We start from the raw sequence: 225543 nt of genomic DNA, 5'->3' as shown, positions 1-225543 counted from the left end.
CTCATCTGACCAGTTATTTGAAGTTTTCCTTCTTGGCCACGCATCAGTAGTTCTCTTATAGACGATAAGAGAAAGCACATATATATCTGAAGTGTTGCATGATGGTGCCAAGATACACAGCTAAAGTGTTGAATAGTTGTTTGCGTCACCCCACAGTGAGTGAAATAACAAGTATGCAGGAAGAGCCAGAGATTGACTTGGATTGAAAAGTGGGGATTTGCTATGCTCTGAAGGTTTTATGGCATGGGTTTTCTAGGCTTCACAAACCACAGATCTTGGCCTCCTACGTCTGAACAATCCATTTGCCTCTGTCACTTCAGGCTTTTGCAACAGTATATCTGTTTAAAAAGTCAGACAGAGAAGGTTCTGTGTTGTAATCACAGTTTAATCACCAGACAAAATGCTGTCTAGCAGGGCAAATCCACCACTTTGGGACAGGATAGGATGACAGATGTTTGGGGGCTTGCAGTCCCTTTTGCATTGTCACACAGTCACACCCTTCCCCCACTTCTACCCTCTTTCTTTCCTCTGGTATATTCAATTATTTACTTGAATTAAAGTGGCAGATGTCTGCGTCATCAAGGCATTTATGTGACAGTCAAGGCTTCTAACTGTGCCTTGTGAAACAAAGGAAGGTGATACCTGGCGTAAAAGTGTGTCCTGTCTCCTGGTTACATGCAGATTTGCAGTTTGGTAGCATATCTCTGTTTAAGTAGTTTATATTCAGCATACTGTGTGTATATATATATATATATATATATATATATATATATATATATATATATATATATATATATATATATATATATATATATATATATAACAATTATTTATTTTCATCCAAGTAAATAATTGCTTAAGTGGCTTAACAATGAACAAAAAACATACCTCTGAAAACGACCACAAACAAGAACTACACTGAATCCAAAGAAAAAATTTGAAAGACTTTCAGAAAGCCTGTAAAACTACTGCTCAAGATCAGCTTAAAAGATTACAAGAAAGTCTGGCTGTTTGGAAGCAAAATATAAAGAGAGATGGGCCTCTCAAGACTTTTGCACAGTACTGTACAGTACAAACATTATACAATACAATATGATCTCTACAATAGTTACACAATGCTTACTCATTGACTCACAGATTAACTCCCAAAGGAAGACTAAACTACACTGAAATGCAGCTCTGGATGGGAAAGAAATGCTTTGTGAGCTGAAAGTCTCAAAGTCCTGTCAGAAGAAATGCCAACTTACAAGTCTATATTCTTGGATACCAAATCTCATTCCCATCACATTCACTGGTATGAGCACCAGCAGAGGAACTATATGCACAGGGGGTAAGAGGAGAGAGAGTGGGCCCAATGAGCATCCATCTAAAAATAACACCCTCATTGAACTCACACACTCAAGCCTCTCTTTAATTCTCACTTCCTCTATTAATACCAAAACCCTTTATCCCGAATCATCACAGTAACATCAGCATAGACAGAAAACCGGGCCAATTTCACTGTTCAATATTATCAGAAATTATCTGCAGCATGAAGTTGTAATTTCTAATCATCCTTTCCAAATATTATACTGTAGTATTACTACATTAGCCTAAACACCACAGTAAAATGCTGATAGCATATGAAAGTATTGGCATGCACACAAGCTTTAAACTTGCTGGATTTTATTTTGCCTTAAATTGATTGTTGAATTGCTTTATTATTTATTAATAGCCATTCTTAAAATAGTCACATGTCACACGAAAATAATTTTTTTTAGACAAAAAGAAAACTCCTTTTTTTCCCTGAAAGCTAGGCAGTTGAGTGCTTATTGAAGTCAGTGTGTGTAATGAGTTTCCCCTGTGAGGAACAAAAGTGCCTGTCTCCAGCCTCAGTTGTTGTGCTCCAGATATCAGCTGAGCTTGTGACAGCGAGGAAAATTGTTACTTTGCTGTGAAATCCACAAGGGAATTTAGTGAAGTAGGCACCTCTGTGTAAATCCAGTCACATGCTAAAGTTGCTGTAATGTATATCGGGCCATTACTTGTGCAACGTTTCGGGATTGACATCCTAAAAAAATTGCACAAGAATAAAATTACACTGATTAAAGTTAAAATAAAGACATAAAATCTTAACCGACATGAATAGTCTAGAAATCTGGCATATAAGACGTTTAAGAATCCATTAAAAAGCCTCAGTATAATGCTCCTTATAATTTAATTATAATAAATATTCAGATAATAATGAAAATTTCTGAATAAATAAACAGTATTTATCTACTTGTAATTAAATTTCACAGCCTATTATTGAAAAGTTGAACTCAGAGATTTCTTAGTGCGTTATGCTATGGAGATGCATTTGTCCACCAGAACAGATCGTTAAGACAGAACTGAAAGTGTTATAACAACATTCTGTCATCATCCAAGGAAAAGGCTGCTGATGAGGTTATGGTGTTATGTTACTGAGTTGTGAAATTATTGCACTGGGTTGAGGAATAATACAAACGTAGTCCATGTGATAGGCCTACCCCTCTGCTAGTGGAGGCCTCCCACTCATAAACTCTGCAGGGGGATTGCATACTCATAGAAACACGTTTCTAAGCCTCTTACACAACAACATGCACATACACACAAAACTTTCACTCACTAAGCCAACCACCCACATACACATATAAGCATGAAAACCCACTTTAACTGTTTATTGCATCAGTGCTCTTTCTCACATAGACCCCAGCTGATTCATGGAGAAATTAAAGCAAGAGGAGGGGAATGGGGGAATAATGGGGATGGGGCTGGGAGGGCTTTGAGAAGATGAATGGGTAGGGGGTGTCTGACAGCTGCTGTATACAGTTGTTATGGAAACCATTGTCTGAACTCATTAACTGGAAGGAAAATTTGGCATGAGTTAAAGGTTTTCTTTTTTTCTTTTATTATCTTAATAGTTGTCAGAATTATACTTAGTTTGATGCATTTTAGATTTGCAATATCTAAAACATAGCAGATGTGATTTCATCTAATGAAACCGCCCAGCTATAGGCTACTGCTTAGCTGCATATACACAATGTCCTGTTGGTGAAGGTAATATCAGTACTGCTTGATTAATACTGAAAGCTGAGATTTATGTCTGGAAATAGTTTATTTAAACGATATGTGGTGGGAAGCTACGACAGTATACACTATTTCATATGGTAATAGATCATGCTAAGCACTGTGCAAAAGTCTTGAGCCACCTCTCATTTCTTTACATTTTGCTTCCAAGAAGTGGTCTTGAGCAATAGTTCTCCAGGCTTTTTGAAGGAGTTTTTCTTTGGACATTGGTCACTTTTTCACTCGTTTTGACTGCAGTCTTTGTACCTGACCATTTTCAGAGGAATAGTTTTTGTTTGTTTCTTAAGCCAGTTAACGCTGACCTAATTATTCAGGTTCATTCAACCAGTTTTAATTTGTATTTTGAGGTACTTTTTTACTAGCAGGCTGTCACAAGACCATGTAATTTGGTCACAACTCTGTAGTTGAAACTACAAAAAAAAAAGCCAGATGATAGACATAAAATTGTGCTTTTTCAGTACTGAAGTGATTCCCAAAAAGCTATTATATGAAAGCGTGTGTAGTGTAATAAACCAGAGGAAGCAAGTGGAGCGCAAATAAGTTGCAGACCTAAAAATTAATTAAAAAATAAAATATTTAGAGCAAGTGAATGGTATCCGAAAGTCATGTCAGTAGACCTGATGCAAGACATGAGCGATGAATTTGTCCGCTGAAGCCTCATCTGAAATGGTATCAGTGGAAGGATGGCTGTCCAGAAGCAATTCTTAAGGAAGGGGAACCTACTAAACGCTATAAAAACTTTAAAGAACAGAAAAGCCCCAGAACCTGATGGTTTTTGTAGTGAATTTTATAAAGAATTTAGTGAGCTGTTAATAGACCCATTACTTAATATGTTTAATTAATTGTTCTTGCATAATAGATTACCTCAGACTCTAAGGGAAGCTAATATTTCTCTTATTTTGAAGAAGGGGAAGTGCGCAGAGTCTTGTTCCTCTTATAGACCGATAGCTCTTCTAAATGTGGACTGGAAGATACTTTCTAAAATATTAGCTACTCAACTCAAAATTCTCCTGCCTGTAATTATTAAAGAAGATCAAGCAGGCTTTATAAAAGGCTCTTGACTCTCAACCGGGGATGTTCGATATAGGTTTTAAGGAATGGAAGAACAAAGGAATTCACAGACTGAGGGACTTATTCTCCGACAATGTAGTTATGCCGTTTGACCAAATGCTTGAGAAATATTCTCTCCCCAAACATGACTTTTTCTGTTACTTACAGATAAGGCATTATATCTTGCATAGTACTAACTTTAGTGAGAGTCATGAAGTCTCTCCTGTTGAAAAACTATTATTTCTAACAGAAAAAGAGGTACCTGTGAAGATATTTTATAAGGCTTTATATTCTGTACCTTCAGTGATGTCACAGAGGCTTAAAGGCACATGGGAAAGGGAGTTAGGTATAGCAATTGATGATGAAGAGTGGAAAGATGTCTGGAGTTATGCCAAATCAATCTCAGTTTGTAATCTTACCAAAGCAATACAGTTAAAAATCATACACAGAATACATATATCTATATTTCGTAGACATCAGTATAATCCTACCCTTTCACCCATGTGCCTCAAATGCAAGACAGAAATTGGTACCCTAACTACCCACAGCTTCTGGTCATGTCCGAAATTGCAAGAATATTGGTCTAATGTGTTATCGGTTGTGAATTGGAGATGGACCCTCTGTCTCTCATACTGGGCCTCCCCAGCCGCGGTTAATATCCAAGAATAATAGGAGATTGTATTGTGTTCTCACCTGTGCGGCGAGGAAGAATATACTACTCCAATGGATTAATAAGAAAGCACCAACTATTAAAGGTTGGCAAAGAGTAGTGTTGGATCTAGAGCCATTGGAATGTCTTACATGTGTACTGCACTCAAAAACAGACCTGTTCTTTAAGGTGTGGGAACCATACTTGAATTATGTGGAACCTGACGTCTCTAATATTATGTTACAAGGATTCTCCTGAGTGTTCAAACTGCAACGTACTACTGGGACCACAGGTCATGTACTGTATTGTATTCTCTCTTTATTTATTTTTTTTAGATGGACCTGAGCTGGTGTTTTGTGCTTAGTTATCAGTCTGTTTGTTTGTTTGTTTTTGTTTTGTTTATTTGTTTTTTGTTTGTTTTTGTTTTTTATTTATTGTTGGTTCTGAATTTTACACTTTATTATGTTATGTAATTATGTACTATTTGTGAAAACAGAAAAACTAATAAAAACTTTTTTTTTTTAAAAAGGAAGGGGAACAGGGATAAAAGGCTAATGTATGGCAAATTACACAAGAAATGGACTAAAAACCAGTGTCAATCAGTCTTATCAAGTGACAAATCCAAATTTGACATGTTTGGTTCAAATCATTGTTAGTAAGGTGCAACCTTTCTATCTCATTGTGGTGGAATGAAAATATAAAGCAGAATGGAGACAGAAAAATCCTTAAGTTCAGCACTTTTGTAAATATACTTACTTTCCAACTCTGAGCTAAAGGCTGTTTTACAGATTAAGGTAATAAAAATAAACTTCACTTTCCAAATTGTCATTTGGTCCCTCAAAGCAATGAACCAGTACCGAACCACTTCATCAACTGTATTGAAAATAGGATCGTTCATTCAAAGCTTCGTTTCAGCGACATCTAGTGGTGAAATATCAGCGCATCGGTATCAGACAGCCATCACTAAATTTTGTTCCTCTGTTCCTCTTGCACAGGTTCCTGGATTTCCTCCCCTGGTGTGGTGAGCCTGAATTGAGCGTGAGAAAATTGTGCATGGTGGATGTTTGGATAATAATATGTAATTAAGCTGTGGAATTCAATGGGCACTAAGCTGGCAATACAGGGTGCAAAACAACCCACACCTTTACATCACCCCCACCAGCCTAGACTGCTGATACAAGTTAGGATGGATCCATACTTTTATGTTGTTCATGCCATATTCTGACCCTACAATCTGAATGCAGCAGAAATCAAGACTCATCATACAAGGCAACCTTTCTCTAGAATTCTGTTGACTAATTTTGGCGCCAGTGTGAATTGTAGCTTCAATTTCCTGCTTTTTAGCTGAAAGGAGTGGCATCCAGTATAGTCTACTGCTGCTGTAGCCCATCTGCGCCAAGGTTCAGTTCAAGTTTATTGTCATATTCAGAAAACATTGTAGCAACATTTACCTTTAATGAAATTCTTAGACTCGCGTTACCCAACTTTACATGAACATATAGAAAGTGTTAAAAATGTTAAGAAGAATTTAAAATTAAGGAATTTAAGGTTTGATCTGCTGGGTAAATGCGCTTCTGTATCTCATAAATTACTGTCAACAAGGCATTTTCACTCAAAGAAATGCAGCTCACAAAATATCTTTTCTTTTTAAGACCATTCTTTGGAAACCACATAGATGGTTGTGTGAGGAAAATCTCAGCAGATCAGCAAATATTAAATACTAATCTGTCTGGCCCCAGCAACCACACCACATTCAAGGTCATTTAAATCACATTTTTTTCCACATTATGATGCTCAATTTGACCTTTCCCATGTATACATGCCTATATGCATTGATTTGCTGCCATGTGATTGGTTGATTAGATAGTTGCATTAACAAGCAGTTGTACAGGTGTACCTAATGAAGATTCTGGTGAGTGCTGAATGAAAATATCTTTGTTAAAGACAAACTGCACCATGAAGGAGACAATTAAACCAAGTCAGCATTTGTACAGGCATTCAGTTTAGTTTAATCTGAAGAGAGTTCAAAGATAAGATATTAAAAAGAAAAAAGGAAGAAATTAAAAACAGAAGCAATGTTGACTTATAAAACGCCCAAGCAGAAAAGGCAGGAACATTCCCAAATGAGCAGTGTCCAAAATATCACAATATAATATGTACAACACAAAAAGAAGACAAATACATAGACAATTACTCTTAGCAAGGTGGAAAACAGTATTTACATAACAATAAATAACCAATAAATAAAATGACATTGAAACACATTAGCTGATAGATGAAATAAGCCAGGAGTTGTTCATATATATCAGGCTGATCATTTATGCTCCATATACTACAGACAGTGGTAATGCATACATAGTTCTAATAGATGCACACCAAGTCTTTTTATGTAGAAATCATAATCTTTTATCTTTTCTAATCCAAATCTTGTTTCTGATAAATTCACATTCAAGCCTGCTCCAGGCATGAATTCAATCTGAAAAGTTGACTGAATACGTAAAGGAGTTTTTCCTCAAAGAAAACAGCGCTGAAGGCAGGTTTAGTTAACGTGATGTTTTGTTTCTTTTAAAAAAGGTAGCAGCTGTAAGCTAGCTCTGAATTCTCTATAAGTACAAAAGGGAAGCCAGAATGCCACCATGTCGTCAGCACATTACATCTTCACCAGGGTCTAAGACGAACGACAACTTCTGAGAGGACAGAATATAAAAAGACAAGTAAACATCTGCAAAGACACAACGCAGCCAGCTTCGCTGACGGGGGTGGGGTGGTGGTGGGGGAACACTGAGATAGTCATCAGATTCATCATTTATCTGAATAACATTTATTACATTTCATCACATTACATACAGGTAAGGATATGCAAAATTGGTTATGGTTGTAAATAGAAATAATAATTTGTCACCCCCATGTGAGCTGAAGCTAATCTTTTCATCTTAAAAGCAGCAGTGGAACAGCATCATCCAACCAGGGTTGACAATTTATTTATTCCTATTTCTATGTACCCCTATGTATCTCTGCATATGGATTTCTTCTTCTCCTTTACATATATATATACATATATATATGTGTGTATATATATATATATATATATATATATATATATATATATACTTGTGCGTTAATGGATGACAGCTCAAAAGTGAGCATTTATATCCCATAAATAAATTAGTGTAAATAAGACAGTTTCATCTGCACAACTAAGTGGCTAACTGTAGGAGTGTCAGTTTGCAGCACACAGGTGCTGTAAACTCAAAGTCTCACCTGTGCAACGTCAACAACGTGTAAATAATATGAGGACAAAACTGACATGATAGTGTACGTTATCGTCAGCTTTGTATCTGTACAGGTAAGCAACAAAAAATAAGAATACACTCAAATATAAATAGACATTTCTGTTATCATGTGTATTCCTGTCTCAGTATCGCAGTTTCTAATTGCTTTTTACCAACTCAGATGCATTAAATGCAACTTTCTCACTTTTCAGGCTTTGATTTTAACTAGCTAAAAGTCACTCATGGAAGCAGGTCTACTCAGCGCCACAATAAAGAGAAGGAATACAAAGCTCTGTCTGACACCAGAAACTGTTGTATTTGGTGTTGTGATAATGGTCATCCGGTGTATGACCAGTGATCACCTTTTAGTAACAGAATGGTCCTCTCTTAACAAAAAATGCCTGCCTCGTATTTTATATACAACTCAGATCATGGCTTAAATAAACTCATCCCACCTGATCATCCACTTATCTAAATCTTCCTCAAAGTAAGTCTTTCATGTTTTAGCACGATCAGCCTAGAAACCAAGCAAGGCCCTACCTCACCTGAACCTCTTTGACTCAGCCTCCTTTAATCTCTTTTAGCTCGTCCTTTCCTCTTTCTCCTCCCAGAGTTCTCCTGGGGTTTCTCCTCTTTGCTCCCCATCAGCATTGCTCCGTTGGCAGCTTTGCTGAGGCCGTTGAGGGTGCCATTAGAAACAGCCTTGCCGGCTTTGGAGGAAGAGGACACGTCGCGACGTGCGGGTTGCTGGCGGCGGTAGGTTTGATAGTAGAAGTTGCCAAACAGGACGATGAAGGTGATGGCGTAGCAGATGAGGGAGTAGTGCATCCAGTGGGGGAAATCGCAGTTGACATAGAGAGACAAGGCCGTGTGACCGATGGTGACATGGAACTGAATCTGAGCCCCAAAGAGAGAATAAGAGTTATGCTTTTGCACCATATTGTGTTTTCACTGTTCTTTCATAGCAAGAAGAATGATTTTCAGTCAAATAATCCCTACAATCAATATATTTAACTTCAAAATCAGCCACCCTGGAAATCAACCTACCATCTGGATAATTGTCAGATACTTCTTCCACCACAGGTACTTTTGGATCTTAGGTCCACAGGAGGCAAGACCGTAATACAGGTACATCAGGACATGGATCATCGCATTCATATGTGCACCAAAGAATGCTGCAGTAGAAGAAACAATAAGTTTTTCATTTTGTTCTGCTGACTATAGTTTAAAAAAAATCTCAAACTGAGCTGCTTTGAACTCCTGCTGTCTGTATCCAATAAAAAGACAATAGTTGAGAGGGTGGGAGATACAAACAAGTGTAGATCCAGGGGCCCCATGAATCCAGATTAAACTATCCAAGCTACATATGACGATACTATGCTTGTGGGTTACAGTGAAATTTGTCATCTAGCTTCCTCATCAGCGTTCAGACTCAGTTTATGTCACGGTTCTGGGTCAGTTTCGAACCAGTATTTTGAGTTTTGATTGTTAGTTTATTTTTGAATGATTGTTGTGGTTTTTGGTGCTATGATGATGATTATTATTACAGTTCCATGTTTTGTGTGGGTTTAGTTCCATGTGTCATTTTCTGTCTGTCTCTCAGTGTCGAGTCTGCGTCTTTGTGTAGTGTTCTTGTTTCCTGTTTTATTGTGAAGGTCTGCGTCTCATGTGAGTGTGTGTGTGTTCAGTTTTACCTCTGTCTCGTCTTGTTGATTACTCCCAGCTGTGTTCCCCACCTGTGTGTAATCTCCCTGTGTTTCTCTGTGTGTATTTAAGTCGCGTCTTCTGTCATTGTAGTTGCTGGTCCGTCTGTGTATTCACCATGTTTCATCCATGTGTTCCCTGCTGTCTACCATCATCTGCCTCTGCTCGCCCTCCTTCATGTTCGTGTTCTGGTTTCTGCGCTGTAGTTCAGTTGTTTTTCAGTATAGTTTAGCTTGTCTTCGTTTGCCACTTTCCCTTTGCCGTTTATTCAATAAACCACCTTCACGACTGCCTGCGTTTGGACCCTCCTTCATTTCTTCCACACGGCCCTTCTCACTCGCTGTGACAGTTTACTCTCAGTCACAATCATCTACTTGCAAATATGCATACAGCTGCACCTGTGTTTACTAATTAGCAAGTGATAGCGTGTTATCATGCTAAATACATACTGTGAACATGATAAACATTGTACCCAATAGTAAACTTTAGCGATTAAGTGCTATTACTATCAACATGTTACCTTGTTGGCATTAGCACTTAGCTCAAAGTGCTCCTCTGCCTGTGGTATACCTTTACAGAGTTGCTAGCATGGCTGTTAATATGCAGATGCATATTATAAAAAAATAAGCTCAACAAAAAACAATAATGAATACATTTACCAGTAGTGAATAAAAGGTTTATAGACATGTAGCTCCACATGTTTGGTTTAGCTTCCTGAAGCATCCACCAATGGATTTGTGTCTCTTCCCAGCCCTCACCCAGTATAAACCACAAAACTACAGAGCCGGTGAAGGCTTTATCAACAGCAATGCTGATAAATTCAGCATATAGCTGATGTCTGCTGTGTTATGAGGTACTCACACTGTCCTCCTGCCACCCACTTGATGCCAATCCACCAGAGCGTGAACATGGAGCAATGATGGTAGACGTGCAGGAAGGTGACCTGGTTGAATTTTTTCCTCAGGATGAAAAACACAGTGTCCAGATACTCAATGCCCTTGGAGATGAAATACCACCACAGAGCTCCTGCCACCTGACTCCCACAGAAATAAAGAAGGAGAAGAAAAAGACTGTTAACATATGAACATATATGATCAAGAGCTACATGCGCGTGAACTCTGATTTTGGAAATCTTAACCTCGACCCGAGACGGACTCACTTGTGGTTTCTGTTTCAAACTACGTCATGGAGCAACAGGAAGGAAGGTGAAACTGAACACCATTCAACTTGTACTTGTACTTGTACTTTTTTCTGATAACAGGCCCATACTCTAAATGTATGGACGCCGCTCATGTTTCTAAAAGCTCTCTGAGTGACGTGTCCCTGGCAGGCTGACTGTAATTTTCTGAACCATGGGTACAGTGGAGAATTATTAACAGGTAGGGATCTGGTTCCAAGGAAACTAATTATTGTGGACACAAGAGTCTTAAGATAGTAAGTTACATAAACAGCTGAAGTCCCACTACTATATTCAGAGTTTATCTATGCAAGTGTGTGTGTGCACGCTCTGAACACTCACCCTGACTTCATTGGGATCATCTGAATAATCCACCGATTGACAAATGTAACTGTATCTGGCTGCTCGCGTTGCCATAAACAGCTGAAAAAACAAGAGTGTCCATTGAGTCACTGCTATCAAGCATACAGTGATAATGGCAGAGAAAAGAAGAGATGGAGTGCAGACAAGAGCATGAGTACACTGTAATTAGGTTAGTCTAGAGGACAGAGGACAAAACGGCTGCTGTAACGTGTCAACTCGGGAGCACAGTTAACGCTGGAATAAGAGGACATCAGATTTAATTCACTGACTGCAGTTATTGGACGCGTGCAAGTAAACATCAAAACAATGTGACAATCTACCTCTTTAAAGATGAAGAAGTTGAGGAAGACCATGCTGAAGTTGTAGACAATAAGGGTTTTGCGGAGCTGGAAGGGCTCTCTGTTCTTCATGTATTTGGGCGCAAGCCAGAGAAAGAGGAGGTAGGAGGTGCTGATGGCGAGCGTAGGTAGGGGGTTGTCCATCAGGGGCCATTTCTCCACACGCTTGTCTGACAGAAAGATGTTTTCATAGCGTTACATAAATATTCGTAATATTTGCATTGCACTGACGCAGCGTGGGTTCAGTTTATTTTAAGAGGAGTGCTCATGCTGAGTAGTAGTGCAGATAACAGATAATATCCTGCAGGTGGATGCCCAGTGATCAGCTTGATGGTGATACTTTGAGAGAGCATCCAAGTATATCCTGGGTTGATAAAGGGTACAGGGCCTGTTACTGGGTGTAGCAACATAAATACATACTGCGGTATATTGCAGTTCATATATAGCTACTATATGTCCTAAAGTATTGAGTCATTTGTTAACAAATTGCCATTGATACACTATTGTTATACTAACTCCCTCTATAATGACTCACAGCAGCAAGAACCCTGCAGAGTGATACATAATATCTAAGGCTGGACACACAGGCAAGTGAATGTGCATTTACTCACTGATAAATACAACTTCTCTGATCTTAAAATATCTCACACAGATCCTCTCAGGCATGCCGGATGTTTTGAAGATATTACCTGCAATAGTGAGGGTCCATTTGTAGAACTCTATGGTGTCGTTGATTAAATGTGTGACGATCTCCATGGCTGGGGTAGTTAACTTGAAATAAAACAGACAACCATTTAATAAACAGAGCTAAATTCACTGAGGTTGAGTGGTGTCATTATGTAGAAGAGCAATAACAGGGAAAAGACATCTTAATAATGGCAATAATTTTATTTTAACACCAATCCTCAGAAAAGCAATCAAATAAATAGATCAATAGGCCAACGGGAGGTCAGTTATATGATAGGAGTTTGGTGCTCCATGAGGCCTTGATAGTTGGGCAATAGGCTTCATTGCGCACAAAAGCTGGGAACACAGGCTGGTAGAGCGCATGTGTCAGCAGATTTTTGGTTTGAACACGACCAACAGCCAACCTGGTGACTCTTCTAACGAGAAGATGCCTTACATACTTTTACAATGAAATGCCTCATCTCCTGTAAAGAGAGCCAGGATGAATTACTCTGACTGTGGATTGCACATTCAGACGCAGGGTGTGATTTAACGCTACTAAAAAGGTGCACCACCCCCTACCTCCCCCTCCTCCCCTTTCTCTCTCCGGCCCGGAGCGGATCAAGCGATGCTGCAGCATCTGCCATATTCCTGCACGCGCTCTACACAAAAACCGATCAGAGAATAAGACAATAATTGCAATTTAAATGGAAATTAAGATTCGTATTTAATACGCATATCTCTAAAAGCTTTATTGCATGCGTTTTAAAAAGCCCACTCTGTGTCACGGGTTTGCTTTCTGCGGCATGCAATCCCGGCCTTCAACCACGGGCTGCACGAGCAGTCTTATTGTCAGCCTGATCTCTCAAAAACTCACAGCTGATTGTATCTATGCGCCATTAAAATAACGCTTTCCACAAAACACATGATCTCACACTCAACGTCTGCATGCATCGCACAGTAGGCCACAATAGCGACATTTGTCTCGCCTTCACCTCCGCGCGGATGAGGATGCTCGTTTCCTTACCGTGTCGGTGCTTTAACAGAAAATCCCTCTATTTTTACATTCAGTGCAAGGTCACGCGATGCGCGTTAATCCGACCTCCAATCTCCTGATAGACTTTTATGTGGCCTGATGAATTGTTTCGTTATTTGGTGTGAAACAGACGGGCCGCTGAATGAACGGCAATGGCACGAAATTCTCGTTAAGGGACCATACTAGCCTCCACTGCGCGTCTGCTTCTATGAATACCAACAACACGAGCGTAAATCCAAACAGTTATTATGTTGTACTTCCGGTTATATTTCAAAAATAATAAGATTTTGTTCCCAACTGATTGCCCCCCCCACCCCACCCCCAATGATCTTATATTATTATAATAATATTATATGATAATAATGATACTACTACTAATACTACTACTACTACTACTAATACCAATAATAATAATAATAATAATAATAATAATAATAATAATAATAATAGTTTCGTCTTGATGCATTCTCAATCATCCAGGTAAGTAAATCTCCAAAAGTTGATTCTGTTCATCTGGACGTAGCGTTCCCATGAAGTTCCCATTAAGATTAAGGAACTGACCCCCCAGCCCACTGTTCCTTCGGTGGGCTGGTTTCAGTCATTATGCAAGTGTACTGTTTATAAGATTGGGAAAACCTACAGTCAGCTGGGACTGAAGAAGTAACTTGGATGAGTGACGAAACGTTTCTCTTACTGAAAACGCTACGTCCAGATGAACAGAATCAACTTTTGGAGAATAATAATAATAATAATAATAATAATAATAATAATAATAATAATGATTATTATTATTATTATTATTATTATTGTATTGTATTGTATTGTATTGTATTGTATTGTTATTATTATTGTATTGTATTGTATTGTATTATTGTATTGTATTGTATTGTATTGTATTGTATTATGTATTGTATTGTATTATTATTATTATTATTATTATTATTATTATTATTATTATTATTATTATTACATTATTATTATTATTATTGAAAAACAACAAACCAAATCATATAGATAATAATAATAATAATAATAATAATAATAATAATAATAATAATAATAATAATAATAATAATAATATTGTTATTATTATTATTATTATTATTATTATCTATATGATTTGGTTTGTTGTTTTTCTCTTTTTCTTTTCTTTTTTTTTTCTCCTTTTTAATAGCACACTTTGGGCTTTTATTGGAAAGGACTTTCCCTTTATTTCCGGTTAGGTTTCCTTCGTGCAGCTTGACTCAACCCCGCTCCTTTGCTGCCACTTGTCGGTGGATGAGGGAAGGATGCTTTGCACATGCGCACAAATTGAGACGGATGCAGCAACAAGCGCTTCACCAGCTTTAGTCAAGTCAGCCGGACACAAGCAGAGTCAGACAGGAAGAGCGGTACCCTTCGCAGAAATCTCATTGGAATACACTCATTGAAAGTGTTGCATCATAGCGCATTAAAGAGTTGTATAAACGCCATTAATGATACAAATTAAGAGATATGATTGCAGTTTAGGGCGCTGTTCATTACGAGTACATTCATTCATATAGAAAAATTCTGACACTAATAAAAAGATTAATGCTAATTAACGTTTATGAACTCTATATCTCCATGAGATCGTCCACATACTCTAAGTGATGTCGGTAAAACCAGTGTCGTCGACTGATCAGGACACTCGAGCGAGGATTTTATTCTGAAATGTGCGACCTGACTCCTGTATCTCACTATGTGACTTGACGCTACTTGCCTCCGCAGTTGCACCGGCTTCTTTTGTGTCCTAGCGGGACGATTTACTTGAATTCATCCATTACCGGCCATCTGCCTGTCGTCGCCGTGACGCGGGGATCGCAGGGTGTTTTGCGCAGTCTTTACGCGAAGCTGATATGCGGAGAAAAGCTGGGATGTGTTCCCTGGACTCACTGCATTGATGTTCGTGAGCTTCTGTCTTTACAGGCCTCATTCTCCCATTACTGGAGCTAGTTCCTCATTATAATGGTGCGGTGAAAAGGGCGTTTTGTTCCACGATAAGGTCAACAGACTGGCATATAAAATGAAGATTTGGAGCACGGAGCATGTTTTCAGGTTGGTCAGCACACTGAGCCGGCATGTCCTTGTCTTTAACTGAATGTAACCCGGTGCTTTAAACGGTGAAGCTCATGGCTCCATATCTCCAGTCAGTCTGCTCTATGTTAAGTCATGATGGTAAGTCTTTATATGGGCTTGACACCAGGAGGCATGCCACTGATGATGTTTCAAGGATGATCACTAACCACACCTGTCCAAGCCAGAGTGTGTCTTTCAGAAACCAACAATGGAAGATTTTTGATGGCTGCTGTTGTAACCACATTTAAACATTATCTTGTACTGGTCTGTGTGCAGTTACCCTTGGGAGACGGTGATCAAGGCTGCTATGAGGAAGTACCCCAACCCCATGAACCCTAATGTGATCGGGGTGGACGTGTTGGACCGCAGTCTGGACACAGAGGGCCGGCTTCACAGCCACAGACTCCTCAGCACAGAGTGGGGCCTACCGGCTATCGTCAGAGCGGTCAGTCATCAGCAGATACAGACATATGAAATGGTTTTCAATGTCTTGCAGGGGTTCTGTTAAAGTGTTTCAAAGGAATGACAGCACAACAATTCATTCACCTGAAGTGACTACAAAAAGTAATTAGGCTGTTGCCAGTACAGGTTTGATTGCTGGTGTGATTTAGTGTGTCTGTGCTGTATATTTCTGTCTGTAGATACTGGGAACCAACCAGACACAGACCTATGTGAAGGAACATTCCATAGTTGATCCAGAGGAGAAAAAGATGGAGTTGTGCTCAACAAATGTAAGTTAATATGGAGGCCTGCAGCTTGATAAATGCTTTTAAACAAAGTGTGGCACAGACTTTGTCACCATCTACCCTTTTATTTTCCAGATCACTCTAACTAACCTCATATCTGTGGATGAGAGGCTTCTATACAGACCACACCCAGAAAATCCTGAGGTGTAAGTAGTCTAACTTTTATTTTATTTGCGTGTGTTTACCATCAGTCCATTTTTAAAGGGCTAAGAGATAGGAGCCAGAATCAATGTGACACTATTTTTTTTGCAGAAACAAGATGTTACGGTAATGTTTTTCTGTTTAATAATGTCTCTGCCATCGCCTGTGCTCTCTCTGCTCAGGACTGTCCTGACCCAGGAAGCCATCATTACAGTGAAGGGAGTCAGTCTGGGCAGCTACCTGGAAGCCATGATGGCCAGGAGTATGTCAGCTAACGCCAGGAAGGTAACACATAATATATTTGTCTTTTTATTTGTCTTTTGCACCCTGATTTGATGATGAATGCAGATTCAAATAATATAGTCTTTGCATGTCTTCTAAGTGGGCCTCTGCTTTCTCTGCTAGTTTCTTTACCACTCTGGCAGAAACACAGTCAGTGGTTTACAACCCCACCATGATGTTCACTGGCCAGTCTCTGGGCCTTGGTCTTGTTTTTAACCTTTCTTTCTTTCTCTCTGTGAATCTGTAGGGTTGGGATGCTATTGAGTGGATTATTCAGAACTCTGAAAGAGAAAATGTTCCTCTCTGTGACATTTACTAACGCTGGTAACTCTTCTTTTTGCCTTTCTTCGCAACTTTCTTCTTCATTCTTACCTCTGAAAATCCCCAAAGTTGTAAGTGCACAGAAGCCATAAAATTCTTAGAGGTTCTTTGTTTTAATTTACAGATGTTGAAGTGTACAGTGGCAACTATTTTCCCCGGCTACACCTCATAAACAACTGGCGATCCTCAGCATTTCCAGCATTTCTCTGGCCGGTGGTGGTCTGAGAGGGTTTTTTTTTTTTTTGGATTTCTGTCTGAAACAGCACTGGAAGAACAAACAAAAAGTAACATTTTTGCCAAAGCTGAATGAACTGTGGTAGGCATAACTCATTGCTCACTGACTACTCATTAACTCATTAGCTGTTTAAAGAAGTGTTAGCAAAACAGAGAGCTGCATCAGCTTCACTGAAGGACCACCTGAAAACACTGTTTGAAATATTATATTACAGATGACTTTCACGCCATGCCATATTATTTTTAAAACTCTAGGGAGGTGACGTGGTACAATGTTACTAATATGCAACCAACTTCATGATTTTATTTGAACTAATGTAGATTTTGTGTAGTGTCACACCACAGAGACTATAGTAGGAGTTTAAATTGGAAAGTTTTTATTGGTGCTTATTACTTGTTACAACGGGGCACAGACTGTAGATCATGTCCGCATGATAGTAGTAAAAAAAAACAGCAAGAATGTGGGAGTGGGAAGAAAAATGTTTAGATAGACAATATCAGTTCTTTGACTTACTATCACAAAAACAAGATGGGAATGTATCATTAACATCGCCTTCTTTCTGTACTCTCAAAGCATCAATACACCGGCTTCTTTTTGATGTAGCATGGGCAGCAGGTTTGCAAGCAGGTTACTGAGGAAGAGGAGGATCGTGCAGGTTATACAAACACACACAGGCTAAACCATTTATAATGGCCTTAAGATGATGCCTGTGTATTATTGCTTTGAGGGCAGTGCAATGCCTTTGCCAGTCACACCTGTCATGCTTCCACATGCTGAACTACTCCATAACCTGTATACCCTGAGGAGCAGGGCAGTACTGTATGTGCAATTCTGCATTGGGAGAAGCACAGCGTGCTAAATCAGCTTTCTGAGTAAAATTTAAAAAATTACATATTTGTATAAATATTATTTATTTAACAATGTGTGATAAAATGTAAATTATTTCATGTGTGTGTGTTCATTTCATGGGGGGGAAACGTTACTTTTTCTTTTTCTTTTTTTTTTATTTGTAACTTGAAACAGTTGTCTTTCTGCAATGATTAAAAAAGTGTTTGAAAAATTGCTGAAGTTATTTAGATTTTCACTTCAGAGCCGCAGTGTCATTTTATAGCATGAATCTCTCTATACAAGGCTGACACTGCCTGAATTATTTGGTTTGTGTCAGTAACATTCACGTTTGAAAAGAAGCATAAATCTGAGGCAAACCTCTCAGTAACTGTTGCACCATGACCACAGTGAACATACCAGAGTTTTTTAAACTGCAGTGTAGTTCATCATTTGTCCAATTGGGGGCACACAGATACCTATGGTGCGGACTCTGTTCACCTCCAGCAAGAAACCTAGAAAATGTTTAAAAATTGTCCTCATGTAAGCTCATTGTATATGCCGTTCAATAAATAAAGGAAACTCCTTTTTTTTTTAAATTAAGGGCGCACTTAATGATCACGGTATTACACAAAGTCAGTTAAACTTAAGGGATAACAGTCTATTGAGTTTTGTGAATTCATTATGCTTGCTTTGGTAAACATGAAAGTTACGAGGTTCACCGATTAGGGGAAAAATTACAAGACAACCCCCCTAAGAGGGAATGGTTTTACAGGTGGTGCCCACAAAACCATTGCTCTCTCCTTTTCCCTGCTGCCTGGTTTCTCTCTACCCTGCTTTTTGCTTGCATCCTTATCATTACTGGTAACATGAGACAGTACCTGTAGCCCATTCAGGCTGCACAGGTAGACCAGGTCCTCCAAAATGGCACATGAATGTATGCTGTTGCAGGAATGTTTACTGTCTCAAAAGTGTTGCAAAGATCCCACGAGAGGGGCCATTACACAGGAAGAGAGGGAGGTAACCCAGCAGCACCAGTATCTGCTCCTTTGTGCAAGAGAATGGGGTGCCAGTGTTGGGCCTGGCAATTCTGGTGTTACTAAGAGAATGCACACTAAGCTGCATGGTACTAGTCTGAGAACTCCAGTCCTACTAAATGATGTCAGGACATCATGCCAAGTCTGTTACTTCCCATTTTGGTCAGAAACATGCAGACAAGTAGCCAGCTAGAGGTCATTTTGTAGGACTCTAGCAGCACTCATGCATGCACAAAATAAGTCCTGCCTAGCTCTCCCCAGATCTTCACACACTGGAAACCGTTCTCAGACACACACTAAATTTTCTTGCAACAGCACACACACACACACACACACACACACACACAGTACCACCCTGGAGGAGCTAGACTACCTGTCTAACCTCCTGCTACCAGAAGTGATGAGGAAACTAGAAAGAATCTCCCTTATTTTGCAGTTGTTTCCACTCCAGAGCACTTGTCACTTTCATTTGCACCAAGGAAAGTGAACTGGTATACAATGGATTCTGCTTCCTAACTGGACAGATTGATTCCTTGAAGTTTAACTGTGTGTTATACCATGATGATCAAGTGCTGTATTCATCCCCCCCCCCATAGAAAGGTGTAGCGACTACTCAGAAATGACACCAGCTTTAAGGGCTTTTTTGCCCCCCTTTTATTAACTCAACAGAACATAAAGAGAATGCATTGCATAGCATGTACATCATTCTTCACTGTCTGATCAGTGAAGAGAGAAAAAAAAAAAAAAAAAAAAAAATAGTGAGTCTGGGTCAGACTGCACTTCTCCTTCAAACCCAAGTGCGCAAGCTGAGCCGCTTGCCAAAAATCTCATTAAGTAAACACAATCAGCTCGATGTCATGCGGGATATCTCAAACAGTTAACTTTGATGTGAGAGCCTCAGAGCTTAACCCTTCTGTAAATGAGACGCTTGATGTTTAAAATGATAATAAAAAATAAAAAAAATAACAGCATTAGGATCTGAAAGCATTGCAAACAAGGCACAAGCTGTACCTATACGGCTTCAAGTTTCATGAATAAAGGCACACACCACTGTTACACTGACTTTGATAACAATCTTTGGTAATACTGCACTCACGTGCTGCGGCTTTATCGCCTGCAACAGGAAAAAAAAAAAAAAATCAAATCCATATAAAAGTGAAAAAGAAATCAAAATAGAAAAGACTATGACAGTGAGTCAACGTGTCAAAGCAATCATCACCCAGTCTAAACGGTTATTTACAACTCGTGCTTACATTCATTTTCTCTTAGGTACCGCTGCAACCTAACATTTACTTTTCTTCATCCCAGTTCCAAAAATGAATATTAGTACAGACTCCATCTAAACACCAAGCACACTGCACCTCCCCATATGAGCAATAACAAATACAACTTTAAAGAAATCGCTCTTCTTCCTTTGAATAGAACAATTACTGAAACCACTGAAATACAAGAAAATAAAATAAAAAAAACAAAATCCAAAAAAAAAAAAAAAAAAGTGCTCAAATCTAAAGTTCAAAAGGTGCTTTTACTTTGCAAGTGTAATTTCAGAAAATATATTAAACTAAGATTGAACTCCAGCAGTTAAGTATTCCCTTTATTTCCTTCGCATGTAGCCCGATTTCCTCGACATCACTACTGCTCTTCGTCACGTCCACTAGCTTTCCACAGTTAACCCACTCTGATGGGTCCTCGGTGCTCGCTCAAAAGAAACCTGATTGCATAACTGTCCCGCTGCCTCAGCACTCTCCAGTCTCTTCTAAAATACATCCAAGAATCGTGATATTAAAGAAAACAATATGTACAGCAGTATGTACAGTCCAATCATCTGTGTGTGGGAGGGATCAGAATTTGAAAAGATTGATAAAGTCTTGAGGGGAGAGGGACATGGTGCAGCTTTCTGGGTTGTTGGCTGTGCAGGGGTGGTTTATATCCTGAAAGAAAAAAAGAAAAACAAACATTGCATGAATTTATAATGCCTTTTTCCCCTCTGCTTTAAAAACAAGAACATTTTAGTTTCACATCTACACTGATCAAGTGCAAATTGAAAGAGAATGAAGCATAGTACCTTCCAGAAAAGGATGTGGCAGTGTGTGCAGAAGTGCAGGGTGTCGCTGTATTGCTCTCTGTGAGGATAGCAGCGGCTCAGCTTGAAGTACATTTTTTTCCACTCCAGGTGACCTTTATCTGACACCATCAGCCGCTTCCGGATCTAAAATATAAGACAGACTTTTAAAAAAATGTTACTCAAAAAAAGAAAGAAAAAAATACTTCAGGCTTTTATTTTATTCATATACTACTAGTCACACTCAGAGTGAGATTTTAGAAACCTTAATAGATAGTTTTGTCATTGGGGGCAGGGGGCGTCTATCCTGTAAAGCTTCACTGTAACCCACTTTAGCCTATAGGTGAGAATCCCTCACTCACTTATCAAATGCATGCCTTTTGAGCATGGTGCTGGGTTACTGCCTCCCATTTTCCAGGCTAGCTTTATCACAGATGCCATAAAGGCCATCTGAAGATTCCACGTACGCAAGTGTTTGCATTCCCTTAAATTTCTACATGCCTGTCTGTCTGTGAAGTGGTACTGGCAGAGTTTCTTCCACAACAGCCGGTCCTCTGTGAGGGTCCCCAGCTCCGGACACACTTGGCCCAGGCTGACCAGGTCTCTGCCGTCAGAGAGACTGTGCATGATGTTCAGCTGCAGACTGGCAGGCAGGTCAGTCAGAGTCATGCCTGTATTTGTGGGCTAAAAAAAGAGATGAGAGAAAAGAAGAAAATCTATGATATAATAAAGATTTGCACTTCAGAGCCCCTCTGGAGTTCTGCATTGTAGGCAGATGCTTACCCTATTGATCTGGATGTTGTCCAGCTGTTGCTGCCACTGCAGGATGTTCTCCATTCGGTGTACCCAGATGTTGATGTTCCCCACCAGCACAGACTTGCCCATGTCCTGAACGAGCCCACACAGCGAGACATATAGGGTCTGCAGCAGCTCTTTGATGGGGCGGACATTCTGCTGGTCATCGAGGACTGTAGAGAGTTGGTCAACAGCCAAGATTAATGACCACAATGACACAATGAAGTTTCAAGCCAAGTAGACAGCGACTCCTCAAAAAAACAAGTTAAATAGGATTATTTAAAAAAAAAAAAAAAATCTCTATTAAACTAAATATTTCGGTGTGATGGAACGGCCCCGCAGAACTTCAAATATTTGGCAAAACAGTTTCATAACGCTACCTAAACAACCTGAATCTCTGTTTAGCAGAAGGAACATTTAGTTTACACTGTGACTTGCACTCGAGTCTGGTGACTGTCAGTGTTTTTCAGCGTGCCACTAAAGCACTGAACTCGATCCTCAGCCTTCTTCAGACATCACAAAGGTTCATTTCATCATATATTGAAAGCTTCAGCTTTGCTATACCCGCATTATTTCTGTTTACACTTTTGAGAAAGTAAGATGAGAAGAGTCCACTATGCTGTATACACGAGCTTAGCAAAGACTAAGTAGAGTGAGGGGCAAATATTTAAGAACAGCACAGGGAAACAAAACGACATGAAAAGAAAATCATCTGACACACAAAAAGACTGAAATGAAGAGGCAGGGCATCAGAGCTCACCTTTCTGTACTACTCTTTCCAGAATATTCATGTAGTTCTTCTGCGCCACTCCACTGAGTGAGGGGAGCTGGGACTTGGCAATAAGCTCCAGGAGCTGGAGGAATGGGGAGGTGGGGGGGAAAAAGAAACAACATAAATTTCATCCTGTCTGCAAGTGAGACGCTCCGTTCCACTGCCGTGTTTCTTAAAGATTGTTATGCTGCATTCTTACAAAGCACTTGGTTCTAACAATAATTGCTGCCTAGAACAACTTTGGAGACGTTCCATATGGTCATTTCTCTCAAGTGGAGCTGTGGACGTCTAACAGCATTCTAGGGCTTTTTTTTTTTTTTTTTTTTTTTAAGGGGAAGAAGCTACTCGGAAAGGTGTTGGATAAGAGCCCAGGCTGTCAACTAGGTCAGCCACCCCATGCCGGCACAAACAAGCTTTTAATCGTTTGAGTCCTGGTTTTCCTGTCATGTGAATTAGCCGAATCATTTGACAGAGTGTGCGTGACTATGTAAGCGCGCGTGTGTGTGTATGGATGTCTGTTGCCATTGGCTAGCGGACAAACAGCGGGTTCCAACAGGGTGGCATGTCTGGCATGCAGCAGATGCTGTGACATCATGGAGAAACTCTGGCTCATTTTGACCACGTCATGACCTTTGTTTGTATATCAGCGTACTGGTAAACTGCGGGGTACTTTCTGGGGTACTGGGATACTGAAAAATAAGAACCAGCCAACCAGACATCTTAATAATGCATCATTTTTAACCAAATGACCTTTTTTTGACCCTTTTCATCCTCACGCTCCCTGTCAGCTTTGCCATTTTTAAGCTTCTTCACTCCTTCCTCACTGTCTCCCCCCCCCCCTTCCCAGCTCCATTCCTAAAACCTAATCCCGTGCCCTTCTTCTTTTAGCAGCTCATTAAGTGCTCCTCTCTTTGTAGAGCAGCCGGGCAGAACAATGTGCGTTTCCGTATCTACTTTTAGCTCCTGCAGTTCACTAAACTGCGCTTTATACTTTGGCGTGCAGCTCACACTTTTTCCACAAACACACCGACAGAATTAGACACGCCGCATCCTTTTGTTATTATGTGCCATCTCTGCATTGATGCTCATTTTAAAGTTACACATGGCTCGTCCTTGAAATAACCTACGTTCACTGGCTGTGAGATGGAAAAAAAAAAAAAAAAAAAAAAAAAAAAGAACAAAGAAAAAAAAAACAAAAACAAATGGAGGACCACTTGCCTTGTCATGGAAGAATCTGATCTGTGTAACTGAGACAGAGTTAAATGAACCCGCAAATGCCATCAGACACAACCAGTGAAGAGCAGTGACCTAGGACACTGTGTCCAGACCAGGCGCTAGTGTTTCACAGCCATATTGTTCTTTGGGCTTACCACACTACACTGAACTCGTTAACTGGAACCTGAACTAAAAGGTCAATCCCAAACTCCAACAGAGATGTTAACAAATAGATTTACTGCAGATATTTGGCTAACTCCTAACACTTATCTGGACTACCAGATTATTTTGTATTCCGATAAGATTAGAGCCCAATCTCCATTTATGGGTTTGACACTGTATAAAATACGACCCCCTGAAACCTCACTGTTCTGCCAAGTCCTCCTGAAGAAGGCTACAACTCATTTAAATGCTTCCTTATATAAGAACAACACACAGATACTCAACATAGAGAGGGAAAAAGAAAGAGAAATGTGACACTGGACCACTGGATGAGTGAGGAGAACACATAAGGAGGGTGTTTAACCTGGCAGAGGCCAACGTATCTGTGTTTGCAGAGGGGTCTGAATCATCTGACTACCACCGGGTTTGGTTTCGTAAAGCAACTGTCAGGTGGTCGCACCTCACTGCACAGCTGTCACCCTCCTCGTGCAAACACACTCCCCCACCTTTGCCTCACATGTGAGCACATGTGGTAGAGCTGGTGTTCAGTTCAGTGAGGAAGAAGCTCCAAATTCGACTAGATGATGGCAAGCGAGCATCACTTTTTTGTTCGCCTTTGTCAGGAATACCCACCAAGCTGAATCTGTTTAAACTCCGTGCATGTGTGAATGACTTTCACTAAAGAGTTTCCCGTGCATGGCCTTCCAGGTTTTCTGTTCGTATCCCATAATGCTACTGACACTAATATCTCCCAATTGGTCATTTAAGCTCACTGCATGATCCATCTGTTCCTCGCTTAATCCTATGGGATACCAACATGCTTTGGCAATCATATTCCAAAACAAAAAGAGCCACACTGTGTCCCTACTTCAAACACACACTCCCTGGGTCCCTATCATCAGCACTGAGAGACTCTTGTCTGCAGAGCATTGATAAGAAGCTGGCAGAGGCCTACACACCCTCTTAACCTTAAGCCTTTCTGTGCCACTGACAAACAGATCTCCCATTAACAACCACGGAGAAAGACAAACAGAAAGAGACAGCACAAACTAAGAAGAAAGGAAAGAAACGAGAACTCACTCTGACAACGTAATTAAATCTCCTCGTGTCCTTGATGGCGCTGCAGAAATCTAAGCGGTTGAAGGCCTCTCCCAGTGTACAATATCCGTGGCGCTGGGAGAATTTAATTATCAGGGTATTAGATTGCAATCCTCAGCAGGAGTATAGAGTTTTCTCAGCATGTTTACATTAGCAATGACAATATGAAAAGTTGATGTGAAGCGGAATGAGTCGGTTTGTTACCTCCTTGGTGCTTCCTTTATGAACATAAATCCATTTTTCCCTGTGGAAATCTGTGAGAAAGCAAAGTGTTTACGTTAGTGGCCTGCCCTCATTAAGCGGCTTATAAGCACTGTGACAAATGTATTCAGCACAAATAAGTTTTCAGAGCTGCCTTTGGAAAGGGACTTTATGAAATGCAGGAAAATGACTAAACATCAGTGTCATTAGGAGGTGCTCCACCAATGCCTTCCCTTCCAGCTTTCTCCTGCTTGTATTACCTACTCACTTAAATTTGATGCATTGCTATGTGATATATGACTCCCACGCATTAAAACTAAATATTTTGCTTCCTTTTTTGTTTTTAATAAGGACTCACATGGGACTTTTGTGTTGTTGTTCATTAAGTCTTTTTTCCTCTTCTTGGCAGCCATGTCATAGCTGAAAGAAAGCAGCAGGTTCTCCTTGTTAAAACTCTCCTCCTCCTCGGCCTCTTTGCAGAAGCTGCAAAAACACAAGGACACATTTATTTATTTATTTATTTTGAACTGCAATCCACTTTAACCTTTTTCCTTCTACACAAAGAGCAACTCCAGCATCAAAACCAAAGAAAAAAGTGTAACTTGGGCCGTGTTGAAATGACTGTAGCTCATCTGGAAAGTTTACAGGTCTTTGTTAATCCACTCACTTGTTTAGGGAGGTTATTAATAGCTCGGTGATTAGCCTAGGAAAGTAACATAGCAACCAGAAACACACAAAGACACCGAGGTGAGTGAGAAGGAAACGACACCGAGGTGGAGGCCTAGAGTTGTTTTTTGTTTTGTTTTTGTGTGTGTCAGCCTGCTTCTGTTCATAATGCTGTTTGGACTTTTGAAGAAAGTCCCTCCTCCCTCCATCTCTCTCTAACCAAACAAAAGTGATGGCGCATTTCAATTTCCAAAGCTCCTCAGAGACAGCGCCATTTCTTAGCTCTCGGTTAATGACCAACCTCTGCACGGAGACATTGTTGTTTTTGTCGTCGGTTGTTGTCTTTTTCCATCCCTCTTCGGTTTTCACCCAGCTCTGACCCGGCGACCTCCAGTCCTGTCCGAGAAAAGGCATCCTCACTCGATGACGCTAACTTAAACAAAGTCAATAAATGTGTGAGAAATCTTTGGAAAGCCCTCTGATTTAGCTTATCATGTAACCACCCCCGCTTCTAAGTGTTTTGTTTTGCCCCCTGTGTTTCTAGCCTACTGTTGACATTGCGCAGCTCTTCTTTATATCCTCCAAGTGAGAACCCGGAAACACGCGAGCTCCGCCCACTTTGGAAACTTCCCTGCAACACGTGGCTTTGTTTATCAACTCCAGCGTTGCACAACCTCTCGGAGAAGCGAGCGGAGGAATCAACACTCCTCATGTCATGGAAAATAATGACAGGGGACACCAACAAATATTTTAACACATTGGAGGAATGTGTACAGACTATTATGTAACTTTGAGAAAGTCAATTTCAACTTCATTTTAAAGTAGCTGCGTGGACTTAGAGATGTTTTGTGTATCTTTGCAGTCGTTTGATTGACTTGTGTGTACTCTTTGTGCTAGATTCATTTTTTTCTTCTGTTTTTTTTTTTTACATTGAGACACTGCTACTTTCCTGGCTGTGGTCGGAGTTCAGGTACAAGGAATAATCATTGTTACACTCATAAATCTACTATCACCACTGCTGTTTTTGATGACTGGGTTAAATATAAAGAAAATAACACTTGGTAAACAGAAAAATGATATACCACACAAATTTGCATGCTCAAACGAGAGCTGGGTTAAATTCATACTGATTTGATCCCATCTTCCTTAATCACTATTCAATAGTTTACAAATCAAGCATAATTTCCAAATATGCTGTGTAAGCCATCCTGCAGCAAACCTCTGACTTTGAGGAAGGCACACTGAAAACCTGCCTGTTCAAACTATAACATTTTTTTTAATGCCTGATGGATTGATGTTGATAAAACACAGTTGTTGTTCAGGAAGCGGTCTGCTCAGCCTCATCAGCGCTTGCTTTATGACACTGTAAATCTATAAGGGGGGGAAATTACACTGCAATATCACAGCTAAGTGCCCTGATTCTCGGTCTCACTCTGTATTATAAATAGACTGATTTGTCCTCTAGATTCATCCAGGGTATTTGGCCACACTGTGGATTGTGAAGGAGTGTGTTTGTGTCTGTATGTGTGTGTGTAATTCAGGGGGCTTACCAGTGTGTTTCAGTTTTCCCAAAATGGCCCAGATTGATCCGTGAAGACAGGATGAGGGTATTTTGTTGACTTTGGCCCGCGTTACAGAAGATAGCGTTTACAGGTCACTGGGTCGGATCTTATTAGCTTCATTAAACATGTGACATGTTTACACATTAATCTGTGTCATTAAAAGTTTATGTCTGTGTGTTTACAGCTTTAATTACTTTTCTCATGCCAGCCTTGAGCTTTCAGTGCAATGACCAAGCGGTCACATTGAAAAAACAAAGATAAAAGCGATCGATGAAGAAGTGCCTTTAAGATCTTGCAACACACACCCTGTTCTGGTCAACCTGTCTTTTAGCTGCGGATATAAATGTCAACTTTCTAAAAATTGCTCCAACATAGCAAACACTTCTCAGTAAACTGCTGCAATGGCAGCTGTGCACGCATGTGTGTATCTCAATCCATGTGAGTGAGCGCTTACAATGCTGTTGTATATCACGACACGTTATATGATCAGGAAAAACATGTTATCACTGGCACATGGTTTCCCTCCAAGAAGCACTTGTGCTTTGACACATTAGGCCGTGCAGATGTGGCTCGTGTGGTTTTTGTGCTGCTGATGGTCACAAACTACCCCGCAGCGCTACAAATGTATTTCCGCTTCTTCTTCCTCTATTTATTTCTTTGCCTTTTTTTTACCGTGTAGAAAAAAAATCCACCTCAGACTGCGTATTACAACTTCGTGGCTCAAGCTTTTGAAACAGATGTTTGTGGCTTTAATCTAACATCTTGATATATGTAGAAGGCCTGCGAACACTCTCTGCTAGATACAATAGAGCCATACGGGGCATATAATCTCAGCAGCTGCAGAGCTGTTTGTGCAGAAGTAGTTCCCCATATGGGTGACCATAGAGAGTGTGTGAGAAGTGGAACTGAAAAACCTAAAATGTATTACTGTGTAAACTTAAGGGTAATGCAGTAATATGCTGTGAGTCCCTGAAGTCTGATTAAGTCTATTTGTAGACTAGGCTGAATGGCAGGCTGGAAAGTCCCAGCAAGTGCAGTCAGTTAGTGACTGACCAAGAAGGCAGCTATGACCTAAGATTCTAAAGAGTCTGGGTTTAGTTTACTCATGGAATGACCAATGATGTAGCCCTACAGAGCCAGCATGTGTGTATGTGATGCATAAATGTATATTTTTTAACTTTATACATTTTCTATATTTATATCTAGATAAATGTTTAAATATGCTGAAATATATCTTTCTCTGATATGTTTGTCAACTTAGAACCTTGGAAAGGTCGTCAGTGAATGATCTTTTCCACTCTCACCTCTGTCTGTTTTTGTTGTGATGTTGTGACCAGACACGGCAGCCGGTCAGCCCCACTTGAAACGCCAAACACCTTAATCACAAACACATACACACATATATATGCACACAGTTACACAAACACATACACCTGTTGCTGCTCCTCTTGGGTGGGTTTCATCACTCGGTCAGGTTCTCTGTTGTGAAACCCCCCGCTCATGAGTTTCTCTCGAGTCTTCGCTCACATCTGCCAGCTTGCACGGAAACCGGCCGGGCCACATGCCTCACGTGGTGTAACATTTGCCCTTCTTGTTTGTTGCTCAAAATAACATCAGATCATCTATAGTTTTTCCAGTCACCCATCCACACCACCTTGTCTCGGCCACTCCACCCACTGTCCCCTGGGCTCCGTTTGCTGGCAGCAAAACGACTGAAACATCTGACCCAGTGACTTATGGTTTCAAAAAAATGTCCCCTCTGGTCACATTGTGTTTACGCCATACGAAAGGCTGACATTACATTGCAGATGCCACTGATGAATAAAATGATGTAATCTCTTTAACTGCTGCTTAAACTTGCACTATAATCATTCTATATGAAGCTGTTTGTCCTGCATATCTTCAGATTTTTAGCATATATCTAATTTGTGAACCATAACAAATCAGTGAGTCAGATGGGATTCGTGGACTCAATTCCCACTGTCACAAGGCCAGCAATGATGTTCTCACTGGGTAAAAGTTCAGCATGTTCTTTATAAAAGGGTAACGTTTCGTGGTTGCATTCTGTATCTCCATGTGTGTGGAGAACAGGAACCTGTCTGGACATGTTGAGATCCAGTGTGAGAGGGTTCAAACAGACATACGATGAGACATACAGGGCACCGGCTCAGATTGTGATTCACTGTCAACAGACCAAGAACTGCTGAGTCGTACTGTGGGGATGAAGAAAGACCACATATAAAGACTGTGATTTTATTTTCAAGCTGTACAAAAACGGGCTAAAACCAATAAACAACAGTACAAAAACATTAAACCTGAACATTTAGAACAAATTATTTCAGCATTTGATGCAAAAGTATGCTCGGCACCCAAAGTCCCAAAACAGTGGACCTTCTGGTATGCTTTTATTTTGATTTCAGCACTGCATTAACAATCTCTTGCTCTTCATCACATGAATTTCACCACCGTTTTCATTAAACTGACAGAAATTGATCCAAGGCTTTGCTGCTCACATCAGCAGGCTCAAACCTACGAGCTGCACACACAGCTTTGAGTTGCACCAACCAGTACACAGCCCTCTTGATTTAAACATGACAGGTGAAATCTCTGGATTTAGAGCAGGCTGAAAATAGCACTCTCACCCATTGTGAAGCATGACAGGTTAAGAGCAGGCTATGCAACAAGAGTCGTCTTCTTTTATGCGAGTCAGAGTTAGGCGTTAAACAACAACACAGAAAAGTCGTGGAATAAATACTTGATAACATTTAAATACTTTAGTTTTAAATTGAAAACATTAAAAAATGAAAATGACATTTGTTCTATAAAATATTGAAGTCAAAACAAAACAAAACACTACTGCCTGCCTAATTTATGATTTCGACCATGTCTGTGAGACACATGTGAGAGTCACGGAGCCGTGATCGAACAGTTTGTAAGGTAGACTCCCTTTACTTGTCCATGTGTCTGTTTTCGGGTCGTAACACTCAACAGCGTCCGAGTCTTCAATAACGTCGTGGCCATTGATGTAACGTCCGCCTGTTACATACAGTTTGTTACTGAGAACGGTGGCTGAGTGGTGCATCCTCCTCTCCTTTAGGTTGGCACACTTGATGAATCGGTTGGCCTTGGTGTCGTATGTAATCATCCTCCTGGTGTATCCTGTGACAGAGAAGATATTATGATATATATATTCATATGCAGTAGTTTGGTATGTAGTGGTGATGAAATTGTAAAGTGATCCATCAAGAATTTTGCAAGAATCCCTTTGTTTTGTTGAAGAATACTGTAAAAATCCCATTTTCCTAATGGACCGTGTATGAAAGTTCATTCCAGGCCCCCGGTGAAATGACACAGTTATCATTATCACATGTGCTTGTTTATTCTATCTTTCTTAGCCCTTTTACCTCCAATGATGTAGATTTTCTCATCCATGACCACAGCAGGAGCAGAAACATTCTTCACTGTTCTGTTCTCCATCTTAGACCACATGTTCCTGGCGATGTGATACACCTACACAGGGGAGAGGAGAAATAAAAAGGGTGAATGAATAAATGTGAATGGATGAAACAAATGACTGCAAAGGTAACAGGTGTAGTAATACCTGTATCATTCTGACAGGGTTGTGCATGGCGTCCTCTCCTCCAAACATGTAGATCCTCTGGTTAGTAGCGGCCACCGCGGGGTGCAGTACAGCCTCAGGCATGGGTGCCATCGACTCCCACAGATTGAACATACTGTTGTACCTGATGAGAGCATTGAGAGATGTGTTTGCTCATGTGTGTCATTCTGTGTATGCAGAGTTTCTTGACTAAGGACGGACCATCTCACCTCTCCACGCTGCCTGTCAATCGCCTGTCAGGTCCAAGGCCGCCCAGGGCAAAGATGAAGTGGAGGTAGGAGACGCTCTGCTGGGCAAAACGTGGCTCTAACATAGGCTCTGCTGTCCGCCAGTGGTTGGTCTTAAGGGAAAGGGTGTAGACAGTTCTACTGACTTCGCTGTTCTTCGGATTTGTGGTCAGACCTCCGATGACATAGAGGATACTGTGTAGGGCAACGTAGGAGGCTTTGTAGAGACGAACAGGCAGCTTAGCAAGCCACTGCCACATCTGGCTCCTCTCATTGAACACTATGGCCTCCCTTGAGGTTTGCTCGTTATTCTTCCTCCCTCCTACCACCACCAACGTGTCATGATAGCTGTAGCGCCTTGGCGCAACCCAGGGATGTTTAAAGTCCGCTGCGATGTCTCCACTGCATTTTGTGCTAACAGAGAACATGAGGCGTCTAACAGATTCTATGAGTTCAGTGCACAGGGTGGAGGACTGGATCAGAGGATCACTGGCTATGAACTGGAAGAGGTAGGTGGGGTGGATATATCGAAGGCGAACCTTCTTGAAAAGGTCACTGATAGCACCTCGCCTGGACAAAGGATCGTGATGGATCCAAGCAACAAGTGTCTCAAAAACCTGCTCCTCCTCTGCACAAAGGGAATCATCCTCTAGGTATCCCATGAGCTCCGGCAAAGACAGCTCACACAGGTCCTCAGATATTGACACGTCGCAGAAGCTCTTCATGGCCATCTCTTTTGCTTTGTCTCTTAAACTTTTACAGCTCATGATATCAGAAAGTCGTATCATGCTCAAGCAGTTGTCTGGGCTAAGCTGCTCCTGCAGAAAACTCGAGCAGGCCTCAAAAAGGCGGCCATATTGCAACATGGATGCTGCCTGCATCAGAGGAAGCACGTCATCCATGCTGATGCTGATGAGTCCTGTGTAAACATAGTCGATAATGCTGCTCAGAATGGTGGACGTGATTCCCTTTAGGTCTATTTTGGTCTGCTGTCTCTCCACAAAGTTGTTGCAGAACATGGCTCTGAAGTAAGGGCTGCTGGACACCAGGACATTTCGGTGACAGGGGATCTCTGTATTATCTGAACACAGCAGCACATCAGTCAGGATGTTCTCCTGTCTCAGTCTGTTGAGCTGCAGGAGCAGGTTGGAGGACTGCTCTTTGTCTTTGAAATGGTAGACCTCACGTGCTGGTTGATCCATGCTGAGAAAAGAAATCAGGCTCAGATTATCACATGCAACTTGTTATTCAAGCCTATGAGCAATGTGATCACTTACTGTGCTCGCTGTGAAGTTATGTTTATTGGCTTAATGCTGTCAGAATACCAGCTTTTTATTGTGTAGTTCAGTTTACCATATTGGGATTCTATTTCTTAGCTGAGCTAAGTCCTTTCTGCTTTTTTCAGTGACTTGATGAACGAATATCCGAATGTATGAATCAATCAAGGAAACGATTTTCCTGCAAATACACGTGGTTAGCTTTTCCTAAAATTCTGCTCCAAATATCTAGTTTTAAAGTTTGCAACCCTTTCAACTCATAACAGAAACATAATCTTTGTTCAGGCAATAGTTGGACCATATTTAGCCTTTTTAACCACACACAGATACTCAATGAGGCCTACAGCATGGCTGTCTGATCGTTTTGGAAACTAAGTCGAAAAATCTGATGAAACACCCATGAAATTATTTTTCTTGGTGAGGTGTCATGGGACAGATGATGATTTTGTGTTTTGTGTTTATGTGTGGTAGTGTTTATGCTTATGAGCTTCAAACGTTTTTTTTTTTTAAGGTCTTTAAAGTCGGTGAATGTAGCTCCATCTTTCCAAGTTCATGCATTAGATATTAGTACAAATTGTGCAAACTAATGCACATGGTTAATACCAAATGTCACATACTGTCAAAACTAAGTATTAAATGCTGTACAGCTGTGGCTCAAGAGGTAGTGCAGGTCATATACTAATCTGAAGATTGGTGGTTCGATCACTGGCTGCTACAGTCTGAATGCCAAAATATCCTTGGGCAAAATACCCACTAACCCATAGCTGCTCGTGTGAATGTTAGATAGAAAGAACTTATGCATAGAAAATAGAGGGGAATAGGAGAAATGAGGCAAGTTGTATAAAGTGCTTTGAATGCTCAGAGTAGAAAAGCACTATATAAGAACCAGTCCATTTACCATTATAAATTAACATTTATTTCAGCATATGAAACAAGTATATTTCAGTATATGTAAGGTACTGTTAAGGTTAGACATCACACAGAGCAGATTCAGTCCTCCTTGCAGCCTTACATGAATACGGCTCTTACCTGTTGGGGTTCTTTCACGGTTTCTTGGGGGTCCCACTGTGTTCAAAGTAAATTCTCAGCATCAAATATGATGTCTGAACATTCCCCTTCCCTGTCTTCCTCTTTCTTCTAGCATTAAATCGATGTGACTGTACGCTCCCCTCTCTTTGTAGAGGTGTGTTGCGCACTGTTTGTTGTTATGGTCTCTTTCCACGAGGCCTGTGTGTACATTCCTCCCCTAAAAATAGAGCTTGTCTTTGGCAGCTCTACTGCTGCAGACACATGTGACATGCTAGGGAGCTGTCTCAGAGTCTGTCTGGATTTACCACCAAATCTGTATTGTTCCTTTATTTATTATTCTTTCTCTCTCCCTCTTCTTCTGATATTATCTTCATCCTCTGTTTATTAAACCCACATGAGACCTCTCTTTTCTTCTTTATAGCTCACATTCCTACTCACTCCATCAGCTCTATCTCTGTCTGGCACATGATTGCAGCAGTAAAAACGGCACTGATACTTGATAACACTCATTTTTGCTGGCTGCTCATTCTGCTGGCTGGCTCGTGGAACACATAGAGATATAAAAACAGGATTATGTTGCCGCAGAAGCGACATAAACAGAGCGATACGAGGAGGTTTCAGCAGGATTCCAGAAAAAAGAACATGGAAAACACTTTGGCCACAACATTACAAACAGTTCGCCACAAGTTCAGTGAAAATGTTTCCGATTTATGTAACCTCAGCCAGAGGCTTGGGTTTAATGGAAGAACATGAGCGGTGCTTTGTGTGTTGATCCTTTATGCATAAAGAAATATCCTAATTTAACTGTATATCAGCAACAGTTGTTTGCATTCCCTATCTTTGTGTGTTTTTAAGCTCATTTCCATCTCATTTTTATGCTCTCTGAAACAGATAGAGCCTATACAGCAGCTTTCATGGAATGCGTCATTCAAAGTGGCAACAGGATATTCATTAAAGCTGGAGAAGACTCAAAGCTTGCTGGGTCTTTCTTAAATATGGGCACTTACATTTTTTATTTTTATTTTTTTTAAATGAAAAGGCATTTTCAGTAATCGCAGTTACAAATGTGGCATGTTTTCTCGTGTTTGTGGGGTTTTGTACAGAGCTTGGCAAATTCAAGATCAATAGCTGCCTGGGTTGCCATGGCAGTGTAGATTGTAGGTTATTGTACAACAGCACCAGCAGTTCACATCATAGAGCACTTGCACTTACTGGCCATCTTATGTTGACATCTTGTCCTGTTGCTTGTGGGCAAATGCGAGCATATCACTGCTTGCACAGTTATAGCAACAATAACAACAACAAAATAAAGTGAAAATGAAGGCAGGCTGTAAACATCAAGAACTGAGGTCATAATAATAGTACTTCTTTGCATTTTAAGCAGACACAACTAAACAGCGCCATCTAGTGGCCGAGCGTTGGGTAAATACACAATTCATTATGAAAAAGAAAAACAATTTCCTTTCTAATTAACGCTTAAACCTTTGTTGTTTGTGCTTACGGTGTTCTCAGTGACAGTACACAACAAAGACATCATTTATTTTCCAATAAACTAAAGTGTTGGGGTTTTTTTGCCTGCTAATTGTATCATGAAACAAAATGTCAAAAAATTAATATCTGCCACTACGTGCTCCTGTCAAAGGCAAACGCTTAACTCGTTTACCCGGGAGACCGCAGTGTCATTTTATCACCCACACTCTCATATTCAGCGCCGCGATCGCATCTTTTAAAAGTTAAGCACATTGTCTTCTATCTCTGTTCCGTCACCTTGACAAAAAGGACTCATTAATGTCTGCCTGTAGGCAACAAGTTATATTTAAAGTTAAAGCTTCGGCGCACACTTTTCATAGCGCAGCGTTTTCATACAGCAGCTTAACTGTTGCCACCCACTGCCCCGTGCTGTGTCTTCATATCACCAAATGATTATCTTCTCATAAGCACACGCTCTAATAGAGCTTATACACCCAGGGGGATTTAGATCTCACCGATTACTCTCGTGTTTGTGTAGGTGTGAGAGTGTGTCAGACAGCTCTCCTTGGTCAAACAGAAGCGACATGTGCAGCTCTGTCCTTCACCTAATTTCGCTGTACTCTGCGACACTCAGTGCTGCAGGTAATAGTTTGTTTTCCACAAAGAAAGCCCCCCTACTTATTACATGTTTTCATTCTTAATCCACAAATATGAAAAGCTGAAATTCAGGTTCTGTGGGAGACACAAGGGCTAAAGAAAACAGACCAATGGCTATAAAGAAAAGGTAAAGGTGGGGAGGAGTGCTCATCCTTGTACAAACTCACGCAATGAGTTTGTGTTTGCTCATTTAATGCCCTTTTTATTAAATCAGAGTGAAAGTGAATAAGATCATTTGCATCAGTGCTATTTGCACTATTCTGCAGAACGGTACCAAAAAGACAACGCAGTACAGGACAAATCATATTATCTGAGATTACTGTGCTCGCAGCTAGTTTATCACGCACCACACAAAGCCAACTGTCTGCTCAGTTTGAATCAGTGTTCCTCAGTTGCACCCAGACCCCCAAAAAAACATTCTCTTGTTGTTTTGTAATGAATTTCAGACTTGGGCCCAAAGTAAACTGGATTGTCACTCTGTCATGTCTGTTTAGATATCTGGCCTTTGGCGCCGGAGCAGCGATTTTTGCGCTTGACTAAGCTCACTGAAATGTTCAGCCCAAAACGAGCTCTGCTTCCACAGCGCAGACAAAGATAGCTGGGTATACCTGTGATTTATGCCACTCATTATTTCGTGACATGATTCATGACTCACATTAAAAACGTGAATTATTAGAGCACCTTCTAAAGTTCTGTGGGGGAAAAAAAAAAAGTACTTGTCATATGAGGCGCAACATCTTTCAAGAACTTTATAATAACGCCAGGATTCACTCACCTGCTGATCACCTGGAACATGCTTTAACCTTGTGAGGTTTAAGCACCACTGCCACCCTCACCATGTGCTTTGGAGAATAAAATATGGACTGAGGACACTGGTAGAAACACTCAGAGAACAGTATTCAAAAGCCAAGAAATAGTAATTATTTAAAAAAATCTCAGATTCTCAGGGTTAGAGGAGTTATCGATAATGACTTCATGACTTACTGATGAGGGGAGAAATGACTCCGTGAGATTTACTGTGCAACAGGATGATGTGTTGATGTAGATGTGTGTGTTCAGTATGTAAATCCCTTTAACATTTTAAATGTAATCTAGTTTGGGAATGGTGGGCTGGGATGAAGGTTACTATGAATGCTATCAAACTGTTGGTGAGAAAATGTTGCTTTTCCAGCCTCAGACGTTCTTACAGTGGTAACATTTTTTCTCACTCGATTTAAGCATGAGTCCAAGTTAAAGGTTGAAAAATGTAGACGGGAGTATTATGAATATTACGGAGTGGAGACTACCTCCGTTATTCACATCACTTTACTATTGGACTGTTTTATTTTAAGCACACAGATGGTGCTCTCTCTATCGCTTTCTTCCTCTCTCCAATACCACGTTCAGACCAGCAGAGTATCCAGCAGGTGTCAGGCCAACGTTATGCAAATTTCAGAGTGGTTAGGGAGCTTTAAAGGCTACGCTCACAGTCAGTGTGTCAACAAAACAGACGCATAAACTGCTGAGATGAGAGATGAGAATTGGCTGGCGTGACAGAACATTTTCGACGAAAAGAAACCAAATAGAGGCGTGAGACTTGAACGCTTTGGGTTATCACGAAACGTTATTTTCTCAGCCGTACACACACGTTTATGGTGCAAACTTTAAAACACCCATTTAATCAGAGTGTGATAACCTTCGAATCAGTCTGCCGTGGAGCATTATTCCCAGGCGTAAAGAGATACATACCAAGCAACTCTGAGATCAGTAATCTGGGTTTTGATGGAGAGACGTCTACATGTAAATCAATGGCTCCAGGGGTGGAGAGGGAGGTGTGAGGAGTAGCCTACAGAGACAAAGAGGGAGGGGGAGAGGCTGTGAAAGTAAGTCTGTGTTTCAGTACCTACACACAGGCTCAAGCAGGGATGAGGTCTTAAAGGGCTTACAGTTAGCTGCTTAAAATTCTTCTGATGTATCCAACGAATGCAGGACATGTTATTTGGTAAAGGGGGAAAAAATGTGAAGGCGCAAGGGGCAAGCACTTAGTGTTTACTGGTTGTGCCCTCTGCTGTAGCTCTCCCAAGGTTCCTCTCTTGTTGGTATGGCGGTCATTCAGTCGCTGCCACTGTGCAGCAAGGCAAACACAGCCTCGTTTTTTTGTTGTCTGCTCTGATAGAGTCAGCTAACCTGTGTGGGTTGGGTGTGTGGACAACGCAGGGGTGTTGGTGGATTTGCGTGTGCCTTCATGTGTGCTATATGTTGCAGTATGTGTGGGAGAGAAGGGTGTGTGTGTGTGTGTGTGTTTGCATGCATGTGTGTGCGTGCGTGTGTGTGTGTGTGCAGCAGATATTGATATTCCAGCAGCAGCAGAAGCTGAAGCCCATGTCTTTAAAGTGTCAGCCCTCAGCAGCCAGCCAGGTATACCTAAGGTACAGAAAAGAGAGGGGGCGAGTGAGGAAAGGGAGCAACGAGAGAAAAGGGAGTGAGATAGAAATATATAAAGAAAGAGGGTCCATGAAAGACAGCAGAAATACAAAGGCAGGGGAGATGAAGAGAGACGGAGAGTAGAGAGTGACAGAGAGAGAGAGAGAGAAATACTGAAAGGGGAGGGAGGAAAGAACATTTTAGGTAGGTTTTCTGGAGGTGAAATTACTCAGATGTCTTTGAAGGCCTCACTGACTGTCTTCTCCCTCTGTATTCTGGGCGACACGTGGACAAACAGAGAAACAGATGGACACAGAGGGAGTGGTGGCTGCAGGGGCAGGCAGGGAAAATGTCAGGTTTCAAAAACAGAGCAAATGAGCGGTGTTGAGGAGCACCGAGGGTCACCGAATGCACGATAGCGCAAAGAAATAACTGCACAAAGGACACAATAAACCGTGGTCTACTTTCAAACAGAGCCTCTCCAATTAAATGCTGCAACAGTCCTACAGGGGTTTAACAGTGAGTCTGTTCTGATCTTATCACTCTTACTCTGTGGTATATTTAGTGTTCAGCGCTGCCAGGTGATTCCGACAGAAAGTAAACACATTATTCCAAGCCAGTTCTTTTATTCATACGTTATTCTGAGAGGTAAACAAAAAGAGGGAGAAAAAAAGAATAAATAGCACCCAGCCATGGCGAGGTGGAAGTAAGTTTCTGATGAAATGAAGATTCTCGTCTTTGTCTTGAGGATTAGTCTTTCTTTTTTTTTCTAAAGCTGATCTATTTGTCTAATCTTTATTCTCAGGAATGGTAAAATAACTAGCTCATTTACTACACTTGGTTGATGCTCTTTGGATCATTCTTATTATCTCTTTCATTACTGCAAGTTATCTGTCAAACACCACATAATTGGCATAGTTTCCTCTCATCACTCCTGACCACTCAGCAGATGGCTGTCCCTCCCTGAACCTTTTTCTGTCTGGTTCTTCCTGTTAAATGGGAGTTTTTTCTTCCCACTGTCACTACATGCTTGCTTAAAGTGATTCATTTGATTCTTGGGGTTTTTTGCTGTATTATTGTTGGATCTTTACTTTTAAATATAAAGCACATTGAGGTGACTGTTGTTGTGATTTGATTAATTTTTTTTTTCAAATTGAATTGAACTGGCATATTTACAAACTAGCTAGTAAAAAATAACTGAGCCCCTAATAATCGATTAATGACTTCTTGATTTCTTTCTCCAAATAAATGTCAGAACAGCTGTGAAACACAAAAAACAAAAAAGAATGAAAGAACAAAACAATAATTGACCACATCATGTCTTTACATGCCAATATTACGTTCACAGCTTGTTTTGCTGCCTCCTAGTGGGCAAAAATTTAAATAAAGCTGCTTTAACTCCGATTTCTGCGGTATTTTCACGTGCACAGAAAAAATCAGCTCCCTTGTGCTCTTTATTCTTTCACCTGTAAGCTTCTAAGAGCAACCACACAGTCTTATCTGCGGCTAGCCATGTAATTAAAAGATCAAGGGCCTTGCTCAAAGGGCTGTCGGTGGCAGTAATGAGCTGAGGCCATATTTAGATGTTAAGTTTACTTTTATTAACACCCATTAATTCAATTCAATTCAATTCAATTCAATTTTATTTATATAGCGCCAAATCACAACAAATGTCGCCTCAAGGCGCTTCATAGATACAACATTACTGCTGAGTAGTTTCTGATCTCGCTCTGTTTCTCATTATGGTCCATTTTCTCCTCTTCGCACCATCCATCATTTCCTTCAGGTTCTTCTCAGCTTCACTTGCCTTATTATCTTTGCACTCATGGCAAACCTCCCTTTTTGCTTCCTGGAAACCTGTTACACCTCTCCTCCCCTCCCTCATTCCTCTCACATTCACTCACTCACTCGCGCTTTCCTCCCCCTCATCGTCCTCCCTCGCATTTCTAAACATCATCCAAATTAATGGAATGTCCTTTTCATGTAATGCAGCTCGGGGATGATGACTGTTCTGACCTTGTCTAATGTTGGCAGTGTTTTGTCAAAGCGCACCCATTTGATGCCTGCGTATCGCTCCGCTTAAAAAGAACATCAGAAAGCTAATCTTCTAAACACAGAGTATCTGGACAGACCTTCCAGTGAAAGAACGAAGCACAGTGTGTCTCTTACTTAGACTTTACATCTACTCTGGATAAATCCATCTCTTTACTGGAATTGCTGCATATTGATAGAGCTACAGCAAAATCACTGAGATACAAACCTGACCCTGCGCTCTGGTTTGTTTAAGATTAGCCTCAGGAGGTGTCCTCAACTTTGTTTTACTGAGTGCAGTCCAGTGAACTGTGTCAGTAGACATACATTTGCAGTTTTTCTTTTATCTGCACTCTTGTCTCTTTCCTCCCGACCACCCCAAGTGTGTAACTGAGGCCTGAGACACTGGGCTTTTTGGAAAACCTACAATTTACTCGAGAATAACTAAAAGGTACGTAGGGCTGAGCTGAACAACACTGCGTTAACCTCGACTTTGACATGTCGTGGAGAAGAGGCCGCGTACAGAAAAAGAGAGAGCTTATATATCTCACATGTTTGCACTGCTGTTAAGTTCCCCTCGGCCACAAAATCACCATGCAAGATTTTTTTCTGGGCATTTCAAACTGAAGGAACATGAAATGTGTTTTTCATCATCAGAAGGTTTTTGGGGTTTAAATTTTTCATTTAATTATTTATCCAATGTCACAATTAGCTGGCAATTCTCATTCTTCTACTCAAATGACCTCCACAGTCACCAGATCTCAGTCTAACAGACTGTCTTTTGGATGTTGTGGAATGGGAGATTCGCATCATGGATGTGCAGCTGACAAATCTGCTGCAACTGTGTGACGCTATCATATCGATGTGGACCAAAACCTCTTAAGAATGTTTCCAGCATTTTACAGAATCTGCGCCTTGTAGAATTGAGGCAGTTCAGAAGCCAAAAGCGAGTACAACTAGTAAATGAAGTGGCCCCTGGAGTGGACATGTGGTACTTACACACAGCAAATGTATATGCTACAGTTTTTAAATAATACAAATAATTTGCTCGGTTTATAAAAAAGCAAAAGAAGAAAAGTTTGATAGAAAAATTACAAGTTGAAAAGAGGATCAAATATTTAAATCTTTGATAGTGGAAAGTTTTGGTGAGCTGCAGGCACACATATTTTTTAAAGGTGTAGTCATTAGTCATCCTGATTTGAGACGTAATTCTTTCTGGGTATTTCAAGTATAATAAAAAAATTTGATTTGAAAACCACGACCCTGTGCTGTGAAGATAAATTTTGACTTGTCTGGCTGCAAAGCTTTGAAGGCGCTGAAGGTGATTTATTGAAGACTGACATACTGAATGTGAAACGCATGTTACAAAAATCTGGGCACGGGTGAATTTAGCAGGGTCACTAAGGATCCAATTTTAACAAGCTTTCTAAGATTAATGGCAGATGAGATTTTTTTGTTGCGTGAAAGTGTCAATTTCTTTTCCTTCAGCTCACTAAGACTTACTGGATTAAAAAAACCCCGATAATAATAAGAAACCTTTAATAATGTAAATGTGTTCATGGATCAGAACAAACGCTTGCATACTCACTACCCAGAGAATGATGACATTCGTAAACCATGGAGCCTGTAATTAAAATGTAATTTTTGCAAATAATTATCTTTTGATGACACGAAAAAAGTCATTAAGTTTGCTGAAATCGTTTGGATTAAAACAATATTTCAACTGGGAGAATTAACTTTAGAGTTAATAATCCAAGCAAACCTTATAAAAAAAACACCCTGAAACACTAGAAAGTGAAATAAGGTCAAACTTATTGTGTGCAAGGTAGCTGAATGTAAGCAGAAGCGAGTATTTTAAATATTATGTTTAACAACATCTGGTTTGAAACGCTGCCTGATTGAACATTTCAATATTTTTTTAAGCTGATTTTTTTTTTAGGACTTTAGGGGGAAAACAGGTAACGAGCTGTGTCTGTAATTATTGTGAAGCTGTTGATCTTGATATTGGTTTCTTTAAAAATGGATGAAAACTTGTCTGTGTAAAACACTCGGGACACAGAACCCGAGGTAAGAGAGCACATCGATAATCATATGCTGGACTTGAGCCACTGCTATTTTTAAAAAATGAGTTGGCAAAACATCCACAGGGTTTCCTTTTTCTAACTATCTTGGTAAGAAGTAGCAGAAAGGTGGCCAAACCTGTGCAAAGTGTTGAGAAAGAGAAATAAAGATTTAGGTGAGGTTTTACAGATGCGCGTGAAACAAAATCTTGGAAAATACGTATACATACAAAGTATTCGCTCATCTATCCAAATCATCAACTTCAGGTGTTCCAATCACTTCACATGGCCACAAATGTATCAAATCAAGCACCCAGGCATGCAGACAGCTTCTACAAACATCAGTGAATTCTAGTGTGGTGCAATGACAGGATGCCACCTGTGCAAGTCCATTCGTGAAATTTCCTCACTAAGTATTCCACTTTGGATAACGAAGTGGAAGTGATTGGGAATGATAGCAACTTAGCCATGAAAGGTAAGTCATGTAAAATAACAGAGGTCAGCAATTTTCTTCAGAGTCAGTCACTACAGACCTCCAAACTTCATGTGGCCTTCAGATTAGCTCAAGAACAGTGTGTAGAAAGCTTCATAGAATGGCTTTCCATGGCTGAGCAGCTGCATCCAAGCCTTACATCACCAAGCACAGGGTAAAGTGCAGATGGAGTGGTGTAAAGCATCGCCACCACTGAACTCTAGCTTAGGGGAGATGTGTTATCTGGCACGACAAATCATGCTTCTCCATCTGGCAATCCGATGGACCAGTGTGAGTTTGGTGGTTGCCAGGAGAACAGTACGAGTCTGAATACATTGTGCCAAGTGGAAAGTTTGGTACGGGGGGATTATGGTATTGGGCTTTTTTCAGGATTTTGGGTTGGCCCTTTAGTTACACTGAAAGGAAGTCTTAATGCTTGAACATACCAAGTCATTTTGGAAAACAGCTAGGGGATGGCCCCTTCCTGCACACCTGCACAATGTGGGGTGCATAAAGACATGGATGAGAAAGTTTGGTGTGGAAGAACTTGACTGGCCTGCACAACCCAAGCGAACAACTTTGGGATGACTTAGAGCAGAGACTGTGAGCCAGGCCTTCTCATCCAAAATCAGTGTCTGACCTCACAAATGTGTTTCTGGAAGAATGGTCAAAAATTCCCATAAACACACTCCTAGATCTCGCGGAAACCCTGTAACAAGAATTTAAGCTTTTGTAGCTGCAAAGGGTGGGCAGACATCATATTAAACCCTATGGATTAGGAATGGGATGTCACTCAAGTTTATGTGCATGGAAAAGCAGATGAGACAATATTTTTTGGCAATGTAGTGCATAACAAACATATATGTATATGTATTTGGGGCTTTTTGCTTCACCTTCGAGTCTGGTCATTCAGAACAGATAAATATGTTTACTTCTAGTTGCGGACTAGCTAGAAAATAGTTGGTCCAGCTGTATCCAGATGGGTCACCAGAAGTGGATTTTTGCCTCAACTGAGATAGTAGGAACAATTTTCAATTATACAGTGCTGCTCAGCTATATGAGGTTCTCTGTTTTCTATGCTAAGTTATGTAAAATACACCTCAAATAGTGTGTTTTCATGGATACTGAAGCATAATGAGATAGATAGTGCTGGGAAGAAGATTTAATGCATTTTCTGGTACGCTAGGGTTCCCCAGGTGAGCATAACTGACCCAATCATGTTATCTTGAGATGTCATTTAGATAACAAAGATCATCAAAAAACAAAGCAGTAGTGGTCTAGTCAACATGTCCTTAGTTAAATATGAACACATGTTTGCATGGGGGCATTATTAAAAACAATCAGTCAATCAGATAGCAGCTCAAGCTGCCACTACACCGCTACCAGCCTTTAGCCATTTGTATGTCTGCAGAGCCCCTGATATTGAATGAGGACATGGCACAGTCACAGAAAATAGTTAGGCTTTAATATGCAGCAGCGGTAGAAACTTTTTACCCCCCGAAGGCATTAGATTTCAGTTAGCCACATCCTGTAGTTCAATAGTGTGGTCTAAATGGAAACAGAGATGAGAAGAGGCTTTTTATTTAATTCGAGAGAAAGTTTTGCAGGGTGAAGCCAGACCAGCACACTTTTACGGTCAAGGTTTATTTTAGCACTTCTTCTTTGCTCATACATCAACTTTCACTGAATCCCAAACAGGTTTATATTCACTTGGGTGGCCACGTCCTGGAATCCAGCCAAACTCCAAACTGTGATTTCATTTTGGTACACCTGCAGCCAAAAAGCAGCTAAGAAAAAATAAAACAGAACCTGGGTTGTGACCAGTTATCATTAAACTTTATCCAATTTTTGATTCAAGGACACAGGTCTGGCGTAGGCGAGTCTATTTTTCATAAAACTTTGTGAAAAAGAATCTTGATAGTAAAAATAGCCCAAACTATCACTATATCTATAAAAAGCTAAATTAATGGAACATGTTTTACATGCCGTGCAGTATAGATTAAACTGTAATGGACTTTTTGGAGTTTACTCCTTTATCTCACTATTGTGGTACCCCTGAAATTGGACCTTTTAGGTGTGTATGGTGACCTGACTGTCTGGGTGTTTGGCTTCTATCAGAGGCTCAAGGACAGTCTAGCTGCTCCCTGATAGTGCAGAGACACTGTGTATCCTCATCTGGAGCACTGACGTAAGGAAGGCAAAAATGAAACTCTATGTGAGATTAGAACTTCAGAATAGGATAAGCAGGCCTACTGCAACATGTGTTCACCCCAAAACACCTTAAGATTTTCTTTATCATATGATCAAATGTTTAGTAATTGATTTTTAAGACTGGATGAAGCAAAAATGACATCCCATTTCCATCTAATGCATGCAAACTGTCATCTTTATACACATTATGTTGTATGATAAACACAGTAATAGAGAATTCCAGCCAGTCCTTTTGAGAAAGCACTTGGAAAGAATAGGGATGAAAAAACATGCCCTTTATCAGAGAAAAACCTTCAGCAGGAGCAGCCTCAGCAAGGCCGGCCATCTGCCACAGCCAGTTGGAAAGAGAGAAAAGAGGAGAGGAAGGACTGGCATGGAGAGGAAACAGAGAACATACAGTTTAACATGAACTCTGAGACTGTTGATGGTGGAAGTATCCAGTGATCGGGAACATGCAGGTCATGAGCTAGAGGTACCTACAGAACAGTACAGGGAGAGACAACAATCATTACAAGAGGTCTCCCAGCACCCCAGTCATACAGCATCATAACTAAAGAATAGCGCAGGGTTCCCTGATGCAGACTGAAGTTTTATCCAAAAGATTGAAGACAGAGCTAAAACGCAGAATAGAGTGTCTGCCCCCTGAAACCAATCCTGGGAGCTGGTTTGACAGAAGAGTAAGAATCGTACTCTTAGAAACTCTCAGAGCTCTCAGAGTCTGCACTCTGAGAGAGCGGTGCTACTTTCAGATAATACAGTACTACAAAACACTTTTAGATCTTCTAGAGGTTGGTCGTTTTGTAAGTGAGGAGAAGGATTTAAAATTCAAAGCCAATGGAGGAAAGCTTCTATTACTGAACAAATAAATGAATTCGATCCAGCCAATAAAACTGTTTCCCAAGTCTAAAACAATCCTGCATCTGAAGCCCAAAATGGAAAAAAAAGAAACCGGAAGATCAAGACTGAAAACCACTGATCCAGACACTTACCGACTCTTGCCCTCAGAGTCTTCACTATCTCTCTTTTCTTTCTCACAACCTGTAATCCAGCGATCAGTTGTCCAGGCAACTGCACTGGCCACAGTCCCAGCACGTGCTCAGTGATGCCAGGTCAGGATGAAAGTACCTGGAGAGGGCAATGCAAATCCCCCTTTGCACCCTATTGAAGACTAGCATAGAAATCCCGGCAGTAAACCTGCCCCCGGGGTTGTTTTTTTTTTTCCCTCCGGAGTGGTGCAACGCCTGTGTGTGTTATTAGTACTCGCGTGTGAAAAATCTCAGTCTCACATAAATAAATGAAAGCAGTTCCAGATCTGCTAGTTCTTTAACAGAAAAACAGATTTTGGTAAAGTCGTTACAAGCTGAGTGCATGAATTATTTTTGTTCAAATATTTTTTTAAAGACATATATTATTGTTTTGTTTTTTTTTAATAGGCTGATGCAACCTAAATTCACAACCTTACAGGTCACACATTAGCTGTTTAGAAGGCAGACAAAGTGATCTAGGGATCAACATCTTAGCATGGAGGAAGATGTCACCATGTTGGAATGTGAAAAGTTGCGAGTGTGTACATGTGCACATCCAGTACTTTGCCCACGCTGTGACAGCACAATCATGTGCTGCTGGAATCAAAAATACTGCACATTGTCCTTTTCCTACATGGCATCAACAACGCTCATCTGGCTCCCTGTTGTTGAGGTATTAGCTCATAACCTTGTGCGCTAAAGCTTTCAAGCTCTTCCATAATCTCTCCTGCAAACTTTGCGTGAACTCCGGTGCACATGATACCTTTATTCAAGAGTCAATAGCAAGTGGAACAAAAGCACAAAGCAGATATTCTGAAGTGTTTTTGTGACAAAAACTAACAAATAGATGCTTGATATTCAGAAAGATTTCTTTGCCTGTATGATTTTTCTGCCAGAAAGCTATATTTCACATTAGCCAGCAATACTCTAGCCTCTCTGGGTGTGGATCTTGTTAAATGAAAGTATATGAATTTGGTAAATGAGGCAGTCACTTACACTAACACTCGTGAAGCCTGAGTATATCCAAGGCCACATCTCTGACGGTCCTGTAATCACAAGTGCAGACATAAAGAGGTATTGTAATGACACATGCCTGCCTCTTTTTAAATATAGGTCTGATTTGAAAGAAAATGACAGTGTAGTCAATTTGGTCACTTTGGCAATGGTGCCAGCCTTCTCCCGCTACAATAGAAAATGAAAGTGTTTGTTTCCTACTGGGTTTCCACTTTCCTGTGTCAATTTTTCTCCCCGTCATTTTCTCTCATCAAATCTCTGAGGCAGCCTCTCCTCATAGTCTGTGTCTGTTTCAAGCATCCGTTTGTCTGTCTGAATCCTCTCCGGCTGCGACCGTGAGGATGTCTGCTTTTTGGTTCTCAAACAAAAACAGATGCACGGTGCTTGGTAGAAATTATGAACACCGAGTATGTTCCATTTTTCACTCGTGGGTGGTTAGAGTACATTTCTCTCCCCAAAAAAAGGCAAAAAAAGGAAAGTGGCAGAAAAGGAAACAAAAAAGTCTGTCACACGTACAAGGACTGAATTATAGTCCTGCAGTTTAATATGAAGGGGAGGTATAATTTGTTGATTTGCTGTTCTGCGGAGCTGGGTTGGCAGATGAGCACCATTAAATGTTTTGTGCGTGGAAGAATTACAAGAAGAGAGAGTTAACATTTGGAGTTTTTAAATGGTTTGCCTGTACAACCCACAGAACACACACATTAAAGAAACCCTATAGGGCATCTTCTCTGTAGACGTGTAATTTAGTTTAACCATTCCAGGGTTGTAAATGCGCCTGATGTTACTTTGAAATGAACCTGATGAGTTCAGCTTCCATGGCGACTTCGGCCTCCTCAGCAGAATGGGAGCTGACACCTGTATCGGGGGTTCGCACTCTTTGCAAACTCGACTCACACAGATTTAATTTGTGTCACTCTGTGAATACTTTTTCTTCCGCGCTGTTCCATCACTGTGTAGCAGACCTTTAAATACTCGTCCTGACCTCGAATAGCCCGACAGCCCCCGAGATAATCCTCCAGCTTCACAGCGCAGAGAAGAAACAGTGCAGAAAAATCCGCTTGGAGAGAGTGACTGTTGGAAAATTCTCACTGACTTCTTAGTTCTTATTTATCTTCGTGACATTGGGTCCGGAGAAGGAGATGACAGGGAGGGAGAGCGGCGTGGTGCGTTGGCTCCGCGTGTTAAGGAGAGGCTGTGATCATCGCCGGCTGCAGAGAGGCAACAGTGACGGGAAGTGACGATGAGGCCCGAGACGAGAGCCGCGATGGTAATGCGTGTCACATCGATGAGGCCTCTCAAAGAGAAGTCAGGAATGAGATCAGCTACTTCCTACTTCCTGTCTCCTGGTGTCTTAGCTGGGGGCTCTGGGGGCAATTTTTCACTGCCATCATTTATTTGGTCTTCTTCTCCCTCTTTAGTCGTCTTTTCAGCCTCTCTAATCTGCCTGTCTTTCTGCTGGACTATTCTTTCCTCTGCCCCTCATTCGACAGTGGACACTATTCATCTCTCACTCCTGGCTATGTTTCCTTAGTTTCTTATTCTTTTCCAACTCTGTACAATTCACAGCTATGCTCCAACCTTTTTCTTGCTAAGGAAATGAAAGTACCTACCTACCCTATAAGACTCCTTTAAAACCTAGGGCTAGACTGAATAAGCAGAACACTGCTAAACCTACCAGAAAGGCTGGTCGTATTGGTTGTGTTAAAGAATAACTGTTGTATAACTTGTGAACAAAGCCTAGAGGCAAACTGACTACTTTTAACCATTTAAATAGCTTTACAAGCCAAACCAAACTTACCTGTTGACAGTTTTAATTATTCATAGACTGCTTTCTGTCATGGTCTGGATGTGCCTTTTCTCCAGTGTCCACCTCTGGGCAAAGCTGCCATTCTCTCACCAGGGCAGCTCACCTGGAAATTATCTGTGGCAATCAGCAGAGGGGTATTTATGACCAGCATCACCGTCCCTTCGCTGCTGGTCCGTCAACTCACCTATGTTGGTAACCTATGTTACTCACCTGTGAGTAACAGGCTCAAGAGTGAGCCTGTGAGTAACAGGCTCACTCTTGAGCCTGTTACTCACAGGCTCAAGAGTGAGCCTGTGAGTAACAGGCTCACTCTTTTTGCTCAAGATCAATGTCCTTATATTACTTACCTTGTTTTCTATATCTTCTAGCTCTGTTGACTCAACAGAGGCACACAGCACCACCACGCAACAGAACTCACCTTTTGGATACTGGTCACAAACAGATTCACGCTATGCTCCAGGAAGAAAACACCCACCACACTCACCTGCTTGCCCTCCTGACACTGCAACTTACCAGGACTCCTGATATTCAGGTCAGTGACCCAGATCCAGCATTAAATCTGTCTTTTAGGTCACTGACACAAGACAGACGCCAATTATCAGCTCCGGAGAAGAAGAAGACATTGCAAACGCTTCCTGGCCATCCAGTGTGTCAGTGGCTCAGTGTTGACTCTAATTTGGCTGCATTGGTGGAAAGTGGAAAAGTGGAAGAAATGGAAAGATGGATAATGGATAATGTGTACTCATTAATTGTAATTTCTCCATAGTTTTTCATGATTTTATATACATTTTTATTTAAAAAAGGGAGCAAATATTTTGAGTAAGCACTCATCTTGTACGTCCATCCCATATAAAAAAATAAAAAAATAAAAAAAGATGCAGATCCTTGGCAAATAATGGAGCAACGTCCTTGATTAGTTTTTTTAAAACCTCAGCTAAGAAAGTATACACAAAAGAAACTACATCCTACTTGTTACAGAAAAGTACACAAAGTACAACTACAGCTTGTGTCTGTTTTTGTAAGACTATACAAAATAAAAAATTATGTAAAATGCATTTTATTTGCATGGAATTTTTTTTTAGATTGTAGAGTTCCCATTTTCAGCATTGATTGCTTTGGGTTTTGTTTTGTTTTTCAAAAATCATAAACTTTGTATTCAGGAAGCAACAACATTTCAACATATTGCAATCGTGGTTCTCTCTATGCTCAGTAAAAGCTCTGAAGTCTACACCTGTGCTGGTGTTTTTGTGTCTACACTGTTTCGTGCCAGGCGGGTGGCAGCCTGGGTGGGCGACACCGAGCTGTCCAAAGTCTCTGTGCAGCCCACTGAGCTCCACTGAGCTGCAGAGGAGCTTATAATGAAAGAAAACAGCTCTAATCATTACACACACCCTCACCCTCCACCCTTCCCTTTCCTGTGTGCTTCTTCCCACCTCCTTCCTCTCATTAAAAAAAAAAGACAGCAACCCGGAATACTGATGCATTGTTAAGCGCTCTTAATTGAACTTCTTAGAATTTAGGCCACATTCAGAATTCCTCGGATTCTTAATGTGCCATCATTTAAATGCTTAGTCTGTGTTCTCTCAGCTGCTTAGTTCCAATTGCCCTCTGTGCTGTATTTATCTCAGCCACCTCCAGTGCACGTCCGTTCAGCTGTTTGGTGGAAGGGGAGGAAGGGCTCTGGCAGATTTGTAATGTACAGGCACGGAGGAAAGGACATTGACTCTTAATACAACAGAGGGAACAAAAGCCTGAGCTTGGAGCCAGCTGGGAGTTTCATCATCAGCCAGGGGAGAGAAAGAGAGAGCAAGAGAGGGGTGGGCAAAGTGGGAGAGCAAGAAAGAAACGGGGTAGTGGGAAAGAGCACAGGAGTGAGGGAAAAAAAGTTATTGGACTAGACGGGCCTGGGTGACATCAATAGCATCCCAAGCAGGGCCACAAATTAGCCGGGCAAGAAGCAGCGCAGCATGGGATCTGACAGCTGGGGCCCCGTGCGCAATGCCACCAGGGGATTAGCGGGGGCTTCGGGATCTGACACAGAGGGGATGAGCATCATGGGCAGAATAAAGAGCAACGTGGGGATTAGAGAGCTTCCAGACACTCCACCAACACTCATGAAGGGCTTAAAGGGCTATAGATATCATTAATGAATGGACAGTGAGAGAGACTAAGAGAAAGAAAGACAGAGGCGCTTGGGGGTGTTGTCTTTTTGATTTTATTCAGCCTCCACATTGCCGCTCAGATTTTTAATGATCAGACGTTCCACACGCTTGCATTAAAAGTCAATGAGAGGATGGCCGGAGAGGCCAAACTGCTCGTGTTCATCATTCAACCGAACACAGAGCGCACCAGTCAGAGATGGCCAGCCTCTGACAGGGTATTGTATGTTCAATTCATGCAAGCCTCTGATGTTAGGCCTGAATAATTCATCTGAAAATGCCAAACATAGATTTGAATATTTGCACGCCTCTGTGCGGACACGGTGGAAGAAAACGAGATCGTATTCATCATTGTGCGCATGTGGGTGAACTGTAGGTATCGAATTCTGCATTCAGGTGCTGGGTATGGGGTGATTTGAGGAGCCACGAAGCTGCATGTTGTTTTATAAAAAGGAAATCACTGAATCACTTTTCTCGTATAAACAGACCTTGCCTTCAGATAGGTACAGCTCCACGAGCGTGTCTGCACAACCGCTGCAGGGATTTGACACCCAGATAACCTTTGTACTAGCAGCTCACAACAACGCCGAACATGAGACAAACCCATTAAGCTAATATGATCTTGGAAAATGCCATGCAGAAGAGGAAAATTGCTAGAATATCAGCGCAATCTGTGAACTTAAAAATGTCCACGTGCTGGGCCTTTTCCATGATAATGACATTGCCTCTGAGGAAAAACAGGATATCTTGGACAGGAAGGCAGTGGGAGATAAGTCAGCCTGTTGTTTAGGAACATGGAGTTATCGTCCCCACCACCACCTCCTCCTCGGAGCTCCGTGTGCAGCACTAATGGAGTCTTTATCATGAAAGAGTTAACTACTTATCAGTGGGTCTCTACCAAGGATCAAGGCACAACTGGATTCGCTGAAGGGGCAGAATGCACTTTGATGAACTTCAGTCAGAGTTTAAAGAGAGCGCATTTTCATCCACAGAGTCCTAAATCTCTCTGTTAGGTTTACCTCCATTTGTGGACACAGGATAAGTGTCTTTGGAGAGAAAATGCAAGTCCATGTTGTAAATGTCTTTGCCTGCCTCAGTGTGTGTGTGTGTGTGTCAGTCTGAGGTCATCAATTTGTTCACATTTGAGGATGAAAAAGCAATAGCTTGTTTCCTTCCTGACAGCATCGATGACGCTTCAGCCAGCTCTGTATGCTCAGATGATTCACATTCGACTTGTTTTTGAAATAAATTCCTGCCTCCCACTGGGCTCAAACCGTAATCCGCTCTCGCCTGCCTGCCTGTGCGTGAGGCGACAAACCTCGTCCTTGTGTACAGCCTTCTACCATTGTCCTAAGAGATCCTCTGAGATCCAGGAAGGTTGTGTGGGTGTGCCCCCGCTTTGTCTTGGCTCTGAATGAACATACAGTGTATAATCAGTTGTAATATGCCCCTGGAACAGAGAACCTAACGCTCCGAGTGTGAAGTTGTATCAATTTACTGCACTTCTTGTACTCTGATTGATGCTACACATAAGAGCCTTGTTACAATTACTGTCCCTTTCCGCTGTTGTCGCCACCGAACTAGCGTTTGCAGTGACAGATGCGCAGGAGAAAAGGACCGAGGCACAACTTCATTTACAAGAAGAAACTCTCATAGGTGAAAACATTGCAACATAGCAATAAAATAAATTGTCGTGCAATCGCAATGATGGTAGCGTAGGTGATCTCTTTTTTTTAAAGTTTTGATTCGTAATAACAAGCTGTGGAAATTCGAATGCAGCTTAATTGCTTCTTTGTTGTTGACACAATTTGTTAAAACTGGAATCAGGAGTTTTGTTGACAATAAATCTCAAAGTCAGACCTTTAAAGGGAGGCATTAGCGTTGCTTCAGCGCAAACACTCAGGCTTGGGAAGGCAGTGGTGTAGTCATTACTGCCTCCCATTTTCACATTGAGATTTTAATCATCGGCTACAGTATTTCTGATTGATGTGTGTGTGTGTGTGTGTGTGTGTGTGTGTGTGTGTGTGTGTGTGTGTGTGTGTGTGTGTGTACACACACATATATCTGTTCACATGGGGGGTTGTAATACATCTTTGTAATTAGTATTATAATTATAAGGCAATAAAACTGCAGTACACATGGGAGGCCGATCCATCTCTGGGATACTGCAATTATCCTGCTAAGATGTGTTACTGTGACAAATTTACAAGAAGCAAAGTGCAGCTCTGCACTGATCCGGTTAAAACAACGCACAGAACACAGACTTAGTTCAGTTTTGTGCCAATAAATGTGTGTAGAATCTATAAATATATCAACAGAGGAGATCTGTGGATTTTATTTGCTCAGCAGACAGGGCAACAGCACAACACAACCCCCTCCAAAAGCATAAAATGATTTAGTTCCAGACCTGTTGCCTCTTGTGTTTCTTTTTTCAACAACTTATGTCTAGACTGCAGTCCCAAGCAGTGAAATACTGATGCACAAACAACTCATCTTTGAGTTCTCCCTCAATCTGGTCAATGCGGTGATATGAGAGGGCCGCTGAGTGCGTCTAAATTGGCTTTGCCTTCTATTAGCTCCAACAGCGCCTCGTTATCAGCAGCCAAGATCTAGCCTGCAGGGCCAGACCTCTGCTTCTCCGCCACCCACCAGCTCACTGCCACGCGCACACACACACGTGCAATGAATTCACAGGTATGCAGAAGCACACGCACGTAGGGATGCTCTCGCAGTCTTTCACACTCTGACACTAATACTTCCATTTCCATATCTTTGATTAAGCCAGCAGGATGTCCAGGTTGCCACTGAGCACATCTGCTTTCATAGTAGACACCCACAAAGGATGATGGGATGCTTATCAGCTGGAGAGAGAAGAGGAAATCGTAGCTCCCTCCATCGGTGGGCAGACACGGCGAGGTTTTGTCACGGCAACCTGAGAGTGGAAATGCAAATCAGGCTCTGTTGTGTAAATAGAAATGATTTAATTAGTTTAATATGGACGAGCGTCAACCCGGAGGGCGGGTTAAATATCAACAAGTTTATTAACTATTCACACACGCATGCACGGTGCATGTGCAGAAAGCAAAGGTTACGTTTGCTTAAATTACACACACACAGTAAATGTCGCTTGGCGTATAACCTTTTCTAACAATGTGCAGACCCTCTTCCCCTTCAGCATCTGCTGTCACAGCCTGAACGTCGCCATCATGCCTGCAAGTCATGCTGTCGTGGTCCTAAAGTTTTGTTGCTTTGGATTCTTTGTAAATGTATCTGAGTTTGGGTTTCTGTTGAGGTTTTATTGTTTTTCCAAATGTTTGAAGTTTTGATTTTTTTTGTCTTTTCTTTTTTTTGGATTTGGATTTTGGATTCATGCTTTGATTTCTTTGCTATTCTAATAGTGAGTCGAATTCTTTCTGATATTATCGAGTCTTTCATTTCTGTTTACTTGATTTTCCTAGTAAGAAGTTTCTGTTCTTTTTGCACTTCTGTCTCTCTGTCCGTGACTTCATTGTTATCTCAGCATGTTGAGTTCTAGTCTCTGATGAACATTCTAAAATAAACACGTTGGAATGAAGATTTTAAATAATATTAAGTTCATTTGGATTATAGGACACAAACTTAATGAACAAGTTTTGAGTCACAATGTTTTCTCACCCATTAAAGCAGGTACACACCATCATGTCTTTCTAAAATCCCCACTCTTCTTTACAATGCTGCTTCAGTTCACTGAGGTTTGCAGGGTTTGATTTATGCACAGCTCTCTTAAGGTCCCACCACAGCATTTCAATCAGGTTGAGGTCTTAACTTTGACTGGGCCATTGCAGCACCTTGAATACAGGAGTACACATAGATAATAAACTGGACTGGGGTAAAAACACCACTGCACTCTACAGGAAGGGCCAGAGTCGTCTCTATTTTCTGAGGCTGCTGAGGTCTTTAAACGTCTGTCGGACAATGCTCAGGATTTTCTATGAGTCTGTTGTGGCCAGTGCCACCCTCTGTGCTATTGCATGCTGGGGCAGCAGGTTGAGGATTGCAGATGCCAACAGATTCAATAAACTGATCCGCAAGGCCAGTAATGTTGTAGAGATGGAGCTGGACTCCCTTAAGGTGGTGTCGCAAAGGCGGATGTTGTCCAAGATTAGGAAAATGCTGGACAATACCACCCACCCACTCCATGATGTGCTGGCCAGTCACAGGAGCACGTTCAGTGAGCGACTGAGATTACCCAACTGCACCACGACACAGGAAATCATCCTTGCCTGTGGATATCTCCCATTAAAAATCCTCCATATAACGCACAGTACACACTGCAGTAGTTACACCCTTTTCCACATCCTCACCAGTAAAAATAACAAAGTTTCACAGTTTACAGTTTAGAGTAAAATGTCAATTATATCATTTTAATGTCTGTAATATTCTGGATATTTATAATGAAGCTATTTGCATAAATTAGAGCTATTTCTTATATTTTGTAACTTTGTAATATATTGTATTATTTAATTTAGTTCAGTCTGTTAGTGCTCTTATTGTCTTGGAGCAACTGTAACCAAATCATTTTCTTAGGGATTCATAAAGTATTCTCATTTTGAATCTTTTCTTTTTCTGTTGTAGATTTGCTGCTGTATAACCTAATGTAAGCCTCACATTTCACTCTCTAACATTTTTGTGTACAAAACAGTTTATGGTCGGCTCAGTGACCATCAGGTCTCCTGGCTGTAAAATCATCATCCCTAGTTTGTATGCAGTATTGAGGATATGCTGTGTCTGACTTTTGCCAAACATGGTGCTGTGCATTATGGTCAAGCATTTCCACTTTTGTCTTATCTGTTCAAAGGACTCTGTTCCAGAAGTCTCGTGGTTTGTTTAGATGCAACTTTGCAAACCTAAGCTGTGCTGCCATGTTGGATAGCCACAATTACTTCCCTAATATCATATGCTTCCTCCTTAACACACACGTGAATGCTCCTGATCAGCAAACTGCCAATCCTCTGCTTCTATAGAGGCGCTCACACTTGCTGAGGATCAACAAATGAAGTTAATTTGATTAGTACGACCTCTATTCTACTTACCCTCTTAATTCCTATATAAGCACTAAGGCTGTACTTAGCGTTTCACACATTGCTTCTGCATTTTGGCTTAGTTTTTCCCTAAATAAATAATAACACTGTTTAATATATCTTGTTTTGCAGTTCGTGTGAGGTTGTATTTAAATCATTTTAAGGCCTGGAAAAGACTGGACATTATTATGTCCTGACAAATAAAACCTCAGAACTGACAGCGGGTGTGTTTTCTTTTTACCATGACTGGAATTTCTAAGGATGAAAAATGAACACATAGGGAACAAACTAGCTTTGTCTCAAGGTGACTGAACACCTGCTTGCAGTATTTGTGCTGAGCTAATTCCCCGCTGGCTAAAACTTCATATTCAGCATAGATTGTCTTGTCATCAATGGTTTGCATTCAGCAGAAACTTCAGGAAGTCATTGCACCCAACCAAGAAATAGTCCTGCACATTACTCCCTGTAAAACCAGTAATTGTGATTTTTGCACTCCTGTATTTAGTTGTTATTTGTAGTAGTTAAACAAATGAAACGTAACATGTTAGTGAGCTTTAGTAACCATTGTAAGTGAATTTTATTAGTGTTGAAAAGAGCCATGCAGGCAGTTTCTCAATTACAGCTAATATAAACTAAACCAGGCTTCGGGTTTCCAATTCAATTCAAGGTATAGACAGAATATTTGGCAAGAAACTGAATAGGTATACGATCTCCTTAAATGTTAACTTTTTTCTCCAACCTGCAGCTGATAATGATTGTGACTCTATTCTGATTTTACCAATATTTGCTCTCCTGCTTCTTCTTTCTGAAACACCTCTAAAGTTGGCAATCTATAGAGCAGAATGAGGCACAGTTTGCACAAAAAATCAGATGTGGAGATGTGTGAGTGAGAGGCATAATTCAACTAAAACTATGCAAATATATATGCTAGCAGAAGATAAGTTAATAAGGACGATGCAGGCAAGAAAGGAGAATCAGGTCCCTTAAAATCACAGAACAGGAGAAACTCTGCTAAGTGTTTATTTGGTCCCCCACAAGCCTGCATTGTTCATTGATGAAAAAGAGACTCATGAGGGATTATGCCTCTTACTGCCAGGTGAAGAAACACCCCTCACAAAAAAGACGCTTTTCCAAAACGTGCAGCTCCTTTGTAAATATTTGAGGTTCATGTCTGAAGAGAAAAAATGAGCAGTATCTCAATTTATGTAACACCAAGATTTTTGAAAAATGACCTTTAACATCTGCTTATCCGCTCGGTATAAAGTCGGTGAACCTAAAGATGCAGGGTGGGAAATCTTGTGATGACTCAGAATAAGATGAATGTTGATAGCTATTGAATCAGCCTGCCATGAATAATTGAAGTGACAAACAGGCCAGAGCGCTTGAAGGCAACAACTCTCAGTCACATCTCAAGTTCAAGTATGAGAGTTTAATAACCAGCGAGATTTCTGTTCCTTTACTCTCAGGTCATAACTCGAGGCCTCTATCCCCGGCTTTTATTCATCCCCTCATCACCAACCACAGAATGAGGTCAGTTTTATTGAAGGTTTCCTCGAGCCCTTTCCTGTTGTCCGCCTCTGCTTATGTAAACCAGACAGCCCCAGCTGAGCGGACACGGCGCCTCGAACGAGAATAGGGTCTTGATTCCATTCTCGGGAGCTTCTCATCATCTCCTGCTGTCCAAGAATTTGTAATCTACCTCTAGTCAGATCAAATCAAAGACATTGTTGTGTCTCACAAAGATATCTTTACATGTGATTGCAAGTCTGACTTTGCTGCTCTTACTTGCTGATTTGTGTTGTTTCCATGTTATTTCCTGTGAATCACCATAACTTCTTGGAACTGATCAATTTATCTTTTTTTAGCACAGCAGTTCCCCAACTTTGGCTTTTACTGCTGGGGGGGAGGGGGGTACCTTCATATTCTGCTGCTCATCCCTACAAAACCATGTCTATCATGAGAAAGCGAAAGAAACCACAAAAGGAAGGAAGCAGGACGTCAGTTGCCAGATCGTCTGCGTCAACCTGCATTCAATTGTTCTGCAGTTGGAAAGAAGCAGTCAAAGCAAAAACACAGTAAAACTGGGCTACCAGATTGCTTCTTTGATTTTTATTTTTTTTTTAAAGAAAAAGAAAACACCATGGAAGTGGGAGGGAATGGCCATTGTGTGGCTGAAAAAACAATTCCCACATCGGGACGAGAAAGAATTACAGCGCAGCGCCAGTCTGAGCCCGACGGTAAACACGGCGCAGTCCATGTCAAACTGGTGGGTGTCCCATATGAATAATTAACCCAGCACAAGTGGGTAGTGCTAAGTCTAAGTAAATTTCATCGCAGGAAAGGGGGAAAACAAAGCTGCGTAAGTTGCAGCTCTGTGGATCGATGATTGGTAATGAATGCAGTGTAGTTAATTTTAGAGTTACAAGGGCTTTTGGAGTTTCATTATACTCTCTAATTCACATGGAAATGCCTCTCATAAACATGATTCAGGTGAGTGGGCAGAGAGAGTGGCCTGACAAACAAAACCCCACAGCACTCTGTTCCTGTCTATGGCAGATAGAGGATTTTACAGGCAAGGAAATACATTCGTACTCTTACAGTAAGCCGTTAAAATGGCTCTTGTGCTTGTCATTATTGAAATGAGATGCCCAGTATGGCACTGCTAATCAAAAACTGGAGTAATCTTAATAATCTGTTTCACTATCATATCTTAGAAGCACAGTCTTTACCCCAGAAGCCATTCTCAATCCCATTCTTTAATGGTTAAGAAGAATCCTAACTTCTGGCAAGCCTTTCCATGTAAGAGTCGCTGGCAATCTAATAAAACCCCCTAAGGTAAGATTCAAACTCTAAGTAGTTCAGAACATAACCTGAAATTGTCAAATGTCCTCAAAGAATCCATATTTACACTACACAGTGTTTGTCCCACATGGATAACAATCTTGCCGTTGCTCGAGGCCGCATCTAAAATACACTCTCACTTCCTGTAGGCTTGTCAGATATGATCTGATCTCCTCATAAGCACTCTCTTTTAAAGCTCAGACATATTTGCGTGTGGGAAGAAGTTTTTTTTTTTTAAGATAACAACATTTTGTAAACACAGGGTGGGTTTGATTGGAGCTCTGGCTTGTCCCCAGCTTCTGCAACCTTGCCAGGTTTGCCAGAAGGATGTGGGCTTTCCTCCAACCCTGCAAAGGAAACACGACGGACTCATCGGCCAAAATGCAACATGAATGAGTCAACGTGTCAAATCAAAAATCTTGCCCTGATTTTACAGATTTAAAAAAAAAAAAAAAAAAAAAAAAAAAAAAAAGATATTTATAAAACAAAGTGAAAGAAATCTTTGAAAGTGATCACACCTCGTCTAGTGTGGCTGCATATCACACTGATGGCTCTTTTCCAGAGTCTTTTGAATTTGATCAGTTTTCAGTTTTACTAGGACACTCGACTCAATTTGGTTCTCATTAAACTGAAGATGAGCTTAATTATAAGCACTGTGTGAACTTCTGGACCAGTAACACTACAAAAGGTGACTGTTTTGCTTGCATCATGCAGTCAGTTTGACATTATTTTGCATATTAGCAGCTGACAGTAAAGTAATGCGTGATGTAGCATTGCAGCGTATTAACCAAGACACTGAAGAAGACCAAGAGCTAGTAAAACTTTTCAGACATTTTCAAATCGATTGCATTTTGCAAGAAAACCCCACAAAGCAGCATCAAATTTGCACCAGCTGCAGAGTACACAACTCAACTCACAACTAGCTTTTTCTTAGCTGTGTAGTTTTCATTACATACACTACTTTAATAGCGCATGATACAGTTTACGTAGAGACCAGTAAATCAAACTGAACGTAATATATGAAGTACGTGTAATTCAATTTTAGCTTTGTCACATATGATGAAAAATGTGAGTTAATAATCCCAATTACACAACTCCACTGGCGGCTGCTTTAATACTGTGTGTGTTTGTAGGTGCTAAAAGAAAAAATATGACTGATTATCATAAATATGCACCACATAAACACACACGATTCGTATTTCATCACCGTGGCAGACCACAGAGAATTGAGGAAATGCTAATGTGTTCGGCAGCTTTCCCATTCAGTACGGGTGCTGATGATTATCCAGCTTTGAGTCCAGTGGGACCTTTACCTGCACGAAAATGACTACAGCAGTATCATCACGCAAATATCACCAGAGGAAAAAGTAACTCATCTACTGACTACCCGTGATCACTGGTTTCCTCTGAAGCACAGACAGGGGGGAGGGAAAAAACAAGATGTCTGGCATTTCAAACAACCTCACAGCCTGTTGTAATTTCCGTTGCAGCCTCTGTATGTGAACACACTGCAAAGTGTTTCAGTCATTGTTGTAATACTGTTTCCCAATAGAAATAAAACTGTACCCTTATTTAACTGCACCTTTACCCCAAGTTTAATAAAAGATGTAGCTCAAGGAGAGGGAAGGAGAGAAAAATATGGATGTGAAACATTTTTAGCCTTTGGGTAAATTTCAAGAAAAAAAAAAAAAAGTCTTATCTTCAGTAAGCAGAGGTGTAAACAAAGCAAAAATGTCCAGCGCAGTTGGAACTCATCTTGACACAGCCTAACAAAGCAGATGTTTAAGTAGTTTCAGGGAGCTGCTGCTCGAAGGAAAATATTTAGATCAAAACTGGCAGCTTTAACTGTGTGGGTAGTCTGCACTTTCCTGCACGCAACCACAAACCAAAAAGCAGCAGATGAACAGGTATGACTGTGGCTCTTCCAACTGCGACCTGGGATTGAATTTTTTGGGGTGTAGCTGCTCTCTGATTGCCAAACACAGTGCAAAAAACAAGGCCGGTGTTCAGGATGCAGGATATAGAGCGGCCTCTCTTGAGGCTGGTGGTTTGAAACTATCGATTAGCACTGTACCAACGCTCTCAGAAAACATTTAAAGGCCAACCATTTGCTAAAAAGAAAACCCTTTACTCTTCAAATATATATATTTATTTCCATAATCCTTCATACAAACATCTTTCTGCTTCAAAAAATAAACTGTTGTAACAGGTGAATTAATAAAAGTGCCCATAGCTGTCAACAGTGTCCACAAAGTAGTCCAAGAGAAGGTAAAGCTGTGCAATGATTGGATATAAAGCAACAGAAGGCAATCCACCAGCTTGAAACACCATAACGTTGAGTAACCGTCTCTCTCTTCCACTCTGTGGGTTGGTCTCCAACACCTGAGTTGTACAGGAGCAAGCAGCTTGAGCACTCTTGTCAGTCAGGACTAAAGGGACAGTTTTTTGCTCCTCTCTGCAAAGCATTGCTGGATTAGAAAAATAATTAAGGGCAGTTAAATTCTAACTTCATTCCCGACCGATTAGACTGCAGGTGAAGCTCCAATGCAAATTGTATCCGCCATAACAGGTTGCTTAACCTGGGGTAGAGACTGAAATCTCATTTTCTTATAAAAGGAGGGAGGGATATCTGCCACTGGGGTGTGTTCATTTTTATTTGTTTTCAATGCAAATTAAGGTATGGAAATGTCGCTTTAACCCCGCTGATCATTGTTAAAGCATTTTAGTTGGAAGTCACAAATTCCTTTGGGTGAAAAATATTTTCATGACGCACCATAAACTCCCTCTGAATATGCACATTTGTTGGCACAGTGGACACGTTTACGTGACCTCATGGGTTAAGCGCTTAAATGGAGCATGGAACATCACCGTGGAACCTCAAATCCTCTCCAGATGACCAGAGCATCCAGTGTCAGTTAACAAAATTCTCCTCCTTGAGTTCATGTGTTGTATTCAAATGGTTAGCCAGCTCTTGCATCACGGCACCTTTACCAATCTGATCGTTCCTCCTCTTTTCCATGATCACGTCTTCCAGGCTTTGAAATTCCAGGACGTGACTTTTCTTCTCAGAAAACAGCAGTTTTAACCTGTACGGCTGCTTCCCAATCCTGATCTCCCCTCCGATTTTAAATTCCCGTTTGCCAAAGCGACACCAGGCAGCAAAACACTCAGAATTTCTCCAGTACAGCTCCCTGTCTCTTGACCCAACGTGGTCCAGCGCGTTGCGCACAATCACCTCTGGCGGGAGCGCGCGGTACCTGTAGAGGCTGTTCACTATCCGGCCTTGTTTGCCCTGGCTCACATCGGTGAGAAAGTTGTTCTTGATTTCAGCCCGGTGCAAATGAACCACCTGAAAGTCCCCGACGTAAACAGCCCAGTGTGGATACTGTCCAGTGGCCACGAACTCCAGCAGGTCTCCCGGTCTGCACTTGTTCAGAAGACTTTCCGCGGAGTGAGTCGCGGCTCCGGTTTTTCTTTCGAAGACGCACTCTTCTCGATAATAGATCGCGCACTCCAGCTCGTCCCGGGGGTCAAAGGGCTTCTCTTCGTGGTTTACCTGGTGTTTGTCCGCTGGAAAGTGATCAAAATTGTCGTCCTGGTCGTCGTCGTCGTCGTTGGAAAAAATATAAGACACGCCAATCCGCGGTCCGTCGTCTTCCGGGTCGAACCCATTTGGGTCCGACGTTGGCACCTCCGCGTAATTTAGATGCGTTAGTTTCTCCACCTGATTCCCCATAAAGGTGAACGGTCAGTGGTAGCCGGTTTGAGCCTGACACAGAAACAGGATCCACCTGTTCTTGGCGTCCCCGGGAACTACACGTAAAAAACAAAGGTTGCAGGGACTAACTAAATCCAAAGCGGCGAAGAAGGGCACCAATAATCCATGTCCAGCAGATTTTCTCCAATTGAACACCAACTGCGTCGATCTATGTGGAAACACACAAGACGGATGTGTTTAAAAAGGGGTTGAATTTAGATATTAAAGGCATTTCTTCAAGTCAAACTGTGACGCTTAGTCCTAACAGGTGTGACTCACCTGTTGGCTCACAGTTTCCACGTAACAATCCCAACACAACTATTCTTATTGCTGCAGTTTTTACTTTTCCTGTCACCTCGGTGTTGTATCCTATCACCTACATTGCTCCTGTTGCGTCAGCCTGTCTCAGTTGTAGCTACTCTACACTTACTGATTTTCTTCTTTATTTTTGAATGTAAGCTCGCGGGGCAGCAGACACTCACCTGCAGGTCAGCTTCAGTCAGCAGCTGCTGTCTCACTCGCTCCTGTTGTCTCATCAGTAAAATAAGGAGTAGTTTAGAGTGCGCTGGCACCTGCTCTCCTTCCTGTATGGTAAGCTGTTGCGCTGTGCTTTGCTCTGCTGTATAGACTGAAGCATGAACCACTGTGGGCTGTTTCTTTTCTTTTTTTTCTTCTTCTTTGCAGCGAAACTCGCCCAGGATCCAGCGACTGCTGGGAGGTGTTGTCATTTAAAGCGACAGTACGCCTTTTATGCCTCATTGCGTGTTCAGTCTTCAGTCAAAATCAGAAGAACATTAGAAATGGAGACGTTAATATTTTAAACTGACGCCGGGATCCCAAAAGCTCTGAAATTTGATAAATGTCGATAATAAAGGCCATAACTATGTTCACAATATGAAAGACGAGAGGGGATTACGCAATAAGTCTTTAGTGTATGTCCACTAGCAGGTCCTTAAAATGGAATTATATATTATTATATTTGAGGGTAAGAAAAAGTTATGGCGCTAGATTTTTTGTAATGGAGTTTTAAATCACAACAAACAACAAAACAGGAAATAACACAAAAGTGTCATCAAAAATTCCCATTTAGTGGGAACTTCATGGGAACTGACAGTTTTTCATCCCTACAGACAACTTTGACTTGTTTAACTCAGACATGCTGCAAAATCAAGGTGACGCATTCATATTTTATTAACAGGTTTCTATTTAAATTCAGGTTGTGTCATTGTAGAAAAGCAAAAGCTAACATTATGCAGTCACATCCAAATGAATTTTATAGAATTGGATGGGGGGGGGGGGGGGTGTTGTGTGTTTACTCAGAGGACAAAAACAAAACACTGGACTTTGACATCTCACTTGCCAATCTTTTTTTGAGCTCAGCGAGGCTTGGATGTGGAAAAAGTGAAATGCACTTCATTGAGATCAAGTTTCCAAGTAACAGCACAGGAATCCTAATAAAGGAGCACCATTCAGGGAGGATTTACATAAACACGGGAGCCACACAATTGTTTAGGTTTTTCTTCTGCTCCCAGTAGTCTTCAGCAGCCTAATGCTGTACAGAAATTGTTTCACTTTAGAGAAGGTGGTGGGTGGGTCATGTGGGTAACCTTAGAGAATGTTGTTGTCTTGCCAAGCCTGTGTGTCAACAGAACCAGGCCACTCCTGGACTTGGCAAGGAAAACAAGAAACTTGTGTCAGAGGAGAATTTTAAAATGCGAGTCTCATTGGAGGTCCGTTGTTCTCTGGCCCGTCTTTCCAATCAGCTCAAGCGCTGCTCGGGCCAAGACTCGTGCGCCAAGAAGTGATAATATGTTCACTTCCTGCCAAAAGGTAAAAATCCTGCTTGGACAGGCCTTATATCCAGGCTTACAGTGTTTCAGCCATCCATTACACCTACTTCCTGGAGCTTTTTGAGGCCAGAGATGAATGTGAATTCCAGATCAAACAAGAACCAGAAATAAGAAAGCATCTGTGAGAAATTGTTCGTTTTTCTCAGCACTGTGTGTCCATACGGTTATTGTGATTCCCGAGGATATTTACGCTTCTACATCCTCACACAGGAAACGGCTCGATGGTTCTTTCCTGTGATGTGGTGAACGCTGAAGTGTGTTCATCTGTGCACTTTGCTCAAAGTAAGTGTTCTGTGTGTGTGTGTGTGTGTGTTTGGGGGGGGGGAGGGGGGGGATTACCAGTGACTTCGCGTGTTGTGTAGTAAACAAGATTAGATTTGCAGAATGGCAATTCAAAATGAAGTAGAGTGGAGAAATGAATGAGTCAACAATAGCCAGTCATTTAATGCCATTTAATAGCTTCACTGGTGAAATGATCTTAGTGCTGTTTGACACACTCACTGTAGAGAGAGGGCAATTACAGATATATATTTTTTTATTCCTGATGCAAGGCTATTAAAAGATTAGCTTCACCTAGTTTCATCTCAACGCAGCCTTTGTTTGTTTCTTCTTTTGAAACAAAGACCCTTCACAAGGAGCGAGAGCAGGCTTAATCACATAAGTGCATTCCCACAGATGTAAAAGAACTGTTTGTTTATGGCTCATTCACTGAGCCCATTTTTTGAAGGATTTTATTTTAAGTAAAAGATCATCCTTTCTTGGATCTACAGTTGCCATGTTGGCCAGTAACCCTAGATGTAGGTGAAGCTGAGAAATTAGGAGATTCTCAAAACCCTGAAGCACCTTTCTGCACTGACTTTAAGCAAACACTGCCCTCACGTGGTTCAGTAGATTTACTGCATCAGATAGACTCTTGAACTAGCCACCACAGACTGAAAATACTAAACATGTAATTATCTTACTATTTATTTACACTCCAGATGAAATACTATAACATGTCATCCAGATTCAACGGAGCAGCAAAAATTACAAGGTACAAATCTGAGTTTAAAAAGAATGTCATATATAAACATTCTAGATTCTCAGTGTACAAAATTGTTACAGGAAAATGTATTTCTTTAACTATTGATTATTTCCATAGAAATGTTCATTATTAAGTCCGTTTTTTCTGCCTCTTGTAGCTCTGGATCCTTCTCCTCAGCATCTGGTCAGGAATGAGGTCAGAATCTTTTACATCTGTATTTCCACAGCCCACCACGGGACAGCTACGGAGCAGAGACACACAGAGAACCTTAACTTGCTTCAGACATTTAAACACACACAAACAGTTGCAGAACAGCTCAAAAAAAGCTTTTTGTGCATCAGTTTCATATTAGCTTTGCCCCGTTCATCGCTGGGTAACTTAAGTTGTTACACATCTGCTTAAACTTGCTTTATTATTTCCTGTGCCAGTGCTCGCAGTTTGATTCTGATTGCCTATCAGCAGCCAGACTTCCATCTTTTGTGTTCTTATTATAATGTCTGCATTCTACACTGAGGAGTCCCCTGACGTTACACATGCTGTGATAAACTGGATGACTTGAACGGTGGGAACTTCGAGGCTGCTAAAGCATTGGGAAAGGGATGTGTGATGAAATGCCATTTACTGCAGGTACAACACCATTTCTTCATAAACCTAATCTCAACAAGGAAAACATACTGCTGCAGTAATTGAGTGCAGTGACCACAGTCAGGACCCAAGACAATAAGCAAGTTTATTTTTCAGCAACACTGCTGCTGGGATTTTATCAGTGTTCCTGCAGGATCAGCCACATTTAATTTGACTCCAACATCAAAGCAGCATAATAAAGGCAATGTAAATTAAGGCAGCCTGCTGGTCCCACACCAGCCTGCAGTGTTATTTACTGCTAGAAAACCTGACTCCACTTTCTAACGGTCCTCAGAGATGCAGTGTCTTACCGGCATTTCTTCTTCTGGCTGTCTCTTGTTTTGATCAGGTTTAGGATTGCTGCTTCATCATAGTGGTGGTTACACTTCTTGTTCTTTACCGGGTTCACCATTTCCACCTTGAACAGAGGCACAAAAGAATAAGTTTCAAGTTACCTGTGTTTTGTTGAAAAAGCAGTTTGAACAAGCAAGCAAGATCAGAATGATGCATTTTGCAGAAACATCATCTTACAGTCAAGATTTTGGTTTTGTTTTTTTTCTGCGTAGACACATTTTGGCACCCACCTAACATGTTTTAGCCTGAGCCAAATGAAAAACACCAATATTGTAATAATCTTGGGACTGATGTGAAATTCTGTCATAATTAGCCCCCAAATTTTTTGGATTGTGACCATGCAAACTCTAATGAGCTCAACCTTTAGTCCAAATTAATGTCTGTGCCTAAACTGAAGGAATACCCCGACACATAGATGGGCACAATGAAAACATAACACCTCTGAGGCAAAGACAGAGGCATGAAAACACACTGGATTAATCTACCTGTAATCTACAAATCTAATCAGTACCTGTGTGAGCGGGCAGGTAAAGTTGACTTGACTCTGTGTCACAGCGATGTCCTCATCGAGCTCCTCCATGCTCTCTGCTGACTCCTGGTTAGCTAAAAACAACCACAATGCACATGCGGTTTGCTTCCATTTGTCCACTCAGAGTAAAAATGATTCAACTTGATGGCCATACCACCATCCACCAACATTTACTGCACACACATGCACACACAAAACTTGATACACAACACTCCCAAACAAACATAAAACAAACTCATCTTTTTTTTTTTAGTCTGCGCATAAATTTCATATCTACAATTGTTGTCCTGGCACATCTACAACTACTGAAGAACTCAAAGGCTAACTTGAGCCCAAAGTATTAAAAACTGCTCTCTATATGTGGCCTTTGTAAACTCCTCCATAGGATTATGCTATTCAACATATTTATATTTCAGCCTTTAAGCAAGCAGAACTGAATCCTCAAATTGTTTCCCTTAACAGGAACATGAAGTAATACTAATTCAGTGAATACTAATGGGCTAAGCCCTCACAGAACACACTGCAACGATCACCTCGGCTCGCAAAGTTCATGCTTCAAAGTGGGTTATCACATTTGGCTCTTTTTTCAGACATTTTCATTTTAAGTCAGCTCGTGAAAATAACATACTTAGCATAATGTAGCCTATAATGTCTACAGAGACTCACAAAAGCATGGCACTATATGAGGCCGGCATAGCTGTAATTAGTAAGAGTTAAAAAGCAGAAAATAACAGCCACAGGGTGACAGCGAAACAATCATTCAACAGTAAACAAAGGAAGCTGCGTGTTTTAAAATAAAGCTAATTATCCTAAAAAAGAAAGGCACATCCCAAGATCTCTCTGCTCAGCAAGAAGTCCTCAGATAGCACTGCTATTATCAAAGTCCATTAGAAGTCCTGAATGCACTGCGGCGAGTCTAATTCAAGTAAATCTCCTCCTTCTCTCCACAGGCCTTACCTTGTTTGAAAGAGTTTTTGACACTTTCCTTGAAAGCCATTACTTTCTGGTGAGTGTGCAGGTCAGCGTCAGAGAGTTGGGCTATTCTCTCTGTGAACTGCTCCTTCACTTTGGCAGACAGGCTGAACATGGCCTCCGGCTGTTGCGTGGTTACCTACAATGATTGAAATGTGTTATATAATTTGCAATAATCTACATTTTGTATTTAATTCAGAAATGCTTCACAAATGCCTGAGGTTTGCGTCATCTTCTGAACATAGTGTTAAGAGTTTTCCACGTCATCGGCTACGTCACCATGGTGACGTATGCTACACTCTGCACAAGATTATGTTCAGCCATTCCTGACGATGTGATCTAACCTGCTGAGCTGTATGTTAGTAATGACAGAATCAGATGCAGCTGAATAATCTGCGTGTGTTGTGATCCCATGGGACACTTTCTGCTCTATTCCCCATTATCACTGAAAATATTCAAGTGCTGAAAAAATGTTGCTAAACTGACTTTTATGTTGACTTCATTATGAGTCATAATGTTTATAACTGTGTGACATTTAAGAGCTCTAATGTGCAGCTCTGACTTCACGCAGAAAAAGCAGCATTAACAATGCACTGATTATTTAAAGACAATAATATTTCAGCATTCCACTTCTTGCCTTATTACCCGCACAAGTGTTGCATTTTGCTGGGGGTTTTTTTTTTATTCTTGTTAGCATTTCAACATGTTCCTCTTGAGTCAACTAGGCATCACCTGATGGATCTACACTATGCAGCAGAACAGTCAAATGGTGCATCAAAACTTTCCCTACAATGAACAGGGTTTAAGCACACTGTTGTAATATCCATTATCTCAGTCACCTAATGCAAGGAAACCTTCAGGCTGCTCTCACCTCAGCTGTAACTTGTTGCACCACATCAACAAAGTAGTTAATCTCCCTGTCCAGCTTGGCACACTCCAGAATCATGGCCTCCATCTGTTTGATGCCCGGGTTCATCTCGTCATCTTTAACAAAAGTGCACACCAAAGAAGTAATCACTTAAGCAGTCACACCATAACACACACACACACACACACACAAACAACTATCAGATCTTTGGGAATCACCTTGTTTGTGCAAAAATCCTATGTAATGTCTGTCCAATTGTGTTATCTTTGGCATTCTTCATAGATTCAACTAAAAAAAAATTGTTACTAGCAGCCTGTCACAAAAACACAAAGTGCCTAATTATACAACTTAAAATCAGGTCTTTGCTAAGTTATTTAATATATGTCGACATGACACTGGGTTCCTTGAGGTAGGTGCCTTCTTTTTTTAATATTAAAGTGATTCATAGGCCAGTATTCAATGGCTTAGAAAAGAATGAAAAACATTCCTAAAAAATGGTCAATAAAAAAGCAGTCAATGTCCAAGGAAAATCCTTGCAACATTTTCAGAGAGCCCAAAGAACTGCTGCACAAGACTATTTTGAAAACATTATAGGAAAGTCTGGCTCCTTTTTAGCCAATTTATAAAGAAGTGATGGGTAGCTTTTGCATAGTACTGTAAATGTACGCTCCAAAATTAGTTATAAATCTTAAAAACAAATCTAAAGCACATAAAACATTAATTATAGACGTGAAAATATATCTGGTAAGCGAATAATTAATGTAGAGATTACAGATGGAGGTGGTGAGCAGTACGATGAGAAAACCTTTAATATTTACCCTGAGCTTCCGCCAGGTCCATAGCCACGTCTGTCACAATGTCCATACCTGTCCCGATATCAGCCTGACAGGATTTCAGACTCGACAGAGTTCCATGAACAGCGCTCAGAGACATTGTGAAAGCTACCTTTATTACTTTGGGACTACAAACCAGAGCTAAATTTAACGTGCTTTTAACGTTAACGTTAGCCTAGCTTGCTAACAGGTATCTAGTTCTGCCGGCAAAATGACCGACACCTACATGAACGTCAAGTACTGTTTCAAAAATGCTTTTAGTATAAAAATAACAAGTGAAACGTAAATAAACTATAGAAACTGTGGATGCTATACAAACGCACACAAATCACCCGCTAAAACGGAGCCACAACAGAAGCTAACTTCTAACTTCCGGCTATGGTTTTTCAAGGTAAAAGCTTTAACAAAATATGTTTAAACGTAAGGAAAACAAAACTGCCTTTTTAATAGAAAGAATCGTATTTATTAATCCATTTGATTTATAAATGGCACAGAATCTTAGTACATAAAGGTGTAAGAGTAATTTATTTGCATTTTAATGTTCTTTTAATTTACAATCTGTAAGTGCAAGACACTGATAGTTAGCAGAATGAAATGTAAGTAAACAAATCAAAAGGCCCCACATTTGACATATCACTGTAGAATAGGCACAGTGAATAATAATAAAATAGTATTAATACCTGTGGTCATGCTTGCTGGAGCACATAAACCTAACAAATCAGTTGTTAATTATTAGTAACACCTGTGCAGTCACTACATTGAGACAAAATGTCTGCAGTGAAAAAACATTCGGCAAAAAACCCAAATCTTTAAATGAAAATCTTCATCCATATCTTCACAGTATTGTTCTGAACTCATCAAAAATATAACTGGGCACATGAGCTTCCGCCACCTTAAAAACACAGAAAACACAAGGAAACACATGTTACTGTTACACAAATATAGTAGAGTACAGATGCAAAAAATAGTATTTTAAAATCTTTTCCCATAGCTGATGGGTATTAAATCTGGCTGTCCAATAATAATGCTCCTAAGCATATTGATGTTTCAACATTTCAGCTCTACAGTACACCTGGGTACTGTCAACTTTGTCAACTCTTATCATTTACAACCTCTTAAAATATTTTCTAACACTAACACAAATAATATAGGGAAAGTTGCACCTACCTTACGTGACAGTTTTGTGTACTTCACGTAGTCTTCAAGGAACATCAGAGCTCCCACCACATCAGAAGGCATGTCAGGGATTTTCTGACTATAACAGGATCAAACGGAAGCTTTAATATGATTTCATGAGGCTATAACCAGATACATTTTATGTCCGGTTACACGATCCACAATCATCACCAAAGAAACCTACCACACAGAATATTTGATTTTGAATCTTATTTTAGAAATCTTTCTGAAGTTGTGAAGTCTGTTTTGCTACCTTGTGCACTGCTCCATGATTGAGCGGATGAATTGACCAATGAGAGCCAGGAACTGTTGTGTGTATCTGGAGTGGAACTGCTTGAGCAGGGTGAGCAAGCCGAGCACCAGTGGAGGCCAGTCGACCGGGTCTGTTGCTTTCCTGCAGGTCATTCCTGCCATAACACAAAACATCAAATTAAGACCACATTCAGAGACATTCAGGGTTTCTGAAAAATAATAAAGTCTGCTGCAACTGAACTAAGTGAAGAGGCGGCAGGGTAGCCATTGTACTCAAAACTGTATAACCTGATCTCTTATCAACTTCAAACAGGTTACAGTGAACTAATGGGGAAAAAATCACCTTGGTTTTTGTTGTACTGAAGTTTAGGCAGCTGAGCAATAATAAAGAGGAAGTTGATGATGGGGAAGTACGGGAGGCGCTTTGTAGTGATGTAGATCTGTTTGAAGCATAAGTAGAACAAAAAGAGTCGGAACACGAACATCTGCTAATGTATAGCCAAAGAAAGCAAAAAACAGCTTGCATTTTGTGGTCGTCATTGAAAAGACTCATTTCGATTCAGGTGAAATCAGAACAAGGCTAACTGATTATGTGGGAAGAGATGCCCCTTCTGTTCAAACCTTGTTGAGAGGATTGTGAATGCCAGCAGCCTCCAGGTAGGCAGTGATATCATACAAAAGAGTGTTGTCCTCTTTAGGATAAGGCAGGGATGGGTCCTGGTAATGGGCCTCAATGTCTGCCAGCAGAGACCTGGCAAGAACATAATCAGATTCAGCATAAAAGAACAGTGTGAGACTAAAACAGATATGATGCAATTAGCAGGAGCATCCATCATGAAAGTCATTAACACAGAGTAGCACTTGGGGGGTGAGTAAAGGAAACATAAAAACAATTCAGTGCCATTATGGTAAGAATATACAGACTTGTTGAGGTTTTCCAGTGCAGCCGCCAAGTGTTTGGAGTCAAACTTGCAGGAGTAGTTAAGCTCATTAGCGATCTGCTGTCTGAGAATCTGCATCTGACCAACCTTCAATAAACACATGCATTCAAAATTATTTTAATCTCTTCATCAGAAAATTGTGACAATAAAGACCAAAAAAAAGGGATTTTCTTCTTTTACTTTTATTTTCTATTCACTAACGTGGGAACATGGAGCAGTACCTTCATGATGGCTTCCAGATATGTACCCCAGATCTTCTGGGATTTGGCCACAGCACTGCTGTAGACTTTGCTGCCATTAGCTACAGCAACAAAAACAATAATTAGATCTGTACAAGAAAAGGCAGGTTATAGATTCTCTAAGTGAATACCTACCCACAATGCCTTGGACTGGACTGACGGCACCTTGCAATGTTCTGAAGACCTCCACCACAGCTTTGTCCTTCAGGATGGTCTTCTGAAGTATTGTCAGGAAGTTCTGATGAGACAAACACACACATTACTACAATCTGGGAGCCATACTAAATGCACTAAAGATACTACCAAGATTGACATAATTTCAGGGTTTGATCTTTGCTGACCTGAATGGCATCTTTTTTTTTCTTTTTTGGGGGGGGGTGGGGGGGGATACTGAGGTAAATATTGGGGTAAATACCTGAAGTTCCCTGACAATCATGAAGCAGAGCAGGCGGTCCAGTCCGTTAAGGCCAAATGTACCAAGGGTGTTCTGGATCTCAGAGAACAATCTGTTGTTAGTCACCTCCTGGTGGCTCTTCAGGTCATACCAGGTATTCATCTGGTCAATGTAACATGTCACCCTATAGAAAGAATCAGTTTATTCCACCATCAATAAACTGCATAACCAAAGATTTTTTTCTTCACCATCCTCAGATATAAACTCAGTTATTCTGCTAATTTTGCTAACTCTTATTTCACTTCCACTGTTATGTCTGAGGAGACATACTTGGGATCAGTGATTCGGAGGATTTCTCTGCAGAGACGACCGATGAAGGTGGCAGACTCGTCCACAGAGGGAAACTTGGGAATAGGAATGTGGGTGGACTGGTGCACGCTCTGCCAGTCCTGGATCTGAAGAGAAGCAAGAAACAAGCCAATCAGCCAACTGCTATTACTGAGAAACAGCCAAACAACTAGAACGCGCCCCTGACTGATAGATAAGAAAATCTATCAGTCAGGGACAAACTGCTCTCAGTGCACTACTCAGGGAAAAGGAGAAAGCGTGTGAAGTTCGACCTTGGTTCTGAGAAAACTGTTGCACTCCTGTTCCACATTATAGTTGACGATGCGGGACACTTCCTCCTGCCAGATTTTAAGGCCATAAATGCTGACGTAGTCCTGGATGTATTCAAACGACCTGTAGAAGCCATCCATGGTGGCGCCCATCTCCTTTAACTTGGGCATCAGTTCACTGGGCTGAAAGAGTTCAGTATTTTTTCTCTATTATTTTATTTCACTGCTGTTAATCCTTCAATATCATTGGGAAACTTAACATGGAAACTGGTCAACATGGAGCAAATATATCACAAACTTTATCTGATGATTAATAATCCATAACATGCAACAGGTGTAGCGTCTCACCTTTGCCTTTGGATTGAATATTAAGCCTTTGTGCAGTGCATAAGCCACCCTCTTCACCAGCTCCTTCCTGATGCCATCCTCCAGAAGCTGCTTAGGATCCACCTTAAACATCACAGTGTGTTAATAAAGCAAACCTGTGCTGCACCAAATCCCTCAGCAGGATTGTATTAATCTTCTGAAAGACAGAAATCTTTGTTCTCAAAGTCCAGAAACCTTAATCACTGCATTTACCTTGATGATCCCAACGAGAGTAGTCTTCATCATTAAAATGCCCTCAGTGAAAATAGATATGTCATGAGTTAGTTTTGCCACCTGCAAAGACAAAGAGCAGAACGATGTTTAGGCATGCAAAAATATAATATATATGAATAATATTGATATCAATCATTGATATAAAAGCCAATGTTTTGTTTGATTTTCAGTCTAAAAAACAAAAAAATGATCTTATTTTCATTTCAAGGCACTGGACTGCAATTCCAAATATGACTGAAAAAAAATTAAAAAGTAACTTCAGTACTTCACACTCTAATTAATCCAATTCAACTAAGTCTGCTGGCACAATCTGTTTCCATATCACGCTTCCTTTTCCAATTTGTATTTCACATCAAAAGCTGTGAGCAGATTGAAAAATGTTAGCATGATTGCCTCTGACTCCCATACAGCTGATGAGGCGAGATCAAAACAGAACAAAATGAGCTCTCTTATCTATTTTTTATTATTTTATTTTATACAACATCTGAAGATATTTTTTTCCCCCTTTCTTTACGTCAATGACATTCTGATCAACACTCAAGGGGAAGGAGACAGTTTCATACACATCAGTTTGTCTCACTTCATAGCGAGCCGTCAGTTGGGCGTAGTCCTTTAGCTTGTCCTTGTCCAGCCGTGTGGGCACCTCCATAATGTCGTGGATCTGAAGCTTGATTATTTTGGCCAGCGAAGTGAACATGCTCTCTGGGATAATTTGCAGCACCTGGAAGCAAGAAGATTAAAAAAAAGGACTGTTTATTGTATATCCATTAGATCAAGGATCTCGAGTACAGCCAGAAGGAAAAAATCTTCCAGCATAAAGTTATAGCTAAGAAGTTACCACAACGTCAAGGTACAGATGCACTAAGCACTTCTTTTTGGGTACATTTGCCAAACAGATGGTTTTTCAAAAATTCATCATTCCTGCAGCTGCTACAGCACTAATACTGACAAACAGTTTGCAGCACGCAGAGCTCATTTGTTAAAATTACGAGACTACACACTAGGAGAATATTAGACCAAAACATTTCAAAGCAGAAGCTTTTGTAAGAGGAAAGAGAAGCAGAAAAAAATGACATCATACACTACCTTTCTTACATAGGACACCAACTCTCCAGAGTAGAACTGAGAAACACTCAACAGGTCAGCACTGTTGGCCTGGTTGATACGCAGCAATGGAAGATCCAATGCAGACGCCAGCTGGTCACACACACACGCATACACACACACAGAAAAAATCATTTTTAAATCACAGGTAACATTTCTCTATATCGAGACGATGGTCCACGTGTTACACGCTGAGCAGACTGCAAAAAAGTGACACGAATTTCCGAATTTTTTGGATGCATACTTGTGTAATGTATAGGTTTTAGCAGATAATTTGTCCGGAAAAAATACACAGAACAAAAAATGAAGTTAACATAAATCATAAGGAAGCTCCTGATGTTTCTAAACAAGAAAAGGAAGAAACTGAGGTTTTGAGGCAAAAAAGTATTAATTTTTTAATTTGTATATTCAGCACTGTTGCGTGTTTAGAGCAACATCACACTCGTCGACAAATGCAGTGGCTTGATTAGTCAGATTTGTTTATTTGGATCTAAAAAATCTGAAAAGTTCAGCTTGATTTGAAAAAATTAATGTTGCAAATTCGTTCAGCAAAGTTACGTGATCGGTGTAAACAGCTGCATTAAGAATAGGCGAGTCCAAAAACGACTGTGTATATGCTGGACGTGTAAATTTGTTCATGAAATGCTACCACAGTGAATCTGCAATACTCATACATTTCGCAAGACATTTATCTGTGATGCATGAAGATATTGGTGCAACTGAAGGGGGAAAGTAGCTCTAATATGCTAAATAATGAGTGCTACTACAGTGAGTCAAGAAGCAGTGAATCTGAAAAGTCAAACTGTTTGACGATAACACTGTTTAGCACTCAGTCGACAGTCATATTGTAATCGGCATATTTTGTCCCACTCCTAAACATAAATAGACCCTCACCTTCAGAAATGTAGCTCTCAGTTTGGTAACCATGGATGGGTTGACTCTGATGCTCTCCTGCATAATGGATGTAAAGCTGTAAAATAAAGCACAAGTCAGGAAAAAAAGACGAATTCATCAACACAGACAAACCAAAAACACAAGTGAAATAAATCAAAGCCAAAACACTTGCAGTGTTCTGTGGTGGTTTTGTGATGGTTTGCAATATAGAAAGGTAAGCAGAATGAGTTGCTGCTGTGTTTTGCAAACCAAGTGAAGAGCACAGTGACTGTGCTCCACTAAGATTCACTAACCTGATGACAAAATTAAGAGATACTGTGTCTATATATGACACTAGTTAAACTTACTACTTTACACTGGCCTTATTTTGTTTATTAAGTAAACAAATAAGTAAATACCTGTCAATAATCTGCCACGCATAGGACAGATCTCCAACTATTTGCATGGTAATAAGGACTTCTTCTTTGATATTGATTGTGCGGATCATCTGGTGCAGGAACTTCCTGGTGTCAGCCAAGAACTGACAAACTTGCAGGTTGGACTCCAGCTGGTGGAACTCCTGGACCTGAAGTCCAAAAGGAGAAGGTTTTATAGGCACAGTCTGACAGCCTTTCTTTCAATATTTTTTAAAATAGTAATAATAATTTTGTATTGGTATTGATTACATTTCTTGCAATTATCAGCAGCTTTATATAAACATGTTCCAAGCTTTGCTGCCAAATTCGATTAGTTCCAGTTCAGTATTTTTAATATATGTTGGCAGGACAGAGCAGAAAATGATGCCACTGTGCCAACACAATATTCCTATTACATAATCCTCTGTCTTTCTATTTACATGCATTTAATAGCAGTAAAAAAAAATCGTCTCTTAATTTTTCCACCATTCTGAAACACTGTACTTGGATTTGCTTGTTTTCTATGGATGAAGTTAAGGCAATCAAAACATAGTATTAGCACCATTGTTACCTTACACTGTGCTAATCCAAAAATGTAAAGCCATGCTGAAATATAATTATCATGCTCACCTCTACAAGAGCCTGTATCAGCTGGACCGTCTTCCTCCCAGCAGCCGTGGAGTCCTCATAGTTCAAAGACTCAATCTGCTTTGAGATTTCCCTGAACCAGGCCTGTAAGTTCTCTGCCAAGGACAGTAAAAGTGTGTCATTGAAGCAGATACAAAATGTTACCAAAGTATTTCACAAGCGGCAGTTACGCTCGAGGTAAGTATGACAGATGTAAATTTAATCCGCCGCTCCCTGCGTGTGTACTTTTAATGCATTTTTTCCATCTTGTTTCCCTGCCTCAACGTTTTCCTCTGAACGCCTTCAAGCTTAAAATCTTTTAAGATTTCATGTCCCAACACTGAAATAATCCAAGCTGCATGCCCGAGGCTCCGATAGTCAGAACTACTTTTCAACGCTGTGTGTAAGTCTTCACCTTATCCATTCTCACAGTGTAACTCACCATTTTTCTCCACCCTGGTAAGAGGTTTAACACCAGAGAAGACTTCAGCCAGCTCAGTCATTCTCTCTGATCCCTCCTTCTTGTAGCTCTCCCATTTGATCTGCTTCTCTGACAGCATCTGCTTGAACATCTGGAAGAGGAATAGCGCAGATGCTAAGCTGATGAGGGAGGATTAGTCAGATGAGATGCGTAATTAGAACATTACATTTGTGTCCCCTCCAAATGACACACAGGCTAGCCATATGCTACCTGACAGTAGGCTAACAGGCAACCAGGCGGACACACCTAATGAGGACTACAGCTGGACAGATCACTTTGAAATTATAAAGGAACTCATTTTCCATTTTTACTCTTTAAAAAAGAGAAAAGATCACTTTAAAGAAATGCTACACTTTTGTCTTTAACATTTTTCACTTTTTTCCCTGTGATCATTTATATTATGTAACACTGATGAAAGACTCTCACCTCTTTGAGTGTGAACTCAAACTGAGCTGTGTCGAGCAGCAGCTGGAAAAGGATCTTAGGTTTGTACTTAGAGTCATTAAGTACTTGGTCTTTGATCTGACGAAGGCGCTTGTTGTTTGGGTCATAGGCTATGAGACAGAGGATGACTGATCACAAATCAATACACTATTTTCACCAACATCACCTTTATAAATGTTTGGACTTCATTGGACATTTACTTTACGAACAGTGTCATTTCAATACAGGTAAATTAAAATTAAGGATCAGATTTCAGAGTTCATTTCAGACTCATCCTTGACTTTACACATTTACAGTCATGTGTAAAATCGTTTTCAGAATACCCTTACTGCTCCCATAGGAGCGAAGTGGCAGCCAGGTGCTGCTAAATCAAATGCACTTGATTAACTCATCATTAGCAAGTGTCAGCACCTCTATAAAAGTTGACGTTTTGGAAATTTTCTGGTCTGGAGCATTCAGGTGTGTGCTAAGAGAATACCACAATCTTCCCAGAAGTGGACGTGCCAGCATCACCCTACTGGTCAGACTGTGGAATGCTCAGAGGAAGTTAAAAATAACTAAACGGTTAGTTTGTGTGTGTATTTTCAGAATAACTGAAAAGGAAAAGAATCAAGGTGCTGCAATGGCCAGTGAAGATCCAGATCTTGACCTGATTGAAATGCTGTGGCATTTAAACGAGATATGCTCTGAACTGAAGCAACACTGTAAAGAAGAGTGGGCCAAAAAGTCCTCCACAGTGTCATACAGAAAAAAATACTTCAAGTTGTTGATGTTAAAAGTCTTTTTTTACAAGCTGAATTATGGGGTTTACTTTGTTTTTCACAGGACTGTAAATGCAACACAAGTGCTTACACCAATGTAAATGAGGAAAAAAGAAACCGCAGTATCTCACCTGACTCTGCAGAGTGCAACATCAGCCAGCGAATAGCAACATTGCAGTCTCTCAGACAGTTGAGCAGTTTTGGGATGTTGTCCAAGATAATTTCCTCCCTGAGGAAACCTTCCTTTAGCAGCTGCTGCACCTGAGGCCTCAGGCTTTCCATGCTGGCTGCATATCGAGTAGCCTACACGTATGGTGAAAAAAAAACATGGCTCTTATATACAGTGCACCATCTTTCATTCGGGGTAGTCAATTATTCATACATTCACTCCCACTAGTGGTCATTAGTAAGAATGGCCTGGTCTGCAGGTGAAAGACTAAATGTGGATTATTCAGTTAGCTCCTCCTGCCGTGTGTGTGTGTGTGTGTGTGTGTGTGTGTGTGTGTGTGTGTGTGTGTGTGTGTGTGTGTGAGAGAGAGAGAGAGGGAGAGAGAGAGAGAAAGGACTTTTTAATGACTCTTACAGCGTACAGCTCTACAGGCATCCCCATATTTTAAATGAGCTTTCCGGGAAAGGTTTATGAATGGCTTCCTGAAATTTGTTTCTGTTTACATTCTGTGCTGTTACAAATTCTGTGCACGCTGTCATCACTACCCGCACAGAACAAATAAGCACACTGCAGGACTGTAAATGAAAGAATCGGAGGTGTCTCTGACATTGAAGCTAATGTATTTTTTAATACCTGCTCTTTGATGTTAGCAGAGTCCAGGGTGTAGTTGAGCGCAGTCTTGGCAGCTTTGTATGGTTCCCAGGCTTCCACCAGGTTCACTGTGATCCCCATGTAAATACTGATAACCTGCAGAGAGACTACACTTCAGAAAAATATGCTCAACATTAAAAAAAAAAAACTGAGCCAAAACATGGCACACATTTAAAAATAAATGACATAACATTTTATAAAGATGTTTATATTCAGATCTACTGCAAATGGAAAAGACTTAACAAGTGCCTCACCCAATTATCAGGAAAGTATTTGTCTACTATCTCCCGCATCTTTGCCTGCTGGGTGTGCAGTATGGAGGGGCTGAAGAAGAGGCAGACGTAGAGCATGGCCGCCTGGTTAGCCAGTGCTGTGCTGCGATGTTCTGGTAGAGGATACGCAGAAACCTGGAGGAGAAGAGGAAAACGTCTTAAAAATGTGTAATGAGGGAAACATGGTGGGACAAGATCTGTTATTTAGTTTAACCACAAAGAGATTTTGGACCAAATGTTTCTCACTTGGTTGTAGATGTCATCCGAGCGCAGCCTCCCAATGACCATGCTAGTAAAAGTGGCACTGATGGGAACTCTCTGGAAGTAGCTCTCTGGGTAGTTGGCTGGTCGTTTGGCTCCAGGCTGGCTGGAGTAGCCGGTGCTACGCAGGAGCTTACAGATATCATCCAGGTTGGAGTCGCCCGAGGAACGGGCAGCACTGAAGAAAAAAATGTGTTTTTCCAAATAGAAGAATGCATTTTTGGTGCCAGTATAACCCCCAAAAAAGTAATAATATAAAGAAGAAGAATTATTAATAGCCGTGAAATACAACTGGAATGTTATTTATAGGTAAACAGCATCCCTCTGTGTGTAGTGTACACTTTTGTGTCAGCTTACACTGACACAGGAGTTAACCTTTTGGTGAGTCAAGTAAGTGACTCACCCTCACTGGAAGCAAGCTCACTGGCTAACAGGTGATTGGAGTGCACTGAGCAAGTGAGTCACAAAGAGAGTGTCATGTGGATGTGTGGGGATGTGAGTCACAAGCGCACCTGTATCTATAATAGGAAACAAGCATCCTCTCTCTGACTTCTCCTTCAATTTTTTGGTCAATAACCAGCAGCATGACTCCATACAGGTAGAGAGCTTCACACTGGGAGAAGAGAAAACATGACCAATCAGTTCCTGGAGTGCCGTTTCGTTTTGTTTGATGTGTTGTTTTGAGGGTTAAGCATGCACATTCATCTGACACGGGCGACTAATTCTAACCAATTCAGGAACAGATATTTAAAGATGTAAGCCTGCATGTAATGCAGACTTGTTTTGTAATGTTACAAAATTTAAATGAATTTGCATTTGTGTTACTTACTAGGAGCTGTTTCCCATCCTCATTTAGAAGCACAGTCTCCAAGGTCTGCTGAATATAAACACCCTCGTGTAGGTCATCCAAATATCTTAAGAGAGGGAAAAAATAGCTCATCGACATCTTTTAAAACAGGGCTTTTTAGCATGTGGTTAAACGGAAAACAGTGTTCCTCACGGTCAAGCACTGTGGTTTTAGTTTCTGTTTGATTAAGACATAATTAATTCCAATAATTCCATCTCATTATACCTGTTAAGATCCACTATGTATTTGTGGACGCTCTCAAAAGCCAGATAGAACCTTGACAGAATCTCGATGTTGTTCTCTCTAAACTCTTCATCCAAGTCCTGAAGCTCCGGTTTGGCTTCCAGCTTTCCTTCGTAATACTCAGGACCCTGAACAGGAAGCAACATTGTGTGACAATGCAAAGCAAATCCAAACAATGCCGAAAGACAGCTGAAACTAAAGCAATAATACTGCTTTTATTATCTTTTGCTTTTTAGGAAGACTAAAGTCAAATACATGGCTGAATATAAAGTTTTACATACAAAGTTGACAATGTTCACAAATAGTCAATGTGTCCCCCTCCGGACACATGGCATATATCCATACAATCTCTGGAGTCACTGCAGCCACTACTGTGTGCTACCTACCGGCAACCCTGTGAAACTCCCCTCTTTCTACCAGTACATGTTTTGTTAGCGGTGAACAGCAGCAGAATTAAAATACACTTTACAATCAGATTATCCTTTTTCACACATTTTTTGATCCTGCCTGGCCTAAGAGCTAATGCCAATCCGCTCTGAGGCTTTCCCTAATTCATGTTTACTCCACCTACCGCCTACTAGAAATCCTGCCAAATCTCAATGAGGAAGTGGTCCCAGCTAATGAAAGGATCTTTTGAATTCCTGATGTAGTTCATACCTTGAAGTAGCTAAAGTCACAGATAATGTCTCCATATTTCTGCTGGTCACTTTTGTCCTTGAGTCTAAAAACTGCAGGGATGAAGTCAGAGAGGCGCAGGAGCTCAGCAATGATGGCATTTCCTCTGGAAACTATCCTGAGGATAGCCTGGCCGCACAGGTTGTTGTCTGCCAGGAAGTCCACCATAATGGATACAGGAGGACGAGGAAGACGAGGAGGAGGAGGAGGAAGATAGTGTAATAAGCTTTATTGCAGCAAATACTGTAGCTACACCTGAAAGACAAAGGAAAAGTGAAAAAAGTCAACTTAAAACAACACGCAGGCTCTCTGAGGCCTTTCTGAACCTGCAGGACATTTGTCGCACAGACAACAGAAAGAGCTTATTACAATCTATTGGCATCATTATTACAACAATTGACTGCGACGAGGAGATGTTATTATCATTTATAAGCATCATTTTCTCACATTTCAATCTTGACGTGTCTGCGTTTGTAAAACCTAAAAACCTTAAGGGTTTCCAATGTTCCTGTTTCTTAGAGACAGACCAAAAACAGAACCGAAGTTAGTATATGATTGTAACCTGTAACTATAAGATATCACTGAGCTAACGTTAGCATGTAGCCTACCTGCTAACTACTTTCATTAACTCTTAAGCTGAAGATGACACACGAGCGCGTGCACAGGTCCAAACATCACGTGAGTGATTACCCTTTTACATTTTGACGTCTGAGTCGAGAGTGTACCGTTTAAAAACCCCAACACTGCTGGAGAAAGGTACTTACCTCCTTGCAGCTCCTCTTCCCTGTTTACTTCCTCATGACCAGCCACATGACTTTGCTGCTGGGTGTGTTTGATTCTGTTCACCCACTGCCCCGGAGTCGAGCGGGAACAACTTTGTCAAACGCTTTGACCTCCACTACATGGTAATAGGCTGATGTATTATTGCTTGTTTTATTATCGAAACATACCATGGCATAAACGTTCCTGAATTTATAACATGTAATAAGAAGGGCAGCTAAGATTAACTGAAGCAGGTGTTCTGGGAATCCATCCTACCTGACAAACCATCCTACCCGTTGTTTCTGCGTATGCGCACAACACGAATTTAAGTGGCGAACCGTCCTACCTTTGTGAATGTGACCTACAAGCATACTTTAACAGCTAAAATTAAGTGGCAACTCGTCCTACCTTTGTTCATCTGAGCTAGAAGCATATTTTAACAGCTAAAATTAAGTGGCAAATCATCCTACCTTTGTTAATAAGATCTAGAAACATACTTTGACGGGTAAAATGAAGTGCCAAACCATGCTACCTTTGTGAATGTGACCTACAAACATACTTTAACGGGTAAAATGAAGTGGCAAACCGTCCTGGCTTTATGAATATGAGCTACAAGCATACTGTGATGGGCAGAGTTAAGTAGCAAACCGTCATACCTAGTTAAATTTGTGGTGGAATTAGTCTGTGACAGCAGAAATGTGCATAAACTACTTACGGTAGACGTTTTGCCAAAGGAGGATGGTTTGCCAGAACACCTGTACTTTGAAGTCAAATCAGGCAGATCCCTTATGTTTGCATATTTCCGCTAGGTGGCGACAGAGATCCACTAAACCCTCAGTTTGTCTGTCTCGCTGCTGCTGCACCACACACTCAGGACCAGACTGTGTGTAGGTTTCTTGCTCCACAGGGATAGGATCTAAACTGAAATTAAATCCACAGGGGAGAAATTCAAAATATGGTTTGCAGTCGACAAATATCACCCCCTAAAAAAAAGTGTTTTCTTGCAGGCATCTGAAACAGACCTTTCTCTAACTACTGTTGCATGAAAATATATTTGCCTGAAGCATTATTTTTGCATGTTCCCAACTTGGATTAAAAAATAAATACATTTTTTAAAAATAAAAAAAAGTTTCTATGACCAGCACATGGCCACCATGGATGAATTAGTACAAGCCTTCATTTTTCCTTCAAAACTCTGATTGAATTGGAGCTTTATTGCCGATAAGTCTAACACGCTGGCAGGCCCTTCCCTCAAAGCAGTGTGAGCCAGAGGTTAATAGCATTCAGATGGCGAGAGCTGTTTGTTTGACCTGCCACCTCTCTGTGTGACGAGAACAAGGTTTCATCTCAATCACGAGCCATTTGATGTCGTTGTGTGCCACAGCGGACTGTACAGCGTGCCCCCCCGCCCATAATTAAATTCCAACGTGGTGCAAGGGCTGACAGTCTTTTCCTGCAAAATTGCTTTATCATCTTAACCTCATCTTATCTCTGAGATACAAAAGACTCTCTGTCTCAGGCTGTTTTTACAGATTGCCCTTAATGGTTTTAAGTTTCATCATTAGTGCAGAGTAGTGACTGACAAGGAAATGGGACACAGGGTGTAACATATGGCAAAAGAGAGCTATGCCTAATGTGCTCCCTTTCTCGCCCAGCCACTGGAGTAGCATTATTCCAAAGCGTTTTATAGAGAGAACCCCTGACAGAGACCGATGCAATTTAGATTCACTGCTTGCCTCTTCATTGACCCAGCTGTCCACATGCTACACGCTGTGTCCCTGCAGCCAATGGATTCATTACCTGTTTACCAGCACACCAAGGTCACATTCTCAGTAGCACCTGGGTCAGCTATATGGGTTTCCCGGGAAGCATCATGAAAGGTTTTCACTAATGAGGTCTCTTATTACACACCTTCTTCATTAACCTTCAGGGGCCTTGAGGCTTTCCTGTGCTTGTTATCTTGATTGGTCTTTCTGGGATCTCACTAAAGAACTGCTTTAATTCTAAAAATATTAGACAAATGTGTACAGCGGGGGAAAAAAGGCTGCAATTTTATCCCAGGGAGTAATATTACACATATTGAATATTCATTTAAACATCGACAGGAGAATGACTAAATAGCCCTCATTTCTAGGCCCATTAAGAGCATTGACAGATCTCGCTCTCTCTCCCCTGAGCAGCCAGCGACCATCGACAGTAAGGTTAAGTAATTCTTCTCTGTAAGTAAAGCCACTCAATTGGCTGACAGTGACCTGCTTCATGTGTTAACTAACTTGCCGAATTTCAAATTTTGAATATTTTTCAGAAACAGCGACTCTGAAATTTATAAACTGGAGGTTTTATTATCAGTATTCAGCAGCTATAGGAGGGTAATGTCTGGTCTGGATGCACTAACACAAGGACGTGCATGGGTGTGGGCATGTGTGTGACTTGATGCATTAGTCCACACACACATACACACACATGCACACACATGCATGTGTCCCCCTCAGGCTCCATGTGCCCTTTATTAACAGCAAGTTGACTCTATTCAGCTTGACTAGTGATTAAACCTTTTCATGGCTGGAACTTTCACACCGCTGTGAACTGTGCGAGGTGATTAAAGCTGCTCAATTTGTAGTCCAGTCCCACTGCTATTCTTCTTCATTGATCTTGTTTCAGGCCCTTGAAGTGAGAGCTGCATGCAGCAGGCTTCTCTTATTGGACTTAGACAGGATGCATACTTTTCAATTCAATTTATTTATATAGCGCCAAATCACAACAAATGTCGCCTCAAGGCGCTTCATAGATACAGAGAAAAACCCAACAATCATATGACCCCCTATGAGCAAGCACTTTGGCGACAGTGGGAAGGAAAAACTCCCTTTTAACAGGAAGAAACCTCCGGCAGAACCAGGCTCAGGGAGGGGCGGCCATCTGCTGCGACCGGTTGGGGTGAGAGAAGGAAGACAGGATAAAGACATGCTGTGGAAGAGAGACAGAGATTAATAACAGATACGATTCAATACAGAGAGGTCTGTTAATACATAGTGAGTGAGAAAGGTGACTGGAAAGGAAAAACTCAATGCATCATGGGAATCCCCCGGCAGCCTACATCTATTGCAGCATAACTAAGGGAGGATTCAGGGTCACCTGGTCCAGCCCTAACTATATGCTTTAGCAAAAAGGAAGGTTTTAAGCCTAATCTTAAAAGTAGAGATAGTGTCTGTCTCCTGAATCCAAACTGGAAGCTGGTTCCACAGAAGAGGGGCCTGAAAACTGAAGGCTCTCCCTCCCATTCTACTTTTAAATACTCTAGGAACAACAAGTAGGCCTGCAGAGCAGGAGCGAAGTGCTCTAATAGGGTGATATGGTACTACAAGGTCATTAAGATAAGATGGGGCCTGATTATTTAAGACCTTGTATGTGAGGAGCAGGATTTTGAATTCAATTCTGGATTTAACAGGAAGCCAATGAAGGGAAGCCAAAACAGGAGAAATATGCTCTCTCTTTCTAGTCCCTGTCAGTACTCTTGCTGCAGCATTTTGGATTAACTGAAGGCTTTTCAGTGAGTTTTTTGGACATCCTGATAATAATGAATTGCAGTAGTCCAGCCTGGAAGTAATAAATGCATGAACTAGTTTTTCAGCGTCACTCTGAGACAGGATATTTCTAATTTTAGAGATGTTGCGCAAATGGAAGAACGCAGTCTTACATATTTGTTTAATATGTGCGTTGAAGGACATATCCTGGTCAAAAATGACTCCAAGGTTCCTCACAGTGTTACTGGAGGCCAAGGTAATGCCATCCAGAGTAAGAATCTGGTTAGTTACCATATTTCTAAGCTTTTCAGCGCCGAGTACAATGACCTCAGTTTTATCTGAGTTAAGAAGCAGAAAGTTAGTGGCCATCCAAGTCTTTATGTCTTTAAGACATTCCTGCAGTTTAACTAATTGGTGTGTGTTATCTGGCTTCATGGACAGATAGAGCTGGGTGTCATCTGCATAGCAGTGAAAATGTATGCTATGTCTTCTAATGATGCTGCCTAGGGGAAGCATGTATAATGTAAACAGAATTGGTCCTAGCACCGAACCCTGTGGAACTCCATAATTAACCTCAGTGTGTGAAGAGGACTCTCCATTTACATGCACAAATTGTGCATGTAAAAACTGTGCCTCACTCTTTCGATCCATCATGTATGAAAACTAATTAGGGTTCAAATTAGCTGCCATATATGGTTGGCATTTAGTAACATTTATGGGGTTAACTTTGTTGTTGTTTCTTTTGATACTGTAAAGACTGATACCAGATGATTGATGAGAGCAAAAAGGAGTTGACTCTTTGAAGTTTTCCCATGAAGATACATCAGACTCAAGACCGGACTCCAGTAGGATTGGTTCTGAAGAGCATACTGATCAAAATAAAAAAGAAGAAGAAAAGGATCTTTGCACTGATATGCCAGTGGGTTTTTACATATTTTATAGCCCCTGTGGAAATTTTGGCTCACATGATTGACACTTACTCAACCAGTTTCAATTTTCCCTAAGTGCACGCAAGTGGAGACACAAATACAACACCGACACACACTGCAGAAAGGCACAAAACTGCCAGGACAAGGGTTATTACATCACTAACTCTAGATGCCAAAACACTTCCCACATGGAGTTACGAGGCTAACAAGTGGTTTCAAGTCAAATAGCAAAGGCTGATTGTGGTAATGCTCTAATATCAGATTCGATCAAGCAGCAGATGTCTTTTTATTGCAAGTCATTACTGCTGTCATACTTATTAGCATATAAATGGTTTCTGGGCCTATGGAGACCTAAAAGTTATTGCATGTGTAATTGAACCTGATCTCTGCTCTGTGATTGAGATGTCCCAACACACACACTCTGTCGTGCACATTGAGCACATTGTGCTTTTTTTGTTCTTCTCATTTAAATGCGGTTTTAGGTTGTTATTTTTCCTTTAAATACAAACAGAAGAGAAGGAAACAGAGGGGGATGTTTGATGGTAATCGTCTATTGCAGTCATTATAATCAAGTTTATTTCTAACACAGCCACAGGAATAACAGTTTGTTGATAGTGATTCACAAATATCGCTGCTCCTTTTAAGTTTAATCTTTAAATGTTAAATGTAATATATATTTTACAGTACTGTCCAAACATTTTGAGCTATGTCACATTCAACAAATATCCTGACTCCCTTTCTACCCAATCATTCTTCTCCACTCTTGTTGATTAGCAAGAAGCGACAGAACACTGATCCTTTAACAGGTCATGGTTTTTCACTCTGAATGATCTGGGTCATGACGGGGTGAAAACACTTTGAAGTTGCCTCTCAAATTTATGTGACAGGTCCTTGTGACTGTAGCACATCACAGATATGAGTGCTGGGAACAGGTGCAGACTTTTAAAGGCAGAGCTCACCTGCAGCCGTGGCCTCTTTATGCTAAGCTTCTTGTAATGAGATTCAATAAAATCACAAGGTACTGATTACGATTCTTGGGATATTTTTGTGACCACGCACAGCATTGCAATGTTAATTTACCACTTTGGTCAGTTCCATGATACCTCCAGAGTTATTGAATGGCTTACAATCCAGTACTGCAGACAATCATTGTTCCTGGTGGATGCTTCCTATTGGTTTTGTGGACCCACCTTCCCTTTAATAATATAAGCAAGTCTATCTGTGGTGACATTTGTTATTTTCCCAAAATATTGAACTTTTCCTTTCACAAAAGCTATTTTATACACTGTTAAACTGTTAAAGACTCTTAAACTAATCCAATAATACAACCTGTTCCCACTAGTGAAAAAGGTGGCAGATGTACAAAAAAGAGCCCTCTACTTTAATCCTTGTCTGCACATGTAAGACATAGAAACGTCTCCCATGAACCCTTCATTTCACTCTCCGTCTTGATAGGCTCAGGTGCGATTCATGCCTTTCAGTGTCAACACAGATGTATGAGGCCAGTCTGACTCGGGAGTGGAAATTAAATGATCACATCCAAGGCTGTGCACTTAAACTGCACATGAAAGAGGAACGCACGCACGCCGCATTTACACAACCACACATAAGCATGCACGTGTGTAGCCTAGCACACCGAATGGCTCTGACAGATTTTCGAAGGGAGTGGAATTTTGATAACAAAACTGCAGTTGTGTTGCGGTGATTAACAAACAGCAAATTAATGACCTCAAAATGTACTCAGAAGGAAGTAATAAATCTCCATTTGGCTGCTGGCTGGCTGAGTCGCGGCCTGGCTGGGAAAACTATGCTGACCTGGGTGCATCCAAATTAGATATTGGCATGGTTGCGTGTATAACACAGTGGGAGTGCTGCTCTGGCTCAGTAACCCTGCTGCTCTAAATCTGGCCAGTGCTCAGTTCAGCAAACACAATGCAACAGCAGGGAGACAGCATCTCCACGTTCTCATTAAGCTGCGGATTATAGTTAGACAAAAGCAAAACCTCATTGTTTTTTTATGCTTTTTCCTCTTTTTCTCCCTTGCTGGAGTCCAATTGCCTGTATATTCTGCTGATTTGTATTTACTCTGTCTTATACACAAGGCACAGCTGATGATCTTAGCAGCAACAGCAGAGGAACATCTATGTGTTCACATCAGTCATCGGTGCCACCCCCTCTTGGAAATCAGTAAAAAGGGGATGAAAGACAGGAGGGATGGAAGGAATGCAGCAGGAGGAAGGGATAATGAAGAGAGGGGGGAGGCAGGAGTGGGTTGAGTGGGACAGAAAGACAAGAGACAAAGAGGAAGGGAGGAGGTGGCCTTTGTATCACTCCGTGTCTTTGATCAGTGGTCCATGGGGAACCGAGGCAGTGCAGATAGCTGGTCCACAGCTCCTGAGGAACGCAGCTTCACATTCCTCCTTGCTCTTTCCCCGCTTCTGCAAAATCACTTCTAGTCTTTCAGTCCACAGCAGCTGTGAAAACACATTATGGCATACTACATGCCAGAAAAGACCTGAGTAACGCACCACAGTGCCATTGTCCTGCTGGTCCTCATTTAGTGCTGCAGTTCCTCTCAGGCCAAACTCTATTCTGCTTTCAACCTTTTGCATGACTTTCCATTTGTCTGCAGGCTCCAAAATGATGGATTTGTCTTGTTATTTATCACTCAACAGTGGGATCAGTGTTCTACTCAAGCAACGGTGTGATCCCGGAATCCTACGTTTTGCTCAACGACACTTCTGCAGGACCAGTGCATGCACCGGAACTGTCCAGCAGACAGCATCGATGGGGTTGGGAAAATGCAGACATGCTCCTTTATGGTATTTTCAAATGTTAAATCATTTTGTTAATCAACATTGTTAACACAGAGACCCAATGCCACCAAAGGCTGCAGCTCAGGAAGGTAATCTACTATTTGGAAAGCTGGTGGATCAATCCTTTGCTGCTCCAGTCTGCACGCCAAAGTATCCTTAAACATAATCCTGAAACTCAAGTTTTTCTCTGATGGGTTCAACGGAGTGTGAGTGAGTGTGAATGTCAGATAGAAAGCACGCGGGCATAGAAAAAACAGGTGAATGAGGCATGTTGTATAAAGTCCTTTGAGTGGTGAAGTAGAGAAGAATAGCGATCCACAGGAACTAGTCCATCTACCAAACTTTCTTTGTTAAAGTCCATCAGCCCTCTGTCTGACTCATTCTCATTGATGGAGAGTGTATAATAGAGGGTAGTGATGCATCTCCTGAATAATCATCTATTGTAAACTGAAACACAACTGCAAATACTCATATGAGCCATAAAATATAGTTCCTACATCCTGCATCTTTATGGCCAGTACCTTCATGAGTCTGTTGAGGTGCAAGTATTAGTTATATTGATGATATTAGCTCTGAATTAATCTTGGATGACAAATACAGTTATTTATTGTATGTACTGTTATTGTAGGGCCTTTACAATATAAAGCACCTTGAGGTGACTGTTGTTTGTGATTTGGTAAATAAAATTTAATTTTTACCCATTAAAGTCAGCATTAATGGAAAAAAAGAAAACACCGAAAACAAAATCTTGAATCTCGACTTCTGAACTACTTAGTGTGTGCCCAGCAAGTCTCAGTTTAAGTTAAAGGACTTTCGTTATCTATGTGTATATAACTGAGAACCCATGCACCATCACATGGTTAAATAGTCAAACCACAATTTTAAGCCCACTTTATTTTTTTCTTGGAAACTCTAAACAGAAATCTTTTCTTTCCTTGATTTGTCTTTTTTTTCCAAGATGTGAATGGGAGCAAGAGGAAAGCCCCGCCCGCCTCGGGTGTGAACGGAGCCAATGGTAACGCACCGTGCGCCGTGGAAGGACGTCACAGCACCATCAGCAGTCGTCCTAGTGGGACGGCCGTGCTGCTCTGCTTGGCTTGCAGTCTCTGCTGCACTCCTGTTATTGTGTATGTGTGTATGAGAGAAAGAGAGAGAAACACCACTTGAATACTTTACACTACTCGAGAAATTCGCGGAGGAACGAATATGTGGATTTGACGACAAGAGAGAAGATTGAGCTGAATGGAGAGACGTGTTATTTTTAAAGGTAGAGGGTAGAGTCTCTGGTTGCCTGTACTTCCAACCAGCGTTGAAGCTCGCTGAGCTAACAGGCTAACCGGGAATGTTTTCAGAAACTAGCTAGTTAGTTAGCCGGCTAGCTAGCATTGTAGTCCGGAGCAATGCGCCGTGTAGATTTAACAGCCACACCGATACTCGTATCTTTGTGTGCAGTTTGTGAGGGAACTGTGGCAGTGTCTCGAAGTGTAGGTTTGTGTAAATGTCCAGAGCTCAAGTGGCCGCTCGGCTCTTAATTTCCAGTAGGGACAGTAGTTGTAGCTGTCCAGGCAACAAGTCGGAAATACATCGCAGCTTTAACGTTAAGTTTGTACTTTGTGCGGTGCTGTGTTTGTTTGTCGCTGACTTGAAATCAACACTCTGTGTGACAACGATGGCACATGGCTTATTGAAGGTGGCATTACACAGAGGCAACTAGGGTGCGTCTTGAGATGCCCGAATTTGAGAGCACCGGGTCACTCTCCTCTATAGGAAAACCTGCTGTCAGCTAGTCGATACCGCTATTGACGAGGAGACGAGGTGGATGAACTTTATAAATCGCCCACATGCGTTGGATCAGTTCTCGGACTTGTGAAAGGCATCTGAAGCAGAAGGAGGGAGACGTGAACGCACAGCCCTTGCAGCCCGGGGGAAGATGGCGGAACGCTCCCGCTGGAGGTGGTGAAACCAAAACTTTGGGACTTCTTGGATTCAGCGCCGCATATCTCATCCCAAACTGTAGGACACATGCAGGCCAAAAAACGCTACTTAATCCTGTTCTCCACCGGCGCGTGTCTCATACTGTTGTTTTGTTTAGGGGGGATACAAGTCCCCCTATCCAGACGGGGTCCCGGCCGGCCTCATGACCGCAGACTCTCCGGTTATGGCCCCGGGGCGCGATGGCGTCACATGTCGGGGTACCTGCAGCCTTTCAGCTCCTGGGAGCAGGACCGGAGCGATGATCTCACTGAACACATATCTCCCAGGCAGAAGAGGGACGCTAACTCGGGCCTTTACACGGGAAAACGCTGCAGAATGGAGTCCTGCTTTGACTTCTCACTGTGTGAGAGGAATGGCTTTAAAGTTTACGTATACCCCCAACAGAAAGGAGAAAAACTTTCAGAGAGTTATCAGAACATATTGTCCTCTATCGAAGGCTCCAGGTTCTACACATCTGACCCAGGGCAGGCATGCCTGTTTGTCCTGAGTTTGGACACTCTGGACCGGGACCAGCTCTCTCCCCAGTATGTACACAACCTGAAAGCAAAAATCCAGAGCCTCCCTCTGTGGAATGGAGGCAAAAACCACATCATCTTTAATTTATATTCTGGCACGTGGCCGGACTACACAGAGGACCTTGGCTTTGACATTGGCCTTGCCATGTTGGCCAAAGCCAGCATCAGCACAGAGAACTTTCGGCCTGACTTTGACGTTTCAATCCCTCTTTTCTCCAAAGACCACCCAAGGACAGGTGGGGAAAAGGGCTATCTGAAATACAACACAATCCCCCCTTATAGAAAGTACATGCTTGTTTTTAAGGGGAAAAGGTACCTAACTGGAATAGGTTCGGACACTAGGAATGCTTTATATCATATTCATAACTCAGAGGATGTAGTCCTCCTCACCACCTGTAAGCATGGGAAGGACTGGCAGAAGCACAAGGATGCACGCTGTAACAAAGACAATGCAGAATATGACAAGTAAGTACTTTACAACTATCTTCCGGTTAGCTGTACTGCAAGAGTCTAGGTCTGTCTTGCCACTAATTTTTGTCAGTATGGTGTTTTTAACTAGTTGAGTGAAGCTTGTATGTGTGACTGTAATAATGACAAAGCAGGTGGTGTCATGTGTTAAAGGTTTTGCCAGCACACTTGTTTGCTCCTGACTGAAACTTTTTTTTTCAGGTTTGTGTCCGGTCAGCTCATTGAGTTGTACATAAAATTGGCAAATACCAGTGATATTTCTTGTTGAATTTCCCAGTATTGTATAAATTAAGACTATTCCTATTGTTAAGTAAGGAGACCCGAGCCTGGGCTGTCAAAAAGATAAGGTGTCATTACATTAAGTGCATCTAATGTCCAAATGTTGGCACGGTTTGATATGTCACTTTTAATTATTCATTATGCCATATCATTTTATTTACTAAGGTATGCATCACGCTCACAGATAAGTAGCTTTAATGTCAAACACAAGAACTGCTGTATTCAGGTGATATTCCCATTGATCTAGGATTTGTTATTATTTTTCTTGATAACTGGTCCTCTGACTTTCCTGATAGTGTTTGACAGATGTCATGCTCTCTACATGACACACAAATAAAAGTTTTATAATGAAACAGGCACACAATACTCAGTGTAACTAGTCTCTACCTTGTACTCAGATCGGTTTGCCCGGTCCCACAACTAAGCCACACTGTATTCTGTACTCAAATGTGATGAGTAAACTGGCGTCTGTCTCCCAGCTTTGGCCAGTGGGATTCATTTCGTGTCCCCTCAGACCATGCTATGTTGTTATTGGTGACTGTATGGCGCTGGGTGTTTGACTGTGGCTCTTTGGAGTGGATTAGTAGGGACAAAGCGCTGGTGCCAGCAAGGGGAAGCCACTCTGGTCTCTGTTTGCTCAGTCATTTCCCAGACAAACCCAACTGCATCAGCCAGGAATGCCCTGGCCCCAACCCGTGTCCTGCGTGACCCCTGCCGTTGTTTGGGGTTCAACTCTTTGTTGGTGTGAGTTGCTTGTTTGGAGGATCCTCCTTTCTATAGTTTGTGAAGGAATCGGCTCGGAAACCTGGCTGCTCCAACAATATGACTGAGGGGTTTTCTTGGATCTCATTTGTTTACCATTAAACCTCACAGGATTCACCTTTTAATGTTTGACTTGGTCGGAAAATAACACCAAAGCTCTTCTACACACCCAGCCAATAAAAATAATAATCCTCATATCAGACCATAGACTTAAACTATCTGCTCTCTCTGCCACGATTTACCAGCTCAGTGCTTGATGCCAAGTGCTGCCAGGGTGTGCTTTTACACAGTGAGATGGGTGGCATCAGAGCTATAACCCAAAGGAAAAATTAATCCTCCTGTCATTAAATACACTGGGGGTGAAACGGGCTTGGAGTATCTCTTGCCCTTGGCTTCTTAGCTGCATTGCATGGTTAGAGTGTGTTTGGTACCTCCTCAGTTAACAAGCTTTAGCTTGGTGCTAAGTCCAATGCACAATTCTGTAATATTTGACGAAAAACATGTACTAACACCAGGGTTCGTTTGCCCTGGCGGCTGCCTAACATTGAGTCTTTAAAAGTTCCTTACCTTTAAGCTGGTGTTTCTATATTTATTATCAAACAAATATAAACAAGTAAATATCTTTGCTTTATTTTAAAATCATCTATCTGAATACTTCACAGTGACAGGGTATGCTACAGAAGCTGGGAGTATGGGTAAAACACCTAACAAGTGTTTCAAGAGAAGTTTCCAACACTTCAGATTTAAAAAAAATAATATAAATCTTGTCATGTAAAATGGAAAGCGATCAATAGCAAGGAAAAACATGGGTCACCACTGAGGTCATTTTTTGCTTTTTGTTATGTAATTATTTTCACTGCAAAAAGGGAAAGACAAAAATTAAACCCTGCAGGTTTAAATAGTGAGGATCAGACACTGCAGTTTACTGAAGAAAAGAACATATGTGGGTGTTATTTTTCTTCCTTGGTGCATGCATGGACCACCAAGGTCAGCTACATCTCAAACAGAATGTAATCTGGTCTTTTTAGACAATTGCTGTTTGGTGATCAGATCAGCTGTCATAGATTAAAGGCATCACTGCTGGTTGTCATTTTATTTTTCCTTCACACTGATGTCTGTGAGGCAGCTTTTGTGACTCTTGTCACTAAGGCAGAGTAACCTCTATGCAGTGCCTTCACGGAGCAGAACTGGCAGATTGTGTAGTCTCACCAAACCTTGTGTTGTCATCGTTTATAGACCTGTTCGCCTTAACTTTGCACTGTATTATGCTGCAGCATGACTGCTCTGGCTTGCTGTCTGGCTGCTGGGTTTGTGAGCCGTGAATGAATCTACATAAATGCCCGATATTACTAACAATTGAATTAAAATTGTTTCTAACTTATCTTAAAAAATAGATAAAATACATGAATATCCTTATCAAAAAATGGTGAAGGAGGTTGGCCAAAACTAGGTCAACAATGTACATGGAAAGACCAACAGCTTGCATCCTGTAGGACTCCACTTTTGTCTTGTTTATTGCAACCTAAAAACTGTAACATTTCAGGCACACCTGCTCTCAGCTTAGCTGACACAATAAATTTCCAGAATTGGAGTCTTGCAGTTTGTGAGCTGCTATGTGTGTCTGTTTTTTTTCCATGTACATTTTTGACATAAAGAGAGTGACCAAGAAGACCTGTGATTAGAGAAATGCAGAAAGCATTGTTTGCACCCCATTTGTTCCCACCTCTTGCTCTCAAGTTCAGAATACAGTTGACAGAATTTTACAGGTTAATGATGGCAGCTGAATTCTGTCATTAGCTCAATGAAATCTGATGACAAAAAAAAGAACATTTGAGTAACTCCTGCATGGAAAAGTTTTTCATCATTTATGTTTCATTATTATTCAATTTTATAGAGAAAGCAGAGAAAACTGTGCATTTTGCAGCTTTATGTTCATTTTTACAAGAGGTTTGTTTGGGTTCCTATTGAATAAACAAACATAATTTTTATATAATCATGTCAACAAGAAAGACTATGCATTCTTGTGAAAAGCTAAGCACACATTTACAGCTTTCATTAGGATTTAAGAGTAAGTAGCAGCTAGGTGCTGCTAATGAAATGCATTTGACACTTGACTTGAGCATGTCTATTGGTCTCAGTTACCATGTTAAAGTTCATGACAGCATAATTAGAAGAATACTGAAAAGGTCTGGAAGGGTTTCTAGAAGGAAAAATCCTGTTCTCTCTAAAAAGACATGACAAAACAGCTTAGGTTTGCAAAGTTGCATCTAAAAGAACCATTACACTTCTGGAATAATGTCCTTTGCACATATGAGACAGTGCCATCTTTGTCAAAAACCAAACTGAGCATATCAGCACAAACACCCCATACCAACTGTCAAGTAGAGTGGTGGAGGCGTGATGATTTGGGCTTGTTTTGCAATGGGACTTTGGCGCCTTGCAGCCATTGAGTTGAGAACCAAAATGTTCCAGGGTTCAGTTATGAGACTGAACCTTGGCCAAAATTGGGTTTATGAGAATGGCTGCAATCAAAGTGCAGTCTTCAACTTGATTGAAATGCTGAGGTTGGAACCTTAAGAGAGCTGTGCATAAACAATGCCAGGAAACCTCAATGAACTGAAACAGCACTGTAAAGACGAGTGGGCAAAAATTCCCCCTTTGTCAGACAGCAGGCTAGTGCTAAACGTTGCTCTACAAGCTACTAAATCATGGGGTGTACTTTGTTTTCATAGGCCTCTATGCAGTTCTTTGAAAAACTTTCTTTTACACATATCTGTATAACATTGTTCCTTCCCCAGATTTTCTTCTCATCACCTTGTTATGTAATGAGATGACCAGTACCAGATCAAATCACTTCTGCTATTCCCTTACTGATTGACTACTTTGGTTTGAGGCTGAATAATCCACTTGGAAGTGTTTGACATATTTATAAGAACATGCAGACGCCATATTGTGGGTAGCTTTCAACAAGACGTTTTTCCTGTTTCTCTTACCGTACTGGTCTTAATTAATTGCTCTTTGACTTCTAGTCTCTTTTACAGGGATGATTTAAAAACTCCCTAAAAGCTAAGCTATTTTCAGATATTAATAATACTGCTGTGTACACCATTCTGGCATTCCTGGCTTTCCAAACGAGTTAGACTTGATGGAGTCAAAGATGTAGTTGGGACAGTAGTTAAGGAAGGTTTTTGCCAAGAAGATAAATATTTGTTTCTGGGTCATGATTCAGCTTTCTAAATGAAAAAATGTCTCTGACTTGTACAGGGATGTAAACAACACACTAGCTGGAGTAAGCTGCTTGGAGGATGTTACAAATTGGGAAAATGTTAAATGAGTTGAGCTTTTAAATATATCTCACTGGATTAAGCAGCTGTTTGTCAGGCAGGAGGCTTTAAACTCTTAAGACATTAACCAATTTGTTGACATGTTAAATAATTAAATAAATGCAGGTGCTCCACATGGCATCAGCTCATTATGTTCAAGTACAAATCAGACGCGAAGACTAATGCACGTTTGCCCCATCTTTAGTTAGCTGAGCTCTCTGTGAAGGTTGGTGTGTGATTGTGAATGAGTTGCACTATCCTGTTATGCAGCTCTATGGGTCAGACAGTGCAGTCTGTGGTCTAACTGGGTGGAAGTAATAGTTTCTGTGCCTGGCTGTGGCTCTTTGTGCAACAAATCCCTTTTATCCTCTCCCACTGACAACAAGGAAGTTGTGACAGACCAAATGCAGCCTCTCACCATAATTACCATGTAATGGTCATGTCATTTTTTTTGTGTTGCAGTTCAGACTTTGTTTCAGAAGTTTGATTGATTTGGATATTTTGATGTGCCATGTCTGCATATCACATGCACAATTTAAGTGCATCTTTTTCTGTCTTTTGCTTCTGTGATGATTATTGCTTGTGCAGTTCTCTTGATGAGGCAGACGTGCACATCAGCACTGGCTGTCAAGATGATTTGGCACTGCTCACAGTAAATGGAAAAAAATCACGTCAGGAGATTTGTTGGATTTTTTATTTTTTTTTATTTGTCAAAGATCTTTTGCTGAAAACAATGGATTAGCTCCAAGTTACGCTTTTTCTCTTGGCTACCTGATTACGCTCAGCTCGTTTGAATAACAAACAAAGCGGAGTTGTTGACGTTTTTTGTTGTTGTTTTTTTTTTTAAATAAATCTTCTATTATATAGCCTGTCCCTGTCTTCATAGTATACTTAGTAAGGGGTTACTAACTATACTATGAAGACAGGGACACAATTTTACATGTGTATCTGTAATGTGGTTTTTTGTTGGTTTTTTTTGGTTGGTTTTTTTTTTTTTTTTGCTGTTTATAGCCAGTGAGAGTCAACTTTTGCTCCCCTCTTCAACACATTGTCCCTTTCATATCTGCTCTCAGCCACTGTTTACAAGCTTGTAATGCAGCCAAAGGAGAGAAGAGAAGATGCAGCAGGAGGCAGGTCAGATGCAATTTTAACCTCAAACTGAAAGCCTGCTCACAGCTTGTTTCCAATTAAGAGGCCCTGCCAAGCGCGGGAGTATGAGCAGGACAGTGTGAAAGATGCGGGGAGAGTCACAGAGGAGTGGGAAACAAGCTGAGAGGAAGTTCAGGGGGGAGAGAGAAATGGGAACACAAAGAGAACAAATAGTGACAGTCTGAAAGGCTAAAATACTGGTGGTGTAAAGTAAAAAAAGAAGAGTGAGAAAGGAGGAAAAAACTGCATGCCAGCTACCCAGCATTGAGAGGTGAGTGCAATAGCTGGCTGGATGCTGACGTTGTTCTACTAGGTGTATTTATAGACTTGCAGGGTTTTAATCCTCAGTACTGGCCAAAGCCCCTAGCAGAGGGCTGTGAGCCAACTTGATGCAGGCTTTACTGAGCTTGGGGAAAATGATAATTATTGCGGGAGGAAAGTCGATTTCTGAGTTCCTGTACGTTATCTATGAATTCCCCTTTTCACCATGTTGTCTACCATTTCAACTCATTAGGTCATGCGTTTTTCTTTTTTCTTTTTTTTTTCCTCCGCAACTACACTGGCTCCTGTGTACTTAGTTCAGAATTTGTTTTTTAGTCGTATTTGTGAAGAGTGCTTCTAACTAAGCACATCTAAAAGCTAGATTGCGCTGTGGTGTTAATAGGTCACAAAATGAACTTTAGTTAAACATTGCTAAAATGGAAGAGATTAATGAGTCATTCCTAAATTAAAAAGCTCACACAAATGTGCTCCTTTGCGTTGCAGCTAATATGAGGGACCCATAGCCTGTATGCTACGGTGAGGTAGATATTGTATAAGCGTAGAATGTGCCTGAGATCTCTGAGAAAGATGGTTACAAACAGCACTTATATTATTTATTTATTTATTTTTATATATATATATATATATATATATATATATATATATATATATACATACACATACATACATACATAGCACTAAACAAAGTCAGTAGAAGCTAAAGACCTCAGTGGAAAGCTCACTTTATACACACACACACAGAGACAAAAAACATAAAACTAGACACCTAACAGCAGCCAAGTAGTGCTTTGCTGCCAGCGTTCGGTTGGTGTGTCAGGACTCTTAATCTGCTTGTAGCTGGATTGAAAAATGGTAGTTTTATAATGTTGTTGGTGAATGAGGGTCAGAGTTGCTCAGAGAAACTTTTAGCCGATTGTATTGCTTTTGTGCTAAAATGCGTACATAACTGTGAAAAGCCGTTTGACAGCTTTGTGCTGAAAATGCAGGACATTGTGTTGTGTGGGGATGTCTGTTCGTATGTAGAGAGTACAGGAGGCGGGACATTTGCACATGTGTCAGAAATTGTCCACAAAACATTTGGACCTGCTATAAAGGGCTGAATGATGCACCAGGAAGCAAAGGAGGCTGGCGAGCCACAAAACCACACTGCACAGATTATATGTTTATTTTTGATTGACACTGGTGTAGAAATAACACTCACATTGACCATTCCAAAATTGTGTGGTAGTGTTTGAAATAGTTTTTCTGATTGGGAGGTTTGTGTGAGAAATTTATGGTGTATTTTGTGGAGCAGGTCAGATTCCTACAGACACCAACATAGTGACTGTATTTGAACTATAGAGACAAATAGCCATATATAAGCTATGAGCTTTTCTCAAGAGAATAGTATAGTGCATTACAGCACTGAAGTGGTTGTTGGAATACATTTTGCAGTATTTTTGTAACTCTTGTACATTGTGTTCCCAGTATAACTTGTTAAACTATGTTACCAGTTTCTCACTTAAAAGTTGTATAATTTCAGCTGTTGCTTAGTTGTTCCGCTTGGCTGTTCATTTCCAAATATACCATAATGCACAATCCCACTGAGGAAAATGCTACCAGCAGCAGTTACTGACAACATTGAGCTGAGATGAGCTCTTCTGAATGCTGTGATTGAAAACTACTCTCATATCTTTGTCTGCTGATCTTCATCTTTCAGAGTGATGACAGACGGTAGAGCAGGAAATGTGTCAGTGTGACGCACTGAGCTTGTGCCTCCGTTCTCTTTTTATCTTTATCTCTGCAGTTTTCCCACCACATTTTACCGCATCAGTTTGGCTCCTTTGAATGTAAAATTTTGGTGATATTTGGAAGCTGATTTTTTTTGTTTATTTATTTATTTTTTTGTAAACGTCTTTTATCACGAGAAAAAAGGTTGGCTAGATTGTTGGTTTAAAATATGCCTTGTGTCAGCCGCATTTGTAGTGAGGATTCATTTGGCTTATAAACTCTCTATTATAAAAAAATTTGAAGGCTTTTGTTGACTTTTGGGTTCCACCAGCCTTATGAGGCGATGGGCTCAACTAAATGCATAATAAAGGTTTCTTTAGGTGCTACAAATAAGCTGCTTATTATATTTGGAAAGCTCACGGGAAGTGATGGCTATCTCCTGAACAGATGATGCATCCTATGATTGTGTGTGTATTTGTGTGTTAGGGCTAGATTAATTGAATTTTATTTTCAATATGACCTGACACAACTATGAAAACAAGATCACCGGTAGTTATGGTTTAATTATTGCAAGGATAGTCTCATTCTGTCTTGTAATATAAATCCAGTACACCTCTTTTCCTTTCACTGGTGAGCTTTTGCCTCATTTTAGTTTAGCTTGAGCCAGGATAACAGTGATGTTACTACTGTTAATGAGTAATTGTTTTACATAAATGGAATTTAATTATGACTAAGATAATCATAATTAGGATTTTTGTAATAGCCATGCAGACCCTAGTGTCCGTGTACCAGAAAGTCGTGACTCTCACAAAGTGTAGTGTTGAGTTTGAAATTGTTCTGATTAGCAGTCCCGGAGTTAGTGAAAAGCTGCCATTGCTTGGCATGTAAAAAGGAACAACGCACAACTTCTGGGCTAACCAGGCAATTAGTGGATCGCAGACGGCTGACAAAATTTTTTTGTGGCAGCTGCATCGAAGACAGCCACCTCCTGTTCAGTGTTTGCTTATACATATTATGTAATATGTATAGACTCAAGTGTAGTGTTGTTGTATGGTTGCACCTTAATGTTGGCAGCTTAGATCAGTGAATCGGTATCTCTGCTGATTCACCTTTTTCTTTTGGTGACAAATAACTCCAGTCAATCACTCATGCTGCAGTGTGCAGTACTTTTAAAGAAACACTACCAGGCTATAATGTGACCAACATTCTTACTCTACATAATAGTCATATAGAAATTACCAAACTGATTCTGTCTGGTGAGTAAAGACGGGTTCACGGGCTAACCTATTGCGTTTACTCACCAGTTAGTCAAGCTGATGCCCTGTGCAGAAAGTCCTTTGACTTTCTACTGCTCTATTCTATCTATAACGTGACAGATATTTATTATATAGACAATGCTAAATCTGTGTTTATGTACTGTTAACATCTCATCACCAGTCATTCACTACTGCCACTGCATGTTAGTTCAAGTTGAAGTTATCATTGAACGACTGAGTGAAACCTAAATTAAAAACAGTGAAAATATGGCAAATTATGTGGTAACTGGTGGCCTAGTCTTGTATACTTGAACATTTGTTGATATGGTTGCACTAGTTTCCCCTTCTCCCTCCCTGTCTCTTTTGCACTCTTTGTCCAATTCAAATTCAAATATGCTTTATTTGCTTGAATAGGTTTTAGCCACACTCTCACCCTCTTTTGAGGCCAGTTGTTCAGGACAGAGGGCAGTGCTATTTATTTTCCATGCTCCTCCTCTAGCTTGGCTCCAGTCCTGACAGGTTGATATATGTCTTATCCTTGGCAGCCATGTGCAGGTGATGTATTCCCCTTGTAATGCTGGGAATAAGGAAAGGAATTTCCACAGCCTATAGTATGGACAAAAATTAGGGGTGCTGCCAAACCAGCTTGGATCTGAGAGGGTTGGGAAGAAAATGCAGTCATTCCTGTATGGTGATGGAGACGAAAAGCGTGAGATTTGTGAAGGGTCGTTTGCTAAAGCTGCTGCTAAACTAGGGTGCGGAAAGGTGATATGTGGTCTACCTCAAACCCAGTCTGTGCTCTGCTTTGTGCAAGGTAAAATGCTCTTAACATAGAATAGGACAGAAGATGACACAGAAGATTTGGTATAAATATTTGATAGCATGCTTTAGCAAAGTCATGTGAACTGCTGCTGGTAGAGCATTTAAGGACAAAGACGTAACTTAATGGAACTGAGTCATCGTTCAGGCAGCCAGTGTTTGCGTGACCCATGAGATACATTAGAGTCCTTTCGCTTAGATAACCTGCTTGGCCGGCACGATGAGAGCTTTCCAAATTATCCCTTATGTACAATGAAATATGTTGAGAGAGCTACATGAAGAATTAAGCTCCACTCTCCACCAGTGCCAGTTAAATCCTATGGGATTTTAATCCTTCTGTCAGTATGAAGAGGAGACCTGCAAAGTCCACAGATATGAAGTCCCTGACTGTGTCTGTGACATTTGGCTTGGCGTCACAATATATATATATATATATATATTTTTTTTTTCAATTTATGTGTTATTTCTGTAAGGGAGGAGAGGATTCATAATTTTTTTTTAAAAAGTATGTTTTGGGGGAAGTGGCAGGCATAGTGTGATGATTGGCATTGTCCTTGTATTTTCTCAAAAGTACTTTGGCTGTGGATCATTGTCACCATGTGAGGCCATGTTGTGCTGTTTAAATGTAACCAAAAATTGGCAGCATTGAAAAATCAACAGCCACCATGTTGTGGCGCTTGGCTAGGAGTGACTTGGATCATCAGATACAAGTGGAACACAAACACGCAGAGATATGCTATCTCTCGCTGTCCTCTCTGGACTCCATTTTGTCAGATAAGGGCTGTAGCTTGGCACGGTGAGAGAAAGGGGAACTTGTAGCACACCTGATGATAACCCAGAGTAAGTGATACTCTTCAGTGGAATGATGGCCCTATTCTACTCGTCCTTTGTTGAAATTCTTAACAGATTAAGTGCCTTTTAGACTTAAAAATCACATAAATCGTATCAACCTTTAGCAAGATTAAAAGCATAGTTTGCTGATAGCGACTCAAGGGTGCAGTTTTTTGAAAACAAAACAAAAAAAACACTTTGTGTATTACAAAAAAAGAGGATATTTTGCTATGATTGAGACCAAAATGATGACTCTGATTTTGGTTCTGTATGCTGAGCTGCACACATTTTCTTTCTCTCTTGCTTGTGAAATCTGTGACTTTCCCCTGCGAGGTCATAACCAGGGAGCGAGACAGGAAGTGTTGTCTTTGATCTTTCCCGCTGTTTAAACTAATTACCTGCTTGCACCAGCAAACACTGCTGGCCATGGAATTCATTAACAGATGATGAAGCTTTGTTCTGGGCAAGTGTGTCTGCAAGTATGTACAGGAAATCAGCTGCATCAGACTTTGTGTGCATTGTGCATTTTCCTCCCAAAAAACAGGCTAAATTGTAATTGTGTGTAATGTTGCTAAAACAGTGATGAGGATTTAGGTATTTCTAGCCTTGTCTTATTAAATAAAAGGTGCTGAGTATAAGATGTTGTGACAGTAGTTTAAGTGACTCATAGTAATTACAAACCTTGTTAGCTCATCTTGTGCTCATTTTTGACCACCGTTTGAACCTTAAATGTGTGTCACGTCGTAATTTTGGTTTATTTTCTTGTTTCCTTTAAAGGTACATAAATAATTGTTTTTAGGATATTTGATAGAAAACATGCCAGCTAATGTTAAGCTCTTAACTTTGCACTATAGATTTGTGAAAAATGCTCATAATCCTTCAGTTTTACCTCAGTGTATGAAAATACTTGAGCTTGTATACTGGTTGTAGGTAGGGATGGGTACCGGTATCCGGTGCCATCATGGCACCGGTTCTGACATAAACGGTAGTAACCAGACCGAAAAGCAGCGCACATTTCGGTGCTTTATTTCGGTGCTTTTTTTTCCTGAGCTGTGATACACTTTCTTCTTCCTTACATTTGTATTGGCGGTTGGCAAACAACCGAAAGGTGCATTACCGCCACCAACTGGTATGGAATGATACACTTTAGATTCTAGCCAATCATTTTACATTTCGAGGATAGTAGGCGGGTCCAGGTACGTACGTTCTTTTAGAGCAGAGCTACAGATTAAAAATGCCCAAGGCAAAGGGTTAAAAGTCTGACTGTACTTCACAGCAAAAGATGCAAACTCAGCAGCTTGCAACAAGTGCTTTAAGCTGATACTGTCAAAGGAGGTCACACTTTAAATCCGATGAAACACCTAGCAATGCATTTTTTTTAAAGCCGAGAAATGCGCCGTATTTGATAGCTTGCTGCCAGACCTCACACCGAGCACATCTACTGCTGGTGTGGTGCCTGTTATTGGACCGGAGTTAGCAACATCCCCCAAGAACCCGAAGAGGAGAGTCCTGGCCCCTAGCTCTGCCAGTGTAGCAGAAATGATGATGGCAGCAGCAGCCGTTCTTCTCTGCGTGAGTAGCTTAATGTTGTTAGTGTGTAATTTACGTTGAGTAAGCTAACCACGTTATTAAATTAATGCATGTAACGTGAACTAGCAAACACCATCATAGCTACATGCGGTTGTCTTCTTGTTTGATGGCAGATACTCCTTTCACCCTGGCCAAAAAGGCTAAAATGACCAAAGAAAAAGTGGAAAACAGCTAAACATGAGAGGTTTTTGGACAAAGTTTGTGTTTTTTCCATTGTTTAAGCACTGCTTCCAGCCCAGAGTGATACCATATATGCCCTATACCTGCAGAAAAGACTAACATTGTTATCTTTTTACAAAAAAACAGCTGAACATGAGAGGTTTTTTGACCAATTTTGTGTTTTCCATTCTTTAAGCACCGGTTTGGGCACCGTTTAAGCACCGGCACCGTTTCAAAAGTACCGGTTTGGCACCTGTATCGGATAAAACCTAAACGATACCCATCCCTAGTTGTAGGTCTAATAAAAAAAAAAAATAGCACTAACTAATTTAGTAATGAGGATTTGAGTAGTGACCTAATCCTAGGAGTAGGGGAGAGAGCGTCATCCCTTCAATTGATAGCACGGTAGAAAGTACGGAGTGCTGTCAAACCAGCTTGGTTCTAAAAGGTTTGGTGTATGGAGGAAAAGAAGCAGAAATGGAAATGAAATGCAGCTATCCCCCCCCCAATGTTTGCTAAAGCTGCTGCTGTACTGGGGTTCAGATATGTGCTCTCTCTCTCTCGTCCACCTCAAAGCCCATCTGTGCTTTGCTTTCTGCAAACTCCACTGCTGCCTGCTGTTGTAAATTATTTGATTCTGATCTGAAATTTTGAGCAATTCCCAATGGATTCCTGTCGTCAGATTCCTGTCTCAGAGAGCAGCTGGATTTTAGTACTGTCAAATGTATGTTTATTTCTTTACTTTCCTGCTAAGTGAAAGTCTCTGCAGGTCATACTACTAATGACACAGTGAACTTTCTACTTTTACTATTATCGCATCGGTAAAATTTGTGAATCCAACCATATGAAATAGTCCTGATTTTTTGTTGGTGTTATAAAAAAACACTAAACAAAAAACAAAACCAAAGAGGACTTTAAATGACTCAGTTCCTGTTTTAAATGTAAGTTTGTAAAAAAAAAAAACTCACAAAATTTGCATGTTTGTACATTTAACGAGTCTGTGGTACAGTGTCACCTCACAGAAATAGAAACCCTTAGAAAAAGAAACCGTTCGATTTGGCAGCAGACTCGCAAACAGCTCTTCTTCATGTTTCATTTTGAAGAGCGTTGCCAGTGTGCTAGCCAAGTGCCAGAAATTTCAGCTAGTTGCTGCAATTTTATGTCTCCTGGGATAAACTGCAGTATTTTTCACTTTACCCATCATCATTAGTACTACCGCCACCCTGTAATCTCTCTTTCTGTCACTGAGGCAATGGGGCTTCTCTTTGCACTGTGGTCTCGTAATTGTGAGGTAATCATCTTTTCCCTCTTGAGAGCTAAAAGACTGTGTTTACAGTTGGTGGGTTTTTTTGGCGGCTCGACTTGGTGAGATGCTAATTTACACTCTCAGCAGCAGAATGAAGCTGCTCTTCTGATTACTTGACACTGGCTTCACACACACAGCCATTCTTTACCTAGCGAGCGTTTGAGGCTGGATGCCATCAGCAGATTGGATAAATAACTCCTACTTTCTCTTTTTTTCTTTGATTGTGTCACCAAAATTAAAAAATTTGTTTTCTCACTTAAGTTTAGTAGTGTCTGTCCCCTTCTGTTTTATTTGTAGTTAAATTTTGAGATATGTTTCTGAGGTATTCAGGTGGGTTGAACACTTTTCAATAGTGCTATTTCTACTTTTAAAGAAATGCTTCCTGTGGATACTGTTGATTGCACTCCTGGGGTTCCAATCCCCCAAAACGATGCATTTTCACATAATACTCACAAATAATCACAGCACACTCACACATTAGCATAATGAAAAGCTGCAAGAAATGTCTGTTTCTGTGTCTTAAAGCATACACTTTTGCCCTAAAATAAAAAAGTCATGCCCATACACATTCATACATGCACACACTTGCATACATGGCCCTGTGTTTCAGCTCTTGCCTTACCCCTCAGATATTGTCCAAAATCACACCCACACACAAACAAATAAAGAATGTTTCAAAAACAAACTCCTCAGTCTCAGCATCCAGGCTTTATCTAAATCCCTCTCTCAGCGTGATGAATGTTGGCTCAGATCAGACACAGCCCACAAGTCCATTTGACGGTGCATTGATCTCATAGTTGGTTCATATCATTCCATAGTGTGAATTAAGATGGGCATTACCAATCCCTCTTCTCCCTGTCATGGCTATTATCTTGGCAGCTGTACTAGTAAAGGGACCGGCTGCCTATGAATTTAGGACCATTTCCATCCTTAACAAAATGTAGATAAAATGTAGTCAATGTACTGATAGATTTAAACATATTAAATCAAATATAATCACTTAATTCCAACCCACTTTTAGTCACTTGTTATGCTTTCTTCCATTGTTCTTCATATCCATCTTTGCATATGTTATTCTACTCTTTCCTCACATAATCCCATCTTTCATCACTCTTCCTCTATCCCCTCCTTCCCCTCTCAGTTCCTATCCATTCATCACCCTGTGTGTGTTTTCCTGTTTCCTTCGTCCCCTCCCTCCACCTCTGTGTCATTCAATCCCTCTCTCCATCATTATCTGCCCTGTTGCACTTCCATCTCTTCTTGCAGCCATCCTCTCTACTTGGCCCAGGAACAGAGACATTCCTGACCTGGACTTATCTCTCTTGCAGAACAGCTTCTGTACCTGCACCACCAGATAGGCTTTGTGTCCTACACATGCCTGTTGCTGGCTGTTTGACACCCTTCCTTGAAGCATGGAGGCTGCTTAGATTAATCTGCTCAACTTCCACATTTGTTCTTAATGGGACACACTTAAAGCTCTGTGGATGGCTCGCTTTGGCTTTTACCACAGCCATGTTATTAGTTGATTAGTAAGCTTCTCAGCTTAAAGTGCAAGTGCCTATTGAGATCAAGAAATACTCTTCTTCTCTTAGTGCAGGCTATAAAAAAAAGTCCTTAAAGATTATACTGTAATACTCAGGTCTAATTTAATGTTTGGAAATACACACCAGAGCCAGCATAAATGTATATTACTCTCAGTGATCCTTATTGCTAGAGACGTTAGACCCTCCGTGGTCATTGTAGTCAAGTAATTTGACCCTAACGACTGATCCAACATCTTTATGTTGCCTGACTTTACAAGCCAGTCCTGACATTCCAGCACTAATGGCTGTTCCATTAACAACAGTCATTTAATTATCTCCAAGAGTCCCTTGTTCTGGTTATGGTATCCAGAGAGCACTTCAAAGCATCATACTCATCAGCCTTATCAAGCTGATGGATGGCTGATTAGAGATGTGGGAGACACTTTCGCCAAAATAAATCAGCAGCTCTTTTAAGATCCAAGCATTTTTATTTGGATGGATGTTTTGAAAAAATCAGTTTGATTTGGTCAGTGTGCATGGATGTTGAGTGTAACTGTACAAACCTACGGGTGTGTGTAGCAGCATTTGAGCAGATCAAAGGTTTTTGTGTTTAGGTTTTCCTGTTTAGTGAGGGCTTAAGATGGATAGAGACTGAGAAGGGGCACAAGAAAAAGAAGAGTGATCGAAGACTCAAAGCATAGTAATTGGGTAAATTAACCTGAGGTCATGTAATGTGGTGGAGCTTTAGACCCCCCTCTGTGTGTCTGTAAATTTTTTATAAAGCTGTCTTTGAACTCATTAACCAGAGCAAGATGAGTGAGTCCAAGGCGCCTTGAGGAAATGAGTAAAGGCTTTGTTTTTGAAAAAGCCATATTGGTTCTAACATTCTCTCTGCTTCATTGACTCGGGCTTGAGCACACAGTCCTTGTTAAACTCCATTAAGCACCAATGGTAATTCTTGCACCGCTGGAAAACTGTCCTCTTTTCTAATAAAGTGTAACAACCATAAATTTTTCAATGGAAAAAATACATTCAGCGATCCAGCTACCTACAATATGTTTATGCAATCCTGTTTTCTTATTAAAAATAAATGATCATTTCCCATAATGTAAATTACTGTGCTGATGTGGGAAACAGTTGTGTTAGACTTTCGGTGAAAGAAAGTCTAGCACAGCCAAGTCTAGGTGACATTGTAAATGTGTAGTTTATTTCAATTAGATTTTTTTTTCCTTTACCCCTGAAGCTCTATTGCCGTCCGATTCTTCTTTTTTCTATGGACCCAGTATTAGGTCCCCATCCTTGCTCGAGGCACCAATGCTTCAAAAAAGTTTCTCATTTATCATGGCTGCAGCTAAAAACGGTCAAGATTAACTACCCTATTAAATGCAAGATAGTGCAGGGAATCTCATTTATAACAGTCTTAGACATTAATCAGTCATGTTTCATCCTCAGGCCCATGGAGTATTTTAAGCTTTAAGTTGTTCTCTTTAGTTATTCTGGCCAATAACTTGTGTGTCCCCTAGTGTTGAAGTTCTTGGTTGTGTTGCATTACTGGAATGGATTTCACAGTTTAACTAATATTCAGATATATAAACACAGAATAAATTTGTCTCGCTTTGGTTGGTGTGCACGTTTTCTCCAAGCTCTAATAAAATCTTTAAGACATGCTACCACAGATTCCAGTATATAGACTGCAAAATACCCTCATGCAAGTTTGATGCTATTAATCCCACATTCAAAGCATCTGTTTGAATGCTTTGTAGAGATAAACAGTCAGTTAATGATTTTTCCCATACACGAAAAATCACTATATGTAAATTCATATTACATTAGATGCAAGTCTTTCAATAAGAGTGTTTGTTTGTTTTTGTTTTTTCTCAATTTCTCCAAAAGTGTTCCCCTCTTGGGCCCATCACGGTGTGGTGTACATGTCTACTTCCTCGTGTGCAGTCTTGTCAAGAAACAAAAAAACAGAGTCTAAGATGGTCCATTTGTTCAACTATTGAAGTTGCTCCGATGTGTGTTGATCTTAAAATTAGGCTTTATGTGTTTGTCTGTGACAGTCTTGCCATGGGTGGCTCTGGCTGTGCGGGGCTTGGATCTAGTGTTCAGTTGTCAGCTGCAGTTTATCCTTCTTTTCCTTTATCTTCTGATGACACTCACTTTCACTCATTGCCTTTCAGGCTCAAATTCCTCGGGCTCAGAGAAATGGTCTTGGCAACAGCCAAATGTCTATCAACCTAGTCCAACTGTGACAGAAAAGAGAAGGCGTAAAATTAGATATGAAGTTAGTATTGGTACTGTGGGGTGGGAGAGCAGCACAGTCGTCTAGCTGCCTTCTCCTTTCAGTTCATGCAATTTCTCCTTTGTTGTGGAGACAATTGTTAAATCAGTTTCTACTTTAACCGATGTCTACTGTAACGTTCTTTCTCCCACTGGCTCCTGGGCCATTAAATGGGAGTTTTTGTTTAAAAAGAAGCAAATGTAATTTCTTTGTATAGTGCTAGTTTAACCCAGAGAAATGGGTTAGAGGTTTAAGATAAATCTATAGAAGTAGTAGTACTCACCCCTGTCACTGCTGGAAGTAGTGCGATGATCAGCTGCTCCTAAGACTGTGTCAAAATAAATAGTTTGTATGCAGACGGGTTTCATTTTAGCATCTGCTTAATCAGTTATGCTTTATGCTTTCACGACATAAAACAAACAGACGCTAGATCGTTCTTTTTCAAATTGAAAGATCTCAACAGGCATGAAGCTTTTTTGGCATTTTAATAATAATGGATTGCATTTATATAGCGCTTTTCGGGGCCCTCAAAGCGCTTTACAATTCCATTATTCATTCACCCTCACATTCACACACTGGTGGAGTCAGCTACAGTACAGCTGCCCTGGGGCAGACTGACAGAAGCGAGGCTTCCATATCGCGCCATCGGTATGGCCATCACCAGTAGGCGGTAGGTGAAGTGTCTTGCCCAAGGACACAACGACCGAGACTGTCCGAGCCGGGGCTCGAACCGGCAACCTTCCGGTTACAGGACGAACTGCCAACTCTTTGAGCCATGATCGCCCATAATGTGATAATGCTAACTGTAAGGGACTGAAAATACATTTTAGTCAGTTTGCTACAGGTTAATGAATTTGTGGAAACACCATCACTGATCCTAAAAGTGCAATAAGCTGGTTAACCAACATGCCCAGCAATATAATTTATTTTTTTTAAACTAGCCCCAGTCCATCAGATCATTGATGATGTTGAACCTTGTTACTGATTTTCTCTTTTTAAGAACTTGAGCCAGAGTTTACAGATACTACAACAAAGTCACGCAGACAAAAACTGGTGCTCTGCCAAAATCTTCAGAATTTCTGTTCTCATCTGACAGCAGTTGGTTTGATCAAAGAGCATATCGTACACAGATCTAGTGTTATATATAACTGCCCTACTGTTACTATACTTTAGAATTTTTTCTCTGCTTTATATAACAAATTACTGCATGTACAGTGGCATTTGTCATTGGCATGCCTTGATCTTGGCATTGCCAGTAGATAAAAATCCACTTCTGTTGGTTTGTAAGCTTAAAAAACAAACAAACCAAAAACCCAAACGACCAAATGAAGTTTGATATGTATTCATTCCTTTCCAAATTTATTTTGAATTTGGCATAATTAAACCAATTGATGGTTCAGTATATCCAAAATCTAGGTTACAGAAATTGTGTTGTTGCCCAGCTATAAAAAGGTCCTTGGTTATTTTATGAGTAAATTCATCCTGCTTCACTAACCTATCTGTATCAATCTAACAATACCCCTTCTGAAAATTCATGAAATCAAATATTTGTTGTTGTGTAAATGTATACTGTGTGGGATTGTGAGGATTAAGAGAACCAACAATTACATAAACTAAAGGAAACTGCTCTGTAGTTCCTGGTAGTCATGCTGGTGGAACCAATATCAGCACTTTGAAATGCCACGTCAATGGCTCTTTTGATTGCAGCCCTCTCTGTGAGTTGTTATGTGGATAATGTGTGTGGTCCCTTGCATGGATTATGGGAGACAAACACTTCTTCCAAGTCTCCTCCGGCACTTGACAAAGTGTGCTATGCATTTCTTTTTCACACCATCCGTTCTGGTTGCTAGGAGACTGGTTGATATTCATTCTTGACCCAGCTCACTCTTGTTATTCATTTCTCTTTCTGAATCATTCTTGTTCCTTAACTCTAATACTAAAAAATATTTTTTAAATTATATTCAAAAATTAATAGGCTTATGTAGAGAGGCATAACAGAAGGTCACAGCATTGAAACTGATGTTTTGCCATTTTACTGCCAAGTCTTGTTCCTTTTCTTTTTTCCTTTTTGTTTTCCTCAGTGAGAAAGTTTGGACATTTGTCAGAACTGGACTAGTTATGTGTTAATATCAAGTAAAATGTCGGAATGATGAGGCCACATTAGTGCGTTTCTCTCATCTCTTCTCTTGCACATGGAGGAGAGTGTTTGCACCTAAACTGAGGCTTGATCGGTCTACTTTCTTCCTGTCAATCGAAACTATGCACTGATTATTGGCAAATAACAGGGTTCCACTTTTATGTGCCATTCTGGCCTTGAACCTCAAATATTAATGTAAAATGATTTCACATAAGTGAACAAACACCTCATCATATTTTCACTGGAATCTGCGTACAGCGTGTCCTAGATTTGCTAAATTCCTCTTGCATAACACTTGCCATCACTGTATCTTGGTAAACCAGTGATTGCCGTTTAAAAATACAGCTACTTATTTTCCTTTAAAAGTGATACAAGGATGCTTATTTGCACAACATAGCATAGCAGGCCACTAGGGGTTGGTCCCTACTGATGGAATTTCCAGCTGAGTTCAGTGACCTGTGAAAGATGGCAATTAGTTAAACGCACAAACACAAAAGAGAAACGATGTTGACCAACTATGGAAGAAAGTAAAGGGGCTTTGGTAAGCTTAACAACTAATTTACTGGTTGACAAATCAGTATATATTCTGACTTTAAGGTTTCTTTTTACTAGTCTCCCGTCTTCCCTGTGTCACTCACAGATAGACAACACAGATTGGTCATATAAAAGGAGCTACCATTTCTAAAAGGTGGTTGTTTCTAACCAAGAATAACACAATGGTCAGTAAACGTCAACAGTGTGGTCGCTCTGACTGACCAGCTGGTCGAGGTTCAGTCCAAATTGAATGTGTCTGTCTACCACATACATACTGTAACTCTGTGTGGGTTTAGACTAAGCTTTATTGTTTTGCAATGTAGTTTGACTTCATGTTATTAGCTCACCCTCACCCACCCTAACAAAGGGGTTGAAGGAATTATGAAAGTAAATGGATTTAAAAAAGGAAGAATTGGACTCATTCATTTGAGTACAATGTCCAGAATCCATAAAAATGGCACAGACTAGCACAGTTTTCTCTTTCAAAGGTACAAAAGAGAGAAGCAAACAGGGAAAAGTTGTGGGGTTTTTTGTTGTTGTTATTTTTTGTTTCTTTGTTGCTCATCCCTACAGCCAATCTGCTACTGTGAAACTGCTCTGTTCACCAGCAGCTAACTGCATAGTGGAAATATGGGACAAGGCAGGATTTGCCTCATATCATGCAGAGTTAAATGCTGTGAGATGCGGGCAATGAGCTTCTCACTGACATCTATGCTGTTTGAGACCAGTCTGTTAAACCTCTTCAAGCCTTACAATTGCACTGTGAAATATATAAGAAAAACACAGGCATGAGCTGGTTCAAAAGGAAGATGTTTTTGAACACTCATCCTTAACGTCCTCACTGACATGAGGTAGCATACTGTGAGACTGCTCCTCCCCGCAGGCAGCCATCTGGAAGAGTAGGGAAGAATGGAGGTATGCAGGGAGAGGAACATCTGGTCTTCCCTGAGTTTGCACGGACAGAAAAGATGATGGATGTGAAAAACTTACACCCCGCCGGGCCCAGATACAGACCTACATTTCTGATTTTATAGGCACGCAAAATGGTTAAATATCATGACTCTCGCTAGACTGTGTGTTTGTCATCTTGCAATCTATCTGTGATGTAGTCACACTGATCATTAAGTCCACTATTTCATAATGGATGCACAGATTAGAGCAACATCTGTGCTACCTACTCTGCAGCATTAGTTGCTCTGACCTACTAATAATTCCAGTGTTGATAATGGATTTCTGTGTTTTATAGTGTATTATGTATTACTTAAGTGTATTATCAACAGCATCAAGCTTAGCTGTTGCTTTTATGCTTTTATGTCACTATAATGCATGCCCCTTGTATTGCTGTGTAAATGACTTGATAGTGGTGTAATAATATTGTATTATGGTCATATGTATATATTTCTTAGACACCCTTTGAGGTATTTTTAGTGTTTCTAAGAATGCGGTTTGGATGATTGTATATTAGGTATAGCAAAAAAAAAGTGTTGTGCTTTATGTTATGAAAGTGCTTAGGAAGAGCTGGAGGTACAGTGTACTACTGTGTGTTACTTTTACCAAGTGTGCATAGTAGTATGCCGGGATGTATCTTGACTGTGCAGTGCCTTGTAGACTTGAAGTAAATCAGTTCATGGATCAAGTCTGCAGAGCAGTGTGCCTTTTTAATATTGAGCCTTACCAGTACACTTGGTGAGACACCCAGCAGTGAAACCCTAAGCATAATATATGTATATACACACACACACACACACACACACACACACACACACACACACACACACACACACACACACACACACACACACACACACACACACACACACACACACAAACCATAAAGGAGAGGCTGTGGACATCCAGGTAGATATACACAGTAGGCAAACAAATGATGACTCCCCTTGTCTTATTTGCAGTCTCATTCAAATGTAACCAATGTAGCACACATTTGCATTTGTCCTCGTTTGCAAATAATACTGAGAAATAAAATATTTACACTTCCAGTTATCCTTCATAAAACTCAACTGAATGCACAAGTAGCCAACACACACACCGCTCCTTTTTACACTCACTCTCTTGCACATAATAATGATACCGAAGGAATTCCAGGCAGCTTCTTAATCCAAGCAAGTGCTGACTGAGGCTTAGATTGAATGGAGGAAGAACGAGAGATGTTTAGATGTGCAGGTGAAAGGGCAAAGGGGTTTATAGGTGAGTGGACAGAAGTCAAGATCAGAGAATGGGCTTTTTCCTCATAGTATTAGTTCTTTCAAGGTATTCCTTTATCCAAAAAAGAGAGGTAACATGTCTTTTGCACATGTTAAAAAAAAATGGTTCTGCATTTGCTTTCTTCCTTAAGTCTTTCTGTATGGTTGCCTAAATTCATCTTCTGAACATGTGTTGCTGATTTCTCTAATTTCTTGCTCTGCAGGTATGACTACAGAGAAATGCTGTACAACTCCACATTCTGTCTGGTACCTCGAGGACGACGGCTGGGTTCCTTTCGCTTCTTAGAGGCTTTACAGGTCAGTGATTAAAAACGCACATATTGCTTTTTACTGCTGACTGTATTTTGTTAGAATATGGGCTCATTGTGAATTTTATTCAATATTTTAAGGTGGTGAAAACGTAATCCTAAAACAAATGTAAAAAAAAAAAAAAAAAAAAAAGACTAAGTGGGACGTCTCACAGCTAAAAGAAACAGCTGCTCCCTGAATCTACGCAGTAGATCTGTAACTCTACGAATATGACCTTCCTGGAAATGTAGCTAAACATCGCGTCAGTATAGTCTGGAACCCTTGTGATTGGCTTGTTCACTACCGTCGATTCCTCTTACCCATTTCTAGATACTTTTTTGCCATAGTTTTTAAATTGGTGAGAGAATAGCAACCAATGTCAGTATAAGGAATATTAATCATGGTGTCAATACAAGGACTCACAAATGTCAGCAAATTCCTGGAGAGAGAATGCTGATATTGGATGTACAAAGAAGTGAAAAAACTTTAGGGATAAATATGTCTGTGTCATAGGCTTTACAAACTCTATATTGCACTTTAGTCATCACAGCTGGTAGCATGCCTTGATTTGGGAGGGTTTTTTTTATATATCGGATGCTCCTCCTGATGCAGCCCCTGTTTTTGTTTTTTTGTTTTTGTTTTGTTTTTTTCCTTCTTCCTAGGATTGAATCAGGAATCTTTTCCTTGTTAGACAAATGTGTGATCACTACACTATGGAGCCACTGTGGCATCTCACCAAATGTAGATCCCAGAGAAGGCAGTTTTCAGAAATAGGGAAGTCACCCTTCATGGATAAAATGGTCGAGTAATTTAAGAAGGCTGTTTCTTCTGCACATCTGTGAGGGCATCATTAATATTGGACAGGGTTTGGAGCGGTGCATGCTGCCATCCTACAGTTATGTATAGTTTTTAAATGACTTATATTTAAAAACAGTCTGCTACTTAGACTGATATTTAATTTGTTTTGGATACAGGGTTGTATAGTACAATAGTTCAGGAAATACAAATCTTATGCAACATTATCTGTTTAATTTTGCTTGAAGAAGCTATTTTACACACACAACACACAGTTGTGTTTTCATATCTTTGTGAGGACATCTAATTGACATAATGCTTTCCTTGCAGCCTACCCTAATCATCAAAAATGAATGCCTAACCCTAACACTTAGCGTAAAAAATAACCATAACCTAATTGTAACCCTGAGACTAAAACCACATTTTGAACCTGAAAAATGCCTTCAAGCTCGTGGGGACGGGCATTTTGTTACTACAAGAGCTGTTGGTCCCCACAAGTATACTGACATTCCAATTTTTGGTCCGCACAAAGATATGTAAACATGGTACACACACACAAACACAGAGTCAGATTATTCTTAAGGAATCACTTTAAAATTTGAACATGAATAAATCTCAGCTGATGTCCAGCCCACACGGATTGTAAGGTGCTAAGATCATTAAGGTGTCATCATTTTACAGTCTTTCTTATATTAAGCAAACATAGATTAAACTGATTCAAGAAATAATGTTGTGTGTCAACACCAAACCTGATCAAACAATAAAGCTCCTCATCAGCACTCGAGAGTGCTAAAAGTGAAGTGCTTATTTAGTCCTAGTAGCTCTCTCACCCAGTGCCAGTCATTTTGTTAATGTGCAGCTAGTGTTACTTTAGCTGTGTATGACTCACAGCTTTTTTTTAATCTGGTTCAGCTTTTTCCATTCCTTTAGGTGACACCCCCCCCCCCCCCCCCCCCCCACTCAAATCTTCCTCCACTTTTGTTTTTTTGTGGCAGAAAACATGTGCTTAATCATTTATGTGAATGGCTACCCATTTAATGTTCCTCAATTATCCAACAAGTGTCCCTAATTCAACCCCAACACAGTAATTATCTTATTCACACCATCTGTCTGTGTTTTAGGTGTACAGAGATGGCCAGGCTCATCTAGTGACAGCGTGCTCAGATCATACGTTGAAGAGTGCCTAAGTTAATTTTATTTAACGTATACTTTCACTTGAGGCAATTTATGTTGTTAAATGAATTTTGTAGGAGATGGAACTAAAATAATGAGTTTTGATTTTACCAGAGGTAAAATGGGCACTGCCTCTGTATTGAATGAAATTGGAAGATGATTACATCACAGGGGAGGCCACGCATAGACAGGACGCCAGAGGAGAAAGCAGTGTGTCTGCAGTGGAGTTAGAATGCAGAGGTTGGCTAGATTGTAGGGCTGGGCCGTGGCAGGGAGAGGCACTGGGGTGTGTGTAAATACTTATACAAGAAGCAAAGAAGTTGAGTAGGACAGACGCACGGAAATTTGATGGAATTTGTGAAAGCGAACAGGCTGTTGTGAGGCATAATGACCCAGTGACTGAAGTGAGTGAGTGTTAGGAGTGAAGATTTTCCATCTTTCCACCGGGTCGCGGGGGCAACAGCCTAAGCAGAGGTCTGCCCTGGGACCTCCTCCCGGTGGGACATGCCGAGAACACCTCACCCAGGAGGCATCCTTGTCAGATGCCCGAACCACCTCAGCTGGCTCCTTTCAATGTGGAAGAGCAGCGGCTCTACTCTGAGCCCCTCCCGGATGGCTGAACTTCTCACCCTAGGCCAGCCACCCTTCGGAGGAAGCTCATTTTAGCCACTTGTATCCGCGATCTCGTTCTTTCGGTCACTACCCACAGCTCGTGGCCATAGGTGAGGGTAGGGACGTAGATCGACCGGTAAATTGAGAGCTTCACTTTTACACTCGGCTCTCTCGTCACCATGACGGCAGCATCCGCATCACTGCGGCCGCAGCACCAATCTGTCTGTCGATCTCCGGCTCCCTTCTCCCATCACTTGCGAACAAGACCACGAGATACTTGAACTCCTCCACTTGGGGCAGGAACTCATCCCTGACCCGGAGTCGGCACTCCACCCTTTTTTTTTTTTTTTTTTTTTTTTTTTTTTTTTGCCTGTCCCGTTTGGTTCTTTTGCCATCAGAATTATTGTCTAAAGGCGAAGAAAGATGCCCAACGGATTTTCTTTACCAAATTGACCATCCCAGCTTTGCCGTAATGGTCCATTTGATTCACCTTTTATTCTTTATTTTATTTTCACTTGCTGAATACGGGACAGACTTGACTGGGGGAAGAAAAGGGAGAAAGAAAGAGGGGAAGAAAAACAGTTGAGAAGAGGGACGGGGGAGAAGGGCAAAAAAACAAAAACCAACAGAATAAGCAGAAGAAAAAAAAAAAAATACATATATCGATCACCTGGATCACCTGTTGAGAAAGAAAAAAGAAAACAAGCAGAAGAAAACGAGAGTAATACAATAAACCACATCACAATGATATATGGGAATATGACAGTAAATACTAAATATTAAACATTATTGTGCAGCACGTAAGATCGACAGCACAGTGTGCATTGAGGTAGGAGCCAAAAAGGGTGTAGTTTGTGTGTGTGATCACCCGTGTGTACACCTGTGAGCATGGACGCGCTTGTTTTCTTAAAAGGTTCCCTCATGTAATGATCTGCTAGAGGGTGTGGGGGGCCACTGCCCCGTCCTCCAGGGCATGAAGCAGGTATGGAGGAGATCAAAACCCCAGACATCCAGAGGCCCCCAGAACACAAGAGACCAAGGAAGACCAACAGAGGGGCAGCCGCGCCACTGTCCCAGAAAGAGCTGAGGAGAGTCCCAGATGAGGGGTCACCCAGCAGCCACGGAGCAGAAGCCAGGGGGGGCTGCAGTGACGTGCCCGTGAGCTCCGCCGGCAGCCAGCTGTGCCTGAGTGACCGAGCCCCAGGCCGAGAGGCCGGGGGCACCCCACCTCCGAAGTGGCCCAAGCGAGCCCCAGGCTCCAGGCCCCGACAAGCAGCCGCCAAGGAGTGAGCCGGTGTGTACCCGGACGCCCACCCCCGGACACAAAGAACCACCAACGCACCGACGTCTGAGGGAGTCCGCCCCCGGCAGGGGAAGTGGTGGGGGGAGATAGGCCTCCAAACCTTGGAGGGCCTGAGCTGTCCTCAGAGAGGTGGCATCTGATACCCAACCTGACATACAGACACAGACATACAGGCACACACAGATACAAACATCCATTCCCACCCTCATGCTCTCATATGCACTTACTCCACACTCAACCAACGTGGAGACAGACATAAAGAGACGCTGTACACACAATCACACTCCCCAAGCGTACTCTACGAACCGGGTCTAGGTACCCTTGCCCCTGGAGGGGGGAACTGCACCCAGACCCAGGTTGTGTTACCCTTTTCCCTGCAGTGGGGAGAAGCAGACCGCCCCGACTCCGCAGCAGCAGGGAGGCCCCACACTCCGGACCCCAGTCGGACGGCCAACTCCTCCTCCTAGCCCCCCTGCTCCAGCAGAAAGCAGAGAACGAGGGTGAGAGAAGACTCCTAACCTCCCTCCACCCGCTCATTGTAGTGTTGATGTATGTGTGTTCTAAGGTGCGTTTAAAACCCAGGAGGGCATGGAGCTACCTGCCAGAGAGCAGCAGGTAAGCGCATAGTCCCTCCTGCTAGCCCTCAATGTCTACGTGTATTTAAAATTGAGAGGTGGGCAACGACGCCGGGGGTGAGGTGTACACCCTGATGGTAATTGGGATTCCGTGTAGCGTGCCCACCCCCAAGATCCTATATTTATGTGTAATGAGAATGTGAGTAATGTGAATGTCTAAGTTGCGGGATAAAATTGAGGCAGAGGCAGCCAGAAGGGGACAGAGGGGGGGGGGTTACCTCCTCTGCACCCTGGTGACACACCCCCACTCCAAGGCCCTGCATGTGTGGGTGGTTGTGGTGGAGCGGGAAGAGGGAGGCAGCTGGAGATGGGGAGGGAAGGAAGGGAGGAGCAAGTGACCCCTCCCTGGGGCCAGCTCCCCCGCTGACCCCAGTAGGCACCCCCATACTCCGCGACCCACCAGGGAAGGGGGGCCCAGGCCCATCCGAACCGGGGCCCAGCGCAGCGGCGCCGCCCGGCCCCACAGAGCCCGGGGCAGTCCACTCAACCCCACAACAGAGAAAACTGCACCCACCCCATCATCCACTCATCTTCCAGACTACATAAGACAATAGACGCCCAGGCTGAGATCTTCCTCCACCTCTCCTGTATCTCCCCCTCTTGCAGAGAGAGTTCCTGAGAGAGGAAAGCCCCTGCAAGATGTGACAACCCCCCCCCCCACCAGTTGAAGAGCCCCCCAGCTGGCTCGGCGCACCGGCGGCACCCTGCGCCAGTGGCGGGCCCCCATATACCCACCGGCCCACAACCCCGGCAACACACCAACCAGGACCCAGGCCCTCGAGGCCCGGCCAGGGCCCCAGGCCAGAGCCGGAGCGCCCCCAGAACCTCACGCCCGTCCCGGACCCACCCAGGGGCAGCCAGGCTACCAGGTCAGTAACCCCCGTCCGTCAGCACAGACCCTCCCCTAGCCCCGCTGCACGTAGCCACGAGGAAGCCGTCACCTAAGAGCCAACAGAGCCCCTAATTGGCCATGACCGCTACCCCGGGTTGAGCCCCCCAAGGAAGATGCTCCTGGGGAACCCCCCGACGCCCCAAGCCTGACCCTACCCCCACACCAATCACAACAGTGAAGGCGAGACCAAAATATGACCCCCCACCCCCACTAGGTGATGGAGCTGATCAGAGGAGCCCAGAGCGATTGATCTGATGTGGTGGCAGAGGCTGTATCAAGACTAATGTAATCTAATAGATAATTTCTATATTGGTTAGAATTAAGATTGTTTTTATTTTTCCAGTTCATGAGGACTGTTTTCTTGGCTATGCATAGAGCAGTGAAAACCATATGGGCTATATTCTTTTCTGAAGTGACATTATCTAAGCTGCCCAACAAACACACTAAGGGGGAAGTTGGAATGTTACATTTCAGACACTTTGATAAGTCTTCACATATCTCGCGCCAAAACTTCTGAACTGGTGGACAGAACCAAAGAGCGTGGATATAATTGTCCGGTGAATTGGTTTGGCAGTGTGAGCAGTTGTTGGTAGATGCAAAGCCCATCTTGAACATCCGATGACCTGTATAGTGCACTCTATGTAGTATTTTGTATTGAATTAATTGAAGACTGGGATTTCTGATTAGATGAAAGGTTTTTAAGCAATCTGAGACCAGAAGTTTTGGTCTAAGTTAACTGATAAATCCGCTTCCCATTTTGCAATAGGAAGTGATATTGATTCATCTGTTTTAGAAAGCATTCTGTATATTTTGGATAGTAATTTGGGGGTTTTAAGAGTAAAAAATTGAACCACACTTGGTGGTGTTTGTAGTTCAACTTGACCCAGTTTAAATTTCTTTTTTATTATGGATTTAATTTGTTGATATTCTAAAAATCTTTTCTTGTTGATCCCATATTGTGTAACTAGTCTGTCAAATGAAATAAATTCTGTTCCTTCTAGTATATGTTCTACATATTTGATTCCTTTACCATTCCAATCTGAAAAGTTTATCATATTATTGTTTTGTAATATGTCAGGGTTGTTCCAGATAGGTGTACGTTTGCATGGGATTAATGAAGACTCTGTCAACTCCACCCTTTTCTGGCTGAGAACCATGGCCTCAGATTTGGAGCTGGTGCTGATCCTCATTCCCACTGCTGGAGTGAAGATTTTCTTTTTTAAATCTTTATTTAATTAGAGAGTGAAACTCTTGAGATTTACAGTATCTCTTGCTGTAGTGCCATCGTCCAAGACGGGTATCATTAACCCAGCATGTTTCATTAACCCTGCACGCTTCCGGAAAACGTGCAGACCACGACATTTTACCCAGATTTCTAACTTTTTTGGAAACCTGGTTGCAAAGTAATTAAGGAAATCCAGTGCTTAATCCTTAGTTCCTCTAGAAGAAATCTACATTATAGGACTGAGTCACCCCTCTTACTTTTATATTTTGGTTCCAAGGAGCCAGTTTTTATTGTGATTTTTAAAGAGGTTTTAAGCAGTAGTTCTCCAGGCTTTCTGAAGGTTTTTCAAAGTTTTTTCATTGGCCATTGTCAGCTTTTCCATTGATTTTCAATCTAGTCCTTGTACCTGACCATTTTCAAAGGTTTTTTTCTTTTGAACCACATAACACTGACCTATGAAGTCTTCAAAAATTAAAAAAGGTACTTAATTGATGAACCATGTTGTGTCTACACACAACAGATGGCAAACAACCAATTTTAAATAGCCTTATAAAATAATCTTTAAGCACATGTGACAAAAATGCACAATTTGTTCCCATTTCCTCAGCTGAGTTGAGTGAAAATGCGAAAGATAAAAGTTAGAAACACAAAAAATAATATTTTTCCACCTAGAATAGGATTACCAAAGAGAACAGAACAGGAGGGCAAAAAAAGAATTGGCACACACACCTAAAAACAAAAGAAAAAAAAACATCTACAGCATGTTAACAGTATATGAAAGTCATGCCCTAAAGAAACAGGAAAAATCCAGCAATGACCTATTTTCCTAGCAAAGTATAGAGAACTGAACAGTGGCTTGAGACTTTGGTATAGAATAGTATATATCATAGCAGAAAGTCTGTCATACTGAGTTTTTATAGTGGTTCTTTCACATATTGGCTGTGTAATATGCTGAGTTACCTACAAGGGTTTGAAGATGATTTCTCTGTGAGAGCAGCTAGGCAGGTAAAGCATGCAAAGACCTTTGCTAATGACAAGAAGATGATTAGATGAATACTGCAGCGCTCTGATGCACGAGTGTTTGTTCCTGGATGCACAAGACCAATCAGTGAATGGCAGTCCGCTTAACAGATTAGAGGAGGCTGCTGTGCACCACTAAGACACAAACAGACACACCTCAGTAAGAATTTCATGCATCTCTTAGACACAGGGGTTTGATAGTTAAGCCATTTTAAAGTTTATCTTCCTTTCCACCAAGTACATTGATCATTTTTATGAAGCCACACTGCCTAGTCACTTTGAGAGGTAGTCATCACAGTATTGCAGTGATTCTGTGGTTTACGGAAATGTGCTGTGAAAAAAAAGTGTCGATCCAACTGTTTAAATTGCCTGATATGAGTACCTCCTTTATTTTATTGCCTCCTAAAAGAGAAATTGTTCCACAAGACCGATGGCTGGTTGCTCCCTTTGAATATGAATATTGAGTATAAATATTTTAAGACCTAGGTAGCAGGCAATATGGAACTGGCAAACTGATTGCACTCTTATCCAACTTCTCCTCCCTGCTTGAGATATTTACTGTAAATTTAAACGTTATTAGCATACTGTGGGTCTCACAAGTTTCACAGGTTCCATTCTTAAAGCCGTTCACCTTATTAACAGTTCATTTTCTCTCTGTATTTGTGGTGTTACTCTTGCAGGCAGCTTGCGTGCCAGTGATGCTAAGTAATGGCTGGGAGCTTCCCTTCTCAGAGATCATCGACTGGAATAGGGCAGCTGTTATTGGGGATGAAAGGCTGCTATTACAGGTAAGCAGAGCTTCTAAGTTAAAACCTAAAGCAGGATACCCTATATACATATAGAGGTCGAGTGCCATAATAGCTCAGTAAAGCCTCCTAGAATACCACTAAAAAACACCACTGTCATATTCCCATTTCTTGAATTTTTATTACTTTATTTTTTTTAATCCCTCATCACCAGTGAAAGTTATTATAATAAAAGCATTATCTCCTGTCTTGATGTTTTTGGTTATTTTATCAGAATCTAATTCATTGGACAGATTTCAATGCATACATTCATGTGAAAAAGAAGGTTGTCAAAGGACTATAAAAAACTGAGTACGCCACATGATTTAGTAGCATGTAGAACCACATTTGTAGTTTTCTGTGAGTTGCTGCTGTTTTTTGTGGTCATCGTCTTGTTGCATGACTCATTTTCAGCGAAGCTTTAGCTGTCAGACAGAGGGCCTCATGTTTGACTCTAGACACACAGAGCTTGTGGTCGACTCAATGACTGCAAGGTGCCCAGGTTCTATGGTTTTGAAACAAGCCAAAATCATCACGACTCCACCACTGTGCTTGATAGTGTGTATGAGTCATTTGTGCTGATATGTTCTTTTCTTTTTTCCTTTGTTTGTTTTCCAAATGTGGTGCTGTAAATTTTCTACACTTTTTTCAGAAGTTTTGTAGTTTGTTCAGGTGCGACTTTGCAAGTCATGCTAAAATATTCTTTTCAGAGAGAAAGGCCTTTCTTCTGGCAGTCCTTCCAAATAAGCCATGCTTGTTCAGGCTTTTGCAAATTTTACTGTCGTGATGTTTAACATTTAAATTGCTAACTGAGGCCTACGTAGCCCACCCACCCCCAACTTCTAAACATTGCACTGTCTGACCTCGTTCAATGGTCAGACAGTCTTCCTGTTCAATGGCTGCTTGTGTTTCGGGGCTTTGCTTTGAAATGTCTCCATAGGTCATGACACCGAGCTTGTCACTCATGCCAAATGTGGTCACCATCAATTTTGCGATTTTGAATTTCCTAGGATGTTGAGTCATGGTAAAATAGTGGCCTTGTGTTAAAATGCACAAACTGCCAACACTTCTGCTTTTATACATGTGATCACACTTGATGTTTAATAAACGTGTACCTTTTTAGAAATGGGATAAGTAACAATGCTGGCTTCTCAAATCTGTTATCGTGAAAGTATTTGGTTATTCAGTTTTGTATTCATTTTTTTCACCAATTTTGACTTCCTGTTTTGCTCTGATGTGACGGTGATGAAGGAAGCTGTAGTACCCATACTTGCCAAATGTACAAGAGACTTCAGTGCTTGTGATGAGCATTGTCAGTATCGGTTCTAGTAAGTGTCATCATACATACATACATCTATTATTTGTTCATATGATAACATTTTACATACAACTCTAAGGGTGTTAATTCTTGTAGATGATGATGATGTAGATTGAAGATGAGTTTGTTTAGTTTTTTTCCCCTAAACGCTGAAGGTTTTTGGCATGTCTTAAAAAGGGATGGTAACAGCAGCATGCAGGTGTTCCTTGCTTCTTTTTTCCAGTTTTTGTTTATGTCAGCTAGCAAGTGCAAAGTGTCTGAATATTGCTGCACATCTTCGATGACCTCCATGAATTGTTCAGTGCTGATTTATTGGTTTTAACCCCTTTAACCTGAAACTACTATACAGCAGATATGACAGCAACACCGATTTGTGTATTGAGATTATCAAGTTTAAGCTGTTCTTTTCTACTTTCTTCATTAAAATAAATGTTCTTGCATATCTTACCTGTTCCCTAGATCCCTTCAACAGTGCGCTCCATCCACCAAGATAAGATCCTCTCCCTGAGACAGCAGACACAGTTCCTGTGGGAGGCTTATTTCAACTCTGTGGAGAAGATGGTACTAACCACACTGGAGGTACATACTACATACAACTCTCTACATGTGTCACTGTATACAGGCGTAAAAGTGCTGTGTATTATTTGTCATATTTTAAAACCTCACTACTGTGTTAGTATTTTTCACTTCTGTATTTGTGCATAAATACGAGCGTAAAAATACAGTTAAATTAGAAATATATTAGTTGTCTTATCATTTAGGAATGATTCAATTCTTTTCATTATTCTTATCGACTTTGTGGTGACATATTATCACTACAGACTGTGTAGTAGCACTAGTACAATGAAAATGCTCAAAACCACATTGAAAACCAAGAGGAGTGATATATATTGTTAAGCACTGCTGTCATGTTTTGAGGCTGCGTATCGCTGTGGCTTGGCTATCAATCATGTCAGTAGTTTGTTCCTGTCAGACTCCATTTATCTGTAGGCTTCCCGGTGAATAGCAGCCTATCACGCTGCTCTTGGGCTCAAGTTACAAACAGACAAAGATGAGAGCGGTAAAGAATGGAAAAGGATAAAGAGGCGAGAAAAAAAGCAAAAAGGATATTGTAAAGCTGTGGAAGTGAGGATTTTTTTCCCCTTTAAACTCTTCCTATGTTTACATGGTTAAATCTTTGTGTGTCTATAAATTTACCTGACACTATTTTGAAGGTGACCTCTAAGTGACTGAAAAACTATCTGAATGGCAGGTGAAGAAGATCATGTTACAGCTGTTTTCCATAACATGCAGTCAGTCTTATGGCTGACTGCAATTCACACCAGTAATAGTTATGCTCGTATAACTTTACAGACATTTCATACCTAGAGTAAGTAAGACAGAGCATTAGAAGGCAGAGATGGCTTTTCCGTGTCAGCAGGCTAAAGTTACAACCCCGAGAAGCTGATGTTCGATCTGTTTACACTCAGCATCTTAACCCTGCACCGACATATCCCACAGTGCAACACCAAATCAGCTATGTTTTGACTCCTGATGCACTCTTTTAGCAAGCTACCATTATCTGGGGATTCTTGATATTTTGCCATAAACAAGGTAAAAGTGAACCTGAACAATCAAGTTTATCACCACATGTATTCTGCTAGAAATAAACAGGGTTTGTTGTGGTCTGTAGCCGCACCATAACTACTGAGGACACTTAACATTTCTATTAGGATATCCTCTTAATGTCTAGGAGTCATCTGGGAATGTCAGTGGGAACAGGTGATGCTGTGGGCTTGCAAAGCTTACAAGCATACAGAATGTAATATTGGACTAAATAACTAAACATGACTTTTACAGAGAGTCCATTGCAAAAAACTGTCATGACATTCTGAATTTTTAAGTTTAAGAAAGATTTTTAAAAATCGTTCTTAAACGATTTATTTAAATTTATTTATTTTAGGGTTTTGTTTTTTGTTTTTTTTGTTTTTAAAGGAAGAAGAAGAAAGGAAAACAAAATCAAGCATCCTAATGTTTTCCTTAAAATAAAAGGGGGAAACTGGGTTCAAATTCAAATTTTATTTGTCACACACACACAACCATACACAATATGACATGGGGGTGAAATGCTTGTAGCTGTGCAATGCCCGACCATTAAATGACAGAAAAAAGGTTTTACAGTATTTACAATTTACAGGTTACTACAAAATTTACAAATTAACTTAGAAATTTGCAGTAAAAAAATGTGCAAATAGCAGAAAGAGATTATAAAGATTATAAATGATAGGAAGTGTGCATAAAGAAAAACCAGAGTGCGTGTGGTGATGTGATGTGTGTGAGAGTCCAGTCTTATAGTGATGTGTGTGGGAGAGTCCAGTCCTACACTGGTTCAGGGCCCGAATAGCCTGGGGGTAGAAGCTCCTCCTCATTCTCTCTGTTTTGGCCTTAAGGGAGCGGAAGCGCTTCCCAGACTTCAACAGTGAAAAGAGTCCATTGTTGGGATGGGAGAGGTCCATCATAATCTTCCTAGCTTTGGTCTTGCAACGCTTGGGTTCATTCAGTTCTCACAAGATCACAACAACAGGGAGAATTTCATGGTTTGAGTTAAAGCTCAAGTAACTGCTGTTACTCAATATTAATGATGTCAATGAGGTAAAATATTATTTTACCATTTCTATATTTGGTACCAGTGCACATTTTGAGCTTCGAACACACTTGATGTCAAATGCAGTGGACTGAATGATCAAATCTCTATTTGGATTTTAAAAATTCTAAAAAAAATTGAGCTTGTCTTGAAAAAAATAAATGCTGCAAATTTGTCCAGCGAAATTATGTGTTTGGTCTGAGAAATTTTTAATGCATGAAACATTCACACGATGTTATGCATCTGGTGCATAAAAGCTTTTACTGTGTGAGGATCTTACAACATTGGATTTCAGCGTTTTGAACTGATGTGTGTTTTCACAGATTCATAGCATCTCAATTTCTCAAAATAGATCTGTCACTGTCAATTCTAGCCTAAATCCAATTCTGTCATTTGTTGCACATATATAATATATACCGATGAAAACAGAAATTCATTTATATAACTGGGAAACTGAAAGATGAGAAATTATAAAGCACAGCCAAAAATTAGTCGAAAAAACCCCTAAAAGAGATTCAAATAACAGAATGAAAGGACGTTTATTAGAAGGCACGACAAGATGAAGACAAAAAGACCCTCATTTGTATTCTGCAGGATCCTTGTTTATTTGAAGTGACTCGTAATTTCAGTTGTTAATTTTGAGAAGTGCCAGAGGATCTGTGCCTGCACTCAATCCCCAAGCAGCATGTTGGATTGGACATGCACAATCTCGACGCACAACTCTATTTCCTCAGTCCTTGTGAGATCAGTCAGAAGTTTCTTTGTCTTGAAATAACTCAGGAAAAGCACTGTTGTGATTTTATTTATGATCAATTTACAGATTTACTGAAAAATGTGATCTTGCCCCACCCCCCACTCCCCTCTCCTATTCTTGTAGATAATTCAGGACCGGGTGCTGCTGCACACCTCAAGAAGTAACCTCATGTGGAACAGTCTACCTGGAGGTCTTTTCACCCTGCCTCAGTACTCCACCTCCCTGAGAGACTTTCCCTTCTACTACGCTGAGCTGGGTCAGTTAATCAATCATGCATGCAGTATAGGAACAACGTTACTGGGAGACCCCAGGCTTGGTTAGACTGATTTTATTTATGGCACAACACAGAAACAGGTGGTGTGTGACAGGTGTTAAGTGCTTGTAAACTAATATGTAAATCACGGACAAGTTATGTAATGCATAGTTATTATTTTATGATTTGTCAGAGAAGCACATCAGTTACACTTGCTATGTTGTTTGTGCTAATTTGTGTTAATTGGCCAGATATTTGGCTGCTTGTTGACACTGGGATGAAATTGTGTGTCCTGTGTTTGTTTGTTTTTTTGCCTTCTAGGTATTAAGCCACCTTCTAAGTTTACAGCGATCATTCATGTGGTCACTCCACTGGTCTCCCAGTCCCAGCCGGTCATGAAGTTACTTGTCGCTGTGGCCAAATCCCAGTACTGTGCCCAGGTCAATAAAAACCCAACACACACGTACACACAGCTATGCTCAGACAGACCTGATCCACAGAGGTTATTCCGTGATGCTGATTTGATTTCCTTCTGTCAGTTAATTTAAATGTTTTGCATCCTAAAATGCAGAAAGTTTCCAAAGCATTATTTAAAGACAATCCACACAAGCAAAGCCGCTTTAGTAGGAAAGGGAGGTCTGCCGCTATGTCATTGCTCAGGTTTATCGTATCACTAAAGTGCGGCTGTTGGTTTAAAGCTGCTTTTGAACTGCAGTATTTTATTCATGCTGGAGAGATGAAGGGAGGCTGTCCAAATCATTTGCATTTGCAACATTCCTGCCACAACACATCCACCCCAACACTCCACTCTCTCCGGATCCTTTTATACTCTGGTAATGCACACTGTAGGAAATATAAGAAGCCATTAGCAGTAGAACTATGTAATGTACAGCTGTTCTGCTGACGTGAAAGTTGTGCTTAAATACTGTAGAAATTCAGACAGAGCTGTTTGAGATAATAATGGTGGTAGTGTTTTAACTACTATGTGTCTGTGCTGTGTTTTGCAGCACGATTTTCGGTGTGTTCATTCAATCCTGTCGCCTTTTTCAGTGAATATTGGGTTCACATCATCCATTATTTCGACCTTTTGCAAATTCACTAGAAATGTGTACTCATACAGAACTGTACAGCTAAATGTCAGTACATTTTGTTTCAGCATTTACAGTAATGACACATCACTGTCGTGTAGGTGGCGTGACAGTTCTGAAAATAGATATGCAGTTTCATGAAGATGCTGTTGTCTTCTACAAAGCTAGTAAAGTGATGGTTTTGAAATTAAAATGAGGTCTTCTTCATGGTGTTTATCTTTAATCCATACTTTTTTCCCCTCTTTGTGCAGGTGATAGTTTTGTGGAACTGTGAAAAGCCTCTTCCTGCCAAACACCGCTGGCCTGCCACATCAGTCCCTGTTACTGTAATAGAAGGAGAAAGCAAGGTAAAAACCTTAGGCGTGTATCTGTCATATTACGCAAGTTGTCCACATTTGGTTTTATTTCACAAATCTTCTTAAACTGAATAAAATGTATTTATTGGGCTGCACACAGTATTCAACAATGTCAAAACCAAAACAGTTTTTTGCAGTTATGTGTGTGTTTAATTTAAAATTAACCACTGAAATGTTACATAAGCATTCATACCTTTACTTGGTGCTTGGTTTAAGCGGAAGTACACCTATTTTCTTTTTTCCCCATTCTTCTCGGAAGAATCACTAAAGCTCAACTGCATGAGTGAATTCTATTAGTGGGAATTACAAGTATAGCCTTTGGGTCCTTTTTAATTTACTGTTTACTGCATGCCTTGTGATACCTTTTATGGTTTCAACACGTACTAATCTAAGGCCACAGCCTCCCCAATGCAGGAGGATACTAGAGTGTGTCAGCTATAGGTCCAATATATAAACCTATTTTATATTTACCAGGGATTCGATACAAAAATGTTGGATTTATCATTTAGATCTCAGAAATAATAAAAAAGACTTAAATTTTAAGCGTAAGTGCTTTTCAGACATGGCACTGGAACGTTGTGTCTTTCTCTCTCACTTCTTGGAGCTTGATTCAAGGAGGTTTATCGGTATTTATCCTGTAAACATGTTTCCAAGCAAAATGAAACTTGTAGTGTATAAGAAACTTGCAGGTATTTATTCAACCAAAGCCCCGTGGGTCGAACGCCAGTGTGGCCAACAAGGTTGTTGCTAACAGCGATTAAAAACCCACATTCTACACTTTGATTAAAAGTGACATTTAGAAGTCTAGACACATGTTTATTTTTTAGTCCTTATGATCACTTAATAAAATAGCTATTTTTAACTATATTTAGAGAGATATATGAGAGATTGTAGGGAAAAGCACTCTTCTACTTATAGATCCTTATCTGTGTTTTTAAGCTCCTCATTAACACGGTGTCTTTGTACTGTCACTGACTCTGTAAGATGAACAGCTCTGTAGCACAAAGAGACATGAAAGACACTGACTGTTGGTGCCGTCTGTTAAGCACATGCACCTCACTTGTGCTCATATGAGGCTAATTCATACAGTGTCATTTGGTAATCAGCTGCACAGTAAAGCTGTTTGTTCTTTTCTCTTTTCCAAATCACACCAGGTGATAAGCAGCCGCTTTCTGCCCTACAACACCATCCCCACCGATGCTGTACTCAGTCTGGACGAGGACACGGTGCTTTCCACTACAGAGGTCAGAATGTCGTCATACTTCACTTGTACTGTGTTTTCATTTAAGACCAAAGGTTTCCCAAGTTCGAGCTAGTCATTTTCTATTTATCATCTCTCTCTCTCTGTATGCTGTTGGTACACTTCTCTGGAATCATCTGTTCTCCTGTCCTCATGTGCTGTGTTTTCTGCCCGTCTCACTTTGTTTCTCTGTGATCTCGATCCAGGTTGACTTTGCCTTCACAGTGTGGCAGAGTTTCCCAGACCGCATTGTTGGTTACCCGGCCCGTAGCCACTTCTGGGACAGCAACAAAGAGCGGTGGGGTTACACATCTAAATGGACCAATGACTACTCCATGGTGCTGACCGGGGCTGCTATCTATCACAAGTACTGTCACTCATCTCCGATTCCATTTAGTCCAGAGCTTACACAGTTTCTCCTTTTATTATAATCAGTCACTCTGTCAAACTTCCTGTTTAGATACTACCACGACTTGTACACCACCTACCTTCCAGCCAGTCTGAAGATCATGGTTGACCAGATGTCCAACTGTGAGGACATTCTCATGAATTTTTTGGTGTCGTTGGTGACTAAACTGCCACCTATCAAGGTCACCCAGAAGAAACAATACAAGGAAACCATGATGGGACAGGTGGGGCTTTTTTTTTTTTTTCTTAAATCGTGTGGATGGTTTTGTGGATTTGTTTATTATCATCCACAGTTAAGTGTTTTATGCTCTGATAGCCTTTAGTTCCACTAAATCCCTCCTGTCAAGGAACAAAACAAAACAGTCGTCATTTGTAAACCTGAATTTAAATTTGTATTCTTGCAATATTGCCTCAGAAAGGTCACTGTCATTGGTGATGAATCATTTATTTTGTTGATCTCTTACCCTCTGCCACTGTCTGTGTCTCTCGCACCTTTCAAAACCTTCCATCCACAGAGCTCCCGAGCATCTCGTTGGGCTGACCCGGACCATTTTGCCCAGCGTCAGACCTGCATGAACAAGTTTGCCAACTGGTTTGGCACCATGCCCCTGATCCATTCTCAAATGAGGCTGGACCCAGTCCTATTCAAAGACCAGGTGTCCATACTGCGGAAAAAGTACAGGGACATAGAGAGGCTATAACCTTCCTGAGCTCCCCCCGTTCTCTGGACACTACAAAGAAAGAGCGAGGGGGGCGACCATACAGAGATGCGCACAGCCTTTTCAGAGTTGCATGGATGGATCAGTAGGGAAGCAAATGGGGTTTGGAACTGGGGAAAAAGAAACTGGAACAGATGTGGCTGTGTCTTTTTTTTGTTCTTGGTACTTTCTCCGTGTCTCCTTTCTGACCTACTGTTATGTGTACTGGAGAGACCTGACCACAAGGGTCCCACTATTTACACTGACTACTACCTGCTGAAGCTCACCTGAGGAGCTAAAGGTTCTCGACCTTGAACCAAAGCGGTCTTGGAGTCTGAATTCACAGCTTGCTGCTTCAGTATCCCGTCAGTGGCAAACCACTTCCAACCCCGCTGAAAGAGACAGGTCTGGTCTGTACACTATGCACAGGATTCTGAAAGTTTTTGCTGATAGAATATTACTGATAATTATGAAGAGGATAACACTATTTTGGATTGTGTTTAGCTATTTTTTTATACAGTGGATGAACGGCCAGCACTACTCTTTCTGTATTGTCTTAAAACCAATAGTTTAGAGTGGGTTAAGAGAGGAAACAAAGCCGCGACCACAGAATTGGGTTACGATCGTTGATCTGACATTCACAGTGCCTCACAGTTTTATCTGATGCCGTTGGGATCTGGGAATCTCCGAAAAAGACATGGTGCAGAATGAGCACTTTGATCTTGCTGCTGTCGGTTTTATTTTATTTTGTTGGTTTCCCCCCGTCATTTGTTATTTTCTGTGTAAATGAAATCATGGAAGGTGGAGTAAAATCTTCCTAGTCAGCTTTTATATATTTTGTTGTAGCTCTTTCATTCATATGAGCAAAAAAAAAAGAAAAAAATCTGAGTCTTGTCATGTGCTATTCTGATTACATTCTCATGGTATAATTATAATGGTGTTAAAGCCAACTTACACAACTAGATTTGCAAATGCAGGGATAGAAATCTCTCATTGAATCCAGGACTGTACTTCCCTGACAGCTTTTTAGAAAGAAGTCTTCTTAAATAACAAGCTAGGATACTTGTACATGTGTTTTGGCTAGAACAATACAGCTTTGCCTTTGTTAGAACAGGCTTAGCAAACTGTATGAGCCAACTAATTGAAACACACACCACTGTGAAAAGGCAAGAAAGAAAAACTTTTTGGCAAATTAAAAATGACACTGAAGAGACTACCACTTTTCCTCACTTAGAATAAATAAATAGGACGCGGTTGACAAACGTTTGCACCGAGCATTTGCATTATTTTGAACAGGCTCTGGGTAGAAATGTTCAACTTGGGGAATGTCCTGGAGATCCTGTAGTAAGGGATTATTCTCAATGTTCCTTTTAAAGAATACACACAATCAAAATCCTCTCTGATAATTACAGATTTAAACTTGCCCTCAGATTGGCATTATGACACTGTGCGTACCCCGCATTTAACAAGTGTAATCCAAAACAAAGTCACTGGAAAGTATTTTCCATAATTCAGTACGTCAGTCTGGTAAATTACTTATCTCCCGGCCTCTGCTACATATATTAGTCTTCTAAATCTGAGAGACATATCTAATTTTTTGCAGTAATATATGCTGACTGCCAAGAAGAAACCGGGATTTTCTGCTTCTTTATTAAACAATTTCTGATTGTTGGATCCCATTAGCAGCATTTGTTTTTTGGTTTATATGTCATATCATTTTATCTAAAACTTTGTCACATGATGATTTTTAGAATGGGGCATGTGTTTTTGAATTGCTGCATCATCCAGGCAAAATGTAATGCAATTCTTTAGAACTCTAACCCCCTAACCCCCATACATCCTTTAATAATTTGTTTTGTTTTGTTTGTTTCTGCTAGTTTGTTTTTTTTTTTATGCATATGCATATGATTAGTTTGATAAGCTCCTTGGCCCGTCACAGAACCCAGTTTGTAAGTGCCAATACAAGCACTAGTTTTTTTTTCCATTTCCCTTTCTCATATGAAGAACTCCATTCGCCTTCTCATATTTATTTGGTCCAGCAGGTGTGTTTTTTCTGTCTATATGGGAGTGTGAGAAAAAGGAAGGGGATGTCCAAAGATGAGGGTGCTGCATGGTATTTTTCACTTCAGAGAATGTGCTATCAGCTTGACAGTAAATTTAAAAAACAAAAAACAGAATTGCATTTCTGAAATAAACTCGGTGCAATATATATAAGGTGACATTTTCTCTATCTTTTTCTTTTCTGTGCCCTTGTGTTAATATCTGAGAGGGCGAGAGGTTACATATTGATGTGCCTTCAGAAGAAATACTGTCACGAGTTTAAAGTTTTCCTCATCTGCCTTTTGCTTCGTAGTGTTTTTTTCCTTTATCAAAATCCAGTAACTCATAGTGGCTGCCTAAATGATATTGTTCAACACTGGAATGCTATAACCACACATCTGATACAAACATTCCTGCCTTTTCTGTAATAGGATCATTTTTCAATGTCTTCTTGAACTCATCCTGACACGCATACTGCCTTGTATTACTGTACTTGCGAATTCCCCCAAAAATCCTCCTCCTTCCCAGTTGTCATAGTGGTAGTAGTACATGTAATACACATACTGTAAATTTTCACACGCGGTATTCATCTGACAGGATTGTGACCTGAATGAATCTCTGCCTGCTTCCTTCACTCTCTTCTGTAACTGCAGACCTAATTTTATAGAGATTAAACTGGAAAGATAGTGGAAAATTCTGAATTTTGTAAAATGAATTTTATAAAAACAAATCAGGGGCGAGAAAAAAAATCTAATAAAATGTTTGATATAAGTTTACGGTTTTCTTTGTGTGGTTTTTGGTTTTAATTTTCGTTACTTTGAAACTAAAGTTGGAATTTTGTTTGGCTGCGATCCGGATACCCTTTTTGCTCTGTTCCCTTTTCCTGTTTGACCTGCCCACAACCCATTTTTAGGCTCCCAAAACATATTTTGTGCATTAGGCCTGTGTACTGTGCACACTAAAGGAGCCAAACTGAATAATGCTTCCAGCTTCCTTCTTGTGCTTGTGTGAATTTCATCCTATGCCAAGAAACTGCAGTGTTTACATAAATCTGTGTCAGGATGATTGGTTTAGACACGCTGCATAAATAACAGCATCTATCCAGGATGATCCCATGGTGCATGAGAGCTGCCAACTCAGCTGGAGCAACAGCTACAGGAAAGATTGCTTCCCTCCAATACACTCGCATGCACGGACACACACACAAACTCAACTGGGCAAAACTCAAAGCAAAAAAAGATCTGCAGTTGGAAAAAGCTGGACTAATGCCCAGTCAGGATGAATTATCATGTCACACCAAAAAGAACACCATTTGGACACTCACACCAGGTCCGCATCCACGGTGTGGTCCAATTCAGAAAGAAATGATTTAGATGCGTCACTGAAAATGTGTAGTTTTAGATAAACTGAAGTGGGAAACTACAGAGCTGATACCGCTGGAGTTTTTCCACAGTGCCTTGGGGATGCTATCCAATGCCAAAAGTATTCTTGTATTTATTTTTTTTAATGTTCTGCAAATCAGTTCAACTTCCCTTAATCCTGGTGATGAGATGTGTATCTGCTGTGGTGATGGGTCTCAGTTTTGGCAGGCAGGACAATTCCCTGCTGTCGGATTAAGCACTGTGACTCAGGGCCAAATCTGAGAAATGCCACTCCCTATCAGATATCATTATGCCATGCTAAGAGAAATGACTGAGGACACACTCAAGCTTCAGAAAGAGAAGAAAGGGCTTCTTTTTCTCTCTCTCTCTATCTCTGCTGCATTTGAAGTCATAAGACATTATTTTCTGTAGTGCCAATATAGATCTCTTGGGATATGGGAATTTATATAGTCATGGTGTCCATTTGCCTTACTTTACTTCAAACACTGCAACTAAACACCATGCATTATAAAGGATTTCATGTTTGTTCCATGCTGCCTTTTGGGATAAAATCCTGAGAGTCATTGTGCATTTTGAACTATATTGAGGGAGCACATTTGCTTTTCTGTTACACTTCTATTGCAAGTGGTATAAAACACTTAACTGTCTTTATCCATAATAAAAAACAAAGTAGATGATATCTAGTCTATGCAAATGCATATATTTAAAGAAAACTAAGCATGTGAGGAATAAGTCATTTAGAGTTTGAAGACTACATCTGCAGCTCATCTGAATGCCATACAGGACTTCTAACAGGCAGTTACGTTACAGAAGAGTTGATGGTGCTCCCTGTGGTGACTTAATTGAATACATTTAGATTAGGGACATTATTGCTCTAATAACCAGAATCAATTAATTTCACAGGATTAAAGGAATACAAGTCCTCAGTATTTGCCTAGATAAAAATCTCCAGCTGTTTTTAGGCTTCATCCTTTTCTGCAAGTGTCTGCATATCTTTGCATATAAGAATGCAGTACAGCCTAAGTGGGGGTTTTTTTTTTCAACTTAAATAGATCTTTGCAGATAATAATATACTTCTGTTTTTTAGATGTAGATAATCAGATGCATTCAGGCTTTGACTCAAACCTTGTACATCAAACGTAGGAGCTCGTCTAAAGCAGGAAAGCATCAACAGAGAAGTGGCTGCTTTCTCTAAAGCTATTAAGGCGTATCCGTCACATCATAGCTGCAGACAGCAATCATCTAGATAATATTATCTTGTTTAACAGATGGAAGCTCAAAACTGTGTTGCGATCCAGACGCGGCTCTGGAGTTAAAATGGGTCATAGACCATTTTCTAAAACTTCATACGATGTCCCCATAAATTAGTGATGTAATCCATTCAAAAACCTCCATCCAGTTTTGAAATCTATTCACTTTTTATGTGTTTTTGCCCCCAATGTAATCTGGCCTAGATCACACTGACCGAATGCACGAGAAAAAAATGAGGCGGTATTATGTGATTGTGGTGCATAAACAGACCTTGTGACTTCATACTGTCATGTTAGGATTTGATGTTCACTGAAGATGACTAATAATATTGTTATGAATCAGTTCTTTAACAACGAATTTAACAGAGTAATTCCTCTGATATCTCCCTCATATAGTGATACAGAGCTTTGCTGCTGCTGCTAAATTACAAACATGCTCAGCTGGCAGCAGTTCTAATGCAACAGATGCTGTAGCCTATGAGACAAATCCTCTTAGTGCATTTTGTAATTTGATTGTAGATGAGTCAGTCTGTTAGCTATGTTCCTCATCTCTGTGTCTAAAATGGTTTATGGACTGCATGGATGACCACTTCTCTGCCCACTAAGGATACTGTTAGAAGGATTGACATTGTTTGAGTGTTACCATCCCATGTGAATACAACCGATCATTTTTTGCTCTTTACACAGTCTTTAACATAACCTTGATTAACTCAGTCGCCTTAGCAAGTCCTAAAAAAGATTATTAATATGTATTATTGTGGTTGTTGTTGGAATTTTAATAATACATACGCGACATATATTTCAGAATTTAAAATTACCTTGGCGATCTCTGTGCAACAGCGCCTCCTATCCTCTGCTGCCGTTCACAGCAGGCTGTCTGTTAGTATCACCCTTCTTAGCAGACTCCTCCTCCGCCATTTTTTGACTGTAAACATCCTGTCGATTTTAAAAGGACAGCGGTGAGCGGGAGGAAGGCGACTGGCGCCATCTTGGCTGTTTTAATGAGTACAACAGGGAAGAATTTGCTGGGAGAAATAACTTAATCATTGGGGTTTCGCTCAAGAGGGGATACTGTCGGTAAGTGTGTTTGCAGCGGAAATATTTGGGCGTAGTTTTGTGTATTTTACAATAGGAAGTAAGCATGCATGTGTGAGTTTATTCACTGCGGCCTTCAGTGTAAAAGCAGCCGTTAGCCAGCAGTTAGCGATAGTATTGTGCTAGTGTAGAGGGAAAAAGTATGGGCGCCTTGTTCCTGTGCGCTTCACTTCCCCCCTCATGTGCTTCGCTTGTGTTCTTGCCATTTTATAAAATTTGTGGTTTTGCTCAAATTAAATTAATTCAGTTTGATCCACATTTTCTGCTTCACCCCGAAGTTGCTCACTGCTTCTTTTGTAGTTAGCTGCTGGCTAATTTAGTTCATCCCACTTGATGGCGCCGGCTATTTGCTGGCGCAGACCACTCTTTGGCGCTTTTAACGTGTTAAACTGTCTGAAGTCCGTGTTCAAAGACGCGTGGGGCTTTTCAAGTTAATTATTGCATTTGGGAAATGTAAAACTTTGTCGTATTATTGAAGTTAAGCGCCGTCAAAGTGTGACTTTCCCCAGATAGACATGTGCATTTACAGTGTTTGCCTCGGAGAGTGGGAAATAGGCGGAACTTGAATGAAGTCACGGCGCATGTTTTGATAACGTTCGAATCTCACTTTCTATGTGTAGTTAGTATCTTACCAGCAGCAAGTAACAATTAAAGTTTCATAACTTTAATTTATTTGTAAGAAAAAAGTATACGAAGTGTTTCGAGGGAGCTCAATTGGATTTTAGAGTTAATGTAAGTATGAAGTAGCTACGGTAAATCCAGCTAGCAAGCCCCCTGCTTAATATGAGCGGCGGCTTTCGAAGTTGTCTCAAAATGTTAATTTGAGATACAATAGACCGCTGTTTATTAAATAGAAGCATGCTGAAGGCATTGTTATTTAAAATATGGGGGTAGTGTCTTAACGGCTCTTGCGACTTGTTGCCCAACTCAGGCTTGGTGGCCTGGTTAAATTTTGGATCTCTATTCCACAATCTGCATGAGTGTCCATTCGTTTTATTTGTAATGGCTTGTTTTGTTGGAACATCAAGGTTATATGTAATTAAGCAATGGGTTTTATTTTGACTTAAATATTCAGCATATTTCTGAACAAATGATAGTTGCAGCGTATTACTAAGTAATAATTCTGTGCAACTATCCAGTGGTGTTTTCTTCGACTTTTTCAAAAAGTAGATTTGACTCTTAATCCCACATCAAGAACAGTCAAAAGTGTAGGGTTGTATTGTTGAAGTAGAGCAAAAGATGCATTGTTTTTCCACAAATCCTAAGGGATGGTAATGCTTTTGTCTTGACTTTTTTTTTTTTTTTTTTTTTACTACTTTATTATGTTTACAGGTAAATTATACCACAGGGTGAGCGTGTGACCCAGGAGAAGCAGGGCAATGTTCTACGCCCACTTTGTCCTTAGCAAACGTGGGCCGCTGGCCAAGATCTGGCTGGCGGCCCATTGGGACAAAAAGCTGACCAAGGCCCATGTGTTTGAATGCAACCTCGAGAGCAGTGTGGAGAGCATCATCTCACCCAAGGTAACACAACAAAAATAGTCTCAGGTATTCTGGTGGTTCTACTGAAGACGTTTTAGTCCACTTTCTATTCTTGTTTTGATCTTGAGCTGGTGAAATACTAAAACAGGACAAATAACCCTGTAAAAATTAATTTTCTTTGAGCATTTTGGGCACTTTTGTTTTTCAGGTGAAGATGGCATTGCGTACATCAGGCCACTTGCTCCTTGGGGTGGTGAGAATTTACCACAGGAAGGCCAAGTATCTGCTTGCTGACTGTAATGAAGCTTTCATCAAGATCAAAATGGCTTTTAGACCAGGTAAGGTCTTTTTTCTGTTTCTTGAAGTTTTGATCTGTTTTCCCCAAACAAATAAAAACATTTTCCGGCCCATTGCTGTGGTACTGACTTTGATCCATTGTGCTACACCTCATAAATAAGAACCACATACAAAGTTGTGTGTTTAAAACTACGTTGCTGCTTGTCTGTGTTCAGGTGTAGTGGATCTACCTGAGGAAAACAGAGAGGCAGCGTACAATGCTATCACCTTACCTGAAGAATTCCATGACTTTGACCAGCCACTTCCAGATCTGGAGTAAGTCAACTATGTAAACAGCTCTTATTTCGTAATTTCTACCAAATACTTTTGTCATTTGTAGGATGCACTGTAAGGTCTGTGTTTTTAGTCCTTGGTGTTAAGTATGACAGCAACGCATGCCTCCAATTTTTGCTTTCATCAACCATTTTTATTGTCAGTGGAGCCAATCTCATTGCACAAGTGCCATAATTACACAGATGGATTGTTCAATAACAGAAAGATGAAAAGTTTGTAAATAAGAGCAGCTATTTGGTGATTCAAACAGTGGTGACAAACAGAGGCTATTGTAGCTAATGGAATTCTGTATACTACATAGAAAAATGTAGTTCTGCAAGTTGTTGTTAATTGCAGTATTTATTTATTCATTTATTTACAATACAAGTATATTGAGTTTCAGTGAGGGGCTGACATGGAGGCTTTATAATAACGTCATAGGCAACCGTTTGACTCATCTCTAATACCTTTGTTTGCTTTCTCCTTCAAATAGTGACATAGATGTTGCTCAGCAGTTCACCCTGAACCAGAGCAGAGTAGAGGAGATCACCATGAGGGAAGATGTTGGCAACCTGAGCCTCTTGCAAGACAATGACTTTGGTAGGTCATTATTTATGTCCTCATGTGTACACACACACACATCGCACAACCCAACCCTGGTAATGGTCAACACACTTGGCAAATTTAGATTTACTAATTATGTCTTTGTTATCCATTGGGGTTTGAAATGTTTAATTCATTTCTGTGTAATGAGAAATGTGGTGTATATTTTATAATAATACTCTGCTGTACTCCTCAGCTGATTTTGGCATGGACGACCGAGAGATGATGCGTGATGCCAGCACATTTGAGGAGGATATAATACATGGTGCGACGGCTTCTAACCTGTTGCTTGAGGCTGAACCTGGTCCAGCTAATCTTCCTGACAAATCCAACCACATGGAGTATGATGACTTTGGGGACGGCTCCATGGGCAACAGTGATGGGGGGATGCTGGGTGAGAAACATATTTGTTTACACATTGGGATCTGGTGACCGCATCGTCATCACAGCCACATCATTCTCATACTTGGCAAACAATTCTTGTTCTGTGAGATATGATAACATGATAAAGTTAAATGTATTATTTCTCAGTTGACAAACTGCTGAGCTCTGAAGATGGCGGCGGTATCTTTGACGATCCTCCAGCTATTACAGAAAGTGTCATGATGCCTCCAGATCATGGTGATGATGAGGATGACTTTGACAACCTCCAGTCACGTAAGTAAACAAAATTGTAGAAACTGGTGATAAAACTCCTCAGTTGTGTGCTGTTATAAGTGACCATATTGCCTCTTTTGATGCGTGTGTCCAGCGGGCCCAGACAGCCCAGACTCAGGTCCACCAGAGCCCCTGCCTGCCATGGCTGACCAGACAGAACAGACCACTCTGGTTCACAATGAGGAGGAGGCCTTTGCCCTGGAGCCCATTGATATCACTGGTAAGTCCCCCGCTCTTTTGTTGAGATGAAAGGCTGCACTAAAGAGGAGGAAAAATTGAATTGAATTCTTTATTTATTATTCTTTTGTAGCATTGCAGTTTTACTCTTATTAATTGCGCTCCATAAAAAAAACGAAAAAAGAAAAAGAGAAAAAGGCCTCTATAGTCAATGCTGCATAAATACACTCGCTCTGCAATTTTAAATGCTTAAAAGTCATTAGTTTATGGCAATAAGCACCAAGTAGCCACAAAATTAAAACCAACTACAGATAAAGTTAATAACATTACTTTTTTTTTAGTGCTGTGATAGCTTTTCTATTTAATGTCTCTAGTTGTGCTGAGAAATGTGAAGGCAATGCTGCAAATTAAGAGGAATGAAGAAAGGCTTAAATTTCTGTAATATTGATATATAATTTGCTCAGAGCAATTAACTTTTAGTTTTACTTGTCTATATTTTGCAGGATAAGCCACATATTTGCAGGTGTACACAGGTTTGATAGGAAGCTAATTTCTTCACTTCCAATAAACATGCTTAATGTAATACATTCTTACTGTTTTTAGGTAGTAAAGTGCAGGAAATGGGCTATATAGAGTGGAAGCATGAAAATACAGTGCAGGCTGTATTTACGGGCATATAGTACAAATGAATTAAATGTGCCATTTGTGTATGCAGCTGGAGTGATTACAACAGAACCATGTCTGCTTTGTGTAACAAACATAGGGAACTAACTTCTCTGTAGACACAGCTTTAATGTCATTAAGCACTCATCGTAATAATTTAACCTCCTAAGACCCGAACTCTTCCATGACATGCATTTTTAATTTCTCTTTGATATTTGGGCATATTGGGACCCGATGAATGTAAAAACAAAGAATTACCAGATTTTTTTTTTTTAACCTAATTTTTGTTTCTAAGAAAAATGAGAGCCACATATGAGGATATTCGTTTAAAATTTCGATAGAACAGCAGCAGTATAATGTCCTCGTAAGTGGATATCAGGTGCTTGTAGAGCAAAATTGAGTATTTTGGTCTAAATAACCCAAAATGTGATGTCCATATATGTGGATGCCAGGTCCTAGGAGGTTAAAGTTGTAATTTTAATTGTAGGGTAGTTATGGTGAAATAACCATTGTGAACTTATTATTTTTTTCTTGTTTCTTTTCAGTTAAAGAGACCAAGGCCAAGCGTAAAAGGAAACTGATTGTGGACAGCGTGAAGGAGTTGGACAGCAAAACCATCAGAGCCCAACTGTCTGACTACTCAGATATTGTCACCACCCTGGACCTCGCCCCTCCCACTAAGAAGCTTATGATGTGGAAGGAAACTGGAGGAGTGGAGAAGCTCTTCTCTCTGCCTGCTCAGCCCCTCTGGAATGCCAGGCTGCTCAAGGTAACAAATGCTTGTGATAAATATTCATGTATTTGTGGGTAAATGCGCACACACATTGAGAACTAACACAGACTTTCAGCTGCCTGTCTGAAATCACTGCTAAGGAATATTAGCACTTTGGCATGCTTATTACCGCTTTCACAACAGCAGTCCAATTCTCCAAGTAGGTCAGCCTCAGTTGCTGTGTAATGGAAAGGGAGAGGAGATGGAGTAGATTTATAACATAGTATTTTTTCATTGGCATTCTGTTCAGATTGTGGGATTTGCAATGAGAGCTTTGAAGGAACAGGAGGTGGAGGAAGTGATTGTTTTTGCCTCTCTTTCCCTGTCCTTTAACACTGACGTTACTGCTTCTGAATACTAAATAGAAAATGTGTCAATGCATAATTAAGGACAATTTCCTTTTGTCTCACATGAGTTGTGCATTTTTGTTTTAATACTAACTTGTCATATAGTGGTTTTTAAATTTTAAAAAAAAGTAACACTCCTCCCTCTCACAAGTGTTTTTTTTTTTTTTTTTTTTTTTTTTAACTTTTACATATCTGATACCAGATGTTCACACGTTGCCTGACACCTCTGGTGCCAGATGAGCTGAGGAAGAGGAGGAAGGGAGGCGAAGCAGACAGTCTGGATGAGTTCCTCAAAGAACTGGAGAACCCAGAGGTGCCTAGAGACGAGGTCTTAACTCAGCACAGAGATGTTACTGGTAAGTCCTGCTGGAAATGACGTGAGGAGATCATGTCATTAGTTGTGTTAAAGCCTCAGAAGGGAGACCATCTTTCATCAAATAAGGTGGTGTTCACCTCGACAGTTGTTATTACTTTCAATTAATCTCTTTCTTTGTGTCCCTCAGACCAGCCTATCATGGAGGAGCCCAGCATACTGGCAGCCTCTGCAATGGAGGGCAGCAGAACGGCCTTGGATGAAACTGTCATGCCCCCTCCCTCCACCCCCCGTGCAGTCAAACGCAAGGCTCTTGACAAAGACAGCACCCTTCCTGTGAATATCTATTTCCTCTTTAAAAAAATAAAAAATAATTTATGCTGTAAAATCAGCAAAATTACAGATGTCTAGTTTACCTTTGCATTGCGTATAACAATGTGCTGTTGTTTGTATCTAAAATGTATATAATGGACAGCTGATTCTTGTTAGATTTTCAGTTCTTAAACAGTGTTTTCCTAGACCATGCTTAAAGATTTCACCTGGTTAGGGTCACATTCATGCTAAATGTTATTTAATAGAAAGGTTCCAACAGATGAAGTTGTTTTGAATCTGTTGAAACATCAAAAATGGGTCCAGTTGTAGAAACAAAACATTTCAGGTTACTGCATTTTGTATTAACTTGGTCCTGATTTTGATGTTTTCTGCTTTCTTTCCTTTTTTAGATGGTTCCCTTGGAGCCGCAGCAGTTGGCTGACCGCTCAGTCGTGCCTCCGAGGTTAGACATGCCTCAGGTGGAATTGCCCCCAGAGGAGAGTAGTCTGAACCTCACAGAGCTTGTCCCTGAACTCAACCTTCTTGGGGAGAAGGAAAAAGACAAGAAGGATGAAAGTGATGAAGAGGAGGTGGGTGGAAATAGCCTATTCTTTTATTTATTTACATGCAAAACTGGAGAATTTGTAGTTGACAGTGTTGCCAATTTGTCAAAGTTCCCAATCAAGAGAAGTAGTTTTTCTGTCTGTGTGGCTATACATGTCTGGACCAGTTGATGCTAATCATTCTGTGTTGTTTTTTTTGTTTTTTTTTGTACTTTAGGAAGAGGAAGGGCAAGGTGGCGATCAAGATCAGGAAGAGAAGAGATGGAACAAGAGAACCCAACAGATGCTGCATGGTCTCCAGGTAAGAAAGCTGTTATGGCGCTTACACATTTCTGAAAATGGAATTGAAATAACTAAGCCTGTTAGCAAGTAATAATGAAAAGGCTTTGGACAGTTCACAGAGTGCTTTAAAAAAACAACAACTAACCTTTTTACTTTACTTGCAACATGGTTTGGATGGATTTAATCCATGGTATGGATTTAAATTTGAAACATGGTAGTCTTTAAGAACTTTTCCTCACGAAATGACCTCAACAGTGAGAATCATCTCAAAGTTGTGTTATGTTTGATTACACATCTATATAATGCTTTTGTGTCATAGCGCGTTATGGCTAAGACTGGTGCACAGTCTGTTAGTCTGCTGGACTTGTGCCGGAACAACAACAGGAAGCAGGCAGCCGCCAAGTTTTACAGTTTCCTCGTCTTGAAGAAGCAGCAAGCCATCGAAGTGACCCAGTCTGAGCCCTACAGCGACATCATCGCCACAGCTGGACCAAAATTCCACCTTATTTAGACATTGGAAGAACCAACAAACACTCTGCTTGCAACAGGCATACATTTTTGATTCTCAACTATTTTCCTTTTAATTTTGTGTTTTCCTGATGGCCCCCCCCACTTTTTTTTTTTCTTCTTCCCTGGGGAAAGGGGGAGGGATTAGGCGGGAATGGGTTGGAAACTTTTTAAAATAACAGATTTTACTGTACTACAGATTGAATCATGCAGTATTCTTGGTTCAAATGGAGCGAGGAAGAATGTTTAACAGAATATTTATAAAGCAACATTTTTCAGTCACCAATTTGTAAACTTTTAAGTTAAATTTCTATTGTCTGCTTATTCCTTGAGTTTTGTATCATTGCCCCTGTTTCAACTGAAATATTGCAGATTTTAGATAAAGCCCCCCAGTGTACTTTTCAATAAAACATCCTGTAATGACTGTCCATGTTTTGCAAAGGTACTGTTTTATTGCTCAGAAGTGTAACCTTTCCCATCCTCTCCTTGTTGCACTTGTTCTTTGAAAAACAAAATGTTTAATCTGTTTTTTAAAAAAATTGGTCAATCTTACCTGGCATTAAATATCATGTATCAGATGTATAATTCAGGAAGTTTGTCGATTAAGTTTCATGTAAATTTCTTTTTTGTACCTTTTTAAGTTTATGCTTATTCACCTCTTTGCATTATATAACTAGGTAATGTCCTTGTTACAGTTAAGTTCATTATCCCACCTTTTTAGTCTTTGGGTAACTTCTAGTTGTGATACATCTGTAAAGATTTGAAATAAAGTGTTTTAAGTACTTTGATTACTAACAGGAGAGTATTGATTCACCTTAAATTCAAAGGCTCATTTCTGCTTTCAGTTTTTTCTTGTAGCTTGACCATGTAAAGAAAGCACTGAAATGCAAAAACCAGAGACTGGGAACAAAAATACTAAATGTTACAGTTGTGAGCATAGATGTCATAGAAATGTAGGGCCTTTAATGGTTTTAAACTTGGTAAGGAAAATCGTTAAGGGTGGAGCAATTGTATAGTAAACATCTTTAATGACTTAAAAAAATGCTTCAAAAGTTTTAATGTATTTGGGGTTATCTTGAATGTAAACTGAGTCAAACTTGTATGCACAAGCTCAAGTGTGTGTGTGTGTTAGCTAGCTGTTAGCAAGCTCTACCCTTTGAACAAGCTTCTGGCATAATTTTGGCAGGATATTTGACCAGTCCTCTTTGCAGGATTGGTAGAGTTTATTTGAACTCATGAATGGCTTTGGGGAGGCCTTTCTAGAACCTTAATGTTAGATTGCTGTATCTTTTAATCAGATTTGGTGTGTTTTGGGGATTGTCCTATTGAAATGGTTGCTAACCATTTAGCTGTTGATTAGTCCTCTTTATTCACTATTACATCTGCTTTGTGCAATGCAATATAACACTGCTAGCAAAATAGCTCCATATCATGTTGCTACCACCACCATGCTTGATAGCTGGTACAGTGTTTTTAGGATTGAAAACCTCACCTTTACTCCTCCAAACATACCGATTTTAGAGCAGGAACTTGTTCCTTAGTTGACAACCTCTTACTTCGTGGTGATATAAAAATGGATAGTTTCCATTTCATGGCGGGCTTAAGCTTTGATGGTTCATGGGTGTTCCTGAACGCCCTAAAACATTCTAAACAATCTCTATATATATATGACCCCGTGTTTATACTTGTGTTTTTTTTTCTTTAAAGTCATTAGTATACTGTACAATCAAAGAAAAAGAACAGTTCAAAGCACCATGTAGATCATGCACATCATGATCTACATGACCACAACTGTATGGGGATTGCTCCTTCATTTTATTTTGTAGCAGCGGTTGTCAGCATATATCATGTTAGGGCACTTGTAGAAAAATATTATTTTACAACTCCGACGCGCTAAATAAAAAAACCCAACTTCAACTGGAACTTCTAGACGAGAAGTTGATCGGATTCTCAGCCTTTGTTTCTACACGGACAGGAAAACGGGCGTATTGTCACCGGAAACGTCCGTCGCTGAGCACTTTCCTTCCTTTTTCCGCGTGGAGCGCAGCATAGATGGCATCGCGTAAGGAGTCCAGCTCAGTATCCAGCACAGCGATGGCTTCTACTGGCGGCACTTTGGACTCTCCCGTAAAGCAGATCCAGATTGAGGGACTGGTAAGTGTTAGTGTCGGTCTGTGTTACCAGCTTCTAACGAGCGGCAGATAAACCGGTTGTTAGCAGATGTGTGCGTTACAGTGTGAGCATCATCATGGCGGAGAGATAGTACGAGGCCCTTTCTGGTTCTGTTTAAAGGGATAAAACGTGCATGGAGCCTTGTTATTCAGTTTTTGGTAAACAAATGGAAAAAAAATTCTGTTTAGAGATTCGAAACTTACTAGCAGACTAATAACAGGCTAATAGCAATCGTCTTTTTGTTAGCCGGTGTGTAGGTTTCATTAAACGAAAGGGGTGTTTGTTTTTAGCACCAGGACTTCCCCGAGTATCAGAATCGTGTTATTGCCGGTGCTGCTTTTTTTTTTTACGATGTAAAGTATTTTAGAGGTTGCATTTGTTAGCTATGTTTATTGTGGCAGACAACAGTACCTTCACTGGCAAATCTGACCTTTGTTATAGATCCACAGAAGGCCTGTGTGCCTTCCAACAGATCCTATTGTCGTGATTAAATTAGGCCCTTGTTAAATAAGTCTTCTGAAGCAGAATTTGCTTTAGATAATGTTAAATCTCTTGTGGCTAGGTTAACAAAACATAGTAAATAAATTCATTTTCCCACTATTCTGCCTCTGCAGCACAAAAACTAACAAGTTACTGTTCTGCCTTTCCTGTTGGGACCTGGTGATACTATTGTTCCTGAGTCTCCCGTAACATACACAGCTAGAGGCCTTTGTTTCAGATTTGTTCAGACCCAGGGTTCTTGGGCACATGTATTGCAACAGTGTGCTGGTTTGTGTGGCTATTGTGTGTACTTTGGACACAAAATTTACTTCCTCGCTGACTTGTTAGTAAGCTCTTGCCACTGTTCATTAACAGGTAAATAGTGGAACATGTTCAAACTGGACTTGAAACAATCCATGGCCTCTTTCCTGTCCTGTAGTACCTCTGCAGAAACAGCAGAGGACAAACTTGCTTCGCTTACGTTCTCCCTCCCTCCTGCCCTGAGTGGCACTGGACACAAAGCAGCTCTTTTTCTTTCTCCTTCTTTTTTTCCCAGTGTTCCTGAACGCAGTAACCAAGACTTAAACTTGCCAGCTGCTGCCTTCCTTTTATCTTGCTCATTAAAGGTGCCCCAGAGTCCTAGGCTCTAATTTCAAATCTGAATATTTCACCTCCATGTGTATTATTTAGACCCTTAATGAGATTTTCTTAATTCCTTTTCTCGGCTTTATCAGCCAAACATTTTAATCGCAACACTTAAATTAAAAACAGTCAGGAAGAGCTTAGTGTGCAGCCTCATTTGAATGGAGACTGCTGAAGGAAGGGTGTCTTTTTCAGGTGGCGTTATGAAATGCGCTTCACCTGAATGCATTGATATGCAGCTGTTGCTGCCGCGTTGCGTCATGACACGTCTGTCAGAGGTTTAGCTGGAGGCTTGCCCGTAGACAGCATCACCGCTGCTGTGTAGTAGAACTGAATTGTTTTCTTGCTTTTGAAGAGGTTTCAGTCACTGATGTTGCCACAGAAGTGGAGAGCAGCACTGCAGTGGGTTCCATTAAACACCTACTGAGATCACACAATTGCCTCTGTTGAGAAGAAGCCTAGATGCACGTCAGACACGCGTCTTATTCTTGTACCACGAATTAAGGAAAAGTCAGAGCGCTTTGTGCAGGATATTTTGGCACCGTGATTTGACGGTCTCACAGACTTGAAAGGCAGGGAAAAAACAAAGTAAGTTTAATCTAACATTTCATGTAACAGTCATTTTCCACTCTCAGCAAGAAGAGTCCCCTTCTGCCCCCCTGGGGTTTTTAGATAAGCCTCAGGTTCTTGAGCCTGTGCTTGACAGGGAGGTGTCATATAATAATGTAGTACAGATCTGCTGCCGTGCACACAGGAGATGGCTTGCTATCCAATACAGAATGCAGAATGATAGCTTTACATATATTCTTCTACATAGCACAGAAGCTATACGTCATGTTTACATGCTATTTATTTTAATTTGACATTCAGAGTTACTTGATACACTCGCTGAAGCACTCACTGAGCAGGTACTTGAGCAAAAAGTAAAGCACGACTGCATCTGGTGCGGCTGCGCAGGTCAAACAAACTTGTATTGTTGAAATGTGAAGTAAAAAAAAAGAAGACTTGGTCAACAATAATCAGATTTCAAGCAGCTCACTGTTCCACAGTTGAGTTAGTTACCTTGCTGAGAGGTCGGAGGAGTGCAGCCTTTTGTCGAGCACCGTTGGTCACGGTGGCTACTGCTTGTTGTTCAGTCACATCTTTAAAAAACAGTCCAGCCATGTTTCATCACCGAGTGCTTTAGATGTGCGAAGGGAGAGAAAAGGATGAGTTTGAAATGTGAATAAAACCCTAAACAGGGAGGCTAATATCAATAAAATAGTAATAAATAACAGTGATACTCCCGTTTGTGGTAGTAGGTGGCTGTGCACACATGGGTGTGTGTGAAAGGAGGCACATCTATACCTAATATAGTAAATATTATAATATAAACTTTATCCACTGCTAATTAGTTGCAGGATCCCTTTGTGACAAATAACTAACAGACCAGTAATTAGCTGCCTCTCCAATGAGTCTCTTACCCCACTGTTGGATGCCAACTAAACCATCCTGGGGAGCAGCTGGCTACGGTGGTCCCTGTTCTGCTCCGCAGCCTTGATGGAGCAGCACATGAACCAGTTCTAAACCGGCTGCAGGTTCTGGTTAGAGTGGCCCTCCAGCTCGCAGCAGATCCTCAGAGCAGAACGAGGACTATTGTTGCCAGCGGCAGTCCAAGATGGCAAAGCTGGACTCAGTCCGACCGTGGAATGAGAGACTCTGAGAGCCATGAGAGCGACTGGTGAGCATGCCAGGAAGGAAACACAAGATGGGAAGGGGGGTAGCTGTTTAGCAACTGAACTTTCAAAATAAGACTGAGGAAATTGCTCATTAGGAAATTGCTAGTGGATTGCGTCATTCTTTTGAGCAGGAAAAAAAAAGGTGAAATGGGTAGACAGCCAGATATTATTGGGGCGGGACCTCTGTGGGGAAACCCTGGTAAGCATTTAATCATATGTTTTGCTGGATATGCTGTGAATTCCTCAATCATGGCAGATTATTCTCCTAGCAATGAAAATACTACATGTCAAGGGAATTAATGGCTAGACTTTGATCTTAAATGAGATTTAAAAAAATTAATTTGAAATTGACTAAGGTGTATTATGGTTTCAGATGAGGTGTCTCAAACATGAAACTGTGCACTGGTTTAGACCAGGCTGCTATCTTGATAGACTGTGCAGCAGGCAGGACACATGATATGCATAAATAGCCTCACTATAAATTAGCCATATTGCTCTGACCTCTGTACTTTCCTTTTAGTTAATTTTTTGGATTATTTGTCTCCCCACATTGCTACAACTGCTCCCATCGGTTGCTGCCAGAGTCAGTGGCTGCTATACATCAGTCTTGGACTACTTCACATTACACGCCAGACTTGGCCTAGCAAAATCAAACATGTTTGAGAAAGATCTCACCACGCCAGCAGGCGAAAGCTGGCAGATGAAGTGGGAATCTGCCGTGGTCTTCATCCGTGGCTTAACCCAACAGACGACTCCTGCCACACAAAAGTGTTTTCTCTGTCAAATATTTTGCAGCTGGCGTTGAGTTTAGAGTCCGTTCACACTTCAGCAACGTAAAAAAAAAAACCCAACCTCATTACGCGATCGTCTCTCTTGCTGTACTTTCTCATAACTTGAGCCCCGTTGTGGCAGGAATATAAGCCCCTTTGTGTGAGTGAGGCAGAAGATTTATGATAAGAATTAAAGGCAGCCAACAGGGGATTTAGACCGCAATTGATTTTGCACAATTCAATTTTAAGCTTGTTGATTTATAATGCACTGTCCACATATCAATCTTGGGCCTCTCCACATGAGGTGAGATCACTGGGTTAGCTGCCGGTGTACTGGATCAATAAAATTATACGTGAGTTTGTATGTGTGTGCGTGTGTGTGTATCTGAGAGAGCTTGAGTAGTAGGGAGGGATGGTACTGGAGGGAGAGTTGGCATGTCTTTGTGGGCATGCAGGTTTGCACAGACGTTAAGCTTTCCAGGCTTTGCTTACAATACCTGATGGCATTTACTGAGCACCAGGAAGCCGGTACTACAAATCCACTGAAACCTCCAGGCTTCCTTCCTTCCTTTTCTTGTAGTGCAGATGCCTCTTTGCTTCCTGTCTTTAAAGCATTTCTGTGGATTCAGGATTTCTCTCCCCCCCCCCCCCTTTTTTTTTCTTTCTTTTTTTTTTAACCCCCCTCGTGTTTAGCCCTATTTGTTTGACCTTGTTGGAGTTGTTTTTGGCCGACTGTCCATCTCTCGCCTCCTCCCTTTTCCAGACAGATGCTGTTTAAGTGTGCGATGAGCAGATCGCCAAGAGCTAGATAGCTGAAAACATTGTGTATCCGTTGCTATCTGCTCTCAATGATGGAGGGAGACTAGAAAAGCTATTTGCTGTTGGAAAAAGGAGCCAAAGCTCAAAGGGGACCGGGGACAGGGTAAAGCAGCCAATGCCACTGTTCCTGGAGACTTCGACTGTAGCCCTCCTCTCCCCTGCCGGATTCCTTGTTATTCTTCCTCGCTGTCTTTGCTACACCTCACCTACTGCCCCACTGCTTTCTTTTTGTCATCCGTTCCTTCATCCACCTGTTTCTCCGTTTCACATTTGCACTATTGCATTTCCTCGCTGCCCAGCTCCGTCACCTTTCTCCCCTCCATCGCGCTCCCACTCAGTTATTTTGCTGTTTCTCCCTCCCTTTCCACCCATGTCTCTCCTCACCGACCTATTGCTCAGACCTTCCTGCCCTCTCAGTCAAAAATGCCAAGGCAGGCAGGCAGGGAATGAGATTTGTTTTTCTCTCCACTCCAACCCATTTGGTTTTTCTTCTCCCGCCTCTAGCTCTTTTTACTTGTTGCATGACAGAGCCAGCGCTCTATTGAAATAAATCATCTCCCCGGACAAGCACGCATGTGTGTGTATGTTTGCGCGTGTACGAGCAGCTGCCCGAGACCAGCGAGGGCTCCCTTATGGTGGTGTTGGCTCTTTTGTTGTGAGCATGGCTTTAGGACTGCCACCCTGCTCCTATGTGTGAATGTGTATGTGTGTATTATTAATGCCTCTGGCTGTGACCTGCCCACACTGTTATCAGCGTGATTTATGCTCTCCCCCTCCACACAGTGCTTTTCAGCTTTTTGTCCTGTTCTTGTTCATTTAGACGCTTTGCCTTATTCTCTGCTCTCTGCCATTGCTTTTCAGTTTTTTTTTTTTTTTTTTGCTTGTCAGTATGCCTGCCACATGTTTGTATTGTGCATGTGCGATAGTTTTTCCTCCGCCGTCCTTGGTGTCAGTATCACAGCATTAGAGCTTAAACCCACTCCTGAATCATTCGGAGGCTTTGTCCTATCGGCCCATTTTTATCTGGCATTAAAAATTAAATGCATACGATGATGCATGGACTCTCTGTCCAGATGAAGCACGATTATGTGGGATATTGGAGTACGAGTCCAAATATACCCTCCCACTGTACAAGGATGGCATTTTTCTTGAAAATTTTATGTGTGCCGCCTCTTCGCTCTCCGGTGTAAATTGCTAAGCTGCACTGAATACTAACTGCCCTTTTGTACACACTCAAGATCAGTGATGCACCAGTGTTTGAGCCTGCAGGTGGTGCTTACCACAGCGGGCTCCAGCACTCAACCACAGGCAGTGATTGCCTTAGTAACTTGTCCCAGAATTTCTCCTAACATAACAATGGTTATTTTTTGACAATTTTGTGGTTTTTATGTAAGAGATTAGTGGCTAGTGAAGAGTGCAGAATGCTTCATTATGCAATCTGTTACCAAAGTAAGTGGTGTTTTTGTTGTGATGTGGGGGTCCCTAGACTGGTTGCAAGTTGATCATTGGGTTACATTGGATTTAGAATCATTAATTAACTTAACATGCACATCTGTGGAGTGTGGGAGGAGACTAAAGCACCAGAGGGAGCCCACATAGGCACAGGAACAATAAGAAAACTGCTCTGAGGCAACAGACCTAACCTCAGCTGTCTATTGGGAGAGCTCTTATAAATTTACCAGAATTTGTTTAGAAATGTTCTAGTTTTAGTATTAGAGGAGTTATATTCTCCCCCCCCCCCCCCCCCCCCCCCAAAAAAAAACCAAAAAAACAAACAAACCTGTTTTACTACACAATTTCATTTAGGGGTGGGTTTTTATAATCGATTTATCGATTAAAATCAATTCTGGCTTGGATAACGTAAAATCGATTCATTAAAATCCTGAATTGATTTTTTAATATAAATTTATTTTGCCCGAAATGTCAGAATCTCTGGTGAAATCTCACAAAATTTCAACAACCACCAAACAGCTAAGACAGTAAATGAGAGCAGGAACACGGATTCTGCACAAAGACTTAAACACACAGTGCGGACCCGCGGATCAGAATCAGTTAGATGTCGCCTTTCTCACAGTCGGGGCTGAAAGCCGACAGCTCGCTGATTCTGATCTGTCGGCGGGTCCGTTAGTTTGATCTCTCGCCAAACAATAAAAATAAAACTGGCTGAACCAGCAGCAAAAGAAGATCCAAACTACGCTTCACATAAACATCGTCATGTATTCACTCTTACTGTTTTGCTTTGACCACGATGCACAGCTCTCTCTCTCTCTCTCTCTCTCTTTCTCTCTCTCTCTCTCTCTCTCTCTCTCTCTCTCTCTCTCTCTCTGTGTACTTCAAGAACAGTTTCCCGTCTAAAAATCTGTTTTCTTCATTATTCACTTGCTTGTTACGCACAAGTCTACCGTTGTTTACAGCGCTGTCGGCCGACGTTTTTTTCCCTTCGTTTTATATACTTCTGAAAAGAAAACCTAATTTCTGCCGTCCAATACTGAACAAATTTAAACTTTTTAAAATTATGCAAAATGCAAAACGCTTAGCTGTGTCTCTAATAAAACCGCTGTAACTTCAGAGGTATGTTGATTAATGGTTTTCTTTTGTTTTTGATGTACTGCAGAATATTTTTATAAAATCCCAGGCCAGGAAAATCACCTTCATGTTTTTCTGTGTTTTATCTTCAGCTACTTTGACACAAAGGCATCTGCTGTGATGCTCACACCCTTGATAAAGTTTTGCGTGTGTGAGCTTCCTTTTTATAGATACAAAAATATGTAAATGTACTGATCTGAATTATAATATTTCTGACTGTCAAAATTTCCCAGATTCAAATCGAATTAAATCGAATCGTGGATCGAATCGATTCGGGACCTTGTAAATCGGAATTGAATCGAATCTAGAAATCAGTGACGATACCCAGCCCTAATTTCAATCACCAGAAATCCTTTTGATATCAAAATATGTCACCTATTACTGGTATCTCAGTGGTGCATGAGATAAGCCCTCTTTTTCATAGTACTCTCAGAGTATTTTAAGTTTTTACATTAAATATCAGAATTTAGTGTCCCTGTGTCAGTATCTTTGTCACACACAATATCCTGATGCTTTGCTGTATTAATTTTTTTGTTTGTTTTTAACTCCCAGTTTCGCAATATTGTAGCTTCATTAGGGGATTAGTATGGATTGTTGATATGATCAGGGTTTTAGGCTCCTCCTACCAGAGTAATGAGCCAATGTCATGCAAATTCACCCCTCATCCCACCCCCAAAAAAGTAGACTTCTCTGTGTCTATCAGGAGAACTACAGACCTTATTCTATGCCACAGACTGGGCTGATAACGAGTAGCTGTGCCCGTCACCACCCAGTTAAAACTGTATTGAACCTGAGTTGTGCACCTGTCAGTGCAACAACATGATTTTTCAACTTGTAATAGTTTTTCCAGAGGGAAGGTGGTTAATAGCTACAGGGGGCTTAACCATATCAAGCATCAGCACCTCGAAAGTTACACAAGCAAACGACAACCACTTGTTTCTACCAAAAGAATGGAACTGTTTCCAGAGCAGCGTGACATTATTTATGTCAAATCTACACATCCATTTCATCCTTGTGATCCATCACAACTGAATACAGGCCCTAGATCATTATTCTTTGAGCTGCAGGGTGCACACAGCTGTCTGGATGTATGTGTGACACTCATTATAGAGCAGGATTTATCTTCAGTGTTGTCATTTAGTGTGTGTTTGGAGTCTCCACAGCAAAATGTGCATAATAAAAATCACAAAGAGCAAAAATAATTGCTTTAATACTGAAGTGTTTCCTGCTCACTCTTAATGTATTGAATTTTGAAAACAATAAGCACGATTAGCGTGCTAGCCAGGTGCAGCAGTTTCACATGGAGAACTATGGAGAATTGGTAACATGAGCATATGACTAATTTGCAGATTAGCATGCTTCATGCTAAACACTGCTGCACCTGTTTTTAACCTTTTCCAAGTAAAAAACACAAGACCGTGGATGTTTACAGCACAAATTTGGCGTCTGTTTCAGAGCTGTTAAACCTCGGGTTACTATTCATATTTACGTTGTTGTAATTCTTTTGCGTAATGAGTAATGTTAACACTTTAGTTTGTGTATATAAGCAGAGAAAACTCTAGTTATGCATGAAGTCTCATTGTTTTTGGGTGGTTTTTGTTTGGTTTTTCTCTTGATGTCACTTTGGGTGTTGGTGAAATCAGAAGCCTTGTCTTGGTTGTTCTTGGTGGGGAACTGATGAGAAATGTGTCATATGTGCTCTGCTGGGACAATATTCTCAGCCACAAAGTGACTAGAGTTGTACAATCAACCTAAAATATATTAACTACACGTTACAATCATAACAACATAAATTCTTTAACCGGAAGTTCCTATTTTCACATTTCCTAGGCGTAAATCACAGGCCTTTATCATGTGTCTTTATTTGCATTCTTTTACTAAATCAAACCACTTTTCTGTACACTAGAGGTTAGACATTATTCTCTATTTGAAAATAAGAAAATTGTTCAGTGTGTTTGTACTGTGATTAAAAAATAATGTGCCAAAGAACAGAGGAAAACATCCATGTGACTTTTAAACAACATCTCACACAGAAAATCCTCAACTCACACTAATGAGCTCAAATCAACATGACGAGCAGGGACACAACTGTATTTGGTACCATAAATCAAACAATAGCAAGAAATTGCATAAAAGCTATAAACGACAAGATGGATAAAATATTATCAATTCAGAAAATGAAATCAATTTTCAGTAAATGCCACTGAAAGCAGGATAAAGAATCGTCAACCTCCCTTTCTGCCTCCTTTTCTACTGCAGCACTAATGTTGCTCTTTTTTTTTCCCTTTTCACAGGTGGTGCTGAAGATTATCAAGCACTACCAAGAAGAGGGCCAGGGCAGTGAGGTGGTTCAGGGCGTCCTGCTGGGCCTGGTAGTCGACGACCGACTTGAGATCACCAACTGCTTCCCTTTCCCCCAGCACACAGAGGATGATGCTGACTTTGATGAAGGTAACTAAAAGCAGTGTGCCTGCTTTCTGTTTGCTCCATCGATCTTCTCCTGCAGCTGTAAAACTGCGAGCACACTTATCACATCACGACAGTGTGAAATAAATACCCGTTAAGGACCGAGCGCAAGTAAAACCGTAAAATGATGGTGTCTCCGGTGACTGCAGCCGCTCAATTTATGACATGATGATATTAAGAAATCTTCAGCAACATGGGAGCTGTGGTATTTGCTTATTGTGAAATTTTGAAACTCCACTGTAGATAAGAGCTGCTTTGTCATTTAAATTCTGCTGCGTGACATTATGAATTGCAAATTTGGATGATTAAGTTTTTAATTAACACAGTGTTCTTGAGTTGATATACCAGATGGCTGTGAAAACATTGACTTGAAACATTTCTGTGGAAAACGTATATTGTTTTTGGCAGGACAAAAGGTGTTGTTGTTTGTCATTAATTTATTTTGGCATGACTGACGTGTGAGCCAAATGTTATATCAGATATTGCATCAAACTAATTTGTTTTTACAAATTTACAAGGGTGAACAGAAAGTTTTTGAGTTTTGGGGGGAACTACTTTGTAGATTTCTGTGGATATCTCATTAAAACTGACCCTTATCGCGCCATGTATGTTAGCTTATCTAACAGCATGGAGGTGGGGTCGGGGGAAGAGATTGTGACCAGACACCTGGGGGTGCTCATCTCCCTCAGAGCTGAAGGGGTGACACAGGTCCTGTGTTGCTGGCTGATTTAGGTTTAACTCATCTGCAGCGTTGCCGCCGTTCTAGGACCGGCTTCGCCCGTGATGTGGAGTCAGTCGGTGCATGGCGTGTTTGGTTTTAGAAGAATTACCGCTTGCTGGGACGCCTTTGTTTGCATGCTAACAGGCTGTCATCAACTCAAGTAACGCTCTCGTCTTTTTCTCCCCGTCTCTCTTCTGTTGCCGCGCTTGCTGCCTTGTTCCGCCCCTTCACACGCACACGGTGACAGCCGCAGACTGAAGTGACAGCAGAGGGTACAAATTATGAGAGAATCTAACATGCCAATAAGTTCACAATGGAATCACTGTGTGCTGAAATGAAAAGAGGGCACCAAAATTGACTAAATAAAGTAAATTCAAGGTTGTTATTATAATTATTATTCATATTTATATTTTTTGTTTTTTGGCTTTTTGTAACTGATTTTCTGAGATGATCTCACAGTAAACTTGTATCAAGAACGAACTCAATGTCTGTTTTCTTGAAAGTTTGCGTAAGATATCCTCCGGCGTCATGTTAAGGTCAATGCTGACTTCTAACTAAGCTAACTAGGTGCTGGGTGTCCTACCCTGTCAGTGCCAAGGGTTGACGCGCAGTCCTAGCTTCTGGCGTTACAGGTGGGCGGTGCGAACGTGCACGGGTTTTGATTTGGTCCTTATCCGCACATGTTTTCCTTTCCCCTGCTGCTTTTTGTCAGCATTGTTATCAAAGAGTGTCATGCCCTCTGACTTCTGCCCTTCCCCTATCACACCTTATTGTTACTCTCTCCTTGTTAGCAAAAAACCCCCCACTGCAACAGACTGAGGGGTGGGAGGAACGTGAGGTGCTCCCGAGAACAGAGGAAAGGGAGAAATCCTGGTCTGTGAGGCTTCAGCTGCTAACGAGCAATAGTCAAAAATTCAGCGGCATATGCAAGCGCCAATGGTGGCTTAAGGTTGTTAGTGTCAGGAGCAGCTCACTCTCTCTCTCTGTGTCGGTGTGTGTGTGTGTGTGTCGGTGATGGCTTGTTGTGTTATAAACACTGGAAGCGCTGGATTTTCCATCTGTCATTCCCTTTAACTTAACAAGGGCTTCAGCGAGTAGCGTCTTGCTGTGAACTCTGGGAAATTTACAGAGCTACAATAGAACTCTGCTCAGTGGGGATTTTGATCCAGCTGTAAAAGGTGACAGGCTTCAGGTTTTCTGTCAGTATGGAACAAAATTCAAAAACGGAGATGGAAATGGGATTCATTCATGTTCTCCGTGCTCGCGACCTCTTAAACAGCAACAGCACATCATAAAGCAGACAATTCTGTAGCTACACAGCGCTCCGATCTCTGCTCTCCAAGCTGACAGAAAGTTTATGCTACGCACTTACGCTACTACACATTTAGAAATAAAATTGAAAAGCAGATTTAATGCCTGTACATTTGATCATGTTGGTCTCACACTCGAGCTTGAAATGTCTACACACACACGCGCGACCAGTCAGGCCACCCTTTTCTCTCCGTCTCGTCGCCCCTGTAGCAGTTGTTAGTGTTTCATCTGTGCTGATGCTGGGGCGGGTTACCTCGACCAACTGTAGAAGCAGCAGAACAACAGAGTTTTGTTGAAGAATGAATCAGACATTGTAACTTACTCCTGGAGACATTTATATGCTACTACTGTGTTATAACAGAGTATGAGTCATATCAGGTCACAAATGCATATTGAATTAAAAAACGAATGCTGTCAATGTAACGTGTGCTGCTATTGTACTGACAAACAATAGGCAGCGCTACTCACTGATACCCAGGCCATCTGCCTGTATCAAAGATTTTTAACCACGCTGAATGTTTCTGCAAATAAAGTAACTTTGCTGCAGCGCAGTAGCTTGGATAATGACTCAGAGGTAGTTGCTCACACTTGAGTTGGTGATGCTTTAATTGTGTATGAACCAATCGGATAGTGATCTTAATAAGCTGCATTCTTCACTGAGAAAGAGGCTTGGAAATTTTCTTATGATGTGGATGTAGTTGCCCAGATTGAGCAGTTTTTTTTTCCACTTATAGCTCTGCAAGCTAATGTCAAGAACATTTCAGAGCTGCAGTGTATGTGTGAACACAGCTATGGAATAAAGGAAATTAACTGAATGGATTGGCCTCATGCATCAGCCAGCTGTCACAGATGCACGATACAGCCATTTGAGTCTGTGTCAGACCGATATGCGATATGAGTATCGCATTGCTCCATCGCTACTTTCAATCAGTGCTCCATTAATCTGTACCTTGCTCTTTTTTCTTTCTTTCTTTTTCTGTAAGTGGACAGAAGCAACACACACTCACTCAGACACGCACTGTTATACTGTAGACTCATGTACTCTAGAGGCACATGGGTAACGCTGTCCAAAATCTGAACATTTTTATCAATTTTTGATGACTTTTACAGCGTTTGCTTCAGACCTATACCTTTTATTTCAATGCAGCCTTATCTCTGACCATTATAATGAGACTCTGATACATATCAGTTAACCAATAATCTCTGAGATAAAGCTGGAGATTTGGGCCTTCACAGACTGAGCTGAGAAGCGTGTACTCTCTTCACCTCAAATCAGCCACCCTCAATACATTTTGCATATGTGGATAGATTGGTGTGTGTTCCTTGTGTTTTTGTGATCTGTGTCTGTGTACACCTAAATCATCTTACAGTGGCTCATTGCCTGCTGGAGGCCCCTCAGATTAGAATTACTCCTCGAATCTATCTCGAAATGAACAATGGGCAGGATTGGCAGCTACGTGACTCTTTTTTTTTTTTTCCCCTCCCTTCCCGTGTGTCTGTGTGTGCGCACATGTATATGCTATGCTATGCTTTCATCAACAGGTGCCAGTATAGAGCTGTAGTTACAGGACAGTCAGTGGCAGCAAATGTGACCAAAATGAGTGAGGAATGAGATAAAGAGTAATTGAGCACGCACAGCAGAATCGGCCTCAGATTAAAAAAAAAAAGAGAGGGGAAAAATGGGAAAAGAAAAAAGAAATGACCTTGGCTGAACCCCAGCCCTCCTATCTTCCAGTGTCCTTGCACACACGCTTTCCTTGCATCATTGACAAAATGTATTGAGAGAAATGTGTGGAACTGCAGGCACTTATTCTCTTGGCATTTTGTGCAGTAGAGGCACTCAAATAGCATGTTAATGATGTGCATTGGCCCGACTCTTTTGTTGTGATATCAGCAATATTACAAAGCAGAGGTATTTTAGTACAGAGCGACTATCACAGGGTTTTCACTGGTGTATTTCAAATCCACCAGCTAACCGGACTCAACTCATCATCTGGGTGTTGACTTGATAGTGAGCGGGATCGAATCACGCACCGTAAAGGCAGTGAATCTGTGCATTTCTAGATATTTTATAACAGCAAAACAAAACTGTTTATTCTCCTTCAGTAAATTACTGAAACTGGTGGAAAAACAATCTTTAGCAGGTGGTATTTTCCCCTTTGTGCTGGCTAAAATTTCTCTTTGGGTACCAAATATTCCTAAAACCAGAAAAACACTGTGAATGCATACTGTCCCGATTGAAAAACAGGTTGAAAGAGTTATTAGTAGTAGAAAAAGAGTAAAAGAACGAAGTAAATGTTATCATTTGATACTCTTGAGGGCTTGAAATGAAAGCAACTGGACTTCTTCTTTTTGGTGAAAAATGTTTCATCTAGTAGCAAGCTTTTCTTCGGGAGAGCTAGCTCCTATGTTACATAAAAGAGGCAGCTCAGCAGGACGACACTGCTGTACATTTGCACTTAAAGGAGAAAGGACATTCTTTTGATGATGCTCATTTTCACATTTTGGCCTGAGAAGACTGACGCTTTGAAAGAGGAGTAAAGTAGGCCATCTACATCGACTTTGAACGACCATTGTACAAAAGACGTAGCGGCCCGCGATACCACCTACAGTGCAGCCTTGAGAGCTCCTCCCAGGCGATTTAGCCCCCCACTCACACCTAGAGTCATGTGACCTGAAGAGCTCATTTGATGGCAATTTCCAAGGCAATTTCTCACAAGCATTTCAGACCATGGCCCCTGTGATGATAATCACCAGTGCCTTGTTTCACACCTTCGGTCATGTAATGACTCGCATAATTAAGATTGGTTTATACGACCTTCAGGACCACCTCCCAGGATTTAGAACTGAAGAAGCATCTTGGATGGGAGGTGAGGGTCGTCACAAACTAACAAGCCCTCAATACTACTATGACCTACATGATTGAGAGGCTACATTCATATAATCCGAAACCTTTAGTTGTTTAGCTAACAGTATTACACCTATGTTAACTAGTTAAGCCTTGATTATATCCTATTAGGTTGGAGACCTGACGACCAAGTACTAATTCCTGTTATACTCCTTTAAAGTCCGCCTGCAGCCTGCAGTCCGCCATGCTCACTGCCTGGGGTGCATATGAGCATATGTAATGCTAATGCTCCACAGACAAGTCCGTATGGGGGTGGAGGGGGTGGAGGAAAAAACAGGCAGGACCCTCACGCTCACCATCTGATGACGAAATTTAAATTGCCCACACCCAATGGGACCACAGCGGACTCATAGATGCAAACCAGTGTAATCAAAGCTTTACAGTAGGCCGATTCATTGTTGGATCACAGTACACTGAAGATCTCCCACTGGTAATGCCTTCATTACTTACCCTTCATGCTGGAAATGGTTAATAACCTCTCCTCTCAGTAGCAGCAATGTGTTTGCACAGAAGAAGTAATGAGAGGTGCACTTCATGCAGCTTCACTGTTCAGTCTGTGCCGCGCAATATGGCGGCTGGATAAAGCTCCGTTGACACTGTAACTTTCAGCTCTTCGTGTCAGTGTGCCATGTTTCTCATTATGGTTCTGTATAACCTCTGCACTCTCGCGTATTGTAGTTTTTATTGAGATCTCACTGCATTTTGACAGTGTGTGTGTGGTTTTTCTTCTTCTTCCATCTTTGCATATTTTGCCATGAAGTTGTCTATTTGCATACAGGTTCACGAAGATTTTTCTCATTTTTTAAAAAAAACTTTAAACAATCATTGAGCAAAAACTTTGGGCAGCTACTCCTTTTCGAAATCTTATTGAATAATCCCAACTACATCATGATACAGGAACTCATTTGCGTTTTGCTGGATTAAAACACTTCTTTTAATCACAAAGTATGATTAGTGATGTATATATTTGTTTGAATATATGAATCTGTTTAGATCTGAAGTCTATAGATGTGGCAGCCAGTCCTGTTGGATATCTGAGACGATGAAGAGATGCTTTATTGTATTGCTATGGACAATAATGAAGCTGCTCTAAATTCAGTTCTTTGTTTATTGTTTTTTACTCGTCTATGCTCTGTGTTTTGTCCACCTCTGCTTGGTAGTCTTGTTGCCCTTTTTTCCCTTAATAACAGTCGAAGCATTTCCCTGCGTGTGATAGTGAAAATTACAGCACGGGAGTGTGAAAAATTATTTGGACACACTGGTGATTGACTTCTTCTGACCCTTGGATTGGCAAAATTTGCTAAACCACTTAGCTCACCAAAACAGTTATTTCTCCTCTATCACATTAGATAAATATACGAGAGGGAGGGAGGGGGATTTGGAAGCAGTTTCTCTTAGCTTGCACACAGCACCAAATGTTGTTTTAACTGTTTAAAATGATGCTGCCAAATCGTAGAAGCTGGGTTGGTTTTGCGTTCTGATCTGGTCTGCTTCAGTATTTGGTTTGCTTCAGTATTTCAAAAAATGGTGAGAAATACCTCCTCACCTTCATGCAATTGATGTTATAAAAAGTTGGATCTATTGCATGAGTTTCAATCTCTTAATTAACCTTTTTTTTCTTACTCGTTAAATAGTTTAAGCTGATCAGCTCAGTAGATTTGAACCCGGGCCTTTGTTATTTTGATTAAGTAGCTTTTGTCAAATTTAATAGGCTACAGCTGTTAATTCCATGTGGCAGATACATGTTTAATTCTCATGGGGTAAATATTTATTGGATCAGGCTCAGATACACAAAATGAAAAGATTTGGATCAGTATCGGGCCAAAAAAATGGGTTTGGGGTGGGGGGAATCTCGACTGGGAGACCCCTCGTGAACACAAGCACTAAAACCTTCAGCAAACTGTTAATATTTGTTGGGAACTGTGGCTTAATGAATTTCACAGGATTACAAAGCATAATTGGGTAGTGGGTTTTTTTTGGCTTGTAAGAAGGGACTGTATCAAACAAAGCATTGCTCAGTACCACTTTCGGTGTTTGATATTCAACCCACGCCGCTAGACTTCGGCAGCAGGAGGAGGTATCCTGAAGGTAGAAGAAAATTAGTCACCTTCCTTCCACTCTCCACTACTTCTCCTTCTTTTCCCCTCCCTTTTTTCCCAGACTCACCACAGGTAAGCACTACCTTTAGTCTTTCTTTCCACCATTTTCTTCTTTCCTGCAATCATTGATTGTTTCCTTCCTTTTAGTATTTCATTCTTCATTCCTTCTTTTATCATCAACTTTCTTTTCCTTTTTTCCCCACTCTCCCTCCTGTTTGTCCCCACCTGCACCCAGTAGCCTCAAGTCTTCCTTCCATTCCCGCTACAACAATGGGAAGATTAGTAAATATGCTATTTTAAAAAGAGAGGATGAAAGCGCCTGACAAATGTCCTGTTGGGGTAATTATTTCCCAGAATTCTTTTTCTGAACAAACTGTACTAAGCCAGCAATGGCTTTTGGTTTTCTCTGAGAAAAGCAACTGCATTGATGCCAGCGCCAAGAAAATTGAATAACTGGAGTAATTATTGTGTTCCTGATTTGCAGTACAGTGCCTGCCGTCATAGGCGCATTAACATCAGCAAATGCAGATATAACAGTGGAAGTTGATTGATGTTATGCAAACTAGAGACATTATTATGATTTCCAAGTTCATGATGATAGTTAACGGTCACCTCATTTGTGGTTATGCTGTGACATCATTGCAGCACTGCAGTCTTCTTCTGAACCATAGGTGTTGCCACTCGGAGAAAAATCTCTCTATCCGGGCTGATACTGGGGGAAAAAAGAGATCAGTGTCTTGTTTTTTGGGGTAGTGTATTGTATGGTAATAGAGACATATCACAATGCATTTATGTGTTGCTTGTATGTATCTGTGGAGTCTTCCCCCCATTGAATGCATTCCCACAGCCTTCTGACTAGCTTGCTGCCCCAAGCTGCTAGCTCTCTGCCCGACACAGGTTGCATTGGCTGCAAGGCCTCTGGCCTCATGTCATGTTTCCCATTGGCCCTGAGGATGGGAGCTGTTGTCAGCCTTGTGAAACAAACAAGTTTTAAGGGGGCTTGTTTTGCAGTTCGAGTTCCCTGATTCGGTAATTAGATGTGTTTTTGTGGCTAGCCCCCTTAGACAAAACATGATGGCCACTTCTCAGCCAAGGAGCATTTCACTTGTACATTTGACATGTCAGCAGATAACAGGTTGTTGCTACTTCAGTCTTAACAAGACACTTAATTAAAAGGCACATTGAAAGCTACCCTTGATGTATAAACAACCTGTAATCATTAATGAGGTTGATTTTTGCTGATTGGCACCCTCTTTTCAGTTTATTTGTTGTTTATGTCACTCCTGCTGCCTTTGTTTGAATTACTCAGCATACTAATTAGCCACATAGCTTTAGATTGTAGTTAATATGATTGGGCTGCAGGGTAAAGAAAATGCCTCCTTACAAGGGAAATCTGGCTGCTTAGACTACAGATTTAAAACTCAATGGTCAATTGTAACTTTATTCTCCCCAATGGAAATTGATTTGGAGCATGTCCACACATAAAACAACACATACATACACAAAAAAAGAGAGGGAAAAAACAGCCCAAGTTTTATCAGTAGCATTAACAAAGTACACTGTGCATCCTGTGTTTCCTGAACTCAGTGACCACGTCTTTAGATTTCAAGGTGTTTATCTTTAAAAATGACTCATCACACCAAGAAACAAACATAACAGGCCCATTACTCTTCACCATGAAGGAGGCTTACAATGACTGTATCATCCGCATATTTAATCAAATGCCTGTTAGCCTGTGTACTACAACAGTCATTAGTATTCAAAATGTATAGTAAGGGAGAGGGACAACATCCCTGTGGTGAACCAGTAGAAGAATTCAGCTGATTGGAAAAACAGCCATTTACTCTCACGCACTGAAATCTGTTAGATAAAAAGTCTAAAATCCAACCAAACTGGTTAAGAAGCTTATCAGCTAAAAGATGTGGCTGGATGGTATTAAAAGCTGAAGAAAAATCAATAAACAGGAGCTGAGCATGGGCTTTGGCCCCATCCAGTTGGCGATATAGGAAATTTAATAAAGTGACCCCAGCATTGTAAACGCTTCTACAAGGCCTGTATGCAAATTGCAGTGGATCAATAAGCTTTTCTACCTGCAGCAGAACCTCCATGCTGATGAGCTTTTCTAAGGATTTCATCACTAGAGATCTTAAAGCAACAGGCCAAAAATCATTCAGTGATGTAGGTTTTGTAGTCTTTGCAACTGGAGCAATAATCGACTTTTTCCATACCTTTGGAAGCTTCTGTTGCTGGAATGATAAGAGAAAGATGTAAGAAAGATGTTGCATAATTGCTCAGCACAAACTATCCAAGAGAAAAGAGAAAGTCCTTCCAAAATGTCCCTGTTCTTCTTCTTCATAGACATTTTAATAAGTGTTCTGGCTTCAGACACAAATCCCCTTTGGGGTTGCATCAGGAAGAACATCGAGAGCGAAACGCTGCCAAATCAGAGACATGGAGCTACCTGCTGTGGCGACCCCTCGTGGAGAGGGAGTAGCCAAAAGTATTTTCTTCGCTGGCACTTGTAAAGGTTTTGTTTCTTCTAAAGAGTCTGTTGAAAATGCCAGTGTTTGTTGTGACTTGCATATTAAATGATATCTAATGTTCCAAATGAGACAACACTCACAGATGCAGTCAAAGTCGTCTGTTAAATACGGTGTGCGTGTTCTTGAAGGGCAAGGGCACCAAAATGTGTTGGTGTAAATTCGCTGCACACCTCTGTTACATCCCCGCTGGTGTTTGGACTTACTTGCTTAATTAGACCTGTTGTCAGGACTGTGTGTGGGTTTGTGTAAATGCTGCTTGATCATCCTCTCCCAGACTCTCAGGTTAGTTTTTTTGTTGTTGCATCTTTTAGGGTGTGGCGAGACTAATTGCATTTTAGGCATTTAAATTACCATCTGTGTCCAGGTGACCTCGTGTCGTGACCTCATGCATATGTGATTGACTTCTTAAACATGGTATTTGAAAGGCCGCTGTATTATAAACACAACTTGGTTCATTACATTTGGATCACATACTGCAAAGAGTTGTAAACTTCTTTAAACACATTTAATGTGGTAACTGTTTTTAAGCTTCTAACCTTTTACTACAATCTTTATAAAACAACTCTCTGAAGTCAGAAATCTAATCTCTGTGGAGATTAGATTTCTGTGTCACAGTTATCCTTGAAATCTTCTTTCCACCTCTTTCAGGAAGGCACATTGTATTCTTGATTTTTCTTTTTGTTGTAGACAATGTGTCTTACTGTGGATTGTCTGTGAAGGTTCTCTTACTGTGGATTGGTTACCACAAAGGTCTTTAGAAATGTTTTTGAAGCCGTGTCCGGCTTTGTACCTCTAGAAAACCTCTTCCTAGGTTCTTTGAGAGTTGTTGTGATCTGGGAATTGTTTACACAATAGGATAGGAACATAGTTTTTCAGCAACCAGAGTGTATGTAATTTCTTTATAAGGAGGAACACCTCTACAACCTACACTTCCAATTTTATTTCTGCAGTAGGAACCCTGACTGCAGTTTTGGAAGCATTGTTAGCATTTCGTGAGTAATCCTGGTGATTCCAATGTTTTTGTTGCAACTGTAACAACGTCTTCTGCTCTGCTTTGACTGACGGGCAGGGAAGCTGCAGAGTCTGACTCACATTTTGTTGGCTCTTCTCCATCCATCATTGTCCATCCAATGGTCCCTGGCACGTCGGCAGTGTGACTATTCTCCTTCACTTGAAATGTTAGATAATTAGACACTCCTTGCCTTTTCTCTACCCTCCATTCCCTTCATTTTCTTATAACCCCTTTGGTCTGCCGCAGATGTGTCTATTATTTATAAGGTAGCTACCTTGCTCTTTGTAATATTAAAGAAACCCGATTTGAAATGGACCCAAAGCCAGACTGAACTGTTCTCTGCTGACTCCTGCCGAAACAGTCGGTATCAGCTGCATGGATAGTTCACAGCTGCTCGCTGGTTTTTCATAGGCAAATTTTCTTTTAAGCAGTGGTTCATCTTCATCATGAGGGTTGATTTAATAAACACCTTGGAGGGAAGCTTCTCTGATTGAAATTTTGTCTTAAGGGGAATTGTAAAGACACCATGAAATCAAATTAAAGTGAATACTGTGTGTTGTTTATACACCAATGATGGGGGGATAATCATTTTGTGGGTACTTTTATTTATTCATTCATTTATTTATTTATAATAGTTTGCTGTTTGTGTATAAAATGCCAAGGAAATGTTAATGAATCATCTTCCCCTGGAGGCGTATACTGATGATGTGGTAGGTGGTGCCTGCTCAGCCCTTGGGAGCAGACCAGTAAGAGCGGACGGGGCTTTTTAGAAGGAGAGCATCCTCTCTGGCTCCTCACATTTATAGGAAACAGTGATGAGTAAGTGCTGAAGCACATACCACTGTGCTAGCAATTTTATGGGAACTCAAAATCTAGCAAAATATTAAAAAAAAAACCCACCTAATTGGGACATGTTAGATCAGCTTTCTCCACCGGCAGGGTTCGTAAGTTTTCTAAACTTTGTCATTCTTGGCAGACACGATGATGTGGGTTAATTGAAGTCACAAGGATTAAAAATGCCTTTGTCGTGATTTTTGCTCTTTGCTTATGTACATATATATATAATATTCAGCCTGTGTGTATTGGGTAAAAAATGGTCCACTCCTATTCCGATAAGGTCTACCTTGGAGTTAGCCCTTCAATAGATCAGTCTACCTGCCCCAAATGGGAAATTGATTTCCTCCGTTTTTCCTTACTCTCCCTCAGTGAGGCTAATTAGAAATCACTTGGCAGCCCACCTTTAAAGGAAATACATAAACATAAAAGCTAATATGTGGACTGTTATGTATTAGGAGTTTTCAAGGGTACATTGGCCTTTTACTGAAGCTCTAATAAAAAAGCGAAAACTAATATTTCCTCTTTCCTCATCTTCGTCCCCTCTACCTGAGTTTTGTGTCTCTCTCACTGTAGTGTAGATCTAAGACTGGCTGTTAGCGGCAAGCTGGGTCTGTATCTGTGTTTGAATGCTCACCTGGCGTTATAAATCAAGAATGTGAGTCCCCCGGGTGCCGTCACCATTGCCATCAGTTCCACTGTTTTATTCATCTGCTCCTTTGTCTCTTCACGATTCTGCCCCGCATTAAATTTTGTGCATCTGTGTGTGCGGAGGGGGGTCAGAATGCATTACTGCAGACTGCAGGATAATCCAGGTGTGCTGTAGGGACTAGTGGGAGGGTGAAAGGTAAGCAGGAGAGAGGGATGTGACGAGGATTTGAGAAATGAGGTGGGAATGCTGAACATGACATGGGAAGGACATTTGCTTTTTGGTTTAAAGCATTAAAGGCAGTAATTTTTAAAGATACTGATTTTGTAAGCGCAGCATCGTACCAGCAAAATCACCACGTACACAAGATAAAGACAACAGCTGCACTGGCATTTCGGCTATATTTGTGTGTAAAATTATCATTTGACAAGAATGTTAGAAGCAACAGAATGTCTCTCTTATTTTTTTCCTGTCACACAGTGCACAGCCGCTGTGAGGGTGACAAATCACAAGGAAAACACGGTGCATGTGCTAACGATTCATTCCCCTCCGCTCGGCTTCTCTGACCACAGGATTTAAAAAAAAAACTAACAAAACAACAACAACAAAAAAGAAACGTAGAGAAATATTAAAAAGTCACTCAATCTAAGTTTAAAAGTTGAGGTGAACTAAGTATCTGCAGTGACTGACAACACAAAGACCATGAATTTGACGTGGTTGACATTTCCACATTGAGACAACATTTTTTCCCCCAGAGTCACCGTACGTTTTATACGCAGAAGCCAATAAAGACTCTTACTTCCAGACACCTGAATATCCAAAATTTCTCATCTTCCTTTGCAGCTCTGCTGGGTGTTTTAGTCACAGATGGGCAAGCGTTTACTCATGCGAGTCTGATAGTTGTGAATTTTTTATTATTAGTTTCTAAAAAAAAAAAAAAAAAAACACAGGTGAAGCCACTTGGGATTTAGTTTGAAACAAATGTGGGTGGTGCAGAAATGAATTCTCTCTGCACAGATACTTAGTTCATGTAGTCACAGCTTCTCTTACACAGGACTGAGTGCACTTTCGAAACCTGTTTGCAGCCATTAGCAACACGAGGGGTACCTCGTATTGTTTATGTGAGGCTTAAAGTATAATATCAAAAGAAAATTTACATTTTTTTTACATTTAATGTGTTCGCTCAAGTGCAAATATATGTATTAATGATTTGATGAATGTTGATTGCATTTAAGGCATTTCTTATTTGTCATGAGAATTATTCATTTAAAGGAAGAAGCATGTGCATGACTGAAAAATGGGAATGTGGAAGCCTGTGTTGAATTGTGTATCCCCTTCATTGCTTGGACCTCACAAACACTCAAACGTGAAATGTGTACAAGTTGAATGTGGTTTTCTGCAAACTGAATGTTTATGTTGGTATGTTATGTTTGGTCAGCTGTTAGCAAGCTATTGCAGCTTGTTAATGTAGTTGCTCAGCATTCTGTGGGAAGGACCCATCAGCTCTATTGCTAGGCTTCATCATTCAAAGGAAACATCATGTAACATTACCCATTCTAATACTCTCGTGGGCTTTTGTGACCTCACAGATGATATCTTACTCCCCTTTGCCTTCATAATGTCACCAAATCGGCCACCACAGTTAATAAATAAACATCCACTAGCTTTGACATTTACCTTTGTTGATGCTAACACCTGTATGACAGTGAGCACCCAATTTCCTTCCTTTTTGTCACATTTGAGAAGATAAACGAGTGTGCGAATAGATGTGAGCAAACGAGCGCGCACACCCGATTTCCCCTTCCCCATTCCCACTGTAAAAACAAAGCCTTGACAAGCAGCGTTGTCAAATGTGCATACGGTGAACTCGTCAGTGTGTTATGCACACAAAGCAGCTGCTTCAGTATGCTCGCACTCCCTCTTGTGCATCACTGCATCACTGAGGGTGGTTTGTGTGCCTGATTGTGGCACAGTGTGCGTGTTTGTATGTACATGCGCGTGTAACGGAGGCAGCTCTCCGCAGGGCTTGCTTAACTAAGATTAATTGCACCTAATCCACTGTGCCAGGTGGAACATAGACCGTGGTGGGTGCACTCACACAAACACGCAGAGACACTCACAAATAGGCACACACATCCCATTATAGCCTCGCTGCTGAAAATTAGCCCCGCGCCTCTCCTGACACTCCGGACCAGACCACAACTCGATACCACCATTTACTTCCCGACAAGTTGCACATTTATCACTGCTCCCGTCTCCCGACAGATGAATGCACGGACGGACGGACAGAATGCCACGACGGAGCTATCTGCTCTCTCACATGCGCACCAGCTGACCTTGACAATGCATAGAAAGAATGCGTTTGTCATCTTTCCTCTTTAGAGAAGAGGACGACGCGCTGCCTGGACTTAATGTCTTCGAACGTCGTTGTTAACGTATAGCTGTAGGAACAGGTGCACTGTGGAGTTTTACTGAAATAATGGGAAAGAGAGTGTTCCAAGGTCAGCGATATATTTACTGTACTGTATAGCAGGGCGAAGTTGATGATTGGCTACAGAAATGAATGGTGACAATGATTAATTTATTGTTAATAAAGTCATCTGTAGAGTGAATTGCTTGTAAATGAAAGCCTGCACATTACCATGCTGTTGGGAAATGCTGATTGGCCTGTCAGGTTACACCTGTCCTGGTTGGCAGTGTCATTAAAATGTGTTCACGGTCAGTGTGCTGGATATGGTGGTTTGAAAATGAAATCCAGTCTAGAGAGAACTCGAGCGTCATACTTCAACAGTAAAGTTGATTTTAAATTTTTACTTTTTTCAGGTGAACTTTGAGTAAAATTAGGTTATTACTTCATTTATTACTTTAGGTTCATTCATGATTTAATTTCTCAGGTGCGCACACACAAACCCAGGCGATGCATCAAACTGTCTTTTTCCAGTTGTGATTGAATACCACTACAGAGGATTTATTGACACCAGTGTTAAATTAATAGGTTCATTCCTGGTTTCTTTTTTAGAGGAAGGAACACCGTTTGGGAATTGGTATTCATTAGTAAAATAATACATGGCAACAGGCGCAACAGGTTACTTTGTACTCTTGTAATTTACAGTCAGGCAAGTTTCCTCTATTCCCTTACAAAATAAAGCTGTTTACGAAGCAGGTGTGAAATGACTCCAAACTACATGGACTTTGCTTTTAGCTTCCTCCTTGGCTATGTTAGCTCTTATCACCCATAATCATTTTGCATTCCACAAGGATCTGGGTTCAGTCTCATGTTATTTTTGTGGTATATTATCCCATTATGTCATATTATTAGTAGTAGTTTGAAAACCTTTTTTGTTTTAATCATCTGTATGCTGACAACATTGAACTGTACCTCTCCTTTATATCTCAGCACATATAAATTAACCATTTTATTTTGTCTCACTGCAATTGGTGGCTGGATGGCAAATAACTTTTTGCAACTTGTGGCTCCAGAGGGCATTATTCTCCAAACATCTATGGTCTTTCCCATCCTTTGGGTCTCAAAAAGTGAACTGGAGACACTTGCTCATCCCTTCGTCTCCTCCGGCTTGATCTTTTGTAATGCACTAAAACCATGTATTCAGAACGTTTGTATGTTCTGTGTTGTTTTACCTGGTTTACTTTTACCTTGTATTAGCTCTTAAAAAAAATAATTAAATACCCCCTTAACACTTTGTGACTGGTTTCTTGTCTTGAAGTGTGTTATATAATTAGGTTTTAGCTAGTTGCTTTTCCACCAGCAACCAGGTCACTAACATAGAACTGAATTCAGTGGCTTGCCACATAGCTCTGCTTGTTGTTATCAATCACCGACCAAGCTTTCTGAGTCCAGATTGGACCAATATCCAGGTAAAATATTAAAATGGTGCATCCCTAACAGACATGTGCAGATTGACTTTTCTTTTGATGAAAGACAGGCAGTCACCTTCTTTCTCTTCCCTCTGCGTATCACACTTTCTCCTTTCCTACCCTTTGTCTCCTCCCTTCACTTTTCCCCTCTGCACCTCTCGGTTACTGTCATCATGTATGTCATAATGATGGGGAGCAGTGGCCTTCATTTATCTTGTGCCTGTGTTGTGCTGCAGATAATGTATCTACGCCTCTGCTTCCCGGCCTTTTTTCCACACCCTCTCAGGCCTGTCAGATGAAGTAGACTACTCTTTCATCCACACCACCCCTGATTTTTCAACCCATTATTTATCTCTTCATACTTGTTTTCTCACCATTTATCCAAAATGGGGTTTTTGTTGTTGTTTTTTTTTTAAATAATTATTTGCTAATCTTGTCATTTTTAGATTTCATGTTCTTTTTGCTAAATGTGCATTATTTAGATGTGACAACATATGTAGGTTGGGGAACTCACTCACAGAAAGGAAAGAGAAAAGGAAGGTTTAGTATACTTGGTTAGGTTACACACTGACCACACTGAGTGGCAGTGCTTGTGAAGGACCATCATACCCGCTTAAGGACATCTGCTATGTCAACCCTGGCTAAAGGCATCTCCTGTACCTGCGTGTGTCTGTGTAGTGTGCATGTGCGTGCACACATCTGGGTGTACTTGTGTTTGGATATCACTGCCTGGAAGTGTAGATTGTTTGCCTGAGACAGACAGAAGTGGAGATTGATTTATTCCATTTGTTTTCGATCTAAGGCTTATGTAGGTAGCACATGTGTTTGCTTAGGCCAGCGCTTGTTAGCTCAAAGCCTAATTGGCATATTGTGTTGTGCCAGTGGGGAGAAAAGGAGTGTGGCCCTAATGAATTAGACTTTAGACAAAACCTAGCTATTGTCTTTAGTGGCTGTTAATTAAGCAAACTATATTTGCAGGAACTTGTGCATTTGCATTTGTCATGTTAAAGGTCTCATGTTGTTAAATTTGACTGGGCTTTACAGAATCAGAGGTGTGAAAAGTATTAACTGCTTACATTCCTCCATCCTTATATTGCTTCCATTTTTGCATGCCAGGAATAATTTTTTAGCCAGTACTCCAGCAGAATTGAAATCAGCCAATAGTTGTTGAACTATAACAAATCACGAACTGACAACTAAATGGGGTTTCTGTCATTGTAGAGATGTGAACTGGGGCAAATTAATGTTATGTGGCCTATGAAGGACGAATTGACAGTTTTGTAGAGAAGCCCTGGGTTTGTTGGAGAAAGGTTGTCTAAGTTGGGGGTCTTCTGGAAGAAGAAAACTCAAACTTTCCACTCAGAGTTCTCACTAAATCTGCCTTTTAGCACATGACCCCACTGTTAAACTATACGTATTACTGTGTGACTGTTGTTGTTTGGTTAATCTGGTAGTAAAGGGTCAGCTGTAAAGCTATAAGCACAGGTGGGTAGATGAAGGAACAAGCTGGTTGGTATTGTGAGCTTAAAATGCTAAAGAAACCCTGCGAACCTGGGAGATCATGAATAACTCAAGAAAAAAGGGCTACAGAATTAAATTTGAGTTCCACATGGGCTTTGTGGGCTGGGAATGAATGGATAGCATTATGGATTTTGTCTCAGTTGCATCTCATGGGTACAGCATATAGACATGCACTGCATTTGATGATGGCTAATCTTATTTGTCCTTGAGAGTAACAGCATGTCCATCGTTTCCTTGTTTTATTGTGGAGACATTATTTTCACTTTCTGCGCTGGTCATTTTTCATTGTTTCCCCAAATCTGGACAGGGTATGAGTGAAGAGTTTTTGGACTCTGCAGATAAGCTGGAATTTTTAACAGATTTGGAGAAGGAGAGAAGTACAAACATTACTGAGTCTGTTTAGGGAATCTGAGGGAGTAGCGAGGTTAGATGAGGGGTTTGGCAAACGGGGCAGCAGCATTGCAACAACAAAGGAGAGAAGGAAGTCGGCCTCAAAGCCTAAAAACATTCAGATTATCTTTGTCCTCTGAAGTAGACGTAGTAGTGGATGCAGCGTTGTTTAGTCGCATATGGGGTTAAGTCAAGCCTGGAGTATTTATAGAATGCTTAGTGCTTGTCAGAGAGGCGTTTAAAGAGAACTGCAAAATAAATGTGTAAACACAGAGATGGTAAGAACCACTCTGTTTTTACCTTCCAAAACAGCTTGGCATCCTTGTCGCAAAGTAAATGACTGTCAGAATGGAGTGCAGAGTAAAAGTGGGTTGTCAGCTGTGTTGAATGAATGGGTCAAGAGTGTGGACTTGTTCAATTAGGGTTTATGCTCCGGGGCCCTGAGGGTGAGATGGGGGGGGGAGAAGAAAAAAAAATGAAGCTGCTGTGGAACAACAGCCTTCTTCACTCAGCAGAACGCTGGTAGAATACGATGTCTTTAAATTGTAAGCTAAACATTTGTTTTGTTTTCCTCGTGGCTCTAAAGTATTTATGAAATGCCAAAATGAGTGTGGTTTGCTGTCACTGTGGAGAACATATGTGGAAATAGTGGTTTTCAGTCTGTTCAGTACAATCAAAAGTGTTACATTTCAAGCACGAACTGAATCTTTTTTTGTATGTTTTTTTTTTATTTTTTCAAGTTTCAGCTTGAGAAGGTTATAATACAAATTAAAAATGCATTACATTTCTTAATATTGAAGATATTTCTTAACATATTCTTTCTTTCTCTTTAACTTTCCTTGATAAATGCACCATCTGAAAGTCATAATTTTAATTTCATTGCGGCTTCCAAATGGATTTTTTCCCCCTATAAAGAAAATGTATTTTTGATGGAGGTCTGATTGGCCCATTTATCCTTATTTTAAACTATTAAAATGTTCTATTCGCCAAATTCGGTAAGTAGTGGGAGGAAACTGAGGGTAAAGAAATGTCGCTCTCCCAAGCTTCAAACACTTGGCACCATTGTCTGCTACTCACCTGCTTAACTTGACGCTGGTGGATGTAAAGTGTGTGTGTGTGTGTGTGTGTGTGTGTGTTAAACCGCAACAGACTTTCCAGGCAAGGCCCCGTCAGCCTGTCAAGGTGGTGATTAGAATGTGTTGTGACACACAGATACGTGCAGCCTCACATTCAGAGACCCACACACGCTCACACACACCTTGCTGCCCGCACAGAGATGTTGTGGCCTGCAGCAGCATGCAAGGTCCAACACAGTTCACCTCTTGTGTCATTGAGTATTAGAGTATGGACTGTCTGTCTGGTTCAGGGCGGAGACACACACACACATGGTAGTGCGTTGTTGGTTATGACTCTGAACGTTGCTCCCCAAGGTGAGGAGTTTTGCTCCCTACTGATAAACACCTCCAGTCTATCATACATACATACGGCTTGACCATCCTCAAGCTTCACATGTCTCGCGCTTTCCTTTTCCAGACACACACACACACACACACACACACACACACACACACACACACACACACACACACACACACACACACTCTTTCCTTTCCAGATGTCACACTTTTACTCTCTGCATCACATCCTATTTCCTTCTCAATTTTCTGTTGAACTCACAGTTCCTCACATACTCCTTTAAACACACTTTCACTTTGTCTCTTGTCTAAATACACACATACACACACAATCAAGCAGCACTAAGGGAATGGACAGACTCATTCCCCGTCTGGCCTCAGACCCAGATTGATTGATAGGAGAGGCGGCAGGGCAGCAGAAATGAGTGAGGAATAGCAAATGGTGGGGCACGCTCCCACCTCCACGCCTTGATGATATTGTTAAATTGGCTGTTCTTGGGCTAATGCTGCTGTTATGTCCACAGAATATTACTGGCTTCCTAGTAAAGCAACAGGGGGGAGCAAGAAGTCCTCTTTCTGTCTCTCTTTCAAAAAGTCCATATTAACTGGAGTAGCTCTCCAGCTATTCCGGTGAAGTAGAATTTGTGTTGTTCCTTAGCACGACTAAATGTGCTCTCACCCTTGGTGGATGAAGAAAGGAGGGAAAAGAAAGAGCGCGATCATCTATTATATGTGTGCACCCTCAAGATAATTAATCCACATACTTGTGAGCCTGTAGATGATGCACGTTGCCTCTTTCATTTTGTCTATGAACTGTTGTGCTGTAAGTACTATATTGAAGGTAAAAGTAAAGTAGGCACAGTCGTAGTTGAAAGAACAGAGAACATTATTCACGTCAGATTACTCTAGCCTTTTTTCCTCCTTGTTTTGACATTCGGGAAGTACAAAAGCTTCTCTTTGTCGTGTATGAACCTCGAGTCCCTGATGTGTTTGTAGCTTTGACTTCTTATCTCTTTATGACTCATTTTTAGGTATAAAACAATATGTCAGTCAGTGCGTTGATCAAAAATAGGCACCGGATAATCAATTGGCCACTCAGAGTAAAAATGTTCTTTCATTATTTATTTTTTGGGGGGAGGGGGTGTGTCAGTGTTTTCCAAGCCAAGCATGTACCAATCTGTCTTGCTTGTTGACTGATATTGACTATTGGCAAATAAGATGGCATTTACAGGTGTCAGCGAATGATATTTATCTGTGCTGTCACGTCACTTTTGCCCTTGGTAAAGGTTCAGAGAAAGTGTGATGAAGAATACTTGTGTCATAATAGAGAACAATACAAAAATAGGGAAGATAAACAGGTATCAGCTGATATAGATAAGTAAGCTAAATAAATAAATATAGATGTAGAGAGAGATTTGTTTATCGGTGTCAGTTGATACAAAAGAACACATAATTTCACTTTAAGTGCATACACAGTTTTTTTCCTCATCAATAAGTGTCATTTTGTTACTAGTGATTATATAACTATAAAAATAATTGTTTTTAGCACCAATGTTACCAGGCAGATTGAAAGATCTCCAGAGGTTTATGACTTCCAATCAGTGTTGAGTCGACACAGCTGAGATGCCACGCAGTTTGTTTTGCTGTTTGTTGTTCTTTTTTTTTTCCTCCACAGCTGTAATTTATGGTTTATGAACAAAGGAGGTAGTGATCCTGTGCCATTTATAAGACTCTTGTATTTTCTATTAGATTTTTGTAGTGGATGCCTCTGCAGGTCTGCCACTGGCTGGTTGTCTCACTCACCCCCGAATCTCACTTTAGCTCTCAGTCTAAGAGACAGTTGATTTACTTCATGTGTCTTCTGTCTTTGTTTCTTCGTCTTTTCCTTTCTGACCTGAGTACAGCCGGTAGGAGTTTGTTTGCAAGGCGGCCTGTCTGCTTGAGTTTCGTCTGGAAGCTGAGTGTCCTCCAGTTGAGTAGAGTACACGTCAGTCAGTGTGAAGTTGGTGTAAACTTTGATTAGTTTGGACACACGGTAGTCTTTTTCCCATTCACATGGTGTCATTTTAATGTTTAGAGTATTCAGATACACAGACTTAATGACATGCTGGGATAATCTGCTGGAATAAATATATTTTTATTTTTTCTCACCATCACTTGCAGTGGTGCATGCATGCATGTATTTTCAAATTATGGAAATGTAACAAACACAAAGGAAACTCATTCAAATTGTGCAAAATAGAAGGAAAAAACATCCCCAAAAAGTTCAAATTAAAATTAAAGAAGGCCAATACAAAAGTATCCGCTGAATACTAATTCTACTATTTCTGCAGCATTTTTATTATTTGACTTTCACCTTTTGTGAGTTGGGGGTCTTTTTGTTTGTTTTTTTGGGGGGTGTTTTTGCCCATGCCTCACATTGTTGAAGTTTTAGTGGGAAGAATTCATATTATTCCAGAACTTTTAAAAATGACAATATTCTTGGAGGAAATCTGTATATCAATCCAAATATGAATAATAATTCTGAGGAATCAGAACCACAAACCCAGTGGGTTAAAGCATTTTTACCGGGTCTCATATATGGCTGTCCCTTTGTTTCTCTGTGCCCCATTGCCTCTTTGCTGCTCAGTTTGTCCTACAAGCTACAGGGGGAAAGACACTATTGAGACAGCGATTCTTTCTTTATGGAGGCTGCTCCACTCTTTTGAAATTCCAAGTACTTCAGATATGATTTCTTAACCTTCTAAAGATCAGTGACTTTTCACTTGAGTCTTAGATTTCTGCTCCTCTGTTAAAAAGAACTTCCCTGTAAATGCTTCTCAAGGATACTTAGACTTTTATGACCAACCTTTTCATTTTAAAGAAAAAGCTGAAATCCACCCTTGAATCGAAACTGTAATATCGACTGCAGAAAGACCCACGGACTTTGAAGTTGTCCTGAATGCCTTATAGATCAACTCGTTTGACAGAGATCCAAGACGAGTGATTGAGAGTGACACGTTTTAACATTCAGCAAGGCTCGATGGTGTAAAGTCACGCTTTAAACAACAGGTCGTTTTAAGTGGTGTCGCGCCAACACATGTTCAGCTCTTGCAGCTTTTGAGATGAGAGATGAGATGAGATAGCCTTTATTTGTCGGTTGCTGGTCTTTTGCCCACAAGCGAGATGACAGACCTTGCCGACCGTACATACAATACACAAACATCATATTGGGGAGACAGGTCAGGCTAGGTAGCGAGGAAAAAACCATTGAAATGTGTAACACAAAAGGATAATACAGGAATGCACAGATATCAACACACCATAGCACAATAAATACAGACAAGCAACATGGGAAAGTGTTCCAGTGTGTACATCTGATCTGGGACCGCTGCAATCTTTCGACTGCACCTCCAACTGACCTGATCAGAGGGGAGGTAAGCGTTGGAGGTGGCGTTGGATCCGGGGTAGGGAGGGTGATGCGTCAGTGAGTGCTTATCAGTATCAGTATCAGTATATGTATGTGTGTGCATGTCCATAGTTCAGCTGAGACAGTGTCCTTTGCCCCGCCAGGCTAAGTAAACAGTCTTCCAGCCAACCGAGGTGGCCTTGCATGGAATGGGAAGGAACAGACTCAACACAGTCGTTATCAGGGAGTTTTTGTTCGGCTCCAGCCTTGAGCCCACAGCTGGCGCCGAAGGGGTAGCCGGATTATGATGGTAATTTTTCTTTTGCAACAACTCATGAGAATTTCGAAGCTGTTCTTTAACACTCCGACACTGGTCTCTCAATCTCCCGCTGGAGAACCACGAGCTTCCCCATGATGGTATCAAACTTGCGTTCCGTGGTGTTGTCAGTCTTTTGCCGATTCTGAGAACTCACGACTGCAGTTAGCAGTTCCACGATGTAATCCAACTTTCGCTCAGAAGTGTTATTCTGAGCAGGCCTCTCCTTGATGTAACCCAATATACGCTCAGAGGTGTTATTCTGAGTATTCACAGCAGCTGTAAGCGTCTCCAAGGTCTTAACCATGCTGCTCTCAATGAGCCCGTTCTGAGAAGTCGCACCTTGTCCCATCATTTCATTCCCAGCGGGCAGCCTTGGGGGGGTTTGAACAGCCGGTTCCGCTTTCTTAATTCTCTGATAAGCCAGGGCCAAGCCAGCTCCGATCAGCAAGAACCCTGTTATCATAGATCATCTTTTTTTTTTGATGATGATCTTCTTAAATCATCACCAGTTGTTTAAATCTGCAATACAGTCATAAGGAATAGGAAATATGTGCTGAAAGGAAAGTCCCGATTGAGCTGCATATTGGACACCAACAAAGATTAGAGTTGCGAACTAGGAATGAAGGTGGTGTTGAGTTAGGGAGGAGAGATGGCCAATTGGTTTTCCTGCCTCTGTTGTCAATCACCCAGCCTTTAGCTTTTGTATCAGAGACAGATCACTTTGTGCACAATTTCCCTGCTAATGATAGGGTGCTGGGCTGGTGCATGCCTCAGTGGAGCCTAAAAGGTAAGTACCCATACTGATGGGCATAGAAGTGCACAGACAGATACTGTATTTAGGTGGCAGGCTGCCTTGAGCTCTGTGTATCTTGGAGTCGGCTACTAGCCAGCCCCCGAGCAGAGCCACTCTCCAACAGACTTATTATCCGTCCATCACATCACTCCCTCCTTTCCTCACGATCCTTTTTTTTTTTTTTTGCTTCTCCTGTTACCCTTTTCTCCCACTCTGTTTTAATTCTCACCTACTTCTTATTTGTCACCATTCAGTCAGAATTAAAAACTTGAATGTTATAGACACACATTTTAGAAACACACAAACACACTTGCAGATGCTACCCGAAACCTCCACCTCCTCCTATGATGTGTACCAGAATTGCTACAATCTCCCAATTTCTCTCTTAATCTTCATATACTGCATCTTCCTCTATTTCTCTCCTACTTTCTCATCCTCCTCCCTCTGTTTGACTCTGCTTTCTTTTGTCTCACTGACCATGTCAAACACCAAATAAAAGGGAAGATTTAGTCTGTTACATCAAGTTCATCAATTCATGCATGGGGCCACAAAAAGGGTCTGTTCCCATCCACTGCTCCAAGCCAAATGTTAAAATTCAGTTCAAGGAGAATGTTTGATTGATGATTTTCTTTGTTTTGTGGCAAGAATCGGGTTTGTGGGAGGTTTGCTTCAAGAAAACTTGAGATTAATGCAAATCAGATGGGGTCCCTTGCATCGCTTTGGGTTTTAGTGATTCAGAAACCTCAGTGTTTTTAACCCTCCATGAACTCTTGGAGGTCAGCTAATTACAACCAAATGAAATGTTAATATATTTTGACTTTGGCTGATCTCTGCTTTACATAACCTCAACTGCCAGGGGTCAAATTCTAACCATAAAGCAGAAGATAAAAAAAGAAGTTCACCCATTTAAAAAAAAAAAGAAAGAATTTTTTTTCTTCCGTGCCTCATTTTTCTTCGTGTGTTCCCTCTCATCCCACTTCCCCTCTTTAACACGTTCCTTCCATTTCAAGTGTCCTTCATTTTTCCCAGCTTTGCTCTTTTTTCTTTCCCTCTCTGCTTTTCACCCATGCTTCTTTTCAAACCTCTCCAGTTTGTTCTTGTTAACAGCTCCAGTAGGAGAAGGATGTGCTCTACAGACTGGGGTCTAGGGGGCCACAGCTGCCCAATCACAAACTGATTTATCAACCTCCTCCAGCCAGCCTGCATAGAGATACTGTTTTGCTTGCTTGCTTTGGTTGTTACTTACAGCCAGCGAGGCAGGTTGTTTGTATTTGTGGCCGTGCATCCTTAGGATGTGTCTGCCATAATGAAATGGCTCTTAAGCCTGTCTGTGTCTCTGTCCTCCCGTTCTCTCCCCAGTACGATGTATTAACTGACATAAGTAATGAAAGGCTGACTGGTGAACCCAGCTGATGTTTGTTTTAGAAATCTCCACCACAGCCACTTGATAACAGAAGATGAAGCTTTTGTTTTTCCTCAGTTTCATTGCATTTGTCCTTCACATCCTGGTCGCTCTTTTTCTTCACCATATTTATCATTTTTCTCACATCTCCTCTCTCCCATTACTCCCTCCCCTTGTTCATACACCATGTAGGGTTCCAGATGGAGAACAGATATTCACAGTTTCAAAAAAAAAGAGCTGATTTCAGTGAACTGATTTTTTTTTCCTTCTTCTTTGTCCCATTTCCTTGACTTTCCCCTCCCTTCCTCTCTATTTCTTCCTCTTTCTCTGCCTCTAGTCCAGTACCAGATGGAGATGATGCGTTCTCTGCGTCACGTCAACATTGACCATCTGCATGTGGGCTGGTACCAGTCCACCTACTATGGCTCCTTTGTCAGCCGAGCACTGCTCGACTCTCAGTTCAGCTACCAGCACGCCATTGAGGAGTCAGTAGTACTCATATATGGTGAGTAGTCCTGTACAGAACACTGCGTAAAGACTGTTTTTTTTAAATCGTTTTGTTTACTTTTGTTTGCAAGTTAAGACCCGAAATTAGCAAAACATCAAATATATTTTACTATAGATGAACAGACAGAACATTACAAAGAATTTGAATATAAATAAAAAAGATTCATGGTATAGATGTTAAATTAAGAATTCATCAATTTAAGTATAATTTACTTATTATACTTTTTCTTATATTCTTTCATACTTGCACTTTTACAGCGGTGGATGCTCATATTAAATTTGCATAAACATTTAAAGAATAAGAGCAGCTGAGCGTAAAGTTCAGACTGTTCAAAACACTTGATCTCTGATATTTTGTTTCCTTTTGCTCCGTATGATGTCAGTGAGAGTGGGTATCTCTAATGTGAGTAGTATAAATGAGTATAAAAGCCCCCACGAGAAGAAATCTGCCTTAAAGTAGGGGAATGAAAGCTGAAATGGCTTATTTTGCACAGTGGATAAGCCAAATTATTTTGAACCTTTAATAATGTAAAGCTGCCCTAGTGGGGTTCAAGAATGAATATAATTGGAAATTTGCATAATAGGTCCCCTTCAAGTTTATGTTGTGTGTGTTTTTAAGAGCCACAATAAAGGTGTAAAGGTGTGATGAGTTCATATGAATCTTGGACTGTCTGTTGTATTGATAATGTTATATCAAGCCAAAAGAAGAGAAGGGATCCACTGCTGTATTTGTCACATGTCCTAAAGCCATTCAAGCCATTCACAAGGCACCAGTACTGAAAGAGACTCATGCTGGTGGAAAGTCATTCTAGTAAAGTTGGCTCTACAAAGTACTGCTGAGTCCTCATGAAATAAAGTAAACACAGCAACATCAAAACACTCACCCTAGGCCTGAAAGTAGAAAAGCTTGCTTAGTTTCAGTAAACATGGTCGTTATCTGTTTTCTTTCTCTTGCACCAAAATGGTGCATCTACAAGAGAGTTGATTACAGTCATTTATGCTTCATTGTCACTCAGGTTTCTGCCATGATTAAACAACCACATGTCAAATTTAGTCTCTTTAATCAATAGGATCCAAGAATAGGACTGCCACTGAGAAGTCTTAAGATATTTTGCTGCGGTTCACTTTTAGGAACTCAGCAATAAATCAGTCTGACAGATGTAGGAACAGATTAGTGGAGGTAAGCACAGATGTTTAAAAAACAATCTAATTCTAAGCGTCATGTGCCTGGAATTAGATTTTTGTTTCAAGATGGATTTCTGCAAGTTCTGCATTGTCATCAAGTCTATATCAGCAAGGAGACTGACTATTATTTATAGAGAGTTTTTATTTTTGTGCACATCTGCAATAGTACAGATTTAGATGGAGATGACTTTTGGCTTTTGACATTACAATAAATTCTGTTGATGCCGTGGTCTGGAACTCTTGTGAGGGAAAGGCGGGCTCGCAGAAGACTGGATTAACTATGTAGCCTGTAGCTGCTAACATGACACCAACAGGCATTATGTGGGCTCACCTGCTTCACAGTAAAAGCCTCTAAAAGCTTCCTGGAAATGCTGTACCACCCCAGATGGTGTAAGGATTTAAATGACAGCAAAACATGACAGAAAATGAAAACCTGTCACTACTTAGTGAAGTGTTAACTTCTTAGTGTCTAAATAAATGGAAATTTATTGCCACACCAAGTTCAGAGGGAGCATATTAATACATTACATGGATAAGTGGACAATGAAATGGATGATAATGGCGATCGTTTCGTCGTTCCTGTCAGAGTGCTGCTGTTTTCTTTTATCCATCCATCCATTATCTTCCACTTATCTGAAGTCAGGCTGTGGATGCAGCAGGTTAAGCAGCGTATTCAAGAAATCTTTCTCCCCAGCCATGTTCCCCAGTTCCTCCTGGGGGATCCCAAGGCGTTCCCAGGCTTGATAAGAAATCCAGTCACTTGAGCAGGTTCTGGGTTTACACTGGGTTGTACGCCCAGTCAGGCGTGCCCAGTCGTCATCCAAACCAGATGTCCGAACCACCTCAGCGGGCTCCTTTTGACATGCCCTTGACAAATTGCCAGGGCGTGTCATTTGTGCATCTGTGTGATCCTGGGAAGTGTGTTGTCCAAGGCCCTTGTCACAGAGGTGGGACCAGGCAGTGAGCAATTTAGAAAATTCTAAAGAAACCGATTGTTTAGAGGTGATTAACCTCACCAGCGAGCATCTGATGGCCAGGCCTGCCTCCATGAGGCCTGAAAACTAGCATGGATCTGCTACCCTGTGGGCCCACCTTCTGCGGAGGCAGGCGTTGGTGTGAGCTGCAGATTGGGCTGGGCGGTAGGCAAAGGCAGGGGTGTTGGTGTGTGGACCCTAGATATTACAGAGGACATGGACCTCACTCTCGCTTTTGTATTCTTTTTTTAAAAAAATATGTTTTTAAGCCTTAAAAACACATTAGACTTTTCTAAGCTGAGGAATCAAATATAGACACTGTCACAGTGACACACTGTGTCAAGAAAGTATTTTCTCTCTGTATTGCTCATTTTGTAATATACAGAGTTTTTCTCCATCAGGTTTATGAACCGAAAAATAAAAGTAAAGCCAGGGTGACACAAAAAGACTCACTGAACTTAAAGCAGTCTTTCATTAAAACCGTTCACAGTTTATCCAGTTACTTCAAGTCTAGAGTCAGACAATAAAGAGGACTGTAGTTTAAAAAAAATCTCAGATTTAGGAAAATAAATGTATTCTGTGCAGGGAAATTGCTAATGAAAACCACTTTGAATTTCAAGGTTTAAGTAATGCTGACTGTCGAGGAGCTCTCCCTGCCCTGTTCTGTCTCTTTAGCATTACTCCTGGGTTGTATTGTTTTTAGATTGTAGAGACCCAGTATTGACAAAGATTAAATCTGACCATTTTAAACATGCAACCCTCTGATCCAGTCATCCCAGAAAGCCATTTAGCCAAGCTGTGAGCGTCCTCTCATTCCAAAGGAGTGCACTGTTTATGTCAGTCAATAATGCAGCGCTTAACAGATCACAGTGCCTCAAAGGAATTGACATTATCTCCGTTTAAAGTCAAAGGGAAAGAAAATTGATTTCCTTTTTTTTTTTTTTTGTTCTGTTTTTCATTAGCTCACCATTCATTTTACGTCGATTAAGGAATCAATCCTGTGGCCAACTGGCGGCGTTAATGGCTTCTGTCCAGTGACAGCACAGAGTTAAAGCTGGTTGTTAAACCAGTTGTTTGAATGTGTTCAGTGCAGTGATGGTCTTATATGAGGTGAAAAATTGAAGAGGTTAAGATGGACCAACGCAGAGCTAAGCAGCAGCAGCTCTGTGCAGTTTCCTTTTGTGTATTTGCAAAATTAAAGACAAAAGTCTAACAGTTTATTGCATATTGACCAACAGAACTGATGTATAAAATCATGTGTGTACCACTTGGCACAGATTAGTGTCTGCGGGAAGGAGAAGATAAAGGTTCCGTGTCCAAATTCACGAGGCTCTTGGGGCTTCAGGCTTGATCATGCAAAATGTTAATTAAACCAACAGGCTTCCTCTAAGTATCGGATGGTTATCCTTAGTGAACTGTTGCTATTAGCAACCACTCTCAGTGGAGATGACCACATGAACTGAACTAGCTAAGTTGTAGGCAAAAAGGTGGATGTAGTTAAGACCCATTTACTGCAGGTAGTCTGAACAGGAAGTGAACTTTGTTTTTTGTTTCTTCTTTACTTTATTTTAGTGTGTTGAATTGATTTTTATAACAGAAGCAATATTGTAAGTGCTCCTCTTTTTCCTACTTTGTATGCCAGTACAAGAATAAAGTTTTCCATCCCCAAAATTGGGGAGAGGACATACTGACGGAATCTGAAAATTCCCTGAGTCATTGTTATAATGGCTTATCTGCAGATGAGACGCTTTTAACAGGATCTTTTTGTTCCTCATATTTTCACTTTGGGGACATGCACGTTTTTGGCTCAGTTTGACTGTATTAATCTGTAAACTGTGGCTTTTCTTTGGAGAGGTGTAAAAAGGAGTCTGCTGAAAACCACATTTCAGAGTTATTAAGGAGAATATTGTGCATTATGATTAAGCTACGTGGTTTCCAGCAGACTCCTTTTTACACCTCTCCAAAGAAAAGCCACAGTTTACAGATTAATACAGTCAAACTGAGCCAAAAACGTGCATGTCCCCAAAGTGAAAATATAGCCTAAAATGATAGCCTATGATGATGGCGGTCACAGTGCAGAGACACACCACTCTTTTCCGTGCATGGAAAGGAAGCTAATTATTATTGTTGACATGTCATGCTAAGTTGCTTTTGCAAATATAGTGCTTAACTTTGGCTTTGGCTTAATAGCAAGGCAAGCCTGTCAGTTCTCTGAAAATTAATCATTAGGCTATTTCATTTATGAAAATTGTAAAAATTTAGGGGTTTTATGATTCTCAGTGCTGAAAAATTGGATATCATCCTAGTCTGTGTTGTACATTTTGAAACATCACTGTTTTATCACTGTATTCAGGGTGAACACTTTTCGCGTCTTTAAGGGGGAAAGAAAATCAAAAAGAAAAAACAATCCCTCTCTCACTCAGGATTTCACATATAAAAATATGAGTCGTGAAAGTAATCTGTTTGCTAATGACTATGCTGCTTACGCAGTACAGATTTTTCTGGGATCAACTAGACAAAACCCAGACGTCAAAACTGTTGAATAAATACAGCTGTCACGAAACTACAAAAATGAGTCCAAAATTGCATTGTTTTATTTATTTATTTATTTGAAATGGGCAAAATGAAAACCATGAGTTTGTTTTCTGCAACCCATATGATTTAAGATGGTTATTGCAGTTTTTTTTCTTTTTTTTAAAATCAAGCTCTCACCTCTGTCTCATTCTAGATCCTATAAAGACGGCTCAAGGCTCCCTGTCTCTCAAAGCCTACAGGCTTACCCCAAAACTCATGGAGATCTGCAAAGAGAAAGATTTCACACCTGAGGGGTGAGTAATTCAGGACCAGAACACACAGCAGGATACTACTCATGCTACTACTTTTACTTTGTTGACCATACCCACACAGAAATGCAGATATTCACAGATAACTATATGTATACACATGAGCTGCTATTGCTTATAGGAATTGAGAATTATCATTATTATTATTATTATTATTATTATTAGTGTTTTTTTCACAGTTCTAATTCTGTTTATTCAATGGATGCAAATATGGCCTTTGCATCCACAGGGGAGGTATTTAGTAGCAGTTGAAGATGGATGCGGATGCTGATGATTTATCATCTTGCCCTTGCCCGTCAAACAAATGTACCATGTTTACACTTTTTCTGACCCCAAGGCTTATCGTAATTGCTTTTAAATTGCTGCTAAAAACGTCTGTAATGAGGGGGACTATTTTCCTGGCAGTTCAGGGTGGTCCCGGTGCACCAGCTCCCACATGCAGAAACGCACGCACGAGGGCGCAAACGCTCGGACAAATGCGAGCGTAACGGCCCAGTGGAGAAACACCGCAGGCTGTCCATTAAAAATCTTTAGATATACACTTTGAAATCCACTAAAAGCAAGCGTATTTGTAGGCAGTACGGCAATTTAACTGCATCATTTCATTTCCCTCTCTCCCAATTTCCTCTGTATTTCGCCACCTGTGTGCGTCTGCCAGCCACTCTGTTATTGACCCACTGTGTTTGGCCCAGAGTCAGGATCCTTCTCATTTCTGCAGCTTTTCATTAGTTCCTATGATTTATTATAGCCCCAATCTGTAGCTATCAGTGTTCCCAATAAGTCCGTGATTGAAAGAGGGCAGCTCAGGGCAGGAAAGGACAATATCGCCACATTACAACAATCTCGTCTCTATCCTATTATTTCCAAAATAGACTAGAAATCTGAATATCAATAACATTTTCCCTCCTCCAAAGATGCAAAACTTCAAACGTGTTTCATTTTTCCCCTCTGCTACAATGTGCAGTAAAAAATCAGCCTCTTTCATGTTGCTGTATTTGATGTTACATAAGCTTGCATATATTGTGCACCTTTTTTTGAAATGAAAGGCAAGGATAGATGACTGTTGAATAGGCTCATCCCTTTGAACTGCCCTCCAAGTCTGTCGGGCTATGAAGGCAGTGGTCAATAGCGTCCACTTCAACGCAAAATCTGAAGCTTCAAATTAGTCTGCCTGTGGAGTCAACCTTTTGGCTTTGTCCAGCGGGGCTCGACTTGTAAAGATCGTGGCATTAAGTGTGCCAGAGTTTAGTATGGTTGACCAATTTGTCCTGCCTAGAATGTGCTGTCCTGTTTCCTCATTGCCACCTTTTTATATCAATCTGGCGGCATTTGAAAAGGTCATCGAATGCAGGAAATGTTTTAAAGCACTCTAGATTGATAATTGTGCCAAATCTTTAGCAAACAGTGTTTATATCATTATGGATTTCCTTATAGGCTGCTGTTACCCATACTGATTCGGAGCCCGAGGCACCATTGTCCTCTTGCTTTTGCCTCCGAGTCTCTTCTTAAAGTTTGCTTGAGGTGCTGCTCTACTTAGAATATAAAACAATGTCTTTCAAAATAACTTAAAATCAGTGATGCTCCACATCCCTATTTATCACACAGACACGAATTCTACAGCCCAAACATCTCTGTTTCTGGTACATTGCACACGGCAGATTAATGCAGTGAGTGTATTGATCTCATAACAAGCACAATGCATCTAACAAGGCAACATTAGACACATACAGACATTAGTTTGTAGCCCGTCCACTGTGTGCGAGTGACAGGCTGAGCCGAGGCAGTCAGTCAGGGTTATTAGATTTATGTGAGACATTAAGCAAAGATTGAAGTTCCATTTTGTGTTAACAGACCCCTGTTAGAAAGAGGGAGAGAGAGGTGCGGCTTTCAGCTCCCGAGGAGTTGATCAGGAATTAGTCAGTGCCTTGTGTGCTTGGCATAGTAGCCCTCCGCAAAGTTCATACTGGTTACTGTGGCTAACATTGCTATTGGGAGGCAATATGAACTGCTGAATCAATGACAGCATTTTCACATGTCAGCGTGTAACATGCATTATAATATTTTTCAATATTGCACAATACTGAAATGCAGTTTTTGTTTTAATAAGGAGAAACGCATGCTAACGAACACTAAAATTTGGAAAGAAGCCAGAAGCAGTAGCAGAGGAACAGACTAGAAAAACTGATTTTAACACTTGAATGCAAATGAGTCCCAGCAGAGCAACTATTAACCCCAAACCACCGTCTGTTCACTTAAAAATGTATTCGCAATTGCTATAGATCAGCTAAGACCAGGTTCGTTTTTTCTTTCTTTCAGGGTCTAACAGTTGTTTATTTTCCACTCTGATTCGCTCTCTTTTGTGTCAAGGTAGCTGTCCCTTTAAAACAACTTAATGTTTCTAATAGAAAAAAAAATCCTGTAGTTAGTATAAACCTGTGACTGTGATTCAGCACAACAAACAAGAAGAACAGTGGTTATCACACGGGGCCAGGCACTGAAGTCCATGAGGGTTCCCTTAGAAATCATATGAGATGTTTAAACCCCCACCACTTTTTTGGCATCAGGGGTATTATCACTAAACTCACTCGAAGTGTGTTGGACCCAATGATGTGGCTGAAAATTAAAGTAGAAAGATGGTCGAAATCCACACGAGAAATGTGAAGTGTTTATGAGAAATGTGATTTCACCTTTACCTCCTGTCTCCCCTCCCCTCTTTTCTTCTCTTTCTCTGTCTCTCTTTAGCTTGAAGAAGGCCAACATTGGCTTTGAACAAATGTTTGAGGAGGTGCCCATCGTCATCAAAAACTCCCATCTTATCAATGTACTAATGTGGGAGCTGGAGGACAAGTCCACGGTCGCCGACAAGCACGAACTGCTAAACCTCTCAAGCAGGTCAGACATGAGCTCATGCAGCCATTTACCACAAGGGCCCAAGGCCAGACACCTCGGTTGTAAAAAGGCAAATAAGATATTGGCGGACTACACGTTTTTCTCAAGAGAGGAAGTTTTTCTGGATGTTTTTTTGAAGGGTTATCAACATATGTTTCCTAACATTTAGTACAGCTTTACTTTTATTATCTATTCTCATGCCCGCATTGCAGTGTGAGTGCTTTGGTTTTCTTCCTGATGTTGTATATACATTTCTTTTTAAATTCCCAGATTTAAAACCCTGTGTTATGGTTTCTTTTCAAGTTGCAAGACTCCTGTTTGCAAAGCCGACAAATAGCTAATCTTACAATGCAAATGAAAAGATCTGTGGGACATTGCAACTGCAGGACGTTTTTCAATATTTCACCTTAATGGCTCAATAAGGTCATCTGAAATTCGTACCATCTCTTTTCAGGCTTTGTGTAAAATCTACAGTCAAGCAGAGGAAAAGTGGTTATTGATGGAAATTCTTTCAGCCCATGCAATCCAGCTCTGAGCAAAGTGTCACCTTAGTTTGATTTCTTTGTACATAGTCACCACAGTACACTGAGCACTTATCTACTAAAGAATGCAGGCACTTCTTAAAATCATCTCACAAGCTTTGAAGCCATATTGAGGGTATCTCTTTAAGCTTGCAGGCTGCTTCAACAGACATGACTTAAGGCTACTTCTAAATTAAAATTGATTTGACATTAGCGAACTCTTGGGCATTAATCTGTGTCTTCTCAACTGTTCCAAAAGCTGCTAGATTGAATGAAAGAATAAGCAGTTTATTGATGCATTCTGCCTTTTGCGTACCCTCCCCAGGGCCACCACACCGGATCTCCTTACATCCACTTCCATCTCCTATACTTGGGTTTAGTACTAGTTGAGAAACTTTACTTGGTATAATAATATAGATTTATGTGTTATTGATATTATACATATCAATATTATTACATTTTTATTATTGCATTGCAGTGTTTAGGTCAGATGGCTGTGACATGGTTGAACATGCAGATGATTCATTCACAAGGAAAGGGTCGGATACATTGAGGTGGGGGCACAGTGTCTACAGTCCCTATTCCAAATGTTGGGAAGTTGGGAAAAATGTAAATAAAAGCATAAAGGAATGAACTGCAAATTTTGGGTAGTAACACGATTTCAGGTAACACGACTGGACATAAACAAAAGAGCTTGTTAGAGTTTCACAGAAGTAAAGATGTACACCAAACTCAAAAAAACTGCATCTATAAACACGTGGAGCAATTTCACAATAATGTCCCTCAATGTAAAAGTTTGAAAACTTCGAATAGCTCATCCTCTTCAGTATATAATCTCACTAAATGATTCAAAGAATCTGGACAGGTCTGTGTGCAAAGGACAGGGATGGAAATGTTGGATGCTCATGAGCTTCAGGGAAACACTGCATTTAAAAACAGGTGGGATTTTGTCAAGGAAATCATCACATGGGCTTAGAAGCACTTCCAGAAATCACTCAAGTTCAGTCTCAATGATCCAAAGATGAAGCTATATATGAACGTGGTCTAGAAACACTGGCTTCTGCTCTGACCCAAACCTATTTAAAATGGACCTGGACAAATCCAAATTTCAAATTTATTTTGTAAACATGCTTCGCCCTCTGCACTGAAGAGCAGAGGGACCACCCAGCTTTTTAACAGCACTCAGTTTATCGCGCCTGTGAAATTGGCAACTCGGCACCATCCGTGCTTAAAGGTGTATACAGGTTTTAGAGCAACATATGCTCCCATCGAGTTTGTAGGGAAGGTCCTGCATATTTCACCCAGAACATGCTCGACTGCACACTGAAACTATGATAACAGCATGGCTTCATAGTAGAAGAGTCCAGATGCTAATGTGGCCTGGCTGCGATCCAGACCTTTCACCATCTGAAAACATTTGGCACATTATGAAATGAGCAACATGGCAAATAAGGCCAAGGACTGTTGAGCTGCTAGAGCAAGAATAATCAGACAGACAAGAATGGGACAATATTCCTCTGCTAAAAGTCCAGCAGCTGGTCTCCTCAGTTCCCAGACTGTTGTTGAAAGAATAGTGGGTGTTACACACTGGTAAACATGGCCCTGTCCCAGCTTTTTTTGGGATGTGTTGCTGCTGTTAAATTGAAAATGGCCTTATTTATTTATTTATTTATCTGAATATAGTATATTTTCTCAGTTTAAACTTTGCATTTGTGTTTTATTTACATTTCACAACTTTTTTGAAATTGTCGTTGTAAGCTGGAAGACAAACTACACCAGCAGCCTTAATAGCATAAACAACTGTGTCCCTTTCCACCCATAATAGCCTTTTGGAAATAATGGGGTTTTATGTTGTGCTGGCAAAAGTTACGAGAGAGGACTTTTAAATAGGATTATTTTCTTCTTTTTATGTTATTTGGTATGAAGAATATATATTAAAAAAAAAGAAGGAACAAGAAATCAAACCAATTCCTTTAAACTTTATTTTAAAATAACTGGATCGTACTAGATAGTAGGTGCTATATTTTTTGGGGGGATTTTGTAAATTGTTCCAGTCACTGCCCACAAATGCATTCCAGGGCACGTCGGACCACTTATCCGATTTCCCAATCCTGTAACTTTTAGGATGGAATCGGATGTTTGATTGAGAGATTCACTCTAAAACTTGGTCCGGTAAATGCCACATTTTAAATGTCACAGCCTATTTATTCGAAAATGTCTTCAAAAGCAGGACCTGCCATCAAACTTTGCCTACCATCACTAATGAGCACAATATGAACAAATATCACCCCACCATATCAACTCACAGCCTGGCTCTTTAAGTCTCGCATTTATATCTCAGAGGCACTCAGCATCAGTCTCAGGAGAATTTATCAGCAATCATTTATGGAGATAAATCGCTGCAAGTGGAGCAACAGCTGTGAAGCTGCTAATCAAAAAGCTTCCCAGGGGCAGGTGTGAGAAATTAGCACAATAACGACTCAAAGTGCTGATTTACACACTGGCAGCGCGCAAAACACTGTGCTCACTTGCACGCTGCGGCGAGGCACACCGGGAGTTGTTGTTATTCTCCTCAACTGTGTCCTTAAACGCAAGTATGGCATGACTTAAATGAGGCCTCATGTAGGCAGACATGTGGGTTCCATGAGCATGGCCAACAGAGGCAGGCAGAAACCCCAGTAATTTTCTTCCAAAATTACTAAATAGAGTGAAGGAGAATGGCTCACTATTCTTGCATATTGTTCCATTTTCCAAGTGATTACTCTAAAGTTGAAGCATAGCTTTTGATATCGCCCAAAACGGAGCAGAAGCAGGATGGCCCTCCCCCGTAGGTTTTCCGACACAACCGCCGATGGGATGTCTGGCAAGATGAAATTGTTTCCCCGAAGTTGTCAGATTGCTGCACAGCTCTGCCCTCGTATTGGATTGTAGCGCTCCATCTCTCTACATCTTCTGCTGACAGCCCCACCCTTTTCTCCTCATTTCCACCCCTTCAAAAAAAAGGGGGGGAAAAAAAGAAGAAAAAGTAAACGATAATGGGTTTTATTTAATGTTTTTCCTTTTGTCTCATTTTCCAATCTGCGGTCCCATTTGTCACTGTCATCTATGTCTAACGCTGAGAGAGTGCAGTTTCACTCCAGCAAACAGGGTTCTTCTTACCACAGATGATGATGTTGATCGTGGTGATGGATTGCACGAATGTAAATTCATCTATGTAGCCTTTCAACCCCGACAAACCTCTTGAAATACCCATGTTTGCAATGTTATTAAAACTAAACTACATTTTGGGCCTTTTACAAGGTCTTCACTCATGTGTAAATTTCCCATTTAGTTCATTACCCCCAGTATCTGTCTGATTAGTGTATTTGGCCTCCTGCCTGGACTCTTTTACTGTTGGAAAAGTGAAAAATGTGTAAACATATTTTCTCTGATATTAAGTTACCCTGATAAGTTTTCAGTGAGGGGGGGGGGGGACTTTTAAGGCTTTGTGTGCTATAGCTGCTGATGCAGGTGAAGAGAAATAACTGGAAATAGGGTCATGAGGCAGGTGTTGACAGAAGTGTCTGTGTGAATGAAATGATCTGCAGAAAAATTTGATCCTTGACACACAAACTTGATCCATCGAGATGGACTTTAAGAAGAGGTATTTTTGAACAAAAGCCAATAATAGATCCTTCTCTTAAAAGGAGACGGAACTGAAATGAATGAATGATGGGCAGGAAGCAGTGAGGGATGGAGAAAGGTATTCAGTCACATAAGGTTTTAAATTTGTGCCAAAGCTAACATTCATCTTTTTCTTTTCTTTTTTTTTTTTTAATATAACTGAGACAATGCCGTACGCGTACGTTGGGGAAAAATCTTTTTAGATTTATTTCGAGTCCTCTTTAAAACAAATTATTCCGCTGGCGGCGCAAGCCAGCAATCCACATTGTGCTCGAGTCCATCAGTTAAAAAGACTCCATCAGAATAAAACGCTCATTCTAAGAGTGGAAGTCATTTCCTTGGCAGCTTTGTTAAACAACTCTCCTCTGAACTTTCAATTTTAGTGAATGTCAGCCAACTTTTGCTCACACAACAATGCAGGTTTGTCCTCTTTTGTCCTGGGCGAATACAACCCTGTGGACACAGGCACTCCTACTGTACGGGCCTCCACTGAACTTGACAGAATCGGCGATGGTGCGAAATCCCTAAATAGACTTTGATTTCTAATTCAGTATTGATTGCAAAGCTTGCTGATGCCTCTGAATAATTTAACCCTGTGGAGTTGATGGCCAGACGTCGTGGAGTGCGGGATACATTATTCAGTGTGCCGTTGTAGCAACTCTCTGTAACTGGTAACATTCAGTTTCCGAGTGTTTGGAGAAGACACGGAGCAGTTATGCGGTTTTTCTTGTATGGTCAGGGTTTTGAAAACAGAATATCAAACTGAACATGCTCCAGTGCACTAAACTAGTTATGAGACACACGAGACACTGATGCAGTTGGAATCTCAAAGCTCAGTAAAGGAAGTCTGTGGACTGGGAGTGAAGTTTTTTTTTTTAGTCTTTGATAAAATAGTCCTTTTAATTTTTACTTGTCAGTTTCTCGTTTTTTCATTTGTTACATAAGCTCTCCGAAAATCTTGCAATTTCACAATCAGGGACAAAAGACATACAAACTGATAAGAAATCCCACTAAATTGCAAGTCACTCTTACTCACCACCGGCACACAGTAAAGCTCACAAACACACACTCAGTCCAGCTCAGGCATTTGACACTTACATAAACGGCAGATGTTTTGAAGTATCCTAGATGGATTCTTTCGCATATATTATTCATGCGCACCACACAAATTATCCACCATATTGCTGGTTGAAATAGTTTTAAATGGGCTCTCGTCAGCGAGAATCAATTCTGACACAGTCAGAGGGACGCAGTAGGGAAGTGTTATGCTGAGAGTTGGTCCTGGGCCATCAGTTTGCATGTTTACAATGGAGGGTTGACAAACTGATCACGCAACAGTCCCCACAGGCAAACAGTACTGTACTGGAAACGGTTCAGGCAGTCCAGATTATGGAAATGACTTTGAAGTTAGTGGAAATTGTACATGTTTTGCATGATGGCTTTAAGTAGTTTGATCTTTCTGAAACCTGTTCAGCTTTTTCTGACTAAAATTCTGAATAAAGGGCAGTATGCAAGCATTTAAGTAGATTATTTAATCGCTTATATTAACGCACGCCTCATGCAGATGCAACAGTGTAATATGGATAGTGTCACAGATAGTTAAGGCATGTGAGAATAGCACTAAATCATTGTCAGCACTGTTCATATAATTATCAGCATGCCTGTGGTTAGTTGCATTAATTTTCTTTCGGTGTGTGCATATTTTCATGTAAATATAATTAAGGTGTTTGCAGTTAATGGAAGGCGATTATAAACCAAGATGATCACGATGAGTTTTTAGAATGTGCATAAATTTCCTAAATGTATTACTGCTTAACTTTATGCAAATACTTATTGTCCTGTAGTTTCTGTTCTGGTGTGCATTGTAGCCGCAGACCTGATATATTGTTCTGTATGTTGCTCATGATTTAATATAAAACCTGAAAACGGAGCTTGCATGCAGCAGTGCAACTGTAAATTTTCAAACATGAGAAATACAGTATTTTTAGTGCTGGACTGTAATTTTATGTCATCTGTTGCTTGCAGAGTTTCTAGGCAAAGCAGCGCCGTGACAGGAGAAACTTTTCCTCAGTATGCAATTACTCCAGACAAAAATTCAAAACCACTTTATGCATATTTATTGCTTTATGTAAGCCGTACAAATTATAGCCCCTCTTTACAGAGTTTACAAAGTGCTTTGGCAAACAAACCAAATAATACTCAGAAGGTAAAATCAGACGGCCAAACATTAGAGCCAGAAGAAATGGATGCAATTAAGTTAAAGCTTTGCTAGAATTAAATTAGCAAGAATAAAGTTGCAAAATGCATAACAGATGATGAGAATAAATGATAAATACAAGTGGAAGATTAAAGTCAAAGGAAACACAAATGACTAAATAAAACAAGTAACCAGTAATGGACTGTGAAAGACATCACCTAACGACATCACATAAATGCAAGTTTATAAATATGTTTTTAAGAAGTGAGGAGATTATTATGGATTTTGCTAACCAGGTCTCCTCAGGCAGGTCACAACCAAGAAGGCCTGGTGCAAGCACGGCAACCTTTAGAATAACGTGTTAACTTTTTGAACAACGAAAGGTATCTAGGACTGCAAATTCAGGTCAACATATGATATGAAATGTACTTCGAGGCCAGAACCAGACTTGCTTTAAGGGCAGTCAGTAAAATAAAAAAAATATTATGAACATGTACCGGAATCCATTGGAGCGAAGCCTCGATTGGGGAGATGTTATGTGTGATGATCCCTCTGCTAAAGCCATCAAGAGGCCTTAGCTTCTGCAAATGGTTCGAGGGGTTTTTATGTGCTCACCAAAAATGGCGGAGTTGTATTGCAGACAAGGGGCTGCTATAAAAACATCTCTGTATTAAGAGAGTCACAATTCACAGTATGTGTCACAACAAGCCATTAAGTCTAACTCTCTGCAGATGCCCAACCAGACACGGATCAAGGCAACAGTACAAAACCATTTCTAAATCTTTAAGTGTTGCTTAGAGCGTAGTGACCTCTGTAATTGTTAATACATCAGTACTCCTAATATGACCTGGTGGTTTCAAACTGAGTTACCGAGTCAGCCAGTCCTTGGTCATAGTGGTGACCAAAACCCAGCAGTCACAACAGCTAGTTTAGAAATCCTTTGGCGAAATGGGAAAGCCTGCTAAAAGGACAGCCCATTCAACAACCCTCAATTTAGACCTCTGTGCTAGAGTAGGTAGATGGAGACCAACTGAGTAAAAGGCACAAGACAGCCTTGTTGGAGTTGGTCAAACTGCATTTAAAGAACTCTGAGAAGTTGAAGAAAAAGATTCTCTGACCTGAAAAGTCAAAATCTGAAATAACTGGGCAGGACTCCAAACAAGTCTAAAAGAAAACACCGGGTATAACTGCACAAGTAAAGGGATCGGAATACTCCGACATGACTGAGTGTGTTTCATTTGAACTGCAGAAAGCTGAAGAATTGAATATGAAATAAATATGCACAAATTGCTATGGGAAATGTATGTGGCTCAGGTCAATTATGGTTACAGTGAAGATTGTTTCTGTGGCGTCAGTGCAGATATAGTGAGTTTAAGTGGGTTTAGGCTCAAATTTAAGTTGAGACGGTAATCTCTTTTTCGTAGCTTTCAACAAAATAAACAGATTGTGATGGGCTGAGAGATAAATATTGATTCCTTTAGAAATTGTTAATAAAACTCAGAGCAGAGAGGAATGTAACTAAAACCATACAAAACATGCTCCAGTCTTCCCACACACTAACATATTTATACAAACGCACAACAGTTACATCAGCACAAGTATGCACACTGCCAAAACATACACGGTTTTGGCAGTTCTTACGGGTATAGCTGTCATTTAAATAAACACCACGAATCTGTTTTCCCACAGTACATACTGCATTATGTAGCACCCAAACATTCATAAATGAAACAATACAACTCCACAGAGGGAAGTATAAGAGGGATACAACTTGAAGTAGAGCTCTGCAGTCTTGTGAAGGTTGAACTTAAGAGGGTAGCAAGACATCCTGTTAAAAATGGAGCTCATGGGACGAGAGGGAGGTGGAATGCTGGTGGCGCTCTGTTTTGAGTCTTGTCATCATGGCAGCATTGGAAAAACATGAAGGATGTGACGACATCACAGAAATGTGTAGGAGAGGGGCATGAAGTAAGGTCCACAGGACCTGTACCAAGTACTGTCCAAACCTGGGATCACAGGTGACTTTCAGGTCATGGGTCTCAAGAGCAACAAATTTGGTAGGAGGTGAAAGGTCAAAGATTAAGTCGGGATGGATTCAAAGACCTTTACGGAGCCCCTCTGATGACATGGTCCAAAAAATAAATAAATTGTGCCCACGAAATACTATTTCGAGGCCACGAAATAGGTATAACGTGCGCACGAAATGCTAATTTGTGGGCACGAATTGGGTATAACGTGGCAACGAATTACGCATTTGTGGCAACGAAATAGATAACGTGCGCACATCATATTGATACAATTCCTGGACAGCTGCGTAGAGACATAAGCATAAGAGCAGGCTAAACCTATAGGCTAAACCATAGCCAGAGACAGTATGATTGAGTTTTATTTTTGTCATGGTCTGCGTGGCAGACCGTGGGTGTGTGGAAGGAGAACTCAAAATGCGGAACTCTGTGCGATTAATGCAGTGTGTTTATTTACAGTGAAGTAAACAATACACAATAATAAATCCCCCTGCGTTTCCAACTCCCGTGCCGTGTCTCCGCTCCCGTGAAAGTTGTGCTCGCTGTTCTCCCGTTCCCGCACTCCTGCTGGAAAATCCACAGAGGAAGCTGTTAACACACAACTACAAAGCGACAGACTCGCTTTTGCTGGGAACACTGACGGGTAGTCACTCAACGATCCAGCGTCGAGGAGCTCTCAGCCACACTGCTTTGTAGCTCCCCCGACGAGGCTTGATCGGCGCCAGGTGTGTGTGAGGATCCTTGGGTGTGACCAGTCAGCTGGCAGGGCCACACCCACCAGGCCTGAAGGTGCCTGTCACGACCGCACCCACCTACCCACCCATCCACACACACACTTACCAATACACAAACATGGAATGCAGGAACAGCAGCAGTGCAGAACACACACACATAATATAATAAGTCCACAACTGTTCAGGGACTCTAGGTCACTCAGACTCAGATCCCTGACAATTTTAGGCTGGGAATGAGCTACAAATGCATTTTGAAAAGCACTGCAAGGAACCATTATTACGGAGAAAATTTTAAACAGGATATTGACAGCCCAGTTGCTTTGCAGACGTAAGTACGACCCGGACGCTGGGATAGATTTTATTGTCAGTCAACTGCAAGGGCCTGGGAAGGATCACGGTTATTGGTCACGTGTTTCGTGCCCACAAATTAGCATTTCGTGCGCATGTTATACCTATTTCGTGGCCTCGAAATAGTATTTCATGGGCACAAATAAGTATTTCGTGGGTACGTTGTGCTATTTCGAGGGCACGAAGTAGTATTTTGTGGCCACAATTTATTTATTTTTTGGACCATGTCATCAGAGGGGCTCCGTAGACCTTGACTTCTCAAAGCTTGGAAAGTTTTAGATTCATAGTGGTCAGTTCTAGACGGGAATAGTTGTCTTCTGATTTAGTGTCAAGTAGGAAGTATACATTTAAGGTTTTCTTTGTTTATTTGTTTTTTATACCATTTTAGTTGATTTGGAAGAGTTGTGAATCAGCCAAATAAATACCTTGTGTCAACCTGTGATCTGTAGAAGACGCTCTGTTGGCAAAATTTAGGCATAAAAGAGGAGGGATCTTTAAAAAAAGAAAAGCTTATAATTGTTGCTGGATCAAGTAACCCTGAATTCTCCTGTAGTTATGCTGCAATAGGCCTGGGCTGCTGGGAGCTTCCAGTGATACAATGAGTGTTACTTCTTCGCCTACCTTTTTCACTCTGTGTTTATAAATCACTTTGCATTTAATCATTAGTTAAGCTCTGCCTCTCTTCCACAGTGTGTCTTTTGTCCTGTCTTCCTCTCCTCACCTCCAACCAATCACAGCAGATGCCTGCCTCTCCCTTAACCTGGTTCTGTCAAAGGTTTCTTCCTGTTAAAAGGGAGTTTTTCCTTCCCACTGCTGCTAAATGCCTGCTCATAGGTCTTTACTTTACAATATGAAGCGCCTCGAGGTAACTGCTGTTTTGATTTGGCACTGTATAAATTGAATGGAATTGCATTGGATCTCAGCTCAGGAGGCTGCTCAGGTCATCCACAGGGGAACATTTCCTTGGCTCCACCTGTCAAAGTGTACCGGAGCAAGACACTGGAACAGCAAATTCCTCCTAAGGCCAAATGAAGCAACAAGTCTTTCACCCAGTCAGTCATAACTTAGTTTTGTCAGTGGCACTGTCTTATTTGAAGTGTTCTTCTTGCAATGAGCAGGTGTCAAACACAAAGCTAATAGGGAGCAGAAGCTAAATTCTCTAGCATATCTGTACAGCTCATAACAATAAAGGCGATGTTGCATATCACATTACATTTAGAAGGAGCAGCAACAATGAGGAGCCTATTATGTGTGAGATATGTGTAAACTTACTAAAGAGCCGTCTCCTCGTACTTGCAGTTTGTCAGACCTGTGATTCTCCACACCAACCAAGCCAGTTAAACACGCCAGTGCTGTACACTGATGCTTTCTGAGGTCTTTCCCTTTGTTTTGTTTTGAGCCTTCATACTTATCGCACATAACTAAGAGGTTACAACTAAAAGTTGAAATTAAATATGGATTAGCGTGAGCTGTTAATTTAAAGAGGTTTTTTTGTAAAAAGGTAAAAACATTTCACCGAGGTTCACAAGTGCTGTTGACAGTACAAAAACCTGTTTGAGTGACACGCTGTCAATTTTGTTCCAGCAACCACTTGGAGAAGAGCCTTCAGCTCCTGATGGACAGAGTGGATGACATGAGCCAAGACATTGTCAAATATAACACCTACAGCCGCAACCTGAGCAAGCAGCAGCAGCAGAAGCACCAGGTAACTCTTGAATGCATGAATGCACCGTGACACACACACACACACACACACACACACACACACACACACACACACACACACACAGAAACAGATGCACCTACAGCCACAGTCTCAGCAGGAAAACAGCAGGTAGATTTCTGTCAGACATGGGCACAACCAATTGCAGCTATAATCACAGCAGGCAAGCAGCAGAAGCACCAGGTATCAAACCCACCCCCACACACACGCACATGTAGGAATATGGTCCTGCAGGCTTATACATGTACATACTGAGGAGTCAAAGCAGGAACTACTATTTATGTAAAAATGTTAAATAAGTGTCCTAGAGTCTAAGGAGGGATCAAGCAAGAAACGCTACCATATTCATGTTAAGTCGGCTCAAAATAATTTTGATTGAAAGTGCAAGATCTGTTACCTTCCGGTTGGATCTGGTAAGGTTCAGTTGTGTTGCTGAGTGTGAATTTGAGTCATGTTCACGCTGACTTTCATCCCTGTGTGAAAAAACACAGCAGATTCTCGTGCACGTGATGCAGTTGTCAATGTAGAGGTTCAGACACAGAAAGCAGGGGGACAAAAAGATGAAGAATAAAAGATGAAACTTGTGTCACAAGTAAATTCAAGTAGAGCGCACCGAGATCAGTTTGAAAGTGATTTCTCTTGTCTTGAGTTTGCACCAATTAGAGAATGACTAATGTTAATTTTGCAATATCTGTCATAGTGTTATCATCAGTCACCTCAGTTCAGTTACTGCTGTAGATCAGCAGATTTTCAATTTCAGGCACCATCATCCTCATCCTCCTCCTGTCAAGGAAGAGGTAATGTCCTTACTCACTGTAATACAGTCACAGCAATATTTCGCTTTAAGTACTTAAGAAGAGCAGGTTCAGAGGTTATGGAAAGCTGATACATATAAACCAAAAGCTGGCATTAGTAAACTGAGCCTTTCATCTGATGTGAAAATCCTCTGTTTATATTTGTTGTCTGTAACAGCGAGACACATCACGAACTCAGACTTCATTTAAAAGCGTTTTGCAAAACACAAGCGCACTGTGACAAATGTACTGTGTGTGTAAAGGCTCACAGATGCACACACCACCTCCAAGCACAAACTGGAGGCACGAAGCAAACCAGAACTAAACGCACTTGCACACAGACACACACAGAGTGAGCCTCATACCATCTGCAGCTACAACCTCGTCCAGATGCATCATAAACATCCGGCAAAACATGCTATTGCTAACAGTCAGCGACTATCACGGGTGCGCTGCTTGGGAAAGTGGAAGAGCGGAGGCACAGGTGACTCACTAATGTGCGCACAAACGTACACCCACGGTAAAACCGGTCGCGCTATTTTGTCATTATTTTCAGCAAGTGGAAATGAGAAAATGTCTGAGGTATTAATGGCGATCGGGGCTGACTCATCAGCATCTTGGCCGGCAGAAGGAAAAAGCCAGAGCCAAGTTCACAGTCATTAGGCAGACCTCGCAACAATCGTGCATCGGTGACCACAACTCGTCCTCAGTACGCACACAACAAAAACGCACTCCTAGATTTATCCCCACGTATCCCCGGGCTATTCACCCACACTGCAGCCATTATGATCCATCATCCTCCCCACACTGACCTCCCCATCATCTCCAGCTCCCCGAAGCCCTGTACGCCCCTATACCCAGACTTGTCATACACAATATCACACAGATGGGGCCTTTAATGGTGTCACCTTTTTTCATGTTTCACACGAATCTCGACAATGAACAAATAACGCACAGAGAAGAAGAAAGCACGCCGCTGTTAAAACCTTTCAGACATCTGCAGTATTTGCTCCATGTAATCTCGTGCTATTGACCCTGCTGCTTCCCGGACAAATGGAACCTTATTAATCATCATAGAAAGTTGCAAAAAGGCGTTCTGCTGAGAGGGCTCCATTTTTCATTTATAGCCCTCTGAATTTAGTAAATATCAGGTTCCCAGGAACAGTCTGCAGCCAAGTTAGTCTTTGTAACAGGAAATGCACATCTCACTTCTTTCAATTCATTCATTTTCTCTTTTTTCCCCACACCTGTTGAAAGCGAGGCGCACTTTTAAAGGAGGTTAGGTATGGTGCGGTGTGGTAATCTTATGAACTGAGGAATTGTCATTTATGGTTAACGATAGAAACGAAAGGGCTCCAATTAAAAGGTTTAACGTTGTGTTATAGCCATGTAATGATTTTGTAAAAATTCAACAGAAAGCAAACACATTCAGCTAAATTTAAGAGAGACTGCATTTGGAAGCAAAATATGCTCAAAATGACAATGAAGCCCATTGGGGCTTAGGGGGGCATCTTCAGTAAAAATGACCTTTGACCTAGGGCTGGGCGATATGACCCAAAATTCATATCTCGATATTTTTTACCTGGACGGCGATATAAGATATATCTCGATTTTTTTATTTTTTTTTTAAGCCATAAAGTAAGAACAAAAAGAGAGTTCTTAGTCAAAGCTGTGTGCCAGATGTCACACAGGCACTTTTATTAACATAGAGCATAGATGTACATAAAATTTACTCAAAAATAAATTATGAGCATTTATTAAATAATAATGCTCCATAAATAAAAGAAAACTATGTTGTTTTTGTGCATAACAAAAAGCTCACAATTGTGCAGTCAAAATGTAAACTAAAAGACGCTGAGCATAGTAACAAAGACAGATTTCACAGCTGCTCTGTTCCCAACTTCTACTGTGTAACTGACAGCATTGAGTTTGAAATTCTCTTCGTAACCACGTCTCTTAGCAGGTGCCATTTATGGTCCTTATACACAGTAGGGTAATATTACGTTGAAGCACAGTACGTATCACTCCGCAAGGCTCCTCGGTAGCCGTAATGCTCTGACAATCCATCAAGCGCTGCAGCTCCGTAGCTTACCAAAGTCGTACTAAAACATTTTTGACAGATTGCTGAACGCTGTGTACCACATAAAATCGGTTCGCGGTCATCAAGCACAACCAGAATTCATACATAAGGCGCGCTGTCAACTTTTGAGAAAATGAAAGGATTTTAGGCTGTGCAGCGCCTCTGGGCTGCATGGCGTTAGCGTGGTTAGCTCGTTAGCGTGGTTAGCTAGCTAACACGTTGACAGCGTCCAGCCCCACGCACGGGGCGATGCGCAGTAACTCGTTAACGGAGATTTGCCGTGTCCATCTTGTCGCTTCCTGCAGGTGAAGCGATGGGGGAGGAGGGGGGAGTTGTGTTCAGTGAAGGAGGGGCGAGGCCGAGTAACGTTGCGTAAAGACAAAAGTGGACGAAAGAGAGGCAAACTTGCGGCTCCACAAGTATAGTTATAACGTAACATAGACTATATCGATATAAAGGATATTGTCACATCTTATATCTCGTATAAAAATATATCGATATTTTTTAAAAACTCGATATATCGCCCAGCTCTACTTTGACCTCTCGGTTAGGTTGGCGAAAGTCAGATGAGACCAGATAAAGTGCATGGTGAAGCAACAGTAATGAGACGTGGAGGTTGATGGAGCCCACTGGAAATGCAGAGCATGTAAAAGCATGGCGGAATAATTTATTTATTTTTATATATATTTTAAAAAAACCTCAAAGATGGACCTTAGCTGACGGGGACGAGAAGATAATTAGGCCTAAGCTGAAGAGAACGAGAGCACTGACACAAGCAGAAAGACGATTCTCAGCTAACAAGCGGCTCCAAATACCACAATATTCTCCGGAGAACAACCGTAAATTCATTGAAGGTCAATCCAAAATTCATTTACATGCTTCAAAGATTAATTTGTGGACATAATTAAGAGTCCCATTTCACCACATGGAGCAACAGTAAAATATTCTGTACCCTGCCAGACTCTTTATAGACGCTCAAATATTAAATTATTATATTCGATCTCCGTGGGTAAATAAAAACCAATTCCTTAATTGTGTTTAAGAGCATCTATTTTGCACACACAAACAGTGTGCTCTGGAAATGAGCTCGCCTCATGATATTTATTGTCAGACATATTTTTTGACAAACTCGGCACTCATGACAGGAAAAGAAACCATCTGATCTACTGAGAGCATAATGTGGTTTATAATAAGTAGAATTTGATCCTGGTCTGTGTTTGTGAGGACCTCTTCTTTGATTATACCACAAATTAAAATATTGGGCTGTCATAATGAAGCTTTACTTGGGAAAGCAGCACAATGCCAGAAAGGCATGTTCCCCAGCTGGGAGCACAGTGGTTCCAGCAGTTTTGCTGTAGTGGTGCTTTGGAAAGCTTGTGAAGGTTGAAGGTAAAATGAATATAAGAAAAATAAAATTCAGAGAAATCTGTCTGCAGGCTGTAAAAGAACTGCTGGGATAGGATTATTTTCTACCAAGACATCAAGCTCAAACATGAAGTCAAAGATACAGAGTAGTCTAGACCCCATTTCAGTTCAGGCTTTGTAGTAGGACGGCTGTTCCCACACACATCACATAGAACTTGACAGAGATTGAGCAGTTTGTACAGAAAAACTGTGTGGTTGGGGGCGTGGCAGTCAAAGGTGCTTCTATTTTGCTGACTTAGCATGGGTTGCTTGTTTTTGTGCCACACTTTTTTTTTCTTGGTAGGAAAAATTACTTTTTAAGGCATTGTATATCTATATTGAACATTGCGTAAGTTGGAGCATAAGAAAAAAAGAGTTGTTTCTAGAATTTGCATACAATTACGCATTAGCATTTTGATTACACACAGTCATGCTGCGGTGCAGTGGCAGAGAAGTTTTATTTAAACAAATAGTTATATTTTTCATTTTCGTATTGTTTATCTTAGCAATTTTTTCAGCTTCAATCAACCATACAGGTGCGTTGTGGGATGTGTGGTTGAAGGCACTGCTCCCACTCACTTTTTATTCCTTTCCTTGACACAACCACTTCTTCCACCTGTGTGTCTGTCAGTCTGTCTCTCCTCCATCTTGCCAAATTAACAAGGCTTTTAGGATCTCCAGAGACCCAGCACCTCACTGATTTACCGACTGTCAGCCCCCGACAAATCACTCCATCCCTGTCAGCACTTATAACTCTTCTCTTACTCTCTGTCTCTTACATCTCATCTCTCATCACTATGTTTCTCTACATCTCACTCACCTCTTACTGTTTGCATTGTCTCTCTTACTTTGTGCTCTCCTGTTTTATTTCTGTCGTGTTACTTTGCATTTTCCTTGTTCTCACTTCACTTGTTTTTTCTTTAACTTTTGCTACTCCCACTTCTCCTCTTTCTCTGTTTCCCCTCTTTTTATGTTCTCATCCTGTCCTCATCATCTCCGGCCCTTCCCATTCTCCCTTTCTGTCCACTTTTTTGATTTCTTCCCTCAATTCCCAACCCACATTTTCCATTCGCAATCTATCTTTTATTTTCATCCTCCTCTCCCGTGTCTGCCGTCACTAATGCCACGCCTCTCTGTCTCTGCATCGCTCCCTCCACAGTACCTCCAGAGGCGGCAGCAAGAGAACGCCCAGCGCCAGAGCAGAGGGGAGCCCCCGCTGCCTGAAGAGGACATCAGCAAACTATTCAAGCCCCCCCAGCCGCCACCACGCATGGACACGCTGCTCATTGCAGGTATGCACGCAAACACACACTCACACATCCTCCGAGTATAGTCATGACTCTCCATGACCACTGTAGAGCTCCCTCTCCACCCCCTTCACCCCTCCCTCCAAACTCCATCAGCCGCCTCTGCTCCCCTCACAGGAGCTCAGGTTCTGTTTTGTAATTATCTCTGCCATTATCTCGAAATTACATTAATTTAAAGTTTATTGACTCAATCTCCATCTCGACCGCCCCTTTTCCCCGCTGCCGTCTCACCCTGTTCAGCTCTCCTCCGCCTCTCGACAACATTCTGATCCTTCCGTTTACTCCGACTCCACACTAATTCACTGTTTTGTTGTGCTGCTGTTTTCTCTCCCACCCCCGCCTGGTTGCGTGCACCGTCTGTGTACATGTGTGTACCGTCTGTGTACATGTGTATGCGTGCGTGTTTGTCTGTACGTTTCTGTGGGCGCATGTTTGTGTCTTTTGTATGGGGGCGTGTGGATGCATGTGGTTACACTCCAACAGGGCAAATTAACAACTACTGCCAGAATGTGAAGGAATTCACCTCGCAGAACCTCGGGAAGCTGTTCATGGCAGAGGCTCTCCAAGGCCACAACTAGAGGAGAGACAGAAGGAGCAACAGAGATGCAAACCCACCTTAATAATGCCCACAGGAGCAGCCTTCATTTTCATTTTTTATTTTCTTTTCTCTGAATTTATTTATTTTTTTTTTATGTCTAGAACCACCCCAGACACAGAATTAACTTTGAAAACTCGGTTTTGATTTAAATAAAAACTCTTGCATCTCAACATCTTCTCCGTCTCCTTCGTCTGTTATCACAGTCGAGCTGTCTTTTGTTTTTGATGGAAATTGCAATTTCAGTTTCACTGTACAAAGATGATTGGTTTTGTACTGAATGTTTTTGTGCAGACTATTAATATGTGAGAACGGAGCTCTGCTTGAAAGTACAAACTAATTCCGCAGTACTTTGAGTTGTTTTTGCCACATGCTTTTGCAGTTCAAACATCAAGCAGGTGGAACCAATTATCAGTGGGTTCGCCTCGTGTTGGCGCACGTGGTGGGAAAACTACATTTTTCATGTAAACAGAACTGCAACAGAAATATCAGTAAAAGCTGAGCGTTAAATGAAATGCCAGTTACATGACTTGCCCTCCCAACCCCCCTCCTCTTTCTCACCGCACTCACAAAAAGTAGACATTTGTTTTCCTAAAGTGAAATTACACAACGCGCCATGCTCTGCCTTTCTTCTACAATGACTGCAATTAGCATGAGTTTATTTTTAGAAGTCCCACAAGTGAAATCGGGCTTGTAGCAAAGATTATTTTGCTTGTTGAGTTTCCAGGGCAGCACTGCAGGTGTGCCAAATGACAAGACTGAGAATCTGTCATATATGCTGAGTGACATTCTTTATTTGATGATGTGTGTTGCCAAAGAAAAAACAAACGATTTGATTAGAGAAATTACCAACAAGGGAAATAGTTCAGTGGTTTTGAATTTTATTCAGGAAAAAATAAAAGTTGATAAATCAGTTATGTTTCTGATTGTTGGGTCTTAAAATGACTTATTTTATAATCCCACAGTGTTAAAGAAGACTTTTCTTATTTCTTGTAATGCACACTGAATAAATAAATGTTAATATCAATCAGCCAGCACATATTACACACTGTGCAAAACATTAGAACTTCCACATCTACATAACAAATGGTGACCTAACAAGTTCAGGCTGAAGCAGTGCTTACAAATATACATATCAATATGTCTGTCTGGTATTTATTCTTATGATTAAAACCTTCCTAGCAGAAATAGAAATAATATCAACAAACCTAAGCAACGGTCACATGTAACCCTCAAGGATGAATTTGTAGCCCATTCGTTTGATACATATTGTTGCAATGGTGACTGCTCATATTACCCTGAGCTAAAGTTGATGCTTGAGGCTTCATTCTGCTCTAAACAATATGTTTCAGTTTTTTTATTTCTACCCCTGGCTCTGTGTGATGTCATTGAGAGCAGACAGTCCTGATTTGGTCATCTCAGGCATGCAGCTGTGCCTGTAGGCACAAAGCCCCACCCACCTGCTGGCCTGACCTTCTGTTTAGGAGGTGTGTCCAATCAGATGAAAGGAAGTGTAAGTGCGGTAAGAACTACACAAAGGCACAAGATGACATACAGAAAGATTATTTTGAGCTGTGAATCATGCAAAGCTACCCTGGAAATAAGAGTAATCAGTTCCCTTTAAGATGACTGTCACATTTTTTAAAATAAAACAAAACAAACAATTCCAACCCCCTTTTTTGGGTGCTTTTTTAAAGCTTTATCCATCCATTGATCTTATCATGGAAACAGAGCAACATTTTCCTGACCAGCATTTTCAAGACCTGGTCAATAATTACTGAACTCAGGCAGAGGGATTGGAGTTCTTCGTGTGACCACTGAGGCAAAAGGAAATCGATGATCTTATTGAACCTACCTGACCACATCATACAAAGCACATACTCGTTGCTGCCCTCTGGGCATCACTTCGCTGTACCTGATTATAAACTCTATTCCTAGTTACTTGTTTCAACAGGATAAACCGCTTAGTATCAATACTGCTTTCCATCGAGTCCTTTGTTTGGGGAGGAGAAAAGTTAATTAAAATTGAGTCTTACAGCCAGGCTGGCAGCTCGGTGAGACAATATCTATTGAGATTAAGGTAAGGTCACTAAGATGACATTTCAGCCATGCATATTCTTACCTACTGATCCTAAACAGGTATATTGTTTAGGTTGTTTGTCATCAAAGTGTCAATGATGACGAATTAATGAATATATTGTGCACACAGTACAGTGAAGGCGACAGTTATGGTGACTTTTGCAGCTTTTAATACATTAGACATCTGGGAAAATACTAAATTGCAGTTGGTTTTAGTTTGGTGATCGAGGTGTGCTTGTTGACACGCGAGGCATCATCCTCCACCTGTTTCAAGAGACACCACGCTTACCTACGTGGTGCATTCACGACAGCACTGTAAATCCGGCCTCCCAAAAACTATGAACTAACTTGCCTCAGTTTTCACGAGACAGGAACATATTTGGGGGGGCAGGCTTTCCTCTACTCTTCAGCCATTAAGAAGGTTTCATCCTTAGCCAAAACCTCACTTATAGGTTGACGGCGCATCCAGCATGTGTGTCGTCATCTAAAGTCCCGTGAAGTGTCCTCGACTTAAACTCAGAAACCTTAACATCTGCTAAATCCCTCTGCGTGAGAGCGTCAGCTAAACGCCTCAAATGTAACTGTAAGCTGTTTCTGGTGTTGATCCTCTGCAGAGGTGTCACATTATCTCGGTACTTACTTGTGAAGTCATAAAAAGCGCAGCTCATTTGTGGAGCTTGTCGCCGGTGTCCAGTCCACCCCAGCAACAGGGACGCTGAATGATTGGCTTTTCTTGCTTCATTTAATAAAGAGACTTGTCAGCGTGCGGTTCAGTGTATCATAATGACGCTGCGGCTCTATCTGCCTGCGCTCTCTGTTGTTCTTCCTCGACCTGTGGTTAAACAGCATCATCTAATTCAGAGGATGATGTTATTTAACTTGTCATCAGCCTCGCCTGGTCGAGTAATAACTTGTAGTGCTCCTGCTTGTCATCCGCACAGTGTCATTAACAATAATTACAAGTCAACCAACGTAATAAACGCTTATTGGAACAGCGACACTCGAGCCGGAAATGATTTCTTCCCCAAATCATAACATGTTTCCCTGACATGCAGGCAGGGTGGGGAAATATTAATTCATAACAGAAGGCTCAGTTGATATTTATTAATTAAGGTATCTGCCACTTTGACAGGCACAGCTGTGCTTGTGATTGATGCGTCCTGTGATGTGCGGCATTTCTTCCTAGCAGGTATTGATTGGATTTTTGAAGCAGTGTCTCCTGAATCTGCATCGTTTGTAATTCTGAAGCTTCCTCTGTTGGGTGACGTTGTCCTTGAGGGGCTGACTGGCCGGGGGAGGGTGGGGGCAACCTCCTGTGTCCCCAAACCCTGAGGTGTGTGAGCAAATGATAAAACTTGAAAATGCCCTCAACAGATCCACTTGGATCGTGTGGCACCGCTGACCCCTGCAGAGTGCAAAGGCAGTGACAGAGGTTCAGATGGTATTTAAAGTGACAGTGTTTTGATTGTAGTGGAAAACAGTTTGGACTAAATCATGTAGTCACGGCGGGGCTCAAGGGCAATAGAGTGGAAGTGCAGGAGAGTCAAACGGGTGATGTGCTTCTACATTACTCCACAGCAATATAAATCATTATAATCATTAACGGCTCGCTGAGTTGGTAAGCCAATATGGGTGCTAAAATATGTACTCTTTTAAGAGTTAACAGGGCATGACGGGGTCACATTCAAAGCCAAATGATGTGTTCCTGGAACTAACTTGTTTGTCGTTAACCCTTTAGTACATGAACTCAATAAATTGTGTTTAAGACACTGTAAGCCTTTAGCACGTTTTAAAACCTCTATAGTGAGTTGAGATGGTGCCTCTGCTATGCTGTGGGGGCTTTTTGCCTCTATGGCTTTGATCCACTTGTCTTTTTAGAAGGAAATGTCATTGCACATCAATACAGATTCTGAATGATCACTGATATCATATGATGAAACACGTCTCTCCTAATGTCAGAGATGCCAATGCTTCCATCCATTAACCATACGTTCCATTCCATATAGTACATTCCACTATATCCTGTGGCTGTTCTTGCGGCATTAATGTGCGAGATGAAAGTGCACTATGAGGTAAATATCCGCATTAAAGGCTGGATTCCAGTTGTAAATGGGTAACAGGTGTGCTACACCCTGGACAGATCACTGGTCTATCACAGAACCAACACAGTGATGCAGACAATCATCCAATCTCACACTCAGCCAGATGTTTATGGACTGTGGGAGGAAGCCGGCGGACCTGAAGAGAAGCCACACAAGCATGGGTCAACCATACAGACTCCACAAAAAGTCCCCAGCCAGCCAGTAGATTCGAACCCAGGACCTTTCTGGGGTAAATGTCTAACTAAGTAGTTCACAACCAAAGAAAAAAACACTACAATAAAACGTTCCCAGTTACAATATTTGATGCATGAAATTTAAGGGGGAAAGTTCGGCTTGCAGTGAGGACAAAACACAAAGTCCATGACCATGGTTACCTGCCCCACAGGTCAGCTACACTCTCTGGTGCGCTCACAACTTCAGTAGATATCAGCAGTTGTCCTCCTACACCCACTACCCTGTGCAGAGTAAGCCAGCTCTGCCTTCACCTTAAAGCATGTAGGCCCTGGTCTGCACAGAGGAAAAAAAGAGCATGCAACGCGTTTTTAATCTAAACCACCTTAATTCTGGATTATACAACATACCTGTTGCATAGTATGAATGGTAAGTAGACTGGTTCTTAAATAGCACTTAAATACCTGAACACTCATTTATACAAGCACTTTTTTCTATGCTTACATGCTTTCTATATTTTCATACTCCAATGGATGTATCGGAGAACTACTTGGGGTTACTTGAAGTTATGCAGATTGGAGCAGCCAGGGGTCAAACCACCAACCGTCTGACAGGTTGATGGTCTGTTTTATCTCCAGAGCTACAGCCCCCCTAGGAAGACAAAAAGTAGGCTGGAGTAGAAGTGCAATCAGCTATACCTCCCTTCAATTAAACTAGCCCAAGCCCAGCCATTGGCTCACAGCAGTACTGAAACACAGACACACAAAGCCTCTCCCAAATCAATGGCAAGTTCCCACAGCAAATATGGAGGTCACCTATTGTGCAAACCCTTTTACACTTGGTTTGCAATGTATTTTATACAGTTGTAGAACATATCTTGATATTATTGAAGATGCCAATATTGTTCACTTCAGAAACAGACGGTATTTAACTGAGGTACATTCACACTTTGTTGTACTGAAGATACTTTTTCAAGGCACATATTGACGCACAATAAGCATCCAAGCCCATTCCAAGTTCAAATCAAACTCTCATAATATTAGGTTTTACATAATTGTGTAAAAACAGAACAACAAAAAAAACAACAACCCTTGGGTACTTTTATAATGTGAAGTGCCAATAAACAGAACACATCCCTGAGTGGTATTTTGAATTAAAATGTTATTATATGTGCTTACAACTAATTTGCTGCATGTAATACATTCACTGATTGTTTATATTTGCCTCTAAATGTTAAATGGGGTTAAAATAAACCTCACTTATTTTGCTTGTCATTTGTAATTATGTTGCCATTCGACAGAAGGTAATGAGTTATTTTTTCTGGAGCACATTCATTATGCCTACTTAATGTCCATCCATATGTTCATACACTTCACCTTTTGTTGCTACAGGGGGGTATTTCTGTGGACTTAAACGTGCAGAGTGTCTTCTCCTTTGTGCTGCTTGTTTCTGAAATGTTCTCTGTTTGGAGAAAAACACACATGGAAACACAATATCAGCTGTTTTTGCGCTTTTCTCTCCTGCAATATCCTGCTCAATTGACCATGATACCGCTGTGAGTCGGTGAAGAGGAGAATGAGTTCCTCAAATATGAGGTAAAAAAAATTTTTTTTACCCACACAAACACTGCACAAGCTGAGTCTGTGGTCTTCTGATGCATTGCTTAAACTTTTCCACCCTTAAAACCAAAAAGATTTTTTATTTCCTTCGCTAACGATTTGGTGGTTTTTCCTAGCTTATAGTGACGTCACTTTCCTCTTCAGTATTTGCAAGAATTAACCCAAACTGCATGTTTGAACCGAGCGAGGGAAGTTGAATAAGGGCTTCAGGTATGTAAACAGCCAGGCATTTTGCATGCTGCAATAGGAGAAAATGCTTAATTAGGATTATGGGAGTTGTCTCTGCACCTTCAGATTCCCGAAGAGGAGACTGGGAGATGTCAGAGGGATATAAGTTTGGTCTCATTTAATCAGCGAGCGTGGCCCGCGCAGCCCTGACCCCAGTCGTAATTTATTACCGCTCGAGCACAAACACAAGCTCTTTCACCGCGCCTGCCGTCGCCCTGTCATTGGTGATAGAGAGAATCAGCTGGCTGAATATAATGAAACCAGTTATTTCCCTGTCAACTGTGAATAGTTTTTCCCTTATTTATTTATTTATTTATACACTCTCTCTCTCTCTTTCTGCCATGGATATTGCCATGGCAACTGTAGATCCTGTATGGAGTTGTTGAGGATGTAAAGTAGTTCCTGTGGAAAAAAAAAAAAAAAAAATCTTGCAAATCCCCAAAAACAAGAGCAGTGGAGAGCAGATGCAGTCGTAGGAAGAGGTGTGGATATGGTTAGGGAATTTAGCATTTATGGGATTATTCACACGAGTCCGCGGTCTGAATTCATTTCTTCACGTAACAGCGCTCTACCTGTCATTGAAGCAGCTTTGTATTTGCCTTATCTCTTTTTCTCCCCCTTCCTGGTCAATAGATGTTCACTCTGATTGGCAGCTGTATAGATTGAGCGCTGTGTTCTAGTTGCAATTCGTCTCTGCCTGCCACCCAATTCGACGGCTGTCACCCGGCAGTGGCACAAATCCCACAGGCCATTATGAGGCTGGTTTAATCCCCAGAACAGCAGCACCAGAAGCCTTTCAAGAAGGGTTTCGGAGCATGATACCCTGTCTGTCACATGCATCCGTGGGCTTCAGGCAAGGCTACAGTGCGTTGTTGTGATCCCACTCCATCACTAATGTCGTGTCTTATCCCCAGGCCACTAAGACAAATGTACTGGATGGCCCCCCTTGCTCAAGATCAGTCACATGTTGCTTGTAATCTTCTGCATGATACTTAGATTTGCTTGGTTGCTGCACAATATAAATTGGGTTTTTATTCTAGTCAGAATTTTGCAGGTCACAAATTTGTTTTGTTGTTGTTGTTGTTGTTTTGAATGGACTGGCTTTTATTTTGTTATTTTGTAATGGTAGAAAACCTAATCTGTTTATTCATGTTTGAATGAAAGTGCAGCATACTGTTGATTTCTATTATATATAATTAACAAAACTGACAAAATTAACAAATCTCTCATGTTTGCACAGCATATATACAGTGGGGCAAAAAAGTATTTAGTCAGCCACCGATTGTGCAAGTTCCCCCACTTAAAATGATGACAGAGGTCAGTAATTTGCACCAGAGGTACACTTCAACTGTGAGAGACAGAATGTGAAAAAAAAAAATCCATGAATTCACATGGTAGGATTTGTAAAGAATTTATTCGTAAATCAGGGTGGAAAATAAGTATTTGGTCAATAACAAAAATACAACTCAATACTTTGTAACATAACCTTTGTTGGCAATAACAGAGGTCAAACATTTACTATAAGTCTTTACCAGGTTTGCACACACAGTAGCTGGTATTTTGGCCCATTCCTCCATGCAGATCTTCTCAAGAGCAGTGATGTTTTGGGGCTGTCGCCGAGCAACACAGACTTTCAACTCCCGCCACAGATTTTCTATGGGGTTGAGGTCTGGAGACTGGCTAGGCCACTCCAGGACTTTCAAATGCTTCTTACGGAGCCACTCCTTTGTTGCCCGGGTGGTGTGTTTTGGATCATTGTCATGTTGGAAGACCCAGCCTCGTTTCATCTTCAAAGTTCTCACTGATGGAAGGAGGTTTTGGCTCAAAATCTCACGATACTTGGCCCCATTCATTCTGTCCTTAACACGGATCAGTCGTCCTGTCCCCTTGGCAGAAAAACAGCCCCATAGCATGATGTTTCCACCCCCATGCTTCACAGTAGGTATGGTGTTCTTGGGATGCAACTCAGTATTCTTCTTCCTCCAAACACGACGAGTTGAGTTTATACCAAAACGTTCTACTTTGGTTTCATCTGACCACATGACATTCTCCCAATCCTCTGCTGTATCATCCATGTGCTCTCTGGCAAACTTCAGACGGGCCTGGACATGCACTGGCTTCAGCAGCGGAACACGTCTGGCACTGCGGGATTTGATTCCCTGCCGTTGTAGTGTGTTACTGATGGTGACCTTTGTTACTTTGGTCCCAGCTCTCTGCAGGTCATTCACCAGGTCCCCCCGTGTGGTTCTGGGATCTTTGCTCACCGTTCTCATGATCATTTTGACCCCACGGGATGAGATCTTGCGTGGAGCCCCAGATCGAGGGAGATTATCAGTGGTCTTGTATGTCTTCCATTTTCTGATGATTGCTCCCACAGTTGATTTTTTCACACCAAGCTGCTTGCCTATTGTAGATTCACTCTTCCCAGTCTGGTGCAGGTCTACAATTCTTTTCCTGGTGTCCTTCGAAAGCTCTTTGGTCTTGGCCATGGCGGAGTTTGGAGTCTGACTGCTTGAGGCTGTGGACAGGTGTCTTTTATACAGATGATGAGGTCAAACAGGTGCCATTCATACAGGTAACGAGTGGGGGACAGAAAAGCTTCTTACAGAAGACGTTACAGGTCTGTGAGAGCCAGGGATTTTCCTTGTTTGAGGTGACCAAATACTTATTTTCCACCCTGATTTACGAATAAATTCTTTACAAATCCTACCATGTGAATTCATGGATTTTTTTTTCACATTCTGTCTCTCACAGTTGAAGTGTACCTCTGGTGCAAATTACTGACCTCTGTCATCATTTTAAGTGGGGGAACTTGCACAATCGGTGGCTGACTAAATACTTTTTTGCCCCACTGTATGTAGTAGGCCTAATTAGCTTAGCTTAGCATAACTAAAAGACTTGACAGCTGCTCTTTTAAACTCTGATGTTTGAAAATATGAGCATCAAAAGTAAACAGATGAAAAAAAAAAAGAACACATGGTGTCTGTATATGCATCAAACACAATACAGCATGTTAATGTAATAGCTCTGGGAGTACTGCTAGGTGGTATTTGACTGCTACATGAAGCTAATCAACTGCTTGCTCAATAAGCTCCAAAATTAGAATACAGACGACAGCGGTATGGATCTTCTCGTCAAACTATCAGCAGGAAAGTGACAGACTGCCTATCTTAAATGCCATCTAGTTCCTTTAAAGCAGCAATAATCAATATTAGCTGTAATCAATGCTTTCATTTTAACAGTGCCTTCCTAATGGCTAGTAGTATTTTAAAGAGGTTTCATTATCACTGATTCTGAAAACTCCCTCAGCACCCTCGAGCTATTTTTTACATCTTTTTAAAGATATTTTTCATAGCTCAAAAAGTGTTTGGAGATTCTTCAGTATGTGAAACACCAGAGTGCCGACATGCCCAAGACATCAAATGCTGTTGCTTTGTTAAAAGCTGTTGGTGTCACAAAGGTATGCACAAAGCTTCCTTTGGCATGGGTGACCCGACCATATACTGTGTTGCTGTTTTCACATGAACACCACAGCTCTGAACTTTCCTAGACCTCACAGAGTGCTTGCGAGAACACAAATGTCATATGTAGCTGGTTTGAACACTAAACGCTCTTTAATCTGCCTGCTCCGCAGTATAAAGCCTGGCTGATGTCCAGGGTCCCAGCTAACAGCCCGGTGAATTTACAAGGACCATTTGGTGGTTCTCCGTCCTCCTGCATGCACTATTCACAAACCAATGAAACTGAAACTTTCCAGTACTGAGAACGCAGCTGCTGTGAACAATCTCCTGTCGTTTGCTTCACAAGAGCAAGAACAACTCGAGTCCTGACCTGATTCTCCTACAACTGTCCTGAGTTGGTGTGCAAAAAAGACAAAACAATGGGACAATGAACATTTATTCCCACCCAGTGTTGACTGATTGGCTGGAAGGTCCAATTTAGGGTCATTAAACACCAATTTTAATGGCTGGACCTCATTTTAGGTGTCATGACATTTAACCTGTTCAAACTAATTAAACTGATATTTAACCCAACTGTGACTTTTAAACCAAACCAGTGCTAGAAGTATCGCCTGAAGTGTTGAATTAAACTCAGTCCTTTGTTTTTTATTTGCTTGCTTATCATTTTTCTCTCTAATGAAGAAAATGAATGCAGTAATTATAATTCATGATCAGCTTCCCTTCGTTCCTTAAAGTCGGGAGATGCCAGGTCGTTCCAGGTACAGTGATTGATGCGATGCTTGTGACCTACAATAGACAGACCCACAATTAAAGCGCGACTTATCTCCCAGCTGTGACTCTCAAAGATAAATGCTGATAGCGCCCTCCCCTTTGATGTTCAATCATGCATCATCAATGCAGTGCACGCCTTGGCCTCAGCTTCTGTCCTCAGAATGACTGATGTGCATTTGAATATTTCTTTCCAGCAGGTAAACATTAACATTCAGTTCACCTATTCATTCTCTCCTCCTCACTCTTGGTTTAATGTAGTCTGTCTGTTTCACACAATGAAAAGCAGCACCTAATTTAAGAGCATTCTTTTTCACACCATATAGTGGCGAGACTAACATAATGAACATCTCTTTATTTCAGAATTAATCACCAATTTTTTTGAGATATAGACAGTTTTCCTTTTTTCGTACAGTCGACAGTTTTCCTTTTCCTTTTATTTCTTACTGTTCGCTCTCACCTAAATAACCTAACATTTGGAATTACTGCACTTGCCTCTAACATATTTTTCTTTAGTCTCAAACTTGGCTCACAGCGTATCTTGCCATTTATTTTGCTCTCAGGACACATATTTGGACTCTTACAGCCAGTTTCCCACACATTTATTAAGCCTAGTTCTAAACTGAAAGGTCAAATTCTATGAATGCAATTTTTAGTCTAAGATTTGGCTTAATCTATGTCTGAGAAATTGAGCCTAAAAGTTTCTCTGCCAAGACAGGTTTAAGAACGTCTTCTTTCCTCAGGTAACTTCCATCAATACAACTTTTTTGTATTGATTTTGATGCATTCTGGGATTGTGGATTTTATTAGAGAGCCGCTTTTACTAGCAGATGGAGAATAATTTTCTAAGGCATTATCTTCCTTGTGCTTTCTATTGACTATTCAGAGCCTGGAACCATGCAGTAGTAATGTTTTGACTCTGCTGTTGTACCTTTTCGCTTGTTTATCAGATTGTACTTGTTAGACTAGTGTGAGATGTCTTTTTTGTGCACATAGTCATCTTCGCTGATGCACCCTCCCAGGCATCGCCCATATCCTCCACAACCGCTCCATTAAATGGTGATAGCAGCATCCACGGAGGTGTTGACAGAATTCTCCGCCGGATTTTAGTTAGATTTAGGCGCTGATGCTGGAACCAGTCTGAGCTGCATTATGACTCAGACTCTTGGATAATCAACTTGACTGGAGAGCTGTGATGAGTCTACACGTTGTAAATGAAAAACCAGTTCACTCGATGCTTCTGTGTTTATGTGATGATGTAATCTACACAATCCATCTGGTGGTTATTAAGAGTTTAAGAGAGAAAAGCACCAGTGCCGTAGGCCTGAGTTCAACAGAAACCACTCAAAGGGAAAACTCTGTATGATGATATATAATTTAAAGTGGTAAAACTGGACAATGAGTTTGAGAGTCTTTTGGGGAACACCACAGGATCCTATGATCTTCTATAACACTGAGGTATTGAAGACGTTTTGAAAATCACTAAAATTGATTAATTAGTTGCATTCTGTAAAAATGTGATAAATGCTTCATTCATGATCCCTTCTAGTTTCTCCCTCAGTGCTATTAATTATTTACTTTTATTATCTAAGCCTGCTTTACCCGCTTCAACATGTGCACTCAGTGAACTAACCTATTTTGTTTGATCTCTTATCTGTGTTAAGAAAAATAACTCACAGTTGGCTTTTAGATTTTTTTTTTAATGAATTTTCTTTAGTGCACTGATGTTGAAGAAAAGCTAATACTGCTTACTGATCTGTTTCTAAATATGTGCTTGACCCTTCAAACAGGAGCAAACTCTGAGAGTGGCACCAGAGCAGCTGCCACTGACCTTTTAACAGAATGAACTACCACATCATTTTCCAGCTGGGAAGACAATTACAGCAAATTGAAACGTTGCCATTTTAATTTTAAGCTTTCAATCATTTTTGTGATTTCTTTCCAAATGCATTCTGACTATAACAAATGGTAACGCCTGAGCCCTGAGGCTTATCGTTTCACGTCTACTTATTTCCTGTGAGCAAAGAAGGAAGCCCGCTGACATTCAGCCACATTATTTTGGCACAATGATTCGTGGCCACCACCTGTGACTTGAACCACACATAATACAATGCACGGCAAATGCTGTGTCAACCGCACCACGACACATACACGACTGGAAAGCCAAGTGAATTGCATGTTGAAACCCCGACCAGTGACAGAGATGGACAATCACGTGGACATCAGTAAACAAAGTGGCGAGTGGTGAACAGCTAGAACCGCACTTTCACTCTTTGCTACAATATCTTAATTCAATTTCTCCCCAGCCACCTGCAGGGAGATGCTGTACTACTGATGCAACTGCAAACCTGTTATGGAGGGAATATGATAGAGAGGAAGCTTATGGAAGCCATAACCGGCTTTTTTTAAGGCCATGATGGCCTGCAGGTAAGTGATTTACAGAAAATCAGGTTGATGCTGTTCAAACCCTCTGCCAGAGAGGCACGTTCCAAGGCCGTGCAGTAGTAAATCTTTTTCAAAGCGTCAGCATTTCCTTCCCTGCTTACCTTGGGCACTGCTGGAATAAATTCACACACAATTTTCAAACCTGAAATTGGTCATTTCTTGTGCGCCTCCTCACTCAAGGATCTCTAAAAATTGTCTGAGGGTGCTGTTTGCAGGCTTGTCTCGCTGCATTTGACCTGGCACCCGATCCATATACTCTGTAAAGAGAAATTTCTGAAACTTTCACCCGTTTTAGAAGGAATTGGTTATGGTGCAGTGGGCTGATTTGACATGGTTTGTGCACAAAAAGGCAGCATATCTGATGTGTTCAAACTCACTACACACCTGAGTTATATTTGTACACAGCGCTGTACACCTGAAGTGAGCGAAAATGTTGTCCAAACGCTGGATCAAATCCTAGCAAATTTGTGGACATGTACCTTTGAATGCAGGAGTTCATTTAAAAGACAGATGGCCTTGGAGAAATCTAGACAAATTACTGCAATAAACATAATCTGTTAAAAGCATGAGATGATGTACTACAGACTGTAAAAAAGATACAGGTGCTGAGAAATGGAAACTGCCACTCCTATTATTTCAGAATTACAAAAAAGAGAGACTTGGGTGATTTAAAAGAGAAAGTTTATTAAGACGGCATCACTGATTGAGCTGCAGAGTTGAGAACTGGCTTCTATGTGAAGTATCAGTGCACAAAAATTATAAGTGACAACATTTGACCCCATCACTGACATGTTTGACTGTCTGGATGTCTGGTATAGTCCCGCATACTGAAAATAAAAAGCCATAATAGTTGTGCATTTAAGCAGATTTTCTACAATTTACACATCTAAGCTTGCTGACTGCTTATCAGAATTAAACATCAAATACGACTCCTTTCCTTTCCTTAATGTTTAAAACCTGCTCAGCCCACCAGGAATTGAAATGAGAGGAAATAAAAAATGAAAATGTATGAGTTGTTACGCACAAGGATTGATATGTCAAGCCTGCACATAACTAAACTTTGAAGCTAAAAGCACCTGAAAGAAAAGAGTCCTTTAGCAGCAATTACACTTCTTAAGGGAATAATTTGACATTTTGAGCAAAACACTTGGCTTTTTCCCAAGAGTACAGTCATAAGTAGCTGGAGTAGGCAGCCAGTTATTGCATAGCATGACAACAAGAGCATCAGTCAACAGCTAACCTGGCTCTGCACTTAAATTGTTGGATTTTATACTTTGGGTTTTGTGGTATTTGAACAAAAACGGTGTCACAGCCTGCTTCAGCTTGTCCTGAGTTTAGGTAATGACATGATAACTCCAGTTATACTGTGACAATGCTAACATCCTATAATTTATTTCCAAAGCTGGAGATAAAAAGATCAAAATTCACCAGTTTATTCTGTCAAATATATCAACAGACATGCTAATGGTGGTCAGCTTACATTTTCACTGTTCGTTATTCAACTTTGCAATTTGCAGAGATTTGTTACTTACTCTCAGTGGCCAACAAAAAGATCTTCACTCAGGTAGAAGTGCAGATACTTGTGTTTAAAGCACCTAAAAACTGAAGTACAGATTTAACTTCTGTAACCAAGTAAAAGTGAAAAAGTAAAGACTCTGAAATACATTCAAAGTATAAAAGTAAAAATGGCTGGCATGTTTGGAGGGTATGTCAACCAGCTATTTTTGTGCAGATGAAATTGGACCCCATACCATATTAATTTAATAATAAAATAATATTATTAGAACAAATCTTAACCACGCAGTATTTTCATGAAACCTTTGAATAAGCTAAATATATTTCAATTTGTTTTGCAAGATTTTTCACAATATGAAAAATAACATAACTTCAGCAACACATCATGGAGGCTATCAATCCAATATCTGTTCAAAACACCCTAAAATGATTGAGGACGTTAGAAATAGGCTATAAATTTCCAGTTTATCAAATCCACTGAGCAGTCCTAACCTTTAAATATAACCTCTTCTTTCTCTCCTGTCCTGTCTTTCTTACATCTCTCTTCAGGTTAACTCTCATTCTTTTCTCCCCCTGAGAAATACAGCAGCTGTACCTTTAGCTAGCAGACTGACAAACTGCACAGAAACAGCCTGTGTGCTTGATGATATTTGTCGAGCTGTTAGAAATGACATGCTACTTAAAAAATCACTCCCTTTATGCTCCCTACTCATCAGTAGTAGAAGTTAGATGCTGAAATACCACATCTTATAGACATCTACAACAAAAACACTGTTCTGGATTCTTTTAACCCCTGTGCTTAGCACAGCAGATGACGCATGAATTATGTTTGCCTTTTTCATTTCGTCATGTGCAATACACAAATAGGATTGCCTAGGGTGTGTTATTGTTCTCACCATTTGGGTTCGTACTGGTTTTAAGTTGGGAGGAACACAGCGCTGGGAAATAATAACTCCCCCCCCAAGCTGTTAAAGCAAATGTTTTTAAAGCAAGAAAGTATTTATACTTCATTACTTCCCACCTCTGAATAGCAGGAACTCAACAGGCATGTAGACATGTGAAGATGAACTTCTGAAGTTCAAACCAAGCATCAGAATGGGAAAGAAAGACTTTGAATGTCACACAGGCTGGCCTTAGTATTTCAAAAACTGCTGATTTACGGAGATTTCCCCACACAACCATGTCTTAGGTTTACAGTGAATGCTTTAAGAAATGGAAAATATCCAGTGAGCAACAGTTCTCTGGGTGAAAATGCCTTGTTGATTTCAGAGGTCAGAGGAGAATGACCAGGCAGCTTTAAACTGATGGGAAGGAAACAGCAACTCAAATAACCACTCGTTACAACCAAGGCATACAGAAGAGCATCTCTGAATGTCCAACGCGTTGAACCAAGACCTAGATGGGCTACAGATGCAGAAGACCACACCGGTTGCTGCTGTTAAATAAAAACAGGAAAATATGACTACACGTCACACAAACTTACCAAAATTGGACAATGAAAAACTTAGTACCAGTGTTGGTCAAGTTACTTGAAAATAGTAATTAGTTACTAATTGCTGATTACTTCTTCAAGAAAGTAATCCCATTACTTTACTAATTACTTATTTTCAAAACTAATTAGTTACTTTATTACTTACTTTATTACTTACTTACTTACTTTTAAAAACCATGATACGCAACCTGAATAGGTAATAACTTAATAGACCTTTCAGCCCAATTCTATTTTTTCTGCATAATCCATCATATTAAATGTATTCAAATGAAAAAGTCTCTTTTTAAAACCTGTTTCATTAGTTTTAATCTTTTAACTTTATGCACATTGCATCAAGCAAAAATTAAATTATAAGCAACAGTCTTTGACATTTAAACCTATTTTCTGCATATTCCAGCACATAAAATATATATTTTTTGTGTTCACACTCACTCTTTCAAATAGATGCAAGTAAAACACAGAAAAAAATAAATAAAATCAAAGATTCAGCGGCACTAAGTCCTGTCGCTCTTAAATCTATTTTCACCTGTTTAGCAGGTGAAAATAGACCATTTGGCCCCGCCCCTCCGTGAGCCTGGTTCTGCCAGAGGTTTCTTCCTGTTAAAAGGGAGTTTTTCCTTTCCACTGTCACCAAAGTGCTTGCTCATAGAGGGTCAGATGATTGTTGAGTTTTTCTCTGTATATATTATTGTATGGTCTACCTTACAATATAAAGAGCTGTTGTGATTTTAGTGCTATATAAATAAAATTTAATTGAACTGGATAGCAGGAGTGGGGCTGTCGGAGGTTTGCCCGGTCCTGCAGCGGGCATGTCAGTGGGGGGATCTGGGGGTTTCTCTCTGAATCTCACAGTCTCGTGGCAGCGTGCTAGGTGCTTGTTCAGATTTGAAGTTGAATTTTTCGCTGTAGAAAGAAGTTTTCTTCTCATGCAAAGTGTACAGCGAACGCTAATGTTTTTTTCACCTTTTACGCATGGTCGTACTCTCTCCCGCGCTCTATATTATCTATTGTTGATCTACACACTTCTGTTGCTGCCTTAGACGTCACATACTCGTACATCATTGTCATGAGACACTCTCATAAACAAAATCACGGTTTAGTAACACAGTAATGCAGCATGCTTATGGGAAAGTAACAGTAATCTAATTACCTTTTGACATAGTACTTTACTCGTTACTTGAAAAAAGTAATCGGATTACAGTAACAGTGTTACTGCCCATCTCTGGTTAGTACCATCTGAGCATCATGTAAATACCTGAGTCCACAGTCACCAGACCTCAATCCAACGGAGCACCTTTGGGATGTAGTGAAACAGGAGATTCATATCATGGATTTACAGCTGACAAATCTGCAGCAACTGTGTGATGCTGTCATGTCAATGTGGAGCAAAACCTCTGAGGAATGCTTCCGGCACCTTGTTGTATCTGTGCCATGAAGAATTAACAGTGTTCTGAAGGAAAAAGGTGGTCCAACCTGGTATTTGTGTTGTGTACCTAACAAAGTTGGCACTGACTGCGAGGTAGCTATTAGGAACATCCATCTAAACCACTCTGTGAATTCAGCAGCCAGCTT

The 225543-nt window shown here is 40.9% G+C and overlaps 10 protein-coding genes and 3 long non-coding RNA genes across 18 annotated transcripts; 5 read left to right on the top strand and 8 right to left on the bottom strand.

Moving 5' to 3' along the window:
* Positions 1-6714: 6714 nt before the first annotated feature.
* Positions 6715-13584, bottom strand: elovl4a (ELOVL fatty acid elongase 4a). The gene is made up of 7 exons (XM_085177466.1): positions 13334-13584; positions 12330-12412; positions 11623-11810; positions 11282-11362; positions 10624-10795; positions 9106-9233; positions 6715-8955 (listed from the first exon to the last, which is right to left on the bottom strand). Exons 2-7 carry the CDS (start codon positions 12394-12396, stop codon positions 8629-8631), a joined length of 963 nt encoding a protein of 320 aa, XP_085033592.1. The 5' UTR covers positions 12397-12412; positions 13334-13584; the 3' UTR covers positions 6715-8628.
* Positions 9233-11836, top strand: LOC146507887 (uncharacterized). The gene is made up of 2 exons (XR_014876870.1): positions 9233-9505; positions 10123-11836. It is a non-coding gene; the product is annotated as an uncharacterized LOC146507887 (long non-coding RNA).
* Positions 13585-14942: 1358 nt separating the features above from the next.
* On the top strand, positions 14943-19992 carry prelid3a (PRELI domain containing 3A). Of its 2 annotated transcripts, XM_085177226.1 has the most exons (7): positions 14954-15418; positions 15716-15884; positions 16081-16170; positions 16261-16331; positions 16509-16611; positions 16856-16932; positions 17054-19992. In XM_085177226.1, the coding sequence occupies exons 1-6, from the start codon at positions 15387-15389 to the stop codon at positions 16925-16927; spliced, it is 537 nt and encodes a 178-aa protein (XP_085033352.1). In that variant the 5' UTR covers positions 14954-15386; the 3' UTR covers positions 16928-16932; positions 17054-19992. The 2 variants fall into 2 exon arrangements, with proteins under 2 accessions (XP_085033353.1, XP_085033352.1); XM_085177227.1 differs by lacking the exon at positions 16856-16932 and having other exon boundaries at positions 14943-15418.
* fbxo32 (F-box protein 32) lies at positions 19984-26572 on the bottom strand. The gene is made up of 9 exons (XM_085177219.1): positions 26299-26572; positions 25690-25814; positions 25335-25384; positions 25113-25205; positions 22644-22737; positions 21872-22056; positions 21590-21772; positions 21092-21235; positions 19984-20957 (listed from the first exon to the last, which is right to left on the bottom strand). The coding sequence occupies exons 1-9, from the start codon at positions 26409-26411 to the stop codon at positions 20868-20870; spliced, it is 1077 nt and encodes a 358-aa protein (XP_085033345.1). The 5' UTR covers positions 26412-26572; the 3' UTR covers positions 19984-20867.
* A 2773-nt stretch (positions 26573-29345) lies between these two features.
* Positions 29346-35065, bottom strand: LOC146507883 (kelch-like protein 38). Its single transcript, XM_085177217.1, has 5 exons — positions 33712-35065; positions 31388-32608; positions 31161-31302; positions 30964-31069; positions 29346-30718 (listed from the first exon to the last, which is right to left on the bottom strand). The coding sequence occupies exons 2-5, from the start codon at positions 32605-32607 to the stop codon at positions 30429-30431; spliced, it is 1758 nt and encodes a 585-aa protein (XP_085033343.1). The 5' UTR covers position 32608; positions 33712-35065; the 3' UTR covers positions 29346-30428.
* An 8600-nt stretch (positions 35066-43665) lies between these two features.
* On the bottom strand, positions 43666-63413 carry lratd2b (LRAT domain containing 2b). 5 transcript variants are annotated; one of them, XM_085177221.1, is made up of 4 exons: positions 63164-63413; positions 49212-62850; positions 48856-48978; positions 43666-48265 (listed from the first exon to the last, which is right to left on the bottom strand). In XM_085177221.1, the coding sequence occupies exon 2, from the start codon at positions 62658-62660 to the stop codon at positions 61836-61838; it is 825 nt and encodes a 274-aa protein (XP_085033347.1). In that variant the 5' UTR covers positions 62661-62850; positions 63164-63413; the 3' UTR covers positions 43666-48265; positions 48856-48978; positions 49212-61835. The 5 variants fall into 5 exon arrangements, with proteins under 5 accessions (XP_085033347.1, XP_085033348.1, XP_085033346.1 ...); XM_085177222.1 differs by having other exon boundaries at positions 43666-47086; XM_085177220.1 differs by having other exon boundaries at positions 43666-48978.
* A 1556-nt stretch (positions 63414-64969) lies between these two features.
* Positions 64970-70119, bottom strand: nsmce2 (NSE2 SUMO ligase component of SMC5/6 complex). The gene is made up of 6 exons (XM_085177225.1): positions 69721-70119; positions 68906-69018; positions 68020-68173; positions 67045-67136; positions 66491-66597; positions 64970-65796 (listed from the first exon to the last, which is right to left on the bottom strand). Exons 1-6 carry the CDS (start codon positions 69833-69835, stop codon positions 65685-65687), a joined length of 693 nt encoding a protein of 230 aa, XP_085033351.1. The 5' UTR covers positions 69836-70119; the 3' UTR covers positions 64970-65684.
* A 114-nt stretch (positions 70120-70233) lies between these two features.
* Positions 70234-83201, bottom strand: washc5 (WASH complex subunit 5). Its single transcript, XM_085177216.1, has 29 exons — positions 82543-83201; positions 81761-82033; positions 81086-81231; positions 80843-80927; positions 80526-80626; positions 79999-80191; positions 79735-79887; positions 79463-79576; positions 78792-78963; positions 77882-78009; positions 77417-77546; positions 76978-77090; positions 76351-76517; positions 75953-76028; positions 75041-75151; positions 74535-74675; positions 73934-74014; positions 73703-73804; positions 73358-73537; positions 73068-73192; positions 72759-72921; positions 72479-72581; positions 72326-72405; positions 72088-72191; positions 71785-71914; positions 71507-71603; positions 71165-71318; positions 70903-70990; positions 70234-70627 (listed from the first exon to the last, which is right to left on the bottom strand). Exons 2-29 carry the CDS (start codon positions 81944-81946, stop codon positions 70571-70573), a joined length of 3480 nt encoding a protein of 1159 aa, XP_085033342.1. The 5' UTR covers positions 81947-82033; positions 82543-83201; the 3' UTR covers positions 70234-70570.
* A 7641-nt stretch (positions 83202-90842) lies between these two features.
* On the top strand, positions 90843-135227 carry LOC146507878 (exostosin-1b-like). Its single transcript, XM_085176178.1, has 11 exons — positions 90843-92781; positions 115154-115247; positions 123574-123681; positions 125456-125575; positions 128497-128629; positions 128948-129066; positions 129966-130061; positions 131225-131314; positions 131517-131677; positions 131771-131942; positions 132234-135227. The coding sequence occupies exons 1-11, from the start codon at positions 91829-91831 to the stop codon at positions 132417-132419; spliced, it is 2232 nt and encodes a 743-aa protein (XP_085032304.1). The 5' UTR covers positions 90843-91828; the 3' UTR covers positions 132420-135227.
* LOC146507879 (uncharacterized) lies at positions 128907-132297 on the bottom strand. Its single transcript, XR_014876671.1, has 2 exons — positions 132183-132297; positions 128907-132057 (listed from the first exon to the last, which is right to left on the bottom strand). It is a non-coding gene; the product is annotated as an uncharacterized LOC146507879 (long non-coding RNA).
* Positions 135228-138030: 2803 nt separating the features above from the next.
* Positions 138031-146264, top strand: LOC146507877 (double-strand-break repair protein rad21 homolog A-like). The gene is made up of 14 exons (XM_085176179.1): positions 138031-138165; positions 139516-139706; positions 139873-140002; positions 140177-140276; positions 140767-140873; positions 141073-141270; positions 141408-141533; positions 141628-141753; positions 142919-143142; positions 143695-143848; positions 143996-144141; positions 144528-144707; positions 144898-144981; positions 145282-146264. Exons 2-14 carry the CDS (start codon positions 139563-139565, stop codon positions 145471-145473), a joined length of 1911 nt encoding a protein of 636 aa, XP_085032305.1. The 5' UTR covers positions 138031-138165; positions 139516-139562; the 3' UTR covers positions 145474-146264.
* Positions 146265-147465: 1201 nt separating this feature from the next.
* LOC146507875 (eukaryotic translation initiation factor 3 subunit H) lies at positions 147466-208264 on the top strand. The gene is made up of 8 exons (XM_085176183.1): positions 147466-147623; positions 156951-157107; positions 182641-182808; positions 187698-187797; positions 190555-190704; positions 201773-201893; positions 207349-207481; positions 207980-208264. The coding sequence occupies exons 1-8, from the start codon at positions 147522-147524 to the stop codon at positions 208072-208074; spliced, it is 1026 nt and encodes a 341-aa protein (XP_085032309.1). The 5' UTR covers positions 147466-147521; the 3' UTR covers positions 208075-208264.
* Positions 189953-201776, bottom strand: LOC146507876 (uncharacterized). Its single transcript, XR_014876670.1, has 2 exons — positions 200438-201776; positions 189953-199185 (listed from the first exon to the last, which is right to left on the bottom strand). It is a non-coding gene; the product is annotated as an uncharacterized LOC146507876 (long non-coding RNA).
* Positions 208265-225543: the final 17279 nt, after the last annotated feature.

The sequence above is a fragment of the Neolamprologus multifasciatus genome, chromosome 11 (assembly GCF_963576455.1).
Source record: "Neolamprologus multifasciatus chromosome 11, fNeoMul1.2, whole genome shotgun sequence".
NCBI lineage: Eukaryota > Metazoa > Chordata > Actinopteri > Cichliformes > Cichlidae > Neolamprologus > Neolamprologus multifasciatus.
The sequence above is the reverse complement of the archived record's forward strand: the minus strand, read 5'-3'. Positions and strand labels throughout refer to the sequence as shown.

Bases quoted from the DNA above. Each gene is read 5' to 3' on its own strand.
- elovl4a (XM_085177466.1), bottom strand. From the start codon at position 12,396: ATGGAGATCGTCACACATTTAATCAACGACACCATAGAGTTCTACAAA. The intron at 11,811-12,329 runs GTAATATCTTCA...TCTTTCTGTCAG, and splicing joins ATGGACCCTCACTATTGCAG to ACAAGCGTGTGGAGAAATGG. The intron at 11,363-11,622 runs GTAGATTGTCAC...TTGTTTTTTCAG, and splicing joins ACTTCTTCATCTTTAAAGAG to CTGTTTATGGCAACGCGAGC.
- prelid3a (XM_085177226.1), top strand. From the start codon at position 15,387: ATGAAGATTTGGAGCACGGAGCATGTTTTCAG. The intron at 16,332-16,508 runs GTAAGTAGTCTA...CTCTCTGCTCAG, and splicing joins CACCCAGAAAATCCTGAGGT to GACTGTCCTGACCCAGGAAG. The intron at 16,612-16,855 runs GTAACACATAAT...GTGAATCTGTAG, and splicing joins TGTCAGCTAACGCCAGGAAG to GGTTGGGATGCTATTGAGTG.
- fbxo32 (XM_085177219.1), bottom strand. From the start codon at position 26,411: ATGCCTTTTCTCGGACAGGACTGGAGGTCGCCGGGTCAGAGCTGGGTG. The intron at 25,815-26,298 runs GTTGGTCATTAA...GTGTTTTTGCAG, and splicing joins AACAATGTCTCCGTGCAGAG to CTTCTGCAAAGAGGCCGAGG. The intron at 25,385-25,689 runs GTGAGTCCTTAT...GCTTTCTCACAG, and splicing joins CAACAACACAAAAGTCCCAT to ATTTCCACAGGGAAAAATGG.
- LOC146507883 (XM_085177217.1), bottom strand. From the start codon at position 32,607: ATGGATCAACCAGCACGTGAGGTCTACCATTTCAAAGACAAAGAGCAG. The intron at 31,070-31,160 runs GTATTACTACAC...TCCCCTGTGTAG, and splicing joins ACCCTGTCAGAATGATACAG to GTGTATCACATCGCCAGGAA. The intron at 30,719-30,963 runs GTAAAAGGGCTA...TCTCTGTCACAG, and splicing joins GAAAATCTACATCATTGGAG to GATACACCAGGAGGATGATT.
- lratd2b (XM_085177220.1), bottom strand. From the start codon at position 62,660: ATGGGGAATCAGGTGGAGAAACTAACGCATCTAAATTACGCGGAGGTG.
- nsmce2 (XM_085177225.1), bottom strand. From the start codon at position 69,835: ATGTCTCTGAGCGCTGTTCATGGAACTCTGTCGAGTCTGAAATCCTGT. The intron at 69,019-69,720 runs GTAAATATTAAA...CTTTTGTTAAAG, and splicing joins GGACCTGGCGGAAGCTCAGG to ATGACGAGATGAACCCGGGC. The intron at 67,137-68,019 runs GTAAGGCCTGTG...GGTTGTTTTTAG, and splicing joins CAAAAACTCTTTCAAACAAG to CTAACCAGGAGTCAGCAGAG.
- washc5 (XM_085177216.1), bottom strand. From the start codon at position 81,946: ATGGTGGACTTCCTGGCAGACAACAACCTGTGCGGCCAGGCTATCCTC. The intron at 74,676-75,040 runs GTAGTGTATGAT...TCTTGCTTCCAG, and splicing joins TGGTGTCCTATGTAAGAAAG to GTGCTGCAAATTATCCCAGA. The intron at 73,538-73,702 runs GTGAGACGCTAC...GAACTCTTTCAG, and splicing joins TATTCAATCCAAAGGCAAAG to CCCAGTGAACTGATGCCCAA.
- LOC146507878 (XM_085176178.1), top strand. From the start codon at position 91,829: ATGCAGGCCAAAAAACGCTACTTAATCCTGTTCTCCACCGGCGCGTGT. The intron at 115,248-123,573 runs GTCAGTGATTAA...TTACTCTTGCAG, and splicing joins GCTTCTTAGAGGCTTTACAG to GCAGCTTGCGTGCCAGTGAT. The intron at 131,943-132,233 runs GTGGGGCTTTTT...TTCCATCCACAG, and splicing joins AGGAAACCATGATGGGACAG to AGCTCCCGAGCATCTCGTTG.
- LOC146507877 (XM_085176179.1), top strand. From the start codon at position 139,563: ATGTTCTACGCCCACTTTGTCCTTAGCAAACGTGGGCCGCTGGCCAAG. The intron at 141,534-141,627 runs GTAAGTAAACAA...GCGTGTGTCCAG, and splicing joins CTTTGACAACCTCCAGTCAC to CGGGCCCAGACAGCCCAGAC. The intron at 143,849-143,995 runs GTAAGTCCTGCT...TGTGTCCCTCAG, and splicing joins TCAGCACAGAGATGTTACTG to ACCAGCCTATCATGGAGGAG.
- LOC146507875 (XM_085176183.1), top strand. From the start codon at position 147,522: ATGGCATCGCGTAAGGAGTCCAGCTCAGTATCCAGCACAGCGATGGCT. The intron at 157,108-182,640 runs GTAACTAAAAGC...CTCTGCCTCTAG, and splicing joins TGATGCTGACTTTGATGAAG to TCCAGTACCAGATGGAGATG. The intron at 201,894-207,348 runs GTAACTCTTGAA...CTCCCTCCACAG, and splicing joins AGCAGCAGCAGAAGCACCAG to TACCTCCAGAGGCGGCAGCA.